Here is a 288,358-nt window from a genome sequence, read left to right as displayed (position 1 = left end):
GTGACACTTTTCTTAAAAAGGGATCATCCTGTATACTTCAGTACCAACTCCAACCTAACTATCAACATTTCTCTACAATTAGCAAACATCATCCCAACCGCCCTCTGTAAAATAGGTGGTCTATCACCACCACACAAAATATTAAGTCTTCCCTTAAACTTGCCAGAAAAGGCTTAGTGTGTTCCACCCTATGGGTATCAGAAAAGTTCTCAGCCAACAGATTCATGGATGGACCTCAAGTGCTGTTTGAGCTGGTGTTTCTCCTGGAACATCTTGCCACAGAAGACACAGTGGTGAGGTCGTTCGCCGGAGTGGACGCGCTTGTGCTTGGAGAAGTTGGAGGAGTCGTTGAATCTCTTGTGGCACACATCACACTGGAAGGGCTTCTCACCTGTGTGAATGCGCTGGTGGGTGGAGAGAGCAGAAGACTGGGTGAAATTCTTACCGCACACCCCGCAGTGGAAGGGCCTCTCTCCCGTGTGAACCCGTAGGTGTTCTTTCAGGTCACTCGCCCTCTTGAAGCGTTTGGAGCATACAAAGCAGATGTAAGGTTTCCCTTCTGTGTGATTTGGTTGAGGTATGAAAAGGTCTTTCAGTTTCCTTGTGATCTTAGTGGCTTCTGAACACTCCAAAGTCTTTTGGGGCACCAGTCTCTGCTCTGGCACATTTCTGGATAGAACGTAGGTTTTCTTGGCATCTACCAGGTTCTCTTGGCTGCTACAGCTCTGTTCCAAGGTGTGGATGGATCCTTCTTTACCACCAATCACTGAGTTGCTAGGAAGGCGATGTAAAGCTCTTTTAATGTTCTGATGGCTTGTAGTTTCTCTTATGGAAGTGTCTTGTACAAGGGACATCACCTTTTCTTTACTCTGAACCCAGCATTTGGCTTGCTCTATTTGGACAGATGCATATTGAAAATTCTTATTAGTTGTATACCAGTTTGTAGCTTCATGGCTATAACTCTGCTCCACTAGGCCATGATGAAGAGAAGGAGATGGGCAGGTGCCATTTTTCTGCCTCTTTGGCTGTTGCTCAAGGTGACCTAAGATGTCCTTGGTTGCACACGTCCTGTCTTCCACTGGGTTATCACACTGCAGATCTTCCTTAGCTTCTAGAAACCCAGGAACTTTCCCAAGGCCACTGTTGAACTGTGTGTTCCAGGACCTCCATGCTGGTCCCCTTCCCTGGTAATGTCCTTTGTCTCTTGGAAGCCTCTTGGGAAACACTCCATTGTGTGGCATGGAGATCACGTCAAAACCAGCAATGTCTCTGTGTCCTGGAGTTGAGAGTGTCTTCAAACCTCTTCCATCACCACCTGTTAATCCATCCAGCAGTGTGCTGCCAGGATTTGGAACTTGTCGTTTGAAAGAAGAAAAAGTGGCGTCTACTAGGTGTGACCCATAGTTATTGCTACGAAGGGGCTGCTTCTGTTGCGGAACCTCCACCTCCGTTTCTTCCTTGATTTGCTGGTTCCGCAGAACTTTCTGGAACAGGTGAATGCGTTGGTGCTTCTTGAAGTTGGAGCAGTTGTTGAATGTTTTGCCGCATGTGTCACAGTGGAAGGGCTTCTCACCGGTGTGGATCCGCACGTGGCCCGTCAGCACCGAGGACTGCGTAAAGCTCTTGCCACACGTGCCGCATCGGTATGGACGTTCCCCAGTGTGGATCCGTTCATGGTCCCTCAGGTCTGAAGAACGTTTAAAGCCTTTTCTACAGAAGGAGCAGATGTGGGGCTTCTCTGCTGGGCTGGCTGCCTTCGGTATCTTCCTTTCCTTCTGCTCTTCCAGGCTGTGCAGCTTTCGGTGCTCCACAAAACTTGAGGCATCCTTGAAGACCTTACCACATGCTCCACATCGACATGGCCGCTGTCCAGTGTGGGTGCGCAGATGAGTGGCCAACGACGATGCCTGCGTGAAGGCACTAGTACAGTGGTTGCAGCGATAAGGCCTCTCCCTTGTGTGCACATTGTAGTGATCCTTCAGGTTGGATGTGCACTGGAAAGTCCGGCCACAGACTTGGCACCGGAAGCGACTCTGAGCAATGTGGGCCTGCTCATGAAACATCAACTCCGAAACATAGTGGAAAGCTGCCAGGCAGAAGGCGCAACGAAACTCGCCACTGCTGCCAGCAGAGATGGGAGAGACTGGCCAGTCTCCAGCTTCAGCCAGCTCCCCCTTCACCTTCACCACCTGGATCTCAATGACCTCCTCAGTCTCCTGGCCATCGGAGTGCAGTTGCCCAGAGTCCAGTGGCCCCATTGTGTTCTCCCGAGACATGTGTAGTTGGGCTTTGTCTTCAGGGCCTCTGGAATACGTTTGGAGACTTGCATCCTTACCCCTGTTGCTGTGCTTGTCTTGCATGCTATGGTCACTGACAGATGGTGTTCTTCTATCCACCTAAGACCACTTTAGGGACCACATCTATTTCCTAAGGAACAAAAACAAAAAAAACCCAGAAAATTTAATTTCTATATTTATATCCAGTTACAATAAAAGATAATACTATATTTTAAAAAAAATTACAAATCATTAAATACATTTTAAATATTATCATAATATCCACCCTACTTAATTAAAAATATTTCTGAAATAACCATGTTTTTATCGCTTTCCTAAAAGGTATTAGACAAGACCATAGAGTTCATTGGTAGGGCTGGAGCACTCTACACATCTGGGCAGATGAGAAAGGGAAATGGGGTTGCACAGGTGAAAGGGGAGTGGGATGGGTGCTCTGGAAAACCAAGGTTACTGATAATATGCTTATTTCCACATCCACATGAACCAGACCTTTTAAGAGACTTGCAAGGAAGCTTTAACATACTGGTTTTAACTTGTGCATGTTACAAAGCTAGCTCTGTACAAATTGCATACTATTTCACGCTTTCAAATACTCCCCGTTTGATAGAATTTGATCCATTTCCACTTATTGCTCCTGCTTTCCCCCTCCTCTCTCTGTCCCTTCAGCAGTTTTGGTATCTCTGGTTATTGCTCCTGCTTTTCTCTTCTTACCCCTCCCTCCCCCCTCAGCAGTTCTCTTATCTCTGGTAATTTCCCCTGCTTTTCTCATCTTACCCCTCTCTTCCCTCTCAGCAGTTCTCTTATCTCTGGTTATTGCCCCTGCTTTTCTCCTCTTGCCCCTCCCTTCCCCCTCAGCAGTTCTCTTATCTCTGGTTATTCCCCCTGCTTTCCCCTCCTGCCTCCCTCTCTCTCCCCTCAGCAGTTCCTGAATCTCTGATTATGCCTCTGCTTTCCCCCCCCCTCCTGTCCTTCCTCCCCTTTAGCAGTTCCTTTATCTCTGGTTATTGCCTCTTCCTGCCCCCTCCCCACCCTCTTTCTCCCCTCAGCAGCTCCTGTGTCTCCGATTAAAGCTTCTGCTTTTTCCCCTCCCCTCCTTTCTCTGCTTAAAAGGCAGCTGCTGTTATAAACCTCTCAGAGCTGATTAAAGCTGAGGGCAGTCAGAGCTTTGTCCAAAGCAGACACAGCATTATCAAACAAACAAAAATCCTCTCTGGGCAACATTAGAGAAAGAAAAGAAAATGCAGAGACTTGTCTAGAGACAAGAAATAAACAAAACAGAGACACATCCCACAACCAGAGCCCTGGAGAACTCTCCCCTCCCCTCCCGAAAGCAAGTTTCTTTGAATCCATTCAAGCACATCTGAATGTCTAAAATCGAATACAGTACTTACATGGGGATTTGATTTACAAAGGGAGCCAGAAGGGGAAACAAACTGGGCCAGGGGGCCTGAATTTCCAAACAAGGAGCAGGGCAGCACAGACCCAAGGGCCCCTTCCCCCTCCTGCCTTGATGCTCCCATGCATTTGGGGAGTTACAAGGACCCAGGCTGCAGAGAAGACCCCCCTAACCAGAACCAGCACCCACAATGCCGACAGATATCATTTCTGTAGCAGTCCAGAGCATGCATGCATGGCAGCATTGCTTTGTCTCCTCTTCCTCTGCTCCCCCATCCAAAGCAAGACCACAGAAAGCACCCCCCACTGCTCCCTACCCTTGCATACTCACCCCCTTTCTTTTACCTGGCCCAGTCTCCTCAGCTTGCAACGGGCAGGGGGAGGGGAGGAAGGGTACCCCAGCTCTTTGTTCCTGGGGTAGGGGATCTCTATGCTCCTAGCCCCCCACCCCCCTGCGTCCCAAGGACCCCTCCAGGGGCACGAAAAGTTTCAGCAAAGTGGAGGGCAGCGGCTCCTTTGTAAGGGCTCGGCCATCTTTCAGTGCCTGCCCACTTCTCCCCAGCCAGCCCATGCACGCCCAGTCTCCAGCCTCCCCTTTAAGAAGAGACAAGCTGAATCTGTCTGCAGACAAAAAATTCCAAAATTCCCAGGCCTAGGCTCTTCCCAAGCCAGGCCTGCCCTGCTTTTCCTAGGGAACGAATTGCAGCCTGGCTGGAGGATGCCCTAGGCTAGAGTCAGAGCTGCCAAGTGACCCAGTTCCAGGAAGGAAACAAACCTGGAAGCCAGGCCTGGGTTTGAACTGGCATCCCAGAGCAGTGTGGGATTTGTAGTCCCTGCATCTACCCATTGAAATCAGTGCTGCAGACCTTAAAGGCTCCTCTTAGAGCAAGATAATGTGGACGGTGTTGTACAGAAATAGCTGTATTTATATCTAATAGCTGTCTGTATACAAAATTTAGATTGTAAGCCCAACAGGGACAGAGAAAATACCTGTATGCAATCTGAAAGGCAGTATATCAAATGTATGACCTCTGTAACTGGGATAGGGTTACCATATGGCTCCAGAAAAAAAGAGGATGGGTTGAGATATCGGGGTTTTACTTCCACTGAAAAACTTGGAAATAAAAAGGACAGACTGAGACATCTCATTTTTATTTCCATTGAAAGCAATGGAAGTAAAACCTGGATGTCTCAGTCCTTCCTCTTTTTTTCTGGAGCCAGTCCTTGAAACAGCTGCTCAGAACCTGCTCCTGGTTTTTGGACTCACACTCCAGTGCTTTGTGGGGTTTGTCATTTTTACTGATGTTAGGCTAGTGTCTCTCAAACTGTTTTTTAGCTCCTTGCACACTAAACGGAGCAAATGTTTTTCACGGCACATTATAATTGAAAATATAAAATTGCTAAACCAACAAAAAATTAAATTTGACAGTTATTTAAAGTTCTTTAAGCTATGTATGGGTAATTGTAACAACAGTGAAACTAAAGTAGATAGACTTGCTAAACAATGTGATGTGCTTGTTTTTGAGTGTAAATTAACTCAAAACGCGGCTCGATAGTTGACAAGCAAACATGCATTTCATCATCCACCATCTGCAGTCGTTCTCTTTTTTAAAAAAGCACAGTTACTTACCGTAACAGGTGTTATCCAGGGACAGCAGGCTGCTATTCTCACATATGGGTGACGTCATCCGACGGAGCCCCGATGCGGACGCCTCACAAGCAGACTTGCTTGAAGAAACTCAAAGTTTCGAGTCGCCTGCACCGCACATGCGCGAGTGCCTTCCCGCCCAGCACAGAGCGCGTATCCTCAGTTCAGATAGTTAGCAGGGGAAGAGGGTGGGTTGTAAGAATAGCTGCCTGCTGTCCCTGGATAACACCTGTTACGGTAAGTAACTGTGCTTTATCTCAGGACAAGCAGGCAGCCTATTCTCCAAGCTAACCAAAATGGGATGGTGGGAATGTTTGCAATTTAGGAGAATAAATTTTGTAATACTGTTTGGCCAAACTGTCCATCCCATCTGGAGAAAGTATCCAGACAATAGTAAGAAGTGAAGGTATGAACTGAGGACCAAGTAGCAGCCTTGCAAATTTCCTCAATAGGTGTAGATCTGAGGAAAGCTACTGAAGCTGCCATTGCTCTGACTTTATGGGCTGTGACTTTACTGTGAAGGGGTAATCCAGCCTGGGCATAGCAGAATGAGATACAATCTGCCATCCAGTTGGAGATGGTGAGCTTAGAAATTGGATGTCCCAACTTATTGGGGTCGAAAGAAACAAAAAGTTGAGGAGCAGTTCTGTGTGGTTTGGTGCATTCCAAGTAGAAGGCCAAAGCACGTTTACAGTCCAGAGTATGAAGAGCTGATTCTCCATGGTGAGAATGAGGCTTAGGAAAATATACTGGAAGGAAGATGGATTGGTTGAGATGAAATTCTGAGACCACTTTAGGTAGGAATTTCGGATGAGTACAAAGAACCACTTTGTCATGATGGAACACCGTGAATGGTGGATCAGTGACTAAAGCTTGCAGCTCACTGACTCGTCAAGCAGATGTGAGAGCAATGAGAAATACCACTTTCCAAGTGAGATACTTAAGATGAGCCTTATCCATTGGTTCAAATGGAGGCTTCATGAGTTGAGTAACGACAACATTAAGGTCCCAAACCACAGGAAGTGGTTTGAGAGGAGGTTTGACATTGAAAAGTCCTTTCATGAATCTGGAAACCACCGAATGAGATGGACTCGGATAGATGTAGACTTGAGGCCAGAATTGGATAAGTGCAACAGGTAGTCCAAAACAGAAGATAAGGAGGAATGCTGAGGCTCCTTATGATGAGAAAAACACCATGTAGAAAATCTAGTCCATTTTTGGTGATAGCATTGTCTAGTTGTAAGCTTTCTAGAAGCTTCTAAAACATCTCTTAGAGATTGAGAAAACTGACGAGGAGTTATGTAGAGAGGTACCAGGCTGTCAGGTGTAGAGACTACATGTTGGGATGAAGCAGAGATCCCTGACTCTGTGTAAGCAGAGATGGAAAAACTGGTAGAAGGTATGGCTTCCTGCTGCTGAGTTGAAGTAGAAGGGAGTACCAGGGTTGTCTCGGCCACCGAGGAGCGATTAGAATCATGATGGCATGATCGTTCTTCAACTTGACCAGAGTCTTGAGAATGAGAGGGAATGGAGGGAATGCGTAGAGGAAGAGATTTGTCCATTCCAGAAGGAAAGCATCTACTTCGAGTCGGTGAGGGGAGTATATCCTGGAGCAGAATTGAGGCAGTTTGTAGTTGTGGGGAGCTGCAAAGAGGTCTATCTGAAGGGTTCCCCACTGTGAAAAAATGTGATGAAGAGGCGAGGAATGGAGTGTCCATTCGTGAGGTTGCAGGAGACAACTCAAGTTGTCCCCCAAGCAATTCTTCGCCCCTTGAATGTAGACAGCTGTGAGGAAGGTGTTGTGGCGGATTGCCCAGTCCCAAACTTCCAGAGCTTCTTGACAAAGGGAGGCAGACCCTGTCCCTCCCTGTTTGTTGACATAATACATGGCGACCTGGTTGTCCGTGCGGATGAGGACTACTGTGTCGTGAAGTAGATGTTGAAAAGCATGGAGAGCTCTGAGGATCGCTCTGAGTTCCAACTGATTGATATGACACTGACGATCCTTACTGGTCCAGAGGCCTTGAGTATGGAGACCATCGAGATGAGCATCCCAAGTGTAGGTCGAAGAGTCTGTCATGAGGACCTTCTGATGAGGGGGCGTTTGAAAAAGCAAGCTTCTGGAAAGATTGGAAGAAAGCATCCACCAATGGAGAGACTGCTTCAAAGAAGGAGTGACTGTAATGTGTCGAGAAAGAGGATCGCACACTTGCGTCGAGATGCCAGGGTCCACTGAAGAATTCTGAGGTGAAGTCTGGCAAAAGGAGTCACATGTACAGTGGAGGCCATGTGACCCAGAAGTACCATCATGTGTCTCGCTGAGATGGAAGAGCGGGAAGACACTGTGTGATAGAGCTGAAGAAGAGTTTCCAGACGTTGTGGAAGGAATGCGGAGTTGGACAGTGTCCAGAACAGCTCCAATGAATTGTAGATTCTGTGAGGGCTGAAGTTGAGATTTAGGAATTGATTTGAGATTTGATTCCGAATCCCAAACTTTGTAGGAACCAGGTAGTCCGTTGGGTCGCTACAATAACCCCTTGAGATGTGGAATCTTTGATAAGCCAGTCATCGAGGTAAGGAAATACCTGAAGACCATGATTCCTTAGAGCTGCCGCTACCACTACCAGGCACTTGGTGAACACTCTGGGAGACGAGGCCAGGCCGAAAGGGAGTACTCTGTATTGATAGTGCAGATTCCCCACCCGAAATCTGAGGTATTGACGGGAGGCCGGATGACTGGGAATATGAGTGTAGGCCTCCTTGAGATCCAGAGAGCATAACGAGTCGTTCTGCTCGAGAAGGGGATAAAGGGATGTCAGGGACAACAGTCGAAACTTTTCTTTGACTAGAAATTTGTTCAGAGCCCTGAGATCCAGAATGGGTCGCAGATCACCCGTCTTCTTCAGAAGAAGGAAGTAACGGGAGTAAAAACGGCTGTTCCAAGCGAACTGGTTTGATGGCATGGAGATGAAGCAGAGCTTGAGCTTCCTGAAGAAGAAGGGCGGTCTGGGATGGATTGGAAGGATACTATCTTGGAGGAAGCTCTGGTGGAACCTGAGTGAAATGGAGAGAGTATCCTTCCCTGATGATGGTAAGCACCCAGAGGTCAGATGTAATTAACGTCCATCAGTTGTAAAAATGATGGAGACGACCTCCTATAGGGGTAAAAAAAAAAGACATAGATAGAATGGAGGAGGTTATGCTCTGTTTTAAACAGTCAAAAAGGCCGAGAAGCCTTAGGTGCAGCAGAAGGTTGGGATTTCTGTTGCTTCTGAGGTTGCTGTTTTTTCAGAGGAGGGCGAGTATAAGGAGCCGGCTTTGGAGCAAAACGCCTTTGATAGATAACAGCAGGGCGTGCAGGCTTGGCAGGAGCTGGCTTTGGTTTAGGTCTGACGATTGAAGCAAATGATTTTTCATGGTCAGACAATTTTTTAATGGCTTCCTCGACAGACTCGTCAAAGAGGTCGTTGCCTTGACAAGGAAGGTTAGCTAAGCAGTCTTGAAGGTTAGAGTCCATGTCAATGGTACGAAGCCATGAAAGATGACGCATAGCCACAGAGCAATCAGCCGCTCGGGCAGATAACTCAAAGACATCATAAGATGATTGCAGGAGATGGAGACGTAACTGAGAGAAAGAAGCAATGACTTCTTGAAACTCAAAATGCATGTGGTTATCCATATAGCCAAAAACTTTGGTAGAAGAGAAAGAAGAAATTCAAAATAAGTGATGAAATAAAAATTATAATTGAGGACTTTAGAGGACATCATAGCATTCTGGTAGATGCGACATCCAAATTTGTCCATAGTTTTCCCCTCCCTTCCAGGAGGAACTGTGGCATAGACCTTGGAAGGATGAGATCTCTTTAAGGAAGATTCAACAAGCAGGGATTGATGAGATAACTGTGAGCTGTCAAATCCCTTGCAATGCACAGTCTTATACCTCGAGTCCAATTTTCCTGGAATTGCTGGTATGGAAAAGGAAGTCTCCATGCATTGAGCAAAAGTCTGGTTCAAAAGCTTATGAAGCAGAAGCTTGAGACACTCTGCCGGAGGCTGAGGAAGACACATGACTTCTAGATATTCCTTAGAATATTTGGAGTCAGTATCCAATTGTACATCCAAGTCTACAGCCATCTGTCGCAGGAAAGATGAGAAAGATAGCTATCTGGCAATGCTTTGCCTCGAGAAGGACTTGAGGACGTCGAGGCAGCTTGTGCCGAAGAAGAAGCTTCGGCATGGAAAAAAAGCATCAAAGGAACCTGGTGACTTGGACGAGGCAATCGAGACCGGAATATCCTCGAGGTCCGGCATCGGAGACCTCGAATGAGGAGTCGGTGGTCTGGTCGAGGATGGAGTAGAGCGAGGCTTCGAGGAAGATGGTTTATCCTGCGAAGAACGATGCCTGGAAGAATGCCTCGATGAAGGCCTCGAACGGTGGTGAGAACTGTGTTTAGAACCAGATCTCGAGGATTGAGATTTCACCTCGGAGACCTAAGCAGCCGATGCCAATGTATGAATAGGGCTAGAGGCTGTAAATCGAAGCTCCAGAGGCTTGGAGGAGGAACCTCGATGCACTCGCAAAGACTCTGCTCCTTGCTGAGAGTGTGAGGATTCTCATCGATGCACTCGCAAAGAATCTACTCCTTGCTTTTCGTGCTTGGATGGCAGACCAGACACTCGCAGAGACTCTGCTCCCTGCAAAGAGTGTGGAAGCTCTGACTGGGACATAGGAAGCGGTTCAACCTCGCAGGAGTCTGCTGAATGCCCAGGCAGGATAACAGGAAGCAGTTTAGGATCCATAATAGTAAGGTACTGAAAAAACTGCTTCTCTAATATGGTCTGGAAAGAAGCCAGCAAGGTGAGATCCGCGTCTGAAACCGAATCATCTGCCTTGGCTGGAGGTTCCCTCGAGGCAGTGTGAGTGTGTTTCGACTTAGTAGTCTTGGACACTTTAATCACCACCGGTGGAACCGACTGCTGAGCTATCTGACCTGAGGAAACAGGGGAAGATACAGCAGATGACATCGAAGCAAGAGCCGCTGCAAACGATGAAGGTTTGATGAGGCTCGAGGTGGAAGCAGGAGGCACAGAAGGAGCCTCGGTGGAAGTCTAGGGATCAGTCGGAGACTCCATCTCGAAGAGCTTGTCCACCAGAATGCAACGACGCTTGAAAGCACGAGGCTGAAGTGTTTGGCAAGGCAGGCACGACCTTGGATGATGTTTCTGCCCAAGGCACTTGAGGCAGCGTCTGTGAGGGTCCATAAGGGAGATCGCGCGCTGACACTTGCTACGCCTCTTAAAGCCTGTAGCAGGCCGGGACATAGGCCGAAAAATAGCCACCACAAAGTCGAAGCTCGCGAGCTGCGGCTGAGCAGCCCGTCCCGGAGAACTAAAGGAAATAAAGCAAAATAAAACAGTGATTCGTGAAGAAAATACACCAACCGCGGTTGAAGAGAAGGCAAAAAGTGAACGAAGTTGAACGCAGAGAGTCAAAGATGGACTTCTCGGCTCCGCAGAAAACTAAGAACTCAGGAGACGCGCCCTGTGCTGGGCGGGAAGGCACTCGCGCATGCGCGGTGCGGGCGACTCGAAACTTCGAGTTTCTTCAAGCAAGTCTGCTTGTGAGGCGTCCGCATCGGGGCTCCGTCGGATGACGTCACCCATATGTGAGAATAGGCTGCCTGCTTGTCCTGGGATAATTTAATTTCTGTCAGAGCTGAAAATCCAAGTTCGCAAAGATAAGAAGATCCAAACGGTAACAAAGCCTCGATTGCTTTGTTGTTCAAGTTAGGATAACTACTGCATAAAAAATAAAAATAAAATTACTTGCCATTAGTTTTCAAGGACCAAGAATGGTGCTTGTCTGGGTGGTTGTATCCTTACGCACACAGATGCTCATAACATTGACAGACTCTTGCGTACACGAAGTATATAATAATAATAATAAGTTTATATACCGCAGGACTGTGAAGTTCTATGCGGTTTACAATGATTAAAAAGATGCTACAAATTGAGTGGAACATACATAGTTAGAGATTAGTGGCTAATAGTTTAGGGATCAGATTTAAGGGAGAGATTGTGATGGGAGCGATTCTCCAGATTCGTTACCTAGGTACTTCAAGAACAGGTATGTTTTTAGATGTTTCCTAAATTCGCCATAGTTATTCGCGTGTATAATTAGTTTTTCCAGGTGTTTGCCCCATAAGGCTGCTTGATACGATAGAAGATGTCATCTATTCTAGTGTATACTTATGAAGGGAATTTTTTTTAAATACAATAAAATTCTGGAATCTCTTGTGGCACACTCGGAAATTCTGTGGCACAGTTTGAGAGACACTGTGTTAAAGATTCCCCCCCCCCCCCCCATGTGTTTCTGGGAAGTAAAGAGTCCCTTTTATTAAGTTGTGGCAAAAGAATGACCTTAGCTTGTCCTTGCACAGGTTTTCCCCAAGCGCTAAAGCCGATTTTGCTGCAGCCATAAAATGTCATTTTTGTATATTATAATTAATGGCCATATGTCAATGTCTGTACACGTTAAATACACATATAGGGATTACGAGAATATTGAAAATCTAAATAAATTGCAACTCAAAAAAAAACTGAGCATGATGTGCTTGGTTCACCATTAGTGCAGTCACAAGAGACGTAGGACCAATCTATAGGGAACTGTCACTGCGCACTAAATGTCCCCAATGCAAGTGCCAAATGACAGTGTCTCTGATGAATCAATATCACACTCCTCCTATGTAAAGATACAGAAAGTAAATGAAATGAGAACTTAACCCACCTTTTACAAAACCGTACAGCAGTTTTTAGCGCTGGCCACGGCGGGAACAGCTCCAACGCTCATAGAATTCCTATAAGTGCCGGAGCTGTTACCATCATGGCCGGCGCTAAAAACCATGCCACAGTTTTGTTAAAAGGAGGGGGCTGGGAGTTAATGAAGTCAACAGGTGCTCTGGCAACACGTGAAAAATATTCCTAATTGTCCAAAAGATGGTCTCCTCGCGACCCTGGGCGGCTCACTTTGCACTCCATTACCCCTTGTACAAAACGTAAGATTGTAAGCCCGGCTAGGGACAGAGATACTACCTGCGTGAACAGCACTGCGCACACCTAATAGCGCTATAGAACTTATTAATGGTAGTAATAGGTAGCCAGAGATAGCCAGCATCGAGCAGGTAACCAGAGACAGCCTCCCTTCTGCCTTGCTGCGCCGTATGCTTGGAACAAGCTGCCCCAATCCCTATGATGGGCTGTCTCTGGCAGTGTTCAAGGCCATTAAAAGCCCATAGTAATTTGGCAGTTACCACAAGATGGCAGTGTCCCACATACGCCATTTTAAGCTGTTAGGTGCGTGTTAGCACATCATGAATCTTAGTTAAACAGCCCTAGAGCCAGAGCTGTTCCCGTTAAGGACATTTATTAGACTGATCTTGTAAATCATTCGTAGACGTGAAAGGAGACAACGAAAGGCTGAAAACCAACATGACAATTAAAGCATCAGGACTAATCCATGCCGATAATTTCCAATTAATGCCTCATAAATGGTATTAACTGGAGTTAACTGAAAGTCAGGCGCTCAGAACAAAGGGCCAGATTCTATAAACAGCGCCTAAGCGCACCTACATTGTGGGCGCTGCTTGGCGCAGTTCTCAATCATCTGCTAGGTGCCATTTATAGAACCGTGCCTAAGTGAAATTAAGTGTCCCTAGGCATCCTAGACAAAAGCGCCACTCCATTGGTAACATAGTTAGATCAGCTTTTCACTTGCATAATTTGGCGGCGCCTTTGTCAAGACACCTAACGAAACCTAACTCAACCGCGCCTATTCTCTGCCCATCACCACGCCTACTTTTTAACATAGGGGCCCTTAGATGTGGAAGGGCACCTCCACTTCGATGTAGCTAAGCGTCCTAGGAGTTAAGTTCAGCATAGATCCCAAATGTAGGCGGCCGCAATTAAAGCGACTAATATAGGCGCTCTTTATATAATATGGGCCAAAGTGCTATGCTCCTTGTTGAATGACTGTAGATAAAAGTGGGCGTGGTCATGGGATGGATCTTGCCCATGTTCTTGGCTTGGAACGAGCTCCCGGTGCAGGTGATCGAGGCAAACAGCGTGCAAGAATTTAAGAGCAATTGGGATGCCCATGTGGGATCCCTTAGAGGGTTAAGCCAAGGGAACCTGTCACCAGGAGTGGGATCCCTAGGATAGGAGACTCGGGGGTGGGTCAGTAGAGTGGGCAGACCTGATGGGCTATGGCCCTTATCTGCCGTCATCTTCTATGTTTCTATGTTCTTGGCTTAGGCGCTGATGTGCGCACAAGTTGGCGCAGGCATCTAGGAGGACACCATCATAAATAGGGTGCGTCTAAAAGTTGGGATGCTTAGCGGCGCCAAGCGCAATTCTGTACAGTGCGCATAACTTTCACAGAATCGCGCTTGGTGGCCCATGATTCCGTGCCAATGTTTTTTTGCCAGTATATATAGTATGGGGCATCTTTACCTCATATTTGGAAATTGTATATCCAGTATTCCACCAAAATGTGTTTTTTAAGGTATCCACAGAAAAAAAAAGGAGTAAAGACCAGACCTTCCAAACCAAAGACTTTAATAACAGTGTGAGGTGGAATTTTTAAAAACAGACTCGACACAGACCGTTTCGACTACTGAGCCTGCATCAGGTGTCCTCCAATGGTCCACTCGACAAACATCCAAATATACAAGAAAGTGTAGCGTTTTAACATGAGAACCGAAGCTTTTAAATGCAGGCTTTTTAAGGTGTCTGCATTTTTCAAATTTCATAGTGTCATCTGGAAAGCAATCCAAATTAATATGTCAAATAGTTTGTAATTGTCTAAAAATCCTGAGGGGAAAAAAATGTATGGCCTTTAAAGCTAGTCAAAAAATATATTACATTTAATCCAATAAAAAAGGCATCAGCTTAACTTCCTGGAACTGGGAAACAGGTTACAAACCAGGTCCTGAAGCATTTTCCCTATCTGTCCCGGCGGACTTACAGACTATCTAATGTAGCTGGGGCAGTGGAGGATTAGGTAACTTGCTCAGAGTCAGAAGAAGCAGCGCAGGATTTGAACCTACAACATCAGGGCGCTGAGGCTGGAGCTCCAACCACCATGACCTACTCTCCTCAATTTGGCTTCTGTGCTCCATTACCCCAGGCACAAAACTTTGCTTTTGGTTTTATCACAGAAAGGTGGTATATCAGGAATCTTAATAAACAGAAACAATGAGGCCAATTTATCAGCATAACTCTCAAAATCAAAAACCTTTTGTAAATTGGGTCCATACAATAGTTAAGATTATGTTCTTGGTTCACGCAAGGCTAACAGCTAGCCTGCAATTCACATTTCAGGCATCCGGGGGAACTCTTCTTTGGTCTTTGGGAGGGTTGCACAGGCAGCTTTGAGAGCTCTTCTACTGGGCAATGAGGGGCAGTGCAGGCAGCAGCGAGAGCTCTTCTATTGGTCTATGAGGGGCAGTGCAGGCAGCTGAGAGAGTTCTATTGGTCTATGGGGGGAGTGCAAGCAGCTGGGAGAGTTCTATTGGTCAATGGGGGGGGGGGAACACAGGCCACTGCAAGAGCTCTTCTATTGGTTACAGAGGGAGCACCAACAGCTGGGAAATCTCTTCCATTGGTCAAGGGGGGGAGCACAGGCAGCTTAATAAGCTCTTCTATTGATCTATGGGGGAGTGCAAGCAGCTGGGAGAGTTCTACTGGTCAATGGGGTGAGCACAGGACGCTTTGAGAGCTCTTCTATTGGCCTATGGGAAGGGAAGCGCAGGCAGCTGGGAGAGTTCTCCTATTGGTCAATGGAGGGGAGCACAGACACCTTCACGAGCTCTTCTATTGGTCTATGGGGGAGCATAGGTAGCTGGGAGAGCTCTCCTATTGGTCACAGAGGGAGTACCGACAGCTGGGAAAGCTCTTCCATTGGTCTAAGGGGGGAGCACAGGTAGCTTCATGAGTTCTTCCATTGGTTAGAGATTGTGGAAGGTAACACTAACTACTGGGACAGCAGTCCTACTAGTCGGAGGATATAGGAAAGATCACCGACAACTGGGAACATTCTTTTATTCACAGAGTGTGGAAGGGTGTACAGGCATCTGGGATAACTTTTCTATTGTCTGAGGTCACAGAAAGTGAGCCCAAGTAACTGGACAAACTATACAACAGAGTAGAGAGTGTGCGATGGAACACAGACTTCTCATAGCTCTGCGAAAAGGATTGTGGAACGGAATGCACACAACTGGGAGAGGTCTTCTGATGATTAGAGGATGTGAACGAGCCTGAGCTCTCACATTGGACAGAACCTCTGGCTCTGCCATTTAGACACTCGGCCACAGGCTTCTATCACAGTGAGAGATGGGACCTGTTGGTTTAAGTTGTGCAAATATAATCAGAGACAAAAGGCCACCAAGAAAAACAGCAAAGTTTATTGATTTTTCTACAGATAAACAGGACCAAGTTTTTTTTAGAGGGAAGGGAAAGGAGCAGAGGGGACAGTAAAAGGAGACAGACAAGAGGTGAATAATGAATTCAGTGTTCAACTGCTCTGACTTCGAAACACAACTAATACACCTGGCTCTGTAATGGCATTTCGTGGCTCGAGCTAACGCCCTTCTCCACAGTCCAGGGGGAAGAAGACAACACCTGGGTTTCTTCAATGGAGAAGCCAAGTGGCTCCTGTAAAGGAGGTAGCCTGATGGGAGAAAAGCTGGGAGAATATGCAGAAGGCTGCTGAACGATATCCTCCCGATCCTTTAATGTTCCTCTTTTTAATTAATATTCAGTATGATAGAAAAATAGAAAAGAGACATTAGAATTCCATAAAGGTCAAAGGTCTACAGGATGAAGAGGCGCACTCTCCTCTGTTGGGGAAACTGGTGCTTCGAGGTGCTTGCGGCGCACATGACGCTGGAGTGTGTTGCGTTCACCGAAGCGCATGTGGCAGACTGCGCACTGGTAGGGCCGCTCCCCAGTGTGCACCCGCTGGTGATGGGTCAGCTCCCCGGCATCGCGGAAGCTACGCTGGCAAATGGGGCAGCGGTGGGGCTTGCTGCCCGCGTGGGTGTACTTGTGGCGTTCCAAGTGGGAGGTGCGCTTGAAGGCCTTGCCACACACCTGGCAGACGTGCGGCTTCTGCTCAGAGTGAGTGATGCTATGCCGCTGCAGATAGGACAGGTATGCAAAAACACGGGAGCACACAGGGCAACTGTACAACTTCCTGGGCGCTACCCGTGTCTCCATTAAGTGGCTGCCCACCTCGGTCCCCGATTCTAGTTCCTTCCTGTCCAAGGGCTTTGATTGGCGTACAAACACAGTATAGGGCAGCCCCTTGCTGTCAATTAGTAAGAATTTCCCAGACTGTTCCCCACATTCAGGAATTACTGGGGTCTGGGCAGTCAACCCTGCATTTTCTACTATACCTATTTCTCCCTCGTCTCCGCTGTCCTGTTGAGATTTTTCTTTGTAGAGTTTGGTGGGCTGTATCCCTCCTGTCTTTTGACTAATAAAACTTAGGTTGCTAGTGCTCTCACTTTTAACTATGCCCCGGCTCCTGGCAGATTTGTTCTCCTGTGGCATTTCAGAGGAGTGCCCATGAGATGAACGGACCATGCCGTCCTTTAACAGCAAGGTTTGCCTATTGACTTGGAAACTCTGGTAGGCCTCACCTGCGGAAACCCAGATTTTTTTGGCATTTTGGACTGCCAGTTTGCCCTCGGCGCGGTGAAACGGGCTCCCTACAGAAAGGGCAGAATTTCTAGGCTCACTTTGTTGGCCACCACCTTCTACAAAGAGGGCTGACTGGCTCGCAGCAGAATAGCCATTAAAGGTTTTCAGCAGGGCAGGGTGGCGGGAGATGGGTGGCGGACCATTGATGGCACCAGCTTTGGCTTCTAACCCCAACCTGACAGAGGGTGGCAGTGCACGTGAATTTGTTTTTTGGGGCAGACATCGCCACATTGGGGTTCTGACCTGACCTGACCAGCGTGTCACTTCCACATTTTGAGTCTTTCCAATAACTGTTCCTTTGGTAGCATCTCTATCCTGGTCGTATTTAGAAATGTTGACTTTTCTTCTTTGGGCCGGGGTGTCTGGGCTTTCTGCAGGTTGTTTCCTTGCACAATTAGCAGGGCAGGACAGGACACCAATGTGTTCCAATCCTGACTTCTTTGCACCCCAGTTTTGACTAACCCCACCAAATGTCATATATCTGGTCTGTGTCGGTATGCCATTTAGTTTCTCAGGGACCGCCACCATATGCATACGGGTCTTAGAATCTGCGGTCACCTTTGCTGTCATGTCAACGTCAGGCTTCACTTTCAAGCTCTCTGGAACAGGCACTGTTCTCTTACCAACTGCAAGTCTGTAATCCAATCTAACCTCCACGCCTTGGCTCTCCTGTTCCTGGCTGTCAAGATCCATTCAGGACAGACCAGAAAACTGTTGGTGTTTTCTGAACATTCAATGAACCTAGAATTTATAAACAAACAGAAATAATTTATTTAGTGAGGGAAAAAAATAGAAGGGCTTTTTCTAAAAAGAATCGATCTGTGTTTAGCTCATCCTTCAACATGAACACTTTCGAATTATTAGTCAACCTCAGGGAGTTGCTCCTTTCCTTTGCCCCAAACCTCACCCCCTATAAGTGTAACATTTCTTTCTCTTCTCCCTTTGAAAGATTCAAGATGGTAGGTTCTCTGCTGAAATCCTGGTTCTCCAGTCAGAATTTCTTTCAAAATAACTGTTCTCGGGGTACATCCTAGCTTGTAGAGCAATCTGCCTAGGATAGCTTCTTAATGCTTCACCTAAAATTAACAAACTATGAATGGTGTAATGGCCCATGTAGGCGAGAAGCACCAAAACCAGGAATATAACCTTTGCAAAAAGAAGCAACAATATAAGGCAGCAAGGGTGGTTCAAGGAGGAGGAACAATCAAAGTTGCAACCATAGAAATTTTATTGAAGCCAGACATGACTTGGCCAAGTTTCCTCAAAAGCCTTTGTCAAGAGCTGTCAAATTCTTCCACAAGTACTAAAAGGGCACAAATATTCACTTAATACAGTCTCACTGCTGGAAAACCACAGTGTCTCGAAGGGAGACCACCTTTGCTACTTTCACACTATGTAGGAGAGAAGCATGAACTTATCATACCCAAGGACCTCAAGATATCATGGAAGCTGATATGCACGGACGGGGAGAGGGACCTTGGGGTGATAGTGTCCGAAGATCTAAAGGCGAAAAAACAGTGTGACAAGGCAGTGGCTGCTGCCAGAAGGATTCTGGGCTGTATAAAGAGAGGCGTAGTCAGTAGAAGGAAGAAGGTGTTGATGCCCCTGTACAGGTCATTGGTGAGGCCCCACTTGGAGTATTGTGTTCAGTTTTGGAGACCGTATCTGGCGAAAGACGTAAGAAGACTTGAGGCGGTCCAGAGGAGGGCGACGAAAATGATAGGAGGCTTGCGCCAGAAGACGTATGAGGAGAGACTGGAAGCCCTGAATATGTATACCCTAGAGGAAAGGAGAGACAGGGGAGATATGATTCAGACGTTCAAATACTTAAAAGGTATTAACGTAGAACAAAATATTTTCCAGAGAAAGGAAAATGGTAAAATCAGAGGACATAATTTGAGGTTGAGGGGTGGTAGATTCAGGGGCAATGTTAGGAAATTCTACTTTACGGAGAGGGTGGTGGATGCCTGGAATGCGCTCCCGAGAGAGGTGGTGGAGAGGAAAACTGTGACTGAGTTCAAAGAAGCGTGGGATGAACACAGAAGATTTAGAATCAGAAAATAATATTAAAGATTGAACTAGGCCAGTTACTGGGCAGACTTGTACGGTCTGCGTCTGGGCATGGCCGTTTGGAGGAGGATGGGCAGGGGAGGGCTTCAATGGCTGGGAGGGTGTAGATGGGCTGGAGTAAGTCCTAACAGAGATTTCGGCAGTTGGAATCCAAGCACAGTACCGGGTAAAGCTTTGGATTCTCGCCCAGAAATGGCTAAGAAGAAAAAAAAAAAAAAAAATTTAAATTGAATCAGGTTGGGCAAACTGGATGAACCATTCGGGTCTTTATCTGCCGTCATCTACTATGTTACTATGTTACTATGGTATGTTTCGAAAATCTAGGCTACGTGAAAAAAAGAACACGTCCTACAATGTCAAAACAACAGAACAAAGGCCTGGAAATAATTTATTGATAATAACCCAAGATGATTGTGTTTTGACAAAATGCTACTGCATTTTCAAAATATCTCCGGCATTTGAGAAACCTCGGAGATCACTGGATGACATCTCTCTCCTATGAAGTCCTTAAGGGAGGATTTAAACGTACTGATTTTAGATTTAGTATCCAAGCTGGTTCCACTCGTTTATTCTATTTAAAATGTAGGCATCGGCTAAAATTTGGGGGCGCTTTGCCTTTTTGCTCTCACCTGCTCCTCTCCTACATTCCTCCCCGTTCCTACTATTATTATTAATTATTTCTAGAGTGCTACCAGACATTCGCAGCACTATACAGAGTCAAGATCGAAAGAGCTTACAATCCAAACAGACAAACAGGATGCCGGGGGGGGGGGGGGGGGGGAGAATACAATTAGGACAGACCAGCCTTGTTTTTCAAATAAGTCAGGGCACTGAGCAGTGGGGAGTAGGGTTATGGATTGAAAGCTATATCAAAAAGGTGGGTTTTCAATTTGCTTTTAAACAAGGCAAAGGGAAGGGGCGTGATGGACGAACTCAGGTAGTTTATTCCAGGCATATCCGGGGGCAGCTAGATGAAAAGAACAACGTCTGGAATTGGCAGTGGAAGAGAAGGGTACAGATAAAAAAACAGCTTATCCGAGGAACGTAGTCCTCAGGGAGATGTATAAGGGGAGATACTGAGGGGCTGTGGCAAGAACATACTTGTAGGTTAGTAACAGGAGTTTGAACTGTATGCGGAGGCGGATAGGGAGCCAGTGAAGTGATTTGAGAGGGTGTGAGGCGAGTGTAGCGAGGTTGGCTGTAGTTAATCTAATCTAATCTAATCTAAATCTTGGGTTTATATACCGCATCATCTCCGCAGATGGAGTTCGACACGGTTTACATGGTTAGGGAAGGAACGGAACTCCAGTGGAATTATATAAGTATGAGAGAAGAGAGGTTGGTGTGAGAGTGCCAGGAGCGGGACGGGGTTACGTTCTGGAGAAGAGCCAGGTCTTCAGATGCTTACGGAATGGTAGAAGGGGGCTCAAATTGCGGAGAGGGGAAGGGAGACTGTTCCAGAGCTGAGTGATTCTGAAAGGGAGGGAAGAGCCAAGTTTACCAACAAGGGAGATGCCTTTTAAGGAGGGGTAGGATAGTTTTAATTTTTGAGTGGATCTAGTGGAGGTTGGATTTGAGGAATTCCAGGATAGAGGGATAAAAGGAGGAAGGATACCGTGGAGGATCTTGAAGGTTAGGCAGGCACATTTAAAGTAGACCCTGGAAATAAATAGTTAAGTCATGCAACTGAGTTTTGTACAGATAGTAGGGGGGGGGGAGAGGCGGTTCAGCAGGAGACCTGTTGCAAGTAAATTGCAGTAGTCTAAGTGTGAGCTTACAAGAGTGTGGACAAGGGTCCGGGTAGTGTGCTGAGAGGAAGGAGTGAATTTTAGTGATGTGGCAGAGACAGAAGCGACGGGCTTTAGCAGTCTGTTGGATGTGGGTAGAAAATGAGAGGTCAGAGTCAAAGACGACTCCAAGGTCGCTAGCAGAGGAGACTGGAACGATAACTGTATTATTTACATTCCTACCTACAACCTCTTGTCACCCACTTTCTAGTCCTCTGACTTTCGTTCCAACGTGTCGACCACAATGGCAGCTCTGTGGCCTGACTCCAATTGTGGTTCTCGGACACTGGCTGCAGTATCTCCTCGTCCCCGGCGGTAGTTTATAGGCCTCACCTCCTTCTATAATGGTAGCCCCCTGGCTCCGGTGGTAGTACCTTGATTATAGAGACCATGCTGTGGCATCAACTCTTTAGAATCAGGTCTTTGAAATGACTCACTGGACGTAACATTATGTTCCCTCTAAGCTGAGCAGGTGTCCTCCAGCTGCATTGCTACCACTAGGGGGTGGAATATTTTCAGTCGCTAAGGACAGGTATGTTCCCTGGAGTCCTGCAGAACTTGCCTGTCCCTCACAATTGAAAAATGTGACAGTAAAACAGCACCCTCTATTGGTGAGACTGTGGGTGGAGGACTCCTGCTCAGCTTAGAGGGAACAGTAAAAAATCAGCCTTGGAATTGATCCTGGACATAGGTAACCAATTTTAAGCACCCAGGTAGATTAGAAAAAAACACATCAGCAATTTTCTATATGGCAGGGCCAATGTTCTGGAGGTTTTTTTTACCTCCTGATTTGCAAGCTACTAAGAATTCTGACTTATTTGAAAAATCATCAAGACTAAGGGGGGGGGGGAATTCATCAAGGGATGTGAACCGATTTAGTGCATGCTAATGGCAAAAGCATCTATGGCTCTTGGGCCTAAAAAGGGCTCAGGGGAGATATGAAAAAGGTCTATAAAATGCTAAGTGGAATGGAACAGGTAGACATGAATCACCTGTTTACTCTTTCCAAAAATACTTGGACTAGGGGGCATGCAATGAAGCTACAAAGTAGTACATTTAAAACAAACTGGAGAAAATATTTCTTCACTCAACATGTAATTAAACTCTGGAATTTGTTGCCAATGAATGTGGTAAAAGCAATTGGCTTAGCAGGGTTTAAAAAAAGGGTCAGATACATTTCTAAAACACAAGTCCATAAACCATTATTAAGACGGACTTTGGGAAATCTACTGCTTATTCCTAAGATAAGCAGCATAAAATCTGTTTTACTCCTTGGGATCTTGCCAGGTACTTGGAACCCGGGTTAGCCACTGTTGGGAACAGGATACTGGGCTTGATGGACCTTCGATCTGTCCCAGTATGGCAACTTTGTTCATATGTTCCTAAGGGTGTCTTACCATTAGTGCATGCTAAATTAGTTAGCGGCCCTGAATGAATTTCTCCCCTTTATTTGTTTAAACAGGCATTTGAAAGGAGATGATTTCAAGTTTTTTTAATATTTCTATTTTTAAACCACCTAATTGTAGATGGTTTATTCATTTTTAAAAGAAATCAAAACAATTAAATGTACTGTATTGTGATTTTGAAGATGCCTTGTTGCAGTTGTAGGCTGTTGGTAGATCACAGATCTTGCACTTTTGATGTCTTTTGATCGGTAAGAAGATCCTTATTCATTTTAATGTATTTTTATTTGTTAATTCTTTATGTTATGATGTAGGTCAGGATTTTTTAACACATTGTGTACGTTTTTGATGTAAGCCACCAAAAAGTGTAGATTGAGTAACATCATATATACAGTATTTTTAGATACATACAAAATACGTTTTCCAGTCTTGAACATACTGTAATAACATAACAATCCATGAACACTCTAGCTTAGGTTAGAAAGGAGAGAAATAATCTATAACATTTAACCTTTTACCTCTTCTTTCCTGGCAAATCCCTGGTAGAGATCTGGTAAAACCAAAAAAACTCTGTGGAGTGACGATGTTCCTAAATGGACTTTATTTGAAAGTATCAAAGTTCCAAAGGTACACTAAAATCATCCACATAAAATAATTCCATCCACATAAAAGTAAATCATCCACATAAGAGCCTTAAAGGACCTAGTCCGCTAGGGATACAGGACCCAACACGGTCCGCGTTTCGACAAAATGTCTTCTTCAGGGGTCCCTGGGGGTCCTATAAAGGTGTGTACGTGGGAAACAATTGTGTGGTGAACCAGAAGTGAGACACTGCTTGGTAAGCCAGAAGAAAACTGGAATGAATGAATATTCAACGCAATGAATATTGAGCTCCATTTTTATAAATATGTGTGGCATAAAATTGTAACTCCCACTCTTACAGAATCACCCCTTATAACCCCTCACCTCAGCCGCCCACCCCAGGACAGAACTTTCCAAATTATAGGTTGGGACCCACATTTGGGGGTCACAACCCAGATGAGTCCTCAGCATCATTATTCTGCATCTCTTGGAGGGGGGGGAGCATAATTTTATTTAGCTGCTATCATGAGCCAAAAAGACTGGCTACTATTTGGGTTTTTGCTGGGCACTAGTGACCTGGATTGTCCCACTGTGAAGATGGGCTAATGGGCTAGAAGGACCATTGGTCCAACCCAGTAAGCCTATTTTTACGTTCTTATGGAAAGCACTGCCACAAGATCTGACAATCGTTTTTTTAGCTGTTGGGACAGGCAAAAGAGTAGATTTTAAACTCCCCCCCCCCAGCACCAGTCTTCTGAGGCTGGAATTCCTGCCTGCTCAAATAGCAAACTTCATGGTTCATAGACAACCCCGTGAAAGACAAAGGCACGCGCCGACAAATGAGCGCAAGACGGAGGCGCGCGCCGAAGAAAATGACAGTTTTTAGGGGCTCCGACGGGGGGGTTTGTTGGGGAGTCCCTCCAGTTTATTTAATAGAGATCGCACCGGCGTTGTGGGGGGTTTGGGAGGTTGTAACCCTCCACATTTTACGGTAAACTTAACTTTTTCCCTAAAAACAGGGAAAAAGTGAAGTTTTCAGTAAAATATGGGGGGTTACAACCCCCCAAACCCCCCACAACGCGGCGCGATCTCTATTAAGTAAAGTGGGGGGGGTTCCCCCCCACGCCCCTCCCGTCGGAGCTGTAAAAACAGTAATTTTCTGCGGCGTGCGCCTCCGCGCTGCGTTCAATTGTCTGCGCTCACCTTTGTCCCGGTGCGCTTTTGACCTGACACCAAACTTCATTCTAACCTATATCCACTTATGCCATCTCTCTCAAATTTGCCTTTCATTTCACACACTGCTGGGACGGCATCAAGAAGAGAGCGAACAGAGAGAAGCAGTGCCCTAGTTCCTGATGAAGGTGGTTTAACCTTTGAAACGGAGCCCTGTTGGACTTAAAACAGCACATGGATCTTTTCTGATATATTTTTGACCTGCATATAAGCAGATAAGTGCTGTGCTCAGTTCGAGAAGTGGCCAGCATTCTTGTGTCTGTTATTTGAACTTTATTATTTATTATAGGCTCTTTATTCTGACCCTGATTTACCCTTCTATGGTGGGACAGCAGCAGTAGAGCTACAGCCTCTGCACCCTGAGGCTGTGGGTTCAAATCCCTCGCTGTTCCTTGTGACCCTGGGCAAGTCACTTAATCCCCTCATTACCCCCCAGGTACACTAGATGTCAGGAGTGGAGTGAACGTTTCTGCGCTAACCAGCTAGCACGTGTACATTAATGCACGCTAAGGCCTGGATTCTGTAACCAGTGCCGTTGTCGGCGCCTGCCTTAAAAGCAGCTGTCAATCACGAGATGGCGCCGGGGTTCAGAATCGCACCTCCGGCAACGGTAGGCACCAGCAATATAGGCCAGAGTCTTTGCAGGCCAACATTTCCGACGCCTACCTTTGATGTGAATCTCACCTCTGAAAGCGCTGTTGGCCGCCTTAATGCCACTTCCAGCGTTCGGCACGCCCACGGTGGCGTTAGGCGGCCTAAAACGCCTACGGAGGTGCAATTTTGGTGCCAATTTTTTTTAGGCGCAGGTAGGCATCTTGAAACTCAATTAAAAATGTAATTTACATAGCATTTTTTTTTTTTTACTGAGCTTGGGTGCCTACCAGCACCTAGAAAATCGGTGCCGGTTACAGAATCTGGGCCTAAGCGGTTAGTGCACAGTTAACACGTGTGGCGCAGTGGTTAGAGCTACAGCCTTAGCACCCTGAGGTTGTGGGTTCAAATCCCTCGCTGCTCTTTGTGACCCTGGGCAAGTCACTTAATCCCCTCATTGCCCCAGGTACACTAGATAGAGTTTGAGCCCACCAGGACAGATAAAGAAATATGATAAAGTACCTGAATGGAAACCACTTAGGATATAAGTGGTATATAAATAATAAAATAAATAGTCACTGATTGCACTTATCTTTTTTGCAACACGAAAGGTCCTGGGATGTTTCAGAGGTATATACCCTTTTGGGTGTACTAGTGTGGCGGCTGTGCATAGAGAGGCCTTGTGTTCCCGTGACAAGCTGAGAAGACTGAGGACTTTCCTTTCACTAACAAATTATTTCATTATTTTGTGATTTGTTGGTAGCTTTCCTTGAGTGGCTTCTACCACCATTACCACCACTGCCCCACCCAGTATAGGGTTGAGGGGAGATTTTTTTCCCAGTAAGCGTACTTTGCATTCTTCCTCATTGGGGTTCTTTTATAATTAAAACCTCCTCTCTCTTTGGCAGCATATTTAGAACAGGGCATGAACATTAAGGGGTCCTTTTATCAAGCTGCGGTAGGGGGGGTTTAACGCATGTTAAACCGCCTGCATTGAGCAGGCGTTAGTTGTTTGAAACGTCCGACGCGCTGACCCGCTAGTGCGGCTTGATATAAGGACCCCCTAAGTTTTAATACAGATAAGCTGAGTTTCCAACTGGGCACTGTGGAAGCCAGTATGCTCAGGTGAATGGGCCAACAATCTGACCCCCCTGGCACACCCTACAATAGAGGCTCTCAACCCAGCCTTCAGGACCTGCCTCATCAATCAGGTTTCCAGGATGTCCACAATTAATATTTATTTATAGGATTTATATTCTACACTGTCAGTTTCTAGGTGAATTACAGGATAGTAGTCAGGTATTTTTCCCTATCTGTCCTGGTAAGCTCACAATCTAACTGTACCTGGGGCAATGGCAAGTTAAAATGACTTGCCCAGGAGCAGGCTGGGATTGAACTCGCAGCAGCTCTAACCACTTGGCCACATACCCCACAAAACAGATTTGCTAGGCTGGAGGCAGCACATGCAAATTTCTCTGACACGTATTTCTCGAGGATATCCTGAAAACCGGACTGGCTAGGTATGTCCTGAGGTCAGAGTGTGGCGCAGTGGTTACAGCTCCAGCCTCCGCACCCTGAGGTTGTGGGTTCAAACCCACGCTACTCCTTGTGACCCTGAGCAAGTTACTTAATCCTCCCATTGCTCCAGGTACATTACATAGATTGTGAGCCCGCCAGGACTGACAGGGCAAAAATTCATGTAAACCAGGGGTGTCCAACCTTTTGGGCTTCCCTGGGCTGCATTGGCCGGAAAAAAATGTTTCTGGGGCCGCGCAAACTCTGCAGCACTCTGCAGCAAGACAGAGGAGGGAGCTGGCAAGATGGTAAACACCCGGGGGCAGCAGAGAAAAACACTGCAGCGCCCTCAACTGGGGCCGCACAAAATACTTCACGGGGCCGCAGGTTGGACACCCCTGATGTAAACTGTTCTGAGCTCCCCTGGGAGAACAGTATAGAAAAATAAATAAGGGTTGAGAACTCCTACACCTTCACGGGAGCTCAGTATAGAAAAGTGAATGAATAAAATAAGGGTTGAGAACTCCTACACCTTCACGGGAGCTCAGTATAGAAAAGTGAATGAATAAAATAAGGGTTGAGAACTCCTACACCTTCAGGGGAGCTCAGTATAGAAAAGTGAATGAATAAATAAGGGTTGAGAACTCCTACACCTTCAGGGGAGCTCAGTATAGAAAAGTGAATGAATAAATAAGGGTTGAGAACTACACCTTCAGGGGAGCTCAGTATAGAAAAGTGAATGAATAAAATAAGGGTTGAGAACTCCTACACCTTCACGGGAGCTCAGTATAGAAAAGTGAATGAATAAAATAAGGGTTGAGAACTCCTACACCTTCAGGGGAGCTCAGTATAGAAAAGTGAATGAATAAATAAGGGTTGAGAACTCCTACACCTTCACGGGAGCTCAGTATAGAAAAGTGAATGAATAAATAAGGGTTGAGAACTCCTACACCTTCACGGGAGCTCAGTATAGAAAAGTGAATGAATAAAATAAGGGTTGAGAACTCCTACACCTTCACGGGAGCTCAGTATAGAAAAGTGAATGAATAAAATAAGGGTTGAGAACTCCTACACCTTCAGGGGAGCTCAGTATAGAAAAGTGAATGAATAAATAAGGGTTGAGAACTCCTACACCTTCAGGGGAGCTCAGTATAGAAAAGTGAATGAATAAATAAGGGTTGAGAACTCCTACACCTTCAGGGGAGCTCAGTATAGAAAAGTGAATGAATAAATAAGGGTTGAGAACTCCTACACCTTCAGGGGAGCTCAGTATAGAAAAGTGAATGAATAAATAAGGGTTGAGAACTCCTACACCTTCAGGGGAGCTCAGAATAGAAAAGTGAATGAATAAATAAGGGTTGAGAACTCCTACACTTTCAGGGGAGCTCAGTATAGAAAAGTGAATGAATAAATAAGGGTTGAGAACTCCTACACCTTCAGGGGAGCTCAGTATAGAAAAGTGAATGAATAAATAAGGGTTGAGAACTCCTACACCTTCAGGGGAGCTCAGTATAGAAAAGTGAATGAATAAATAAGGGTTGAGAACTCCTACACCTTCAGGGGAGCTCAGTATAGAAAAGTGAATGAATAAATAAGGGTTGAGAACTCCTACACCTTCAGGGGAGCTCAGTATAGAAAAGTGAATGAATAAATAAGGGTTGAGAACTCCTACACTCTCAGGGGAGCTCAGTATAGAAAAGTGAATGAATAAATAAGGGTTGAGAACTCCTACACTCTCAGGGGAGCTCAGTATAGAAAAGTGAATGAATAAATAAGGGTTGAGAACTCCTACACCTTCAGGGGAGCTCAGTATAGAAAAGTGAATGAATAAATAAGGGTTGAGAATTCCTACCCTACATTCTTATGATTTACTAAATCTACAAGCCCCTTTTGGGGAAAAAGGAACTATGCTGAGTGGAAATCGTTATTCCTTCAAAAACAAACTAACAAAAATCCTCCAAGCCTGCAAAGTCTGGGCTAAAGTCACCATGAAAGGCATGCACTTTCAGGACCTATCTCTCTCTCACACACATATACACACATGTAACACACCCAGAGCAATGTTACAGGGTACGAGATCGGCTCAGCTATGCTCTGATTGAGATATTTACCATTCTGTCAGGCAGCAGTCTCTTCTCCGAGGGGGGTCTTCATCTCTCACCATCCCCTGGGTGCAAAGTCACAACATGTGCTGAAAAGTCTTGTGTTCATCTGCTCTCCCTCCCCCAACTTCCTTTTAAGCAATTAAAAATAATGTAGCCAGTAACTTGATGGAGAAAGTAGGGACTAATGCCCCCCACCCCGAAATCTGGCAATGTTGCTGTTTGGGCACCCAATCAGGCTTGCAGCAGGCTGAGGATCCCAAAAGTTGCTCATGCCATCTTGCAGGGCTTGGGTGCCCTTTCTCCTGGGCAGGCTGCTCTGCTTCTTTCTTACCCCTTGCTCTTGCAATGTGCTGGAGATCTGCTGCAGCCTAGATCCTGGGGTGTGCAGTGGTGGTGGTTGGGGGGGGGGATGCACCGGGAAGCTGCCCACCCTTGCTCCTTCCTGTTAGCAATCAGAGCCCCCAGACAGAGCAGGCAGTGTTGCAGAGAAAAGGCTCCGGCCTGCAATCGGAACCACAGAGAGCGGGGGATGGGCTACCTTTTGTTAGATTGCAGAGCGGGGGGGGGGGGGGGATCCAGCCCTGGTTTTACTCCCGCCTATTGCACGCACGAGCCTGGACTCCTGAGGTCTCAGAAACCCAGACAAAGCGGAGGAAGTGCTCCTCTCTGCGTGCAACTTGGTGGAAAACCAGGACTGGATCTCCATGCCCTTAAAAAAAATGGAACGGCCGGGCATCTGACTGGGTAAACTCACAGAGGTAGATTAAGGCAAGCCACAGAGAGATAGGGTGATGATGATCCAGTCCTGGATTTCTGACCTACCTGCTGCAATCGTTGCTGTGGGATGCGAGTTCAAAACCAGGCATGGACAGAAAATCTCTCACCTGACACTGGGTCACCGTCAGCATAGGGCTACCATATGGCTCCAAAAAAAGGAGGACAGATTGAACCATACGTCTGCAGCTCACCCCAGGTCCGCTGGGGGGGGGGGGTAGATTTAAATAGGGATGGGCACCCAGTTTAATTTTGTATTTTCACTTTCATTTCACATGCTCTTTCCAATAGATACGCATGCATGAACCATCGCGCATGCTTGCACATGCGTGTTCTCCCAGATTCTAAATATGACACCCAGATTTTCATGCCCAAATACAGCGGCGTACTGCGAGGGAGGTGCCGGCACCTCCGCTTCCCCACGCCATGCTTGCGCCCCCTGTACCTCTTTAAATTTTCGCCAGTGCGAGCAACTTCTCCAGCCTGCTGCGCGCACTGGCCTGGCTCCCCTCTGAAATCATGGGTCATGGGGCCAGGAAGTGATGTCAGAGGGAAAGCCAAGGCCAGCACAAGCAGCCAGAGAAACTACTAAACGGCGCCATTATCCCACACAACGGCACCGTTTTAGAGATTTGCGCCTTCGGCAAAAGTAGGCACTGGAAATGTAGGCCAGGGTTTTCAAGGCATACCTTTTTGGCGCCTGCCATTGACGTGAATCTCGTCTCTAAACTTACGATGTTAGCCACGCCTACAGTGGCATTAGGACCAGTAGGTACCTCCGGAGGTGTGATTCCAGAGCTGTCATTTTAGGTGCCAGCAGGTGCCATGTAATTTCTCTTTAGTTCCAGTTTTAAATGGCGTTTTGGATTTAGGCGCTGGTAGGGCATAGGGTTACCAGACATTCGGATTTCCCCGGACAGCTTTTCAAAACCCGGCACTTTGTCCAGGGTTTTAAAAGCTTCTGGCAACGAGCGACATCAGAACAGTATTCGTGCCTGCACAGAAGCAACAAAATGACATCGTGCGTATGCCATCCGATGTTGCTCGTGCAGGGTGAAGGGGTGGGACGGGGACACAGATCAGGATTTTTCATTTGGAGAATCTGGAAACCCTAGGTAGGGTAACTTATACACCTCTCCTTATACACTTCCCAGTGAACTCCTTTCCTCAGATAAGTCACCCTTAGCATTACCCTTCTCCTCCACTACCAATTCCAGACTCCGTTCCTTTCATCTAGCTGCCCCCTATGCCTGGAATAAATTACCTGAGTTTGTTCGTCAAGCCCCTTCCCTTGTTTAAAAGCAGACTGAAAACCCATCTTTTTTATATAGCTTTCAATCTTTAACCCTACTCCTCTGCCCTCCAACCCAGCCCGCTGATTAACCATTCCCCTTAACTCAGTGGTCTCAAACTCAACCCCTTTCCAGGCCCACATTTTGGATTTGTAGGTACTTGGAGGGCCTCAGAAAAAAAAGTTAATGTCTTATTAAAGAAATGACAATTTTTCATGAGGTAAAACTCTTTATAGTTTATAAATCTTTCCTTTTGTCTAAGTCTTAATAATAATAATAATATTGTAATTTATAGCTAAAGAGACACATGATAAGAAACTGTTTTATTTTACTTTTGTGGTTATAATAAACATACCGAGGGCCTCAAAATAGTATCTGGTGGGCCGCATGTGGCCCCCGGGCCGTGAATTTGAGACCACTGCCTTAACTGTATCCATGACATCCTGTTTGTCTGTCTTGCCTGTTTAGATTGTAAGCTCTTTCGAGCAGGGACTGTTTTCTTACACTTTGTGACTCTGTTTAGCGTTGCATGCGTCTCGTAGCGCTATAGAAATAATTAATAGTAGTAATAGTGGTGTTACAATACAGAGTTATTAATACTGGCATGATTACACCATAATCATAGAAACATAGAAAGATGACGGCAGAAAAGGGCTAAAGCCCATCAAGTCTGCCCACTCTACTGACCCATCCTCTTAAGTCTATGCCCTAATGACCAATTCCTCAGCTCGACCCTCGTAGGGATCCCACATAGGCATCCCATTTATTCTTAAAGTCTAGCATGCTGCTGGCCTCGATCACCTGCACTGGAAGCTTATTCCAACGGTCAACCACTCTTTCCGTGAAGAAAAACTTCCTGATGTCGCCTTGAAATTTCCCGCCCCTGAGTTTGAGCGGATGCCCTCTTGTGGCCGAGGATCCTTTGAGAACGAAGATATCATCTTCCACCTCGATACGTCCTGTGATGTATTTAAATGTCTCAATGTCTTTTTATGGACGTTTGGGATCCTTATATTCAGAATCTTTCACCAAAAATACGAAGTTTGGTTATTAATGATTTATTATGAAAATTAGGTTTAATAATCACATTCCAGTTATTTATTTTAATTATTTATTTTTGTCAACTTTCATCTAGGGTGAGGGATTTCATTTAGGGGAAGATAGTGGGTAGGGGATGGAATTAAGGGGGGTGTAGATAAGATTGAATTAATTCATATGGAAATTAAATTTGAAAGAATGATTTAAATTTGTATGAAGTATTATTGTAATTCTTATTGTATTGAATGTATTTTTGTATTATCCTATTGTACTGATTATTTGATTCTTTCAATAAAAATTGTTATACATAAATGTCTCAATCATGTCTCCCCTCTCCCTACGTTCCTCAAGAGTGTAGGACTGCAATTTGTTCAGTCTCTCTTCGTACGAGAGACCCTTGAGCCCCGGGATCATCTTGGTGGCCATCCGCTGAACCGATTCGACTCTGAGCACATCTTTACGGTAATGTGGCCTCAGAATTGCACACAGTATTCCAGATGAGGTCTCAGCATGGTTCTGTACAATCCATCATCCTACTTATGTTACTGATCATCCTACTTATATACACATGTTTATACCAAATCAATCCCTTTGTTATCAATATTTTGCTTTGCTGTTCCTTATGTTTCTCCACATGAGGTTGTTTTCCCCTTCTTTTTGGTCTGCATTGAATTTTCAAGATATTCAAGTTTGTCTGTTTAGATTTATTTATTTTATTTTTAGTATTTATATACTATTTATAGGCACGTGTTTTTTTACATTCAGATACTCCAGCATTTTTCTGTCTGTCTATCTTATGTACCTGGAGCATTGGGGGATTAAGTGACTTGCCCAGGGTCAAGGAGCAGCATGGGATTTGAACCCCCAGCCTGAGGTGCTGAGGCTGTGGCTCTAACCACTATCTCCGTCGTGACTCCGTACATTGCTGCGTACCTCTGGTAGCACTCTAGAAATAATTACTAGTAGTAGTAGAATTATGTATGACCTAGATTAGGATGGCCAGTTTTCAGGACACACCCAATAAAATTTCAGGATAGCCACATGAATATACATAAAATACATTTGCATGCACTGCCTTCACTGGATGCAAACCCAGTAGCATAGTAGGGGTAGGTGGCAGCCCCCCCCCCCCCCGCACCTTCCTTTCCATGCTCCCCTCCCCGCTCCTTCTCATTCCCCATTCAATACTTGCACTCTCCCTCTCCCCTCCATACATCTTAATCTTCACTAGTGCAAGTGGTTTCTGCAAGCATGCTCCTCGTGCCAGCAGGGGATTTCCCTCTGACTTCACTTCTTGGGGGAACAAGGCTGACGCGAGCAACAGGCAGAAGTTGCTTGTACTAGTGAAGATAATACGGAGGTAAGTGGTGGGGGGTGGTATGGCGCAAGTGAGGCATGATGCGGAAAGGTGCCAGCACCCCCTCTGACTTGGTGCCCCTGTACCCTCACTACACCACTGTACAGGAAGGACAGACTCCACCTCAACAGAGACCGAACGAGGCTACTTGCAAGCAACATCAAGAGAGAAGTTGAGAAGTTTTTAAACTAGGAAGAAGGGGAAAGCCGACAGTCGACCGAGAGAGTCAATGGTTCGGGAACCGGTAGACCTGGAGGATACCGTGCAGGAGGATAGAGGGGAAGACTCACTGATCACAGGCAAGACAGATTGAAAGGGACACAAGAGGGAAGGAAATGCAAGAAAGGAACAGGCTGCAAACTCAAGTGTATGTACATGAATGCAAGGAGCCTAAGGAATAAGATGGGTGAATTAGAAGCTATGGCACAAAAAGATAACGTGGATATCATCAGCATCACGGAAACACGGTGAGCTGAGGAAAATGACTGAGACACTGTGCTACCGGAATACAAACTATATCGCAGAGACAGAGTGGCTCAAAAAGGTGGGGGCATTGCCATATACGTCAAAGAGGGAATTGAATCTACTGGAGAGAACACGCCAGAACAGACGGATAAGATAGAGTCTCTATGGGTCAAAATTCTGGGAACAAATGGACTGGAAACGAAGATCGGTATCTACCATCGACCCCCCAGGGCAATCCAAAGAAATTGATGGAGAAATGACTGATGAGATTAAAGCAACTGCAAGGGAGGCAACACAGTTATCATGGGCGACTTCAACTATCTGGGGATAGACTGGAACCTAGGCACCTCCGGCTGCGCTAGGGAGACCAAGTTCCTGGATGCTGTAGGCGATTGCTTCCTGGAACAACTTGTCAAGGAAAATACAAGAGGAAATGCAATTCTGGACTTAATTCTAAATGGACTGCGAGGACTGGCACAAGGTGTAGAAGTAGAAGAGACGCTGGGAAACAGCGATCACAACATGATCCGCTTCGACCTGGACGCAGGGGAGAAACATCAGTCCAGAACGAAAGCCATGGCACTGAACTTCCGAAAAGGGAATTATGAAGGGATGAGACTCATGGTGGGAAGAAGATTAAGAAGAGGATAAGCACTGTAAAAATGCTAGAGCAAGCTTGGTCCCTTTTTAAGGACACAGTCACCGAGGCGCAAAATCTATATATATTCTGCATATCAACAAGGGATCCAAGAGGAAAAAGAACAAGGAACTGGCGTGGCTCACTGTAGAGGTGAAGAAGCGATCAGAGACAAGAAAACTTTGTTTAAGGAATGGAAAAGGTAAAGAACGGATGAAAACTGGAATAAGCACAAACATCAACACAGGTGCCATAAGGCGGTAAAAGGGGCAAAAGAGACTATGAGGAAAAATAGCCAAGGATGCAAAAAACTTCAAGCCATTCTTTCGATATATTAAGGGGAAACGACTCGCGAAGGAAGCTGTGGGACCGTTGAATGACCATGGAATAAAGGGAGTGCTAAAGGAGGACAAAGCAATCGCCGACAAACTGAACACATTTACCGAAGACGATATACACAGCATACTGGAACCCATCAGGCTATATGCTGGAAACGAAGACAGGAAACTGAAAGGGATAAGAATATAAGAAGTTGCCCCCGCTGAGTCAGACCAGAGGTCCATCTTGCTCAGCGGTCCGCTCCCGCGGTGGCCCATCAGGCCTAGTGCCTGAACAGTGGTCCCTGATTAATTTTGTAACTTACCTCTAATCCCATCCCTATAATCTACCTTTACTCTTATCTGTACCCCTCAATCCCTTTGTCTTCCAAGTGCCTATCCAAAGCTTCTTTGACCCCCTGTAGCGTGCTCCTGTTTATCACATCCTCTGGCAGCACGTTCCATGTATCCACCACCCTCTGTGTGAAAAAGAACTTCCTGGCGTTTGTTCTAAACCTCTCCCCTTTCAATTTCTCTGAGTGCCCCCTTGTACTTATTGATCCCCTTAATTTGAAAAATCTATCCCTGTCTATTTTTTCTATGCCCTTCATGATCTTGAAGGTTTCTATCATGTCTCCTCTAAGTCTCCGCTTTTCCAGGGAGAAAAGCCCTAGCTTTTTCAGTCTGTCAGTATATGAGAGGTCCTCCATGCCCTTTATTAGCTTAGTTGCTCTTCTCTGGTTGATGGTCAGTCTAGAAAAGCTATGTAGGCAGATCGATAGGCTTAAGAGTGATAAATCCCCGGGACCAGATGGCATCCATCCGAGGGTCATCAAAGAACTGAAAGGGACTATAGCTGAACTGCTTCAACTAATAGCCAACCTGTCAATCAAATCGTGAAAGATTCCGGAAGATGGCGAATGTTACGCCAATCTTCGAAAAAGGTTCGAGGGGAGATCCGGCAACTACAGACCGGTGAGTCTGACCTCAGTACCAGGAAAGATGGTAGAGGAGCTGATAAAGGACCGCATCATTGATCACATTGATGGACACGGTCTGATAAGGACCAGCCACCACAGTTTCAGCAAAGGCAGATCTTGTTTGACAAACTTGCTGCACTTCTTCGAGGGAGTAAACAGGCAGATAGACAAGGGCAACCCGGTCGACATTGTATATCTGGATTTTCAGAAGGTGTTCGACAAGGTTCCACATGATCAACTACTTCAGAAAATTGCAAGCCATGGAATCGAGGGTGAAATACTCACGTGGATTAAAAACTGGCTGGAGCATAGGAAACAGAGAGTGTGGGTAAATGGACAATACTCAGACTGGAAGAGCGTCACCAGTGGGGTGCCGCAGGGCTTGGTGCTTGGACCTGTGCTCTTCAACATCTTTATAAACGATCTGGACATTGGTACGATGAGTGAGGTGATTAAATTTGCAAACGATACGAAGTTATTCAGAGTAGTAAAGACACAGGAAGATTGCGAAGATCTGCAACGTGACATAACCAAGCTCGAGAAAAGGGCATCGACGGCAAATGAGGTTCAACGTGGATAAGTATAAAGTGATGCATGTCGGTAACAAAAATCTCATGCACGAATACAGGATGTCTGGGGCGGTACTTGGAGAGACCTCCCAGGATAAAGACTTGGGAGTGCTGATCGACAAGTTGATGAAGCCGTCTGTGCAATGTGTGGCAATGGCGAAAAGAGCGAACAGAATGCTAGGAATGATATGGAAGGAGATCAGGAACAGATCGGAGAAGGTTATCATGCCGCTGTACCAGGCCATGGTGCGTCCTTACCTGGAGTACTGCGTTCAGCACTGGTCGCCGTACATGAAGAAGGACATGGTATTACTCGAAAGGGTCCAGAGAAGAGCGACTAAAATGGTTAAGGAGCTGGAGGAGTTGCTGTACAGTGAGAGATTAGAGAAACTGGGCCTCTTCTCCATTGAAAAGAGGAGACTGAGAGGGGACATGATCGAAACATTCAAAATACTGAAGGGAATAGACTTAGCAGATAAAGACAGATTGTTCACCCTCTCCAAGGTAGGAAGAACGAGAGGGCACTCTCTAAAGTTGAAAGGGGATAGATTCCGTACAAGCGTAATGAAGTTCTTCTTCACCCAGAGAGTGGTAGAAAACTGGAACGCTCTTCTGGAGTCTGTTATAGGGGAAAACACCCTCCAGGGATTGAAGAGAAAGTTGGACAACTTCCTGCTAAACTGGAATTTACACAGGTGAGGCTGGACTCATTTAGAGCACTGGTCTTTGATCTGGGGGCCACCGCGTGAATGGACTGCTGGGCACGATGGACCACTGGTCTGACCAGACACTACAGGGATTCAAAGAAGGTTTGGATAAATTCCTGAAGGATAAGGGGATTGAGGGATATGGATAGAAGTAGTGATAGGTTTTTTAGGATGAGGCAGGGAACACTTGACAGGTCATGGACCTGATGGGCTGCCTTGGGTGCGGACCGCTGGGCGCGATGGACCTTTGGTCTGATCCCGGTGGAGGCAACTTCTTATGTTCTTATGACCCAGCAGTGGCTATTCTTATGTTCTTAACCTATCTCATGCATATTCATTGTGCATATCCTGAAAACCAGACTGGCTGAGCATGTTCTGAAGACTGCCTTGAAATCCATTGTCCCAAAGGCTTATTAGAAGCTTATCAACCCAGTCCAACGGGCTCACTAGCCAGTTGGGTTTTTAGGGCATACACAGTGAATATGCAAGAGATTTGCATACCAAGGAGGCAGTACATGAAAATGTATCTCATGCTTATTCATTGCCAAAACCTCAAAAAAACACAAGCCCACACACAAAAAAAAGTTTTTAAATATTATGCCAAGAATAGGGTGATTGTGATAGATTTGGATCTCCTAAGTGGGCATCCCCTCCTGATGAAGCCAGGACATGCAGAACTCGAGTTGGGGAAATCCTTGTAGTGTTTGAAGCATGAGTGGTTTTTGGGGTGATAATGCACAGAAAGCAGACCATGTAAGTGCTGGAACCGCTGGTCACACGATTATGGTAAGTACATCTGTTGAACTCTTATTGCGTTTGAATTTATGCATTATTGGCAAGTGTGACTGGGTTTGGGCGGTTCAGGGACATTGATGTGACAATGATGGTCCCTTGGTAACCCTTGCGTAATCTGTGGCATTTTGGTTATGGGTCCGAACAGATCACGTTATTTAAAAACTATTTTTGTGTGGGCTTGTGTCTTTTTGAGGTTTTGGTTCAGATTTTGCACAAACATATATAATTATTATACTCCTAGTTTGGTTGATATGCATATTCATTGCAATATCTTGAAACCTGACTCAAATTAATTCCTGTTGCACCTGGCGGTCCCAGAAATGCCAAAAGACAAATAAATCATGAATTGATAACGAGTGTGATTGTTGGGCAGATGGATGGACCGTTTAGGTCTTTATCTGCTCTCATTTACTCTGTTACCCTTTTAGGCTCCCGTGTGATTAAAGCCTCTGTGTGTGGGGGTGGGTGGGAGGGGCTGTGCTCATCTTCAGCTAAGGCAGTAGGGGGGGGGGTTCAACAAAGATGCCAAGTTACCTAGCTCCATGCTGGAGATTTTACATAATAGCCTTACTGAGTCAGACTAATGGTCAAGTAGCTCAGTATCCTGTCTTCACAGTGGCCAATCCAGGTCATAAGTAACTGGCAAAAACCCAAATAGTAGCAACATTCCATGTGGAATCCCCAAAGAGTAGCAACATTCTATGCTATTGATCCTGGGCAAGTAGTGGCTTCCCCCATGTCTGTTTCAATAGTGGACTATGTACTATGTTATAAAATTAACTAAGGCCAGTACTGGGCAGACTTGCATGGTCTGTGTCCCATATATGGCAATTCAGTTTATAGGGCTTTGACAGAAACTCCAGTAATTTGGAACATGAGGACAGTGCTGGGCAGACTTTTATGATCTGTATCCCACAAATGTCAACAAGATGGTTTTGATAGGATGAAGTAATCTTTGATGACAACTCAAGCAAATGGAACCTAAAGATAGTACTGGGCAGACTTCTAAGGTCTATGTCCCAGAAATGTCAAAGAAAAAAAAGGACAATGTAATCGTGAATGTATGTGTGGGCTAATAGGCAGGCTAGATGGACCGCTAAGGTACTTTATCTGTTTTTATTTACTATGTTACAATGTAAACCTTTTTTTAAAACCAGCTAGTTTAACTGCTCTTACTACTTCCTCTGGCAATGTGTACCAGAGCTTAACTATTCTCTGAGTGAAAAAATATTTCTTCCTATTGGTTTTAAAAGTATTTCCCTGCAGTTTCATCGAGTGTCCCCCTAGTCTTTGTAATTTTTGACAGAGTGAAAAATCGATCTACCTATACCTGTTCTACTCCACTCAGGATTTTGTAGACTTCAATCATATCTCCTCTCAGCTGTCTCTTTTCCAAGCTGAAGAGCCCTAACATTTTTAGTCTTTTCTCATATGAGAAGAGTTCCATCCCCTTTAACATTTTGGTCGCTATATCTTTCTTGAGATAAGGAGACCAGACTTGAACACATAAGAACATAAGCATCACCTCTGCCGAGTCAGACCACAGGTCCATCGTGCCCAGCAGTCCGCTCCCGCGGTGGCCCCCCAGGTCAGTGACCTGTAAATGATCCTTTATTTAAAACATTTTGTCCTGTGTAGTACTCCTCTAACTATACCCTTCAATCCCCTTTTCCTTCAGGAACTTGACAAACCCCTTTTTGAAACCCAAAATCGTACTCTGCTCTACCACCTCCTCTGGAAGCGCTTACCAGGTATCCACCACCCTCTGTATGAAGAGCTTCCTAGCATTCGTTCTGAATCTGTCTCCCTTCAATTTTCTTGAGTGCCCTCTTGTTCTTGTTTCCCCCACCAGCCTAAAGAATTTGTCCCTCTCTATCTTCTCTATACCCTTTATGATCTTGTAAGTTTCTATCATGTCCCCTTTAAGTCTCCGTTTTTCCAGGGAAAAGAGCCCCAGTTTCTTCAGCCTCTCAGCATATGGAAGGTTTTCCATGCCCCTTATCATTTTTGTTGCTCTTCTCTGGACTCTCTCGAGTGTTGCCATATCCTTCTTAAGGTACGGTGACCAGTACTGAACGCAGTATTCCAGATGTGGGCGCACCATTGCCCGATATAGCGACAGGATAACTTTTTTGGTTCTGGTAGTGATTCCTTTTTTGATAATGCCCAACATTCTGTTCGCCTTCTTTGAGGCTGCTGCGCATTGTGCCTCCGGTTTCATTGATTGGTCCACCAAAACCCCCTAGGTTGCTTTTCCCCAATACCATTCCCCCCATCTTGTAGTTATACATCGGATTTCCTTTCCCTATGTGCAAGACTTTGCATTTCTCTACATTGAAGCACATTTGCCATTTATTTGCCCATTCACTCAGTTTGTTCAGGTCCCTTTGTAGTTCTTTACATTCCTCAACAGTTCTAACCCTGCTGGTGAGTTTTGTGTCATCCGCAAATTTTATAACTTCGCACTTCGTTCCTACTTCCAGGTCATTAATGAATATATTGAACAGCAGTGGTCCCAGCACTGACCCCTGCGGGACACCGCTCGTAACTGCTTCCCATTCAGAGTAGTGCCCCTTTATTCCTACCCTCTGCTTCCTGTCCGCCAGCCAATTACAGATCCATCTGTGCACGTCCCCTTCCACTCCGTGGTTCCACAGTTTTCTTAGCAGGCGCTCATGGGGTACCTTGTCAAAGGCTTTTTGGAAGTCCAGATATATGATGACTATGGGGTCACCTTTGTCCAATTGTTCATCCCCTCGAAGAAGTGCAATAGGTTCGTTTGGCAAGATCTTCCTTTACAGAAACCATGCAGGCTGGTTCTAATCAGATTATTTCTTTCTATATGCTCATTGATGCTGTCCTTGATTAATGATTTCGGCCATCTTCCCTGGAACTGAGGTTAAACTCACTGGTCTGTAGTTCCCCAGGTTGCCTCTGGATCCCTTTTTGAAGATAGGTATAACATTCGCTATCCTCCAGTCCTCCGGGATTACTCCTGTTTTCAAGGATAGGTTGCAAATCTTCTGTAGTAACTCCACTATTTCGTCTCTGAGCTCTTTCAGTATTCTCGGGTGGATTCCATCTGGTCCCGGCGATTTGTCAGTTTTTAATCTATCTATCTGTTTGAGTACGTCTTCGAGGCTCACCTCTATTGATAATAATTTTTCCTCTTGATCCCCCTTGAAGGTTTTTTCCGGATTCGGCACGTTGGATATGTCCTCTTTCATGAAGAACGTGTTTCGTCTGTCTGCCACCTCCTTTATCACTCCTTTCCTGCCTCTCTCATCCAGGGGTCCCACTTCCTCCCTCTCCGGTTGTTTTCCTTTCACATATCGAAAGAATGGTTTAAAATTCCTTGTCTCCTTGGCAAGTTTCTCCTCATACTCTTTTTTTCGCTGTTCTGACCACACGGTGACATTCTTTTTGATGTTTCCTGTGCTCTTTCCAGTTTTCCTCGGTTTTATCCTTTTTCCACTTCTTGAATGATTTTTTCTTGTCTCCTATCACCTTCTTAACTTCATTGGTTATCCATGCCAGGTCTTTTGCTTGATTCTTTTTGCTCTCTTTTCTAAATCTGGGTATATACAGGTTTTGCGCCTCGTTTACCTTGTCTTTGAATAAGGTCCAGGCTTGCTCCACTGTCTGTGTTTTCCTGGAGCTGTTCTTGAGTTTTCTCTTTACCATTTGCCTCATGGTGTCATAGTTCCCTTTCTTGAAGTTGAACGTTGTTGCAATGGTTCTCCTCTCCTTTGGCATTTCTATTTCCACTTTGAATCGGATCATGTTGTGATCACTGTTTCCCAATGGTCCTACTACTTCTACTTCTTGGGTAGGTCCTTCCAGCCCGCTGAGGATTAAATCCAGTATAGCTGCCCCTCTTGTTGGTTCCTTGACAAGCTACTCCAAGAAGCAGTCCCGTACAGCCTCCAGGAACTGTTTCCTTGGAACATTTTGAAGTTTCATGGCTCCAGTCTATCCCGGGATAGTTGAAATCTCCCATAATTATGGTGTTTGCGTTTTTACATTCTCGCCTCAATTCGGCCCTCAGTTCTTCATCCATTGCCTCTGTTTGTCCAGGTGGGCGGTAGTACAGTCCCATCTTTATCTCGGTTCCCTTTCTTCCTGGTATTTTAACCCATATTGATTCCGGTTGTCATTTCCAACTGCTGCATCCACTCCGGTCGAGTGAATGGTATCCTTTATATAAAGTGCTACTCCTCCCCCTTTCTGATGCGTCCTGTCTCTTCGGTAGAGCTTGTACCCTGGCAGCTATAGCCCCTTTCAGTTCCTTGATTACCCACGGATGGATGCCATCCGGTCCTGGGGATTTATTGCTTTTAAGCCTATCAATCTGCCTGCATACCTCTTCTAGACTGACAGTCAACCCTATCAGTTTCCCATCTTTGTTTCCTGCGTATAGTCTTGTTAAACATCCCTTTTTAAAAATAATTCCTAGCATTGTTTGCTTTTTTTGGCCGCCGCCACCACACATCGGGTGGAAGGTTTCATTGTATTGTCTACAGATAATGACACCCAGATCCTTTTCTGGGTACTAGGCCCCAAGGTGGACCCTAGCATTTGGTAAATGTGATTTGGGTTATTCTTCCCAATGTGCATCACTTTGCATTTGTCCACATTAAATTTCATCTGCCACTTGGATGCCCAGTCTTCCAATTTCCTAAGGTCTGCCTGCAATTTTTCACACTCTGCATGTGTTTTAACAACTTTGAACAGTTTAGTGTCATCTGCAAATTTAATCACCTCACTTGTCATTCCAAGTTAAATAGCACCGGTCCCAGTACAGATCCCGTGGTATTCCATGATTTACCCTCCTCCATTAATCAAAATGGTCAATTAAACCTACACTCTGTTTCTGTCCAACAACAAATTCCTAATCCAGAACTGAATAGTGCCTCCTTCATTTCCATCCCAAAGCGGTGTGGGATTTGTGGTGACCACAAATTCCATAATGCAACAAAACAGTCAGAAACCCAGAACTGAACTCAAAATCTTTTTGGAGGCTGCATCTATTACATGTTAAATGCACATGTACAGGCTACATATGCCTTTCACCATTTTAGAAATGATAAATAGTAGTAGCTAGCTACAACCTGGAGCTCAATAACTTGGACGAGGCCTGAGTTTGAAAAGGGCGGGAGAGCAGAAGTGGGTGGCTTCTTCTTATATACTGTGAGACCAGAGACCTGCCAGAACTCCACGCACGTCACTCAGGGAGGAGGGGCGAAAAGGGAAGTAGGAAGAATCTATCTTCTGGCCTAGCAGGGAGTGGAAGAAACAATCTCCTGAGAAGGGGGAACTGCAGAGAACCGTGTGCAGACCTGAAAAGATAGAAAGAAGGGGGACGCGCGGAAAGAGAGCGAAGCGGGGATTTGCAACAAGGCGCGCGAACGACGCATATGTTTCTTGCGCCCGCGCCACCTTCTCCTTTCCCTCTCATGGTGCCGCCCTTTCTCACCCCCCCCCCCCTCACCTGCTTTCCCTGCGCAAGTGAGGTGGCGCGAGCGTGGCGACGGTTGGAAATAGGCTCGTCTGGGTACAAAAAAACAAAGATCTCGGCCAGCGCGCGCTTGCGCCTGCGCAGTGAGAGCTCGTCCCTAGGCCGCCTTCTGCAGCTTATATATACAGTATATGACTTACTTGAGGGACCCGTTGGTAGAAAGATTAACAGTGAGGGGGGTAGGGGATCAGCTCCTCTATCTCCCCACACTTTTTTTTATGGCCACATGTGCTGGAATTAAGGGTGCTGCTGCATCTATTACTTACCCTCCCCCCCACTAAACCTCTGCTCCACTTGTGGCACCCCTCTTTATATTAATTTATTTGGGCATAAGTGTTGTTAGTAGTGTAGGGTCATGGAATGGTTAACTGTTGTTTAAAATATTGCTCTGGCCTACATAGCTGAAAACAGTGTATAATCCACTGACCTTATCTGCCTGAAATGTATGTCCCTACCTTATCACATTGTAAGCTAAATAGATAAGAGTTTGAGCCATGATGTACCCTACCCTCCTGTACATGTAACATTTAGAACTGTAAGATTTAGATAAGCAGAGAAATGAGCTAGTTCCCTATAGGACTATAAGTTGTATCCCTGAACCTATCATAAGTGCTGGCTTAGGACCAATAATAATTGTAGAAAAGTTATAGAAGTAACAAATGAGAAGTTGTAGTTTTTGCATGTATTAGTTTGCATATGTTTAGTGAAAAGGGCATAAAAGTCTGTGCATTTCCTGATTCTAACACTCTAGTAAGCAGGCTGTTCACTGCACTAGAGTCCGGCATGCTGTAAATAAACCTCTTGTACTTTCTTTACGCCTCTGACTTTGTGTATCCAAGTGACCTTTCAGTAGGGGTGTTATACTCATTGCTTACACACCCCTCCCCAATAAAACCTTTGATCCAACTCCCCTGCATGGTGCTATGGTGGTAGCCAAATAATTAGAGGCCACTTTGATGGCTCTCTCCCTTCCATACCCAGTGCTAATGAACTTCCAGTTTCTTTAGGCAAGATGCAACTCAGCAAAACCAGCACTGGATTAGCCTCTTAGGGCGGACTTGCATCCGCAGTAACTCCTGATCAGCACCAGTGTCAAGTCTTGAGGGTCAGAGTCATTGAAATATGGGCCACGTTGGCTGATAAAGTACATCCAATCTGCTATTTTCTTCTGTTACCTTAATCCTTGCCATTTTCCCCCTGTTAGAGATTCCATGCATGTCTCACTTGAAATCAGATATTTATTGTCTCCATGAGCTCCATTGGGAGATTCATCCCCAATCTGCCATTCTTCCTCCAATCTGCCATTATTTTCACTCAAAATTAGTTCCTTGGAACACTCCTGATTTCGCTTCTTGCCAACATCCTGTGAACCCTCATTCTCAAACTCCACTTAATTTTATTAGCTTGATAGACCAAACAATTAGCATAACATAATTCTTTATTTATATACCACATATGCCTTTCGGTTCATGGCGGTGTACAAAAGAATACAATAAGGAGAAATTAACATTAAAATTGGTTAACCATGAGGGAGTACACAAAATCTCAATCTGTGCTAAGGTGCCAGGAAAGTAATAACCAGAACTTTGAACAAATAAGAGAAAAAGAGCAGACAATATTATGTTCAAATTAAAAGAAAGAGGAGAGAATAAGAAAATAATTGTTGTTCAAAATACTAGATAAAAGTACTTAAGTAAACAAAAGAACATAAGAATTGCCGCTGCTGGGTCAGACCAGTGGTCCATTGTGCCCAGCAGTCCACTCATGCCGCAGCCCTCTGGTCAAAGACCAGCGCCCTGAGACTAGCCCTACCTGTGTACATTCTGGTTCAGCAGGAACTTGTCGAACTTGGTCTTGAATCCCTGGAGGGTGTTTTCCCCTATGACAGATTCCAGAAGAGCATTCTAGTTTTCTACCACTCTCTGGGTGAAGAAGAACTTCCTTACATTTGTACGGAATCTATCCCCTTTCAATTTTAGAGAATGCCCTCTCGTTCTCCCTACCTTGGAGAGAGTGAACAACCTGTCCTTTTCCACCAAGTCTATTCTCTTCAGTACCTTGAATGTTTCAATCATGTCCCTTCTCAATCTCCTCTGTTCGAGGGAGAAGAGGCCAAATTTCTCTAATCTTTCTCTGTACAGCAACTCCTCCAGCCCCTTAACCATTTTAGTCACTCTTCTCTGGACCCTTTCGAGTAGTACCGTGTACAGCAACTATTGCTGGACGCAGTACTACAGGTGAGGGCGTACCATGGCCTGTTACAGCAGCATGATAACCTTCTCTGATGTTTCTGATCACCTTCTTTATCATTCCAAGCAATCTGTTCGCCCTTTTCACTGCCGCCGCACATTGCATGGACGGCTTCAACGACTTGTCAATCAGATCAGAACTCCCAAGTCTCTTTCCTGGGAGGTCTCTCCAAATACCGCCCTGGACATCCTGTATTCATGCATGAGATTTTTGTTACCGACATGCATCACTTTACACTTGTCCACATTGAACCTCATCTGCCATGTCGAAGCCCATTCCTCAAGCCTGATTATGTCACATTGGAGATCTTCGCAATCCCCCTGCATCTTCACTACTCTGAACAATTTCATATCGTCTGCAAATTTAATCACCTCACTCGTCGTACCTTTGTCATTTATAAAGATGTTGAAGAGCACGAGTCCAAGCACCGAGCCCTGTGGCACCCCACTGGTGACGCTCTTCCAGTCTGAGTATTGTCCATTTACCCCCACTCTCTGTTTCCTACCCGCCAGACAGTTTTTAATCCACATGAGTATTTCACCCTCGATTTCGCAATTTTCCAAAGTAGTCGTTCATGCGGAACCTTGTCAAACGCCTTCTGAAAATCCAGATATACAATGTCGACCAGGTCACCCTTGTCTATCTGCCTGTTTACTCCCTCGAAGAAATGCAGCAAGTTTGTTAAACAAGATCTGCCTTTGCTGAAACCGTGCTGGCTAGTCATCAGACCGTGTCTGTCAAGGTGATCAATGATGCGGTCCTTTATCAGTGCCTCCACCATCTTTCCTGGTACCGAGGTCAGACTCACCAGTCTGTAGTTTCCCGGGTCTCCCCTCGAACCTTTTTTGAAGATCGGCTTAACATTCGCTACCTTCCAGTCCTCCGGAATCTTTCCCAATTTGATTGACAGATTTGCTATTAGCTGAAGCAGTTCAGCTATAGTCCCTTTCAGTTCTTTGATGACCCTCGGATGATACCTTCCGGTCCTGGGGATTTATCGCTCTTAAGCCTATCAATCTGCCTGCATACCTCTTCTAGACTGACCGTTAACCCTGTCAGTTTCCCGTTTTCGCTTCCAGCATATAGCCTGATAGGTTCCAGTATTCTGTGTATATCCTCTTCGGTAAATACAGACGCAAAAAATGTGTTCAGTTTGTCAGCGATTGCTTTGTCTTCCTTTAGCGCTCCCTTTATTCCTTGGTCATTCAACGGTCCCACCGCTTCCTTCGCCGGTCGTTTCCTCTTAATATATCGAAAGAACGACTTGAAGTTTTTGGTCTCCTTGGCGATTTTCTCTTCGTAGTCTCTTTTGGCCCCTTTTACTGCCTTAAGGCACCTGCGTTGATGTTGTCTGTGCTTATTCCAGTTTTCGTCAGTTTTTGACCTTTTCCATTCCTTAAATGAAGATTTTTTTTGTCTCTGATCACTTCCTTTACCTCTATGGTGAGCCACGCCGGTCCTTTGTTCTTTTTCTTTTTGGATCCCTTGTTGATACGTGATATATATAGATTTTGCGCCTCAGTGACCATATCCTTAAAAAGGGACCAAGCTTGTTCTAGCGTTATTACATTGTTCATGCTCTTCTTAATCTTCTTCCCCCCCATGTGTCTCATCCCTTTGTAATTACCTTTTCGAAGTAAAGCTATGTGTATATATTAATACTTAAGGAAAAGTACAGTGAAAAAACACATTAACATTTTTTACTTTCTTTAGTACAAAGTAAAAGTACCACAACTACAACAAATGCAACTATTAAAAGTTTTTATCCCAACTTTATTGCTCTGCAGTTCAATCCACTTTGCTGTTAGTAAAACTACATTTTTGAAAATGACTTTTTATAATGAGTGTGCTTGTGACTTATTAATTCAACATAGCTAAAATAAAAAAGTGTACAACAAATGCACTGGCACAAAGTGGATTGTTCAGGCTGATAAGAAAGTTCTGAGATAGATGACAGGAGCCTATGGGAGACTTTTACAGGTTGTGAGACCTATTCCTACATTTTGCTGAAGCTGCTAAAGTCATGGGCTTGTATAAACTGGTTTCAGATGCTAATGTGTGGCATGTGAGTGTGCAGATTTCTTTTTGTGAAATTTCCCAAGGATGCTAACCAGTGCTGGAAAGACAGTGAACATTGCAAGTCAGCGAGATACTCCATCATCTGGGAACCTAAGAACTGATAAAGTGATGCCAAGCTAATGCGCTGAGGCACTGCTGTACCCATGTGAAGAATGGAAACTTCAAGAAGAAGAAAGTTCTAGGAGCTATGCCTGTCCAGGGCCCCCCAGGGAAGAATGGAGGCGTGGACTAGGAGAGGGTTAGATAGGCATTTGATTTATTTATCCAATAGGGTGGTACATAATAGCCAGGGGAAGGTCTTACTAGAAAAAGATACTTTCTGTATAAAAACCCCCATGCGCTTAGAGAAACTGTGCCATCCTTACAGAAAGATGCGGGCACTGTTGGTATGAGTTTTTTTCTCTCCATTTGGATGGAAAACCATGAAAGGTGGGTCTGCCACTAGTGCTTGTAACTCACTGGCCCTTCTGGCAGAGGTGAGAGCAATAAGAAAAACCACTTTCCAGGTAAGAAATTTAAGATGAGCTGTGGCCATTGGTTCAAAAGGTGGCTTCATCAAACTGGAAAGTACCACATTAAGGTCCCAGACAACAGGAGGAGGCCTGAGAGGTGGTTTCACATTGAAAAGGCTCTTCTTGAATCTGGAGACCAACAGATGAGCAGTAAGAGATTTTCCCTGTACTGGTTCATGATAAACAGTAATAGCGCTGAGATGGACTTTAATGGATATAGATTTAAGTCCAGAGTCAGACAACGAAAGTAGATAGTCCAACACCAACTCCACTGCCAAGGAATTTGGATCATGATGATGAAGAAGACACCAGGAAGAAAACCGTGTCCACTTTTGTTGGTAACATTGCTATGTGGCAGGTTTCCTGGAGGCATCGATAATCTGACAGACAGGCTGAGAGAGAAGAATCTGAGAAGAACTCAGCCTGAGAGGAACCAAGCTCTCAGGTGTAGAGACTGCAGGTTGGGATGTAGAAGCGATTCCTGATTCTATGTAAGAAGAGTAGGAAAAATAGGAAGAAGTATGGGCTCCCTGGAGCTGAGTTGAAGAAGAAGGGAGAACCAATGTTGTCTGGGCCATCATGGATCAATGAGAATCATGGTGGCCGCTTCTCTCTGGAGCTTGAACAGAGTTCTCACCATGAGAGGAAGTGGAGGGAAGGCATATAGAAACCGACCCGTCCAATCCAGAAGGAAAGTATCCACTGCCAGACAGAGAGGAGAATAAAGTTTGGAGCAATACTGGGGCAACTGGTAATTGTGAGGGGCTGCGAATAAGTCCACCTGTGGAGTGCCCCATTGAGCAAATACGGACTGGAGAGTTGCAGAGTCGAGAGTCCATTGTGAGGCTGAAGAATTCTGATGAGGTTGTCTGCCAGGAAATTATTTTTTCCTTGAATGTAGACAGCCTTCAAGAACAGAGTGTGAGCTGTCGCCCAAGACCAGATTTTCTGACTGACACAACAGGAGAGAGCCCATGCCTCCTTGCTTGTTGATGTAGTACATTGCTACCTGATTGTCCATGCAAAGGAAGATGACTTGAGGGCAGAGATGTTGAAAAGCCTTGAGGACATAAAACATTGCTCTGAATTCTAGAAAATTGATGTGAAATTGCCGCTCCCTGGCGGACCAAAGACCTTGGGTCTGCAGATCATCCATGTGCACCCCCCAAGCATAAGGGGACGTGTCCATGGTGATGATCTTGTGATGAGGGGGCAAGTGAGAAAGGAGACCTCTGGAAAAATTGGAGGAGGTCAACCACCATTGAAGCGATGCCAGAAGAGATGATGTCACAGATATGTGCTGTGAAAGACGATCCGTCACCTGAGACCCCTGGGAAGCTAGAGTCCACTGAGGAGTGCGTAAATGAAGTCTTGCCAGTGGTATGACATGTTCGGTTGAAGCCATGTGACCCAGAAGAACCATCATGTGTCTGGCAGAAATGGTTTGAAGTGGAAGCACTTGCTGACAAAGACAGAGGATGGTCTGCAGTCGATCTGGCGGAAGGAACGCCCTCATCATAGTGGTGTCCAGAATCGCCCCAATAAACTGAAGACACTGAGTTGGAATGAGATGTGATTTGGGGAAGTTGACTTCGAATCCCAGAGTCTGAAGAAAAGAAATGGTCTGAGACGTTGCTTGGACCACTGCCTGAGATGAAACAGCCTTGATCAATCAGTCGTCTAGGTAAGGAAAGACTTGAAGGCCGTGAAAGCGGAGAGCTGCGGCCACTACAATGAGACATTTCGTGAATACTCTGGGGAAAGATGCCAGGCCGAAAGAAAGTACCATGTATTGGTAATGACAACGATTGATCTGAAACCTGAGGTACTTCCTGGAAGCCGGATGAATGGGAATATGCGTGTAGTCTTCCTTGAGATCTAGGGAGTCATTCTGATTGAGGAGAGGATAAAGTAGCACCAATGACAACATCCTGAATTTCTCCTTTACCAGAAATTTGTTGAGATGTCTGAGAACCAAGATGAGTCTCAGTCCTCCTGTCTTCTTGGGAACCAAGAAGTAACGGGAGTAGAATCCCCGGCCCTGTTGATCGAGAGGAACTTCTTCGATGGCATTCAGCAGAAGAAGGGATTGCACCTCTTGTAGAAGAAGGGAGGATCAAGCAGGGTCCAAAGCAGACTCTCTTGGTGGACTGTCTGGTGGAAGAGTCTGGAAATTGAGAGAGTAACCCTGGCGAATGATGTTGAGGACCCAACGATCCAAGGTTATGAGTTCCCAACGACTGATGATCAACTGAAGACGACCTCTGATGGGCTGAGGCAAGGAATAAAAAATGCTGAGACTGGCTACGCTCCGTAGAAACATGTCAAAAAGGCTGGGCAGCTTTGGGCTGTGCAGCCTGCTGCTTTTGGCGTGGTTGTTGCTGCTGCTGCTGTCTTTGTCTACGAGGTTGAGACTGAGATTGCTGCAGAGGCTGAGCAGTAAAACATCTTTGATAGGAAGACTGTTGTCTGAAAGGACGAGCAGCTGGAGGTTTCTTCTTGTTTTTAATCAAGGTATCCCACCTGTTTTCATGAGCAGATAACTTTTGGGTAGTGGTATCCAGAGACTCCCCAAAAAGTTCATCACCCAAACAAGGAGCATTAGCTAGGCGATCCAGGTGGTTAACATCCAGCTCAGATATCCGAAGCCAAGCTAAACGCCTCATGGCTCAGACATGGCAGTTGCTCGAGATGTAAGCTCAAAAGTATCATAAATTGAGCGGACCAGAAACTTCCACAGTTGTAACAAACTGGAAGTGTACTGTTGTAAAAGAGGTACCTTGCATTCAGGCAAATACTTCTGAAGGGCAGACACTTGGTGAATTAAGTGTTTAAGATAAAAAGTGAAATGGAAAGCAAAATTTCCAGACCAGTTGGCAAGCATGGCATTCTGGAACAGACGCTTACCAAAACGGTCCATAGTCTTTCCCTCTCTGCCAGGAGGGACAGAAGCGTAAACACTGGCACCCGCAGCCTTCTTCAGAGTGGACTCCACCAGGAGAGACTCGTGAGGAAACTGAGGCTTGTCAAAGCCGGGAACAGAAATAACCCTATAGAGGGCATCAAGTTTATGAGGAGCCCTAGGAATGATTAAAGGAGTTTCAAGATTTTTATAAAAAGTCTCCCTCAAAATATCATGAAGGGGGAGCTTGAGAAACTCCTTAGGTGGGTGATCAAAATCCAATGCATCCAAAACTGCCGTAGATTTTTGTTAATTAGCCTCCAGAGGGATAGAAAGTGCCTCTGACATGTCCCTCAAAAATTTTGAGAAAGAGGTCTGCTCTGGTTTTGGAAAAGACTCTTGAGAGGCAGAAACTTCATCTGAAGAAGCCTCATCATCTGTTAAGACCGAGTCTTCAGAGTCTTCCCAGAGATCAGTGTCCCGCACCGGTGGTAACCTGCCCCTGGAACCCAGTGTTGAGGGCTTAATGTACTTAGACTTCCGTACTGATTTCCCCGATCTGCCTGACAGCGCGGCAGAGAGTTATGTGTAGAAGTTAGCGGTACCGAAAAAGAGTGCTGCAGAGGCACCCCAACAGCAACCCCAACTGGTACCGCAGAAGTCGGTGTCGACAGAGGCTCAAACTGCACTGGTACCGCATGAGCCAGTGTCGGCAAGCAAGGGTCAGAATACATGGGAGCCACCAGAGTCGATGCTGATAGCAATGTCTCAGACTGGCACCGGCAGAGCCGGTGTCAGCCGAACCGGCAGAACTGGTGTCGCCATGACCGGGAGTAAGAGTTGTAACTCCTCCCTCAATTGGACTCACATTATGGCTGCGATTTTGTCCTCAAGAGATTGCACCGGTACCGCTTACTTTTTCGCCGGTATCTTTGGTGCCGCTTTATGCTCCTGAGATGAGGAGGCCGATGACGAGACACTCACCTCAATCAGAGCCGAGCATTTCTTAGGGCGCCTTGAGGTCAGAAGGACTTGACTCACTGCAGAAGTGACCTGAGGGCCCGCAGGGGTGGGGGAAGGCTTCTTAGCTGGCTAACTTACTGGTTGCTACACCGAGACAGACTCCTGCGGCGTTGAAGAAAGCGGCGCCGACTTCGGTGCCGAAGTTGGAGCCGGTGTCGAAACCCCCTCCATACCGGACCCGAAAAGTAACTTTTGCTGAATTTGACGATTTTTGAGGGTCCTCGTCTAAAGCATGGAACAACGGGTGCACAATTCATCCCTGTGGTCCGGTCCCAAACACTGGAGGCACCAGCGATGTAGGTCTGATTGTGGACGGGACATGAAGGGAAAAATGGCCTTGGCAAAATCGAAGGCTGAGGCCACAAAAACAAAATCAAAGGCTGAGGCCACAAAACCAAAAAATTTAAAGATTTTTTTTTTAAACTGTAGTAAAAAGAAAAAAAGAAACCGAACTACGACAAAAATGAAGAAAAAAGAGCTGTGTGAGCAGGAAAGCAGCGAAAAAAGTTTCAACAACGTTGAAAACGTGACTTCTTAGCTCCGCGGAAACTGAGGGCGGGCGGGAAGGCACTCGCGCATGCACGGTGCGGACCATCGAGAACTTTCCAAGTTCTTAAAGTGTCCGTACTAGGGGTCTGTTGGTGACGTCACCCATCAGTGAGAATATATTGCCTGCTTTTCCTGGGATAAACACTTTATCCCAGGACAAGCAGGCAGCATATTCTTGACTGATGGGTGACGGCACCGACGGAGCCCCGGTACGGACAATTTTAGAGTGATCTCACTCTAAGAACTTTTAGAAAGTTCTAGCTCGGCCGCACCGCGCACGCGCGAGTGCCTTCCCGCCCGACAGAGGCGCGCGGTCCCTCAGTTTCTTAGTTTCCGCGGAGCTAAGAAGACGCGTTTTTTTCAACGGCTGTTGAAACTTTTTTTCTATTGCCTTCCCGCTCGCGTAAACTTTTGGCTAATTGGCCTTATTTCGTTTCTTTTTTCTTTTTTGTAAAAAAACAAAAAAAAAACAACAATTTTTTCTTTTCTTAATTTGATTTTCCCCGGCGGGGCCTTCTGCCACCATCGAAGCCTCGGCCTTCGATTTGGCGGAAGCCGTTTTTCCTTTCATGCCCCCTCAACCGGGTTTTAAAAAGTGCCAGCGGTGTGCTAGGCCTATATCTCTCAAGGACCCACACAACTGGTGTTTACAGTGTTTGGGTCCTGAGCATCAGGCCTCTACTTGCACCCGCTGTGCTACTCTAAAAAAAACGGACATTAAAAAATCGCCAAATACAGCAGCGATTACTGTTCGGTGCCGAGATGTCCGACCCCGTTCCCTCGACTCCGGCTTCGGCACCGATTCAGTCGGCACCCTCGTCTTCGACGCCGCGTGATTCCACACCGGCGTCTCAACAGTCAGGTAAGCCGGCTAAGAAGCCTTCCCCGCTGGAACGTCTTCCGGCCTCGAGTGCAGTGAGTCCAATCCTGCCGCCTGTAAGACGCCAGCGGAAGCGCTCCGCCCCTATAGAGGTGAGTCCCTCGACATCGGGCTCCTCATCTCCGGGGCGTCGAGCGGCACCGCAGGTACCGCAGAAGAAAAAAGCGGTACCGGTGCCATCCCTTGATGACCGCATTACGGCCATCCTTCAGGTGCAGCTTAAGGAGCAATTAGAACGGCTCCTTCCTGCTATCATGACACCGAACCTTCCGGTGCCGGCCCGCACCGAGCTATCGGTACCGGTTGTGGAACAACCCGTATCGATACCGATTGTGGAACCCGTGTTACCCGCTTCCACTGTTTCGGTACCGCTTCACCTAACCTCATCGGTATCGATGCCAGTCCTTGCACCGGAGCCGAGAGCTCACCATCAATCGGTACAGACTTCGGCACCGGTGCGACCGATAACATCTCCTGACTCGGTATCGATGAGGTCGGGTAAGTCGGTGCGCAAAACCCGACACATGCAAACGTCGACACCTGAGTCTCGGGACCATTCTTCCCATGTCAGGGACCCTGATCTGTGGGGAGACTCAGAGGAACCCTTTCTTTCTGAAGGCGAATGTTCCTCAGAGGAGGAGGATTCGGCTGTCCCTGACCCATCTTCCAAACAGGTCACTTCCTCTTTCTCCTGTTTTTTGAAAGAGATGTGTGAATCCTTGTCCATTCCTTTGGAGGCTGAATCCAAAAAGTCTAAAGCTTTTTTGGATGCCCTTGATTTTGACCAGCCTCCAAAGGAATTTTTGAAACTTCCCCTTCATGACATCTTGAGGGAAACTTTCTATAAGAATTTAGAGACTCCTTTAACTGTCCCAGGGGCCCCACGTAAACTGGATTCTCTATATAAAGTAATTTCCATTCCTGGGTTCGACAAACCTCAACTTCCACACGAATCCTTATTTGTCGAATCCACCCTTAAAAAGACTTCAGGAGCCAGTGTATATGCATCTGTCCCTCCTGGCAGAGAAGGAAGGGCCATGGATAAATTTGGTAAGAGGCTCTACCAAAATGCTATGTTAGCAAATAGGGCTAGTAATTATGCTTTTCATTTCTCTTTTTATTTAAAGCATCTCCTTACCACCATGGCTTCTTTCGAAAAGTATCTTCCTTCACGAAAACATCATTCTTTTCACACCTGCCTGTCGTCTCTTTTCCAGTTACGTAAGTTTATGGTTAGATCCATATATGACACCTTTGAACTTACATCCAGAGCGACAGCAATGTCGGTGGCTATGCGCCGTTTGGCCTGGCTTCGGGTATCCGAGCTTGATGTTAACCATCAAGATCGGTTAGCCAACGCCCCGTGCCTAGGGGATGAGCTCTTTGGGGATTCCATGGACTCAACCACACAAAAGCTCTCTGCTCATGAGACGCGCTGGGATACCCTGCTTAAAAATAAAAAGAAGCCTCCTCCGCCAAAACCATATAGACAGCAGTCGGCCTATCAGCGCCGCTTCACAGCTCGTCCATTACCTACCACTGCTCAGCAACCCAGGCGTCAGAGGCAACAACAACGTCAGCCTCCCAGACAGCAGCAGCAGCAACAATCTGTGAAACAACCTCCTCAGCAGAAGTCACAGCCCTTTTGACTTCATTCTCCACAGTATAGCCAGTATCCCTATTCCTGCTCTCCTGCCTCAGCCTATAGGAGGTCGACTTTCTCTGTTCCTCAGCCGGTGGGAAGTAATCACTTCGGACCAATGGGTCCTCAACATCATCCGCCACGGCTACTCTCTCAACTTTCAGACTCTTCCACCTCAAAGCCTGCCAAAAGAGTCTGCTTTGCACAGTCCTCAATCTGCCCTCCTTATTCAGGAAGTCCAATCCCTACTCCTTCTGAACGCTATAGAAGAAGTTCCTCTAGATCAAAAAGAGCAGGGATTCTACTCCCGTTATTTTCTAGTCCCCAAAAAAACAGGAGATCTCAGACCAATTTTAGATCTTCGCGATCTCAACAAATATCTGGTAAAAGAAAAATTCAAAATGCTTTCTTTAGCCATCCTTTATCCTCTTCTAAATCAAAACGACTGGCTATGCTCCCTCGATCTCAAAGAGGCTTACACTCACATACCGATCAATGTAACCTCAAGACCATATCTCCGATTCATGATCAATCATTGTCATTACCAATACAAGGTGCTGCCCTTCGGTCTAGCCTCATCTCCAAGGGTATTCACCAAATGTCTCATTGTGGTAGCGGCATTTCTACGCTCTCACCACCTTCATGTATTTCCTTACCTGGACGACTGGTTGATCAAAGCCACATCCGCTCAAGCAGTTCTCCTGGCCACCAACCAAACCATCCAGTTTCTACGAATTCTGGGGTTCGAAATCAATCTACCCAAATCTCATCTCATCCCCACTCAAAGACTTCAATTCATTGGAGCGATCCTGGATACTCTCCTAATGAGAGCTTTCCTACCATCCAATCGTCTTCAGACCCTTCGGTCTCTATGTCAGCAGGTGCTTTCACTTCCTTCCATCTCAGCCAGACACATGATGGTACTTTTGGGGCACATGGCATCCACAGTTCATGTCACACCTCACGCACGTCTTCACCTGCGCACTCCTCAATGGACCCTTGCTACTCAGTGGTCCCAAGCGTCGGATCCTTGTTCACGACACATATCTGTGACATCATCTCTTCGTCAGTCTCTTCAATGGTGGTTGGTATCCTCAAATCTATCCAGAGGTCTTCTGTTCCATCAGCCTCCTCATCAACTAGTCATCACCACCGACGCCTCTCTGTATGCATGGGGAGCTCACTTGAACGAGTTCCAGACTCAAGGTCTTTGGACAGCCCAGGAAAAGAAGCATCAAATCAATTTCCTGGAACTCAGAGCAATGTTTTATGCCCTCAAGGCCTTCCAACATCTTCTCTTTCCTCAGGTCCTTCTGTTGTGCACAGACAATCAGGTTGCGATGTACTACATCAACAAACAGGGTGGGACAGGCTCTCGCCTTTTATGCCAGGAAGCCCAAAAGATCTGGACTTGGGCCATAGATCACCATCTCTTCCTGAAAGCTATATACATTCAGGGGGCACAGAATTCTTTAGCGGACAAACTCAGCAGAATTCTCCAACCTCACGAGTGGACACTCGATCCTGTAACTCTGCAGTCTATCTTCACTCAATGGGGCACTCCTCAGATAGACCTCTTTGCAGCTCCTCACAATCATCAGCTGCCCCTATTCTGCTCCAGACTTTACTCTCCGCACCGTCTGGCAGCGGATGCTTTTCTCCTCGACTGGTCGGATCTATTCCTGTATGCCTTCCCTCCTCTGCCTCTCATGTTGAGAACCTTGTTCAAGCTCAAGAGGGAACGAGCCACCATGATTCTGATTGCTCCGAGGTGGCCCAGGCAACATTGGTTCTCCCTTCTACTTCAACTCAGTTCCAGGGAACCCTTTCTTCTTCCTCTGTTTCCATCTCTGCTTACGCAACAGCAGGAAACCCTTCTACATCCCAACCTCCAGTCTCTACACCTGACAGCTTGGTATCTCTCGGGCTGACTTCGACTGATACTCTTTTGTCTCAGCCCGTTCGTTCCATTCTGGATGCCTCCAGGAAACCAGCCACTCTGCAATGTTACCATCAAAAGTGGACGAGATTTTCTTCCTGGTGTCTTCTTCATCATCTTGATCCCACTTCCCTGGCAGTGGAGACGTTGTTGGATTATTTACTTTCTTTGTCTGACTCTGGCCTTAAGTCCTCTTCCATCAGAGTCCACCTCAGTGCCATTGCAGCTTTTCATGAGCCAGTCCATGGAAAACTTCTTTCAGCTCATCCCCTGGTGTCCAGGTTCATGCGTGGGCTTTTCAATGTGAAACCACCTCTTAAAGCCCCTCCGGTTATCTGGGATCTCAATGTAGTTCTTTCCGCTTTAATGAAGCCTCCATTTGAACCTTTGGCTACCTCTCCTTTCAAGTTTCTCACTTGGAAGGTACTTTTCCTTATTGCTCTTACCTCTGCCAGGAGAGTCAGTGAGCTTCATGCACTGGTTGCAGATCCACCTTTTACGGTTTTTCACCATGACAAGGTAGTTCTGCGTACACATCCAAAGTTTCTCCCTAAGGTTGTCTCTGAATTTCATCTCAACCAATCCATTGTTCTACCTGTTTTCTTTCCAAAACCTCATTCTCATTCTGGGGAACAAGCTCTGCATACTTTGGATTGTAAAAGGGCTCTTGCTTACTATCTGGAGCGTACGAAACCCCACAGATCAGTTCCCCAACTTTTTCTGTCCTTTGATCCGAATAATTTGGGACGCCCCGTTTCTAAACGCACGTTGTCTAATTGGCTAGCAGCGTGCATTTCATTCTGTTATGCTCAGACCGGACTGACACTGGAAGGTTCCGTCACAGCCCATAAAGTCAGAGCAATGGCAGCATCTGTAGCTTTCCTCCGTTCCACTCCTATTGAGGAAATCTGCAAGGCTGCTACTTGGTCCTCAGTTCACACTTTTACATCTCATTATTGTCTGGATGCATTCTCCAGAAGGGATGGTCACTTCGGCCAATCTGTTTTACAAAATTTGTTTTCCTAATGGCCAACCTTCCCTCCATCCCTCTTTTTGTTAGCTTGGAGGTCACCCATCAGTCAAGAATATGCTGCCTGCTTGTCCTGGGATAAAGCACAGTTACTTACCGTAACAGGTGTTATCCAGGGACAGCAGGCACATATTCTTGCGTCCCACCCACCTCCCCGGGTTGGCTTCTTAGCTGGCTTATACTAACTGAGGGACCGCGCGCCTCTGTCGGGCGGGAAGGCACTCGCGCGTGCGCGGTGCGGCCGAGCTAGAACTTTCTAAAAGTTCTTAGAGTGAGATCACTCTAAAATTGTCCGTACCGGGGCTCCGTCGGTGCCGTCACCCATCAGTCAAGAATATGTGCCTGCTGTCCCTGGATAACACCTGTTACGGTAAGTAACTGTGCTTTTCTGCTCATCCTGTGGTTTCCAGATTTATGAAAGGACTTTTCAATGTCAAACCTCCTCTGAAACCACCTCCAGTGGTTTGGGATCTCAATGTTGTTCTTGCTCAGTTGATGAAGCCTCCATTTAAACTAATGTCTACGGCTCCTCTGAAATATCCCACTTAGAAAGTGGTGTTTCGTGTTGCTCTCATATCTACTCGAAGAGTCAGTGAGCTGCAAGTTTTAGTTGCTAATCCACCTTTCACAATTTTCCATTATGACAAGGTGGTCCTCCGTACTCATCCTAAATTCTTACCTAAAGTGGTTTCAGAATTTCATCTCAGTCAATCCATTGTACTTCCAGTGTTTTTTCCAAGGCCTCATTCTCATCCTGGAGAATTAGCTCTTCATACCCTGGACTGTAAGCGTGCTTTGGCCTTCTACTTAAAACGCACCAAACCACACAGATCTGCTCCTCAACTTTTTGTCTCCTTCGATCCAAACAAGTTGGGACATCCAATTTCTAAGCGAACCATCTCCAACTGGATGGCTGCTCGTATCTCTTTCTGCTATGCTCAGGTTGGACTGCATCTACAGTCGAGTCACAGCCCACAAAGTCAGAGCCATGGCGGCTTCAGCAGCTTTCCTCAGATCCACTCTTATTGAGGTAATTTGCAAAGCTGCCACTTGGTCCTTGGTTAATACTTTCACCTCTCATTATTGTCTGGATGTTTTCTCCAGACGGGATGGCCATTTTGGCTAGGCAGTGTTACAAAATTTATTCTCCTGAATTGCCAACACTCCCATTATTCCATTCTGGTTAGCTTGGAGGTCATCCACATGTAAGAATAGGCTGCCTGCTTGTCCTGGGATAGAGTTAGTTACCGCAACAGGTGTTATCCAGGGACAGCAGGCAGCTATTCTCATAACCCACCCACCTCCCCTGGTTAGCTTCTCTGCTAACTATCTGAACTGAGGAGTCACGCTCTGTGCTGGGTGGGAAGGCACTTGTGCATGCTCACTGTGACAGACTTGAAGCTTCTGAGTTTCTTCAAGCAAGTCTGCTTGCGAGGCTGTCTGCATCCGGGCTCCGTGGATGACGTCACCCACATGTCCCTGGATAACACCTGTTATGGTAAGTAACTTTGCTATACGGTAAGTAACTGTGCTTTATCCCAGGACAAACAGGCAGCATATTCTTACATGTGGGTGACCTCCAAGCTAACATTTAAAAGTCCTTTTATGAATCTGGAAACCACAGGATGAGCAGAGACGGTTTTCCCTTCAATAGGCTGATAAAAAGCAGCAATCACACTAAGATGGACTCAAATAGATGTGGATTTGAGAACTGATTGAGATAAATGCAATAGGTAATCCAAAACTGAAGACAAGGCGGTAGATTGAGGCTCCTTGTGATGAATGGGGCACCAAGCAAAAAAAATCTAGTCCATTTCTGGTTTAACATTGTCTAGTGCTAGGCTTCCTGGAAGCCTCTAAAATGTCCTTTACAGATTGAGAAAACTATAGAGTGGCAGTTAGGTTGAGACGTAACAAACTGTCAGGTGTAGGGACTGCAGGTTGGGATGAAGTAGAGACCCTTGACTCTGTGTAAGCAGAGACGGAAAAACTGGAAGAAGGAATGGCTCCCTGCTGCTGAGTTGAAGTAGAAGGGAGAACCAAGGTTGCTTGGGCCACCGAGGAGCTATTAGAATCATGGTGGCATGGTCTCGTTTGAGTTTGACAAGTGTCTTGAGAATGAGAGGGAATGGAGGGAAAGCATAGATAAACTGATTCGACCATTCCAGAAGAAAAGCATCTGCCTCGAGGCGGTGAGGAGAGTATATCCAGGAGCAGAATCGAGGCAGTTTGTTGTTTTGGGGAGACGCGAAGAGATCTATCTGATGGGTTCACCACTGAGAAAAAATGTGATGGAGAGGTGAGGAATTGAGTGTTCATTTGTGAGGTTGGAGAAGACGACTCAATTTGTCCGCCAGACAGCTTTTCTCTCCTTGAATGTAGACCGCTTTCAGAAAGGTGTTGTGATGGATTGCCCAGTTCCACACCTTTTGAGCTTCCTGACAAAAAGGAGAGATCAAATGCCTGTTTGTATGAATGAGGACTGTTTGATCATGAAGAAGTTGCTGAAAAGTTTTGAGAGCATTGAAGATCACTCTGAGTTCCAACAGATTGATGTGCTGGACCAATGGCCTTGAGTACGGAGACCGTCAAGATGAGCTTCCCAAGCGTAGGCTGAGGAATCTGTCGTGAGGACCTTCTGATGAGGGGGCGTTTTTAACAGTAAACCTCTGGAGAGATTGGAAGAGTGCATCCACCCGTGGAGAGACTGTCTCAACAAAGGAGTTACTGTAAAATGCTGAGAGAGTGGGTCGAAAGCCTGCTCCCACTGAGATGTCAGGGTCCACTGAGGAATTCTGAGGTGCAGTCTGGCAAAAGGAGTCACGTGAATGGTAGAAGCCATGTGACCTAGGAGAACCATCATGTGTCTTGTTGAAATTAAAGACAGAGAAGACACTTTTCAGCAAAGTTGAATGAGAGCATTCTGACATCGAGGAAGGAATGCTTTGAGTTGCACAGTGTCCAGTATAGCTCCGATGAACTGTAAAGTCTGATAGGGCTGTAATTGGGATTTGGGAAAGTTGATTTTGAAGCCCAAACTTTGGAGGAATCACATCCGTTGGGTCGCTAGAATAACCCCCCTGAGATGTTGAATCTTTGAGCCAGTCCAGGTACGGAAACACCTGAAGACCATGGTTGCGCAGAGCTTCTGCCACTACAATTAGGCACTTGGTGAACACTCTGGGAGATGATGCCAGGCCGAAGGGTAGCATTCTGTGCTGAAAATGAAGATTTCCCACCTGAAATCTGAGGAACTTGCGAGAAGCTGGATGAATGGGAATGTGAGTGTAAGCCTCTTTGAGATCTAGAGAACATAACCAATTGTTCTGATCTAGAAGGGGATACAAGGATTCTTGAGACAACATTCAGAATTTTTCTCTAACAAGAAATTTATTGAGTGCTCTGAGGTCCAAGATAGGTCGCAGATCGCCCGTCTTCTTGGGAACTAGGAAGTAGCAGGAGTAAAAACCCCTGCTCTGCTGTTCCAGAGAACCCTCCTTGATGGCACTGAGATGGAGCAGAGCCTGGGCTTCCTGAAGAAGAAGGGTGGTCTGCGATGGATTGGAAGGATACTCTCTTGGAGGCAGATCTGGAGGAATCTGGATGAAATAAAGAGAGTAACCTTCCCTGATGATTGAGAGTACCCATAGGTCGGAAGTATTGATTTCCCAACATTGGTGTGGAGAATTGTGTCTCGAATCATGAGCCACAGTGAGAGAAGGCATGAAGTAGAACTAAGTCTAGCACAGAGCTTCGAAAAAGGACTTCTCAGCTCTGCGGAAAACTGAGAACTGAGGAGACGCACGCCCTACCTCGGGTGGGAAGACACACGTGCATGCGTGGTGCGGCAGTCACAAACTTTCTTAAAGTTTTACAAGCAAGTCTGCTTGTGAGGCTGTCCGCATCTGGGCTTTGTGGATGACATCACCCACGTGAGAATATGCTGCCTGTTTATCCTGGGATAATCCTTGTACTGTAATGATAACTATGGCAAATTGTAATTGGTAAAGCATATTATGTTATGTATTTTAATATTAGTCCCCTAGGTATGTGCCACGTTAAGATAAAAACTTGTATTGTAATCTTGTACTAAAATTATGTTTAACCTGTAACCCGTTCTGAGCTCTTTGGGACAACGGGATAGAAAACAAGTTAAATAAATAAATATTTCTCCCTGTCTGTCTCATTGGGCTCACAATCTGACTAATGTACCTGGGGCAATGGAGTGTTAGGCGACTTATGTTTGAGAACTGATGCAAGAACATCAAATGATGTTTGGGAACCCTTCAATCTTAAGAACAACCAAGCAGATTTCTCCTCTAAAAACTCTGGCAAGCTAGTGGACAGTCACCCCATTGTAAAAATTTCCATGGGATGACCAGCAGCAGTCTGTTGTGATAGAGACATATGAATGTTCACCAAGAATTGCTACCAGCTTCAGCTTCATCTCGACTTCAAAGTGACCCAACTCATCACTATTGTGTTTGGCTAGAGACATAAGAACATAAGAGCTGCCATACTGGGACAGACCAGAGGTCCATGTTCCCAACAGTGGCCAACCCACATCACAAATACCGTGTTTCCCTGAAAATAAGACAGTGTCATATTAATTTTGGGTCAAAAAATACATTAGGGCTTATTTTGGGGGATGTCTTATTATTATTTTTTTTCATAATCATCTCTCCCTTCCTCTCCTCCACCCAAATTCTTCCTCTTTCCTTTATCCCCTCCCATGTGCAGCATCTTTCCTCCCCTCTCACTCATCCCCTTTATTATCCCTCCCTCCCTCCCTCCCATACCCTGTGCAGCAAAATTCCACAAACCCTTCCATGGTGAGACTGACATACCTCTGCTCCGAGGCCTCCAAAAACAGCATCCCCTCTGCAGCATCTTTCTTTCCCTCTCTCCCTCCCATCCCCCTGTGCAACAGAACCCCATTGACCCCTCCCACTGTGACTAGGCAGCGGGGAAGACCACGAAGCAGCCTGTTCAGAATGCTGGCGCTGCTGCTGCTTTAGGAGGCCTCAGAGCGGAGGTATGTCAGGTTTCACCGGGGTGGGGGGGTCGCTGAATTGATGAGTCAGATTTTTTTCGACAAATCAGGCAGCACGCGGTGTGAGGTCCTGCCAGAAGTGCTCCCACACCTGACAAAATTTGCAACCCGGGCCAAGAGTCAAGTCTCCCACCATGCGTCTCTCCAGTGTTGCGTGCACTATCATTAGGGATCTCCATTGTGCATATGACGGGGGATCACGGGAGAGCCAGTTGGTGAGGTTGGCTTTTTTTCTCATCAAAAGGGCTCTGGAGATAAATGCTGACATTCCCCTGAGTTTGGGCGAGGCTATATTATAAAATCCAAATAACGCCCTCGGTTGCGGAAGCCATCGCCTTCCCCAAAGCGATGTGGTATATAGGCCAAGATGTCTCCAAAACTGTTGGATTGAGGGGCAGGCCCAAAACATGTGACTCAAAGATGCGTGAGCCTGATTGCATTTCGGGCAAGAATGCGACGCAGTAATCCCCAACCGGGCTGCACGTTCCGGTGGAATGTAAAGTCTAAGAACAAGTTTCAATTGCATTTCCCAGTGAGTAATATTGGGTGACACCTTCTGAATGTTCTTCAGGACCCGTTGTAACTGTTGAGCAGTCAACTGGCAATGCAAGTCCTCAGCCCACGCTGTCGCTAATATATCCAGATTCGTACTTGGTTGGCAATCCCGGATCCCCACAATATGAAATCGTAGAGGAATCCTCTGTTGGGCTGAAAGGCTGAAGAGTTCCGAAAGCGCCTCCCTGCTGACTTCATTAAGGGCAGCCACTGGGAGGGACTGAACATAGTGACGGATCTGGTAATAGGCGAAGAGATCATTAGCCTGTAGGTCAAAAGTTCGTTGCAGCTCGGCAAATGTGACCAGGCTCCCCTCCTCCAAAAACAGGTGAAAAAGATATTGTAGACCTTGTGCTTGCCACCTAAGAAAGGTGGCATTTTGCATGCCTGGCTGGAAAGCTCCATTGCCCTGTATAGGCAAATATAAAGACACCCTAGAAGACAATTTGGCTGTTTTACAGACCCATCTCCATGTCCTTCTGGCCGGCGTAAAAATGGGGTAGTGAGACACCAAAGGACGCATCCTTGGATCCGCCACATGTAGAAAATAGCTCACATGGAACGGAGCCAGCAAAGATAACTCCAGTGGTGTAGCAGAAAAATCAGATGTGCCTCTAAACCAATCATTAATATGTCTCATCTGACAAGCCATAGCATACCAACGTAGATTTAATAAACCATAGCCCCCCCCTATCCCTGGGCAGACACATCCGTAGCAAGGGCATACGTGGTCGCTTACCACCCCATAAACTTGGAATTAATCTGCGGTGTTGATGAGATCCTTTTCCTCTAAGATCAACTTAAATTGATAACAGTAACGATTAGCGTAGAAAGCCTCATAGCTGAAGGGTCTTCCAAAGAGTTCCGAAGCCCTTTTGAAGTGTTTACTTCATATAAATTGTACTTCAGCTTTACAATTTATAAATGTACTGTAGTTATTTCTAGCAGGTTGCTATACCAACACTCTTTCTTGTGTTTGCGTAGGCTGTGAAGCAATGAGGAGAGGGTTGAAGGGTGGCGTGAGGTGGGGAAGAAGCTACTTTATTACTTGGGGTGTTTGAAAAATGAGTAGCTGATGCTATATCTACACTGTGTGTGGGGTTTTTGTGTGTTAAAAGGACAATTTTATGCCGACTGATTTATGCCGACTGATTCTGTTTACCAAGCTTGGCAACAAAGAAAATATTACAAAATAATAAGGTAGATCTGGGAAAAGTCACTGCTTATCCCTGCGAATATGCAGAAGAGAATCTTTTTTTAGGGGGGGGGGACTTGTCAGGATACTGGGCTCAACGGCTTTTTGCTCTGACCCAGTCCTCAGGACACACCCAGAATGTCAGGTTTTCAGGATACCCACAATGAATATGCATGAGACAGATTTGCATACAGTGGAACTATTTAATTTATTTATAAATGATTTATTTAGATTTCTAGCCCATCTTCCCCAGGTGACAGCGACACATTTGCAATGTTTTCAAGACAGACAATTTAGGGTACATTTACATTATATTAGCATAGGACTAAGAGTATATTCACATTATATTAGGGAATTAGGTGGGATATAGTGGCTTATTCCTAATATGTTGGCGGCAAAACAAGTTTCAAGTTTTCTTAAAATTTGATAAAACGCGAGTCATACATTCTAAGTGTTTAACAGTTAAAAAATTAAAATGGGGAACAATTAACAAACTTATTAATGACAGGACAATACTTACATGGAAACAACAGGATGGTAGGGAGAAATACAATTTTAAAAGAAAAGAGAACAATTAAGGTTAAAAACAAGAGGGAAAAGAGAGAGATCATATCAGTGTTGAATATAAATAAAGCAGAATTTGGCATGGAAGGACCCTGAGATCATTTAGCAATCATAAGTATCTTTAAAAAAGAAGCTTTTAAGACCGCCCTTAAATTTATCTAGATTTTTCTCAGATCTTAAATGTGATGGTAACGAATTCCATATTGTAGGGGCTATTGTGGCGAATGAAATTGCCCTACGTGTACTAACGATTTTTAAGGATGGGACCTTAAACAACCTGGGCCCTGCTTGGCATCAGGAGAGAGTGGACATCTCTCCCGCTGCTGGGTGGGGTGTCGGGGGTCATTGCTTGGCAGCAGAAGAGAGTGGGCATCTCTCCCACTGCCAGGTGAGGTGTTGGTAGGTCATTGCTTGACTTTGGCAGCTCGATTTTGTTTTGTTTTTTTTGTTTATTCTATGTATGTGCCCATCGCTATCACCAGTGATGGGCACTTGCAGATTTAGTGAATCTTTGCTACTTTCCGCCAACCTCATTTGCATGAGCGTTGTTTGGAGAATGACTCGCTTTTTAAAATTGCTAGAATAATCGCTGCTACAGCAGCCCATTGGTTTTTAACATAATTTTTTGAGAATTTTTTCTTGGGTGCTGACCCCTAAGGTGGACCCTAGCATCTAGTAACTGTGATTTAGGTTATTCTTCCCAATGTACATCACTTTGCATTTGTCCGCATTAAATTTCATCAGCCATTTGGTCGCCCAGTCTTCCAATTTCCTAAGGTCTGCCTGCAATTTATCACAGTCTGCATGTGTTTTAACAACTTTGTATAGTTTAGTGTCATCTGCAAATTTAACCACCGTTCCAATCCTCAGATCATTTATAAATATGTTAAATAGCACATATCCCTGTGGCACTCCACTATTTACCCTCCTCCATTGAGAAAAATGGTCATTTAACCCTACCCTCTGTTTTCTGTCCAATAAACTCCTAATAAACAACAAAACATTGCCTCCTATCCCATGACTCTAATTTTCTCAAGAGCCTCCCTTGCTCATGACACACTTTCTCTCTCTCCTTCCTTCCCTGTTCTCTTGACCCCTTTTCCCTCTTGCTCTCTGGATACTTTCTCTGTCTTTTCTTCCCTCTCCTCATGCTTCATCCACTCCTCAGTCTTTTCCTCCTGGTGTCACCCTTATCCCTTTTCCTGCTTCTCTAGAGGCAGCTTTCCTTCTCTCCCTTCTCCACCTCTCCTATGTCTCTCCATTCTTTTGCTTTTCTGTTCTAAGATCAGGTCTGTCTAACCCCATTCTCATTCCTTCATACCTCTTTCATTCCCCACCAACTTTCTTTGTAGCCCAGGCACACCCCTCCCGTCCCTTTGCCCTGCATTTTATTCCCTGCATCCATAAAGCAGCATCTGTGTGCATATTCACTTCATAATTACCCACATTGGTATTCACAGGGGTAATTATTGGGTGGGGTCCTCTCAGATATGTTAACGATGCCCATGGTGGTTGGTGGGTAATAAGGGGTTTGAAGAGCTTATTACCCAGAGCAGAAGAAAATGGGAAGTGCCAGCAGAGATATTTATAGTTACAAAGTGGTGGTTTATAACAGTGATTTCTTCCTCTGTGACACGGGGTTTTTAGTAGAGCTGAAGAATGTGGCACTGGCGCAGACGTACACAGACACACGAAATCTGTGAGAAACACGCTTTGCATTCATCCGTAGACACACTCCTGCAGTGCAGTCATCCACAGAAATGCTTCCACACATGGAAGCCCACGTGTAATCATATAAAGACAGTCAAACATGCCTGTGCCCTGTTCACACATATAAAAGCACACACACACACACTTCGGACTCACCCGATGGTTCAAACAGGTGCACACTGTCCCAAGACACACCAGCAAATAGTTGTAAATGGTGTCGCCTCACATATTAGACATCAACTGAATTTCAGTTTCAGTTATGGGGCCAAAACTGGCCCCAAAATCCTTTTTCTACCTAATTTTGCCATTGGCTGGAAGATTTTTTTTCCAGGTTTATTATGGACTTTCTATCCCGCTTATCAAATAAAATGTCTAAGCGGCTTCCAAAAGTAAATGGAGAAAAGGGTGTGTAAAATCGAGACAGGAGAGTGAAAGAGGAGGTTAGAACTACAGTATTTAAAAGAAAAGTAACAAAGATGCTCTTCACGACTTCGGTATTGACACATCCTGTTCCGAGAGGCTTACGGTTTTTTGTTTTTGAAGCGGGCCTTATTGTTTGGGAAAAAAGCTATTTTAGTTCATTGGCTGGATGTTCATCCTCCTACTTTGGCACAATGGAGATCTTTGATGATTTTTCAATTGCGGATGGAACGTGGTGAGGTTACTGATTTGGACTCTGTGAAGGGACATAAATTACAAACTATTTGGGAGCCTTTTTGGGCTTCTTTAACCGGGTATGCTCGTAGTAATGTATTGAATGTATGATTTTGTGGTTTCTTTTAGAATGGTGAGTGTTAAGTACTCCATGCCATTTATTGATGATTTATGATTTTTTTTTTCTTTTTCTTTTATTATTTTATTTTGGGAGGGGGAGGGTTTTATACCTTAAGAAGGATATGGCGTTACTCGAGAGAGTTCAGAGAAGAGCGACACGTCTGATAAAAGGGATGGAAAACCTTTCATACGCTGAGAGATTGGAGAAACTGGGTCTCTTTTCCCTGGAGAAGAGGAGACTTAGAGGGGATATGGTAGAGACTTATAAGATCATGAGGGGCATAGAGAGAGTAGAGAGGGACAGATTCTTCAAACTTTCAAAAAATAAAAGAACAAGAGGGCATTCGGAAAAGTTGAAAGGGGACAGATTCAATACGAATGCCAGGAAGTTCTTCTTTACCCAACGTGTGGTGGACACTTGGAATGCGCTTCCAGAGGACGTTATAGGGCAGAATACAGTACTGGGATTTAAGAGAGGATTGGACATTTTCCTGCTGGAAAAGGGAATAGAAGGGTATAAATAGAGGATTACTACTCAGGTCCTGGACCTGTTGGGCCGCCGCGTGAGCGGACTGCTGGGCACGATGGACCTCGGGTCTGACCCAGCAGAGGCATTGCTTATGTTCTTATGTTCTTATGGTATCAAAAAGTGGTCTCTGTTATTTTTTGTATCTGATGGTTTTTCTTGATTGTGTTTTGGACCAATAAACAGTTTTTGCAATAAAAGAAAAGTAAGGGGGGAAGGAAGGCAAGAACATGAGAGTTCACGCTACTTCATTTCCTGAGCCCCCAAAACCCACTATACCACCTATCTACAACCCCAATAGCCCTTATGGCTGCAGGTGGCACTTATATGGCAATAGAGTAGGGTTTTGGTGGGTTCACATTTTCCACTTGAATATAGTGGTTAGAGTGGCTTATGAGCCTGGGTCCTTCTCTCTATGGTTCACTAGCCTCCCCCCAGACTACTTAAGCCATCTCTGTGCAGCTCTGCTGGGCTTTCCTATGCCAGGTGTTGATGTTCTAGAGCAGGGGTGCCCAATGCGTCGATCGTGATCGACAGGTCGTTCGCTCAGGCGACCCCAGTCGATCGCACAGCAGGTTCCCTTCTTCCCTTCTCTTTTTTTCCCCTCCTGACTGGCCCGCCTCTTAAAGAACGCTGGCCAATCAGAGTGCTGGAAGGGCGGGGTGAAGGTCAGTGGGGGACAGAGCTCAGCGCATCACAAGAAATAGAAGCGCCTGTAATGATTGAGGTAAGAGCGAGGCTTAATGCTGCCCGATATACAATTTTAAAAACCCCAAAATCGGCCTCCCAATCAGTGGTGTACCGAGGTGGGGCGGTCCGCCCCCGCCCCAGGTGCACGGTTTGGAGGGATGCACAGCCGTCTGGGTCCTCCTGCCCTTCCTTTCTACCGGTCTGCGCACGGGGCTCGCACCCGCCGCCCAAATGGTGCTGTTGGTTATCGCGAGACTCGCGGGAGTTGGCGGCATCATTCGAGCGTCGGCGCGGGACCAGGCAGGCGCAAGCCCCGAGCGCGGACCGGGGGAAAAGAAAGGCAGTAGGTTCTGGATTTTAGGAATCCTTCAAACCATGAGTATACCTTATCAGTAATACCTATTGTGACCAAAATTTGCAGTAGGATGTTATGGTCTACCAGGTCAAATGCTGCTGTCAAATCCAATTGTATGAGCAGCATTTTTTTTGCCTGTGTTGAGGTGTTGTCTAGCTGTGTCAACAAGGGAGCCTAGTAGTGTCTCTGTGCTGAAGTTGGTTCTGAAGCTGAATTGCGTGGGGTGGAGTATGTTATGGTCTTCCAGATAGTTGGTGAGGAGTTTGGATACTAACCCTTCTGTTAGTTTCACATAGAGGTATTGAGGCAATGGGTCTGTAATTGGATGGTAGATCCATTGCTCCTTTAGGGTCTTTTGGGAACGGTGTGATGATGATTTCGCTGAGGTCAGTTGGGAAAAGGCCATCTGTGAACATGGTTTGTATCCATTGTAGGAGAAGGGCACGGAATTTTGTGCTGGAGGTTTTTAAGAGATATGGTGGGCAGTGGTTGAGGTCACATGATGCATGGCTGTATTTTCTGTAGAGTTTGTTAAGGTCGGACCATTGTATAGTAGGGAAGTCTAACTTACAACATATAAGTTCCGTCTTGGCAGTCTAAAATTCAATTATCCCTGCAGGACGACTAAGTCTAGGTCGGCCAACATCCTGCCCACTTCCCACCCTAACCACTCCTCCAAAAACGCCCCTTTCAGCTCTGGGCGCATAGCGAGATGTAGAGGCCTAAAAAGTCCCTGGATACGTCTAAAAAGCCATTTCAATTATCAGCACTTGGGCGACTTATCTTTTAGATCATCCAAGTGCCGACATGGGCGGGTTTTTAGACGTATTTAAGTTTTGATTATGAGCCCTTAGTGTCTACTCTCTGTCAGCCTTAAACGAAGAGCTTTTCTCTTTTCCTTCCATGCACTGGTTAGCACAGTAGGGTTTAAAATAGGTTTGGACAAGTTCCTCAAGGAAAAGTCCATAAGCCATTATTAAGATGGACTTGGGGAAAATCCACTGCTTATTCCTAGGATAAACAGCATAAAATGTGTTTTACTCTTTTGGAATCTTCCCAGATACTTGGAACCTGGATTAGCCACTTTTGGAAACGTGATACTAGGCCTGATGGGCCTTCAGTCTGTCCCAGTATAGCAACTCTTATGTTCTTAGCCGTTTTCAAACAGGAAAAATGTTGGAGCTTCCTCTTAAAAATTACCTGAGAACATTCAAAATAAACAGTAATTTTACAAACTAAAATGTCCAAATTATGAATGCCAAAAATAACTTTGTGTGTGTAATTAAATTCTGGAATTTGTTGCCAGTGAATGTGATTAAAGCAGTTAGCTTAGCAGGATTTAAAAAAGGTTTGGCTCATTTCCTAAAAAAGAAAAAGTCCATAAACAATTATTAAGATGGGTTTAGGAAAATTCACTGCTTATTTCTATGATTAGCAGCATAAAATCTGTTTTACTCTTTTGGGATCTGCCAGATACATGTGACCTGGATTGGCTACTGTTGGAAACAGGATACTGGGCTTGATGGACCTTCTTATGTTGTTATGTGAATCAAGTCTAGGACAATCAAGCCATTGTGACATCACTGATGAGGTTGGCTCTTAGGCATTGGTGGAATGAGGCATTATGACATCACAATTTCAGCTCTGGAATGTTGCTGCTCTCTGGGTTTCTGCTTGGTACTTGGGACCTGGGTTGGCTACTGTTGGAAACAGGATACTGGGCTTGATGGACCTTCTTATGTTCTTATGTGAATCAAGTCTAGGACAATCAAGCCATTGTGACATCACTGATGAGGTTGGCTCTTAGGCATTGGTGGAATGAGGCTTTATGACATCACAATCACAGCTCTGGAATGTTGCTGCTCTTTGGGTTTCTGCCTGGTACTTGGGACCTGGATTGGCTTCTGTTGGAAACAGGATTCTGGGCTTGATGGACCTTCTTATGTTCTTATGTGAGCCAAGTCTAGGACAATCAAGCCATTGTGACATCACTGATGAGGTTGGCTCTTAGGCATTGGTGGAATGAGGCTTTATGACATCACAATCACAGCTCTGGAATGTTGCTGCTCTTTGGGTTTCTGCCTGGTACTTGGGACCTGGGTTGGCCACTGTTCGAAACAGGATACTGGGCTTGATGGACCTTCGGTCTGTCCCAATGTGGCAATGATTATGTTCTTATTTTTTTATTGTAATTGTCATTATGTATTTTGTGCTCAATTTTTGTTTATTTGGATGTATGATTTTTCCAGTACATTGCCTACAATTGTTGATGGATGGAATGTACATTTTGTTTTAAATAAAATACAATTTCAACCAAAACCGAGCAGCTCTCCAGATGTTGAAGGATGATCCCCGGGAGTCTGCTCAGGAGACAAAGTCGAGCAACTGGCCAGATGCTGAAGGATGATCCCTTGGAGTCTGCTCAGGAGACAAGGTCAAGCAGCTGGCCAGATGCTAAAGGATGATCCCTGAGTCCATGAGGAGGGGTGAGGATCTGCTCAGGAGGGAGGTAGTAAGCACTGGACACATCCAGGCTTTGATCCTGCATCTTGAGCACAATCCACTACTGGAGAGAGGGGACCCCACTACTTTTTGCAGCCTTCACCTGCTTGCTTAATTCCTATTTCCCCTTCTTTCCCTATTTTCCAACAGGGCTCCGATCTCATCTAATGCAATAAAGGAGATCTCACCTATAAACTTATTCTTTCCCTGAACACAGCAAACAGCAACACTGAGCTGAACAGGGGTTGGGAATTACGGGATGGCCCCTGGAAGAGCAGGAGGGGAGCGTCTCAAAAGTGCCGGCCCCTTCCTGGAACGTAGCTAATCTGCCCCACTCCCAGCCTCATTTCTCTTGCTCTTGGGCTCCTGGGGGCAACAGGGGGTGCAGAGGGAGGAAAAGGTTCCCCCCCCAGGGTGGAGGGATGTCAGCACTACCGAGCTGCTCCTTGTCACCCTGACTAGGGAATTTGCAGACATTCCCTGCCTGGAAGGGGGACATGAGCTGGGCTGCAAGTCTAGGTGGGTGAGTTTTTGTTTTGTCTTCTCAGTTGTTGCTCTTTGGGCATTCAGTGGTTCCAGGTTTGGGGTCCCCCCCCCCTCTCTGTGTGTCCTGTAAGTAAAAAAAAAAAAAAATCAGTGTTGGATCGGTTCTCTCTCTTTCTCTCTGAATAATCCATCCCCCCTCCTCCAAATCCACAAAAAAAAGCATCCTGCCTTATTCTTGCATCTGATCTCTCTTGATATTTATTTTCTGTAATGAATGATGTGGCCAGCTGTTGATTTTCAGAAGGAAACCTGCATGGACGTGCGAGTTTTATACATTTATACGTCTAGATTGTGATGACACCATTGGTGCAGAAGGGACCGACTGCATTGAAAAGGTTGCAAGAGACAGAGAATCCATTTTAAAAATCCTTTTAATTTTGCGGATCTGCTCCGATCTCCCCTTAAGCTTGAACCGGGCTTTTTACTGGTTATACAGGAGAAGGTGGGTTGATTTGATGATCTTCGAATCATTTGCTTCTCTAAAAGAAAGAAAAAAAAAAACCAAATCCAGAGATAGAGGTGTTAATATAAACGTGGAGATGCAAATTGGGTTCAGGTTTAAAGGGTGGGATGGGAGAGATTGTGGTAGCTTGGGGGGGGGGGTTCACCCCCAAAGAGGTTTTTCAGATATCTGTTGGTCTGTGTTTTCTTCTAAGTTCCTGTACTTCTAGGGCTGGAAGCAGAGGAGGCATTAGGAGAGTGTCAACAAAGCCATTGCCCTGGGTCCCTAAGTCTACTTGAAGCTTGCTAGTGGACTTTGTGCCTGCATTTCTGGCCAGGGTCCCCACATCAACATGAGCAAGGGTATAGTGAAGCTGGAGAAATGATCAGAAATTTTGCAGCTAAGAAATGCAAGGTCATGCATTTGGGCAGCAAAAATCCAGAGGGAACGGTCCAGTGCAGAGGGTGAAGAACTTTTTTGCACCCCCGGCCAACCAGGTTGAAATGCAACGGCAAAAGCTAGAAGGATGCTAGAATGCTTAGGGAGAGGTATGGCCAGTAGGAAAAAGGAGATATTGCTGCCCCTGTATAAGACTTTTGGTGAGACCTCATTTAGAATATTATGTACAATCCTGGAGACCTTCCAAAAGACATAAAAAGGATGGAGTCGCTCCAGAGGAAGGCTACTAAAATGGTGTGTGGGCTTCGTGATAAGGTGTATGGGGACAGACTTGAATATCTCAATCTGTATACTTGGTGTCAGGTCAAAAGCGCGCGCTGGGACAAAGGCGTGTGCAGACAACTGAGCGCAACGCGGAGGTGCGTGCCGAAGAAAATGACTGTTTTAAAGGGGTCTGACGGGGGGTGTGTGGGGGGAACCCCTCACTTTACTTTATACAGATCACGCCGCGTTGTGGGGGGTTTGTAACCCCCCACATTTTACTGAAAACTTCACTTTTTCCCTAAAAAACAGGGAAACAAGTTAAGTTTCCAGTATAATGAGGGCGGTTACAACCCCCCAAGCCCCCCACAACGCTGCCGTGATCTGTATTAAGTAAAGTGGGGGGGGGGGTTCCCCAACAAAACCCCCCGTCGGAGCCCCTAAAAACACTCTTTTTCTTCGGCGCGCGCTTCCGTCTTGCGCTCAGTTATCGGCGCGCGCCTTTGTCTTCGGCGGTTTTGTCTTTGAACCGTATACTTTGGAGGAAAGGCGGGAGAGGGGAGATATGATAGAGACGTTTAAATACTTACATGATGTAAATATGCATGAATCGAGTCTCTTTCATTTGAAAAGAAGCTCTGGAACAGGATAAAGTTAAGAGGTGATAGGCTCCGGAGTAATCTAAGGAAATTATTTTTACAGAAAGGGTGCTAGATGCAAGGAATAGTCTCCCAGAAGAAGTGGTGGAGACAAAGACTGTGTCTGAATTCAAGAAAGCATGGGACAGGCACATGGGATCTCTTAGGGAGAGGAGGAACTAGTAGATGCTGTGGATGGGCCGACTGGATGGGCCATTTGGCTTTTATCTGTCGTCATGTTTCTAGGTCTGGTACTGGATAGCAGAGCAGGTGGGGGTCAGCTGTGTGTTAATTTTTCTCTGTTTCTATGTCAGGACACATGCTTTTTAAAGGACCACATGGGGACACCTCCCACTCTCCCCCTTGGAGTATGCTATGAATTCACAGGGCACCCTGTAGGGCAGTGGTCTGAAACGCAAACCCTTTGCAGGGCCACGTTTTGGATTTGTAGGTACTCAGAGGGCCTCAGAAAAAATAGTTAATGTCTTATTAAAGAAATGACAATTTTGCATGAGGTAAAACTCTTTATAGTTTATAAATCTTTCCTTTGGGCTAAGTTTTAATAATAATATTGTAATTTATAGCTTAAGAACATAAGAACATAAGCAGTGCCTCCGCCGGGTCAGACCACAGGTCCATCCTGCCCAGCAGTCCGCTCCCGCGGCGGCCCAAACAGGTCACGACCTGTCTAAATCACCAGAAGGGGCCCCCATGCCACCTCGGTTTCCTAATTGAGTCCTATCTTCCCATCAAGTCCTAGCCCTCCGGTCTTGCACCTGCACGACCTGGTTGGGTTTCTACATTTATTTTCTGGTTAGCTTTCTCAGTATCCCATGATCCCTTTATCCCTCAGGAATCCGTCCAATCCCTGTTTGAATCCCTGTACCGTACTCTGCCTGATCACTTCCTCTGGTAGCGCATTCCAAGTGTCCACGACCCTCTGTGTGAAAAAAAACTTCCTTGCATTTGTTTTGAACCTATCTCCCTTCAGTTTCTCCGAATGCCCCCTCGTACCTGTTGTCCCCTTCAGCCTGAAGAATCTGTCCCTATCCACCCTCTCTATGCCCCTCATGATCTTGAAGGTCTCTATCATATCACCCCTGAGCCTCCTTTTTTCCAGAGAGAAGAGCCCCAGCCTATCCAACCTCTCAGCATATGAGTAGTTTTCCAGCCCTCTTACCAGTTTCGTTGCTCTCCTTTGGACTCTCTCAAGTACCTCCATGTCTTTCTTGAGGTACGGCGACCAATATTGAACGCAGTATTCCAGATGCGGACGCACCATCGCTCGATACAGTGGCATGATGACTTCCCGCGTCCTGGTAGTTATGCCCCTCTTTATGATGCCCAGCATCCTGTTGGCTTTTTTTGAGGCTGCGCACTGTGCAGATGGCTTCAGTGATGCATCCACCAGCACACCCAAGTCTCTCTCAAGATTGCTTTCTCCCAACAATGCCCCCCCCAATTTGTAGTTGAACAACGGGTTCTTTTTCCCTATATGCATGACCTTGCATTTTTCCACGTTAAAGCGCATTTGCCATTTGTTTGCCCAGTCTTCCAGCTTGTCTAGGTCCCTTTGCAGGTCCTCACACTCCTCCCTGGAGTTAACTCTGCCGCACAGTTTCGTATCGTCTGCAAATTTTATAACCTCGCACTTCGCCTCTTTTTCCAGGTCATTGATAAATATGTTGAAGAGTAAGAGATATATGATCAAGAAACTGTTTTATTTTACTTTTGTGATTATGATAAACATACCGAGGGCCTCAAAATAGTACCTGGCGGGGGCCGCATGTGGCTCCTGGGCCCACGAGTTTGAGACCACTGTTGTAGGGGATTCACAGATTTCTTCCCGAGTTCAGATTTCCAAAATGCCATATGGATATAAACTTTGCAAGAAATGCAGGTAAGACCATTCCAGGCTGGAGATTTTGGCCCAGTCTTGGATTTCTGACCACCCTATCCTGTTGCATTATAGGATTTCCAGCACTGATTTCAATGCATGGACTACAGTTCCCGCACTGCTCTGAGATGTAAGTGTAAAACCAGGACCAGCCAAAAAGTCTCCATCCTGGAATGGGTCACTTGGCAGCTCTGTTGGGTGTTTGTATATATCAAAATATTCAGCCACTGTGGTCAACGGACTTTTAAAATACTGGTGGCAGAGGAGAGTACCTGGGGGGTGGGGGGATAGTTCTGGGGGATGGAGGCCCGTTTGAATTTAGCAAAGGAACAGCGCTCTTTGGGTGGGGAGGGGGGGGGGTGTTCTCAGTTGTGTGGGTTGTTTTTTTTTTTTTTGGGGGGGGGGGGGTCTTTTGTACATTAAACATCTGATATATCTGTTTTCCTGTTAGAATGAAGGGGGAGGGATGATGGATGGACTACTCTAGGGCTCATAACAGTCCAGGGCCCTAGTGTGTGGTGGAGAGTAAAACTGTGACTGAGTTCAAAGAAGCGTGGGATGAACACAGAGGATTTAGAACCAGAAAATAAGATTAAATATTGAACTAAGGCCAGTACTGGGCAGACTTGCACGGTCTGTGTCTGTATATGGCCATTTGGTGGAGGATGGGCTGGGGAGGGCTTCAATGGCTGGGAGGGTGTAGATGGGCTGGAGTAAGTCTTAACAGAGATTTCGGCAGTAGGAACCCAAGCACAGCACCGGGTAAAGCTTTGGATTCTTGCCCAGAAATAGCTAAGAAGAAAAAAATTAAAAAAAATTTAAATTGAATCAGGTTGGGCAGACTGGATGGACCATTCGGGTCTTTATCTGCCGTCATCTACTATGTTACTATGGACACAGGTCTGTTGGTGGAGAATAGTTGGATAGGTGACTTTTGAATATTATGTATAAAAATGATGATGACTGTTTCTCTCTGTGGTTGATGTTTTCATTGTTTCTTACTTGACTTTGATATGTTTCATCTGTTTAAGATTGTGTTGCTATTTTCATCAATAAAAATTGTTTGAACATAAAATACTGGTGGCAGTGGTCTAACACGGATCGGATATTCAGTGCGACTATCCATATAGAATGAGAATGGCATTAGATGTTCAGATAGAGTGTCAAGCGTTGTGGACATATTCAGACTGCCATCTGGCCAAAATAACATAAGAATGGCCATACTGGGGCAGACCGTTGCCTGCATTGCGACCATAGAGGGGCTTTATAACACGGTCCGTGTTTCGAAAAACACTTCTTCCTCAGGGGTCCAGAATGTTCATGACATGGGTATACAAGAACCGTATGGATCAAAACACATAAACAAAGGGTCTAAGGCAGGGGTGTCAAAGTCCCTCCTCGAGGGCCGCAATCCAGTCGGGTTTTCAGGATTTCTCCAAGGAATATTAACGAGATCTATTTGCATGCACTGCTTTCATTGTATGCTAATAGATCTCATGCATATTTATTGGGGAAATCCTGAAAACCCGACTGGATTGTGGCCCTCGACTTTGACACCCCTGGTCTAAGGGCACAGGCAAAATAGCTCTCGCAATCAGCGTTTTTCTGAGAGCCAATAAGAACAAATGGCAGTACAGGAGATCCATCCCTCCCCCCCCATACCCAAACCCCATCACCCATCACCCCCCCCCCCTGAAGAGAACAAAACAGTAGACAACCAAAGGGTCTTAATCACTCCAGAGGCCCTTACTCTTGTGGCCCTTGGGCAACCACACATCCCTCCCTACCAAAAAAAACCAAAAACAAGGAGAGAGAAAAGGAACCAGTAGTATCCGATCCCATCTAGCGCCTACCTTTAATGAAGCCGTGAGGCCCTCCAAGTACCTACAAATCCAAAATGTGGCCCTGCAAAGGGTTTGAGTTTGAGACCACTGGCCTACATTAAGGCAGGCCCTGACCAGGCTACTAATCTTTATGGACTTTTCCTCCAGGAACTTGTCTAATCCTCCGTTGAATCCTACCATGTTGTCTGGCAGCATATTCCACAGCTTAAACGACAGTCCTGCATGAAGAAATATTTAAAGCTGCATTTTCAATCTGCTGGAGTGGCCTTTGGTGATGTTTGAAAAGTTAAACTGTTCTATCCCACCCGAGATTTTATAAACCTTGATCTTATCCCCCTCTCAGCCTTCTCTCCTCCAAGCTGAGGAGCCCTCACCCCTTTAACCTCTCTTCATAAGGTTCCATCCCCTTTATCGTGCTTGTCACCCTTCTCTGAGCCTGTTCTAGTTGGAGCTTTCAACTTTATGAGATGGGGTGACCGGAACTGCCCAGAACGCTGAAGGTGCAGATGTTAATGATTTGGCAAAACTCTTCTCAGTAAGACTCACGTTTCCTTTTTTTCTAGGGTGAGATCCGAAGGAAGGAAATTGTTCAGGCAGCGGTGGGCCTGGGGGCCGCTCTTTCTCTACTTTTTCTGTGCACTTTACAGGTATGTCTGCCTCCTGGTTACACGTTGGGGTAGGTGTGGGAGAGTGGTGGGATGAAGGAGAGAAAGAAAGAAATCCCTTGATGGCTCTGCAATTAGATGACAAGCTCTCTGGGGTAGGGACTTGTAGAGCATCAAACTAAAATACACAATCAATACCTGTTTCCCTACAGGCTTCTTTGTCTTTTAGAAAATGTGTCTATCTAGGGTCGGTCAGCCTTACACATAATGTCAGTGTGGCTCTCAGTTTCATTCTTTGATGTCAGAGGTGCAACATGCTAAAAACAATTCCCTATGGACCCCTTTCTGCTGGGGGGAGGGGAGGGACTAACTGTGGTTTTAACATATTCTCTAACTAAATAAACATAGAGGTCCTTTCACTAAACGCTGCAATGCTCATAGGAATTCTATGAGCATAGGAATAATGGAGCATTTAGCACTCCGTCCTGTGGTATAAACTAGAGAGTTGCGCGGAGACAGAAATCCCACCCATCACCGCCCGTCCCCGCCAGGATCCTCTCTGTCCCCACCCATCCCCGCAAGGAATTACCTCCATCCCCGCCCATCCCCATAAAAAAGCAGCAATTACTTCTGACAGGATCATCAATTCCACAGTTTCTTTTGTGTTTGCGCTGCTGTTTTCCTTGTGGAATCTCTTTGGTGGAACCCTTTTTTTGTTTTCTGTTCAGGTAATTAACTTATAAACCCCCCTCTTTTACTAAGACTGACGTGTCCATTTTATTATATGGATGAACCGACCTCTAGTATAAACCTTGCGGCTTAGTAAAAGGGGGGTGGGGGGGGGTAAGCTTGGTAAAATATGGCTTAGCATACCCTTATGTAGGTTTTTCCTGTGCACCAAGTCCATTTTTACCATGTCTGTAAAACCTTTTTATTTCTATTAATTTCATGAATGACAGTGCATTAATGTTACTACTGGTGCACAACCATTAAAAAAAACCACCTTGGCACTTACCATCATATATTAGGGAGGTATTATTTATTTATTTTATTATTTATATACCACTTATATCATAAGTGGTTTCCATTCAGGTACTTTATCATATTTCTTTATCTGTCCCGGTGGGCTCAAACTCTATCTAGTGTACCTGGGGATTAAGTGACTTGCCCAGGGTCACAAAGAGCAGCGAGGGATTTGAACCCACAACCTCAGGGTGCTAAGGCTGTAGCTCTAACCACTGCGCCACACGTGTTAACTGTGCACTAACCGCTTAGGCCCAGATTCTGTAACCGGCACCGATTTTCTAGGCGCTGGTAGGCACCCAAGCTCAGTAAAAAAAAAAAAATGCTATGTAAATTACATTTTTAATTGAGTTTCAAGATGCCTACCTGCGCCTAAAAAAAATTGGCACCAAAATCGCACCTCCGTAGGCGTTTTAGGCCGCCTAACGCCACCGTGGGCGTGCCGAACGCTGGAAGTGGCATTAAGGCGGCCAACAGCGCTTTCAGAGGTGAGATTCACATCAAAGGTAGGCGTCGGAAATGTTGGCCTGCAAAGACTCTGGCCTATATTGCTGGTGCCTACCGTTGCCGGAGGTGCGATGCTGAACCCCGGCGCCATCTCGTGATTGACAGCTGCTTTTAAGGCAGGCGCCGACAACGGCACTGGTTACAGAATCCAGGCCTTAGCGTGCATTAATGTACACGCGCTAGCTGGTTAGCGCAGAAACGTTCACTCTCCACTCCTGACATGCTCCCTCCACAAAAACATAAATGAACAAAAAAGATAGCATGTACAGATGGCAAAGTTATTGCAGGATGCTTTAGTGTGCCCTGCAGTAAATGTTTTTTTTCTGTGCGCTGAGCCTGCTCATTAGTAAAAGGACCCCATAGTTAGTTGTATTTTCAGTTTAAAGTGTCTGTTGTGGTGGGGTACTGCTTCCCTCAAAAAGTAGTCCCTCCTGCCACATTAGAACATGAGATTCTAAGAGTTGCCACCCTGGGTCAGATCAAAGGTCCATCTAGTCGTGCTCTGTTTCCAACAGCCTAGTTCACAAGTACCTGGCAGAATCCCCAAAAGTAGTTAGATTCTGTTCTGTTGATCCCAGAGATAAGCAGTGGCTTTCCCCTGGTGTTCTTTAAAAGCTTCTGGACTTTTTCTCCAGGAATTTGTCTAAACTTTTTTTATACTCAGCGATATTAACTGCTTTTAAGAACCTAAGAAGTTGCCTCCGCTGAGTCAGACCAGAGGTCCATCGCGCCCAGCGGTCCGCCCCCGCGGCGGCCCATCAATCTTTTTTTACACCCAGCTACATAAACTGCTTTTACCTGAATAATGGTTTCTGGACTTTTCCTTCAGGAATTTGTCCAAACATTTTGTAACCTAGCAACAATTTGAATGCATTGATCAAGTTGTGGAATACGCGTGTTACATGATAACAAACTGCTCCTAAAGTGGTTGGATGTATTGCATACGTTATGTCTCATGGTACTCAAATTCTCTCCAAGACTTCAACCGTAAAGCGAGAAAAGCTGAGGAGGCTCGGAGAAAAAAAAAAAAAAAAAAAAAAAATAGTCATAGTTTATTTTTTTTAACCTTCCTGAATGGACTTCCCTGGCCTAGTGACCCAGTTTCTGGTTTTCTAGAAACTGTTTTCCCATGAAGTGAGAAGAAACTTTCTCTTTGTGGGGGAATTGGGTACCACAGCTACAGACCAAGCTTACCTGTGGAAATGATACTGGCACGTAGTTTTCTTTGTAGGCCAGTTACAGTTTCTCCGTCACCCGGAAGGGCAGGTGCAAAGTAGAGAATGACATGGGGACAAATTTTTCCCAATGTTTCAAGTTTATTAGGATTTTATATACCGCCTATCAAGGTTATCTAAGCGGTTTTTACAATCAGGTACTCAAACATTTTCCCTCTCTGTCCCGGTGGGCTCACAATCTATCTAACGTACCTGGGGCTATGGAGGATTAAGTGACTTGCCCGGGGGTCACAAGGAGCAGCGCGGGATTTGAACCCACAACCCCAGGGTGCTGAGGCTGTAGATCCAACCACTGCGCCACACACTCCTTATCCCGTCCCTCTAAAGTTTGTCACTGTCCTATTCCTGTAAGCTCTGCCTTAACCGCACAGCCTCGAATATTTACGATTTTAAAGTGTTTGAGGCTTTTGCAGATGAGGACAAAGCTTGCAGGAATGGGTCAGGGTCAGGAAAAGAACTCGCTGGGGTGGTGACAGGAAAATGAGTTCCCGCGGGGACGGGGGAAAAAGTTGTCCCTGTGTCATTCGGTAGTGCAAAGGCACCCTCGTCAGGTTTCAATTAAACGAAATATAGCACAAATCATAAAAAAGGATCGGTTGACATATGGAAATCAGGATGGGAGCGGTGAGATGTTTTACACTTCATTTGCTCCGTTTCCTTTCTCACCTTTGCAGCCCCGCTGTGGAACACGTGGCGCCCGAGGCCGGCCGGCAGAGCCCGCTCCGCGCCGGAGACGCGCTGGACACGAGGCGCCATGGCCGGCCGGAACCATCAGAGACGAACCAGTAAGATAACCTGTTTCCATCACACATCCTAGTCTTAGGTCTGCTGGATTATTGCAACTCCCTCTATCTTCCTTGTCAAGCCACTATGATAAAACAACTCCAGACCATACAAAACACCGCCCTCAGATTGATCTACTCACTCAAAAAATATGATCACATAACAACTGCCTTCTTAGACTCTCACTGGCTACCCATACAAGCACGAATCCAATTCAAATTCCACTGCCTGATATTCAAAGCATTCCACGGCTCTTCCCCCTCCTATCTAAACAACCGCTTAAACCAAATCTCCACCTCAAGACACAGAAGAACCTCGAACCCTTTCGCCTTCCCCCCACTCAAAGGCACACAACGCAAGAAAATGTTTGACAACCTTCTAGCAACACAAGCAGCAAAAATCAACCATTCCATCTCCAATCTTATGACAATATCAGACAACTTCAAAACATTCAGAAAAGAAATCAAAACCCTGCTTTTCAAAAAATTCATCCAAATATCTTAACCCCTCCTCTTTTACCTCCAGAAGATTCACCGACCTTCAGATAACCTTCCCCCAAATGACCCACCTTAACCCCTTCCAATTAAACAAATACCATAAATAGATTGTAACCTACCCTCTCTAACTGCATTCCATATGTATTTTTCATACAGTTCTTCACTGTCAGTTTAATTTCCATCCTATAAGTTCACATAGAATTTTTCTTTTTTTCAACCATCTTTATTTTCTCTTCTTTATTAATTTCCAGGTACTTTAGTTAGATTGTGAGCCTTCGGGACAGTAAGGGAATTTTTTAAGTACCTTCTTACTTCTCATTTATAATCTTAATGTATATTTTCTTCAAACCGCTTAGAACCTAACGGATGTAGCGGTATATAAGAAATAAATTACATTACATTACACCACCACTGATTGCGTTCATGCCTTTACAAGATCATATATATAAGGGAGGAGTCAAATAAAGTGACTTTTTACTGTTTGGATGTTGTACTTAAACTCATTTTTTCTGTGGCATCCCTTCGTGTTGCTATTTCTCAGTGCGTGTGTTAATTGCAGCTCGATGTCCAATTTCCTTTCCTGGCCTCTCCTCTCTGGGCAATTTTTCTGTGTTTTTCTTTGCAGTAAAGAAGGATGAGGAGACGTATGAGATTTCCATTCCCTTTGAGGGGACCCCAAACACGGAATCTCAGGTCTTTTACGGCCTCAGCCCACCCCAGAACAACTTTGAAGGTGAGAAGGACAAAGAGGTGAGCAGGGAAGGTAGGAGACCAGCTATTTGAAATGTTGGAAGACAGCGAACACTATCCTGTTATCTGCGAGAGGTGGTAGTTGCTGTATCTTTTTGCACTTCATGCCTTTTCATTTCTCTTTTATTTTCATGTGTATTTATTCTATAGCATTCATTATTTTAGTGTTGATTTTTAATTGGTTTTGTTGGATTGTGCTAGAGGTTATTGTTTTGTGTGATTGTATACCACTGTGATTGTTCTTTGATCAGGGAAGTAGAGAAATAAGTTTAATATCAAAGACAGAAGACAAAAGGCTCCAAGCCAAGGTTTCTGGTACTCTCCCTCCCCCCTCCCCTGCAAACTAGAAATCAAAACCCTTACTTCCCCTGAATCCACCATTGTGCACTGCTCCACTGCGGCAGAGTTAGGTCCAGGGAGGAGTGTGAGGACCTGCAAAGGGACCTGGACAAGCTGGAAGACTTGGCAAACAAATGGCAAATGAGCTTTAACGTGGAAAAATGCAAGGTCATGCATATAGGGAAAAAGAACCCGTTGTTCAACTACAAATTGGTGGGGGCAATGTTGGGAGACAGCAGTCTTGAGAGAGACTTGGGTGTGCTGGTGGATGCATCACTGAAGCCATCTGCACAGTGCGCAGCAGCCTCGAAAAAAGCCAACAGAATGCTGGGCATCATAAAGAGGGGCATAACAACCAGGACGCGGGAAGTCATCATGCCATTGTATCGAGCGATGGTGCGTCCACATCTGGAATACTGTGTTCAATATTGGTCGCCGTACCTCAAGAAGGACATGGCGGTACTTGAGAGAGTCCAAAGGAGAGCAACGAAGCTGGTAAGAGGGCTGGAACACTGCCCATACGCCGAGAGGTTGGATAGGCTGGGGCTCTTCTCTCTGGAAAAAAGAAGGCTCAGGGGAGATATGATAGAGACCTTCAAGATCATGAGGGGCATAGAGAGGGTGGATAGGGACAGATTCTTCAGGCTGAAGGGGTCAACAGGCACGAGGGGGCATTCGGAGAAACTGAAGGGAGATAGGTTCAGAACAAATGCAAGGAAGTTTTTTTTCACCCAAAGGGTCGTGGACACTTGGAATGCGCTACCGGAGGAAGTGATCAGGCAGAGTACGGTACAAGGATTCAAACAGGGATTGGACGGATTCCTGAGGGATAGGGGGATCGTGGGATACTGAGAGAGGTGCTGAGATGTAACACAGGTATAGAAAGCTAACCAGGTAATAAGTATAGAAATCCAACCAGGTCGTGCATGTGCAAGACCGGAGGGTTAGGACTTCGATGGGAAGATAGGACTCAATGGGAAACCAGGGTGGCAAGGGGGCCCCTTCTGGTGACTCAGACAGGCCGTGACCTGTTCGGGCCACCACGGGAGCGGACTGCCGGGCAGGATGGACCTATGGTCTGACCCGGCGGAGGCACTGCTTATGTTCTTATGTTCTTATAATGCAAGAAGGAGATCCAGTTCAAGTTTCACAGTCTCCAATCTTAAGAGACTTGAGCTGGAGTTTCTTTCTGTACCTTACGGCTAAAAGCTAAAGAGCCAGGCTGTGTGTGCAGACAGGATTGGCACAAGAAGTATTAGGGTGATGCTCGACAGGTTTTGGTGCCCCTCTGCTGTGTGCTTACTGCGCTCGCTGTGTTGCGCTGGCCCTGTGCAGAGAGGGACTGTGCCAGGACAGGTGACCCGGCTGGACACAGGGCCAGCGCTGTTTCAGATTTTGTGTAGAAGGGCCCCCTCCCTTTGGGTGTACGGTAAGGCTCAGTGGCAAGCGTTTGCTGTGTTTACAGATATCCCCGAGACCAACACACCCTCCTTCGCGCTTATGAACAGTATGAAAACGCAGCTACACATGGCCCTGGAGAGGAACTCCTGGTTGCAGAAGCGAATCGAGGATCTGGAAGAGGAGAGGGACTTCCTGCGCTGCCAGCTGGACAAGTTCATATCTTCCACCAAGAGTGAGGCAGGTGAGTTTCCTCCCAGCAATGCCCAGGGGAGAAGCGGGCTCCAGCATGCCAAGCTTCCTCCCAGCGGTGCTGGGGGTTGGGTGGAGGGGAGGTGTTTTCCAGCATAGTGATCTTTCTTTCAGATGTTGATATCACAACTCAATTTTTGTAATTCTTTGTATTTGAACTTAAACTCAAAAATGGTAAAAAAAAAATAAAAATTGCAACTGATTCAAAATACTGCAGTGAGATTTGATAGTGTTTCTATATTTTATAAGAAACTTCATTGGCTGCCCATAGAGAAAGGTGTGGAGGGGCATAATAAAAAAAAAAAATGTATAAGTCCCCTTTTGGCCTAGGCCCTAAATGCTGAAAGTAGAAGGAGGGAAAATGTCCATTCTCAAAAAAAATGTCCAAAATGAGGGTTTTTTTTGAGAATGGCCTACCTCTACATTCAGCTGTTTAAATGCCCAGACCATCACTATGTGTACACTTAAGACACATTACCAACCAAAAACAGCCTAAGTCCCAAACGCCCAAAACCAGGCCTTTTAGGCGAAGGAGCCAATCCTTCGCCTAAAAGCTGGATTTTGTAACCAGTGTCTGTCAAAAACAACACTGGTTACAGAATCCACCCCCCCCTCTCAGTAATGATCGCGGCAGGAGAGATAGCCAATCTCTCCTGCCGCGATCCACCCCCCCCCCCCCCCCGACAAGTTCGGGGAGGAGGGAACTCAACCCCTTCTGCCCTGACGCAGCCTTGCGATTGGCTCGGGCAGGAGGGAGCCCAAGCTCTCCTGCCCCAGCGACCTCCCCGACTTGATATGAGTAGGAGTGATCCCAGGCCCTCCTGCCCCAGCGACCTCCCCTGACCGAATCCAGGCAGGAGGGAGCCCAAGCCCTCCTGCCCCAGCGACCCCCCCTCCCGACTCGATCCGGGCAGGAGGGAGCCCAACCCCTCCTGCCCCAGTGACCCCCCCCCGATAAGATTGGGCAGGAGGGAGCCCAACCTCTCCTGCCCTGGTGAAATCCCCATCCCCCCGATACCATCCGGGCATGAGGCAGCCCAGCCCCTCCTGCCCTGGCAAAACCCCCGATTGGCCCCCCCGAACCCCTCCGCCGATCCTGCAACACCCCGCCATACTTTAAAAAAGTTGGACAGATGGACGGGTCCCAAACCCGTCCGTCCAGCAGGCCCACCATCTGCAGAATGGCGGACCTTAGGGCCTGATTGGCCCAGGCGCCTCAAGCCCCGCCTACAGGAGGGGTCTTAGGCACATGGGCCCACAGAAAGGTGGTATAATCAAGTCCCATCTCCTTTCCCTTACCACAGTTTTGGGGGTGGGGTGGGAGGGTTTTCCATATTGGAGAGTTTCCTTCAAGCAGAGCCCTTTCACAGTTTCATGGGGTAGAAAGGGGTTTCCAGCATGGTGAACTTCCAGTTTAGTAAGGTGGGAGAATGGTGGTTTCTAGTTTAGGGGTTGTTTCTAACATTGCCTTGATATGGTGGCACGGGGGGGGGGGGCAGCAGTCCCAGCAAAGCCCAGTTCACACCCGGCTGATTGCCCATCGCTCAGTGGCATGAGCAAAGCAGCTGAAAGTTCAGGCATCCTGGCTTGTAAACTCCCCTGGCATGTGTCCTCCTCTTTTAGAAGAACAGACAAGGACAAAGCAGGTCTTGCGAAGGCCGGAGGTGACAGAGAGTCGCAACGGAGACCTGACAGATAACGAAAGCATGCTGTCTTCCCTCAGCGGTATCTCGGAAGAAGGAAGCTCAGTGGTGGAGCGCAAGAAGCAGAAGCAGAAAGCAGCTTTTGGTCGCAAGCATTTCACAAAGCCAAAAGGCAAAGAGAGACAGAGAGGTAGGACACAGGTAGGGTTACCAGACATCTCCTCTCTTTAGAGGACTTTCCAAAACCCAGCAGTATGTCCAGGTTTTGGAAAGCCCCGACGAGCTCCGGCTGCATCTGGAGGGCATCTGAGCATGCATGCATGACGTCGCACACATCGAAGCATGCTCCAGACCCTCCCGATGCGGCCGGAGCATGTCGAGGAAGAAGAGAGGAGGCTTGTGGGAGCGAGGCTGGAGGCTGAACTGGAAAGGGCTGGGGTGGAGCTGAAGGTGGAACTGGGAGGGAATGGGGTAGGGCTGGAGGTGGAACAGGGCGAGGCCATATGTCCGGATTTTTGTGACCCAAAAAATGGTAACCCTAGACACTGCCAGTTAAGAGATTGAGTAGGGAGTAGCTATGAGGGAAAGAGGGGGTGAGGCATTCAGCAATTTCCTTGAATCACAGAAAAGCCTGGGGTTGGCCCAGAAGATCCTTAGTGATGAGAGAATCCTCAGTGGTAAGGGAGAGAGGGATAAAGTCTGGAATGGACAAAGGATCCTCAGTGGAGAAAGGGAGGTGAATGTAAAGCCTAGAGGTCTCATTTTAGCCTCCTGGTATATATTTACTGAAGTGTTTTACGCTATGAAAAATCTGCAAAATTCTTATGGCTGAATGTATCTGACACACTACTGTTTCTTTTTCCACTCCTCTTCTCCATTTTCTCCCAGTTCCGTTTTCATTTGTCCTACAGCACCTTTCTCCCCGTCTCTCATTCTGTTTTCTTGTCTTTACCCCTCCTTTCCACAGTGAAAGACGCAGAGGGCGTGCTTTGCCGTTATAAGAAAATCCTCTCCACCTTCCAAAAGCTCCAGAGCATGAGCCGGGCCTTCGAACACCACCGGGTGGACCGGAACACGGTGGCCTTGACCACGCCCATTGCTGAGCTGCTGATCGTGGCCCCGGAGAAGCTGTCTGAAGTGGGAGAGTTTGACCCCAGCAAGGAGCGGCTGCTGGAATACTCCCGTCGCTGCTTCCTGGCATTGGATGAGGATACTCTGAAGAAGGTGCAGGCTCTGAAGAAAAGCAAACTGCTGCTTCCAATCACATACCGTTTTAAGCGGTGATGGGCCTCCAGTGTGTTTCCCCCACATCACCTTTTTCAGAGTTTTTATTAATGTTATTATATTTCTGGCTACTATTATTATTTATAGGGGTTTTCAGGGTTCAATCCCAAATTCCTCTATCGTCCCTCCAGATCGGCACAGACGAATGGGTTTACGCTCCTCTGCCAGCAGGTGGAGACTGAGCCATAATGACTTTTGGCGGTAGTATAAGTGGGCTATGCAGTCCTATCTACAATCAGTCTGTTCTCAGTCTTCAGCAGGTGGAGGTAGTAAGCTTATGCAGTCTTTCCTCTTGTTATTTATTCAGTTTTCCATATCATTCTCCCAGGAGAGCTCAGAATGGTTTGTATGAGTTATCCAGGTACTCAAGTATTTTTCCCTGTCTGTCCCGGTGGGCTTACAATCTATGTAATGCACCTGGGGCAAGGGTCACAAGGCGCAGTGTGGGTTTGAACCCACAACCTCAGGATGCTGAGGCTGCAGCTTTAACCACTGCACCACTCTAGAAATCAAAATGTACCGTGTTTCTCCGAAAATAAGACCTACCCCAAAAATAAGACCTAGCATCATTTTCGGGGTAGGTCTTAAGCCCTACCCCAAAAAGAAGCCCTAGAAATCAAAATGTACCGTGTTTCCCCGAAAATAAGACCTAGCCCAAAAATAAGACCTAGCACCATTTTCGAGGTAGGCCTTAATATAAGCCCTAGTTCTGGGATTCGTCGGCAGCTCTTCAACTCAGCCTCCCCTCCCCCCACCGCACATCCGAACCTCTGCTAATCCTCCATCCTTCCTGCCGACCACGAGCGAGCCCTACCTTCAACTGAAGCAGCATCGGGCAGGCAGCACTCTAAACAGGCTGCTTCGGCCTTGTCCATTGGGGATTTCACTCTGCCGTGTTTCTGATGATGTCATCAGTAACGCGGCAGAGTGAAATCCCCAATGGACAAGGCCAAGCAGCCTGTTTAGAGTGCTGCTGACCCGACGTTGCTTCAGGGGAGGGAAGAATGGAGGGTCAGTAGGGTTCAGCTGTTCAGCGGGGGGGAGGGTGCTCAAGGGTTCTGCTGCACAAGGGGAGGGAGGGAAGGATAGATGCTGGGCAAGGGTTCTGCTGCCCGAGGGATAGGAGGGAGGGGAGGAAAGATGCTGCACATGTGGGAAAAAGAAAGAATTGGGGTGAAGGAGAGGAAGAGAGAGATGATCAAGTGCATACCCCGAAAATAAGACCTAGTGCCTTTTTTGGGCCCCAAATGAATATAAGACACTGTCTTATTTTCGGGGAAACATGGTAGTAAAATTGAGCTAAGTCTAGGACAATGAAGCCATTGTGACATCACTGATGAGGTTGGCTCTTATTGGTGGAATGAGCCATTAAGACATCACAATACCATCTCTGGAATGTTGTTACTCTTTGGGTTTCTGCCAGGTACTTACGATCTGGCTTGGCTACTGTTGAAACCACTGCGCCACACTCTCCTCCTTAAGGCCTGTTGGATCAGATTAGTGGCCTTTTTATTGACCCTTTTATGCAGTTCAGACAGAGCTTTGGGGACCCTTTCGCAGGTCCATCTGACCTCGGGGTGCCATACTCAAGTGATCGAGTCCCTCCCACCAGTTCCCCCACAAATTATAATTAAAGGTGCCTCAGCTGTATTAGAGAATGACACGGGGACCATGTACTGTGGTAAACTGTGGTCACCGCAGTAAATCTGCAGTAATGGGGACATTTGCAATTGGTTTACCGCAGGATTGGGGACAAGACTTTTCACCGCCCCGTGGAAATGGTGAAAAGTCTTGCTCCTGTGGTAAAAAAAATTGTGCCTGTGTCAGACTCGGCATCTTCTCCCCAGCTCCTCTTGGGCCTATTTTACCTTCAGGAGCCAGCCATGCCATGATGAAGACAGAAGGAACCCAAAACCAAAGCCTAAGACCAATGTGATTTGAAGAATAAAATTACCAGACAACAAAAGGTAGAAACAAATTTTTTATTTTATATTTTGTGATTAGAATATTTCAGATTTGAAATATGTATCCTGCTAGAGCTGGTATTAGACAACTGGGAACCGCAAACCCCAGGCTGTGCTTCTTTAGCTTCCAGCTGGCTTAGGGCTCTCTCTCTGACCAGGGGGCAGTTGCCCTAGTTGCCCTCCCCTAACACTATTACTGCCATATGTGACTGAAGTATTCTGTTAGCTTGATTTTTCTGTGTAGCATTCTGTAGTAATTTGGTTTGTTCAGTTTTCACAATAGTGGAGGGGATATTTGTGAAAGGGAGGGGAGACAGGGGTTTTATTGATCCTTGCTCTGTATTATTTGTGTTTATAAAATGACAATTGTACAGAATAGTCTCTTTTTATACTTTAATAAAATAAGTTCAGTATAAAATCATAACTATTCGAGTGCAGGTGGGATCTGACAGTTTGCAGGGCAGGGATGGGGACTGAGCTCATGGGGACGGGGCGGGAACAGTGATACATTTTTTTCCCCGTGTCATTCTCTAAGCTGTATGCCTTGCCATGTCAGGCAAAGACTATAGCTTTGAGAGCCTGTGGGGTCTGCTCTTTTGTTAGTTAAAGTTTTTATTTAAAAAAAAAAAAAGGCCTGAGGCAGTGCCAGTCTGAAAGGAAGCCTTTAATAGAAATATGATGGCAGAAAAAGGCCAAATGGCCCATCTAGTCTGCCCATCTGCAGTAACCATTATCTCTCTCTCCGAAAGATCCCACATGCCTGTCCCAGGCCCTCTTGAATTCAGACACAGTCTCTGTCTCCACCACCTCTTCCGGGAGACTGTTCCACACATCTATCACCCTTTCTGTAAAAAAGTATTTCCTTAGATTGCTCCAGAACCTATCTCCTCTTAACTTCATCCTATAACATAACACAGTGCTTATTAACCACGTAACCATTAGTTCAATGCGGTGTACAAAAGATTATTAACTATAAACATAATCTGAAAAAGAGAATAAATTAATTAGCCAAATACTTAGAGAAAAGATAAGTCTTCAGCTGTTTTCTAAAATGTTTATAAGGGTGAGCTGTAAGCAACAATGATCGAAATTCTTTATCGTGGGAAGCTACCTGAAATGCTAAAGTGTGATTGAGAAATTTCTTACTTTTGCAACCCTGTACAGAAGGAAAATTAAACAAAGCATGGGTTTTTCTACTGTGTTTTATGGGGCTATAGAAAATCTATTGACTAAGTATGAAGGAGCTGTGCCATGTAAAACCTTATATCAGAAACAATCCAGCTTGAACAATACCCGAGCCTCCATAGGCAACCAATGCAACTCACAATAAAACGACGTGACATGGATATTTCCATTTTAATTCCACTAAATAATTTTACTACCGACATTTTAAAACAAATATCTCATATCATGACTTGTGATAGAGCAGTGGACAATCAGTTTTAAATTGAAACTTAATACAGAAAAGGCCAAACTTTTTCTGGCCAACCCAAATGACAAACTAACTAAACCATCGCTTTACTTAAATGGTTATGACTACCCGATTTCAAAATCTATTAAAATATTGGGAGTCATAGAACATACTGACTCAGTGATAAAAAAAAAATGCTTTTTTGCATTATGGAAATTAAAGACCATAAAAAAAAATACTTTGATCCATTATCCTTTAGATTACTGGTGCAGGCATTAGTTTTATCTATACTGGATTATTGCAATATTGTCTATTTAGGAGCTCCAAAGAAAGTATTGAGAAAATTGAGAATAGTGCAGAATATGGCTGTCCGATTGATATTTGGATTGAAGAAAAATGACCATATTAGTCCTTACTATCGTTTGTTGCATTGGCTACTGGTGGAGGCCCGAATACTATTCAAATTTTCTTGTATCTGTTTTAAGTTGATTTGGGGATTGGCCCAACTTATCTTTTTTTAAAAAAATATCATGTTTTTTTTTTTTTTATAATTCTTTATTCATTTTCATAATTACATTAAATGTATATATATATTTAATCACATTAACAGTAAATATATCATTTAACATTCTATTATTTGTGCAGTACATCCTTTTTTTCCCCCCTCCCCTTCCCATCCCTCTCTATCATATGTTCTATAATCATATAAATTCTTTATTCATATTCATAAATTACATTAAGTGTTATTTATATCTCTATTCCTCTTCCCTCCCTCCCATCCCTAAACTTCATTTTTGTATGATATATGTTAAAATAAAATATCCCCCCCTTTCTTCATAAATTAATAAACATAAGGGAAATATTTCTACTTAATCTTGACAATATTGTGTTAATGGTTTCCATACATCCTGAAATTTTTTAAAATATCCCTTTTGTAACGCAGTAAACCTTTCCATTTTATATATGTGGCATAAAGAATTCCACCAAAATGTATAATTTAGTCTTTTCCAATCTTTCCAGTTATATGTGATTTGTTGAATGGCAACCCCTGTCATTATTAATAATAATTTATTATTGTTCGCTGAAATCTGACTTTTTTTTCTCATATCCATACCAAATATCACAGTATCATAAGATAATGCCACTGGGTTTTCTAATAAATTGTTAATTTGGTCCCAAATTGATTTCCAAAAATTATTAATGTATGGGCAATGAAACAATAAATGATCTAAAGTTCCTGCTTCTAGATGACAATGCCAGCATTTATTAGACAAAGAACTATCTAATTTTTGCAATCTATCATGTTTATTAAGACAAGAAACACAAGGACAACCACTGCCCTCTACAATACAAAGCAATGTCATAAACAGTATCAAAAACAGTACAGGGGTAATGGGAGTATAGTAATGAGCAATGAAGTCCAAGCTACATAACCACAACATATCAATGTGAATAACATACTAAACAAAACAAAACAAAGCAAGCATGAGCAGAGGATTATGTATAGTGAAAAGGCTCAACACCCCCGCAGGTAATGGATATCTAGCGGCAGAATATAGCAGCATGCCGTCCTGTATCCCTCGCCCTTATTTTTAATGAGAGAGAACTACAACCATAAGGTCCCCCAAACGTTCCAGCACATCCGCACAACAGGCACACCCCATGCAGAACATTCAAACCTTCACACACACCGCGAACACTCCGACTGTCACATGCCTACGCTGTTTTATTCCAATGTGCAAGAGTCACTCAAGTCCCATTTATATATGCAAGTACTCTAGCGAGCCAGTCACAGCGTTATAATAAAGAGAAGGGTACATGAGTAGGATACATGAGTAGGAAATGGGGTACCGAATAGACATAGCTATACACAGACACAGGAGGAGTCCAGTCCACACATTGGCTATGCAACCTAGGCCAAGGATTTCTTCCAAAACGAGCAATAAAGTTTCCAATGAGGCTGGGGTCGGGACTCATAGGTGTCCAACTCAAACCTCGCCTGAAGTTTCATGCGCTCCAGCCACATACCATAGGTCGGTGTATCCTCAAAAGCCCAATATTTTAGAATGAGTTGCTTGCCCACAAGGAGCAGAGAAGTCCAGACCATGCTGATTGAAGTCCGTGACATCGCCCAATAGCAATTCGGGAGGGTTCCAGGGTACGGTACAGTTCAGGACCCCCGCCAGAAAGAGCTGCACCGAAGCCCAGAAGTGCATTGTGGAGCAAGTAAAGAAAGTGTGGATAAAGTCACCCCTGTGGGTTTTACATTTAGAGCATGTGTCATCACGCCATAGTCCCATGTGATAGCCTCTAGCTCTAGTGATATAAGATCGATGCAGTATTTTATATTGAGTTTCTTGTAGGCCTGCAGCCTTCACATGCAAGTAAAGTGTTTGAAATAAGAGCCCTAAGTCATCCTCGGAGACTTGCATGCCACGCTCTGTGGACCATTCCCCCCCCAAGACATTGAGGCAACCCACTCCTGAGTGATCTCTTCCCGCCTTATACCATGTGGAAATCTTATTGGAATCAGTGGGGGTGGTGAGAAAGATCAAATCCAGAGGGCCACATCTCCAACTATCCCCGTGAGCTAGTACTAATGAATGAAATTAGTGATGAATTTGCAAATAAGTGTACATATGTGCAGGAGGCAGGTGCCACTCCGACCGCATTTGGGCAAAGGAAGGGAATTCCCCCCCTCTCAGAGCCAGAACATTACCCACAGTCGTGGTGCGGGCGGTACGATCCCTCAGTCCCGCCAAACTCCCCACGCCAGAAGCGAAGTTAGGATTCCATAGGAGAGAGAGAAACGGAGATACAGTGGGTATTTTATGTTGTAGGCTTCGCCACCAACGCCACGCCCTTCTGAAAGGAATGAGGAAAGGAGAAATAGCGGCGCGGGGCTGTGCGCCTCCTCCCTCCCGCTCCATGGATAAAGGAGGAAAAGGACCAGGGCAAGCAGTAGTCCTCTAGTAAAGATTTGGGTGAATAACGCCGAGAGGATACCAGTTGCTCATGAATCCATCTAAGGAGCGCAGCGACGTTATAGATGCGCAGGGAGGGCAGGCCCAAGCCCCCTCGTTTCCGACTTTGAGATAATTTAATCGCGTTGATGCGTGGCCTTCTCCCCCTCCACACGAAAGAGCTAATGATGGACTGGTAGGCGCGCTCATCCGCACGAGAGATCCAGACAGGTATAGTTTACAGTGGGTAGAGCAGTTTCGGGAACATCACCATTTTTACCAGGGCCACACGTCCCAGAAGCGATAGTGGCAGCGAGTGCCATTTAAGACATAGTGTTTTGATCCGTCCAATAGTAGCTGAAATATTAGCCTCATACAGTTTATGCGGGTCTGTGAAAAGCATGATACCGAGGTATTTCAACTTTCCTGGGGCAATACTCACCCCGAGAGGCCCAACTTATCTTTTATCTCATTTCGTGTTGTACAGCCCAACGAAGAAAACTAGGAGTTTATATTGATTTGCTTATCCCAAAATTACTGGTTGCAGATACAAGAATTTCTTTGATAAGACTCTTGCTGGGTAAATGCATTGGTGAAGCTATGTTGTCTTATGGTGCATTTCAAAAAGAAATTAATGGCCTCTTTTACAAAGCCGCGCAGCAATAGCCCCAAAGCCCTTTAAATCTCTATGGGCTTTGGAGCCGTTAGTGCGGCTTTGTAAAAGAAGTCATAAGTCAGCACTGTTTGACAAATTCATTTCTTAAATGTGGGTACTATTGTTAGTAAAACAAATTTGTTTAATCAATTTGTAACCTAAGAATTTTATAGTTTTTTTTTCACTTCTTCCATTCTGTAAGCTTGTATTCGATGACTTTGTATTGTGACCATTTCGCTGATTGTCCAGCACCTCTTGTTGTAAACCACCTCGAACTATCATGGCTTTGGCGGTATATAAGAATAAAATTATTATTATTATTAGTAGTAGTATTAGTATATTTAAGAAACTTGTATTTTGCTGATTGTCCAGCCTTCTTTTGTGTAAACCGCCTAGAAATCATTTGGTTATGGCGGTATAGAAGAATAAAGTTATGTTATGATTATACGTCCTTAAACTGTAAATCAATCTGACCGCTGTGTTCTGTATCAGTGATAATCTCGCCAGCTCCTTCTTAGTGACTGTCAGATAAATGATATTACAGTAATCTAAAAGGCTCAGTAATAACGATTGAGTGAGTAGTCTGAACACTACAAATTCAAAGTATGGTCTAATTGTTCGTAGTTTCCATAAGGTGAAATAACTTTTTCGTACCACTGCATCTATCTGAGCTTTCATGGTGAGATGCTGGTCAAGAATGACTCCTAATATTTTAATTGTTGAATGAAATACATATGATATTGAGTTTATACTGATGGAGGGTTCATGGGAAATTTTGCTAGGTGACACCAGGAAAAACTTTGTTTTATCAGAGTTAAATTAAATTTTAAATTGCTGCATCCATTAATTCATCTGTTTCAATAGAGACTCAATTTTGGCAGTAATCTGGGATAAAACTGAATCGCAGGATATGCCCTCTGATTGCAGAGTTTTTTTTCAAATGAGACTCGACTCATGCGCATTTACAGACTGGCACAGAACCTGTCGTTTTACTCGTTTTTTTTGTGAAGAGTCAGTTTTTCTGCAGTATTTTTTCTTGGTTTTGGGGAATGTAATAGGAGCAGCGGTGTTTGGTTCATCTGGTTTAGCTGGAGAACTGTGGGGACACTGAAGGGTTTTTGTTCTAGTCAGTATCTAACAGTGTCTCTGTGTCCAATCCAGACAACTAATTTGTCTTTTCCATATGAGAGTGGAGTTGTGTTTATAGTTCTTAAGTTCTTAGTTAGTTCCTGCATGGCTGTTCGTCAAACTGATTGTAGATGGGACTGCACAGCCCACTTGTACTACTGCCAAAAGTCAATGTGCTCTCAATCTCCACCTGCTGGCAGAGGAGCATAAACCCATGCATCTGTGCCGGTCTGGAGGGGCTAAAAGAAAGAAAATTAGTAGGTATGAATCTAATTTCTCCATCTTCTCCCTCCCTCTCTCCCATCCTCTCTAATTTTATTAAGAGGACTGCATTTGGCTGTCCTTGCTCCCACTCCTCTAAACCTGTCCTGGAGGACCAGTACCAGCCAAGTTTTCAGGATATCCGCAATAAATATACTTGAGATACTAAAGAGAATGTGTATGCTAATTGATCTCATGAATATTCATCATCGATATCCTAAAAAACCTGACTGGTTGGGGTTCCCCCAGGACAACTCTGGAAATTATTGGTCTAGTATCCTTATTTTTATCTATTTGAGGCTTGTTCAAGCTCAGTTCTTGAGGACTGCAAATAATCCAGGTTTTCAGGATACCCTTAATAAATATACATGAGAAAAAAATGAATATTCATTAGATTACAATTCAAGTTAAAATGCATTGGGCGGACACTAATGCTTCCATGTTTTTCTGTATAGGGGTGAAACTTTGGAATGTCCTCCCAGGACATATACGTTTGTGGTTGGGAGGACCATTTTTAAAAAAGTTTTTAAAAACTCAACTGTTTGTAGCAGCTTTTATGTAAGTTTCAGATTGGTAGAATGATGAGTTTTAATTGAAGGATCTTTAATTTTGTTGGTTTTTTTGTCTGATTGTTTTATATATTATGGATGTTTTATTGGAAACTGCTCTAGTATTAGAGCGATATATAACATTTTAAGATAAATAAATGAATAAATATTCTGCAAAAATCTATTATGTTCCATGTGGATTACAATAGCAAAATTCAGAACACTACGTCTGGGAATTGCAACATAAAAACACCACATCCACTTTGATAAAATTAACCAGTGCATTTTTTAAAAAGAAAGTTTTAAGCTCCCTATGAAATATTAAATAATCTCATAAAGATCGAACCGATGAAGGGACAGAGTTCCAGATGTAAGTGGTTTGATAATGAAGGGCAGAACTAAAAAAAGAGTGAAGATGACCAGTAGAGAAGAAGTGCTTTATTCTTCTCTAAAAAGACTCAACTTGAATGTTTTTACAGTTTTGCGGAGAGGTAGTGCTTACAAAGTACAGGAGTTTCTCCGCACTTTTAACTGTGCAGACTACGACTGGGTTCCGATACACATTTATCAATTCTTCATAATACCAAGAAACTTGTCTAACTAAAATGCATCTAAAACTACAGTATACTCGTATAAGTACAGAGACTCTTGATGAAGGCCATAGAGCAAAACATGTTCCTGTCGAGTTGTTTTAGTAAATAAAGCACGCTGTCATTTTTTGTCATCTTCACTCTCTTAGGTGCATGGTTTAATACCCTGTGAAGGGAGTATCTCCTGTTTTGTTGCCTTGATAATGAAGAAGACATAATCTAAAACCTCTTAGCAGCTTCTCTGAAAGAAAACAGAGGGTCTTTTACTAAGGCGTGCTAGCCGATTTAGCGCGTGCTAAATGCTAATGTGCCCATTATATTCTGTGGATGCCTAAGTAAAAGACCCCCCTTAGTATCACCTGTTTCCGTAACAGTTGCTTATTTAGAAGCAGAAAACGATCTACCAAATACAATGGGATATTTCCATAAAAAGCCTTAAAAATCAAAGAACAATTTGGTCCAGACGTGAGGCACTTGCGGCTGGCCTGAACTCGGCGGTTCGGGCCGGTGGTGGAGCTCCATCCGCAGCGGTTGCAGGTGTCCAGAGCTCCCCGCTGCTAGTGCCTCGCGAGTTGACAGGAGGGATTTCCTCAGCAGCTGACGGTAAGGGTAAAAAGGATTCCCTTACCGCCAGTTCGGCTTGGGACTCCCTCTCAGCTGATTTTTTTAACAGCTGATGCCGGCTTGCCTATTTTAGGGGCTGGGACAGTTCAGGCTTCCCAGCCGCTACCGGCCCTGGAGGGGTTATTTTTGGTGGGAACTTCGCCATTTTCACAGACAGGCCCCTCCATTTTGTCTGCAACCTCAGGTGACCTTCCTCCTGTATTGGAAAACAGGAGCAGGTTTCAGCTGGGTCCCCTTCTGCGGCAGGGAGTCCAGTGGGGCCCCCGAGGATTTTTCCTGATTTAATTTTTGCTTTGTGCAGAGCCTATTTTCAGACGGCTGGTGGGGGTCTGTGTTCCCAGGGGGTTTCGGGGAGGGGAGGGGTTCCCCCCTGTGGCTTTGCCTCCCTCTTCTCCTTTGCTATTCCCTTTTCCTCCTCCCTCCTCCCAGTACCTGCGGGTGGCTTGGGCTGCGGATTGGTGGTCAGTGGAACGTGTTGGCCTGGATGTGGACCTAGACCCTTTTGAGGAATTCCAGAATCTTCTTGAGGGGATGGCCACTGGCAGCGGGTTTCCTGCCTTCTGGCGAAGAGGTGTCCGTGGTGCGCCCTTTTCAGAGGGATGAGCTACCAGACCTGATTCAGCAGGTCTCGTTGCTGCATTTTGAGGAAGCGCCACCGGAGACCCCGCGTGTGGGGGACCTCTTCTTAGTGGGATCCGTGCTACTTCCCCTCTTTTCCTATTCATCAGGATATTCGGGATCTCGAACTGGCGCAGTGCAATACACCGGAGGTGCCATTTCGGTTGGCATCTGTCATGGCTCAGGTGGCGCAGGAGACGGCTTTGCTCATGGTCTGGGCAGAGTCGCATCTTCAGGACATCTCCGCCTCCCACATAGCCCGAGTGGAGAATGTTCAGATAGACTTCCTCAGTCGTCACGTGCTAGATCCCGGAGAGTGGTGCCTAAGCCACGCGGCCTTTCAATTGATAGTGCAGTCTTAGGGTCAGCCCCTGATGAGCCTGATGACCACGAGTGTCAACGCCAAAACACCCCGCTTCTTCAGTCTTCGCAAAGATGGTCAGGCTGAGGGCCTGAATGCTCTGGTTGAACCATGGCCAACATAGGGGCTGTTGTATGTGTTCCATCCGTAGCCATTAGTGGGCAGAGTTCTTCTCCATATTGTTCGTCACCCAGGCCTGGTGGTTCCGGATTGGCCCTGCCGTCCGTGGTATGTGGATCTGGTGCATCTGGTGTTGGATCCTCTGCCTCTTTCGCCCGATCTGCTAACTCAGGGCCCCATTCCCATGTTCGATCCGGGTCCCTTTTGTCTTACGGCTTGGCTTTTGAAAGGGATCGGCTAGGTAAGAAGGGGTATTTAGATAAAGTGATCTCCACCCTCTTGGGGTCCCAGAGACTTTCCACATCTCGGGCTTATGTGCGGGTTTGGTGCATCTTTGAGGATTAGCATGGGGCGCTTGGAGTGGTCTCTTTTCGCACTTCCCTGCCTAACATCTTAGAATTCTTGCAGGATGGCCTGGACAGGGGCCTGGCTTGGTCTTCTCTCTGGGTTCAGCTGGTGGCCTTGTCGGCCTTTCATGGGTTGTTAAGAGGTCAGCGGCTGACTGCCATTTCTGATGTCGTTCGCTTCTTGCGGGCAGCCAACTTGCTCAAGCCTCCCATGCAGCCATCGGTTCCCTCTTGGGATTTGAATCTGGTCTTATCTGGGCTGGTGCGCCCTCCTTTTGAGCCTTTTGGCACCTGCTCGTTGAAGGACCTTAGTCTTAAGGCGGTCTTCTTGGTGGCTTTTACTTATGCTAGATGTGTTTCAGAGCTGCAGGCTCTCTCTTGTAGGTCTCCCTTCTTGAAGTTTCTAGGGAGCAGGTAGTGTTGAGGCTAGAGAGTTGTGCAGGGACAGAAATCCCACCCGTCCCCACGAGGAATCCCTCCGTCCCCGCGAGGAATCTCTCCATCCCCAACAATCCCTATAAACTTCAGAAAAGCAATGTTACTTACCGTAACAGTTGTTATCCAGGGACAGCAGGCAGCTATTCTCACTAGTGGGTGATGTCATCCGACAGAGCCCCGATACGGACATCTTGCAAGCATGTCTTGCTTGAAGAAACTCAGAAGTTTCGAGATGCCCGCACCGCGCATGCGCCAGTGCCTTCCCGCCCGATGGTCCGGGCGTGTCTCCTCAGTTCAGGTAGCTAGCAGAGAAGCCAACCCAGGGGAGGTGGGTGGGACGTGAGAATAGCTGCCTGCTGTCCCTGGATAACAACTGTTACGGTAAGTAACATTGCTTTATCCCAGGACAAGCAGGCAGGTATTCTCACTAGTGGGTGACCTCCAAGCTAACCTCAATGGGATGGAGAGAGAGTTGGCAACTTAGGAGAACAAATTTTGTAACACAGTTTGGCCAAACTGCCCATCCCGTCTGGAGAAAGTATCCAGACAATAATGAGAGGTGAACGTATGAACCGAGGACCAAGTGGCAGCCCTACAAATCTCCTCAATCGGTGTCGATCTGAGGAAGGCTACAGAGGCTGCCATTGCTCTGACCCTATGTGCTGTGACCTTACAGGGAAGGGGTAATCCAGCCTGGGCATAGCAGAAAGAGATACAAGCTGCCATCCAGTTGGAGATGGTGCGCTTCGATACAGGTCGTCCCAACTTGTTTGGATCAAAGGAGACGAAAAGTTGAGGAGCAGTTCTGTGTGGTTTGGTGCGATCCAAGTAGAAAGCCAAAGCACGTTTACAGTCCAGAGTGTGAAGAGCTGATTCTCCAGGATGAGAATGAGGCTTTGGAAAGAACACTGGAAGCACAATGGATTGGTTGAGGTGAAATTCAGAGACCACTTTAGGCAGGAATTTCGGGTGAGTGCGGAGGACCACCTTGTCATGATGGAATACTGTGAAAGGTGGGTCCGCCACCAAGGCCTGAAGCTCACTGACCCTGCGAGCAGATGTGAGGGCCACCAGAAAAACCACTTTCCAAGTGAGAAACTTTAGTGGAGCCTTGCTCAGAGGCTCAAAAGGAGGTTTCATAAGCTGAGAAAGGACAACATTTAGATCCCAAACCACTGGAGGCGGTTTGAGAGGAGGATTGACATGAAAAAGTCCTTTCATAAATCTGGAAACCACAGGATGAGAAGAGAGAGGTTTCCCTTGTAGAGGCTGAGGGAAAGCTGCAATAGCACTCAGGTGGACTCGTATAGATGTCGACTTGAGACCAGACTGAGACAGATGTAAAAGATAGTCCAAAACAGAGGATAGGGAGGCTCGCTGAGGCTCCTTAGAATTGGAAATACACCATGAAGAAAATCTAGTCCATTTTTGGGAGTAGCATTGACGAGTAGCAGGCTTCCTGGAAGCCTCCAAGACATCCCTCACCGCCTGGGAAAACTGGTGCGGAGTTACGTTGAGAGGAACCAAGCTGTCAGGTGGAGAGACTGCAGGTTGGGATGAAGCAGAGACCCCTGATGCTGAGTAAGCAGTGAAGGAAACACTGGAAGTAGGTACGGTTCCCTGCTGCTGAGTTGAAGTAGAAGGGAGAACCAAGGTTGCCTGGGCCACCGAGGAGCTATCAGAATCATGGTGGCATGTTCGGACTTCAGTTTGACTAGAGTCTTTTGAATGAGAGGGAATGGCGGAAACGCATACAGAAAGCGATTCCCCCAATCCAGCAGAAAAGCATCTGCCTCGAGGCGATGAGGAGCGTAGATCCTGGAGCAAAACTGAGGCAGCTTGAAATTGTGGGGAGCCGCAAAGAGGTCTATCTGAGGCGTTCCCCACTGAGCAAAGATCTGATGAAGGGGCTTGGAGTGGAGTGTCCATTCGTGAGGCTGGAGAAGACGACTCAGTTTGTCCGCCAAGACATTATCCCTCCCCTGAATGTAGACAGCTTTGAGGAAGGTGTTGTGGCGAACCGCCCAATCCCAGACTCTGAGAACTTCCTGGTAGAGGGAGGCCGAGCCCGTGCCCCCTTGCTTGTTGACATAATGCATGGCGACCTGATTGTCGGTGCGAATGAGGACCACCATGTCGTGAAGCAGATGTTGAAAAGCTTGAAGAGCATTGAAGATGGCTCTGAGCTCCAGAAGATTGATTTGATGGAGTCGGTCCGCACAGGTCCAGAATCCCTGAGTGCGAAGCCCATCCAGATGCGCTCCCCAGGCATAGGTCGAGGAATCGGTTGTGAGAACCTTCTGGTGGGGAGGAGAATGAAACAGCAAACCTATGGATAGATTCGAAGAGGTCATCCACCAGAGCAGAGACTGCCGAAGAGCAGGAGTGACTGTGATGTGTCGAGTCAACGGATCTGACACCTGAGTCCACTGAGATGCCAGGGTCCACTGAGGAATTCTGAGGTGGAGTCTGGCAAACGGCGTCACATGAACTGTAGAGGCCATGTGGCCCAGGAGGACTATCATGTGTCTCGCTGAGATGGTCTGGCGAGAAGACACAGACTGGCAGAGATGAAGAAGAGCATCCATGCGCTGAGAAGGAAGGAATGCTCCGAGATGTACGGTATCCAGGACAGCCCCGATGAAGGGAAGAGACTGGGTCAGCTGTAGATGAGACTTGGGAAAGTTGATCTCGAATCCCAAACTCTGCAGGAACAGAATCGTTGACAGGGTCGCTGAGAGGACCCCCGAGGCCGAGGGAGCCTTGATCAGCCAGTCGTCGAGGTAGGGGAATACCTGAAGAAGATTATTTACATTGTCCAATTTGACACGGACAAGAGGACATAAAATGAAGCTAAGGGGGGGCAAGTTCAGGACTAATATCAGGAAGTTCTGCTTCACACAGAGAGTGGTTGACATCTGGAATACTCTCCCAGGGGAGATTATTGCAGAATCGACAGTCCTAGGCTTCAAGGGCAAACTAGATGCATATCTCCTTGAGAGAGGCATATAGAGATATGGTTGGCTATAGGGTAAGCCAGGTGTATACCTGGCAGGGCCTCCGCGTGTGCGGATCACCGGACTAGATGGACCGAAGGTCTGATCCGGAGATGGCGCTTCTTATGTTCTTATGTTCTTAATGCATCCAAAAATGCTTTAGATTTTTTAGAATCAGACGAGAGGAATAGAAAGTGCCTCTGACATTTCCTTCAAAAACTTGGAAAAAGAGGTCTGTTCAGGCTTTGAAACAGGTTTCCTAGAAAAACCATCATCATCTGAGGAAGCCTAATCGACTGTCAGAATAGGTTCCTGGGAGACCTCCCAAAGATCCGAATCTTTCGTCGGTGGAACCTGGGAAATGGGTGTTGAAGATTCGACATGCTTACTCTTCCGAAGAGACTTGCCCGATTTAACTGACTTCGTCTCAGGTGATGTCAATGAAGAACGATGTCGAGCCGAATCCGACATCGCACCGGAAGACAAAACTGTCGGCACCGATGAAAATTTTTTAGATGATGTCGGTGCATGAAAAACTGGCTCTGCCAATGTGGATGTCTACATCGATGGCTCAGACCTGGTCGATGTCACCAAAGTCGATGCCGAAACCATGTGCTCAGAACTAATCGGCACCGGAGGAGCCGGTATCACCATCACTGGAAGCAACAGTTGTAATTGCTCTCGTAACAGCTCTCGCAATTGCTCTTTAACCACCACAGCAATTGTGTCCTCAAGAGACTGCACCGGTACCGCTAGCATTTTCATCGGTACTTTCGGTGCCGCTCTGCGCTCCGGAGATGAGGAGGCCGATGATGAGCATTCACCTCTATCGGAGCCGAGCGTTTTTTAGGACACCTCGAGGTCAGCAGGACTTGACTCATTGTAGTAATAATAATAATAAGGGAAGGAGAAGGCTTCCTAGCCAGCTTACTCACGGACACTGAGGGAGAATCCTGTGATGTCGAATGGTGCGAAGTTGATTTTGGAGTAGACTCCGACACCGGGAGCGATGCCGAATCCCCTTCCATAGCGGGCCCGAACAGCAACCATTGCTGGATCTGACAGTTTACCTTGAGTGTCCTTTTCTGCAGAGAGGAAAAACGGGTGCAGGATTCAGCCTTATGGTCCGGCCTGAGACACTGAAGGCACCAGGGATGCGGGTCCGTGAACGAAATCGGTTGATTATACCATCTGCACTTTTTAAAACCCGTAGACGGTCATGACTTCGAGGAGAAAATAGCCTCAGCCAAATCGAAGGTCGAGGCTGGAGGCTGAGAAGAGGCCCCGCAATGCCAAGTTCGCGAAAGCGAAAAAGTAAAATTTTTTTTTTTTTTACTTAATTAAAAAAAAAAAGAAAATAAGGAATGAATCCTGAAGAAAAATTGAAAAAGAAGTACTGTGTGAGTAAGAAGGCAGTAAAAACGACGCAAGTGAAAAGAGAGCGACTGACTAGCTCTGCGGAAACAAAAAAACTGAGGGACCGCGTGCCTCCGTCGGGCGGGAAGGCACTCGCGCATGCGCGGTGCGGGCAGCCGAGAACTCCAAGTTCTTAAAGTGGTCCGTACCGAGGGCTCCGTGGTGACGTCACCCATAAGTGAGAATATATGCCTGCTTGTCCTGGGATAATTAAAGATCTGAATTTACAAGCAGGGTTTACAGTTTTAGTCTCTGTTGCTAGCAGGCAACCATTGGGCCAGGTCTGCCGTAGGTACATTAGATGGTGAGCCTTCCCGCTCCTTCCCCGATCATGCCTGCTGCGCAAACCCCCTTCCCTTCCGTTGAAGTAGTTGTTCATGGTGGTCAACAACATACTCCTCATGATCCCTTCAGCTCTTTCTCTGACATCACCTCCTATGCGCAGCACCCGTGACATCAGCGGAAGAGCTGACAGGGTCGTGACGAGCACGTTGACCGCCATGCACTTCAACTAGAGGTATGGGGGAATGGAAGGGAGGGAAGGAATGGGAAGAGGTGTGGGGGGGGGTCATGCATAGGAAGTGACATCAGAGGGAGAGCTGATGGGGGTCGCAGGGAGCATGTTGCTGACCACTGCAACAACTTCAACTAGAGGTCATAAGGGAAGGGGGCGCGCGTGTAGGGGAGGAATGGGTAGGGTTACCAGATTTTACTTTAGTAAAATCCGGACCCTAGACCTGCCCTGTTCTACCCATCCCTGCCCTGTTACGCCCCAGTCCCACCCCCAATCCTGCCCTAGTCCCGCTCCCCGCCTGCTCTCATTGGGCAGGTGAGCATCCGCTTGCCCGACATAATTTCAAGGAAGTTTTTCAAAACCTGGATAAAGTGCCAGGTTTTGAAAAGCTGTCCGGACCCCCGGCCATTTCCTCGAAAAGGATATATCTGGGGAAATCTGGACATCTGGTAACCCTAGGAATGGGAAGAGGCGAGGGGGGTGAAGAAGAGGAGGGGTGCTGGCGCCCTCACCAACATAGTGCGTGGGGCGGACCCCCCCCTTAAGCCAATGCCCTCCAGGGACAGATAGGAAAATGCTTGAAGTACCTGTATGTAAACTGCTTTGAGTGTGGTTGTAAAATTACAAAAAGGCGGCATACAAGTCCCAATCCCTTTCCCTCTCACTGTCAGAGATGCCAAGTTTCCCAGTTCCAGGGCAGAGACCTTTTGGCCAGGCCTGGTTTTAAGCTTAGCCTTACATCCCAAAGCAGTATGGGATCTTGATCTTGCCCATTGAGAAATCAGTACTGCAAGTTCCATAATGCATCGGATGGGGGGGTGGTCAGAAATCTAGGCCTGTTCCAAAGCTACAGTCTGGAACTGGATAACTTGGCATCTCTAATAAAAGGGCTTTGTGCTGGGACTTTTAATTTGATGTCAAATAAATCACATAAGTCCGTGCCAACCATTTCACGTGATGTCACAATAGAGAATAATGACGTATGCAGCCCAAATTAAAGTGTGAAACGCACACCACTTCAGAGCCCGAAGCACTTGAACAGCAAGTGCTCCCGCGGGATGGGACATTCACATCCGGAAGCAGCAATGGGTGAGCTGCTCCTCCCTTTTTTTCCTGTCGTCAATCCGTATGGCGGAAAGACAGAGGGCAAAAGGGAAAGATAGGTTCCGCCGAGCAATATCTTCACACTAGTGTGAACCCCCACCAACATCCGGGCAGGGTAATCGCCCCTCTTTTACCCATTGACTAAAGGAAATTAAGCTCTTGCAGTTAGTGCATACAAATGGGCCACTGCACAAACATGCTAAAACGCTTTTTTAAAAAACTAAAGTGAAAGCAAAGGGATTTTAGTAAAAGAAAATTGTATAATTCATTATGAATGTTTAGAATATTGTAGATTGATTCCCATACTGAGATCCAATATTTACTTAAGATAGGGCAGACAAAATGACTGGGTTTCACAGGACCAACAATTTCCTGAGTGAGCTGGATTGATAGTTTGAGATTTCACAGGGGTTCATATGGATCTATAAGCTAACAAGTATACATATCCATTGCTTTGAAAGTAATGTAATGTAATGTAATTTATTTCTTATATACCGCTAAATTCCGTTAGGATTCTAAGCGGTTTACAGAAAATAAAGTAACCACAAAAAGGCGGTATACAAGTCCCTTCCCTTTCCTCTCCCCCCTATCCTGAGTGGACCAATTTTTTGCTCCATCAAAAATTACAAAGACTAGGGGACACTCGAAATTGCAAGGAAATACTTTTAAAAAACCAAGATGAGGAAATAATTTTTTCATGCAAAGAATAGTTAAACTCTGGGACGCATTGCCAGAAGATGTGGTAAGAGCAGTTAATGTAGCTGGTTAAAAAAAAAAAGAAAAGAATTTTTGTTCAAGTTCCTGGAGGAAAAGTTCATAGTGTGCAATTGAGACAGACATTGGGGAAACCACTGTTTGCCCTGGGATTGGTAGCATGGAATGTTGCTACTATTCTGTTTTTTGCCTGGCACTTGTGACCTGGATTGGCCACCATGAAGAAGGGATACTGGGCTAGATGGACCATTGGTCTGATCCAGTAAGGCTATACTTAAGTTCTTATGAAGGATGAAAGCCAGAAATTGGACCAATCATAATCAGTAAAAATACGTCTGGTAGCGCTCTAGAAATAATAGTAGTAGTAGTATAAGATGCTCACAGTCAAAAATGTTCAAATATCATGGTTGAATACTCCAAATACTATTACTATTAATAATTTCTATTGCGTTACTAGAAGTACGCAGCGATGTACAGAGTCACAAAGAAGACAGTCCCTGCTCAAAAGAGCAATCTAAACAGACAAACAGGATGTAATGGATATGTACTGCAGTTTCTGTATTCGTGATTTTACATAATCGCAATTTTTTTTTTGGGGGGGGAGAAGTGTAATCTGCTGGCTGGGTTGGTGGGCAGAGGAGTAGAGTTAAGGATTGAAGGTGGGTTTTCAGTCTGCTTTTAAAGGGAAGGGGCTTGGTGGACATGATCAGTCGATTCCTACCTAACCAAAAGGGCTAAAATTTCAATTAAATATTCCCCAAACTGGTCTGCATTTAAGAAATTTATGTCCTCCCAATTGTGAACTTGGCCTATTGATTTATTGTAATACATTATATGTACTTTATATCTGAATGTATAGCTCCAAAATGTCATTCCTTTCTCTCTTTTCAGAAATTGTATCTATGCTCCTTTATTGCTGATGTCAGTGTTTCTTTTACAGAACAGAGAACAAGGAAACTAACCCCACAGAAAATAAACAGAAATTGCCAAAGTGGGGATGGAACTGTACACATAAACCAGATATAAAACCAATGTATAAATATTTATTAAGAACCAATAAAACAGAAATTCTGTCCGCAAACAGATAAACAAAAAAACTGGATATATACAAGCAGACTAATATTAGTCTAAACTAGACTGTGGTATCAAAAATGCAAGGAATAGGACCTCAAACACTCGTACTGCGGGTCACGGATATTATCATTGGTCCCAAAAACCTTGTAAAATAATTTTATTTTAAATCAACAACTTATTTTTTGTATTTCTTATATTTTTTCTATATTCAAACTTTAGATGATAAATTAATCTTTAAAAGGAAGAAATACTTATGGATGGGCTGGGATGCTTTAGATGATCTGGAGTGAGCTTCGATGGAGACTCCATTACCTGCATAATAACAGGCAGAACTCTGGGTTGCTGGCGCATAAATATCTAAAAAAAATAACAATTTAAATTAAATCATTAAATTATAACATAACATAACTTTATTCTTCTATACTGCCACAATCAAACGATTTCTAGGTGGTTTACGCAGAAGAGAACTGGACAATCAGCGAAATACAGAGAGTGTATGTTTGGACAGACTGGATTGGTCTTTATCTGCTGTCATTTACTATGTTACTTAGCTTTGAATACCCAACGGAGAAAGCAGTTACTTACCGTAACAGGTGTTATCCATGGACAGCAGGCAGATATTCTCACTGATGGGTGACGTCACCGACAGAGCCCCGGTACGGACACTTCAAAAGTGCATTTCCACTTTAAGAACTTGGATAGTTCTCAATAGTCTGCACCGTGCATGCGCGAGAGCCTTCCTGTCCGACGTGGGTGTGCGGTCCATCAGTTAAGATAAGCCAGCTATGAAGCCTGCTGTCTCTGGATAACACCTGTTACGGTAAGTAACTGTGCTTTATCCCAGGAAAAGCAGGCAGCATATTCTCACTGATGGGTGACCTCCAAGATAACAGAGATGGGATGGTGGGAAGAGTTGGCCAAAGAAAAATATATATATACTAGTCTTTAAGCCCGTTACATTAACGGGTGCTAGAATACTGTTCACCCTCTATGTTGCCCCTTCCATTCACTGCCCTCTCTTCTGTTTCTCTCCCATATGGCCTCTCTCCATCTCCTCCTTCCTTTTGCCTTGGTCTGGCATACCTTCCTCCTTCCCTCCAAGCCATTCTCTCCCCCTCTGCTCCCTTTCCTCATTTAACTACTTCATTGGGCAGCAGCAGCATTCACAATTCATTGCTGTTGCTGGCTTCAGGTCTTCCTCTTTGGCGGGTCCTGTCTTCATGAAAACAGAAATTAGGCAGGACCGGCCAGAGAGGAAGGCCTGAAGCCAGCAACAGCAGCGAATTGTAAACGCTGCTGCTGCCTGAAGCACCCGAGGCAGACGCTTCTCTCCCTTCCCAGCCCAACCCCCGCTGACTCTGCGACCCTCCCAGCAAGATGACTTTAATATCAAACCTCCCTCCAGCGTTGGCAGCCGCAGCACGCTAAACAGGCTGCTTCTGCTTTCTTCTGCCGTTGAGTCTCTTTGTCGCATCATTGATGACGTCATCAGTGACGCGGCAAAGGAACTCAACTGCAGGAGAAAGCCCGAAGCAGCCTGTTTAACGTGCAGCGACTGCCAACGCTGGAGGGATGTTTGTACCGGTGCAGAAGCGATATGTCTCTCCCCCTCCAGTACCTGTGCAGCACTTTGCTGCGGCGCATCCTCCCATGGGGGGGGGTTTGCACAGTGGGAGCGGGTGAGAGCGCCGATCTCCAGTTGGGTTTTTTTGTTGTTGTTGTTTTAAGTTGAAAGCCGGCGCTGCAGCTCCTCTCTCGATCCTGGTGCAGTTCGAGAGAGGAGCCGTTACCATTCACGGTGAGGAAGGCCGCCGCAGCTGTGTAATTTTTTTTAAATTATTTGAAAGTCGCCGCAAGCAAGTGGTGACGTAAAACCCGCGCATGCGCAATCGTGTTTTCGCGACGTATCAGGGAACACGATTTTTTTAGTGCGCATGCGCGTCCTATCATTTTATTATATTAGATTGAAATACAGATTGGCTGAAGTGCCCCTCCCGTATGGAGAAAAAATCCAGACAATAGTGAGAAGTGAAGGTATGAACTGAGGACCAGGTGGCAGCTTTACTGAATTCCTCAAAGGTGTAGATCTAAGGAAAGTAATAAAAGCTGCCAGAGCTTTAACTCTACAGGCTGTGACACGACTTTCTTGTGCCAGACCAGTCTGAGCATAGCAGAATGAGATGCAGGCAGCCAGCCCAGCGGAAATCGTTCCCTTGAATACAGGATACCCTAACTGGTGTGGATCAAAAGAAAAGTTAGGGAGAAGATCGTTGTGGCTTTGTCCGGTCAAAGTAGCAAGCCAAATCTCATGTACAGTTACTTACCATAACAGGTGTTATCCAGGGACAGCAGGCAGCTATTCTCACATATGGATGACATCATCAGCAGAGCCAGGATGCGGAAGCTCACAAGCATACTTGCTTGAAGAAACCAGAAGTTTCGAGTCAACTGCACCGCGCATGCGCGAGTGCCTTCCCGCCCAGCGTAGGGCGCGTCTCCTCAGTTCAGATAGCTAGCAGAGAAGCCAACCAGGGGAGGTGGGTGGGTTGTGAGAATAGCTGCCTGCTGTCCCTGGATAACACCTGTTACGGTAAATAACTGTGCTTTATCCCAGGACAAGCAGGCAGGCTATTCTCACATATGGGTGACCTCCAAGCTAACCAGAATGGGATGGTGGGAGTGTTGGCAATTTAAGAGAATAAATTTTGTAATACTGTTTGGTGTAGGGACGCCATTCTAAAATAGGGCGAGATCGGCACACTGATTTCACTGCCCCTGTGAAAGAATTATGAATTATTCCCATTCCCTCATTAAGGAAGGAAAGTGTTAGCACTTTGTGATAAGAATGCTGAGACATTCCCCCCTCTTTTCTTGTCACAAGACCCCTGTCACATATTAACCCTTATCTTAATCAAGCAGTCCTTATTTGGAAAGGACATCAGCTGACAGGCATTGAGGACGTGCATAGACTCAAGTACTGTCCATGTGTTAATCAGGCCCTTGTCTAAGTGCTGAGCTGGAGGGTGATCACGATGTATAAGCATGTATCTTTCTTTGTATCCACCAATGTAAAAGCATGTACCTTTGTACCCACCAATCATGAGATGTGTAAACGAGGCAGTTACTATGATGTCATTAGCTTAGAAGCATAATAAATAGGGACTCGGAACTAGCTCCTGGCAGCACCTCCTCCCGATTCTAAGACTGAATGTGTGTGTTTCCTTTGTGTCATTCCTACAGTTTGGCCAAACTGTCCATCCCGTCTGGATAAAGTATCCAGACAATAGTGAGAAGTGAAAGTATGAACCGAGGACCAAGTAGCAGCCTTGCAAATTTCCTCAATAGGTGTAGATCTGAGGAAAGCTACTGAAGCTGCCATTGCTTTAACTTTATGGGCTGTGACTCTACTGTGTAGGGGTAATCCAGCCTGGGCATAGAAGAATGAGATACAAGCAGCCATCCAGTTGGAGATGGTACGCTTAGAGATAGGATGTCCCAACTTACTTGGGTCAAAGGAGATAAAAAGTTGAGGAGCAGTTCTGTGTGGTTTGGTGCGTTCCAAATAGAAGGCCAAAGCACGTTTACAGTCCAGAGTATTAAGAGCTATTTCTCCAGGATGAGAATAAGGCTTTGGAAAGAACACTGGAAGAACAATGGATTGGTTGAGATGAAATTCCGATACTTTAGGAAGGAATTTAGGATGAGTGCCAAGGACCACTTTGTCATGATGAAACACCGTGATAGGTGGATCAGCAACTAAAGCTTGCAGCTCACTGACTCTTCGAGCAGAAGTGAGGGCAATGAGAAATACCACTTTCCAAGTGAGATACTTCAGATGAGCCTTGTCAATTGGTTCAAATGGAGGCTTTATCAGTTGAGCAAGGACAACATTGAGGTCCCAAACCACAGGATGCGGTTTGAGAGGAGGTTTGACATTGAAAAGTCCTTTCATGAATCTGGAAACCACCGGATAAGCAGCTTCAATAGGCTGATGGAAAGCTGCAATTGTACTGAGATGGACTTGGATCGATGTAGACTTGAGGCCAGAAGTGGATAAATGCAAAAGGTAATCCAAAACAGAAGATAAGGAGGAATATTGAGGCTCCTTATCATGAGAAAAACATCACTTAGAAAATCTAGCCCATTTTTGGTGATAGCATTGTCTAGTGGTAGGTTTCCTGAAGCCTCTAAAACGTCTTGCACAGATTGAGAAAACTGAAGAGGAGTTATGTTGAGAGGTACCAAGCTGTCAGGTGTAGAGACTGCAGGTTGGGATGAAGCAGAGATCCCTGACTCTGCGTAAGCAGAGAAGGAAAAACTGGTAGAAGAGACTCATGAGGCAGTTGTGGCTTATCAAGTCCAGGAAGAGCCACCACCCTGTAAAGAGAGTCCAACTTCCGGGGAGCTCCTGGAACAGTTAGCGGAGTTTCTAAATTTTTGTAATAAGTCTCCCTTAGAATGTCATGAAGAGGGAGCTTAAGAAACTCCTTAGGAGTTTGATCAAAATCTAATGTATCCAAAAATGCCTTAGATTTTTTAGAATCAGATTCAAGAGGAATGGAAAGCGCCTCTGACATTTCCCTCAAGAATTTAGAAAAGCAGGTCTGTTCAGGCTTCGAAACAGGTTCCTTAGAAAAGCCATCCTCATCTGAGGAAGCCTCTTTGGCTGTTAGAATAGATTCCTCGGAGTCCTCCCAAAGATCCGAGTCTTTTGTCGGTGGAACTTGGGAAATGGGTGTCGAAGGCTTGACATGCTTGGACTTCCGAAGAGACTTGCCTGATTTGACTGACATCGTTTCAGGTGATGTCAATAAAGAACGATGTCGAGCCGAATCCGACATCGCACTGGAAGACAAAACTGTCGGCACCGATGACACTTTTTTAGACGGTGTCCGTGTCAAGATGTGTGCCCGCATCGATGGCTCAGACCGAGTCGATGTCGCCAAAGTCGATGCCGAGACCATATGCTCAGTCCGAACCGGCACCAGAGGAGCTGGTGTCGTCATCACCAGGAGCAACAATTGTAATTGCTCTTGTAGCTGCTCTCACAATTGTTTTTTAACCACCGCAGTATTTGTGTCTTTGAGAGACTGCACCGGTTCTACTAGCTTTTTCATCGGTACCTTGGGTGCCGCTCTGCGTTCCGGAGATAAGGAGGCCGATGACAAGGCACTCACCTCTATTGGAGCAAAGCGTTTTATAGCACGTCTTGAGGTCGGCAGGACTTGACTCACTGCAGTAATGGCCTGAGGATCTGAAAGGGAAGAAGGCTTCTTAGCCGGCTTACTCACGGACACCGAGGGAGAATCCTGCGACGTTGAATGGTGCGAAGTCGACTTCGGCGTAGACTCCAAAGCCGGTACCGATGCCGATTCTCCATCCATAGCGGACTCGAATAATAATCGCTGTTGGATCTATCGATTTCGAAGTGTCCTTTTCTGAAGTGAAGAACAACGAGAACAGGATTCAGCCTTATGGTCTGGGCCGAGACACTGAAGGCACCAGCGATGCGGGTCCATGAAGGAAATCGGATGATTACACAGTCTGCACTTTTTAAACCCCATAGACGGTCGTGACATCGAGGGAAAAACGGCCTCTGCCAAATTGAAGGTCGAGGCTCGAGGCTGAAGAGGCCCCGCTGGGCCATGTGCGTAAAAGCGAAAAAGTAAAAAAAAATTTTTTTTAAATCTTTTAATAAAAGGAAAAGAAAAAAAGGATTAAATCCTAAGAAAAAATTAGAGAAAAAAGTACCGCGCGAGCGAGAAGGCAGCGAAAAAGATGCAAGTCGAAAAAGAGCAACCGACTAGCTCCGTGGCGGGAAGGCACTCGCGCATGCACAGTACGGGCATCAAGAACTTTCTAAGTTCTTGAAATGGTCCGTACTGAGGGCTCCGTGGTGACGTCACTCATTCGTGAGAATATCGGCCTGCTTATCCTGGGATAACAAAGTCTACAAACAGGTTCTCCAGAAGGAGAATGAGGTGAAAAGTAACAACTTGTAGAATAAACTTTGGACGTGTACATGATAAAAAATGTGAAGGATGAATCTGCTACAAATGGTTGGAACTCACCAACCCTCCTCGCAGAGGTGAGAGCAGTAAGGAAAACTACTGTCCAGGCAAGAAGCTAAAGAGGATCTGAGGCCATTGATTGAAATGGCAGCCTCAAACAAACTGGAAAGAACTACAGCAAATTCCAAGACGACATGAGGAGACTGCAGAGGTGGTTTCACAGGGAAAAAACCCTACCAGAAACCCGAAAACCAAGTGAAAAGGGCTACAATAGAGCGCAAATGGCAGGAAAAAAACAGGAGTTAGGGTTTAACATGAAAAACCCCTGTCATGAATCTGGAACCAGAGGATAAGCGTAAGAGGGAGACCCTTGACTGACAAAGGAAAAAATGCAATAGCATGGAAAAGAAGTCTGAGAGATATAGACTCGAGACTAAAATCGAAGAAAAGAAGAAAATAAGTCATAAGCAATTCCACTATGTAGGAATGTGGAACATGAAGATAAAGAACCTAGACCACTTGTGATGGAAACATTGTTGAGTGGCTGGTTTCCTGGAGACATCCAGAAGATAACAAACAGGCTGAGAAAGACGCAGCCCGAGAAAAAACAACTGAGAAGGCAAATCATTGCAGATTGGAATGAATCAAAGATTTCCGAGTTAGAGTGAACCGAGTAGGAAATATCAGAAGAGGCAAGGTCTCCCTGATACTGAATTAAAGGAGAAGAGAAAACCCATGTAGCTTGTGCCACCATGAAGCATAAATAAAGCAATGTTACTTACCGTAACAGTTGTTATCCAGGGACAGCAGGCAGCTATTCTCACTAGTGGGTGACATCATCCAACGGAGCCCCGATGCAGACATCTCACAAGCATACTTGCTTGTAGAAACCAGAAGTTTCGAGTCAACTGCACTGCGCATGCGCGAGTGCCTTCCCGCCCAGCGTAGGGCGCGTCTCCTCAGTTCAGATAGCTAGCAGAGAAGCCAACCCAGGGGAGGTGGGTGGGACGTGAGAATAGCTGCCTGCTGTCCCTGGATAACAAATAGTTAATAATACAAAAATTTTAGGGGTGATTTTTGACTCCAAACTGAATTTCCATGATCACATTAGTAATACTGTTAAAACTACTTTCTATAGATTACGTAGGATTAGGTCTATTTCAAAATTTTTATGTCCAAGATCATTAAATATTCTTATTCACTCTTTAGTGATCTCTAAACTAGACTACTGTAATGCTCTTTTTAAAGGTATATCATTAACTGAACTCAAACGTCTACAAATTATCCAAAATGTTTCCATAAAACTCATCACCAAATCCAGAAAATTCGATCATGTTACACCTCTTTTAAAAAACGCACATTGGCTTCCTGTTATCCATCGGATAACATATAAACTTTGTTTGCTTACTTTCAAGTCTCTACTGTATAAGACTCCTGCATTCATACACAAATTATTAATACCATATCACCCAAGCAGAACCTTAAGATCTATTGAACAAAATTTACTGACCATTCCATCACTGAAGATTATAAACACCAGACAGCAGTTTATATTTTCGGTAACCGCACCACAGACCTGGAACGCTCTTCCAATTTATTTACGAAATGAGCAAGATTTGGTAAAATTTAAAAGTAATTTAAAAACATTTCTTTTTAACGATGCTTTTAATACTTAATTCAATAATTTTTAAAGTCAGTAATTTTATTAGTTTATACCTTAGTGCTAAAATGTTTTCCCTATTGTGTTTTTCCTTTGTTTCGCTTTTATTTAATCAAATGTATTTCAAAACCCTATCTTACCCTATGTAATGTAAATATGTATTAGCAATTTACCCAATGTAATTATTTATAGTCTGTACTGTTTATTTCTTATTGACTATTTTTTAAAATGTTCATCGCTTTGAATTTGATTAAGCGATTAATCAAGAAAAATAATAAACTTGAAACTTATGGTAAGTAACATTGCTTTATCCCAGGACAAGCAGGCAGGTATTCTCACTAGTGGGTGACCTCCAAGCTAACCACAATGGGATGGTGGGAAAGTTGGCAACTTAGGAGAATAAATTTTGTAATACTGTTTGGCCAAACTGTCCATCCCGTTTGGAGAAAGTATCCAGACAATAATGAGAAGTGAAGGTGTGAACCGAGGACCAAGTGGCAGCCTTACAAATCTCCTCAATTGGTGTCAACCTGAGGAAGGCTACAGAGGCAGCCATTGCTCTGACCTTATGGGCTGTGACTTTACTGTAAAGGGGTAATCCAGCCTGGGCATAGCAGAAAGAGATACAAGCCGCTATCCAGTTGGAGATGGTACGCTTTGAGATAGGGCGTCCCAACTTGTTCGGATCGAAGGAGATGAAAAGTTGGGGAGCAGTCCTGTGTGGCTTGGTGCGTTCCAGGTAGAAAGCCAAAGCACGTTTACAGTCCAGAGTGTGAAGAGCTGATTCTCCAGGATGAGAATGAGGCTTGGGAAAAAACACAGGAAGAACAATGGATTGATTCAGATGAAATTCCGAGACCACCTTGGGGAGGAATTTGGGATGAGTGCGAAGGACCACCTTGTCATGATGAAACACTGTAAAAGGAGGATCCGCAACCAATGCTTGAAGCTCACTAACTCGATGAGCAAATGTGAGGCCAATGAGAAACACTACCTTCCAAGTGAGATACTTCAGAGGAACCTTGTTAAGAGGTTCAAAAGGAGGCTTCATAAGCTGAGAAAGAACAACATTGAGGTCCCAAACCACGGGAGGCGGTTTGAGGGGAGGGTTGAATTTGGAAACCACAGGATGAGCAGAAAGAGGTTTCCCTTGAAGAAGCTGATGTAAAGCAGCAATCGCACTTAAATGGACTCGGATCGATGCAGACTTGAGGCCAGAATGAGATAAGTGCAAAAGATAGTCTAACACAGAGGATAAGGAGGCATATTGAGGCTCCTTATGACGAGAAAAACACCATGCAGAAAATCTAGTCCATTTTTGGGAATAGCATTGTCTGGTAGCAGGCTTCCATGAAGCTTCTAAAACATCCCTCACAGCTTGGGAAAACTGAAGGGAGGTTACGTTGAAAGGAACCAAGCAGTCAGGTGCAGCGACTGCAGGTTGGGATGAAGCAGAGATCCCTGATGCTGCGTAAGCAGAGATGGAAACACTGGTAGAAGGAAGGGCTCCCTGCTGCTCAGCTGAAGTAGAAGGGAGTACCAGGGTTGTCTGGGCCTCCGAGGAGCAATCAGAATCATGGTGGCCCGGTCGGACTTGAGCTTGACCAGAGTCTTTTGAATGAGAGGAAACGGAGGAAACGCATACAGAAAGAGATTCCTCCAGTCCAGAAGAAAAGCATCTGCCTCGAGGCGGTGAGGAGTGTAGATCCTGGAGCAGAACTGAGGCAGTTTGAAGTTGTGGGGGGCTGCAAAGAGGTCTATCTGAGGCGTTCCCCACAGAGAGAAGGGGCGTGGAATGGAGAGTCCATTCGTGAGGCTGTAGAAGACTCAAGTTGTCCGCCAAGGCATTGTCCGCCCCCTGAATGTAAACAGCTTTGAGGAAGGTGTTGTGGCGAATTGCCCAATCCCAGACTTTCAGAGCTTCCTGACAGAGGGAGGCTGATCCCGTGCCTCCCTGCTTGTTGACAGAATACATGGCGACCTGATTGTCCGTGCGAATGAGGACCACCATGTCGTGAAGGAGATGCTGAAAAGCATTGAGAGCATTGAAAATCGCTCCGAGTTCCAGTAGATTGATGTAACACAGGCGGTCCGCACTGGTCCAATAGCCTTGAGTGCGCAGACTATCCAGATGAGCCCCCCAAGCATAGGTCGAGGAGTCGGTCGTGAGAACCTTTTGATGGGGAGGCATGTGAAACAGCAAACCTCTGGAGAGATTGGAAGAGAGCATCCACCAGCGAAGAGACTGTGTCAGAGCAGGAGTGACCTGAATGTGGCGAGTCAGAGGGTCAGGCACCTGCGTCCATTGAGATGCCAGGATCCACTGAATTCTGAGGTGAAGTCTGGCAAAAGGAGTCACATGTACTGTAGAGGCCATGTGGCCCAGAAGAACCATCATGTGTCTCGCCAAGATGGACGGGCGAGAGGACACTGAGTGACAAAGATGAAGAAGAGCATCCCGGCGTTGTGGAGGAAGGAATGCCCTGAGTTGAATGGTATCCAGAACCGCTCCAATGAAGGGAAGAGTCTGGGAAGGTTGCAGATGGGATTTTGGGAAATTGATCTCGAACCCCAGACTCTGCAGGAACCAGATCGTCCTTTGGGTCGCCTGGACGACTCCCTGAAATGTGGAATCCTTGATGAGCTAGTCGTCGAGGTAGGGAAACACCTATAGACCGTGGTTCATGAGTGCTGCGGCAACTACAACCAGGCACTTGGTGAAGACTCTGGGAGACGAAGCCAGGCCAAAAGGAAGCACTCGGTATTGAAGATGAAGATGTCCCACCCGAAATCTGAGGTATTGACGGGAGGCCGGATGGATGGGCATATGAGTGTAGGCCTCCTTGAGATCCAGAGAGCATAACCAGTCGTTCTGCTCGAGGAGGGGATAGAGAGAAGCCAGGGTCAACATGCGAAACTTCTCCCTGACCAGAAACTTGTTGAGCACCCTAAGGTCCAAAATAGGACGCAGGTCGCCCGTCTTCTTCGGAACAAGGAAGTACCAGGAGTAAAAACCCTTGTTCTTTTGGTCCACAGGGACCGGCTCGACGGCACGAAGCCGGAGCAAAGCCCGGGCTTCCTGAAGAAGAAGGGCGGTCTGGAACTCGATGGAACTCTCTTATGATGGAAAGGACCCAGAGGTCGGTGGTAATAGTCATCCATCGATGATAAAAATGATGGAGACGACCTCCGATGGGAAAAATCGGGGAGGGCAGAACGATGGAAGTTATGCTCCCTATGAGACAGTCAAAAAGGCTGAGGAGCCTTGGGGACAGCAGAAGGCTGAGGCTTTTGTTGGGGCTTCTGCTGGTGCTGTCTCTTCACAGGTTGACAGATGGTGGGCGCCTGCTTCGGCGGGTAGCGCCGCTGATAGATCATAGGCGGGCGAGACAGACGAGCAATAGCAGGTTTGGGCTTCTGGCGGAGAATAGATTGAAAAGACTTTTCATGTTTCGACAGCTTCTCCGTCGCTGCCTCGATGGACTCGTCGAAAAGGTCTGCTCCCGCACAGGGAACGTTCGCCAGCCTGTCCTGGAGATTTGGGTCCATATCAATGGTCCGGAGCCACGCCAGGCATTGCATGGCCACCGAACAAGCAGCAGCTCTGGCCGAGAGTTCAAAAGCATCGTAAGACGATTGCATCATCTGCAGGCGGAGTTGGGACAATGACGCCAGGACTTCCGAGTACTCGAAGCGAGCCTGAGAGTCTAAATATGGCAGAAACTTTTGTAGAATTGAGAGAAAAAACTCAAAGTAGATGCGCCTGCCAAATCTGTCCATGGTTTTGCCCTCCCGGCCAGGAGGAGTGGCCTGGGATGGGATGAGACCACTTCAAGGAGGACTCAACCAAGAGGGACTGGTGAGAGAGCTGTGCACCGTCGAAGCCCTTATGGTGCACCGTGCGGTACCTGGCATCCAACTTTCCGGGGATAGCGGGGATGGAGTAAGGAGTCTCGAAACATCTCATGAAGGTCTGGTCCAGAAGCTTATGGAGAGGCAGACGGAGAGACTCAGCAGGAGGTTGGGGAAGATGCATCGTCTCCAAATACTCCTTAGAAAACTTGAAACCCGAATCCAGGGTAATATCCAGATCCACCGCCATCTGCCGCAGGAAAGATGAGAAAGATAATTGGTCAGCCAGGGCCGGGCTTCGAGACGGTCTCGATGAAGTCGAGGCGTCCTGATCCGCTGAGCCGAGGACCGGCAGCGAGAGAACAATCCCACGATGTCTTCCAGTTCCGGCATAGGAGGAGGAGGCGAGTAATCTGGTGAAAACTCTCTAAAGGGCTGCTTACGACGAGGTGAGGCATGCCTCGAAGAATGCCTCGATTAATGTCTCGAGCAATGACCCGAACTGTGTCTAGAAGCAGGCCTCGAACGTCGAGGCGAACGAGGCCTCCAGCGAGTAGATGGGGCTGGAGGCAGTGGATCGAAGCAGAGGAGGCTGAGATGAAGCCCTTCGAGGCACCCCCCAAGGCTCGAGGCTCAGCATCGAGGAGGAAGGTTCCACTCCAGGCAAGGTGGAGGATTCAGCGCCACGCATCGAGTGAATTGACGGCGGCATGGGCAAAGATTCTGCTCCTTGCGATGCATGCCCCGAAGCCAGACCAGACTCGGCTCCCAGCAGCGAGAGTGTGCGTCGAGGAGGCTCCGGAGGTGGCTCGACCTCACGGGAGGCTTCCGCGTGCCCTGGCTGGATTTGGGAGAGAAGCGTCAGCCCAATCTTAGTAAAGAGCTCAACAAATCGCTTCTCCATCATGGCATGGAACGAAGCTGGCAAAGAGGGATCTGCATCCGCAATGGGACCTCCCGCACGGACATCGCTAACTCGGCTTGGGCTTAGAAGCCTTGGGCACCTTGAGCACCACTGGAGGAATGGGAGGCTGCGTTACCTGACCTGAGGAGACAGCGGAAGGCACCACAGCAGGTGTCGGCGTTGAAGCCGGCACGAACATGGCAGGCTTAAGCAGACTCGAGGCCGGAGGTTGAAGCGGGAGTCGAAGGCGTGGCACTCTGCGATGATGGCAGCTCCGGCGATGCCTCCATGCTGAACAGCAACTCCCACAAGATGCAGCGATGCTTAAAAGCACGTGCTGTAAGTGTGGAACAAGGCCGGCACGATTTCGGAAGATGTTGAAGCCCGAGACACTGAATACAGCGTTGGTGAGGGTCCGTCAACAAAATTGCGCACTGGCACTTGACACACTTTTTAAAACCGGTGACAGGCCGGGACATAGGCCGAACAAGCTCCGCCACAAGATCGAAGCCGCAGGGCCGCAGCCTGCCCTGCCCAGTCAAACGAACGAAATAATTTTTTTTTTTTTGTGAAAAAACAAGAAAACTCAACGTCTGCAGATCGTCCATATGAGCCCCCCATTCGTAAAAAGATGCGTCAGACATGATGAGCATATAATGAGGGGACAAATAAAAAAGACTTCTGTAGAGAGTAGAAGAGATCATTCATAAATGAAGCGACTGTAAATGAGACAATGTCATAGATATACATGTTTTGAGAGACGATCCGTTTGCCTGAGACCACTGAGAAGCAAGAATGCAAAAATGTAGTCCTACCTGTGGTAAAACATGAACAGGTGAAAACCTTGTGGCTCAGAAAAAAAACAACTCTCATGTGTCTGACAAAGATGGTTTGAAAAGGAAGCAACTGCTGACAGACGGATGAGAGTCTGAAGACAATCTGAAGGAAGAAATGCTCTCATGAGCATGGTGGCTAAGATTGCCCCACTGAATTATAGACATAATTACGGAGAATGTAATTTCAAAGCCTAGAAGAAGAATACAGATGGTCTGATAGATTACTCAGACCAATTCCTGAGAAGAGACAGCCTTGATGAACCAGACGTTCAGAAAAGAAAGAAAATCTGAAGGCTGTGTAAATGGATAGATGTGGCCAACACAATCAGACATGTCATGAAGACTCTGGGAAAAGATGCCAGACCGAAAAGAAGGACTTTGTACTGGTAACGGCAACAACAGAGTTGAACTCTGTTCAACTTCCGAAAACCGTGAGAATTGGAATATGTGGAAGCTTCCTTGAGATCCAGGAAGCACAGTCAGTAGGTCTGAATGAGGAGAAACGAGTAAAATATCTCCCAAGCAGAAAGATGAGGAGAGCTCTGAGATCCAGGAAAAATCTCAGCCCTCCAGTGTACTTGGAAGTCAAGTAGAAATGGGATAAGAATCCCTAACTCCACAAATCGAAGAGGACCCTTTAATGGCAATCAGCGAAAGAAAAAAGGGAGGACCGTGCAGGATCCAAAACAAACTCTCTTAGAAAAAAAGGTCTGAGAGCAGGATGAAAACATTGAGTATAGAAAACCTGCCCTATGAAGAAAACCCAGAGAGCTAAGGAGATGAACTCTTAGCAATGCATGAGGAACTGAAGACAGTTTCCCTAAATATAGGGAAAAAGTAACTACAAGTCTTCGAAGAGAAGAAGATTGAAATGAAGGTGAAGACAGCTAGTTGGTCTTGACCAGAGAGTCTCACTTGGTCTAGTAAAAGACAATTGCTGAGTAGGCATGTCCCTGAGGGACCATGGAAGCACCAAAAAGGGCATCCCCAAGCAAGGCGTATTTACTAGCCTGTCCTGGTGGGCAATCATGAAAAACACAGGCACTGCACGTGTAAACAGAGAAAAGTGACATAGCAAATGTATGCCAAGTAAAGTGGTTACTGAACCAGTGAGGCAGCATAGGAATCTGGGAAGTTGATTAGCCAATCAATCCCTAGTCTAGCCCACTCTGCCCAAAAAGACAGAGGCCTACACACTAGCCTGTAAAATATGTTTCTAAAGGTATAACAAAAAATCCTTGAGTAGTTAACAATAGGTCAAGGAAAATAAAACCCTTAGCAAAGGGTAACTTCCAAGGGAATGGCACAAAGTGTAGATATTCCTCTAATGAATTGTGAGAAAGAAATTCTTAATCCAACTGAAGTGGGAAGAGAAGCATGTGGTAACAAAATCCACCGCTTCAGAGAGTTATGGGGTCTTGATTAAAAAAAACCCTCCTCTCAGAGATTCAATCCCAACTATACAGAATCGATATCAGGGAGTCGGTGTAGAAGGCTGAAGACACTTTAATGACTGCAATGCCTTCCCATACCAAAAGACACCGACACTGTTAAAGAAGACCGGTATCGCTGTATACGCAGAAGCCTCCTGTGAAAGTGTTACCGGTGTCAAAAACGGATACCGGAATGGCACCTTAAGTCAACAGTAACAACTAAAAATACAGTTGAACATGACAGTGTCGACATGAAGGAAATCTGCCATAAAGGAAAACACCTGTACCGCTGGCTGCATCACCATTATCATTACCATTGGTGCGTAGAAAAATTTTTTGCAGGAAAGAAAAAACACCAGTACCATACATCTATGAACTGGTACCATCGGTGTCGCTTCACGCTTCCAAGATGAGTCTGCCCTTACCAAGGCACTCATCGATATCGAAGCAGAGGCCAAAAGAAAAAACACCGGTACCATTGGTCTACAAACTGGTACCATCGGTGTCGCTCCACACTTCCAAGATGAGTATGCCCATATCAAGGCACTCATCAATATCGAAGCGGAGACGGAAAGAAAAAACACCGGTACCCTTGGCCTATGAACCAGTACCATCGGTGTCAGGGCCGAGGCTGATCGAGGTCGACAATGACCAAGATCGGTAGGATTAGATGGCCTGAGGCCTAAAAGAAAAAGTTAAAAATCAACTTACCTAGAGAAGATTGGGCCCGTCAATGTCGGTGTGGGCTGGAAGTGCGGTGCCGGAAGTAGGCTGGACACTGGATTACTGACGCTGGCGTGTGCCAGATTCCTGATGGTGCCGACAGAAAACTGCTTCTGAAGAATGAAAATGCGCTGGTGAAGAGAAGAGCAGGGGAAGAAGAAAATGGCAAGGCCGAGAACCCGACATTGCTGGATTCACAGAAGGATGTCTGTGAAGACAATTTCCCCAGGAAAACAACCGTGCTGATGGAAATGGAGCAGGAAAAACTTGCATGGAAAAACAACCATAATAATAATATGGCGACCCATAAGGCCTCATCAAGCCTAACCGATGATGGTAAAAGAAAAAATAAAGAAACTAGAATATTTAGTTTGGGGTTTTTTTTAAACTAAAAATGAAAGAAAAGAAAAAACTGACTAAAATGTCAGAAAACCACGAGAACGGGAAGGCAGCGAAAGAAAATTTTTCAACAGCCGTTGAAACGCGACTTCTTAGCTCCGTGGAAACTAAGAAACTGAGGGACCTCAGTCCACATGCCTTCGTAGGGCAGGAAGGCAATCGCGCATGCGCGGTGCGGACTATTAAGAACTTTCCAAGTTCTTAAACTGGCAATGCATTTTTGAAGTGTACGTACTGGGGCTCCGTCGGTGACGTCACTCATCAGTGAGAATATGCTGCCTGCTTGTCCTGGGATAATCTGCCGTTTCACACGGGGCTTCTTCAAAGAAGAAACCCCCCCCCAAAGGGCCCTAAGGGGGTTTATGGTTCAAGAAAACCCCCTCACAGTAACAGTCATACTACAGGGGAAAAGGAATGCAAGGCTGAAGACTGACTGAGCAAGTCATCATGTCAAACAGCTGTTGAAAGGCTTGCACTGTGACATGTAGCAATTTATTCAAGGTAGGTGGTGGCGTGGCTCTGTTTATTTGTCAGCTTCAGGCAATAATTCCATTCATTGCCTACTTCATTCTGTCAGGAGCCCCCACTCTTGAAAAGACTGCTGAAAGGATGACCTTTGCGGTGCTCTTCAGCTCAATATTGCCCCAAAGAAAACAGGAGTGAGAGAAGAAGCCCACGAGGATAGAAGTTGTGCCCTTCCCCCCTCCTCTGTCACACCTGCTGCTGTGCAATGAACTTCAGCATGGGCGGAGTCTTGTTTACCTTTGGTCTGTTCCGGCTCAACCGGCGCAATCTCCGAATGTCAAAGAGCGGCTTCCTCATGTCATTGGCCAGTTCCAAGGCATACGAGACAACGTAGGTCAACCAGAAACAGTGCAGTGCTAGTCGGATACCGTACCCAAACCATTCTATTGGCCTCACATGCAAGTTGCGTAGCTCCATGTGTTGTTCAGTTGCTGTCAGCAGTACAGTGTTGATAGTCTCGTAGATGAAGATCCAGGCAATGTACATGAGCAAGCCCTGATATGAGTGTTTGTAGATGCAGAAAAGCAGGAAGAAGCACATGCATAAGTTGATGGTAAGCAGGAAGTAGACAAAGTAGTACAACGATGGAATAAGACTCAGCAGCCAATCATGTTCAATATCAAAACTGGCTTCCGTTAACCTCTGTCTGGCATCCCGAAGGTTGCCCTGGTTGAATATCATCTGCATGAAGCACACCATAATCATATAGATTCCTGCCATTTTGGACCCAGTCCTGGGGTTCATCCCACAGCAGCCAGTAGCAAAGTACCTCCTCATTCTTTCTGTTCACTCAAGAGCCTGCAAAGGGAGAAATCAGCAAGTCATAATAATCCATACAAGACGAACAGAGGGAGCAATTGGCTGGGTCTCGGAAGGAGCATTATCTTTTGGTGAATGGCCAAAATAACCTATGGGTTTCATTTGGATACAGAAATAGGAAATTCAAGGGAAGGAGGCCTGGGGAAAAAAGCTGTGACTATCACGAATCAACGCTAACAGAGTTAAATTCTAGTATGTTTGGGACTAGAGAATGACACGGGGACAAATTTTACCCCGTCCCCGCGGGACTCATTTTCCCGTCCCATCCCATACCTGTGAGTTCTTTCCTGTTCCTGCCCCATTCCTGCAAGCTCCATCCTCATCTGCACAAGCCTCAAACACTTTAAAATCATAAGTGTGCAAGACTTGTGCGGTTAAGGCAGAGCTTGCAGGAAGGGGACAGTGACAGTGTCATTGAGGTAAGAGTAGGCATGGATAGGAAGCAAGCAGAAGAGGAGGTTATTATTAGGATTTATTTACTGCCTTTTGAAGGAGTTCACTCAAGGCAGTGTACAAACAGCACAGTTACTTACCATAACAGGTGTTATCCAGGGACAGCAGGCAGATATTCTTGACTGATGGGTGACGGCACCGACGGAGCCCCGGTACGGACAATTTTAGAGTGATTGCACTCTAAGAACTTGGAAAGTTCTGGTAGGCCGCACCGCGCACGCGCGAGTGCCTTCCCGCCCGACAGAGGCGCGCGGTCCCCAGTTATGATAAGCCAGCTAAGAAGCCAACCCGGGGAGGTGGGAGGGACGCAAGAATATCTGCCTGCTGTCCCTGGATAACACCTGTTACGGTAAGTAACTGTGCTTTATCCCAGGACAAGCAGGCAGCATATTCTTGACTGATGGGTGACCTCCAAGCTAACAAAAAGAGGGATGGAGGGAAGGTTGGCCATTAGGAAAACAAATTTTGCAAAACAGATTGGCCGAAGTGTCCATCCCGTCTGGAAAAAGCATCCAGACAATAATGAGATGTAAAAGTATGAACTGAGGACCAAGTAGCAGCCTTGCAGATTTCCTCAATAGGAGTGGAACGGAAGAAAGCTACAGATGCTGCCATAGCTCGGACTCTATGGGCCATGACAGAACCTTCCAGTGTCAGTCCGGTCTGAGCATAACAGAATGAAATGCACGCTGCCAGCCAATTAGACAACGTACGCTTAGAAACAGGACGTCCCAATTTATTTGGATCAAAGGACAGAAAGAGTTGAGGGAATGATCTGTGGGGCTTAGTACGGTTTAAATAATAAGCTAGAGCCCTCTTACAGTCCAAAGTATGCAGAGCCTGTTCTCCAGAATGCGAGTGAGGTTTCGGAAAGAAGACAGGCAGAACAATGGATTGGTTGAGATGGAATTCAGAGACAACCTTAGGGAGAAACTTTGGATGTGTACGCAGAACCACCTTGTCATGATGGAAGATTGTAAAAGGTGGATCCGCAACTAGTGCATGTAGCTCACTGACCCTCCTGGCAGAGGTAAGAGCAATAAGGAAAAGTACCTTCCAAGTGAGGAACTTGAAAGAAGCGGTAGCCAAGGGTTCAAATGGAGGCTTCATTAAAGCGGAAAGAACCACATTGAGATCCCAGATAACAGGAGGGGCTTTAAGAGGTGGTTTCACATTAAAAAGACCCCGCATGAACCTGGACACCAAGGGATGAGCTGAGAGGAGTTTTCCATAGACTGGCTCATGAAAAGCCGCAATAGCACTGAGGTGGACTCTGATTGAAGTGGACTTGAGGCCAGAGTCGGACAACGAAAGAAGATAATCCAACAAGGTCTCCACTGCAAGGGAAGTGGGATCATGATGATGAAGAAGACACCAGGAAGAAAAACGTGTCCACTTCTGATGGTAACATTGCAGAGTGGCCGGTTTCCTGGAGGCATCCAGAATTGAACGAACAGGCTGAGACAAAAGCGAATCACTCGAAATCAGCCCGAGAGATACCAAGCTGTCAGGTGCAGAGACTGGAGGTTGGGATGTAGAAGGGTTTCCTGATGCTGTGTAAGCAGAGAAGGAAACAGTGGAAGAAGAAAAGGTTCCCTGGAATTGAGTTGAAGTAGAAGGGAGAACCAATGTTGCCTGGGCCACCTCGGAGCAATCAGAATCATGGTGGCTCGTTCCCTCTTGAGTTTGAACAAGGTCCTCAACATGAGAGGCAGAGGAGGGAAAGCATACAGGAACAGATTTGACCAATCTAGGAGAAACGCATCCGCTGCCAGACGGTGAGGCGAGTATAGTCTTGAGCAGAATAGGGGCAGCTGGTGATTGTGAGGAGCTGCAAAGAGGTCTATCTGAGGAGTGCCCCATTGAGCGAAGATGGATTGTAGAGTTACAGGATCGAGTGTCCACTCGTGAGGCTGGAGAATTCTGCTGAGCTTGTCCGCTAAGGAATTCTTTTCTCCCTGAATGTAAATCGCTTTCAGGAATAGATGATGATTTATGGCCCAAGTCCAGATTTTCTGGGCTTCCTGGCACAAGAGGCGAGAGCCCGTTCCACCCTGCTTGTTGATGTAGTACATCGCCACTTGATTGTCTGTGCACAGCAGAAGAACTTGAGGGAAGAGAAGATGTTGGAAAGCCTTGAGGGCATAAAACATCGCTCTGAGTTCCAGGAAATTGATGTGTTCCTTCTTTTCCTGGGTTGTCCAAAGGCCTTGAGTTTGGAACTCGTTCAAATGAGCTCCCCAAGCATACGGGGAGGCATCGGTTGTGATGACAAGTTGATGAGGAGGTAGATGGAACAGAAGACCTCTGGATAGATTTGAGGATACCAACCACCATTGTAGAGACTGACGAAGAGATGATGTCACAGATATGTGACATGAGCAAGGATCCGTCACTTGGGACCACTGGGTAGCAAGGGTCCATTGAGGTGTGCGCAGGTGAAGACGTGCCAGAGGGGTGACATGAACTGTTGAAGCCATGTGTCCCAATAGTATCATCATTTGTTTGGCAGAGATGGAACTTTGAGGAAGAACCTGTTGACACAAAACATGAAGAGTGTGGAGACGGTTGGACGGCAGGAATGCTCTCATGAGGATCGTGTCTAGCACCGCTCCAATGAATTGAAGTCTCTGAGTGGGGATGAGATGAGATTTGGGAAAATTGATCTCGAACCCCAGAATCTGTAAGAACAAGATGGTTTGATTGGTGGCCAGTAGCACTGTTTGAGGAGAATTGGCCTTTATCAACCAATCGTCCAGGTAAGGGAAAACTTGAAGATGATGTGAACGAAGGAAAGCAGCCACCACAATCAGACATTTGGTGAACACTCTTGGAGATGAAGCAAGTCCGAAGGGGAGAACTTTGTATTGGTAATGACAGTGATTGATCATGAAGCGGAGATACTGTCTGGAGGCTAGATGGATGGGAATATGAGTGTAAGCCTCCTTGAGGTCGAGGGAGCATAGCCATTCGCCCTGATTGAGAAGAGGATAAAGAGTTGCTAAGGAAAGCATCTTGAATTTCTCCTTGACCAAGCATTTGTTGAGATCTCGAAGATCTAAAATGGGCCTGAGATCTCCTGTTTTCTTTGGAACTAGAAAGTAACGGGAGTAAAATCCCTGTCCTTTCTGGTCTAGAGGAACTTCTTCTATGGCGTTTAGAAGAAGGAGGGATTGAACCTCTTGAATCAGGAGAGAGGATTGATGAGTGTTCAAAGCAGACTCTTTTGGCAGACTTTGATCGGGATAAGTCTGGAAGTTGAGAGAGTAGCCGTGGCGGATGATGTTGAGGACCCATTGGTCGGATGCAATGATCTCCCAACGGCTGAGATAATAGGTCAGGCGCCCTCCTATCGGTTGAGGAAGATGGGCAGATGGTGGAATATTGGCTATGCTCAGGAGAAACACGTCAAAAGGGCTGGGTAGACTTTTGAGGTGGTGGAGGTTTTTGTTGCTGTTGCGCCTGCCTCTGAGGTTGACGTTGTTGTTGTTGTCGCTGACGTCTAGGCTGTTGAGTAGCCTGAGGCAAGAGGCGAGCAGCATAGCGGCGTTGGTAGGCCGATTGTTGTCGGAAAGGCCTAGTAGGGGGAGTCTTCTTTTTATTTTTGAGGAGAGTATCCCAACGTGTCTCATGCGCCGATAGTTTTTGTGTTGTGGAATCCATAGAATCACCAAACAGCTCATCCCCTAAGCAAGGTGCATTCGCTAGACGGTCTTGGTGGTTTACCTCTAGTTCTGAGACCCTGAGCCATGCCAACCTGCGCATAGCCACTGACATAGCCGTGGCTCTAGAAGTCAATTCAAAGGTGTCATAAATTGATCTTACTAGAAACTTCCTCAACTGGAGAAGAGAGGAAGTACAGGCATTAAAATTAGATTTTTTGCGATCAGGAAGATATTTCTCAAAAGTAGAAATTGTTTGGATTAAATGTTTCAAATAAAATGAGAAATGAAAAGCATAGTTTCCTGATCTGTTGGCTAGCATGGTGTTTTGATATAACCGCTTGCCAAATTTGTCCATTGATTTGCCCTCTCTGCCAGGAGGGACTGAGGCATACACATTAGCTCCCGCTGATTTCTTTAAAGTGGATTCCACTAAAAGAGATTCATGTGGGAGTTGGGGTTTATCAAACCCAGGAATAGGTATCACCCTGTATAAAGAGTCCAGTTTACGAGGGGCTCCTGGGACAGTCAGGGGAGTCTCTAGGTTTTTATAAAACGTTTCTCTCAATATATCATGGAGAGGAAGTTTAAGAAATTCCCTTGGAGGCTGGTCAAAGTCCAATGCATCAAGATATGCCTTAGATTTCTTTGACTCAGCCTCCAAGGGAATAGACAAGGATTCACACATTTCCTTTAAGAAAGATGGAAAAGATGTGGAATCCAGATGAGAAGAGGGATTTGTAACTAGCCGTTCCTCCTCATCAGAAGAGCATTCACCTTCGGACAGAAAGGGCTCTTCAGAATCACCCCATAAGTCAGGATCCCTAACCTGAGAGCCATGGTGTCGAGACTCTGGTGTGGAGGGTTCCAGGTGTCGGGTTTTATGGGTAGACTTGCCCGACCTCATGGATACGGTACCAGGCGATGTAACCTGTTGTGCTGGTACCGAGGTTTGTACCGCCTGGTGGTGAGATTTAGGTTCTGGAGCTAAAACCGGCATCGAAGTCGATGAGGTGGTAAGAACCGGTACCGATAAAGTGGATGCCGATAAAAGAGGGCGTTCCACCATCGGTACCGGTGGCTCCGACCGGACCGGAACTGGAAGGTTCTGGGGTAAAAGGGCAGGAAGTAGCTGTTGGAGTTGCTCTCTCAGCTGTACCTGCAGAACAGCGGCAATACGCTCGTCCAGCGAAGGCACCAGTACCGCTTTTTTCTTCTGCGGTACCTTGGGTGCCGCTCGACACTCCGACGAAGAACCCGATGTCGAGGGGCTAACTTCGATCGGAGCGGAGCGCTTCCGTGGACGCCTCGCGGTCGGCAGGATTGGACTCACTGCAGTGGAGACCGGAGGACGCTCCAGCGGGGAAGGCTTCTTAGCCGGCTTACCTGCTGGATGCGACGCCGGCGCGGTATCGCGCGGTGTCGATGAAGTCGGTGCCGATTGAGATTGGACCGATGTCGGTGCCGGTACGGTGGAATCGGACATCTCGGCACCGAAGAGCAACCGCTGCTGGATTTGGCGGTTTTTAAGTGTTCTTTTTTTCAAAGTTGCACAGCGGGTGCAAGTGGACGCTTGATGGTCGGGACCAAGACACTGCAGACACCAGTTATGCAGGTCTGTCAGTGAAATTGGCCTAGCGCACCGCTGGCACTTTTTAAACCCGGGCTGAGGGGGCATGAAAGTAAAGGAAAGTTGAGGAAACGCGTCTTCTTAGCTCCGCGGAAACTAAGAAACTGGGGACCGCGCGCCTCTGTCGGGCGGGAAGGCACTCGCGCGTGCGCGGTGCGGCCTACCAGAACTTTCCAAGTTCTTAGAGTGCAATCACTCTAAAATTGTCCGTACCGGGGCTCCGTTGGTGCCGTCACCCATCAGTCAAGAATATGCTGCCTGCTTGTCCTGGGATAAATTTCAGTATGGCATAGTATGTAACATTACAATGTCCAATAGCAACAAAACATCTTAATAGCAAAGGGCAGGGGTAGGGAACTGCAGTCCTCGAGAGCAGTACTCAGTCAGGTTTTCAGGATTTCCCCAATGAATATGCATTGAAAGCAGTGCATGCAAATAGATCTCATGCATATTCATTGGGGAAATCCTGAAAACCCGACTGGAATACAGCTCTTGAGGACCGGAGTTCCCTACCCCCGGCATAGGGTATAAGCAAAGACGGAATATATAGATAGGAGAGAGAGTAACAGGTTAGAAAAGGGGGAAAGGGATTGGGACTTCTATATTGCCTTTTTGTAGTTTTACAACCACACTCAAAATATTTTACCTACAGCAAGGATGCAATTGAACTTATTAGCTTCCTCACCTCCCTTGGCCTCACCCCCCCTGCACCATCCCCAACCCATGAAAAGGGGCACACACTAGACCCCATTAGCTTCCTCGACCTTACCGCTCACAAGACGTCAATTGATGACACTTGCTGGGAACATGTCCCCTGGTCTGACCACTTCCTAGGGGCTTTCTGTCTCCCCATCTTTATGTCACACCTTGGGGCTCCACCCCGCACTTCCAACCCCATTACCTTCTGCAAAAAAATCACAAGCGACCTGTTCTGGTCTAAATTTCTCAATCTATTCTCCTCTGCCCCTAAGCCTGCAGATTCAGGTACTAATTGGCATAGCTGGGTCGCTCTCTCCAAATCCACCTATCTTTCCCTCGCCCCCCCATTCCACTAAATCCATCTCCTATCCCCGCAAGGCCCCTTGGTTCCTCCCATATCACAGAGAGCTAAAACAGAAATGTTGAGCTCTGGAGCGCATATGGAAAAAATCAAAATGTCCTATAGACAGACAGTCCTGGAGAGTCAATATCAAGCTGTACCATACAGCATTAAAAAAAGCAAGAAAGAACTTCTATGGTGACAAAATCTCCAGGTCCAACAATCAAAGCAGTACTCTATTCAACATCTGGCGCTCCCTAACCTCCAAAAGAGACCCCACCATGCTCCCCTCCTCTCCCTCAGCCGATGTTCTAGCAAAATTCTTCAATGATAAGGTTTCTTCCTTGAGATGCTCTTTCCCTCCTTCAGTCTCTTACAACTCCCTAGTGCCCATCGATTCCACTCCCACCCTAATGGTCTCCAACCCTATCCCAGCTGACAGATCCTGGACCACCTTTGAGCATGTATCTGAATCCCTGGTCCTCAATCTCTGCCTCAAACTGAAATCCTGTAATTGCTCCTTGGACCCATTCCCCTCCTACCTATACGAGAACATTCCCGCTCAGGCTATTTCTTCTATCACCATTCTCATAAACTCCGCCCTTCAGTCGGGCCATTTCTCCCCAGAAATGGGTCATATCGCCTTGACCCCACTACTGAAAAAAATCTGACCTTGACCCTTCCATACCATCCAGCTTTCGCCCAATTGCAAATATCCCTCTCCTAACCAAGATGTTAGAGTCCATCATTTCTTCCCAACTCTCATCATACTTAGAGAGATTCTCTATTCTTTTACCCTATCAATATGGCTTTCGTCCTAACTTCAGCACCGAATCCCTACTGTCTTCCCTGATATCAAGGGTTCAACAACTTCACTCTCAAAACAAGTTCGCCGTCCTCCTACAATTTGACCTTTCCGCTGCTTTCGACGTTGTTCACCATGATATTCTTGTTTACCAACTCTCTGAGATAGGTATCAACTCCACAGTCCTAGGTTGGTTCTCTAAATTCCTCCGCTCTCGCTCTTACATTGTTAACATGAATGGCACCTCATCCTCCCCCTGGAAACTGAATTGTGGAGTCCCGCAAGGCTCTCCACTATCCCCTATCCTTTTCAACATCTATGTGTCCTCCCTAAAACTCCTCCACCTATCCCCCCTTGAAACAATTTACACTTATGCAGACGACATCCTCGTCCTCCTCGAGACCGATTCGAACCTCACCGACCTGTCTAAAAACATATCCTCTTGTATAATGAACCTACAATCCTGGGCCCACACTGTGCAAATGAAATTGAATGAGTCCAAACAAGACTTCTTTGGCTCGGTCCAAAACTAGATCACCTACCCACCTCCATCCCACTACCCTCTGGCTCCTCTCTGCAGCTTGAGTTCTCGAGCAAGGTCTTGGGCATCATCATTGATTCCACATTGTCCTTCAATGACCACCTCCAATCCTTGGTAAAAAAAATGCTTTTTCAGCCTTCACATGCTGAGGAAAGTTAGATCCTGCTTCCATCAAAAACATTTTACCCTCCTTATCCAATCCATCATCCTCTCTAGATTGGACTATTGCAACTCTATCTACTTAAGTCTAACTAAGAAAAACCTCCACAGACTCCAACGGATTCAAAATGCCGCGGCCAAGCTCATCTTCGCTAAAAGTAAATTTGACCATGTCTCCCCGCTCCTGGCCAAGCTCCACTGGCTTCCGATAATCGCCAGGGTCCACTATAAATGCGCCTGTTTAACTTTCAAAATCCTATATGGTATCCTCCCTCCCTTTATCCCTCTTTCTTGGAATTCCTCAAACCCTAATACCACCAGATCCTCCACAAATTAAAACTATCCTTCCCCTCGCTAAAACGCATTTCTCACACAGGAAAGCTAGGGACCTCCCTTCATTTCAAAATCACTGAGCTCTGGAACAACCTTACCTCCCCTCTTCGGAACTTGAGCTCTCTCCAAGTTTTCCGCAAACATCTGAAAACCTGGCTTTTCTCAAAAAATGTAAGTCTCCCTCCAACTTAGGAATCAAGGAAACTCTTATATCTTGGCATCCCAAGTCCTCTAAATTTTCTTCACACTTCTACCTCTAACCCTCTGTTGTAGTTCCTTCCTATTTCTCCTACTGTAAACCGCGTCGAGCTCTACGAACGTGGAGATGATGCAGTATACAAACCTAAGGATTAGATTAGATTAGGTACTTCAAGCATTTTCCCTATCTGTACCGGTGGGCTCACAATCTGTCTAATGTGCCTGGGGCAGTGGAAGATTAAGTGACTTGTCCAAGGTCACAGAGAACAGCATGGGGTTTGAACCCACAACCTCAGGGTGCTGAGGCTGTAGCTCTAACCACACACCACACTAATTTGAAGAAGGTTGTGCATGAGGTCAGACTGGTGCTTGAAAATGATCTCATCTAGGGTAGGAGTGGATAAACATGTCCTGCTCTAGTTAGGTGCAGCCAAGTGTTACTCCTTGTGTGTGTGACTAGTAAGTTAGCTATTTCTTCCATTAAAAGCCAGTCTTGTATTAAGTGAAGCCTTTCAGGGTCAGCACTCCAGAGTGTCACCAAGCAGAACTGTACGTTTTCACTCATAACATAAAATCCATTTCTAGACAGCATCAGCTTTAAGTTCTATGCGGTTTACAAAAGATTAGCTAAAAATATACAATTAGAAATAGGAGTCAAGGAGCCCAAGAACTTAGAAAATAAGTAAGTCTAGAACTTAGAAAATAAATTAATCTTCAACTGTCTCCTAAAATGTAAATATGAAACAGACATCAATAGTAAAGGTTTAAACTCCTTATCCCAGATTGTAACCTGGTATGAAAGCATCCGATTGTGATATCTTTTTAGTTTACAACCTTTCGCTGATGAGAAAATCAGAAGAGCTTTAGAGCTTCGAGAGAATTTTTGAGTAGAAAAGCAAAATAATTCAATCAAATAGGAAGGAGCATCACCAGCTAAAACCTTGTAATACACACAGCCCAACTTAAAGATAACCCATGCCTCCACTGGCAGCCAATGCAATTTGCGACAGAAACGGGATACGTGATCATATTTTTCAAACCATAAATAAGTCTTACTGCAGTGTTTTGAATAACTTTCAATCTTGAGAGATTTTTCTTAGTTCCAGCTAAGTAGACTATATTGCAATAGTCCAAATAGCACAGTTATTTACCATAACAGTTGTTATCCAGGGACAGCAGGCAGCTATTCTCACATATGGGTGTTGTAATCCACGGAGCCCGGATGTGGACAGCCTTGCAAGCATACTTGCTTGTAGAAAACTTCAGTAGTTTCGGGTCAGCACCACGCATGCCTTCCCGCCCAGCACAGGGCGAGCTTCCTCAGTTCAGAAAGAAGCCAACCAGGGGAGGTGGGTGAGTTGTGAGAATAGCTGCCTGTTGTCCCTGGATAACAACTGTTATGGTAAGTAACTGTGCTTTATCCCAGGACAAGCAGGCAGCCTATTCTCACATGTGAGTGACCTCCAAGCTAACCATAATGGGATGGTGGGAGAGTTGGCAACTTAGGAGAATAAATTTTGTAATACTCTCTGGCCAAAATGGCCATCCCGTCTGGAGAAAACATCCAGACAATAATGAAAGGTAAAAGTATGAACTAGTGCTGCCCGATTCACGATTCGAATCGGTTCACCGATTCACTTCAGGTGAATCGATTTGAATCGGTTCAAAACAAAAAAAAACAACAGATTCCCGATTCACCTAACCCTCCCCCCTCACCCCCTAAAGCAGGAGCGGCAGCTGCCGCACCTGCTTTAGAAGGCAAGGGGGGGAAGGTCAGTCGGGAAGTGCTGCTGTCGGCTTTTCCCCCCCCCCGGCGTCCGGCTCCCACCCCCTCGGCCTTTCGCTCCCCCCAGCCTCCCCGCACTGTTTACCTTCCAGCCGGAACAGCCTGCAAACAAGATTGCAGTGTTAGCGATCTTAGTACCGCTTCGGAGCTGGTTCCTCCGTCGCGGTCCTGCCCCTCCTCTGACGTCAGAGTATTAGAATTAGAAGGGCTTGAGCATGCGCAGATGCACGGCAGAGGCAGGAAGATCTTCAAGCGGCACCGGCACGTCCTGTGGGCTGCGTGCCGGTGCCAGACAGGGGGGTGAGTTAAAGTTGGTCGGGTGGGGGGGTGCCTGTTCTCGCGGGGGTGGGTGCTGATTTGAGCGGGGGGGGGGGGGGCCTTTGCGAGTGGGGGGGGAGGAACGATGCCGGTTCTCGTGCCGGTAAATAGGAGGAGGGCGTGCAGGCTTGGCAGGAGCTGGCTTCGGTTTAGGTCTGACAATAGAAGCAAAGGATTTTTCATGCTCAGACAATTTCTTGGTGCTGCCTCAATAGATTCATCGAAGAGGTCATTGCCTGCACAAGGAATATTAGCCAAGTGGTCCTGAAGATTCGGATCCATGTCAATGGTACGAAGCCAAGCAAGGCGGTGCATTGCTCCAGAACAAGCAGCCACCCTGGCAGACAACTCAAAGGCATCATAAGAAGACTGAAATAGATGTAATATGAGTTGTGTTAGAGAAGCGATGACTTCTTGAAATTCAAAGTGCTTTTGAATATGTAAATAAGTGATAAATTTAGGCAAAAGAGCAATGAGGAACTCAAAATAAGTGATAAAATGGAAATTGTAATTAAGGACTTTAGAGGACATCACATGCATTTTGATAGATGCGACGTCCAAATTTGTCCATAGTTTTCCCTTCCCTTCCAGGAGGAATGGTAGCATAAACCTTGGAAGGATGGGACCTCTTCAAGGATGACTCCACAAGTAGGGATTGGTGAGATAATTGTGAATTCTCAAATCCTTTGCAATGAAGAGTTTTATATCTGGAGTCCAATTTGCCTGGAACAGCTGGAATTGCATAAGGAGTCTCCAGGCATCTGGTAAAAGTCTGAGACAAAAGCTTGTGAAGAGGAAGCTTAAGTGACTCTGCCGGAGGTTGACTTTGAGATACTCCTTAGAGTATTTGGAACCAGCATCCAATTGAAGGACCTAGTCAATAGCCATCTGATGAAGAAAAGAGGAGAAAGACAGCTGATCCGCCAATGCCTTGCCTCGAGAAGGACTTGAGGTCGTCGAGGCAGCCTGGGTCGAGGATGAGACTTCTGCCGGAAAAAAGGCATCAAAAGAATAGGGAGATTTGGATGAAGAAATCGAAACCACTGAGTCCTCGAGGTTTGGAAGTGAAGACCTCGATCGAGGAGTTGGTGGTCTAGTAAACATAGAAACATAGAAATAGACGGCAGATAAGGGCCACGGCCCATCAAGTCTGCCCACTCTAATGACCCTCCCTATTTATCTTTGCGGATAGATCCCACATGTCTATCCCATCTGGCCTTAAAATCTGGCACGCTGCTGGCCTCAATAACCTGGATTGGAAGACTATTCCAGCGATCAACTACCCTTTCAGTGAAGAAGAACTTCCTAGTGTCACCGTGCAGTTTCCCGCCCCTGATTTTCCACGGATGCCCCCTTGTTGTCGCGGGACCCTTGAAAAAGAAGATATCTTCCTCCACCTCGATGTGGCCCGTGAGATACTTGAATGTCTCGATCATATCTCCCCTCTCTCTACGTTCCTCGAGTGAGTAGAGCTGCAACTTCCCTAACCGCTCCTCGTATGGGAGCTCCTTGAGTCCCGAGACCATCCTGGTGGCCATTCTCTGGACCGATTCCAGTCTCAGCACATCCTTGCGGTAATGCGGCCTCCAGAATTGCACACAGTACTCCAGGTGCGGTCTCACCATGGATCTATACAGTGGCATAATGACTTCCGGTTTGCGGCTGACGAAACTCCTGCTTATGCAGCCTATGATTTGCCTTGCTTTGGATGAAGCTTGCTCCACTTGGTTTGCAGAATTCATGTCTTCCCTGACAATCACCCCTAAGTCTCTTTCCGCTTCAGTTCTTGTCAGGATCTCGCAATTTAGGGTGTAAACCTTGCATGGATTTCGGCTCCCCAGGTGCATGACTTTGCATTTTTTGGCATTGAAACTGAGTTGCCAGGACCTAGACCAGTGCTCCAGTAGAAGTAGGTCATGCATCATATCGTCTGCCATTGAAATTTTGTCTGTAGAACTAGAAGGTGTAGATCGAGGCTTAGTAGAAGAAGGACGCTCCTTGGAAGAAGAGCTATGCCTGGAAATATGCCTCGATGAAAGCCTCGAACGTCGGTGAGAATGGTGCTTGAAAGCAGATCTCGAAGTTCGAGGAGACTTTGCCCCGGAGATGTAAGCAGTCGATGGCACCAAGGAATGGATGAGGCTGGAAGCTGTGGATCGAAGCTCCAGAGATTTGATGGAGGATCCTCGATGCACTCCCAAAGACTCTGCTCCTTGTATGGAGTGTGAGGATTCCTGTCGAGGCACTTGCAAAGAATTTGCTCCTTGCTTTACGTGCATAGATGCCAGACCAGACATTCGCAGAGACTCTGCTCCCTGCATAGAGTGTGTAGGCTTAGACCGAGGCACAGGAAGAGACTCGACCTCGTGGGAGTCTGCAGGATGCCCAGGCTGGATTAGAATAGCAAGCTTTGGTCCCATATTAGTGAGGAACTGGATGAATTGCTTCTCTAACATGGTCTGGAAAGAAGCTGGCAAGGATGGATCTGCGTCTGAAACCAGCTGGAGGTTCCACCGAGGCAGTGGAAATGTGCTTCGACTTGGAAGTCTTAGGCACCTTAAGCACAACCGATGGAACTGTCTGCTGAGGTATCTGACATGAAGATATAGCAGACGTCGTCGAGGAAAGAGCTGCTGCAAACAAAGAAGGTCTGGTGAGGCTCGAGGTAGAAGCAGTGGAGGCAAGAGGACCCTCGGTCGAGGGTGAGGCTGAGGTTGGCTTCGGAGTCGAGGAAGAGGTCGAATCCATCCCGAAGAGCTTCTCCACTGAAAGTAGATGACATTTAAGGGCTCGAGGTTCAAGAATAGCACAGCGCTCGCACGATTTCAGATGATGGTCTGGCCCAAGGCACTTGAGGCACCTACTGTGTGGGTCCATGAGAGAAATCGCACGCTGACACTGGCTACACTTCTTAAAGCCTGTTGTTGGCCGGGACATAGAGGGAAAAACAGCCGCTGCAAGGTTGCAGTCCCTGGGCTGCGGCCGAGCGGCCTGCACTGGCAGCTGAACGGAAGAAAAATTATTTTTTTTAAACTAGAAATAAAAGAAAGTAAAATTCGTGAAGAAAAATAACACAAACTGCAGTAAAAGAAGGCACAAAGCAAGTAAGTTAAATGCAGAGTCAAAGACGGACTTCTCGGCTCCGTGGAAAACTGAGAACTGAGGAGACGCGCCCTGTGCTAGGCGGGAAGGCACTCCAGCATGCGTGGTGCAGCTGACTCGAAACTTCTAGTTTCTACAAGCAAGTCTGCTTGCGAGGCCTCCGCATTGAGGCTCTGTCGGTGACGTCACCCATATGTGAGAATAGGCTGCCTGCTTGTCCTGGGATGAGTATGCCTATATCAAGGCACTCATTGATATCGAAGCGGAGCTAAAGAAAGGGCTGATCGAGGTCGGCAGGGCTTGACTCACTGCTACAATGACCAAGGTCGACAGGATTAGACTCACTGCTACAATGACCTGAAGCCCAAAGGAGAAATTTGCGAGCCAATTTATCTAGGTAGGATCGGGCCCATCAATGTCGGTGCGGACTGGAAAAGCGGTACCAGAAGTGCAATGGGCACCGGATTACTGATTGTGCCGACAATAAACTATTTCTGAAGAATCTGCATGAAAATGTGCTGGTGAGGAAAAAAGAAGGGGAAGAAGAAAATGGCAAGGCCGAGAACCTAACATTGCTAGAATTACTGAAGGATGTCAGTGAAGACAACTTCCCCAGCAAAACAACCGCTCAGATAAAAATTTGAGCAGGAAAAACCTGCATGGACCAACAGCCATAAGGTGGGAAGAAAACAGCATGGCGATCCATAAGGCCCCACCAAGCCAAACCGACGACGGTAAAAGAAAAAAATAAATAAACTATAATTGTTTAGTTCTTTTTATTTTTTTCTTAAACTAACAATGAGAGAAAAGAAACTGACTAAAAAATCAGAAAACCGCAAGAGCGGGAAGGCAGCAAAAAGAAAATTTTTCAACAGCCGTTGAAATGCGACTTCTTAGCTCCACAGAAACTAAGAAACTGAAGGACCGCGCACCCTCATCGGGCAGGAAGGCACTCGTGCATGAGCGGTTCAGGCTATCATAAACTTTTTGAATTCTTACCAGGGCTCCGTCAGGGATAATTACTACTACTACTATTATTATTAATTATTTCTATAGTGCTACCAGACACATGCAGCGATGTGGTCCTAGAGTAAGAAAATAGTTCCTGTTAAAAAGAGCTTACAATTAGAGAATGACACGGTGGCAGGTTACCCGCGGCTAGCCGCATTTAGCCGCGGGTAACCCGCCAAAACGGGGAAGAAAAAATAGTGGCCTCTGCGGGACGGGGACAAGGCCATTCACCGCCCCGTGGAGCGGTGAATGGACTTGTCCCCGCAGTGAGGCAATCAAGATCACGCGGTCCCCGCCATCTCCCTCCCTCCACCTCACCTTTGAATTGGAAGAGCACCGCCAGTTGAATTTCTGCCGGTCCGCGCGAAGAAAAAAAAAAGCCTCTCCTTTTCTCCTGCTCCTACCGCCATGCTGCAGCTACTAAAGCCGACAGGAAGTCTATCCGACGTCAATTCTGACGTCGGAGAGGACGTTCTGGGCCAGCCAATCGCTGCCTGGCTGGCCCAGAACGTCCTCTCCGACCTCAGAATTGAGTCGGAAAGAAGACTTCCAGCTTTAGCAGCTGCAGCATGGCGGTAAGAGAAGGGGAAAAGGACGGAGGCTTTTTTTTTTTTTTTTTGAGCAGCAGGGAGGCAGCAGGCTGGCTTTGGCTAGGGAGGGAGAAAGGTAGACAGGCACAGGCAGGCAAGCTTCGGGGGTGGGACAAAGTGTGGAAGGCAGTGAGAGGGACATAGGAAGGAGGCACTAGGGGCACTAAAGACATGGGAAGGAGGCATTGGGGGAACTAAAGACAGGAAGGGGCACTTAAGGACATGAGAAGGAGGCACTGGGGGCACTAAAGACATGGGAAGGAGGCATTGGGGGAACTAAAGACAGGAAGGGGCACTAAGGACATGGGAAGGAAGCACTGGGGCACTAAAGATGTGGGAAGGAGGCACTGGGGGCACTAAAGACAAGAAGGGGCACTAAGGACATGGGAAGGAGGCACCGGGGGCACTAAAGACATGGGAAGGAGGCACCGGGGGCACTAAGGACATAGGAAGGAAAGAGGGAGGGAATAGAAAGGGACAATTCTTGGGCCTGAGTGCAGGAAGAAAGAAATGAAAGAAAGGATACACAGACAGAAGGAAACGCAACCAGAGACTCATGAAATCAATCACCAGACAGCAAAGGTAGGAAAATGATTTTATTTTCAACTTAGTGATCAAAATGTGTCAGTTTTGAGAATTTATATCTGCTGTATATATTTGTCTATTTTTCTATAGTTACTGAGGTGACCGAGCTTGCGGAGATGGGGCAGAAATGGGGTTTTAAAATTTTAGTCCTAGTAGTTTGCCGGTCCACAAAATAATTATTTTATTTCTTCCAGTCCATGGGTGTAAAAAGGTTGAAAACCACTGATGTAGAGTATGCCGGCTTTCTTTTTTGCCAAGCCGCGCTCGCATTGATCAATCTTCTCCTCTCTTGCAACTTCATGTTTCCGGTTGCATCAGAGGAGAATATTGAACAAATGAACACCCGCACATGCAGCTGGGCGAAAAAGAAAGCCGGCATACTCTACATCTAAGATGAGATGGAGGGAGGGAGATGGCGGAATACTGCAGTCGGTCGGGTGTCTGCTGTTTTTGTATCACTGCCTGCCTGCGCTCACGTTCCAGATCCTCCTGCATTTTTAGTGTGCACAATTGACCTGATTCGAGCTATAGGTGAACATGGGGGACACGTCATTGAAAGGGAGGACAAGTTAATTGATTTATTTTATGTTCGGTTTTTACTACAGAGCAGAGGCACTGAAACAGATTCTCAGTGCAGTAGTAGTGGCAGAACTCTCTTCTGTCTTCATGGTGTTTCGCAGTACTGAGGCTTATATGGATGCTGCGGGGACGGTGACAGGGCGGTGAATGGGATGGCAGTGGCGGTGATGGGGCGGTGAAAGGGATGGTGGTGACAGTGACGGGGCGGTAAAGGGAACGGCGGTGACGGGGCGGTGCAGAGGATGGTGGGCCGGGGACGGTGCAGTGACGGGGACAGATTTTTTCCCTGTGTCATTCTCTACTTACAATCTAAACAGGTAAGACAGACAAACGGAATGTCATAGATACAGTTATTACTAGCTATTCAGCAAAGTCCATTGGGTAAAGCACCGGGATTGGATATAGGGCTGAATTTTATAAGATAATGAGGAAAAATATTTCATCCTCTTTAGTTTCAATGTTTAATAATAATAATAATAACTACTTTATTTTTCTATACCGTCACAATCTTGCGACTTCTAGGCGGTTCACAAAGAAGAAGAGCTGTACAATCAGCGAATTACAGTAGATGAATACAAGGTGGTTGAAAGGAAAATTATACATAGGTTGAATTATAAAAAATTAACTATTTTACATCTTACAATTGAAAATAGTCGGACACCAGCGAATATCAGGATACAATTATGAAGAGGGAATTTTAGCAGACAGGGAATGTGGATACCTAGTGTGAGGAAGAAATTCAGGATAAGGTGTGGAAGTTATGTTCGCGGGAGAGTGTCTGGCTAGGACAAGAATTTCTTAAACAAAGTGGTCTTTAGTTCTTTCCAGAAGATGCTGTAGGTCAACCTAGCGGTATCGATGAGATAGCCTAGCCATGATTGCTGTCTACCAGCTTGAAACTTGAAAGTTCTGTCCAGGAAGGTTCGATATCTGCAGCCAGCAATTTTCGGGTATGCTAACAGGTTGTGGTTTCTGGTAGATCTAATGGGGGAATAGAATTCGAAGTGAGGTAGAAGATAATTGGGGGCCATTCCCCAGATTAATTTATAGCAAAAGCAGGAGAACTTGAATAGAATTCTTTCTTCGATTGGTAACCAGTGCAGCCGTTTGTAGAAGGGACTAACGTGATCACTTTTCTTTAGTCCGAATATTAAATTAAATTATCAAATTAAAGAAAGCACAGTTACTTACCGTAACAGGTGTTATACAGGGACAGCAGGCAGATATTCTTGACTGATGGGTGACGGCACCGACGGAGCCCCGGTACGGACAATTTTAGAGTGATTGTACTCTAAGAACTTAGAAAGTTCTAGTTAGGCCGCACCGCGCGTGCGCGAGTGCCTTCCCGCCCGACGAAGGCGCGAGGTCCCCAGTTAGGATAAGCCAGCTAAGAAGCCAACCCAGGGAGGTGGGAGGGACGCAAGAATATCTGCCTGCTGTCCCTGGATAACACCTGTTACGGTAAGTAACTGTGCTTTATCCCAGGACAAGCAGGCAGCATATTCTTAACTGATGGGTGACCTCCAAGCTAACAAAAAGAGGGATGGAGGGAAGGTTGGCCATTAGGAAAACAAATTTTGTAAAACAGATTGGCCGAAGTGTCCATCCCGTCTGGAGAATGCATCCAGACAATAGTGAGATGTAAAATTATGAACTGAGGACCAAGTAGCAGCCTTGCAGATTTCCTCAATGGAAGTGGAACGGAGGAAAGCTACAGACGCTGCCATAGCTCTAACCTTGTGGCCCGTGACAGAACCTTCCAGTGTCAGGCCCGACTGAGCATAACAGAATGAAACGCAAGCAGCAAGCCAATTGGATAGGGTGCGTTTAGATACAGGATGACCCAACTTGTTAGGATCAAAGGACAAAAATAGTTGAGGGGATGATCTGTGAGGTTTGGTGCGTTCAAGATAGTAAGCCAGAGCACGTTTACAGTCCAAGGTATGCAAAACCTGTTCACCTGGATGAGAATGAGGCTTTGGAAAAAATACAGGTAGGACAATGGACTGATTAAGATGAAAGTCAGACACAACCTTAGGGAGAAACTTAGGGTGTGTACGGAGGACCACCTTATCATGGTGAAAAACAGTGAAAGGTGGATCGGCCACTAGTGCATGCAGCTCACTGACCCTCCTGGCCGAATTGAGAGCTATAAGGAAGACCACTTTCCAAGTAAGAAATTTGAAATGCGCTGTGGCCAAAGGTTCAAATGGAGGCTTCATTAAAGCAGAAAGAACCACATTAAGATCCCAGACTACAGGAGGGGGCTTAAGAGGTGGTTTCACATTGAAAAGGCCCCTCATGAACCTAGAAACCAAAGGATGAGCCGAGAGGGGTTTTCCATGAATTGGCTCATGAAAAGCAGCAATGGCACTGAGATGAACTCTGATGGAAGTAGATTTGAGACCAGAGTCAGACAAAGAAAGAAGATAGTCCAACACCATTTCCACAGCCAGAGACAAGAGATTATGGTGATGTAAGAGGCACCAGGAAGAAAACCGAGACCACTTCTGTTGATAACACTGAAGCGTGGCCGGTTTCCTGGAAGCATCAATGATAGAACGGACAGGCTGAGAAAGGAGTGAGTGAGCCGAAGTCAGCCCGAGAGATACCAAGCTGTCAGGTGCAGAGACTGTAAGTTGGGATGCAGTAGTATCTGCTGATGCTGAGTAAGCAGAGAAGGAAACAGTGGAAGAAGTATGGGTTCCCTGGAACTGAGTTGAAGTAGAAGGGAGAACCAATGTTGCCTGGGCCACCGTGGAGCGATGAGAATCATGGTGGCTTGTTCCCTCCTGAGCTTGAACAATGTCCGCAGCATGAGCGGTAGAGGAGGAAATGCATATAGGAAGAGATTGGTCCAATCCAGGAGAAATGCATCCGCTGCCAGACGGTGAGGAGAGTAGAGTCTGGAGCAAAACAGGGGCAGCTGATGATTGTGAGGAGCTGCAAAAAGGTCCACTTGAGGAGTGCCCCATTGAGCGAAAATGGACTGGAGAGTCAAAGGGTCGAGAGTCCATTCGTGAGGTTGAAGAATTCTGCTGAGATTGTCTGCCAAGGAATTCTTTTCCCCTTGAATGTAGACAGCCTTCAGGAATAAGTGACGAGCTGTCGCCCAAGACCAGATCCTTTGGGCTTCCTGACACAACAGGCGAGAGCCCGTCCCTCCCTGTTTGTTGATGTAGTACATTGCAACTTGATTGTCTGTGCAAATGAGAAGTACTTGAGGAGAGAGAAGATGTTGAAAAGCCTTGAGGGCATAAAACATTGCTCGGAGTTCCAGGAAATTGATGTGGTGTTTAGTTTCCTGGGCAGTCCAAAACCCCTGAGTTTGGAATTCGTTCAAGTGAGCTCCCCAGGCGTAGGGGGAGGAATCTGTGGTGATGACTAGTTGGTGCGGAGGTAGATGGAACAGTAGACCTCTGGATAGATTTGAAGATGTCAACCACCAAAGAAGTGACTGTCGAAGAGACGAGGTCACAGATATGTGTTGTGAACAAGGATCTGTCGCTTGTGACCACTGAGTCGCTAGGGTCCATTGAGGAGTACGCAGGTGGAGACGTGCGAAGGGGGTGACATGTACTGTGGAGGCCATGTGCCCCAAGAGCACCATCATGTGATTTGCAGAGATGGTAGTCTGCTGAAACACCTGCTGACAGAGATGAAGGATGGTTTGAAGGCGGTTTGATGGAAGAAACGCCCTCATCAGAACAGTGTCCAGAATGGCTCCAATGAACTGAAGTCGCTGAGTTGGAATGAGGTGCGACTTGGGCAGATTGATTTCGAACTCCAACAGGCAAAGGAAGTGAATGGTCTGATTGGTGGCAAGCAGAACAGCCTGAGGTGTATGAGCTTTGATCAGCCAGTCGTCCAGATAAGGGAAGACTTGAAAGTTGTGAGAGCGAAGATAGGCCGCTACCACAATTAGGCATTTGGTGAACACCCTGGGAGAGGAGGCCAGACCGAAGGGTAACACCTTGTACTGATAATGATGTTGGTTGATGAGAAATCGTAGGAATTGCCTGGACGTCAGATGGATAGGAATGTGTGTGTAAGCCTCTTTGAGATCGAGGGAGCATAGCCAGTCGCCCTGAGAGAGAAGAGGGTAGAGGGTGGCAAGAGAGAGCATTTTGAACTTCTCCTTGACCAAACATTTGTTGAGATCTCTGAGATCTAAGATAGGTCGGAGGTCTCCGGTCTTTTTGGGAACTAGAAAGTACCTGGAGTAAAATCCCTGACCTCTCTGATCTGGAGGAACTTCTTCGATGGCATTGAGAAGAAGGAGGGATTGAACCTCTTGAGCGAGAAGGAGGGACTGAGACTTGTTGGAAGCAGATTCTTTTGGCAGGCCTAACGGCGGAGGAGTCTGAAAATTGAGGGAGTAGCCATGGGCTATGATCGAGAGCACCCACTGGTCGGTGGTGATTACTTCCCATCGAGAGTGAAAAATGTTTAGTCGACCTCCTATGGGCTGTGGAAGAGGATGGGAGGGAGGAAGACTGGCAATGCCCTGGAGAAGGGAGTCAAAAGGGCTGAGTCGGCTTAGTCTGAGTGACAGGCTTGATAGCAGGCTGCTGTTGCTGACGAGCCTGCTGATGTTGTTGCCGTTGCCTTCGAGGTTGAGGAGGATGAGGCTGAACTGGCCGAGCAGAAAACCGCCTCTGATATGAAGGTTGCTGTCTAAAAGGACGAGGAGGAGGAGGCTTCTTTTTATTTTTCAACAAGGTATCCCACCTCGTCTCATGGGCAGAGAGTTTTTGAGTGGTGGAATCCATAGACTCTCCAAACAGTTCGTCACCCAGGCAGGGGGCATTGGCAAGGCGGTCCTGGTGGTTTACATCAAGGTCTGAGACTCGAAGCCATGCTAAACATTTCATCGCCACAGAAAGAGCCGTGGCACGGGATGTAAGTTCAAAAGTATCATAGATGGAACGGACCATAAACTTCCTGAGTTGCAGAAGACTGGAAGTGCATTGCTGAAATGCAGGAAGTTTACGGTCAGGAAGATACTTTTGAAAGGAGGCCACTTGTTGAATCAGATGTTTCAGGTAAAAAGAGAAGTGAAACGCATAATTACCTGAACGGTTGGCCAACATTGCATTTTGGTAAAGCCGTTTGCCAAATTTATCCATGGCCTTGCCCTCTCTACCAGGAGGGACAGAGGCGTACACACTAGAGCCTGCCGATTTTTTGAGGGTTGACTCCACCAGCAGAGATTCATGGGGCAGCTGGGGTTTGTCAAACCCTGGAATAGGAATCACTTTGTAAAGAGATTCCAGCTTCCTAGGGGCTCCTGGAACAGTTAGAGGGGTTTCCAAATTTTTGTAAAAAGTTTCCCTCAAGATGTCATGGAGGAGTAACTTTAAAAATTCTTTAGGAGGCTGGTCAAAATCCAAAGCATCAAGAAACGCCTTGGATTTTTTAGAGTCAGACTCTAGAGGGATGGAAAGGGTGTCTGACATCTCCTTAAGAAATTTGGTGAAGGACGAGTGCTCTGGCTTGCTTGCAGGATCCTACACCGATGGATCATCCTCATCCGAGGAATAATCTGCCTCGGTACCGAGAGGGTCATCAGAATCATCCCACAAATCAGGGTCCCGTACCGATGAAAGACAGCCCTGAGAAAGGGGAGTAGAAGGCTCGGTATGCTTGGTCTTGCGTACCGATTTACCTGATCGCATGGACACCGTACCGGGTGACTGTACAGCGGTACGGGTGTCGGAGAACGGTACCGGCTCAGAAGTCGAGTAAGCGGTGCATCGAAGAGACTTCGGTTCCGCCGAGAGAACAGGCATAGAGAGAGATTTTTGCGGTGTCGATAATGTCGATGCCGACAGAATAGGCTGTTCGACAATTGGCACCGAAGGCTCAGTAGGTACCGACACTGGAAGGTGTGGAGTTAATAGAGCCGGGAGCAAGTGTTGTAATTGCTCTGTAAGCTGGGTCTGTAGGATGGATGCTATTCTCTCATCCAAAGACGGGCCCGATAGCACCGGTACCGCTTTTTTCTTGCTCGGTACCTGCGGTGCAGCTCGACACTCCGGAGAAGTCGATGCCGATGAAGAGGCAGTGACTTCAATAGGAGCGGAGCGTTTGCGGGGCCGGCGCGCAGTCTGCAGGACTTGGCTCACTGCTTGTTCGACTGGCGGGCCAAGGACAGTAGGGGATGGCTTCTTAGCCGGCTTACCTACAGGGTGCAACACCGAGGATGGATCTTGCGGTGTCGAAGTCACCGGTGCCGATTTGGAGGAAGTTGTCGGTGTGGATGTCGGTGGAACTTCCATGGCGGCACCGAAAAGAATCCGCTGTTGAATTTGGTGATTCTTTAGAGTTCTCTTTTGGAGAGAACTGCAGCGGGTGCACGTTTCAGCCCTATGGTCCGGACCCAGGCACTGAAGGCACCACTTGTGCGGATCGGAAAGGGAAATAGGACATGCACACCGCTGACACTTCTTAAAACCCGGTGAAGGGGGCATGAAGGGAAAAACGGCCGTAGCAAAATCGAAGCCCGAGGCTTCGATGGTGCCAACAGGCCCCGCCGGGGCCGACTGGAAAAAAATTAAAAAAAATTTACTTTTTTTTTTAAGAAAAGAAAGAAATCAAGAACGTGAACACTTCACGAGAAGAAATAACGCGCGAGCGGGAAGGCGAGAAAAAATTGAAAAAATGTTCCAACAGCCGTTGGAAACACGCGTCTTCTTAGCTCCGCGGAAACTAAGAAACTGGGGAACGCGCGCCTTCGTCGGGCGGGAAGGCACTTGCGCACGCGCGGTGTGGCCTAACTAGAACTTTCTAAGTTCTTAGAGTGCAATCACTCTAAAATTGTCAGTACCGGGGCTCCATCGGTGCCGTCACCCATCAGTCAAGAATATGCTGCCTGCTTGTCCTGGGATAAAAAAAGTTATCACCAACTTTACAATAATCACAAAGGACCCTACGAGAGTTGAGTCTTATAGACCAAATTCTCTTTTATGTTATGAGGCAAAATTGTTAGCAAAAATTTTGGGTAATAGATTAGCAAAAATTTTACCAGACTTAATTGCTGAGCCTCAGGTAGGGTTTATTTATTTATTTTTTTTAATATGTTTAAATGATTTTTATTATTCCAGCAAGTAAGAAGCAAATACAAACAGTAGTACCATTCAGGAAATAACATTTTCAACAATATAATCAGTTCCCCTCCCATCCCCCCCCCAAGAATCCATGGCCAGTCCAACAGCTGAGAGTGGGAATAAAATCTTAAAGATTCAAAAGTCTACTGCGAGCACGTGGTGTGAGGTCCTGCCAGAAGTTCTCCCACACCTGACAAAATTTGCGACCCGGGCCAAGAGTCAAGTCTCCCACCATGCGTCTCTCCAGTGTTGCGTGCACTATCATTAGGGATCTCCATTGTGCATAAGACGGGGGATCACGGGAGAGTCAGTTGGTGAGGATGGCTTTTTTTTCCATCAAAAGGGCTCTGGAGATAAATGCTGACATTCCCCTGGGTTTGGGCGAGGCTATATTATAAAATCCAAATAATGCCCTCGGTTGCGGAAGCCATTGCCTTCCCCAAAGCGATGTGGTATATAGGCCAAGATGTCTCCAAAACTGTTGGATTGCGGGGCAGGCCCAAAACATGTGACTCAAAGATGCGTGAGCCTGATTGCATTTCGGTCAAGAATGCGACGCAGTAATCCCCATCTGGGCTGCACGTTCCGGTGGAATGTAAAGTCTAAGAACAATTTTCAATTGCATTTCCCAGTGAGTAATATTGGGTGACACCTTCTGAATGTTCTTCAGGACCCGTTGTAACTGTTGAGCAGTCAACTGGCAATGCAAGTCCTCAGCCCACAATTTATGCAACAAAGATACAGAAATAGGAACATCATTACATTGATTAAAAACATTTTAAATCCTTCTGTGTACACCCAATGAAAAACCCCCTCTTATGATTTGACTCACATAATGTTGTATTTGCATATATCCATACGGTTCATAGTCAGTGGCGCGCAAGACGCCACCGCGCCGACAATTCGGCGCAAAACAGAAGCGTGCGGGGGAAAAAGTAATTTTTAAGGAGCTCTGACGGGGGGTTTGAGGTGGCAACCCCCCCAACTTTATTGGTTAGTGTTCGCACTGCTGTTGGAGGGGAGTTCAGGGGGTTGGAAACCTCCATTATAGAGAAAACGGAACTTTTTCTGATTTTTTTCGGGAAAAGTTCCGTTTTCTCTATAATGTGGGGGGTTTCACCCCCCATAACGGCAGCGCGAACACTAACCAATAAAGTGGGGGGGTTGCCACCCCAAACCCCCAGTCGGAGCTCTTTAAAAATTATTTTTTCCCCCGTGCGCTTCTGTCTTGTGCCGAATTGTCGGCACGCTGGCATCTGGCGCGCGATTATCCCGTCACCTATCCATATAATGACCCTGGACCACTTCTAACAATTAAAGATAGTTCTGGAAATCTCTGTAATCTCCCAGACTCATCTAAAAGCTGAGCAATAAATTTAACCTCTTTACTTGCCCAATATGTAAAAGTAACATTAGTCATACCTGGAGAAAAATCACTATTTCCTTGAATAAGGCAAAAAATCTGTAACAAATTGATGAAATCCCCATAATTTCAATAATTTATTCCATACCGATCTTAATGGAATCAGAATAGAATTACCTTTTAAATAATCTGGTAATTTTGAACTTGGCACTTGAATCAAAAATAATAAATGGTATGGGTGAAAAAATGCTTTTTCATACGACAAAGGGGTAAATGAATCATCCTCTAAAACCCAGTCCCTAACATGTTTTAACAAACAAGCCCAATTATAAATACGAATATCTGGAAAACCCAAACCCCCTTTTATACCCGGACCCAGTAAAAAAATCAAAAGACAATTTAGATTTTTTAGCAGCCCAACAAAATTTTATAATTAAGGTTTATAATTTTCGCCAATCACCATTATTTAATACCAAAGGGATCATCTGGAAAACATATAGCCATTTTGAAAAAATTATCATTTTAAATAACGCAACCCTACCCCCCAAAGATAAAGGTAAATTCTGCCATTTTTGTAATTTTAATTTAGTATAATTAAGCAAAATTGGAATATTTACCTCATATAACCTTTTAGGATTCCCGAGCAAATAAATACCTAGATATATTTAAAATAATTTTCTGTCCACTTTAAGGAAAAATCTGGGTCCCATTCTCTATTTAACTTATCATTGGTTGCTAACGCTTCAGATTTGTCCATATTTAATTTAAAACCAGAAAAATCTCCAAATTCTTTAAAACATTCTAATAATGTTTGCAAGGATAAACGAAGATTAGTTAAATGTACTAGGATATCATCTGCAAATGCAGCAATTTTAAAAGTAAAAGCCCCTATATTTACCCATTTAATATCATCAGTTAAAACAATATCCCTAATTAATGGATCCAATGTTAAAATAAACAATAAAGGGGATAAAGAGCAGCCTTGCCTCGTTCCTTGACTTACTGGGAAAAAATCTGAAGAAATCCCATTTACATAAACTCTAGCCTGTGTATGAGTATAAAGTTTTAATTGCTTCTTGAAAACCCCCCGTTAATCCATATTTAATTAAAACCGCAAATAAAAAATCCCATCTGACCCTATCAAACGCTTTTTCAGCATCAAAACTAATAAGTAAGGAAGAAATATTTTTAAGATGCACCCATTCCAAAGAAGACAAAATTGATTTAATATTTTTTTACCGCCGTTCTTCCCTTAATAAACCCTACCTGAGCTCTTTCCCAAATGGTTATGTCGCTTTCAGGTTTTACCTCTGCTGCTGTCCCAAGCCCATAACATTCGTTTAACGAAAGAGCTACAGAGTTTTCTATGGGGTGGTAAGCGACCACGTATGCCCTTGCTATGGATGTGTCTGCCCAGGAATAGGAGGGGCTATGGTTTATTAAATGCACGTTGGTATGCTATGGCTTGTCAGATGAGACATATTAATGATTGGTTTAGAGCAGTGATTCCCAACCCTGTCCTGGAGGAACACCAGGCCAATTGGGTTTTCAGGCTAGCCCTAATGAATATGCATGAGAGAGATTTGCATATGATGGAAGTGATAGGCATGCAAATTTGCTTCATGCATATTCATTAGGGCTAGCCTGAAAACCCAATTGGCCTGGTGTTCCTCCAGGACAGGGTTGGGAACCACTGGTTTAGAGGAACATCTGACTTTTCTGCTACACCACTGGAGTTATCTTTGCTGGCTCCGTTCCATGTGAGCTATTTTCTACATGTGGCGGATCCGAGGATGCGTCCTTTGGTGTCTCAATACCCCATTTTTACGCCGGCCAGAAGGACATGAAGATGGGTCTGTAAAACAGCCAAATTGTCTTCTAGGGTGTTTTTATATTTGCCTATACAGGGCAATGGAGCTTTCCAGCCAGGCATGCAAAATGCCACCTTTCTTAGGTGGCAAGCACAAGGTCTACAATATCTTTTTCACCTGTTTTCGGAGGAGGGGAGCCTGGCCTCATTTGCCGAGCTGCAACGAACTTTTGACCTACAGGCTAATGATCTCTTCGCCTATTACCAGATCCGTCACTATGTTCAGTCCCTCCCAGTGGCTGAAGTCAGCAGGGAGGCGCTTTCGGAACTCTTCAGCCTTTCAGCCCAACAGAGGATTCCTCTACGATTTCATATTGTGGGGATCCGGGATTGCCAACCAAGTACGAATCTGGATATATTAGTGGTGTTTGATTCCAAATAGAACATATGAGAATATTATACAAAAATGGCGTAATTCAATTATCACTTCAAGATTTCAGTCAAGCTATTCATCGTTTGCTTAAAATTATTACAGGATATGTTTGGAGAGAATGTACATATAGGGCTCCTTTTATCAAGGTGCTAGCGGGGTTAGCGTGTCGGACATTTAATCATGCGCTATCCCCTGCGGCAAGCCAAAAAACTAACGCCTTGTCCATGGAGTCGTTAGCGACTAGCACAGCAGGCGGTTTAATGCGTGTTATTCCGCGCGTTAACCCCCTACCGCACCTTGACAAAAGGACCCCATAGAGTTTTGGATAGGGCATATTTTTCACAGGTACAAGCATTTCATGCAGGATTAGTTAATGCTCCTATTTGTATCAAATGTGAGAAAGATTCTAATACTTTATCTCATGCATTTTGGAAATGTCATCTTCTTAAATCTTTCTGGTCTGCCATCCTATTATTTTTAGGTTCATTATGGAATTGTCAATTGGTGGAATCTCCAAAAGGGGTGTTATTTGGTAAAGCAGCAACTTGTGGATTTTTTGGACAGGATAGATGTATTCTATTTCAAAAGGCATGTATGATTGGTCATAAATGCATATTGCAATATTGGTTACAAAAAGATCCTCCTAGTTATTGGCATTGGAGGAATCAATTCCATTGTTTAATTTTATTTGAGGCTTGGGAGGTTCGTAAATTTCCTAGAACACATTGATTTTAAAAAAATTTGGGACCCTTATATACAAAAATTATCCTCGAAAGGATGAAGTATGATTCTTAATACTTTATATTAAATCTCTGTAAATGTTCTTTACATTTTTATATATTTGGTATTTCATGTCACCTTTCATTCTAGGGTAGGGGGAAGTAGGAAGGATGATTTTAATATGTGTTAAATTACTTGAACTGTATTTCTGTTTAATTCATTTATTATAATGTTATAATAATATTAAAAAACAATCTAAGGTAATTCTTTAAAAATGTTATAAATGAAATAAATAGAATGAAGGGGGAGAAGGGTAGGGGGAAAGGGAAGGGATCAAGGGGGATATAGAAAGGAATGGATTAGGTATATAGAAATATATTTTGGAGGAATGATAAAAATATGTATGCAAATATTATTATGAATTTAATTGTAATGCATATCTCTTTGCATCTTATTATTGTATATTTATTTGATTCCTTCAATAAAATGTTATAAATTGAACAGCCGCTATACGATATCCTCAAGGCGCAAAAAGAAGAATTTGCGTGCGCAAATGCAGCTTAGTGAAGCGTGGGGAGGGATTGGGAAGTCGGTGGTGGTATGTCTGTCTTTTCACCTGTTTTTAATTATCCTTTGATACTCAACTTTTGGAACATGGGGATAAATCAACTCGATTTTGGACTCTTCAATTCCGCTGTCTTATGAGATGGTTATTTGTGCTACACTGTTGTTACCTAGGGCTCTTTTTACTAAGCTGCGTTAGGGCTTTTATGAGCGGAATAGTACGCGCTACAATGCCGCACACTAGATGCTAACGCCAGCATTGAGCTGGCGTTAGTTCTGGCCGCGTAGCGTGTGGTTAGTGCATGCTAATCTGCCACATGAGCTAAAAACACTGGCGCACCTTAGTAAAAGGAGCCCCTAAACCTCCTTTGGACAAATATAAAAGCAGATTATTTGCCATCATGCAAATGGTTACCAAAAACTGGAAAAATTGGGATCCGCTTAATTTCTCCTTCTGGTGGGATTCTTTATGTTTATACTACAAATATGAGAAAATGAATTCAGAAATGTTGGGAAATAATGAATTATATAACTTGGAGTCCATTGACAAATTTTTTTAAAATGGATTATCCCTTATTTCCTAGTTGAGTTGCACATTCAGGGAGGGAGGGTGGGCGGACGGATATTATATTTTGATGTCATCATTGATCAATAAGTTCAATATGATTTTCATTAGATGTCTGAATTAATGCATTTTGTTTTCGATCTTGTATTGGGGAGGGAGAGAGGGGAAATGTTTTTGAAGTATTTCTGTGCTTCATGAAAATGCAATTTTGAAGTTAATAATATGTATATGTACATTTTAATGCATTGTTTTTGATTGAAAAATTAACAGTTATACAAAAATAAAAAAAAAAAGGAGAAAGGTTAATCAGCTGGCTGGGTTGGAGGGCAGAGGAGTAGGATTAATGATTGAAAAGGTGATAATAATAATAAAAAAAAACATATCCCAGGGATGGAGCTAGTTCTGGATTGTCACTGGAAATCTTACAACCCCCATCATTTGCTGGGTGATATTTCCTAAAACGATGTGAATCTAAATTGGAAAAAAAAAAATCCCCTCCTACCTGCAAAATCTCAGAATTAAATAATCCCTCCGCCCTGACAGATACCTTCGCCCTTTTGGGGGAAAGGAAGAGGTGAGATGGAGCCCACTTTCGCGCTTCGCAGCTCCTCTAGGGTCGTCCTAGCCCTCCTCTGGCCCCTCCCACACAATCCTAACCGTTTGGGCGTTCAAAAACAAAGGCCGCGACGCTCGCGCCATCTCCTTCGAAGGGGGCGGGGTCGTGAGCAAACGTCAGTAATCCTCGCCCCCGCGCGTGCGGCCCAGCTTCCGGGTGATTTTTTTTTTTTTCCCCATTGGATAATGTTTCTGCTCAAAGTGCGCGGGTTGTCTCTTCCATTGTGTCGCGCGAAGGGCGGCAGAGCTAAAACGAAAATAGATGTCAAAGATAATGTATCCCACATCCTTCGATTATAACTTTTTAAAAAACACTTATTTTTTTATGACTAGTCGTTTCAAAAAATCGTTCTGCCTTTCAGTGGCCTCGAGGTGTGGGGTAAGCGCGCGCTTTTACGTTTCCTCCACCTACTTTGTTGGGATTGGCTGAAGCGTTTTCGTGTTCAATTCACTTCTTTTGTAGCCCAACCTTGGCCACCCTTATTGGTCTGCCGGCTACCGCCTTTCCCTTATTCTGACCAGTGAAATTGCTCGGTTTTTTTATTGGTTGGCCCCAGTGCGGTTGTGAAGACGTCATGTGACGTTTCAGGAGCGTCATATACTACACTTTTTTAATTATTTGTTGTATTTTCTTTTAAGATTGCCCCGCCTTCTTTTTTCTCCTTTCAGTTGGCGAATTGGAGGGGGCGGTGGGAGGAGCTCACAGGGAAGCAGCATTCTCAGATTGGTCCATCAAGCCCTCGGCCGCGCGCCTCATTTTCCCCCCTCCCCGTCCTCTTTTTCCGAAAGCGTCCGGAGATTGCCGAAGCGGCCTAGACGGCGCCTGCGCGTTGAGCGACGTCGTGTAGGGGCCTGCCGCCGTGAAGGAGAGACGCGGGAGTGCGCCGCCTCGCTCTCCCCTTCGTCCTCCGCCGCCGTCGTCGGCGCCTTCCACCATGTCGGACTTCGACGAGTTCGAGCGGCAGCTCAACGAGAACAAGCAGGGTAAGGAGCGCCGAGAGCGAGGCGCCGGTGCCTGCGCGCTCCTCTGTGTGTGTGTGTGTGAGAGAGAGAGAGAGAGAGGCGGCCGCGGCCTAGTCCCAGGAAGCCCTGCGGCCTGCGCCGTGGCTCGCGCGGGACCCGGACCCAGGCCTGGAGGAGGGGAGGAGAGGCGAGGCAATACAATACAACACGCGCCCCCCTCCCCCCCCCCCCCCCCCATCCAAGCCTCCTGCTGCCTCGCGCCCTGGAACCAGCGCCTGGTTGCGCGCCAGAGCTTCACATCCGGCGAAAAGCACACACGTGTGTTTCGCTCCTAACCCTGCGAATGCGGCCGAGGCTCCCATTTCCCCGGGCGGATAGACCGTAGACGCGGATGTTACTGTGTCTGTATAAAATGAGCGCACGTTTTCACTCAACTGTGTAGAGCAGCATCCCGTTTCCGTTCTGGGGATTTGGGGTTTGTTCCGGTTAACTCGTTTATGTTCTCCTGTGGCCAACAAATACTTCATATCGGGTTATGTACCAAGAGCTAAGCAAAATAAGATATCGGTACCGTTAATAACGACTAAGATTGAATTTCTAAAACAAAGTTTTTAAGTGCTTTTTTTAAAAAAAAAAAAAGTAAGAATTGCTGTAGTTCGTGCTTGAATTATACAGACGCAGCCTGTTAAGGGATGGAGATAGTAAACAATCTTTTGCATGCAATTCCCTTTAAACTGGGCAATTGTAATGTTAAAGTATTCCCAGGGTTGTAATACTGTCCAGTAAATTAAATTGGACTGGATTGGATTTATTATAGTTGATATATACCTCTTGTACATGAGCATTAAATGGCTTTCAATACTACATTTTCAATCATTGCAACATTTCCCCCCTCTGTCCCAGTGGGCTCGCAATATAATTTTAGTATTCAAATAATGTAATGTAATGTAATTTATTTCTTATATACCGCTACATCCTTTAGGTTCTAAGCGGTTTACAGAAAATATACATTAAGATTAGAAATAAGAAAGGTACTTGAAAAATTCCCTTACTGTCCCGAAGGCTCACAATCTAACTAAAGTACCTGGAGGGTAATAGAGAAGTGAAAAGGAATAGAAGCATGATGAAGTGATGAAGTGGAGCAAGTAAGTTTAGGAGGAGCGATTGACGTTTCCAGAAAGGGCTTCTTCAGGGTTATTTTTGTATTCCGCCATACCCAGGGAGTTCTAGGCGGTTCACAGCAGTTAATCAAAAATACATACAGTAAAGTCATTGAAGTTAACAGTTAGAAGGGGAACAAAATAAGAAAGTGGCGGGAAGGGATGCAGGTCATGAGGGGATGGGAGAGCAGGCATAAGGTAGTAGTGATGAGGGAAGGTAGAAAAAGATAGTAGTGGTACAATGCATTAGGAGTTCAGTCTGTTGAATAAGTGCGTTTTGAGCTGCTTTCTGAAGTCAAGATAGGAGGGGGCATCAAAATACATACTAGAGAAATATGAAGAGAAGAAAGAAATACTATGGGCATACAAAAAAGGCAACATAAGACTATGCAGATTATGGTGAGTAATTGCATAGGGTTCCATAGTGTTGGTGGAACAGACTTGATCTCAATTGTTTCGGGAAGGAAAAAGGTAGAGGATTTTTTTTCAATGAATCCTTGGAGTTCCTTAGATTAAGACCCGCATATGAAAAGGCTCTCTTGCTAGTTGATTGTACTTTTATTTCTCAGGCCTGGGATTTCAAATCAATCATGTTGAGATGATCTTAGAGCTCTATTAGGTTGATATCTGGCCAGTTTCTTGTACGAATAATCTGAAAGATGAAGATGCCAGGCTTTTGTTCATATACAGTGGGTCAATCTATATAATGTAAACACAAAACGGTGTAACTCAGTGTATTGCAAACTGCGTGATTCCGGATGTGTCTTGAGATGCTAGCGCCTCTCCTCCTCTTGCATCCCCTTCCCGCCACTGGAAGTAATAGCAAGCTCAGGGCCCCATCTGGAGGGCCTCTGTGCATGCATGGAAAGCAGCGTGATGTCATCGTGTTTTGACATCCACACTTCAGACAAGGCACTGGTATAACTTAAAGTGACTTTAGCCTCTAGTTCCATGTCTGTGTTGCAGCTCTTTTAGTAAAGTTCTCAGGACAGAAACATAATTTGATGTAACTGTTTTCAGACAATAGAGATGTAGTCGTAGCAAAATTAAAGTCCAGTATTAAAAATGTAAGTACTTGTAATAGGAACAGTTAGTGCATGTATGTAAAAGGGATGTCTACTTATAACCCGTTCTGAGCTTCTGGGCGAACGGGATAAAAATCGAAATAAATAAATAAATGAATGTATTGTGTGTTTTTTTTTAAATTCTATATGGCAGGATGGGAGAGTTTGAGGAACTAAGTTTTGTGTGTTATGTCGTTTATTTTTTTCCCCCTGTTGTGCCTTCCCGCCCGACGGAGGAGAGCGTGGTCCCCAGTTTCTTCGTTTCCGCGGAGCGAAGAAGACGCATGTGTTTTCAATGGCTGTTGAAAAACTAATTTTTGCCTTCCCGCTCGCGTATTTTTTCACTTTTTTTCCTTTTTTCTTATCGGATTCCCTTTATTTTTGTTTAAAAAAAAAAAAAAAAAACTCATCGAGTTTTCCTTATTTTTTCAGGCCAGCCCCGGCGGGGCCTGTTGCCACCATACAGGCCTCCGGGTTCGATTTTGCGGAGGCCAAGTTTCCATTCGTGCCAGCGGTGTGCACGCCCGATCTCCCTTACCGACCCACACAATTGGTGCCTCCAGTGCTTGGGTCCAGAGCATCGGGCTGACACGGCCTCCTCATCGCTGGAGCGTAGAGCGGCACCTATGGTACCGAAGAAGAAAAAAGCGGTACCGGTGCCTCCCCTGGACAACCGCATCGCGGCCATACTCCAAACACAGTTACAGGAGCAGCTGCAACAACAGCTCCAACAACTGTTGCTGGCACCGCACCTTCCGGTACGGGACCGATCCGAGCCTCACACTGTCCCATCGGTGTCGACCCCCTCGGTACCGATTAATACTTCCATGCCGGTGCTCTTGGCAGAAACACCTACAGTACATACCCGTGATGCTGCCGACCCTGTCCGGTCCCAGGAACGACATCAGTCTTCCTAACCCGGTACCGCCTCGGTGCGCTCAGGCAAATCTCTTTCAAAGACCCGCCATGCCGAGCCCTCCACACTGATGCCCAAACGTACACACCCCGACGTTAGGGACCCAGATTTGTGGGAAGACTCCCCTCACGGTACCGAGGAGGACGCTTCGTCAACCGACGAAGAACCCTCCATGGCCGACACCGTCTCCAAACCAGAGCAATCCTCTTTCTCCAAATTCCTTAGGGAGATGTCAGCAGCTCTTTCCATTCCCTTAGAGTCCGACTCTAAAAAGTCTCAGGCTTTCCTCGATGCCCTAGACTTTGAGCAACCTCCCAAAGAATTTCTGAAGTTGCCCGTCCACGACATCTTACGGAAAACTTTCTATAAAAACTGGGAAGCTCCCCTCACGGTTCCTGGAGCCCCTCGTAAATTGGATAGCTTGTACCGGGTTATTCCAATCCCAGGATTTGATAAACCTCAATTGCCCCACGAGTCCCTCCTGGTGGAATCTACTTTGAAAAAATCTCAGGGTTCCAGTGTATATGCCTCCACCCCTCCTGGCAGAGAGGGAAAAACCATGGATAAATTTGGTAAGCACCTTTTCCAAAATGCCATGTTAGCCAATAGAGCCAACAACTACACCTTCCACTTCTCCTTCTACATGAAGCATCTGGTGCAACAGCTCTCCTCCTTACAGAAATACCTCCCTGAACGTAAGGTCCCTCTTTTCCAGCAACATATTTCCAGCCTCCTCCAACTCAGGAAATTCATGGTTCGCTCCATCTACGACTCATTTGAGCTGACCTCTCGCGCATCTGCCATGGCGGTGGCCATGCAACGTTTGGCATGGCTGAGAGTCTCTGACCTGGACATTAACCACCAGGACCGCCTGGCTAACGCACCTTGTCTGGGTGATGAACTCTTCGGAGAGTCCCTGGACTCAACAACCCAGAAACTCTCAGCACATGAGACCAGGTGGGACGCTCTGATTAAACCTAAAAAGAAGACTCCACCTGCTCGCACCTACAGACAGCAGTCTTCCTACCAGCGCAGGTTCTCGGCCAGACCTCTCAACCCGCCTCAACAGCAGCCTCGCCGACCTCGTCAACAGCATCAATCTCAGGCTCGCTCACAGTCCTGCCAAGCCTCTCCCTCCGTCAAAACCATCTCAGCCCTTTTGACTTTTTCCTCCAGGGCATAGCCAGTCTCCCATCATCATTGCCTCTTCCTCAGCCTATCGGAGGTCGCCTCCAAATCTTCCTCAGCCGTTGGGAGGTCATCACATCAGACCAATGGGTCCTCAACATCATTCGCCACGGCTACTCTCTCAACTTCCAGACTCTTCCACCAGACAATCCTCCCGTAGAGTCTGCTTCTCATTCCTCCCAAATCCCCCTCCTCCTGAGGGAGGTCCAATCCCTCCTTCTTCTCAATGCCATCGAAGAGGTGCCTCCGGACCAAAGGGGTCAGGGATTCTACTCCCGCTACTTCCTGGTTCCCAAGAAGACAGGAGACCTTCGTCCCATCCTCGATCTCCGGGACTTCAACAAGTGTCTGGTCAAGGAGAAGTTCAGAATGCTCTCCCTTGCCACGCTTTACCCTCTTCTCTCTCAACACGACTGGCTATGTTCCCTGGACCTCAAAGAGGCCTACACTCACATCCCAATCAATCCGACTTCACGTCGCTACCTACGGTTTCAGATACAGCACCGTCACTATCAGTACAAAGTGCTACCTTTTGGCCTCGCTTCATCGCCCAGGGTGTTCACCAAGTGCCTTATTGTGGTGGCGGCCTTCCTCAGGTCTCACAACCTCCAGGTGTTCCCCTACTTGGACGATTGGTTGGTGAAAGCACCTACGTCTCCACTTGTGCTACAAGCCACTCATCACACCATCTCTTTCCTCCATCTCCTGGGGTTCGAGATCAACTACCCCATGTCGCATCTGCTTCCCACACAGCGACATCAGTTCATTGGAGCAGTTCTCGACACCACACTAATGAGGGCGTTTCTCCCCTCCGACCGTCAACGGACCCTGCTCCACCTCTGTCGTCAGGTGGTCCTTCATCACTCCATTCCTGCCCGACAGATGTTGGTCCTCCTGGGCCACATGGCCTTGACGGTCCATGTGCTTCCTCTGGCGCGACTCTACCTCAGGACACCTCAATGGACTCTTGCCAACCAATGGTCACAGACCACGGATCTTCTTTCTCATCCCATCTCTGTGACATCGTCTCTTCAGCAATCTCTTCAATGGTGGTTGAACTCCTCAAATCTTTCCAGGGGTTTACTCTTTCATCTACCCCCTCACTCCATGATCATAACCACGGATGCCTCCCCCTATGCGTGGGGAGCTCGCCTGGGAGATCTACGCACCCAGGGACTCTGGACCCCTCAGGAGCGTCAACATCACATCAATTTCCTGGAACTCAGAGCCATGTTCTATGCTCTCAAGGCCTTCCAGCACCTTCTCTACCCTCAGGTTCTTCTCCTGTGCACAGACAATCAAGTCGCCATGTACTACATAAACAAGCAAGGCGGCACCGGATCTCGCCTCCTTTGTCAGGAGGCTCTCAGCATCTGGACCTGGGCCACGGCCCGCAATCTCTTCCTCAAGGCTGTCTATATCCAGGGCGAACAGAACTCCCTGGCCGACAATCTCAGCCGCATCCTTCAACCTCACGAGTGGACTCTGGACCCTTCAAAACTCCACTCCATCTTTGCTCGCTGGGGCACTCCGCAGGTGGACCTCTTTGCAGCGCCTCACAACCATCAGCTGCCCCAGTTCTGTTCCAGACTCTTCTCTCCTCATCGTCTCACCCCAGATGCATTCCTGCTCGATTGGACGGATCGGTTCCTCTATGCCTTTCCTCCACTATCTCTGATGTTGCGGACGTTATCCAAACTCCGCAGGGACAGGGCCACCATGATTCTCATCGCTCCTCGATGGCCTCGCCAACACTGGTTCTCCCTCCTGCTTCAGCTCAGCTCCAGGGAGCCCATTCCTCTTCCTATGTTTCCTACTCTACTTACGCAGCAACGTCAGTCTCTACTGCATCCCAATCTGTCTTCGCTCCACCTGACAGCTTGGTTTCTCTCGGGCTGACCTCTGCAGAGAATCTGTCTCAGTCTGTCCGTCGCATTTTGGATGCCTCCAGGAAACCGGCCACCCTCCAATGTTACCATCAGAAGTGGACCAGGTTCTCCTCTTGGTGTCTACTGCATCATCACGATCCCACCTCATTAGCGATGGAAACTGTACTGGACTATTTGCTCTCTCTGTCCGACGCTGGCCTCAAGTCTACCTCAATCAGAGTCCACCTCAGTGCCATCACTGTGTTTCATGAGCCTATCCTCGGAAAACCTCTCACGGCTCATCCACTGGTTTCCCGGTTCATGAGAGGCCTCTTCAATGTCAAACCACCTCTGAAGCCTCCTCCTGTCGTCTGGGACCTGAATGTGGTTTTATCAGCCCTCATGAAACCCCCTTTTGAGCCTCTTGCCACAACTTCGCTCAAACTTCTAACATGGAAGGTGCTTTTCCTCATTGCCATCACCTCTGCCAGGAGGGTTAGTGAGATGCATGCACTGGTCGCCGATCCACCGTTCACTGTTTTTCACCATGACAAGGTGGTTCTGCGTACCCATCCTAAATTCCTTCCCAAGGTGGTCTCGGCTTTTCACCTCAACCAGTCCATTGTGTTGCCTGTCTTTTTCCCTAAACCCCATTCTCTTCCTGGGGAAAAGGCGTTGCACACGCTGGATTGTAAGCGTGCCCTTGCATACTACCTTGACCGTACCAGGGCTCACCGCTCGTCCCCTCAGCTTTTTCTGACCTTCGATCCTAACCGTCTAGGTCGTCCTGTCTCTAAACGGACGCTTTCCAACTGGCTTGCTGCCTGTATTGCGTTCTGTTATGCTCGGCCGGTCTCTCACTGGAAGGTGCTGTCATGGCCCACAGGGTCAGAGCTATGGCTGCTTCTGTGGCTTTCCTCCGTTCCACGCCCATTGAGGAAATCTGCAAGGCTGCCACTTGGTCCTCAGTTCACACGTTCACTACTCACTACTGTCTGGATGCCTTCTCCAGATGGGATGGACACTTCAGCCAATCTGTGTTACAAAATTTATTTTCCTAATGGCCAACCATCTCTCCTCCCTCTCTGTTAGCTTGGAGGTCACCCATGCGTTAAGAATATGCTGCCTGCTTGTCCTGGGATAAAGCACAGTTACTTACCGTAACAGGTGTTATCCAGGGACAGCAGGCAGATATTCTTACGTCCCACCCTCCTCCCCGGGTTGGCTTCTTAGCTGGCTTATTTTAACTGGGGACCATGCTCTCCGTCGGGCGGGAAGGCACTCGCGCATGCGCATGCGGCCAATTAGAACTTTCTAGTTAAAAAGGTCCGTACCGGGGCTCCGTCGGTGACGTCACCCATGCGTTAAGAATATCTGCCTGCTGTCCCTGGATAACACCTGTTACGGTAAGTAACTGTGCTTTCTGTAGACTGTGACGTAGAGAAGCAGTTTTATAGGAATTTCTGATATCTTTGGTAAAGTTTTGCATTTACTATGTGGAAGTGTCCATATCGCCATGTGGTAGCTCCCAATTTCACACTGGATATAATGCTATCTCAACCATCCATCCCACTTTTGGCACTGGAGTGTGTGGCGCAGTGGTTGAAACTACAGCCTCAGCACCCTGGGGTTGTGGGTTCAAACCCCGCGCTGCTCCTTGTGACCCTGGGCAAGTCACTTAATCCTCCAGAGCCCCAGGTACATTAGATAGAGTGTGAGCCCGCCGGGACAGATAGGGAAAATGCTTGAGTACCTGATTGTAAAACCGCTTAGATAACCTTGATAGGCGGTATATAAAAATCCTAATAAACTTGGTACCTCACCTTAGCCAATGGGTAAAGTTGACAGCATGTCACTTTGCTAGTTGTGGCAGTTGAGTACAGGGGACTTTAGAAACATGATGGCAGATAAAGGCCAAATGACCCATCTAGTCTACCCAGTAACCATTATTTCTTCCTCTTTATAAGAGATCCCATGAGCCTATTTTGCTTTTGACAGCAGTACAGAAAGGAATTAGGACTTGAATATCACCTTTTTGTTTGTTTTACAGCCACATTCATACAGGTAATTCAAGCATTTTCCTTGTCTGTCATGGTAGGTTCACAATTTATCTAATGTACCTGGGGCAGTGGAGGATTAAGTGACCTGCCCAAGTTTACAAGGAGCGGGGTGGGGTTTGAACCCACAACTTCAGGGTGCTGAGGCTGTAACTCTAACAACTGTACCATACACTCCTCATGGTTTATCCCAGGATTCACAGTCATAGGACTGAGGTGCAAGAGAGGTTTTCAGATCAATCGGAACTAAGAAAAAAAATTAAAAGACTAAATCCCAGGCAGTCTGTAATCCTAGTCCATGGGATACTCCTCCAGTTGCAGTGGTATAAGAGTTGTGCGGGGATAGAAATACCACCCTTCCTTGCCAGAATCCTGCTCGTCTCCATCCGTCCCCGCCAGAATCCTGCCCATCCGTCCCCACCAGAATCTTCTCTGTTCCCACAAGGAATAATACCCTCTTGACTCCCCCATCCCATAAAAAGCAGCAGTTCTGACAGTTTTGATTTTAGTTTTAATTGAGTTTTACAGAAAATTCAAAACAAGGACATCTGCCAGAACAGGCATCAAACCCTTCTCCCACCCTCTCCCCAGTCAGGTAGGGATGGAATATCAACAAAATGCTATCCCAAAGAAGTAGATTTAAGGCAAAATTTAATGAACAGAAAGAAGATGCCCCGGTACAGCATTTCTCTCCCATAATAATCAAGCTTGAGCCAATGAGATTCTTGAGGGGAGGTCTCACGCCAAGGCTCACTACTGGGAGAGTTCTGTACATCCACCAATCTGGGAGAAAGAGCTGGAGCTTGATAGCCAATCAGGAGCACCTCTACAAGGAATTGCTCTTGATTGGCCATCAAGCTCCAGCTCTGTCTCACTGATTGGTGAATGTACAGAGCTCTCTCATGTGAGTGGCAGTCAGCAACTAATGCACTGAGGGATTGAAGAAACTTAGAGGGAACATTAGAATAAAGGTAGGCTGGCATTTCCATGGGAACCCTGGAGAACCAGCATCCATCCCTTCGGGAGTCTCGGGGGGGGGGGGGGAGGGAGGAGGGTTTCCTGTGATCCCCGTTCCCATGCATACCTCTAATGTATAAGCTGCCTAGTAGCAGAGAGCAAAAGGTGCAGTTCCTAGAGGAGATGAAAGTAGGGATTTGGCAAGAAAATGTTGACCAGAAAAGGAAAAGAAAGTGGAGGAAAACAATGATGAGAGGAAGAAAAGCCTAGAGCATCGCTATTTTTTATATAATACATAAAACGTTTGATGGCAAAGTTTTATAATCTGCATACCCTTAAAGATGAAAGAGGGAAATTATTCCTTTATCAATGCTACTCTTCCCCAGTGAAAACTTTGAAGCGCTTTATTTAGATAAAGAATAAAATGTTTTATTTTTACTTGGTGAATCCCAAATATCCTAAATTACTCACGGTATCAACAATAAAAGGATGGTGCAGATAATAAATTTTCTTCTTGGACCATCAGATGGTATACACCAGACTTGACTCACACTTATTTATTGGATCCCAGTCACATCTTCATAGGTCCATCAGGCATCAATTAATAAAGTTCAAATCCCATGATATGTTCATTCCAAATAATTAATTCAAATTAACTTATCTGAATCTTGTTATATGCCACACTTTATTAACTGATAGTCCAAACCACTTCTGTCATAACATGTTTCGCCTAGAGAAGCTGAATCAGGGAAGTTCTTTTTCATTTAGCGCACATCTTCATACTGGTACCAGCTACCGCTCACTATGGTCAAACTGGATTGTCAGTGTACTGTCACTAAAAAAAAAAGTCTCAAGACTGCCCGTAATGTGCATGCATCAGTGTCTTCCCGCTTAATGTCGGATCATGGGACCATCAGTTTTCTGTTTTCCACGCAGCAGAGAAGCTGTCTCTAAAAGTTTTTCTAAGCATGTCAAACTTTTGATACTTTTGTGCCTTCCCTTTCCAAATTTTCCCTTATTTTAGTCAAATTTTGGCATTTCATTTTCTTTCTGTTTAAATTTTTTTCATTTTTGGGTCTTAGGGCGCCTTTCAGCCTGATTTCAGGCCAGAAGCGTCAACTTTTTTTTGGATTCCCAACTACTAGACTTCCCTGGACCATTGAGTCCTTTGACTTTGCTCTGGCGGTTTTTCCTTAGATGTCCAAGTTTCCTAGCGGGTTCAAACGGTGCTTTCTGTGCCATAGTACCATTTCAGATACAGACCCACTTAACAGGTGTGTCCAGCGCCTAAATCTTGATTACAAGATATTTCTTTCATGCTCTGTGCTCAACTGCAGAAGAGGTCCCATAAAGCAAGGAAGTTTCAATAAGAGAAACTTTTTAGGTCAACTTCATGTGCACCGACAATGGCCATAGCCTCTGATGCTGATGCTCAATATCCAACAATTCCAGCATCGACACTAGTGGCATTGGTGACCTATTCCACCTCTGCATCATTGGTGTTGCCTCCCTCAGGGGAACCTTGCAGAAAGGCTAAGAAGCTGCCCTCCAGGCAGACTTCAGCATTGTCAAAGGCTGCTTCTACATCAAGGCATTCAAAGCATTCACGTCTTGCAACTAGATCACCATCCCTGCAACTGGTATCATCAAGGTCACCAATGCCTCGACATCAGTTGCAACCTACGCTCTCTGTACCCTTGATATCATCGGTACTGAAGCCATCTCTACAGGATCAGCTCAGAGAGCTATATTGCAGGAGAAACTGGCTGAGATGCTAGTTGCACTCGATGCAAGTACCTACCTTGGTGCATCCAGCCTCAGCCCAGTCCAAGCATCATCGAAAAATCATTCTCGGATACCCAAGCATTGATAGTCACGCACAAGGGGAGAGATTTCATCCTCCAAAGGGCGTAGTTCTTCATCATGCTGTTGACGCTCGTCAAGGCATTCTCATTGACATTCTATTTGACAATCTCCTCAATAGTCGCCTTGATGCTTTCCTCAAGGTTTGCGTAAGCGTCCATCCTGACACTCCAGAGCCACCACCATCAGCTGAGAGCTGGCACAGGGGAATGCAGCAGCTAGCTCAGCTGATTCATGGCTTTCCCTGACTCTCAGAGCCAGGAGGAGGCAGAGGGCGAGAATGATGGCTGCAGGCAGGAAGAGGAGTTGTGCCTTCTGAGCAGGTGCCAAACGTAGTTCTTCCCTCTTGTATAGGGCTACTCTTCACAAATTGCATGCATTTGATTTGTGTGCTATTTGTTTGTGCATAGCCCTGTAAAATAAAATTGCTCCCAACCTGTTACTTTTTATCGGGTTCACTGAGCATTGTGCATCTGGCCCTGAGTGTTTTAGTAGTTAAAGTGACTTTTGGCATTCGTCCTATAGTTTTTCCTTGAGGGCTTTTATTTAGCAGTACATTACTGACAGAAGACGGATGTCTACAGGTTCTAATAATTTTCTTTCTTTACTTTTAATAGGAGGTGGCATTTCTTTGTCTGGAAGAACACCTTGTTCTAGTTTCTTCTGCCCACCTTCTGTAATCTAAAATGAATTGAATTCAGTAAATATAAAAGCTAGGGTGTGCTTTGAGAACTAGGGTGTGCTTTGAGAAAGCTAGGGTGTGCTTTGAGTTAGAATCAGGGAATTGGAGGGGGGGTGGTGAAGCAACATTTATATCTATATCTTGTTCTTATTATGAAATGTCTGGTGTGTGTTGAGACTGAAATAATCCATGATTTGCAGATTTGGGTGGATTCTTGTGCTCTGCCTTGTAAGAATTTATCCCAATAGTGGGGGATAAAAAGACAGACCAGACTTAGCAGGTTTCTTTTGTAGTGCACTTCTGCCAGTGTGAGAGAGCACAGCTGTGAGGTTTGAATATGATACAGCTGTTGCCATGTATCAGACACTGTCAATTCTCAGCCTCCTCCAGGCTTTTTAAAATCTTACTTGTTTCCTACTGCTCTGCTGTTTCTTGCTTGGTCTCATCGACTTCCTCAAACCAGAAATGCTGTTGTTGCTCCCCAAGACAACAGAGAGATGTTTGACTCTTGTAGGGACCTTCCTCCTTCTTTCCCTTTAACCGTGATGTAATAGAAACCTACCCTCGCCCCCTCAAAAAAGCAGAATTGACTTCTTTTTTTTCTCGTTCATAATAAATAGTCAGTTGCACCAGGTCATCACCCCCATGGCAACATCTAGCAAGTCTTGAAAGGCTTATTTGAACATGGTGTTTGTGGAGAAAGCTTTCCATACCGTAGAGAAAGTGGGGTTTTACCTTTTGGCATAGCTTGGTTTGGGAGTGGAGAGTGATCTAAAAAGCTAGACAGACTTGACAGACTTTTAAGGGCCAGGGGAGCCCAGCCGTGTGGCTTTTAAACCTACGCACATGTTTTGTGTGTGGGGGAGGTTATTTGCATTTGTGAATATTATACAAGTAGAAACACTTGTAAGAAAAGCGCATCAACAAAATAAGAAATACCATCTATATACCATAATATGTTGGCCATGGCTGCTTTGTTTAAGGAGATGTTTAGGTACCTTGGTGACTGTGTCTGATTTTCTTTGAGTGGAACTGGTTGCTTATTGATGGTCAGTCATTGGCCTGTGCAGAATTGCAATATATTTGCAGCTTACCTAGCCTTGAAGCGACGTGTAATGTTGATAGATGCAGTGTTCCCCCAGTATTATTTCTATTAAGTTAGCCATGTGGTCAGTAAATTCGGCCAGAAAATCTAGCGAGAACACTGGGTAGATGTAACTTGGAACAGGACTGAATGTGAATGTGCATTTGATCTGTGGTCTATGGTTGGCAGGTCAAAGCAGAAAAAGTTTGCGATGAGGTATCCTTATAGCATTACTAATGTATTTGCTTTCTCTGCTTCTCCACAGAGCGTGACAAAGAGAACCGCCACCGGAAACGCAGTCACAGCCGTTCTCGGAGTCGTGAACGGAAGCGGCGCAGCCGTAGCAGAGACCGACGTGCCCGAGAGCAGCGCAGCGGCTCCCGGGATCGCAGGCGACGCAGGTATGGTGCTATGGGAAGAGATGAGGAACTCCATGAACAGAAAGAAGCAGTGTCCACTGTCTGGGGAGAAGGGGGGGGCTGTGATGTGATTTCTAGATGCTCTGCAGTACTTATTTGATAAGTCTGAGCCCACTCTTATCTGCAAGAAATGTAACAAAAGTGGAACAATAGTCCTTGGATGTGACAGGAGACATCTGATATAAAAGTTTATTATATTCCAAATATCATGACATGATATAACAAAACTGTAAAATCTCAGATACAAAAGTATATGTCAAAAAAATCATATCACAATACACTAATTGCTCCCAGGAATGGCAATAAAAACCAGACCCATTCCTGGGAACAGTTAGTGTATTGTGATTCAATTTTACATATACTTTTGTATCTGAGATCTTATAATTTTCTATTGTGTTTGCAAGAAATATAGTCCAGCAGCAGTGATTGATTGGAAGCAGTAATATGGTGGGGTAGGTTATTTCCTGTATCATGGCACAGTCCCAGCTGAGGGCATAGAAGTTGGTTATCTTATAGTTCTCCTGGTCTTTGCTGATTTATTAACCACATGAGCTTGGCTGTGTGTGATTTGCTGTTGACCATGATACTATTGTACTTACAGCCGATCTCCCAGACATGAGAAGAAAAAGAAGATCCGTAAATACTGGGATGTGCCTCCTCCGGGCTTTGAGCACATTACACCCATGCAGTATAAAGCAATGCAGGGTAAGTTGATTTGACTGCAGTGTGCTTGTTTTGTCCCTTGATAGTGGTTTACTGTACTTTATCGTCAAATATATTTATTGAGCACCAAGAAAAACAGCAATCAGAAACAAGTACAAAGAGCAACAAGCAGCTCCATATTTCACACAAAATCTCGCAAACCCACCCCACCAACCCAACCCACAACCCATCCCCCCTCTCACTGATGTCAAACAAAACAGAAGAAACAGATAATAGAACAAGTACCAGGGGCTAGCAGTTCAAAAGACGACTATGAGCCACCGGAGACAATGTTATCCAAAAAGGCTCCCAAATTCGCTGGAAGGCCCGTCCCAGCAAGGAAGAAATGTCCTGGACTCCCCTCCGTTCCCAAGAAAGCAACGTAATCATGTGACTACGCCAGAGGGAATAGTCAGGGGCCTCCGCTTCCATCCACTTAAGCAAAATGCATTTGAGAGCAATCACAGCAGTCCAACGAAGGAATGCAGCGGCCCCAGGCCGACGGGGATGAAAATATAAGGAGGCTACAAATAACACCAAGGCAGATCTCTGAACTGTAATGTTCCAGGTGGTATCTAAAAAAAAAAAATAGCGTCCCAAAAAGTTTGTATTGATGGACACGACCAGAACATGTGGCCGAGACCTGCATCTGGAGCACCACAGCGCCAGCAGTCCACAGTTGAGCAGAGCCCTGCCAGGAAAGCTCTCCGAGGAGAAATATACAGGCGAAGAGTCAATTTGTAATGTTGTTCCCACAAAACTGCATATTTACCTTACAAAGGCAGCTTTTTGATAGCATTCAAAATTACTTCATCAGAAAATTCCATATTCAAATCCCCCACCCAAGCATCCCGTAATCGGAGACAATCAAGCATAGGGGATTCGTCCTTCAGATATCTATGGTGAAATTTCATTGGGACAGGCTGTTGGGAACCAAATGTAAAGGCCTCCAACAACAATTCCCGACAGGAGGCCGAAAGATGAGTACTTGACAAGGAGGAAATGTAATGGCGGATCTGAAGGTAGGCATAGACATCTGTACGAGGAAGAGCAAATTCCTCGCAAAGCAGATCAAAGGGTTTGATCAAACCTTCATCATCAACTAAATGGAACAAGAAACGAATCCCCTTTGCTTCCCAATTCACAAAACTAGCATTGCCCACCCCAGGAGGAAAACATGCATTATCCCAGGACAAGCAGGCAGGCATTCTCACTAGTGGATGATGTCATCCGACAGAGCCGGATGACATCACCCACTAGTGAGAATAGCTGCCTGCTGTCCCTGGATAACAACTGTTATCCCAGGACAAGCAGGCAGGTATTCTCACTAGTGGGTGATGTCATCCGACAGAGCCCCGATACGGACATCTTGCAAGCATGTCTTGCTTGAAGAAACTCAGAAGTTTCGAGATGCCCGCACCGCGCATGCGCCAGTGCCTTCCCGCCCGATGTACCGGGCGCGTCTCCTCAGTTCTTTTCTTTCCGCGGAGCTGAGAAGTTCTCTTCAATTCTGCGCTGACTGAAATTTCAGTATTTTGCCTTCTTTCCCCGCGTTTTATTGTTTTACTTACTTTCTTTGACTTTTATTTCTATTTAAAAAAAAAAAAAAAAAAAAGTTACAATTATTTCGTCCGGCGGTTCGGCCGGGCCGGCCTCGTGGCTGCGACCTAGCTCCTTCGACCTAGCAACGTCACTTTTCCGGCCTATGTCCCGGCCTATCACCGGTTTTAAAAAGTGCAGCAAGTGCCAGCGTGCGATTTCGTTGACGGACCCACACCGGCGCTGTCTTCAGTGTCTTGGTCCAGAACACGTTCCGAAATCGTGCCGGCCTTGTTCCACGCTCACAGCGCGCTCTTTTAAACGGCGCTGCTTACTTTGGGAGTCCATGTTTAAGATGGAGTCTTCTAAGGAGCCATCTGCTTCGACCTCGACAGATGTTTCACCGGTCTGTTCGAAGCCTGCATCTGCGACTCATGCATCGAGCATCGTGAAGCCAGCATCGTTCACACCGGCTTCTGCATCGGTTCCTGCTCCCGTCTCCTCGGTTCAGGTACCGCCTTCCACTGTTCCTCCCGTGGTCATAAAAGTGCCCAAAGCTACCAAGCAGAAGCACTCGACCACGAAGGAACGCGATGACCGTGCAGGAGGACCCCCTTTCGGTGCGGATCCCTCCATATCGGCATCGCTTAAATCCCTGCTCGAAGCTCAATTTGTTGAGCTCATGCGGACGATGGGACCGAGGCTTATCGCTAATATTCAGGGCGATACTACGGTCCCGGTCCCGAAGAGCGGTCCGCCCCCTCCTCCTCCTCCTCGTCGTTCGATTTCCCTGCTCGACGAGGGGGAGCGGCGGAGGGCGGCGGAACCCACTAGGCGGGCTTCCCTTTCTGACATGCCGCCTTTAGAGCCCATTACACCTCCACGTCACCAGGGTACTACATCGGCCCCTGATAATCGGAGTCCTGGGCATACTGCATCGCAGGAGGAGTTCTTTCGCACTCCATACCAGACTTGGGTGGCACTGCGTGAGTCGGCATCGTTGCCTCCCATGCGCTCCACTGCATCGAGTCCAATCCATTCCTTCGAGGCTTCAAGGGATCGATCGATGCATCGAAGATCACGTTCCCCATCCCGGCATCGGGAGGGGCATCGATCTCGACATTCTTCTAGACACTCCTCGCGTCATTCGGAGGTGTCTCCACAGAAGAAAATGCAGCGTATGGGATACTCATCCTCAGATTTATCCCAGCCAGAGGGACCGGAGTATGAAGAACCATCTACCTCATACTCTCCATGCCGCTCCCAGCTCTCCCTAGAACCGGAGGCTTCCACGTCTTCTAGTCCGTCTCGCCGGCCGGCCTTGGCGGACCAACTTTCCTTTTCATCCTTTCTCAGACAGATGGCGGATGACTTGGATGTGACCTTAGATACTGGGTCGAAGTACTCTAAGGAGTATCTGGACACCATGCATTTACCTCATCCTCCGGCGGAGACACTTCGGCTTCCCCTGCATAAGTTACTTGACCAGACTCTCATGCGGTGTTTGGAGACACCGTATTCCATACCTGCGGTACCTAGCAAGTTGGATGCTCGATACCGCATCGTGCACCACAAGGGGTTTGAGGGAGCTCAACTCTCTCACCAGTCCCTCCTAGTCGAGTCTTCCCTTAAACGTTCGCACCCCTCCCAAGTCTACGCTTCCGTGCCTCCTGGCAGGGAAGGGAGAACGATGGATAAGTTTGGTAGACGTATCTATCAAAATTCAATGATGGCGACTCGAGTGCTCAATTACAATTTTTTCTTCTCGTCCTATTTGGATTTTTTCTTGCCGGTACTCCGCAAGTTCACACCTTTCATCGATGCTGAGGCTCGGTTTGAGTTTGAGGAGGTGGTGGCGACCCTGTCCCAGTTGCGCCTCCAATTGATGCAATCCTCCTATGATGCTTTCGAGCTCTCGGCTCGTGCTGCGGCCTGCTCGGTCGCCATGCGTCGACTGGCTTGGCTTCGCACCATTGATATGGATCCGAATCTCCAAGACAGACTTGCAAATGTGCCTTGTGCGGGAGCGGATCTGTTCGATGAGTCTGTCGAGACTGTTACTAAAAAACTGTCAGACCACGAAAAATCTTTCCAGTCTATCATGAGGCCTAAGCCTAAACCACAACAGTCTCGTCCTTCTAAACCGCCTATAATCTACCAAAGGCGTTATCAACCGAGGCAGGCCCCTCCTGCGAGACAGCCTGCAAAGCGACAGCCGCCTCAGAAGACTCAGCAAAAGCCTCAGATGCCGGCTGCTCCCAAGGCTACTCAGCCTTTTTGACTCTCCTCCAGGGAGCATAACCGATCTCGTTCTGTCTACCCCATATTTTCCCATAGGGGGTCGCCTCCATCATTTTTGTCATCGATGGGAGGCGATCACCACGGACCTCTGGGTCCTCTCCATCATAAGAGAGGGATACTCTCTTCATTTCCAACGGGTCCCCCCGGACCATCCTCCAAGAGAGTATCCTTCCAACTCCACACAGACCGCTCTTCTTCTCCAGGAAGCTCAGGCTTTGCTCCGGCTTCGGGCCGTCGAGCCGGTACCGGTGGATCAACAAAACCAGGGGTTTTACTCCCGGTACTTCCTGGTCCCGAAGAAGACGGGCGATCTGCGTCCCATTTTGGACCTTCGGGTCCTCAACAAGTTTTTGGTCAGGGAACGGTTCCGCATGCTGACCCTTGCCTCTCTTTATCCCCTAATCGAGCAGAACGATTGGTTATGCTCTCTGGATCTCAAGGAGGCCTACACTCACATCCCGATTCATCCGGCCTCCCGCAAGTTCCTCAGATTCCGGGTGGGACATCTGCATCTGCAGTATCGAGTGCTTCCCTTCGGCCTATCTTCGTCGCCCAGAGTCTTCACGAAGTGTCTGGTAGTGGTGGCCGCTGCACTCCGGAACATGGGTCTCCAGGTGTTCCCATACCTCGACGACTGGCTCATCAAGGCCCCGTCCGCTCCCAAGGTCATTTCGGCGACCTTGACTACCATTTGTTTTCTGCAGAGCTTGGGCTTTGAGATCAACTTTCCAAAGTCCCATCTTCAGCCCACCCAGTCTCTCCCCTTCATAGGGGCTGTCCTGGATACCATTCAACTTCGAGCATTCCTTCCTCCTCCACGCTTACATGCTCTCCTTCTACTCTGCCAGTCAGTGTCTTCTCGCCAATCCATCTCAGCGAGACACATGATGGTCCTTTTAGGCCACATGGCATCTACAGTTCATGTGACGCCTTTTGCCAGACTACATCTCAGGATCCCTCAATGGACTCTGGCATCTCAGTGGACTCAGGTGTCCGACCCGTTATCTCGTCACATTGTGGTCACTCCTGCTCTACGGCAGTCTCTTCTCTGGTGGATGACCTCTTCGAATCTATCCAGAGGTTTGCTGTTTCATTCTCCTCCCCATCAGAAAGTTCTAACGACCGATTCATCGAACTATGCATGGGGGGCCCATCTGGATGGTCTTCGCACTCAGGGGTTCTGGACCAGTGCGGAACGACTCCATCAAATCAATCTTCTGGAGCTCAGGGCCATCTTCAATGCTCTCCAAGCTTTTCAACATCTGCTTCACGACATGGTGGTCCTTATTCGCACAGACAATCAGGTCGCCATGTATTATGTCAACAAACAAGGGGGCACGGGCTCGGCCCCTCTTTGTCAGGAAGCTCTTTGAGTCTGGGATTGGGCGGTTCGCCACAACACCTTCCTCAGAGCAGTCTACATTCAGGGGAAGGACAACGTCTTGGCAGACAAATTGAGTCGTCTACTTCAGCCTCACGAATGGACGCTCCACTCCGACCCCCTTCATCAGATCTTTGCTCAGTGGGGGACACCTCAGATAGACCTCTTTGCAGCCCCCCACAACTTCAAGCTGCCTCAATTTTGCTCCAGGATCTACACTCCTCATCGCCTAGAGGCAGATGCTTTTCTGCTGGATTGGAGCAAACGTTTCCTATATGCGTTTCCTCCTTTTCCTCTCATTCAAAAGACTCTAGTCAAGTTGAGATTAGACCATGCCACCATGATTCTGATTGCTCCTCGGTGGCCCAGACAACCTTGGTTCTCCCTTCTACTTCAACTCAGCAGCAGGGAGCCAGTACTTCTTCCAGTGTTTCCTTCACTACTCACTCAACATCAAGGTTCACTACTTCATCCCAATCTGCAGTCCCTCCACCTGACAGCTTGGTTCCTTTCAACATAACTCCTCACCAGTTCTCTCAAGCAGTGAGGGAGGTCTTGGAGGCTTCCAGGAAGCCTGCTACTCGACAATGCTATTCCCAAAAATGGACTAGATTCTCTTCCTGGTGTATTTCCAATGCCACGGAACCTCAGCGAGCTTCCCTATCTTCTGTATTGGATTATCTTCTACACCTGTCCCAGTCTGGCCTCAAGTCTACCTCTATACGAGTCCACCTGAGTGCTATTGCGGCTTTCCATCAGCCTCTACAAGGGAAACCTTTGTCTGCTCATCCTGTGGTTTCCAAATTTATGAAAGGGCTTTTTCATGTCAACCCTCCTCTCAAACCTCCTCCTGTGGTTTGGGATCTCAATGTTGTCCTGTCTCATCTTATGAAGCCTCCGTTTGAACCTCTCAACACGGCTCCACTCAAGTATCTCACCTGGAAGGTGGTTTTTCTAGTGGCCCTCACGTCAGCTCGTCGAGTCAGTGAGCTTCAGGCCCTAGTGGCGGATCCACCGTTCACCGTATTCCATCATGACAAGGTGGTTCTCCGTACTCATCCAAAATTCTTACCTAAAGTGGTCTCTGAATTTCACATCAACCAATCCATCGTGCTTCCGGTGTTCTTTCCAAAGCCTCATTCTCATCCTGGGGAATCTGCTTTGCACACTCTGGACTGTAAACGTGCTCTAGCTTTCTACTTGGATCGCACAAAGCCACACAGAACTGCTCCTCAACTTTTCGTCTCCTTTGATCCAAACAAGTTGGGACGACCGGTATCGAAGCGCACCATCTCCAACTGGATGGCGGCTTGTATCTCTTCCTGCTATGCCCAGGCTGGATTATCCCTTCCCTGTAAGGTCACAGCCCATAAGGTCAGAGCAATGGCAGCCTCTGTAGCCTTCCTCAGATCGACACCGATTGAGGAGATTTGTAAGGCTGCCACTTGGTCCTCGGTTCATACTTTCACCTCTCATTATTGTCTGGATACTTTCTCCAGACGGGATGGACAGTTTGGCCAAACAGTGTTACAAAATTTGTTCTCTTAAGTTGCCAACTCTCCCACCATCCCATTGGGGTTAGCTTGGAGGTCACCCACTAGTGAGAATACCTGCCTGCTTGTCCTGGGATAAAGCAATGTTACTTACCGTAACAGTTGTTATCCAGGGACAGCAGGCAGCTATTCTCACGTCCCACCCACCTCCCCTGGGTTGGCTTCTCAGGCTAGCTACCTGAACTGAGGAGACGCGCCCGGTACATCGGGCGGGAAGGCACTGGCGCATGCGCGGTGCGGGCATCTCGAAACTTCTGAGTTTCTTCAAGCAAGACATGCTTGCAAGATGTCCGTATCGGGGCTCTGTCGGATGACATCACCCACTAGTGAGAATAGCTGCCTGCTGTCCCTGGATAACAACTGTTACGGTAAGTAACATTGCTTTACGGTAAGTAACATTGCTTTATAGCGTAATGGTAAAAAGGGAGAGACCGTAGAGCTAAGGGAATGAAACCTACATACCCAGTGCCAGGCCCGACGAAGAGGGCAATGCAACAACGCACCGGGCGCAGATTCCCATTTGGAAAGTAAAGAAGAGTGAAGAAACACACTAAAGTGGGTAGAGGTAAAGCAAGAAAGTTCCAAGGAGGTGTTAGTAAACGTGGAGGTACCACTAAAAAGATCATTAATGTGGCGCATGCCACAAGCAATCGTTAAGAAACGAATATTCAACAACCCCAAACCACCCTTATACCAACGGGAGGCCGCCCTCCGAAAGGGAAGGCGAGCACGCTTGCCCATCCAGAGAAACCGTTGCACCATGCGCGCAAGACGCTTTTCATCATGGGGAAACAAATAAAGGGGAAGAACCTGAAACACATACAGCCACTGTGCTACAACAAGCATTTTATAGAGGCTCACCCGGCCCAACAAAGAAATGGGTAGATCCCGCCACAGCTGCAACCGTGTCTCAAAGGTAGAAAACAAAGAGCGGACATTTAAAGAGTAGAGGCGGGCAAGATCCATGGGAATGCGTACCCCTAAATATCGAAGCTCAGACTCCGCCCACCGCAAAGGGAAGGAACCCCTCCAAGAAGTACGAACTGCCGGGCAAGAAGGCAAAGCCAAAGATTTATCAAGATTCAAGGAGAGGCTGGAATGAAAACCAAATTCAGAAATAAGATCTAACGTGAGGGGCAAAGAAACCTCAGGAGAGGTCAGGATCAAAAACATATCATCTGCAAAGGCCAATGTCTTCAAGGACTCACCCGCGACCCGAAGGCCCCGCACCTCATCGGTGTGGCGCAAAGTACAAAGTAAGGGTTCTAAAAAGAGCAGAAAAAGTAGAGGAGATAGGGGGCAGCCCTGTCTAACACCCCGGAGTATAGGAAAGGAATCTGTACGAATATCATTAACCAAGAGAGACGCCCTCTGAGTAGAATATAAGGAACGGATAGCACTCAAATAAAACCCCCCCAGTCCCACATGTTCAAGGGTAGGAAATAAGAAGGACCAGTTAACACTATCAAATGCTTTAGATGCGTCCAGCTAACAAACAACGAGTCAATGCTCAGTTCCTGACAATGAGCCAGCGCAAAGAGGATCTTACGCACATTGCGAACTGAATGTCGACCCCGAACAAATCCAACCTGGTCCTCATGGATAACGGAAGGGAGAAGCGGTGCAAGACGGTTGGCCAAAATACGAGAAAACAATTTAAAATCAACATTAAAGAGGGAGATCGGGCGATAAGACCCCGGGTCTAACAATAAGGTAACCAAGGCCTCGTTAGCATAGCGAGGAAAGGAGCCTCCAGTTATAGCCGCATTATAATAGTCAAGTAAAGGCCCACAAACGCGGTGAGAGAGAATACGGTAAAACTCGCCGGAGAACCCGTCCGGGCCAGGAGCCCGACCCGAACGAAGGGATTTGATGGCAACCTGCAATTCCAATGCCTGAAGAGGTTCATTAAGAAGCGTCGCCGTTTCCACAGCCAAACGCGGCATGCCGGACGAGTGCAAATAGTCAGAAATAAGGTCCCCGGAAATCTCATCCGGCCCAGCATACAGTCGAGAAAAGAAATCTAGAAGCGTCTCCGCCACCTGCTACGTTTTGGTCACCCAACACCCCCACCCCCCAGGTGTCTTAAGGGTGAGGATCGGCTTACGGCCCAGCCGAGCATCCACGAGACGGGCCAATAACCGCCCCGATCTGTTACCAAATCTATGAAATCGATGTTTATGGAAGGCCGACCATTTCATAAAACGGGAGTGGAGTAACGAATTAAGTGTGGCCTGAGCAGACAGATAGTGTTCCCGAGTAGTGGGAGAAGGAGCAGCCTGAAAGGCACGTTTAGCTGCACCAAGATCACGTTGCAGGGCTATAATACTACGGTTAATACGTTTGTGTCTGGCACAGAGGAAGGAAATAATGTGACCTCGTAGCACGGTTTTGGCGGCTTCCCAAAACAAAATGGGATCGTCTTGATGTTGTACATTATGTTGCAAATAGTCATCCCATTGAGTCTCCAAAAAGGTTTTAAACTCCACATCCTAGGCCAGATAGAAGGGAAAGCGCTAAGAAGGGGAACGAACATAGGTCGGATCCAAAGATATATCAATCCAAATTGGAGCGTTATCGGAAATGGCCAAAGGGCCAATCTCCGCTGACGAAACGGAGGGGAACAGACCCACAGATACAAAAATGTAATCAATGTGAGACCAGGTATTATGAGCTCTGGAGAGATGAGTATAGTCCCGGACCTCAGGATGTAAAAGACACCAGGGATCCACCACTGAAAGAGTGTTGCAAAGATCAGCTAAAAGACGTCCTCGAGCCCCCAAAGTAGAGGGTGTAAGCCCCTATTTATCTAATTCAGGATCGCTAACCAAATTAAAATCACCCACCAAGAGCAAAGGATCGCCTGAATACCGTGAGTGAAGAGCAACCAATTCACATAAAAATACGGATTCTGACGAGTTAGGGCCGTAAACCACCAGTAACAGATAACTCCGGTCTCCCAACGAAAGTCGTAAAAGTAAATGACGACCCTCCGGAGACTTATCAAGGACCTGCACTCCGAGAGGCGAAGATTTCCGAAACAACACTGCTACCCCACCCCGTCGCCCAGGGGAAGACACATAATAAACCTCTCCCACCCAGGAACGCCGCAGCTTAAGATGTTCCTCGTCGGTAAGCCTAGTTTCCTGTAAACAGGCAATATCAGCATGATGGCGCTGAAGTGCCACCAAAATTTTTGACCTCTTAATCGGGGACGTAATGCCCCCAACATTCCAAGAAGTTAGCCTAAAAGGCGAGCTTACAACAGCCATAAGACAGAATAAGTAGGACCCATAGACAAATGAAGCCACAATTGCAAAACCCCAGGAGCCCAGCCTCCCCCAGGGTCATCAGTCTCACAAAGTACTAGAACCTGAAACATGGAGAAGGGAAAGAACTCAAAGACTAGCATCCCACACAGGCAGAAGGTTAGTAGTACACAGAGAAAAAGTGAAAAAAGAAGCCCCCAACTCCCAAGAGGGAGTATACAAAACAACAGGTACCTCAAACCCAAAAAACAAAACCCAAGCATCAGTGAGAGTAACCCACCCTTCCCCACAACCCAAACCACCCACCCCCAAAACCCAATCCCCAACACCCCACACAGACACACACCCAGTCCCACTAATGCAGGACTGAGATAGGAAGTCACTAGTAAATGTGAACAGGGCCCCAGACCCTCCCTACCCCCTCCAGCAGCACTACACCGAAAAAACACACTCAAGAAAGCAAACCCCACAAGCATAAATCCGACCCGCCACCCCACCCAGGCACACCCTACTCAGACACCTCCCCTCCATGGCCACCCCAAGATTATAGAAAACAACAGCAAAGGGGAGCACTCAAACTGGAAACCTCCAAGAGGTAATACAATGAGGGCCCACCACAACCCAACCCAACAGGCGCCCTACATACCAAACACACAGGGACTCTCGTCACGGAGGTCCCAAGGCAAACAAGCAGGACCAAAGGGTCAAATGAGGCACCCACAATCAGCCAACCCCACACAACCAAACAAGCAAGACCCATACACTAGTAGACCCCAACCCCCCACAAGGAGGAACAGCAAAACAACACAACAGGGGGTCAGACTCCCAACAAAATAAAAAACCAAACATCTAAGATGGCAAAAGCCAACTGGACCCAATACAAGTCACCACAATGATTAGCGTCCACCGTAAGCACATCAGGGCCCTGAAGAGGAACCCGGGTCAGCAGGCAACAAGCCCAAAAAGGCTTGGGCTTCCTCCACGGTGGTGTATCCCCTCCACCCATCACTGGTCCAAATCTTCAGGTGTGCCGGGTATTGTAGCATAAAGCGCTGCTTTCAGTCATACAAGGCAGAACACACCCTCGAAAAATGCCGCCGTCATTCTTGTAAAGCTGGAGAATAATCCTGGAAGATCCGCAGCGGCGAGCCCTCATAAGTAAGAGTATTGCGCCGCTGTTTGTAAAGATGCATCAACTCCGCTTTATGTGCAGAATTATGCACTTTAATGATGGTGACCCTGGCGCAGGTGTGATCCTCAGAGCGCCGGCCCAGGCGGTGCGCCCGATCTAAGTGCAGGGGCCTCATGCCAGCCGGGAGGGGAAATTCAGCTACAAATCAGGACTCAAGCATGGGTAGGAGACGCGAGCCCGGCACAGACTCCGGGAAGCCGATCAGCCGCAGGCTATCACGCCTCGACCTGTTCTCCAGGTCCTCGAGTTTCTCTGCCTGGCGCGTGACCCGTTCCTGAAGAGCAAGAAAATCTGCCACAGAGGAAGTCTGGGCGTCTTCTACCAGCACCACCCTCGTCTCGAGCTCTCCGGTGCGCCGGGTGGTCTCAGCCAGCAATGTCTCTAGGTAAGCTGTCCCGACAAGCCATCAAAATGGGAGTCCAACGCGCGAACCACCGACGCGGTGAGCAGCTGAAAGAGGCAACGTGGCTCCCGACTCCTCCGCCGCCGCAGCCATCTTGCCATCGGGTTTGGGAGGCTGCGGTTCTCTGTCCTTGTGTTTGTGAGTGGACCTGCCGCTCATCGCCGGGCTAGAGTGTTGGACAAACCTGTCCATACACAAGACCAAGCCCCAGAGCTCAGAGGAGAGCGGGAAGGAAGCTAAAAGAGGCAGGGAGGATCGCGGGGCCCAGGAGCTCAAGCAAGACACAGCTCACTCGGCTCAACACATCACGTGACTCCCCGGTTTACTGTACTTAAAATCAACGGCATTCTTTGAAGATAGCAAACAAGCTTTAGTTCCTCCTTTCCTTGCTACATTAGTCCCTGGGCAATTGAAAAAATATTTGAATGCCAGGTTAACCTCTTTAACTGCTGACATAGGATCTAAATAACATTTCCAATGATATAATTGTGTACAAGTGTTATCTTGGGGAGAATTGCCTGGTTCCCAGAAAACACATTACATTTTAGTGCAAGGACTGGCTGCTGCTAACTGGTGTGGTATAGGGTGAAAGAGGCAGTGTTACCTTGTGGGTTAGTAAGTGGGGTAACTAGTAGAGATGTCTAGTTAATCTCAAAATATCTTGTGTATAAGATGGTGAATGACTGATTCAAGGCTTTATTGGTGTAGGGTTCCCACTTTTGATTCTTGAAAGTGTCAGAATAAAGGCTGTTTCTATATATTTTTGTTTTTATTCCCTTTTTTACAGCTGCAGGCCAGATCCCAGCCACAGCCCTCCTCCCGACGATGACCCCAGACGGCCTGGCCGTGACCCCCACCCCTGTGCCGGTTGTTGGCAGTCAGATGACTAGGCAAGCACGGCGACTCTATGTTGGAAATATCCCCTTTGGAATCACTGAGGTACTGGGTGGGCTTCCAGTATGCTTCCCTCCCCAACACTCCCTTCTTCCTTTCAGTATCTGTATTTTCCTCCAGTGCTATTATGTATAAGGGCAGACCTGTGCTACTCAAAGGGGGTGAAGGGATTTTAGCTTGTTTATATTTTGGTTTATCTTATTGGCTGCACCCCAAAAGGACTGGGTTTGTGAAGGGGGTATCCTTGTGTGATTACAGTGAAAGCACTTTACTGAATAAATAAAAAAGTAACCCTTTATAAAGAAGTTGATGAGACCTTCTGGTTGAAACTGTCACTACTCTGATGACAAGTAGAGATCAATTGCGCCTCCTCTCCCTTCTTACATTTGAGGACATGGTTTTGCCCTATGCTGTATGATAAGTTATTCAAGGATTTCCAGCCTGGACATTAGTGTCCCCCTGAAGCTGAAATTTGTACACTGTTGGACAGATGCTGTTTGGCTTCAGTACAGTATGACAGCCTGATAGGCATGGTTGCTTGAGACTTTCTTGAGCATTTTGTAGTTCTAAGAATTGAGGCTCTTTTAAAAGACCAGAAATTGGGTCCAGTGTGTGGAAAATATCCATTGAGAGGGGATGGGTAGTGGTTTCCAGCCCTGCCTAACTCCTTTCAACTGAATTTAAATATGGTATAAAGAAAAAAATAGGATTCCTCTGTGGAACAAGCTAGTTCTTGTATATTGGGCCCAGCTATACCCGCAAAAAAGAAGGCACACTTAATGTCTCTTGCCAAGTAACTTGACTTGGCCCCAGGCTGGTGAAAAGAGGCTGTTTTTCATTCATTTATGCACAGATCACTAAAGCAACGGCCAAGAGATGCGTTCTGTTGATACCAGAATATGAGCTGATGTGGTGGTGAGGAGCCAGCACTGGGCACTTAGTGAAGTAAAGTACGAAGAGATGCAGCTTGCGTTTTATTGGCCCATCAATGCCGGAGTGGAAATTTTAGCTCGATAGTAGGCCCCATCTTTAATTGTTGCCTTTTTCAAATCCTAGGGCAGCAATTTCTAAATTTGGGTACAGGAGAAACGTTCTTCCCCCATCAGTTCTGGTTTTCCAGTATGGCCACAGTAAGCATCCTTGTATGCTATGTGTGGGTAAGGGAAGTGGCTTAGGTTACTGTGGATGTCCTGGAAACCAGCCTTGTCGGGGACACACAGGGTCACTTTTTTGGCCTCTTGTATTATAGACTGTATTTACAACTTCTGTTACATCCACTCAGGAGTCTGTACGTATGATGATCAATCCATTCCCACGAACTGGACTTGCAGAAGTGTGAATACTTACAGTTATGAGCACCTCCCACATGGAGGCAGAACCCAGTGTCCACTTTCAGGTTTTCTTCTGAAAGCAAACTGTGCAGAGTTATTCTGATCTGCTTTGCTTAGTTTTGTTTCTTTTTGGCCTAAATTCATTTTTTTCTGAGGCTTTGGTACCCTGAGATCCTCAGCCTGGGAAAGGACGCAGGTTCCACTGATTTGGACTGTAGCTCTCTAGGGCAAGCCTTCGGATGGGCCTGGGAAGCCAACCGGCTGTGTGTCTTCTGGGATTGGAGTCCATTCTCCTGGGAGCCATCTTGCCATCTGAGTTTCTCAGTGGCTTAAGCGCAGGCTGTGGGTGCCTTGTGTAAAAAGCCTTGGGGTATTAGGGTACCATCCCCCTTTGTGTTCGAGGTTCTGTGAAGGTGGAGGTCTCGATTGGGGTCAGTCCGACTAGCAGCCCAAAGATTTCTTGGTTTGGAGTTGGGAGCATCTAAGAGAGAAAGTCCTTCTTTATCGTCCCTCCAGAGCGACACAGAAACGGATGGATTTACACTCCTCTGCCAGCAGATGGAGACTGAGACACTGATTTTTGGCATCGATACAAGTGTGCTTTTCAGTCCCTATTACAATCGGTCTTTTCTCAGTTGGCCAGGATGAGCCCCGGGCTTCTCCTACTGCCCATACCAGGATTTCCTCGTCTGTCGGCAGTCAGTCGGATTTGTTTTTCTGTTGACAGTTTATCAACGGCAGGAAGTGCGTCTTATTTGCCCACGGCCTCAGGCAACCTTCCTCCTGCCTTGGTAAGGAAGGAACTGGTTTTAAATGTGTCTTCTGCTCCTAACATAAATGCTATATTATTGCAGGGGTTTTTTCCCCCTGATTTGATGTTGGCCATATGCAAGGCTTATTTACAGGTGGTTAGGGGTCCTGCTTTGATAACGGGTGGTTGTAGTGTCCTCTGGTGGGGGCTGTTCCTTCCACGGCCGTCCTGTTCAATCTCCTGCTGTGGCTGCTTCTTTGGGGAGACTCTTACAGATCCATCAGGGGGGGCCTGACTTTTTGAATGGAGACCTTTTTAGAGGCGCTGGTTGGCAAGGATGCGTCTGTTCACATTTTTTCTCTGGGACGAGTTGCAGGAGTTCATTCTTCAGGTGTCTTTGGTTTTACACTTTGAAGAGGAAGCTAAGGACCCCCCCTCATTTTGTGGACCCTGTCTTGAGAGGGATCCGGTCAGCATCCCGCTCATTCCTTATGCATCAGGATATTTGGGATGATGTCAATAGAGATACTTTTAAGTCTCCTGTGGTTAATGCAGTGGTCTCTGCTGTTGCGCGCAGAAATACTGTACCGGTTGAAGGTGGTTCAGCCTTGAGAGACCCTCAGGACCGTAAAATGGAGGCTCTGCTCAAATAAAGTATAGATGTGACTGCCCTGGCTGTCCAGGCGGCGCTTTGTGGGCGGTCTGGTGGCCCAGGCTTGTTTCCAGTAGTCAGAGAGAGTTCTTGACTGCGAGTCATCTGACTGATCTTTAGTGGATCAGGAAGTGGCTAAGATTGAACTGGGAGCTTCTTATCTCTCTGATGCCACATATGATCTTTTGTGTGCCTCGGCCCATTCTATGGCTCTTGGATTAGCAACCCGCCAAACCCTGTGGCTTTGGGGTTGGTTGGCGGATGCAGCATCTAAAACTAAGCTCAGCAAGTTTCCCTTTCGGGGCTCCTTTCTGTTTGTGGAGGTGTTGGATAAGCTGGTTCAGGCCTTGCACGACTCTAATGTGCCTAGGTTTGTGGAGGTGTTGGATAAGCTGGTTCAGGCCTTGCACGACTCTAATGTGCCTAGGTTACCGGAGAACTGACCTCGCCAGGCTTTGCGTGGTGGTTCTGCCCAGGGACACTTGTATGAATTTCAGAGGTAATGCCCTGGCTGGAGTGTAACCTCTTTTTCCTTCCAGTGGCTGTTTTCATTCAAGCAGTCATTTTGGGGGTGCCCGCTGGGGGGAGTCGCAACTCTTCCAGGGGTTCCTCCACTGACTGTCCGGCCCAGTGACTTGTTGCGAGTCCTTCCCCAGTTCTAGTTGGAACCCGATTGCAGGAGTTTTACCGGGAGTGGGCCGAGATTACCACAGATCAGTGGGTCCTGGACATGATTCGAGATGGTTATGCTCTGGAGTTTTCATGACCTTTATCTCCTCTCCTTGTCAAGCGATTTGGAAGCAGAGGACTTTTCGCCAGTCACTGCTCAGGTTGCTGGACCTCTGAGCGGTAGTCCCAGTGCCTCCCCGGGAGATTCATACCTGCAGGTCCTCTATTTATTTATTTACTTTGTGGTACCCAAAAAAGAGGGATCTTTTCGGCCCATTTTGGATCTCAAGGGTGTCAAGGTGCTCAGTGTTCCCTCTTTTTGTATAGAAACACTAATTTAAAAAAAACACCCCAAAAAAACTGCTTCTGGAGGATTTCTGACTTCTCTTGACCTGATGGAGGCCTACCTGCATGTCCTGATTCAGACCTCCCATCAGCGATTCCTTTGCGATTTTGGGAGAGCATTGTTGGTTTTGTGCGCTTTCCTTTGGGTTGGCCGTGGTGCCGTGGACCTTCACCAAAATTATGGTAGTGGCCTTGCGCAAGGAGGGCATTCTGGTTCACCCCTATCTGGACAACTGGTTGATTTGTGCCAGGTCGTTTCGGGAGAGTTCTCGGCTTGTGGAGTTCCTGTGTACCTTGGGCTAGATGGTCGACCTGTCCAAAAACTGGTTGACTCCTTCTCACCGTGTGGAGTATCTCGGCGTTCTGTTCGACACCAGTTTGGGGAGAGCGTTCCTGCAAGGAGCCAGGGTGTGCAAATTGCAGTCACAGTTTCGTTCCCTGTTGCTGCTCTCGGGCACAGGACTTTCTGCAAGTCTTGGGATTGCTGGCGGCCTCCCTGGAAGTGGTCAGGTGGAGTCAGGCTTACCTGCACCCTCTTCGGTATGCACTTCTTCGGCAGGGGTCACCACAGACTCATGATCTGGACTCTCCTGTTTTCCTTCTGTGGTTAGTTCGTCGCAACCTGCACTGGTGGTCACAGTCTTCCAATCTGATTCAGGGAATAAGCCTAGATCAGCCCCAGTGGACAGTGCTTCTCACGGATTCCGGTTAAGGGGCTCGGTCACTCAGTTCGGGGTGGCTGGTCGCCGATGGAGGCATCCTGGTTTATCATTGATCTGGAGACCAGAGCTATTCAACTAGCATTGCTGGGAGGGCAAGTCAGTTTGCATTTTCTCTCGGACATGGCCATCACCGTGGCAATGCCAATTGTTCGGAGGGCACCAAGAGTCATCTAGTGATTTTGGAGACCTCCCTCCTGGAATGGGCAGAGGCTCATCTTCTGGACATCTCAGTCTCCCACATAGCTGGACAATGTTCAAACGGACTTTTTTTTCCCAGTTGTCATGCTCTGGATCTTGGCGACTGGTGTCTTGGGCTGGAAGCCTTCGTGTTGATTGTTTGGTCCTGGGGTCAGCTGATCATGGACCGCATGGCCACATGTCTCAACGCCAAGGCACCGAGGTTCTTCAGTCGGCGCAGGGATTGCCAGGCCAAAGAGCTGGATGCTCTGGTGCAGGCTTGCTATGTGTCTTTCCACCGTGGCATTTGGTGGGCAGAGTTCTTCAGATTGCCTGACACATAGTCCATGTGATCCTGGTGACTCCGGTTTGACCCAGATGCCCATGGTACGCAGATCCTCTCCTGCTGCCCCTCTTGCCCGATCTTCTCACTCAGGGTCCCATTTAAATGTTCAAACCGGGCCTCTTTTGTTTTACGGCTGGGCACTTGAACGGGCACGCCTAAGGAAGTAGGGATATTTGGATATGAAGATCTCAACTCTCTTGGGGTCTCTCAGGCTTATGTGCGTGTTTGGTGTATCTTTGAGGAATGGTGCTCCATGGGGGAGGGGGGTGTTGTGCCTTTCCGCACTGCTTTGCCTTCACATCTTGGAGTTTCTGCAGAATGGCCTGGAGCGGGGTCTCACCTGGTACTCTCTTCGGGTGCAACTTGCTGGGTTGCCTTCCTTTTGCGGTCTCTTGCATTGCCGGCGGTTGGTCTTTCTCTGGATGTGATTAGATTCCTGAGAGCTGCGAAATTGCTACGACTGCCTGTTAGGATTTTGCCTGGGACCTAAATCTGGTTCTCTTTGTGCTCATTTGTCCTCCATTTTAGCCTCTCGATTCCTGCATTGATCTGTGAGATTTTGTGGTCTAGAAAAGTAATGTTTGTTGAAGGACCTTACTCTTAATGCGGTCTTCCTGCAGACTTTCTCTTGTAAACCGCCTTTCCTGGAGTTCTCTTGGGATCAAGTCATGCTGTAGCCGTTTCCATCCTTTCTGCTGAAGGTGATTTTGCCTTTTCATGTCAATCAGTTTGTGGTTCTCCCGATCTTAGGTAGTTAGGAGGGCTCTTTGCAGCAGAGACATTTGATCAAATTGGTTGTCTGTAGTGTCCTTCGATCTTCTGTTCAGTGGACCCAGGAGTTTCAGAAATCGGATCATCTTTTTCTCCTCTTAGCGGGTCCTCAAAGGGGGACAGTGCTTCTAAAGCTACTTTTGCGCGATGGATCAAGGAGACTTTTCGCTTCCATGTATCTTCTTCAAAAGAAACCTGTTCCAGAATTTCTCGGAGCTTATTCCACTCGGAGTCCGGCAGCTTCTTGGGCAAAGTCTTCTCTTATACCTCCAGTGGATATCTGTACGGCTACAGTTTGGTCTTCTCCCCATTTCTTTGTGCAACATTATCATGTGGACGTTCAGGCATGTCGGGTCGCGGTGTTCGGTGACCACATTCTAGTGGCGGCCCTTTCTGTGCCCATCTGGAGGGACGATAGAGAAGGAGAAATTAGGTCCTTACCTGCTAATTTTCTTTCTTTTTAGTCCCTCCAGACTGGCACAGAACCTCACCCTGTAGTGGTGTTCTGTGTTTTTTCACGAAGAGTACGGTTTTTCTGTGGGTGTTGGTTGTTGGGGAGTTAGAAAGGCAGTGGCTTTTGGTTCGTCTGGCTTAGCTGGCGAACTGTGGGATGTTTTGGGGAAGGTTCTTGTTCTAATCCGTATCCAGCAGTGTTTCCTGGTTCATTTGGACTGGTCTTCTGTCTTCTCCATGTGAAGATGAAATAATAATAATAACAGTTTGTATACCGCAGAACCGTGAAGTTCTGTGCAGCTTACAATGATTAAAAGATGCTACAAATTGAGTAGAATTAACAAAGTTAAGAGCTAGTGATTAACAGTTCTGGAGATCAGTTGTTGTGGACTAAGATTGTATAGGTCAGTTACCTAAATACTTCAAGAACAGATATGTTTTTAGGTGTTTCCTAAATTCCCCATAAGTAGTATGCATAAGCAGTTGTTCCAGATCTTTACCTCATAATGCTGCTTGATGTGAGAAAAGATGTTGATGTTGACTTTTTTTTCCCCTAAAATCTTTATTCATTTTTCATCTTATAACAAGTGCACAATATTACATCATAATAAATTTATACACATCACTTGAATTTCTTTCTATTATTATCATAAATACATAAATTTATTATCCCAGGACATGCAGGCAGCATATTCTTGACTGATGGGTGACGGCACCGACGGAGCCCCGGTACGGACAATTTTAGAGTGATTTCACTCTAAGAACTTTAGAAAGTTCTAGCTAGGCCGCACCGCGCGTGCGCGAGTGCCTTCCCGCCCGACAGAGATGCGCGGTCCCCAGTTTCTTAGTTTCCGCGGAGCTAAGAAGACGCATGTTCCAACTGCTGTTGGAAAATTTTTTTCAAATTTTTTCTCGCCTTACATAGTAACATAGTAACATAGTAGATGACGGCAGATAAAGACCCGAATGGTCCATCCAGTCTGCCCAACCTGATTCAATTTAAAATTTTTTTTTTTTTTTTTTTTCTTCTTCTTAGCTATTTCTGGGCGAGAATCCAAAGCTTTACCCGGTACTGTGCTTGGGTTCCAACTGCCGAAATCTCTGTTAAGACTTACTCCAGCCCATCTACACCCTCCCAGCCATTGAAGCCCTCCCCTGCCCATCCTCCTCCAAACGGCCATACACAGACACAGACTGTACAAGTCTGCCCAGTAACTGGCCTAGTTCAATCTTTAATATTATTTTCTGATTCTAAATCTTCTGTGTTCATCCCACGCTTCTTTGAACTCAGTCACAGTTTTACTCTCCACCACCTCTCTCGGGAGCGCATTCCAGGCATCCACCACCCTCTCCGTAAAGTAGAATTTCCTAACATTGCCCCTGAATCTACCACCCCTCAACCTCAAATTATGTCCTCTGGTTTTACCATTTTCCTTTCTCTGGAAAAGATTTTGTTCTACGTTAATACCCTTTAAGTATTTGAACGTCTGAATCATATCTCCCCTGTCTCTCCTTTCCTCTAGGGTATACATATTCAGGGCTTCCAGTCTCTCCTCATATGTCTTCTGGTGCAAGCCTCCTATCATTTTCGTCGCCCTCCTCTGGACCGCCTCAAGTCTTCTTACGTCTTTCGCCAGATACGGTCTCCAAAACTGAACACAATACTCCAAGTGGAGCCTTCCCGCTCGCGCGATATTTTCTTGTCGTGATTTATTCACCTTATTGTTTTCTTTCTTTTTAAAAAAAAAAAAAAAAGAAGTCCATTTTTTTCGACTTTTTTCCGGTCGGCCCCAGCGGGGCCTGTTGGCACCATCGAAGCCTTAGGCTTCGATTTTGCTACGGCCGTTTTTCCCTTCATGCCCCCTTCGCTGGGTTTTAAGAAGTGTCAGCGGTGTGCACGTCCTATTTCTCTTTCCGACCCGCACAAGTGGTGCCTTCAGTGTCTGGGTCCGGACCATAGGGCAGAAACGTGCACCCGCTGCAGTTCTCTCCAAAAGAGAACTCTAAAGAATCGCCAAATTCAACAGCGAATTATTTTCGGTGCCGCCATGGAAGTTTCCCCGGCATCGACACCGACATCTTCTTCCAAATCGGCACCGGTGACTTCGACACCGCAAGATCCATCCCCGGTGTCGCACCCTATGGGTAAGCCTGCTAAGAAGCCATCCCCTACTGTCCTTGGCCCGCCATTCGAACAAGCAGTGAGCCAAGTCCTGCAGACTGCGCGCCGGCCCCGCAAACGCTCCGCTCCTATTGAAGTCACTGCCCTCTTCATCGGCATCGACTTCTCCGGAGCGTCGAGCTGCACCGCAGGTACCGAGCAAGAAAAAAGAGGTACCGGTGCCATCGGGACCGTCTTTGGATGAGAGAATAGCATCCATCCTTCAGGTCCAGCTTAAGGAGCAGTTACAACACTTGCTCCCGGCTCTGCTGACTCCGAGCCTTCCAGTGTCGGTACCTACTGAGCCTTCGGTGCCGATTGTCGAACAGCCTGTTTTATCGGCATCGACGTCGGCACCGCAAAAATCTGTTTCTATGCCTGTTCTCTCGGCGGAACCGAAGTCTCTTCGACGCACTGCTTACTCGACTTCGGAACCGGTACCGTTCTCTGACACCCGTACCGCTGTACAATCACCCGGTACGGTGTCCATGAGGTCTGGTAAATCGGTATGCAAAACCAAGCACACCAAACCTTCTACCCCACTTTCTCAGGGCCGTCTTTCATCGGTACGGGACCCTGATTTGTGGGATGATTCTGATGACCCTCTCGGTACCGAGGCAGATTATTCCTCGGAGGAGGATGTTACATCGGTACAAGATCCTGCTGGTAAGCCAGAGCACTCGTCCTTCACCAAGTTTCTTAAGGAGATGTCGGACACCCTTTCCATTCCTCTAGAGTCTGACTCTAAAAAATCCAAAGCATTTCTTGATGCTTTGGATTTTGACCAGCCTCCGAAAGAATTTTTGAAGTTACCCCTCCATGATATCTTGAGGGAAACTTTTTACAAAAATTTGGAAACTCCTCTCACCGTTCCAGGAGCCCCTAGGAAGCTGGAATCGCTTTACAAAGTGATTCCTATTCCAGGGTTTGACAAACCCCAGCTGCCCCATGAATCTCTACTGGTGGAGTCCACCCTCAAGAAATCGGCAGGCTCTAGTGTTTATGCCTCTGTCCCTCCTGGCAGAGAGGGGAAGGCCATGGACAAATTTGGTAAAAGACTTTAACAAAATGCAATGCTGGCCAACCGTTCAGGTAATTATGCGTTTCACTTTTCTTTTTACCTGAAACATTTGATTCAGCAAGTCTCTTCTTTTCAAAAGTATCTTCCTGACCGTAAGCTTCCTGCATTCCAACAATGCACTTCCAGTCTCCTGCAACTCAGGAAGTTTATGGTCCGGTCCATCTATGATACTTTTGAACTCACATCCCGAGCCACGGCTATGTCTGTAGCGATGAGACGTTTGGCATGGCTCAGAGTCTCCGACCTTGATGTGAACCACCAGGACCGCCTTGCCAATGCTCCCTGCCTGGGTGATGAGCTCTTTGGAGAATCTATGGATACCACCACTCAAAAGCTCTCTGCCCATGAGATGAGGTGGGATACCTTGCTGAAAAATAAAAAGAAGCCTCCTCCTCCTCGTCCATTTAGACAGCAGCCATCATATCAGAGGCGGTTTTCTGCTCGGCCAGTTCAGCCTCAACCTCCACAACCTCGGAGGCAGCGGCAACAGCACCAACAAGCACGTCAGCAACAGCCGCCTACCATAAAGCCTGTCACTCAGACTAAGCCCACTCAGCCCTTTTGACTCCCTTCTCCTGGGCATTGCCAGTCTCCCTCCCTCCTGTCCTCTTCCACAGCCCATAGGAGGTCGATTAACCATTTTTCACTCTCGATGGGAGGTCATCACCACCGACCAGTGGGTGCTCTCGATCATAGCCCATGGTTACTCCCTCAATTTTCAGACTCCTCCACCGTTAAGCCTGCCAAAAGAGTCTGCTTCCAACAAGTCTCAGTCCCTCTTTCTCGCTCAAGAGGTTCAATCCCTCCTTCTTCTCAATGCCATCGAAGAAGTTCCTCAAGATCAGCGAGGTCAGGGATTTTACTCCAGGTACTTTCTAGTTCCCAAAAAGACCGGAGACCTCAGACCCATCTTAGATCTCAGAGATCTCAACAAATGTTTAGTCAAGGAGAAGTTCAAAATGCTCTCTCTTGCCACCCTCTACCCTCTTCTCGCTCAGGGCGACTGGCTATGCTCCCTCGATCTCAAAGAGGCTTACACACATATACCTATCCATCTGACGTCCAGGCAATATCTGCGCTTTCTCATCGATCAACATCATTATCAGTACAAGGTGCTACCCTTCGGCCTGGCCTCCTCTCCCAGGGTATTCACCAAATGTCTGATTGTGGTAGCGGCCTATCTCCGCTCTCACAACTTTCAAGTCTTCCCTTATCTGGACGACTGGTTGATCAAAGCTCATTCCCCTCAGGCGGTTCTGCTTGCCACCAATCAGACTATTCACTTCCTTCGCCTGTTAGGGTTCGAAATCAATCTACCCAAGTCTCACCTCATTCCGACCCAGCGACTTCAATTTATTGGAGCCGTTCTGGACACTGTTCTGATGAGGGCGTTTCTTCCATCCAACCGCCTTCACGCCATCCTCCATCTCTGTCAGCAGGTGTTTCAACAGATTACCATCTCTGCGAATCACTTGATGGTGCTATTGGGGCACATGGCTTCGACAGTACATGTCACCCCCTTCGCACGTCTCCACCTGCGTACTCCTCAATGGACCTTAGCGAACCAATGGTCACAGGCGACGGATCCTTGTTCACAACACATATCTGTGACCTCGTCTCTTCGACAGTCACTTCTTTGGTGGTTGACATCTTCAAATCTATCCAGAGGTCTACTGTTCCATCTACCTCCGCACCAACTAGTCATCACCACAGATTCCTCCCCCTACGCCTGGGGAGCTCACTTGAACGAGTTCCAAACTCAGGGGTTTTGGACTGCCCAGGAAAAGAAACACCACATCAATTTCCTGGAATTCCGAGCGATGTTTTATGCCCTCAAGGCGTTTCAACATCTTTTCTTTCCTCAAGTACTATTCATTTGCACAGACAATCAAGTTGCAATGTACTACATCAACAAACAGGGAGGAACGGGCTCTCGCCTGTTGTGTCAGGAAGCCCAACGGATTTGGTCTTGGGCGACAGCTCATCACTTATTCCTGAAGGCTGTCTACATTCAAGGGGAACAGAATTCCTTAGCAGACAATCTCAGCAGAATTCTCCAACCTCACGAATGGACTCTCGATCCCTCGACTCTTCAGTCCATTTTCGCCCAATGGGGCACTCCTCAAGTGGACCTTTTTGCAGCTCCCCACAACCATCAGCTGCCCCTGTTTTGCTCCAGACTCTACTCTCCTCACTGTCTGGCGCCCGATGCATTTCTCCTGGATTGGACCAGTCTCTTCCTATATGCATTTCCCCCTCTACCGCTCATGCTGCGGACATTGTTCAAGCTCAAAAGGGAACAAGCCACCATAATTCTCATCGCTCCACGGTGGCCCAGGCAACATTGGTTCTCCCTTCTACTTCAACTAAGTTCCAGGGAACCCATACCTCTTCCACTGTTTCCTTCTCTGCTTACTCAGCATCAACAATCCCTTCTGCATCCCAACCTGCAGTCTCTGCACCTGACAGCTTGGTTTCTCTCGGGCTGACTTCGGCTCATTCTCTCCTTTCTCAGCCTGTCCGTTCTATCATTGATGCTTCCAGGAAACCGGCCACTCTTCAGTGTTATCAACAGAAGTGGTCTCGGTTTTCTTCCTGGTGCCTCTTACATCACCATAATCCCATGTCTCTAGCAGTGGGACTGGTGTTGGACTATCTTCTTTCCTTGTCTGACTCTGGCCTTAAATCTACTTCTATCAGAGTTCATCTTAGTGCCATTGCTGCTTTTCATGAGCCGGTTCATTGAAAACCCCTCTCGGCTCATCCTTTAGTTTCTAGATTTATGAGGGGCCTTTTCAATGTGAAACCACCTCTCAAGCCCCCTCCTGTGGTTTGGGATCTCAATGTGGTTCTTTCCGCTTTAATAAAGCCTCCTTTTGAACCTTTGGCCACAGCACATTTCAAATTTATCACTTGGAAAGTGGTCTTCCTCATAGCTCTCACTTCTGCCAGGAGGGTCAGTGAGTTGCATGCACTAGTGGCTGATCCACCTTTCACTGTTTTTCACCATGATAAGGTGGTTCTACATACATATCCAAAGTTTCTCCCTAAGGTTGTGTCTGACTTTCATCTTAATCAGTCCATCGTCCTACCTGTTTTTTTTTCCAAAGCCTCATTCTCATCCAGGTGAACAGGCTTTGCATACCTTGGACTGTAAACGTGCTCTGACTTACTATCTTGCACGCACCAAACCTCACAGATCATCTCCTCAACTGTTTTTGTCATTTGATCCTAACAAGTTGGGTCATCCTGTATCTAAACGCACCCTATCCAATTGGCTTGCTGCTTGCGTTTCATTTTGTTATGCTCAGTCGGGCCTGACACTGGAAGGTTCTGTCACGGGCCACAAGGTTAGAGCTAAGGCAGCGTCTGTAGCTTTCCTCCGTTCAACTTCCATTGAGGAAATCTGCAAGGCTGCTACTTGGTCCTCAGTTCATACTTTCACATCGCATTATTGTCTGGATGCATTCTCCAGACGGGATGGACACTTCGGCCAATCTGTTTTACAAAATTTGTTTTCTTAATGGCCAACCTTCCCTCCATCCCTCTTTTTGTTAGCTTGGAGGTCACCCATCAGTCAAGAATATGCTGCCTGCTTGTCCTGGGATAAAGCACAGTTACTTACCGTAACAGGTGTTATCCAGGGACAGCAGGCAGATATTCTTGCGTCCCACCCACCTCCCCGGGTTGGCTTCTTAGCTGGCTTATCTTAACTGGGGACCGCGCGCCTCTGTCGGGCGGGAAGGCACTCGCGCACGCGCGGTGTGGCCTAGCTAGAACTTTCTAAAGTTCTTAGAGTGAAATCACTCTAAAATTGTCCGTACCGGGGCTCCGTCGGTGCCGTCACCCATCAGTCAAGAATATCTGCCTGCTGTCCCTGGATAACACCTGTTACGGTAAGTAACTGTGCTTTACCTCCCCACCCACCCTTCCCACAAATATTATATTCATAAATTTCATATAAATATTACATTCTTATCTAATGATTAAACCTTAAATAGAACTTTATACCACTCCCCGATATTATAAATGTACTTTTAATGGAAATTGGCGTCTATTCATTGCAATAAGTTGTTAATGGCCCCCAGATCTTTTTTAAATTATTATAATTTCCTTGATGATGACTTTTTTAAATTTACATCCTCTAACTAGTTTAGAAACAAAACTCAGCTGTGAGCTTCTCTTATGTCTGTTGGTTGTGAAAGAGAAAATGTCGGCTAAACCATATAGTACCTTAAAACAAAAACATCCAAACTCGAACTTCACACGCGCCTCCATCGGCAGCCAGTGTAGAAGTTGGTAGGAAGGTGTTACATGATCGAACTTCTTCAACCCATAAAGTAGCCTGACCGTTTTGTACCAGTTGCAATCGCCGCATAGTCTTTTGGAAAATTGCCAAATAGGCGATGTTACAGTAATCAAGTTGGCTCAGTATAAGGCAGGGGTAGGGAACTCCGGTCCTCGAGAACCGTATTCCAGTCGGGTTTTCAGGATTTCCCCAATGAATATGCATTGAAAGCAGTGCATGCAAATAGATCTCATGCATATTCATTGGGGAAATCCTGAAAACCCGACTGGAATACGGCTCTCGAGGACCGGAGTTCCCTACCCCTGGTATAAGGGATTGTACCAGAATTCTAAATGATGAAACATCAAAGTATGCTCTAATGGACCGAAGCTTCCAGAGGGTGTGAAAATTCTTTCTAACCAAGGAGTCCACCTGGTCTTTCATGGTCAGGCTCGTTCTAGAACAAGACTTACTTATTTCTGCTTGGCTATTCGTAAAGACTGATTGTAAGAGGGACTGCACAGCCCACTTGTACTGATGTCAAAAGTTAGTATCTCAGTCTCCACCTGCTGGCAGAGGAGTGTAAACCCATCTGTTTCTGTGCCGGTCTGGGGGGACTAAAAGAGAGAAAATTAGCAGGTAAGGACCTAATTTATCCCTTTTCTCCAGCTGCACTGAAATAGCCGATAGGCAGGCACCTTCATAGAAACGAGGGTACAAACCCATTATTTCTTATGGGAAAATCGGGTGGGTCTGAAAATCCCAATTTTGAGAGTTTTTGGGGTTAGGGTAGGGGTGGGCAAATATTTTGACTTGTGGACCACAATGGGTTCTTAAATTTGACAGAGGGGCCGGACCAAGAGCCACTTCTGCTTCACGGGCATTGCTTCCGGCCGTCAGCCCGACATGTGCGTTCATGCGCGAGTGCGTCTCTCAGAGTTGCAGCCGGCCATGGGGAAGTTCCAGGTACACCAGGTGCGCTTCTACTGCTTCATGCCCGGTTCATAGAAAGTAACGCGGAAGACAAAGGCGCGCACTGACAACTGAGCGCAAGACGGAGGTGCGCGCCGAAGAAAAAGACTGTTGTTAGGGGCTGCGACGGGGTTTTTTGTTGGGGAGCCCCCCCACTTTACTTAATACAGATTGCGGCGGCGTTGTGGGGAGTTTGGGGGGTTGTAACCCCCCAAACAGGGAAAAGGTTTCCCTAAAAACAGGGAAAAAGTTAAGTTTTCAGTAAAATGTGGGGGGTTACAAACCCCCCACAACGCGGCGCGACCTGTATAAAGTAAAGTGGGGGGGTTTCCTCCCACACCCCCCGTCGTAGCCCCTAAAAACAGTCTTTTTCTTCGGCGCGCGCCTCCGCGCTGCGCTCAGTTGTCTGCTCGCGCCTTTGTTCCGGCGCGCTTTTGATCTGACACCTCATGCCCTCAGGGGTCTGCTGTCTGCATTACTGCGGCTGCTTGGAGCGCTTGGCCATGGCCTGCCTGGATTGCTTCGTCGAGATCTTCAACCTGGCAGCCAAATTCGGGGAGCTGGATTAAAAAACTATGGCCCGTGGGCCAAATCTGACCCGTTTAGTTTGCCCATGTCTAGGTTAGGGTTTAGGCTTCCCACCACCAAAACCCCTTTTTCTGTGTTTTTGAATTTTCTTTTTTTTTTTTTGTAAATCTTTATTCATTTTCAAATCTTACATCAAGTGTACAATATTCCTACATAAAATTCATACAAATCACTTGACACACTTAACAATTATTGCCTAAAGAATATACAAGAGTATTCCCCCCATCCATCCCATTCAATAATAAACACATTAAACATATAATATACCTCCCCATCCCTATAATAATAAATTTTTACTCCATGTAAAACACTTAACAATTAAACAAATATACCCAGAGAGTTATTGAAATTGTATATATAAACCCATATCCCTCCCTATTTCCCCGACATTATAAAAATGAACAATATAATAAAATCCCTTCCCCTTCCAAAATAATTAACGGTGTATATTCAATAATAAGTAAGAAAAATGGTGTTTAATCATCACAAAAAGATGTCAACGGCTCCCAGATTTTAATAAAATTCCTATAATTTCCATTTTGTATAGCTAGTGATCTTTCCATTCTAAACATATGACATAATGAATTCCACCAAAAATTGAAATTAAGTTTACTGCAATCCTTCCAATTGGTAGTGATATGTTGAATGGCAACTCTAGTCATGATTAATAAAAGTTTATTATTACATGAAAATATTTGACTCTCTTTCTTCATAGCTGTTCCAAATAATACCGTATCATAAGATAAAGCTACATGATTCTCCAGTAAACAATTTACTTGATCCCAGGTGGAATTCCAAAAGGCTAAAATATAGGGACAATAAAACAAAAGATGATCTAAAGTCCCTATTTCAAAATTACAATGCCAGCATCTATTAGACTTTAAACTATTCAACTTCTGTAATCTAACAGGGGTCCAAAATGCTCTATGCAAAAGAAAAAACCATGTTTGTCTCATAGATGCTGACATTGTACATTTCATTCTCCAAGACCAAATTTGTGGCCATTGAGAAGCCAAAATCTGATGCTTAATCTCAATGCTCCAAATATCCCTAAGGCCGTTTTTAGGTTGCTTTTTAACCAAATCATTAATAGTTTTATACCACTGTGCAGCCTGGTGACCCAGAAAATCTACCCGAAAGCATGAGAATTCCAAGCTATATTGAGTATTAAGGGTTTTCCATTCAGGGAACCCTACCTGAATGGCCTGCTTCAATTGCAACCACCGAAAACTTTGCGATTTATTGAGCCCAAATTTATGCTGCAATTGTGTAAAATCAAGCAGTATACCATTTAAAATAACATCATTTAATGTCCGTATGCCTGCAATTATCCATTGCTTCCAGATAATTTTAAAACCGCCAATTTGAATCTTGGGATTTAGCCATATGGATTAATTTGTTGACTTGCTAATAGGAATAGCAGTTAAGTTATTTACAAAACCGCAAGGTTTTCCAAGTATCCTTTAAAATTCTATTTTCCTTATATAATCTGGGCATCTTTATACTTAGAACATGACACAGATGTAAGGGAAACATGAGTTGCCATTCCAAATATAACCAATCAGGAGTGTACTCAATGAGTTCAGGGAGGACCCAATACATACCTTGACGTAAAATATAGGCCTGATGGTACCTATAGAAGTTTGGAAAATTTACCCCACCCTCCTTAATTGGCTTTTGTAGAGATACTAAAGCAATTCAGGGAGTTTTACCTTGCCAAATAAATTTAATAAGCAACGAGTTCAATTTTTTATAAAAAGATCCATGAAAAAATACTGGAATCATTCCCATTTGATAACAAACCACAGGCAATATCATCATTTTAACTGTTTGAATTCTCCCCCACCAAGACAAATGTGAAGGATTCCACTCTTCACATAATTCTGTAACCTTTTTCATTAATAACTTTTCATTTTCTTTAACCGTTTCATCAGTCGTGGTTTTAATCCAAATTCCTAAATACCTTAAACCATCAATTCTCCATACAAACGAGAATGTATCAAACATACTTTTTGTACAGTGTACATTTAGTGGAAGAATTTCAGATTTGCTCCAATTTTATTTTATATCCTGAGAATTTTCCAAAATTATCTATTAATTCTAGCAGACAAGGAATGGATGTGTCAGGATTTCTCAAATACAATAATATATCATCTGCATATGCAGAAATTTTATATTCGCATGTTTTACAAGGATTCCCCTGAATCTCCTTTGCCTGTTGAATAGCAATCAACAAGGGTTCTAAAACAATGTCAAAAAGCAAAGGAAACAACGGACAACCCTGTCTAACTCCCCAATGCAAATGTTTTTGAATTTTCAACTAAGTCTCCATGGGCCATTTTTTGGTCCAATTTTACTGGTGGCAGCCTTTTCAATCTTTTTTTTTTTTTTTTTTTTTTCAAGTCTCTAGCTGCCTCAAAACCCTTCAATTTTGATTTTAATCGTCTGGGATAGATTCATCAGGGTGTGAGGACATGGTACTTGTAAAAAAATTGTGCTGGTTGTTCAACGGAGGAGTGTCCGTGTACTGTGTGCTGCAGCGTGCAAGGGAAGGGCGAGAGCTTTGTGCTTAGCCCCATTCATATCCTCCAGGGCTGGTGAACCGCTGTGGGTCCGAGAAATGAGTAAAGTCCCATTCAGATCCCCTATCTTGCGTTGATGCGAAGTGGAGGCTGAGGCATCCACGAGAGCTCCACCGGAGGTTCTGCAGGCTTTATTTGCTTCCCCTGCACAAGATTTCTCCCCAGAATTTGTAAATCTGATATGGAAAGCTTTTCATGACGAAACCTGGTCAGTTGGCGCAGCCTGCGAGTATGTAGCTGTTGACTCCAGGGAGCATTCTCTCCAGACAAGCCTGATTGGAGGTTGAACTCCATGCTGTTTTTTGTCTCCGGACTCTTATTCAGTCCTGGATGACTGTCTTCCTGTTTGGGTCTGGCAGTCAAGAGGTCTCCCTGGCTCCTGACTAGGGGGATGATCCTTGGGTCCACTGCCTCTTTAAGTCTACCTCTGCCTACCACTTTATTGCCAATGCTGTTAAGGAACTGAAGTTGGAGGCTCTAACCTCCACTTCCCAGTGCACAGTCATGAGTGGCTCAGAACTCCTTTTTTTCCCCTTGTGCATCTGAATATTACTGCATTGGTTACAGATACAGAACAGTGGGAGATCCCGGAGGGGTCCCTGAGGGTTGCCAAAGCCATGTCCAGGCTTTATCCCATAGCACTGGAGTTCCAGCAGCTATTTGACCAGATGAAAGTGGATTCGGCGGTGGCTCAGGTCACCGAACATACAGATCTCTCGAGTGAGGGTGGTGTTATGCTAAAAGATGCTAGAACCGCAAGGTGGACATGATTTTGAAAAAGCAGTTTGAAGCTCTTGCTCTGGGGATCAAGGCTGCTGCTTTATTTGCTGCTTGGACCTGCTACACCAGACTGCAATGGTAGCCCTCTTGTGCTGGAGGGGGTGGATTATGTGGCACACACCTTATATATGACTTTTATCAGGGTCATGAGCAAGGTGTGGGCTTATGCCATCTCAGCTTGCAGAATGCTCTGGATCAGGCAGTAGGTGGGTGACTCAGCCTCTAAGGCGACTTTGAGCAGGCTGCTCTTTAAAGGACAGATGATTTTTGGTAAGGGCCTTGATGATCTTATGGCCAGTGTGGTAGATTGCCACCCTAAGTCTCTGTCCAAAAGTAGACTATGCTGATCTCTGGGTGGAAGTAATTTTCATCCCTCCTGTCGTTCTCAGCAGTATAACCAGGAGACCTCGGTCCAGAGGTTATAAACAGCAATTCAGAAGTTCCAGATGCCATCAGCCTTCAGGTGCTCAGGTCAACCCTCCCTCCAAGAAACCCCAATGATGGCAGGTTGGCGGCCGTACCGCCACATTTTGGACGGCGGCTATCTGCGTTTCAGGGGAAGTGAGAGAAAATTTCCACTTGATATGTTGATATCAGCCAGTTGGTCACAAGATCGAGTTCCTCGCTTTCCTTTGGATCTGAACAATACAGACGCAATAGAGCTTAAAAACTTCCTAACTCTACTCAACTACAACATCCCCGTACCCACACAAACTCACGAAAAAGGCCATCATTTAGACCTAGTTGCCATGTCCACAAAGGAAAACCTTGACCCAATCATCTCTCTGACTGAAGGCACCTGGCATCACAACATCTGGTCCGACCACTTCACCTATTATTTTAAGCTGATCTGGTCACACCGAAAATCTAAAACACGTCTGTTGATAAAAAAAGAACATCAAACAAGAGGTTATATTAATCCAGAAAAATACTGGTCAGAATACAAACCGCATACAGTAATAGAGGAAGGAATAGACTTCTGGGACCATTGGAATACAACCAGTACTTCCATCCTAGATAAAATCGCCCCATACATAAAAGCAAAAGCAACGCAAACAAATACAATAAATGGTTCGACACCGAACTATTAAAAACAAAACAATCAGCTAGGCGACTAGAAAGGATTTGGAATAAAACAGGAGAACTGACAGACCTCAACAAATGGAGAGCCTACATAAAAACCTACTTGCAAACAACTGATAAAAGACAAACGCAAAGCGTTCTACTCCACCAAAATTAACTTATCATGCAAAGGTTCACAAGGAATCAATACAAAAGAGTTATTCAACATAGTCACAAATCTATTTGACACCACCCGCTACACACACATGAGCACAACACGAAGTTACCCACCGTGAAGGACCTAGCTCTATATTTTGATTCCAAAATTAAAAACCTAAAAAATAACTGTATAAGCAATAACGATGTAACAATCATCCCCAGCAACTACCAAATAGCTAACTCATATGACAATGAAATACCTACACCGAACAATAATTGGGAAATATACAATGATACTCTGTGAATAACTCAAATTTGTATACTACTGTGTTTCACAGATATTATAACTATATATTCTTATCTTTTCATACTTATATATAAAAGATTTTTTTGGTGATGTGCTCAGACCTGTAACCCAATAAATAGTGTAGTCACTGTATTGAGTTTAACATGGGGACCATCATTGCAATCACCTGTCCCCGACCCTCCCTAATAGAATTAAACTTATTCAGATTCTATAATAGTACTTATCTGAATGGAGAGGTATTTGTTGTTAAACTTGAGCTGGTTAAATCTCAATGGTGACTGTGTTCAAAACAAATAAAGTGATGCTTAAAATCCAATGGTGATTTTTTGAGTAGTCATCAATCCTCGTCCCCCCGACTCGAGTTTCGTATTCTTCGTCGGGGAGGGACACTGAAAATCTAAATCTGTTGCTGGCTAACTGAGACCCCACCTGGAATACTGTGTGCAATTCTGGAGGCCGCATTACCGTAAGGATGTGCTGAGACTGGAGTTGGTCCAGAGAATGGCCACCCGGATGGTCTCAGGATTCAAGGATCTCCCATATGAGGAACGGCTGGATAAGTTGCAGCTGTACTCACTCGAGGACCACAGAGAGAGGGGTGACATGATCGAGACATTCAAGTATCTCATGGGCCGCATCGAGGTGGAAGAAGATATCTTCTTTTTCAAGGGTCCCGCGGCAACAAGGGGGCATACGTGGAAAATCAGGGGCGGGAAACTTCACGGGGACACCAGGAAATTCTTTTTCATTGAAAGGGTGGTTGATCGCTGGAATAGTCTTCCACTTCAGGTTATTGAGGCCAGCAGCGTGCCTGATTTTAAGGCCAAATGGGATAGACACGTGGGATCTATTCACAGAGAAAGGTAGGGGAGGGTCATTAGGGTGGGCAGACTAGATGGGCCGTGGCCCTTATCTGCCGTCTATTTCTATGTTTCTAATGTTATTGTATGCCATTGGGTCTGTTCAGTGATGGATTTTGATGACTTCTGCCAAAAAATTTCTCATGATTCTAGTAGCCCCAGACTGGCCTCGCTGATCGTGGTTTGCGGACCTGGTGTGTCTGCAGAGAGACAAGAGCCTCAAGCTGCCTCTTCATCACAGGCTTCTGAGTCGGGCTATTCCCCATGGAGAATCCACAGCACTTTGTTCATGGCTCTTGAGTGCAAGGCTCTGATCCACAAGGGATATTCAGACGTGGTTATTGCTATTTCCCTTCTCTCTGGAAAAGAGGAGGCTCAGGGGAGATATGATAGAGACCTTCAGGATCATGAGGGGCATAGAGAGGGTGGATAGGGAAAGATTCTTCAGGCTGAAAGGGACAACAGGTACGAGGGGGCATTCGGAGAAACTGAAGGGAGATAGGTTCAAAACAAATGCAAGGAAGTTTTTTTTCACCCAAAGGGTCTTAGACACCTGGAATGCGCTACCGGAGGAAGTGATCAGGCAGAGTACGGTACAGGGATTCAAACAGGGATTGGACGGATTCCTGAAGGATAAAGGGATCGTGGGATACTGAGAGAGGTGCTGGGATGTAACACAGGTATAGAAAGCTAACCAGGTAATAAGTATAGAAACCCAACCAGCTCGTGCATGTGCAAGACCGAAGGGTTAGGACTTCGATGGGAAGATAGGACTCAATGGGAAACCAAGGTGGCAAGGGGGCCCCTTCTAGTGATTCAGACAGGTCGTGACCTGTTTGGGCCGCCGCGGGAGCGGACTGCTGGGCAGGATGGACCTATGGTCTGACCCGGCGGAGGCACTGCTTATGTTCTTATGTCCTCAGGGCTAAGAAGCTGTCTACTATGGTGGCCTATGCTAAAGCTTGAAAGCCTTTTCAACAGTGGTATGAAACAGACCAGGTGGAGCCGTTACAGGCTTCCATTCTGGTCATTCTGGCTTTCCTTCAGGCCGGACTGGAAAAAGGTCTGGCGTTAGCCTCTCTGAAAGTGCAGGTGGCTGGACTTTCCTGTTTCCTGGCGCAAAGTTGCAAGGTTTCACTGACGGCCCATCCGGATGTGACGAGATTCCTGAGAGGTGCGCTCTGGCTCCGACTACTGCAGCGCCGTCCTTTCCCTTCATGGAATCTTAACATTGTCTTAAAGGGCCTTGCTAAGGCCCCATGCGAGCCACTCGGAGATGCTTCCCTTTTGGATCTCTGTCAAGACAGTGTTTCTGGTGGCTATTGTTTCAATGTGATATATTTCAGAACTGCAAGTTCTCTCCTGTAGGAAGCCCTTCCTTAGAATTACAGAAGTGGGTTTCACTCTCCATCCTGTTCTCTCCTTTTTTCCGAAGGTTGTGTCTAATTTCCATGTCAACCAGGAGGTTCATCTGCCTGCTTTTCAACCTACAGGCTCAGACAAACAGGATAGAATTTTGAGAACGCTTGATGTGCATAGAGCTTTGCTCCAGTACTTGGACAGGACCAAAGACTTTCACCTTTCAGACCATCTGTTTGGGCTTACCTGCCAGTCCCAGTATTTAATTTAATTTAATTCTAATATACCGCTAATAACCGTGAGGTTTCTAAGCGGTTTACAAAAATGATGCATTAAAAATACAATAAATAAAAACTAAATAAATAAGTATGGCAGGCCGGCATCCAAGGCCTCTAGCTAGATAGATTTGCATGGCCATATCTTTGGTACATGTTGCCTGTGGTAAACAGCTGCCGGTCAGTCTCAAGGAACATTCCACCAGAGTCACGGGCGGTTCTTCCCACAGAGATTTGTAGAGCAGCCACTTGGTCTACTCTGTATACTTTGCTCAGATTTTACAAAGTTGATGTGGCGGCTTACGACGCTGCTTTTGGGTCCTTTGTCTTGGCAGGCTGTTCTGGTCCTCTCTAGACATCAGCCATTGCTTTAGTACATAACCATACGTATGGATTCCTGAGTTGATGTAACAGAATGAAAGATTAGGTTCTTACCTGGATAATCTTCTGTTAATCCTTTCAGGAGTCCTTAAGGTCTGCCCTCGGTATACTGTTTTGCCTGCTTTTCTGCCTCTGATGTTTCTAGATTCTAGGCCTGGAGCTCTCCTCCTGCCTTTCAGATGGCTGTTTGTGAAGAAATCTTGTATATGTAAGTGCATTCTTCAGCCACTGGCTCCCTTTTTGTAAGTGCTAGTTACACTCAGCAGTTTGGTTCCCTAAGGTTATTTTATACAAATTCCTGTTTGTCGTCGTTCCTATTCTTGTTTCTAAGTTGTATATCCAAGTTAGATTGTAATTTCTTCTGAGTAGGGACCATCTATTAAATGTCAAAATGTACAGTGCTGTGTATGCCTTTCAGGGCAAAGATTCAAAAATATCACTCCAAAACAAAAGCCCCACACAAGCCAAGAAAGCTAGCTTATTACTTAAGCGAAAGAAAAGCCTCAGACAGACGGAGAGGTGTACCCACACTCTTCCACCAAAGCATCATAGGCAAAAAACTTTCGCACAAGTTTAAAGTTAGCAGGTGGGAGCAAAAAATAGCCGAGAATGATTAATGGTAAAAACCACTGAACACAAACAGGCCAGGCTGACAATCGTTTCGTGGCTGGTAACCACTGCTTCAGGGCCTTAGCGCCAAATCCAGGCTATCCTATAACACAAAACACAAACCCTCCATTCCTCCCTCTTTTTTGTGCCTTTCAGGGCTACATAAGTGATAAATAGTAGTAGAGCAGAGCAGAATTGTGTAATAGTAACTGAAAGGGGACACTGGGCTCTGCCTCCATGTGGGAGGTGCTCAAAACTGTAAGTATTCACACTTCTGCAAGTTTAGTTTGCGGGAACGGATTGATCACCATATGTATGGACTCCTGAGAGGATTAACAGAAAGAAGATTATCCAGGTAAGAACCTAATCTTTCATTGTTGCTATTTGCATTGAAATACCTGAAGCCTTCAAACTTTTGCTGCTGGGAAATGGTTTGGTCCTGGACAGTGAAATCACTCAATAGATCTGAATGTCAGGGGCTAGCGTTTGTACTTACCTGTTGGCACGCTCCTCCCCACGACTTGAGTAGATGGTTTTAAATGCATACTCTTCTGTTACAGTGGATACCTGCACAGGTAAGCAAAGATTGTCCACAAGCATAAGGAGTAGTTCTATATGCTGCTTCCCCTGAAACCTGTGTCTCCAGAAATCTCTCCTGGAGGTGAGGGAGGGCCACCTGCATGGTTTAAGTGCTGTCAGATTTCTATACTTCCCCTGAACACCCCACTACAAGCTTGCTTAGAGCAAATTTATGCTCTGTTCAAAAGCTCCCCAGCTTTTCATGGGAGCGAGCTGCCATGTCCCCTCCCAGCAAATTGCCAGGTTAGAGGGAGAGTGCTGTCTCCTGATCTGGTGGGAGACCCAGTTTCTCGTGCTTGGTACTTCTTCAGAAAGAAATGTGCTTTGAAAAAAAGGTATTAGCAAGCTGAGCCAGTAAATTGTGGCTCCCTCGGTCTCCCTCTTAAATATTTTTCTTTTTCAAGTCTGGAAAAAGAAACAGGATAATTTGCTATCTCCATTGAAAGGGAAAGTGAGATACCATTCCACCCTCTCAGCCTTGTTCCCTCATCGTTTTTTTTCTCCTTTTAGCAGGATAAAATATTAAATAAGTGGCTGATATTGGGAGTTTTATAATGGTGACATAATTTAATCAATTTTTTTAATCGAAACAAAAAAAAAAAAAAACACACACCAAAAATCAAACCAGGTTCAAAAAGTTGTTTCCATTTCTTTTTAAAGTGAAAATGTGGGGGCTGAAATCCCTTCGTAGCAAAATGTAAAGTTTGCTACCATCGTGCAAGGCAAGTAGGATCTTTCCAGCTATTACACACCTGTTCTTTGCTATATTTTTCACTCTTCCGCTGCGGGCGGGTGGCTGCCATGTTTGTCTATATCATCCTGTTTATTTTGTGTTTTCCCGGACCCCTCTTTTTTCCCCCTCTTCTTCTTCTTTTTTTTTTTTTCGTTTTTTCATGCTTCCTTCCCCTCTAGGAAGCCATGATGGATTTCTTCAATGCTCAGATGCGCCTCGGTGGTCTCACCCAAGCTCCTGGCAACCCAGTTCTGGCTGTGCAGATAAACCAGGATAAAAACTTTGCTTTCTTGGAGGTGAGTAGCAAGAAATTTTGTTTCCATTCACTTGGTCACTGCACAGAATTGCAGAGAGAAAAAGAAGTCTAAGCTATACTTGTGATAAGTTGGAGAATGGGAACTTTGTTTTCTGTACTTTAGCTCAAATTTGGATCTTTTTTTCCTGATCATTTGAGTACTGCAGAGTAGATCCAATAGATGCTGGCATTGTAGAATAGAAGTTGGGACGTTAGATCATTTAATTTTTTTTTGTCCCTGTGTAAATGCTTTTTGGAAACTAATTTGGCCCCAAATTAATAAATTATTAGAAAACCATGTAGGACTCTCATATGACATAATATTATTTGGTACAGCAATGAGAACTCAGAGTCCGATTTCTGCAAATAATAACAAGTTATTATTAATATTAACAGGGGTCGCCATGCAACAAATTACTTAAAATTGGAAGGATTATACTAAATTAAATTATACATTTTGTTGGAACTCAGTTTGTCATATATATAAAATGGAAAAGATGTTAGCGTTACAACAAGGGAATCTTCATAATTTTAAAAAAATTTGGGAACCATTGACTAATTATTCTAATGATCAGATATCTTAGCACATGGATAGTAGGGGTGGGATGGGGAATGTATATCATATGGAAATAGGAATATTGACAAAAGGGGGGGATTTATTCTATATTATAAGAGGATTTGTTTGTAAATACAAGTGCCATATGATAATTGATTATAATATGTTTAATTCACTTGTAAGAATTCAAAAATGAATAAATTAAAATTAAAAAAAAAAAAAAAAAGAAACAAATAATGCTCATGGTGTGTTCATGGCTTTGGTAGAGATGTTTCGTCATAATCTGAATTTATATTTAAAGATGGTAGTGTGGAACATGTTTGGCTGAAGTGGTGGGTGAGAAGCAAGTCCAAATCTATTGCCATTCACACTTCTTCTCCTGCAGTTTCGCTCCGTGGATGAAACAACACAGGCCATGGCCTTTGATGGCATTATCTTCCAGGGCCAGTCGTTGAAGATTAGACGCCCTCATGACTACCAGCCGCTCCCTGGCATGTCGGAGAATCCCTCAGTTTACGTACCAGGTAAGTCTTTGGGTGTCTCATTCAAAGGCATTGTAAAGACTGGGAAGCTGGGTGCTTAAATAACAGATGTGTTGCGCTTAAGGAAGAACGCGCTTAACCATGGATATATAATGTGGAGTTCAGTATTGTCATCACCCAAGAAAAGAGTACTGGATGATAAGAGGAAACCTTAAGTTGTTTTAGCCTCTCACCAGACCAGTCCATTTGTGTGAATTTACCCTACTGCTGCATGCATCTGGTAACACTATTAGAAATACAGTGGTACCTTGGATTATGAGCTTAATCCGTTTCAGGAGCATGCTCGTAATCCAAAATGCTCGTTTATCAAAGCGAGTTTCCCCATAGGAAATAACGGAAACTCGCTTTAATAGGTTTCCCCCCCACCCCCACGAGAACTGGCATTGCTCCCCGCGAAGGCCCCCCCTGTGATCCGGCCCCCCCCCCTCCGACGCGATTCGGCACCCCCCCGGACATGATTGGGCACCCCCCACGCTTCTTATCGTCATCTGGGCACTGGCACCGGCACCAGCATGTCCTGTGCTTGGTGCCGGTGCCCGAAGATCGGCCTCCTCTTCTGCTGGGCCTTGAGCATCTGCACATGCTCAAGGCCTGTGTGAACTCGCGTCTGCCGGATTGCGGGGGAAGGGTGCCGGATCGCGGGGGAGAGCTCGTAAATCGAGCCGCACTCGGTTTCCGAGGTAACGATTTTGTAAATGTTTTGCTCGTCTTGCAAAACACTCGCAAACCGAGGTACCACTGTCATTAATAGTAGTAGTAGTAGTACCAGTAGATAGAAACTCAGTGATCATATTATTGTATCTTGTGCAGTTTGCAGCCAGTCAGTGTTTTTCATGCTTCAGCAGATCTGGTTTGGTGGGGGGGGGGGGGTTCTCCTGATTTAGTGTTTTTATTCTGAATCGCAAACAGCAATGTAAATGCACGACAAATGAAACTGACTTACCAAGTACAGTATGTAAAAATACATTTGTTTAGCTAGGATATCAACAAATGTGTGATACCTGTATAAAGAAATCCTTACCAACCCACCTTCCTATAAACTATTGCTTCATAAAATTTTCAATGAAAGTTTTGCCCAACAACTAAATACCTGATAAGACCTTTTCTAAATTGAAAATTCCTTATCAAGTTTCAAGTTTAATGGTTCTTTTGATTAATTGCTTAATCATAATTCAAAGCGATGAACAATTTAAAATACATTCAGTGGGAAACAATACAAATTTTAAATAATAACATACATTTAAAAATAGTTCAACATATTCGTAACATAAGGTAAAAAAGGGGTGCGAAATACAATTCATAATAAAAAAGCAGAACAAAAAAGGGAAAATACATGAGGGAGGCAAATAACAGTATAATATAATAATAAAAACTTTGGCCTAAGGATTAATGGATTAAATATCAAATGCATCTTTAAAAAGGAATGTTTTTAGATTACTTTTAAATTTTCCCAGATCATGCTCATTTCGTAGATAAATTGGAAGGGCGTTCCAAATCTGTGGAGCGGTTACTGAAAAAATAAACTGCCGTCTTGTATTGATAATCTTAAGCGAAGGAATGGTTAATAAATTTTGTTCGTTAGATCTTAAAGCTCTGCTTGGATTGTATGGGATTAGTAATTTATATATAAATGCTGGAGTTTTATTGAGAAGAGACTTAAAGGTGAGCAAACAAAGTTTATATGTTATCCGATGAGTAACTGGAAGCCAATGCGCATCTTTTAAAAGAGGTGTGACATGATCAAACTTTCTAGAATTAGGTATAAGTTTAATAGAAACATTTTGAACAATTTGAAGACGTTTGATTTCATTCAATGATATTCCTTTAAAGAGTGCGTTGCAGTAGTCTAGTTTAGAAATCACCAAAGAGTGAATAAGAATATTTAATGATTTTGGACATAGAAATTTTGAGATTGCTCGAATCTTACGTAATCTATAAAAAGTGGTTTTAACAATAGTACTGATGTGATCATGAAAATTAAGTTTGATGACAAAAGTCACCCCTAAAATTTTTATACTGTTTACTAATTGTAGGGGGACATTTTTTATAATAATAGGGGCAATGAGAGTGGAACTTTCTTTCCATGGGAATAACATAACATTAGATTTTTTGATGTTAAGTGCCAGCTTGTTCGTATTTAGCCAGTGATAAACTAGGTCAAGTTTCTCACTAATCTCTTGGATATCAAGACATTTTATTGGTATCTATTGAGTGCAGAAGCTGAATATCGTCTGCATATGCATAAACTTGAAAACCCACGGACTGACATAAGGTAATTAACGGGGCAAGGAAAATATTGAATATTAAAGGAGAAAGAATAGATCCTTGAGGAACCCCATGAGTAGTTAACGAAGAGTTTGAAGTTAAGTCTTTAAAGAAAACAGCAGAAGTGCGATCTGTTAAATACGATGCAAACCAAGAAAGAACTTGGTCTGTAATGCCAATGGATTGGAGTCTGCCTAGAAGAAGCTGATGATCGATTGTATCGAAAGCCGCAGAAAGATCAATAGAGATTAACAGAGTTGATTGGTGATGATCTAGAAAGTATTGAATAGAGGTGGTCATATCAATCAATGAAAGTTCCGTACTATGGTGATGTCTAAAGCCTGTCTGGTTAGGATGCAACACATTAGTTTTTTCTACAAAATCTGAAATTTGATTGAAGACTATTTTTCCTGTCAGTTTTGCCAGAAAAGGAATATTAGCTATTGGTCTGTAATTGGATAAGTCTTCAAAACTAACCTTTTTATCTTTGACTATAGGACGAATAATGGATTTTTTCCACGTTAATGGTACCGTGTTTTGACTCAAGCTTTCAGTAACTAAAGTATGAATGAAAGGTCCAAAAATATCAAAGTAATGCTTTAGAATAGATGGCGGAATTAGATCGGCTTTAGATCTCTTGATATTAATAGATTTAAAAATAGATTCAATTTCTTTTAAACTAGGTAGTTTGAATCTTGAGCACCTAGAAATTAATGATTCTGCAGCAATTTGTTCATAGTCATCTGTTAAGTGTTGGTTTATTGTGAAAGTTTTACTAATATTATTAATTTTCTCAATGAAGTGATCCGCAAATTCTTTTATATGGAGTTTAAAACCCATTAAATGTGACAAATCCTGACAAATATATCCTTCCTCCATCCCTAGCCCCTATGCTGTCTAAGAACAAACTATGAAATGCAAAGCCAAAGCTGGAACTCTTAATTATGCAGGTCAACCTCACCTAGAAGCTATTAGAGGAGCTGTCCAACGAATCTGGGTTAAATCTCACACCCAGCAGGCTTTTTAAAATATCAACGATAGATAGTGCCAGATTATTGTAATCTTATTTGGTCTCAAAAAAAAAAAAATTCCTTTCAAAGGATAAAAAGAGACTGATATTGGCTAATCTTTTTTTTTTTTTTTCTTAGCATCCATCCAGACACATGGGATATGCATTCTTACCAGCTTTCCTGAATTCAGATACAGTCTTACATAGAAACATGATGACAGATAAAGGCCAAATGGCCCATCCAGTCTGTCCACATGCAGTAACCATTTTATCCCAGGACAAGCATGCAGCCTATTCTCCATCAGCCATGGAGCCCGGATGCAGACAGCTTCGCAAGCAGACTTGCTTGAAGAACTTTTAGAAGTTCACGACTGCCGTACCGCGCATGCGCGAGTGCCTTCCCGCCCGACACAGGGTGCGCGGAGCCGAGCAGTCCTATTTCGACGCTCTGCGCTAGACTGAGTTCTACTTCATGCCTTCTCTCACCGCGACTCGTGTTTTATTTCTTTACAGGGTCGTTATGTTTTCTTGTTGTTTTTTTGTTTTGTTTTTTAACTTAATTTGATTTTTCTTTTGTGTCACGGCAGGGCCTGCCTCGCGGCCTCAGCCTGTGGGCTTCGATCTCGCTAAGGCTATTTTTCCGTTTATGTCCCGGCTGGTCAAAGGCTTCAAGAAGTGTAGCCGTTGCCAGCACGCGATCTCCCTCACTGACCCACATATAGGTGGTGTGTTCAGTGTTTGGGAACTGACCATTGTCCGGAGTCGTGTGCCCGCTGTGCTACCCTTCAGCCTCGAGCCCTCAAATGTCGAGTTCAGGTGGAAAAACTCTTTGGTGGTATGGATCCACTTTCCCTGGTCTTGACCTCGAATCTGGTCAAGCTTCTCACAAGGGTTCCACCTTCTACCTCGGCCTTGACCTTAATCACACCCTCCTCGTTCGGGTCCTCGTCATTGAGCAAATCTGCTAAGTCTTCTCCTGATGTGACGCTTGCCTCTCTCAGGTCAGATACCAGCAGTGGTTATCAAGCTGCCCAAGAAGCATGTCTCCAAGTCGAAGAGTCATTATCCCAGGACAAGCAGGCAGGTATTCTCACTAGTGGGTGATGTCATCCGACAGAGCCCCGATACGGACATCTTGCAAGCATGTCTTGCTTGAAGAAACTCAGAAGTTTCGAGATGCCCGCACCGCGCATGCGCCAGTGCCTTCCCGCCCGATGTACCGGGCGTGTCTCCTCAGTTCTTTTCTTTCCGCGGAGCTGAGAAGTTTCACTTCATTCTGCGCTGACTGAATTTCAGTATATTTGCCTTCTTTACTACCGCGTTTTGTTGTTTATTTGATTTCTTTCAATTTTACGTTGTATTTAAAAAAAAAAAAAAAAAAGTTAAAATTATTTCTTCCGGCGGTTCGGCCGGGCCGGCCTCGTGGCTTAGGCCGAGCGCCTTCGACCTAGCGGCGACGATTTTCCGGCCTATGTCCCGGCCAATCACCGGTTTTAAAAAGTGCAGCAAGTGCCAGCGTGCGATTTCGTTGACGGACCCGCATCGACGCTGTCTTCAGTGTCTTGGTCCAGAACACGTTCCGAAATCGTGCCGGCCTTGTTCCACGCTCACTGCGCGATCGTTCAAACGGCGCTGCTTGCTTTGGGAGTCGATGTTTAAGATGGAGTCTGCCAAAGAGCCGTCTGCTTCAACTTCTACTGCGGTTTCGCCGGTTCGTTCGAAACCTGCATCGACAACCCCTGCATCTGGCATCGTGAAGCCGGCATCGTTCACTCCGACTTCTGCCTCCGGTTCAGCATCGGTGCCTGTCCCCGTCTCCTCGGCTCAGGTACCGCCTTCCACTGTCCCTCCGGTGGTCATCAAAGTGCCTAAAGCTAGCAAGCAAAAGCACTTGGCCACAAAGGAGCGCGAAGACCGTGCTGGAGGACCCCCTTTCGGTGCGGATCCCTCCATATCGGCTTCGCTGCGATCCCTGCTGGAAGCTCAGTTTGTCGAGCTTATGCAGTCTATGGGACCCCGGCTTATCGCCTTCATTCAGGGTGACCTCCCGGTCTTGACCCCGGGGGGCGGTCCGCCCCCTCCCCCTCGTCGTACGATCTCTCTGCTCGACGAGGAGGAGCGGCGGAGGGCGGCGGATGATTCCAGGCGGGCTTCATTTAGTGATATGCCGCCTTTGGAGCCCATCACGCCCCCTCGACAGCAGAGTGCTGTGTCAGCCCCTGATAGTCGAAGTCCTGGGCATACTGCATCGCAGGAAGAGTTCTTCCGCACTCCATACCAGACCTGGGTGGCGCTGCGTGAGTCCGCATCCTTACCACCTCTGCGATCCACTGCATCGAGTCCCATCCATTCCTTGGAGGCTTCGGGGGATCGTGCGATGCACAGAAGATCTCGTTCCTCATCCCGTCACCGGGAGGGGCATCGATCTCGACACTCATCTCGACACTCCTCACGTCATTCGGAGGTGTCCCCGCAAAAGAAGATCCAGCGTATGGGATACTCCTCGTCAGATTTATCCCCGCCTGAGGGACCGGAGTATGAGGAACCATCTACCTCCTATTCTCCTTGCCGCTCTCAGCTTTCTCTGGACCCGGAGGCTTCCACTTCTTCTAGTCCGTCTCGCCGGCCGGCGCTGGCGGACCAACTATCTTTTTCATCCTTCCTTCGACAAATGGCGGATGATTTGGATGTGACGTTGGACACTGGTTCTCGATATTCTAAGGAGTATCTGGACACCATGCATTTGCCTCACCCTCCAGCGGAGACGCTTCGCCTTCCTCTGCATAAACTGCTTGATCAGACTTTCATGCGTTGTTTTGAGACACCGTATTCCATCCCTGCAGTTCCCAGTAAATTGGATGCTCGATACCGCATCGTCCATCACAAAGGGTTTGAGGGGACGCAACTTTCTCATCAATCACTTCTGGTCGAGTCCTCCCTCAAACGATCTCATCCCTCCCAGGTTTACGCCTCAGTACCACCAGGCCGTGAAGGGAGGACGATGGATAAATTTGGTAGACGTATCTACCAGAATTCGATGATGGCGACTCGAGTGCTCAATTACAATTTCTTCTTCTCTTCATATTTGGACTTCTTCTTGCCGGTGCTCCGCAAGTTCATCCCTTTTATCGATGCTCAAGCTCGATTCGAATTTGAAGAGGTGGTGGCGACCCTTTCTCAGTTACGCCTGCAGCTAATGCAATCCTCCTACGATGCCTTCGAACTCTCGGCACGTGTTGCGGCCTGTTCGGTCGCCATGCGTCGCCTGGCATGGCTTCGTACCATTGATATGGATCCGAACCTCCAAGACAGACTTGCTAATGTGCCTTGTGCGGGGGCGGATCTGTTCGATGAGTCTATCGAGACTGTTACTAAAAAGCTTTCGGACCATGAGAAGTCCTTCCAGTCTATTCTGCGGCCTAAGCCTAAACCTCAGCAGTCTCGTCCCTCTAGGCCGCCTCTGATTTACCAGCGGCGTTATCAGCCGAGACAGACTCCTCCTGCGAGACAGCCTGCAAAGAGACAGCCTCCTCAGAAGCCTCAGCAGAAGCCTCAGATGCCGGCTGCACCCAAGGCTATCAGCCTTTTTGACTCTCTTCCAGGGAGCATAACCGACTTCGTTCTGCCTCCCCCCGTTTTTCCCATCGGGGGTCGTCTCCATCATTTTTGTCATCGATGGGAGACAATCACCACGGACCTCTGGGTCCTTACCATCGTAAGAGAGGGATACTCTCTTCATTTCCAACGGGTCCCCCCGGACCACCCGCCAAGAGAGTATCCTTCCAACTCGACGCAGACCGCTCTTCTTCTCCAGGAGGCTCAGGCTCTTCTTCGGCTTCGGGCCGTCGAGCCTGTGCCATTAGATCAGCAAAACCGGGGGTTCTACTCCCGGTACTTCTTGGTTCCGAAGAAGACGGGCGATCTGCGTCCCATTTTGGACCTTCGAGTCCTCAACAAGTTTTTGGTCAAGGAGCGGTTCCGCATGCTGACCCTTGCTTCTCTCTATCCCCTCCTCGAGCAGAACGATTGGTTATGCTCTCTGGACCTCAAGGAGGCCTACACTCACATCCCGATTCATCCGGCCTCCCGCAAGTTTCTCAGATTTCGGGTGGGACATCTACATCTGCAGTATCGAGTGCTTCCATTCGGCCTTTCCTCGTCTCCCAGAGTCTTCACGAAGTGTCTGGTGGTGGTGGCCGCTGCACTCCGGAACATGGGTCTTCAGGTGTTTCCATACCTCGACGACTGGCTCATCAAGGCACCGTCGGCTCCAGAGGTCATTTCGGCGACCTTGACTACAATTTGTTTCCTGCAGAGTTTGGGCTTCGAGATCAACTTCCCCAAGTCACATCTGCAGCCCACCCAGTCTCTCCCCTTTATCGGGGCTGTTCTGGATACCATTCGACTTCGAGCATTCCTTCCTCCTCAACGCATGGATGCTCTCCTTCTACTCTGCCAGTCGGTGTCTTCTCGCCCGTCCATCTCGGCGAGACACATGATGGTCCTCTTGGGCCACATGGCATCTACAGTTCATGTGACGCCTTTTGCCAGACTACATCTCAGAATTCCTCAATGGACACTGGCATCTCAGTGGACTCAGGTGTCCGACCCGTTGTCCCGTCACATTGTCGTCACTCCTGCTCTACGGCAGTCTCTTCTCTGGTGGATGACCTCTTCGAATCTATCCAGAGGTTTGCTGTTTCACTCTCCTCCCCACCAGAAAGTTCTCACGACCGATTCATCGAACTATGCATGGGGGGCCCATCTGGATGGTCTTCGCACTCAGGGGTTCTGGACCAGTGCGGAACGACTCCATCAAATCAATCTTCTGGAGCTCAGAGCCATCTTCAATGCTCTCCAAGCTTTTCAGCATCTACTTCACGACATGGTGGTCCTTATTCGCACAGACAATCAGGTCGCCATGTATTATGTCAACAAACAAGGGGGCACGGGCTCGGCCCCTCTTTGTCAGGAAGCTCTTCGAGTCTGGGATTGGGCGGTTCGCCACAACACCTTCCTCAGAGCTGTCTACATTCAGGGGAAAGACAACGACTTAGCAGACAAATTGAGTCGTCTTCTCCAGCCTCACGAATGGACGCTCCATTCCAAACCCCTTCATCAGATCTTTGCTCAGTGGGGAACGCCTCAGATAGACCTCTTTGCAGCCCCCCACAACTTCAAACTGCCTCAGTTTTGCTCCAGGATCTACACTCCTCTCCGCCTCGAGGCAGACGCCTTTCTACTGGAGTGGGGGAATCGCTTCCTATATGCGTTTCCTCCATTTCCTCTCATTCAGAAGACTCTGGTCAAGTTGAGATCAGACCATGCCACCATGATTCTGATTGCTCCTCGGTGGCCCAGACAACCTTGGTACTCCCTTCTACTTCAACTGTGCAGCAGGGAGCCAGTACTTCTTCCAGTGTTTCCTTCACTACTTACTCAACATCAAGGTTCACTACTTCATCCCAACCTGCAGTCTCTCCACCTGACAGCTTGGTTCCTTTCAACATAACTCCTCACCAGTTCTCTCAAGCAGTGAGGGAGGTCTTGGAGGCTTCCAGGAAGCCTGCTACTCGACAATGCTATTCCCAAAAATGGACTAGATTCTCTTCCTGGTGTATTTCCAATGCCACGGAACCTCAGCGAGCTTCCCTATCTTCTGTATTGGACTATCTTCTACACCTGTCTCAGTCTGGTCTCAAATCTACCTCTATACGAGTCCACCTGAGTGCTATTGCGGCTTTCCATCAGCCTCTACAAGGGAAACCTTTGTCTGCTCATCCTGTGGTTTCCAAATTTATGAAAGGGCTTTTTCATGTCAACCCTCCTATCAAACCTCCTCCTGTGGTTTGGGATCTCAATGTTGTCCTGTCTCATCTTATGAAGCCTCCGTTTGAACCTCTCAACAAGGCTCCTCTTAAGTATCTCACCTGGAAGGTGGTTTTTCTGGTGGCCCTCACGTCTGCTCGCCGGGTCAGTGAGCTTCAGGCCCTAGTGGCCGATCCACCATTTACAGTATTCCATCATGACAAGGTGGTTCTTCGTACTCATCCAAAATTCTTGCCTAAAGTGGTCTCTGAATTTCACCTCAACCAATCCATCGTGCTTCCAGTGTTCTTTCCAAAGCCTCATTCTCACCCTGGAGAATCTGCTTTACACACTCTGGACTGTAAACGTGCTTTAGCTTTCTACTTGGATCGCACAAAGCCACACAGAACTGCTCCTCAACTTTTCGTCTCCTTTGATCCAAACAAGTTGGGACGACCTGTATCGAAGCGCACCATCTCCAACTGGATGGCGGCTTGTATCTCTTCCTGCTATGCCCAGGCTGGATTATCCCTTCCCTGTAAGGTCACAGCCCATAAGGTCAGAGCAATGGCGGCCTCTGTAGCCTTCCTCAGAGCGACACCGATTGAGGAGATTTGTAAGGCTGCCACTTGGTCCTCGGTTCATACATTCACCTCTCATTATTGTCTGGATACTTTTTCCAGACGGGATGGACAGTTTGGCCAAACAGTGTTACAAAATTTGTTCTCTTGAAATTGCCAACTCTCCCACCATCCCATTGGGGTTAGCTTGGAGGTCACCCACTAGTGAGAATACCTGCCTGCTTGTCCTGGGATAAAGCAATGTTACTTACCGTAACAGTTGTTATCCAGGGACAGCAGGCAGCTATTCTCACGTCCCACCCACCTCCCCTGGGTTGGCTTCTCAGGCTAGCTACCTGAACTGAGGAGACACGCCCGGTACATCGGGCGGGAAGGCACTGGCGCATGCGCGGTGCGGGCATCTCGAAACTTCTGAGTTTCTTCAAGCAAGACATGCTTGCAAGATGTCCGTATCGGGGCTCTGTCGGATGACATCACCCACTAGTGAGAATAGCTGCCTGCTGTCCCTGGATAACAACTGTTACGGTAAGTAACATTGCTTTCTTCCTCCTCTTCCTCGGAGACTATAGCCACACCAGATGTACCAAATCCTCAAGTCTCGGTGTCACATTTGGAGGCTATGATCCAGATCATTTTGGATCACCAGTTTGGTAATATGCTTGCCAAACATACTATTACCTCGACTCTGCTTCCTGCAGTCCAGTCTGAGCACTTAGCAGCATCACAAGGAGTCGAGTCCTTGGGAGTGCCTCGAGAGGATTCTACACACTCTATGCAAGGAGTTGAGTCTTTGCGAGTGTCTCGTCTGGAGCATAAGCATGTTACTCAAGGAGCTGAGTCCTTGTCAGTGCCTTGAGATACCTCGACACAACGAGTTCAATGCCTTCTGGTGTCTCGATCTCCAGCTCTCCTTCCTCGCATAAGGTGTCGCCCTTTCCGAGGCATAGGGTGAAGACTCCTCGACGTTCCTATCAGCGAGACCTGTCTGGTTCGAGGCACAGTTCTCCACATCAGTTGAAGCATCCATCGAGGCACAGATCCTCTTCTCAAGACAGGCCTCGTTTCTCCAGGCCTCAAGGACACAACCTCCAGAACCTTATACCTATACTTCTCCTGCGAGGGATTCTATCCATTCTCTCAGAGAGTCATCTATACCTGCATATTCAGACCTCAGGTATCAGTACTCCAGAGAAGCTTCACCTTCGTTCTTGGCTTTGCGAGGCACCTCGAGGTCACCTTCTTCCCCTCGAGGTCAACCTTCCTTGGAGCAGATATCTTTTTCTTCTTTCCTACTTCAAATGAGTAAGGACCTCAATATTACTTTGGACTCTGATTCCAAATACTCTACGGAGTACTTAGAAGAAATGAGTATGTCTCGTACTCCTGAGGAGTCTCTTAAATTGCCCTTTAATAGACTTCTTTCAAAAACTTTCAAGCGGAATCTTGAAACACCTTATTCAGTGTTCTCCCCAGAAAGTTTTTCTAGGTGGGTGGCATGAAAAAGTAGCCGGGTGGGGCAGGATGGGGAAATTTGGTGGTGGGGAAAATTAAGGGCGCCTTTTACTAAGCTGCAATAGCGTTTTTAGCGCGTGCAGAATTGCCGCGCTACACGGCTAGAACTAACGCCAGCTCAATGCTGGCATTAGAGTCTAGCACATGCGGCAATTCTGCGCGAGCTAAGCACATGGTAAAACCGCTAGCGCAGCTTAGTAAAAGGAGCCCTAAATGTGTACTATTTGTATTAGTTAATAATTATTAGTTATTTTCCAATGCTCAATATTGGAGCCTTTCTTAAGGTTTGACACTTGTTCCATAATTTTTTATGAAATTTAAGAAGGATCCAATTCTAGAAGTGAACAATTAGATATTTGCCCTCTTTCAAATGGTGTAGAGCAGTGTCTCTCAAACTTTTTTTAACTCCGGCACACTAAACGGAGCAAATGTTTTTTGTGGCACACTAAATGCAGCAAATAGTTTTCATGGCTGGAAAAATTTTCTGGGGAGAACACTGTTGCCGTTAATTTTCAAGGTCCAATCACGTCAAAGACTGATGCTTATCTGAGCAGTTGTATAATAAAAAGAATGGATAAGATATCATGAGAAGTGAAATTGTCATGAATCAGAGGGATACATACCCTGTAGGTCCAGGCTTGCGGATTACATATAAACTATGAAGGCAGTGGTGTACCTAGCATATGTGACATCCGAGGCCCATCATTTTTTTTACACACCCCCATCTGTATGAAAACATGATTTTTATAACAATCCACACATCACACAAGAGTGTACCTAGGAAAAGGCAGCATCTTACATACTGCAGTGAGCAGTACAACATCAATACACCCATTGTAAAACTAAACAAGCCAGTCTAGTACAGATCAATCCTACACAGTCAATCCTAACTGAAAACCATGTCTTTCGAACACACAGAAAACACCTTCGTCTAGTATGGAATATGTAATCACAAACTAACCCCTCCCCCTTTTACAAAACTGTTGTGTGGTTTTTAGCCACAGTGGTAACAGCTCAGACTCTCATAGAATTCTGAGCAATTACCACCATGGCCGGTGCTAAAAAACGCTCTACAGTTTTGTAAAAGGGGGGATAAAATAGAAAAACGTAGACAAAGGTTAAATTGAACCACCAAGAAGCTGGACTCTGCATACAATGCAACACCACAGAAACAGCGATGCATCTCCCCTAAAGCAAAAAAATAAATATAATTTTTTTCTACATTGTCTTCTCTGGTTTCTGCTTTCCTCATAGTCTTGTCACTCTCTTCCTTTCATCCACTGTTTACCCTCTCTCTGCCCCTTCTATATGGCATCTTCTCTCCTTGTATTCCCCTTCCATCTCTCCCTTCACCCCTATTATTCTGGCATCCATCTTCTTCCCTTCCCTCCTCCAATGGTCTGGCATCTCTCTCCTGTTCTTCCCTTCCCTCTCCTACACGCCCATGGTCTGGCATTTCACTCTCTCCTCTCCCTTTCCCCCACTTCCATCAGCATCTGCCCCCTTTCTTTCCCTCCAACCCAATTCCATCCAGTATCCTTCCCCCTTATGTCTCTCTCTCTCCTTTCCCTGCACACCAATTCCATCAGCATCTGCCCCCTTTCTTTCCCTCCACCGCCATTCCATATCACCCTGACCCCCTTTTTCTCCCTCTACCACCCTTCTATGCTCCTCTCTCCCTCCAAACCAGCAAGGTCCCATGATGACTGCTTTTGTTGCCTCTGCCTCTGGAAGATGTAAGTGATGTTGGAGGGGGTGGGCCGGCAGATGCAGGGAGTTGTGGCAAGGTTCCGCAATGACTGCAGCTGCCAGTCCACCCCTTCCGACGCCACTTACATCTTCCGGAGGCAGAGGCGGCAAATGCAGTCATCGCAGGACCTTCCTGCACTTCAGTGTGGCTGCCGACTCTGCTTCGGAATAAGTAAGGCAGCCACGCTGAGGTGCAGGTGCCATTTAGAGCAGCTCGGAAGGTTCTGGATCCAGCCGGCTGTGTACCCCCCTAAGGCTGGCACCCGGGGCGGTCTGCCACTGTATGAGGGGACAAAAAATAATAAAAAGAATGGATAACTTGACCGACTTAGACATGTCATACAATTAAAACCACAAAAATATGTCATAAAATGTAATTCTAAACTCAAAAGACTCCAGACGAAAAGCAGACTATAGAAAGGAAACCAGAAAAGACCAGGTAGATGAAAAGTGAAACCTGGGAAAGATCTAAATTATTGTTCAAATGAGCTTCTATTAAAACCAAAGAATAAAATCACAGCACTCGGGAAAGTAAAAAAGGGAGAGTAAAATGGACTTAACGAAAAGGTCTCTGCACTGATGAGATAAACTCGTACGTAGAATAAATGTGAACACGCGACAGTGGGGCTATGATATTTGATCTGTTGAAAGAGGTGCCAAAAAAGTGTCGGCAGTGGATTGAATGCACACTGATAGGGGAGGGGCATCAGGCTGTTAAAATGGCTGCTTTAATAAATAAATGAAAATTCTGGTGAAAAAACTAAATAAAAAACCAAAACCATGATAAAATGCCGAACCTAACTGCAAGTGGTAGTGAAAGTAGCATAAGGCACCCGTAGTACTGTTAGTGCCAGAGCTGCTTAGAATAAAGAACCGTGCTGTACATGGGAAGAAAAAAAGAAAGAATGAGGTGATAAGATGTAAAGTGCTGGCCCCTCACTGCACCACTTGATAAAACTAAGGAACGATGTTCTAGATCAGGGGTGCCCATACTTTTTGGGCTTGTGAGCTACTTTTAAAATGACCAAGTCAAAATGATCTACCAACAATAAAATTTTAAAAAAACACAAAGCACACTACGCATAGAAAATGTTAATTATCATTCCTATTCCAGGGTTTTTCAAAGAGGTCAAAGCAAATGACTCTATGCACTATCACCTTAGTAACAACCATACAAAAATAGATAAATATACCCCCTCCCTTTTTACTAAACCACGATAGCAGTTTTTAGCGCAGGGAGCTGCGCTGAATGCCTAGCGCTGCTCTCGACGCTCATAGGCTCCCTGCACTAAAAACCTCTATTGCTGTTTAGTAAAAGGGGACCTTAGTGTAAAATATAGACAGCAGATATAAATTCAGACACATTTTGATCACTAAATTTAAAATAAAATAATTTTTCCTACCTTGTCTGGTGATTTCATGAGTCTCCTGGTTGCACTTTCTTCTTCTGACTGTGCATCCAATCTTTCTTCCCTTCTTTTAGCCTGTATGCTTCCTCTCCTCCAGACCTCATTCCCTCCCCCAACTTTTCCTTCCTCTCTCCCTGCCCTTTCTTTCTCTCTGCCTCCCTTTCTTTTTTTTCTGTTTCTCTTCTTTCCCCCTGCCTGCCCTTTTTCTTTCTTTCTCCCTGCCCTCCCCCAAGCCACTGCCATCGGGGACCAGGACCCAAACCGCCACCAATAACGGGCCCGAAAGCCAACGCCACCCCAAGCTCTCCCTGTTTCGGCCGACCAGCATTCCTCTCCCCGACGTCAATTCTGCCGTCGGGAAGAGGAAGGCTGATCGGCCCAAGATCGCAATCGACCTATTAGGGAAAATACTGCCGGGTCCTGCCTTTGCGGAAACAGAAAGTAGGCAGGACCCAGCAGCAAGAAGGGCAAATGCTTCATTAACTTGTCTCCTGCCTTAGCCCGTAGCGAATGCTTGCTTCAGGGCTCTCAACATGTGCGTGCCGGCTTCCCTTCTCCTCCCCCTCCCCCCCGGACATAACTTCCAGTTTCAGAGAGAAGAGAAGGGAAGCCGGCATGCACACGTTAGAGCCCCGGAGCATAAGTTCGCTACGGGCTGAAATCTCCAAGCCGGGGGGGGGTTTTTTTGTTTGTTTGTTTTTAATGTTCAGCAGCGGAGGCAACAGCAGATGATAGCCGGGTGCTCGTCTAAATTAGCTGGGTGGACCGCCCAGCTAAAAGGCCCTAGGGAGAACACTGCTTTATTCCATTCCTGCTGTACCAGGAAAGCTGGAATCTCGTTACAGGATGATCCACTGCAAAGGCTTCGAGAAATCTCAGTTATCCCATCAGTTCCTTCTCGTGGAGTCTTTTCTGAAAAGGACCAATCCTGCTAAAGTTTATGCCACTGTTCCTCCTGGAAGAGAAGGCAGGACCATGGACAAGTTTGGTCGACGTTTGTATCAAAATTCTCATGGCAACCAGAGTTTTGAATTACAATTTTGTTTTCATTTCTTATTTCAAGCATTTGGTTGACACACTGCCTGAATATTTCAAATATATTCCTCAACACCGTCTTCCAGGTTTTCATCATGCATGTAGAGTTGAGTCAGAGTGGTAATTGCATCTCCTTCAATCTTCCTATGATGCATTTGAACTTTCCTCGAGGGTCACTGTCTTCTCAATGGCAATGCGCCGGCTTGCCTGGCTCTGCACTGTAGACATGGACCCCAATCTTCAAGATCGTCTGGCCAACATATCTTGTCAGGGCAATGAATTGTTTGATGACTTCATCGAGGCAGCTACTAAACGATTGTCTGAACATGAGAAATCGTTTGCTTCCATCATTAAGCCTAAGCCTTCTACCTCTTCCATCTTACCAGAGGCGTTTTCCACAGAGAGCAGCTCCTTATACACGAATGCCTCCTAAGAAACAATCACAACAGCAGCAGCAAAGGCAGCAAAAATCTCAGACTCCTGCTGCACCTAAGGCCTCTCAACCTTTTTGACCATCTAATACAGAGCATAACCTCCATCGTTCTGCCTCGGTCTTCTCCCCTTCCCATTGGAGGTCGTCTCCATCATTTTTACCACCGCTGGGAGATGTACATCAGACCTCTTGGTGCTTTCTATCCTCAAGGAAGGATACGCTCTTCGTTTCCTCCAGATTCCACCAGATCTTCCTCTAACAGAGTATCCTTCCATTTCATCGCAGACCACCCTTCTTCAGGAAGCTCAAGCTCTGCTTCATCTCCGTGCCATCGAGGAAGTTCCCTTGGAACAGCAGAGCAAGGGTTTTTACTGCCATTACTTCCTAGTTCTGAAGAAGACCGGCGATCTGTGCCCTTCTTGGATCTCAGAGCACTCAACAAATTTTTAGTCAAAGAAAAATTCTGCATGTCTCTGACATCCTTATATCCCCTTCTAGATCAGAACGATTGGTTATGGTCTCTAGACCTCAAAGATACTTACACTCGTATTCATCCAGTTTCTCGACAGTTCCTCAGATTTCGGGTGGGAAATCTGCATTTTCAGTAGAGTGCTACCCCTTGGCCTGGCATTATCTCCAAGAGTCTTCACCAAGTGCCTAGTTCTAGTAGCAGTAGATCTGTGGAACCATGTTCTACAGGTATTCCGTACCTGGATGACTGGCTTATCAAAGATTCAACATCTGAAGGGGTTATTGTAGCGACTCAACGGACTATTTGGTTCCTTCAAAGTTTGGGGTTCGAAATCAACTTTCCCAAGTCCCAGCTTCAGCCCTCTCAAACTTTACAGTTCATCGAGGCTGTTTTGGACTCAGAGCATTCCTTCCTCAACATTGTCGGGATGCTTTCATTCACCTTTGTCACAAAGTATCATTCCTCATTACACTGTCAGTGAGACACATGATGGTTCTCCTAGGTCATATAGCCTCTACAGTTTATGTGACTCATTTTGCCAGACTTCACCTCAGAATACCTTAGTGGACCCTGGCATCTCAAAGGGCTCAGGCTTTCGACCCACTCTCTCAACACATCAGAGTGACTCCTTCATTGAGACAGTCTCTCCACTGGTGGATGCTCTCTTCCAATCTCTTCAGAGGTTTACTGTTTCAAACGCCCCCTCATCAGAAAGTCCTCATGACAGATTATTCGACCTATGCTTGGGCTCATCTCAATGGTCTCTGTACTCAAGGCCACTGGTCCAGCACGGATCGTCAGTGTCACATCAATCTGTTGAATCTCAGAGCGATTTTCAATGCTCTCAAAGCTTTTCAGCATCTTCTTCACGACCAGGTCATCCTCATTCGGACAGACAACCAAGTCACCATGTACTATGTCATCAAGCAGGGAGGAACAGGATCTCTCCCTCTTTGCCAGGAAGCTCTGAAGGTTTGGAATTGGGCGATTCTTCACAACACCTTCCTGAAAGCTGTCTATATTCAAGGAGAGAAAAACTGTCTGGCAGACAAATTGAGTCATCTTCTACAACCTCAAGTATGGACACTCAATTCCTCGTCTCTTCATCACATTTTTTCTCCTCAGATCTCTTCACATCTCCCCACAACAACAAACTGTCTCAGTTCTGCTCCAGGATATACTCCCCTCACCAGTTGGTGAGGCAGATGCTTTTCTACTGAAATCGACGAATCAGTTTCTCTATGCGTTCCCTCCATTTCCTCTCATATTCAAGACATTTTTCAAACTCAAACAGGACCATGCAACCATGATTCTAATAGCTCCTTGGTGGCCCAGGCAATCTTGGTACTCCCTTCTACTTCAACTCAGGAGCAGAGTGCCACTACTTCTACCAGTTTTTCCCTCTCTGCTTACACAGAGTCAGGGATTTCTACTTCATCCCAACCTGCAATCCCTACACCTGACAGCTTGGTACCTCTCAACTTAACTGCCACTCTATCTGGAAAGGACATTTTAGAGGTTTTTAGGAAGCCTACCACTACAATCAGAAATGGACTAGATTTTCTGCTTGGTGCACCATTCATCACAAGGAACCTCAGTCTACCTCCTTCTCTTCAGTTTTGGATTACCTGTTCCATTTGCCTCAATCAGGCCTCAAATCCACATCCATTCAAGTCCATCTCAGTGCAATTGCTGCTTTTCATCAGCCTATCAAAGGGAAACTCTTTTCTGCTCATCCTGTGGTTTCCAGATTTATGAAAGGTCTTTTCAATGTCAAACCACCTCTCAAACCTCCTTCAGTGGTTTGGGATCTCAATGTTGTTCTTGCTCAATTGATGAAGCCTACTTTTGAACCAATGGCTTCGGCTCATCTTAAATATCTCACTTGGAAAGTGGTTTTTCTCATTGTTCTCATGTCTGCTCGCAGGGTCAACGAGCTACAAGCTTTAGTTGCAGATTTACCTTTCATGACAAGGTGGTCCTCCATACTCATCCTAAATTCTTACCTAAAGTGGTTTAAGAATTTCATCTCAACCAATCCATTGTTCTTCCAGTGTTTTTTCCAAAGCCTCATTCTCATCCTGGAGGAACAGCTCTTCAACTCTGGACTGTAAATGTGCTTTGGCTTTTTATTTGCAAAGGACTAAGCCACACAGATTTGCTTCTCAACTTTTTGTCTCCTTTGATCCAAACAAGTTGGGACATCCGATTTCCAAGCGCACCATCTCCAACTGGTTTGCTGCTTGCATCTCTTTCTGCTATGCTCAGGCTGGACTGCAACTACCGAGTCGAGTCACAGCCCATAAAGTCAGAGCCATGTTGACATCAGTAGCTTTCCTTAGATCCTCCTATTGAGGAAATCTGTAAAGCTGCCACTTGGTCCTCGGTTCATACCTTCACCTCTCATTATTGTCTGGATGCTTTTTCCAGACGGGATGACCATTTCGGCCAGGCAGTGTTACAAAATTTATTCTCCTGAATTGCCAACACTCCCACCATCCCATTCTGGTTAGCTTGGAGGTCACCCATGTGTTGAAAATAGGCTGCCTGCTTGTCCTGGGATAAAGCACAGTTTCTTACTATAACAGGACATCAGGCAGCTATTCTCACAACCCATCCATATTCCCTGGTTGGCTTCTCTGCTAGCTATCTGAACTAAGGAGACGCACGCCCTGCGTTAGGTGGAAAGGCACTTGCGCATGTGCAGTGAGGCAGTCACAAACTTTCTAAAAGTTCTTCAAGCAATTCTGCTTGCGAAGCTGTCCGTATCCGGGCTCCGTAAATGAAATCACTCACATGTTGAGAATAGCTGCCTGCTGTCCCTGGATAACACCTGTTATGGTAAGTAACTGTGCTATCTCTTCCTCTCTCTTAAGAGATCCCACGTGCCTAACCCACACCTTCAGTGTCTTTCCAGACCGGCACATCTCATTGTTGGGTAATAGCTCACCATGACCAGCAGGTGGAGACTGAGATAAACTTTTGACTGTAGTACAAGTGGGTAGTACGAGTGTGTCTGCTCTGTCTCCAACAGATGGTGGTAAGCTGTTGCTTTCTTCGGAGACAGGCAGGGAATATGCAGTCCCACTTGATGGTGAAGTCTCTGACTGAGCCTAATGACGTCGGTACTCTCCCCTAGCTATAGTAAGCTTTTGAGCTTACTGAGCATGTGCAGGATGCCCTACTCCACGAGCCCTCTCCCCTCCTCTTGTCAGTTTTTTTTCTGACCCGCTCCTAGACAGTCGCAGCTCTCCCCTTCTCAGAGAAAATCATTAGAATTAAAAAAAAAAAAAAGTAGTTTTTACTAAGGAAAGCCTTTGCTTTCTTGCCCTTAGGACAGTTAAAAAGAAAAGAATGATCACCAGTTTGGTCAAAACAGCTCTTCACTGACAGGACAACTGATTCTTCAAAATTAACTTAACTAACTGCAAATATCTTTGACTTTAACATCAATCGTTTATAAAACATAGAAAAAAAATGAATAACTAAAATTAAAAATTAGACACAGTGAATTCCCCTCCTGTCATAATAGCCATTCCGTAACAGGAGCACTGCTTTTTCAAACGGCCACTTTTTGGCAGCTCCAGCTAGCAACAAGTGTGCTTTCACTTTATTATAAAAAAGGAAAAATAAAGGTAAAGAATAAACACCAGCAAGTCGTCTTCCTACAAGCACGGGTCTGTTTCTCCTCATGGACTTGACAGCCACGTTTTTTCATAAGATGGTCACTAGGACTGAGAAACATTACCAGTTACTATGTCTGCACCCCCGACTATGAAAGCCGGCACGGAAAAATTATTGGCGAAGAAGCTGCAGTCTACAGCTCTCTCCCCTCAGGGCTCTGCTCCGGCAGGGGAGGGCAGCATTAACCCGCCTATGCTGACAAATCTGAAAGACTCAGCACAGGTGGCACCACAAAAGAAGATATAGCAGAAGAAAGCTATGGCGGTACAGAGGTTAAACACTCCCTCTCCACCATAGGCGGCTTCACGGGTGCATCCCTAAAAAGAAAATAACAGGGTCCAGCCCTTCACTGGCGGCTTCATCACGGAGTGTTCCTGTGGGCCCTGTGACGGCCCCATAGTCTGGTCCCCTGCTCTTTCTCAATGATGTGCCTTCAGCCCTGGGATCTCATAGGAGAAAGAGTTCATCTAAAAGTAAGAGGGTTGTGTCTTGGCTGCAAGGGAAAACTCCACAGGTACTGCCTAAACGAATTGTCTTGTCTCAATCAATCGCAGGCTCTCCTTCTCCTGCTTTTCAGTCTTTTTTTCCACCCTGTTTCAGCAGTCTATGCAGGATAGTGCAGGGCTTTTTCAAACTTCAGCCCCTTTGCCTCCTATTGCAGTGTTAGAGCTTCAGCAGTGTCAGGGCTTTGTAAACCTTCCTCCTTCTCCAGCTGTGGTTGATATGGCCCCACTTGCGGATTGGGATCCTCAGACTTCTTTTGGTTCCTCTCCATCCCAAGGACCTTCTTCTTCCAGGGACTGGATGGACCAACAGGAACCTATAACCATAGACTCCGATGAACCTGACCTGCCTTTACCTCAGCCAGCTGTCACAGAAGAACACTCCTACCCTAAGTTTTTACAAATGATATCTTCTGAGTCTCAATCGAGATGCAACTCCCTCAGGTTGCAAGGATTTTCAAACCATCCTTCAATCCTATGTCTCCAGTAAAGGAGCTTGCTGCAGATCCTCCAAAATCTCCAACTTAGTAATTGGCAAAAACCATGGTTATATCCATGGCTTCCAAGCGCCTAGAGATAAAATATAAGGTGCAAAAGGCTCCTGGGCATGATTCCCTCCAACTTCTTAACCATTCCATGGTTTCGGAGTCAGCCATTAAAAAGGGTAAGGCGTCAAGGTCCATCACTAATGCTCCTCCTGGTAAGGACTGTCATCTCTTGGACTCTACAGGCCGCAAGGTCTACCAGGGTGCTATGCTCTCCTTAAGAATTATGGCTCTTCAGCTCCAAATTCTGCATTATCTGCATTCAATCTTGCAACAGCTGGAATCGGCTTCACCTGAGTCTGTCCCCAATTTACAGGTGGCTCTTCAAGAATCCACTTACCATCCAATCAAAACCAACTATGACGCTTAAGATATGATCTCTAGGACAGCAGCTGTGGCCATAGCTGCCAGACGCACTGCATGGCTGAAGGCATCAAATCTTAGAGAGGATCTTCATGATAGGCTAGCAGATGCCCCTTGCTTAGGAGACAGTTTCTTTGGTGCAAAGGTGAAGGACACCATTGCACAACTAAAAAAGGATTCCTCAACCAGCAGAGAATTTGAGACACATCCCTCAGATCAGTCTAACCAATTTTGCCGCCCTTCTTCTAATCTTCCCTACCGAAGAACATAGAAATGCAGTTCTTCCAGCAATATTACCCAAGGAGAAGATTTGCACCTTATCCCAGAGCTCCTTTGCAGCTTTCTCAATCTAATCAGTATACACCTAGACAACATCTTCGGGGCAGTAAGCGTACACTTAGTTTTTGACCATCTTCCAGTGGGGGGGGGGGGGCAGCTAACGCATTTCTATTCGATTTGGAAGCAGATCAAAACAGATCAATGGGTCCTCAGCATTGCGCTTCAGAGATATTGACTAAATTTCCAATCCCATTCCCTGCCTTCCAAATCACCACCGTCCACAGTTCCTCTGCAACATGTCCCATTTGGCAGCGGAAATCTTACTTTTACAAAACAATGCCTTAGAAGAAATCCCGCTTCTTCAGCTCAATCAGGGGTTCTACTCAGTTTTTTCTTATCCCTAAGAAGACACAAGGCCTTCATCCAATTCTAGACCTCAGACCTCTCAATGTCTGCCTAAAAAGGGAAAAGTTCAGAATGCTCTCCCTTCCTGTGTTTCTGTCTCTGCTACATCAACACAATTGGTTAGTTACCCTAGATCTCAAGGATGCTTACACTCATGCTCCCATTTATCCTTCCCACTGGCAATTCCTCAGATTCAAATTTCAAGTCTTACCATTGGGCCTCTCATCGGCCCCAAGAGTCTTCACGAAATGCCTGGCAGTGGTGGCAGCACATTTAAGAACACAGCATCATATAGTGTTCCCGTACCTGGACAATTGGCTGTTGCTTGCTCACTCCAGGGTCCGTCTCTTTCTCACCATTCAGACCACTGTAAACACCTTGCAAAGTCTGGGCTTCATCATCAACTTTGAAAAGTCCAAACTCTAGTACGTGCCCTAACTTTCATAGGAGCAGTCTTGGACATGAACTATGAAAGGGCCTATCTGCCTCAGGAAAGACATCAGGCAATCATACATTTGGCACATCAAGCAAGGCAGTCAACTCGCTTGCTAGCTCGAGAGATATTTACGACTGCTAGGCCACATGGCAGCCTCGCTTTCATTGATACTGCATGCCAGACTCCACATGCTTCCTCTGTAGTGGCACCTCAGGCTACATTAGAACCAGAGTCTCCACCCACTCTCAGCCGATTCCCCTGCCTTCCAACATCAAGGATTCTCTTCTATGGTGGATTCACTCCACCTCTCTTCTGGCAGGATGTCTGTTCCACTCCCACCACCTTCTCTAACCATCACCACCGATGCTTCCAATCAGGGTTGGGGGGCACACCTCAACAATCTTCACACTCAATGTCTCTGGATTCCCTCAGAACAGTCCCTTCACATGAATCATCTGGAACTCAGAGCAGTGTTTTATGTTCTTCAAGCTTAATGTCACTGGATGGATCACAGGAACATTCTCATTCAGACGACAATCAAGTGACCATATTCTATATAAACAAACAGGGGTGGTTCAGGATCCCTCAAACTGTGCAGAGAAGCATATTGCCTCTGGTCTTACGCCCTGACACTCAATATAGATCTTCGTGCAGTCTACATTTCAGGGGAACAAAATATCCTGGCAGACTCCCTCAACCCACATGAATGGGCCCTCAATCCTGCAGTGCTAACATCCATTTTCCATCAATGGGGGATTCCTCAGGTGGATCTCTTTGCCTCCCTAATCAATGCACCCTCTTCTGCTCTTTGTGACCAGCTCCACGAGCTTTAGCAAGGGATGCTTTTTCAATAACATGGAACCACACTCTGCTCTATGCATTTCCACCATTCCCTCTTGTCTCCAGGGTGCTTCAGAAAGTTTTGATAGACAAAGCACATCTCATTCTCATTGCACCCAGATGGCCCAGGCAAATCTGGTTTCCATTACTCCTGGATCTTCTAGATGAACCCCTGATTCCCTTGGGCGACCATCCGTCCCTTCTGTCTCAACACAACGGCCAGTTACTGCATCCCAATCTACTCAATCTGAGTCTCATGACATGGAAATTGAGATATTTCACAATGTTCTAGCAGCAAGGCTTCCTGCTATACAGAAGTCCTATCAAGCAAAATGGAAGCGTTTTTCAGTATGGGCTCAGGTTCACAGTTTGCAGCACCTTCAGTGCCCACTGGACCATATCTCCTGCATTTGTCAAGCAGGGTTAAGACAAACACGGTCAGATATCTATCAGCAATTTCAGCGTACCACTCGTTGGTCATCAGTAAACCAATCTCACAGCATCTTCTTATGGTACATTTCCTGAGGGGTCTCAACAATCTTAGACCTCCATTGAAAACCCCTATGCCAGCTTGGGACTTCAATATAGTCCTGGATCAATTGATAAAAGAGCCCTTCGAACCACTGGGTTCTGCCTATCTCACTTTCCTTTCCTAGAAGACTGTTTTTCTTAGAGCGCTTACATCAGCTAGAAAAATAAGCGAGCTCCAAGCCTTGGTCACGTATTATCCTTATTTACAATTTTTTTCCAAACAAGGTACAGCTACAGACTCATCCTAAATTTCTGCCTAAGGTGGTTTCAGATTTCCATCTTAACCAAACCATCACTTTGCCTTCCTTTTTTCCACTGCCACATGTCTCTGAGGCAGAGGAAAGACATTTCTTGGATTGCAGAAGAGCATTGCTTTTTTACCTCAAAGCAACATCCCATCTTCGGAAATCTTTTCAATTATTCATTTCCTACAATCTACCTACCTGTGGTCAACCAGCAACATTTTTGCTACACAAGAGCTCAGCTACAGCCACCTGTTTCAATTGGGGCCCAGCTGCAGCAACCTCAATTGCAAACTTGAGATCCTTCTAATCCAGGACATTTGCAAAGCAGCTACCTGGTCGTCTGTATATGCTTATACCAAACACTACTGCTTAGACCAAAGTTTAGCTCAGGATGTTCGCTTTGGATTGTCAATTTTACATAACCTATTTGCATTATATAGACTTCCAGCTCCCACACGCTTTTTCAGCTTGGGACTCGCCATCAAGTGGGACTGGCATCCCCTCTACTAATCCAGTCTGCCGAATATCCAAGCAGAACCTAGGAAATTTCTTAACTGAAAATAGTATAACACATTCTGAACAGGAGTGGAGAAAAAACAACAAATACTTATAAACCACTGTTGGAACATGTGTAGAACATAAACCTGATACAAAAAACATCCCCACAGCTCACCAGCTGTGAGCCATAGCAGCTGTTCTTCTCGCTGGCCCTAGAAAAATACTAGAACCTGCAGAAAAATCCAAAATCTGCACGCGAGCAAAAACCCCACAATCACCGCTCAAAGTCAGATAGGGTGGGGAACTATACCGGTCTACAATCTAACAGAAAGAAAATTAGCAGGTAAGAACCTAATTTCTCCTTCTGTACGCTTGATAGACCGGTATAGTTCCTTACGGATGAAACGTACCAAAGCAGTACCCATCAAGGGTGGGACCCCTGAAGGGCCAACACCAGAACATGTTCACTGAATACCATGTCCCAACACGCTTGAACATCCACACGGTAGTGTCTTACAAAGGAATGCAGAGAAGACCAAACTGCAGCCTTGCAAATATTCACTGGAGGCACTAGAGAAGACTCAACCCAAGAAGCTGCCTGATCCGTAGTGGAATGAGCTTTGAGAAATTCTGGAACAGGCTTCTTTTTTTTTTTATTTTTTTTTTTTTTAATCTTTATTCATTTTTAAATATTACAACAAGTGTATAATAATCAATCAGAAAGATTTTTAATTAATCACTTGACAATCTTATTTATATTCCTCCAAATATATAAATATAAAAAAATCCCACCCCTCCCACCCATATATTAATAATTAACAATTATCATTCATAATCCCACCCCCCCTATATCTTATCCAATACTAAGATGTTTAAGATGTCTGATAATTAGAATAAATAATCAATGGCCCCCAAATCTTTTTAAACTTAGGATAATTTCCTTGTTGCATAGCAAGCACCCTTTCCATTTTATAAATATGGCATACTGAATTCCACCAAAAAATATAATTTAGTTTAGTGTAATCTTTCCAATTTCCTGTAATCTGCTGAATGGCAACTCCTGTCAATATCAATAGAAGTTTATTATTATTTGCAGAAATTGGGCTTTTAAATCTCATTGATGTACCAAATAATATAATATCATATGAAAGGGCAACATGATTTTCTAACAATGAATTAATTTGGGACCAAATTAACTTCCAAATGGCATTTATATAGGGACAGAAAAATATTAAATGGTCTAATGTCCCAGCTTCTAAACCACAATGCCAGCATCTATTGGACCTCAAACTATCCAACTTCTGTAACTGAACTGGGGTCCAAAAAGCTCTATGCAACAAAAAAAAAAATTATCCCAAGTCTGTCTCATAGATGCTGCCCTTGTAGTTTTTATTCTCCAAGACCAAAAACGTGGCACAGGCTTCTTCTTCAGAAGATAAGCGGTAGCAATAGTCTCCTTGATCCAGCGCGCAATAGTAGCCTTAGAAGCACCATCTGCCTTACGAGGACCCGCTAGAAGGACAAAGAGATGATCTGATTTCCAGATCTCCTGAGTCCTCTGCACATAAGAGCGAAGTACCTGACGGATATCTCAACTTGCGCAGCTGACTTTACTCAGAAGAGCCCTCCCAACTATCCAACACCGGGAGGACTACAGATTTATTGACATGAAAAGGAGAAACTATCTTTGGCAGAAAGGAAGGAACAGCTTGGGACAACCCGCTCCCTAGAAAACTCCAAGAAGGAAGCCCTACAAGAGAGAGCCTGCAGCTCAGAAACCCGTCTAGCTAAAGTAATGGCCACCAAGAATTTCGCTTTGAGTAAGGTCCTTCAAAGAGCAGTCACCCAATGGTTCAAAAGGAGGGTGCACTAGAACTGACAGAACCAGATTCAGATCCCAAAATGGAACAGAGGACCGCACAGGAGGCCTGATCAACTTGGCTGCCCACAGAAGCGAATCACATCAGGAATGGCAATCGAACACTGACCTTTCACTAACCCCGAAAGGCTGACAAGGCCGCAAGCTGAACCCGGAGAGAAGACCAAGTCAGTCCTCTATCCAGGCCATCCTGCAAGAACTCTAAGATGTTAGACAGGGAAGCGCGAGAAGAGACCACTCCACGTGCAGCACACCACTCCTCAAATATACGCCAAACCCTCGCGTAAGTCCAAGAGGTGGAAAGTCTGGGACCCCCAAGAGAGTTAAGATCACTTTATCTGAATACTCCTTCTTATCTAGGTGACCCCTTTCAAGCGCCAAGCCATAAGACCCGGATCGAACATTGGAATGGGACCCTGAGTCAGAAGGTCATCCAGGAGAGGCAGAGGAAGAGGATCCGCCATCAGATGCCTCACCAGATCCGCATACCATGATCATCGAGGCCAATCTGGAGTCACCAGAACTATGAGGCCCGGATGGCGAATATATGCAGAGAAGAACTCTGCCCACTAATGGCCGCGCCGGGGAAGACATCGAGGGGTCCCCCCCCGCCCCCCCCGTAGTGAACACAAAACCTCCTGCCACCAGCACATAAGCTTTACAAAGTGCCATTAAAAAGTCAGGGGGAAACACACACACACCCCTGTCGGCCTCAAGAGACTCCCTGCCATACCTTGTCCCTGTATTTCCAGAATAGGGGGAAGATCACCTGAGGTCACTGAGATGGAGGAGGTTCCCGCCAAAATTGGACTTGAAACCACCAAAATTGGAGCTCCTGCGGCCTGCTGCATCTGAAAAGCCTGGGACTTAACGGCGCTGAAGTCAAGGATCCGACCAATGCAAAAAGGGAATCCCAAGCTTTTCTGGCGGCAAGGGAATCCTTTTCTCCCTGGATAGTCAGTTTTGCATAACCTATTTGCATTATAGACTGTTATCCCAGGACAAGCAGGCAGCATATTCTTAACGTATGGGTGACGTCACCGACGGAGCCCCGGTACGGACCTTTTTAACTAGAAAGTTCTAGTTGGCCGCACCGCGCATGCGCGGGTGCCTTCCCACCCGAAGGAGGAGTGCGTGGTCTCCAGTTTCTTCGTTTCCGCGGAGCGAAGAAGACGCATGTGCTTTCAACGGCCGTTGAAAACTCTATTTTTGCCTTCCCGCTCGCGATTTTTTGATTCCTTTTGATTTTATATTTTGTCTTTCGACTTTAATTTCCTTAAAAAAAAAACAAAAAAAAAACCTTGTGTCTTTTCTTTTGTTTTTTGCAGCCGGCCCCGGCGGGGCCTGTTGTAATCATACAAGCCTCCGGGTTTGATTTCGCGGAGGCCGTGTTTCCCTTCATGCCCCCCCAACCGGGCTTCAAGAAGTGCCAGCGGTGTGCACGCCCGATCTCTCTAACTGACCCACACAATTGGTGCCTTCAGTGTTTGGGTCCAGAGCATCGGGCTGACACCTGCACCCGCTGTGCAACTCTAAAGAAACGCACTCTTAAGAACCGGCAAATCCAACAGAATATCCTTTTCGGCACCGGTTCTGCCATGGATCAGGCCCCGACGTCGACGGCACCGCCTAAATCGGCACCGACCACATCGACACCGCCTGATCCTTCTTCGGGGTCGATAGCGCCAGGTAAGCCGGCTAAGAAGCCTTCCACTTCCCTTGAGCGCCCTCCAAGTACAGCGGCGACTCCGGCTCTTCCGGCGTCCCGCCGATCCCGCAAACGCTCCGCTCCGATCTCGGTGAGTGCCTCGTCATCGGCCTCCTCATCGCCGGAGCGTCGAGCAGCACCTATGGTACCGAAGAAAACTAAAACGGTATCGGTGCTCCCATTGGAAGACCGCATCTCGGCCATCCTCCAGGACAAATTACAGGAGCAGCTACAAAAGCAACTCCAACAGCTCCTTCCGACTATACTGGCACCGCTCCTTACGGTACCAGACCGGCCCGAGCCTCGCACCATTCCTTCGGTGTCCACCCCCTCGGTACCGATGAACACTTCCATGCCGGTCTTATCTGCACAACCTGAACTCCAGACTTGTTCTGCAGAGGACCCTTCCCGGACCTAAGATCGACGCCGGTCGTCTCGGGACCGAGATCGGCACCATTCCTCCCGGGACAGGGATCGACGCCAGTCTTCATCCCCCGGCACCGTATCCATGCGATCTGGCAAGTCCCTTTCTAAAACCCACCATACTGAGCCGGCTATCAGGGACCCAGACTTATGGGAGCAATCCCCACTCGGTACCGAGGAGGATGCCTCTTCTACTGATGAGGAACCCTCCATGGCTGAAACCACTTCCAAGCCTGAGCAATCCTCCTTCACGAAATTCCTTCGGGAGATGTCTGCGGCTCTCTCAATACCACTGGAGTCCGACTCTAAGAAGTCCCAGGCCTTTTTAGATGCCTTGGACTTCGACCAACCTCCCAAGGAATTTCTCAAACTGCCCGTACATGATATCCTACGGGAAACGTTTTATAAAAATTTGGAAACTCCCCTTACTGTTCCGGGTGCCCCCAAAAAACTGGACAATTTATATCGGGTCATCCCTATTCCGGGATTTGACAAACCCCAATTGCCCCATGAGAGCCTCCTCGTAGAGTCCACTCTCAAAAAATCCCAGGGTTCCAGTGTCTACGCCTCCACCCCTCCTGGCAGAGAAGGGAAGACAATGGACAAATTTGGAAAGCGCCTGTACCAGAATGCCATGCTGGCCAACAGGGCGAACAATTACACCTTCCATTTTTCATTTTATATGAAACACCTGGTCCAACAACTTTCTGCTCTACAAAAGTATGTTCCTGAGCGTAAGGTCCCACTCTTCCAACAACAGATTTCCAACCTCCTCCAGCTCAGGAAATTCATGGTGCGCTCGATTTACGATTCCTTCGAGCTCACTTCTCGAGCTTCCGCACTGGCAGTGGCCATGCGACGCCTAGCCTGGCTGAGAGTGTCTGACCTGGATGTGAACCATCAAGACCGCCTCGCCAACGCACCCTGCCTTGGGGATGAACTTTTTGGAGAGTCTCTAGACTCCACAACACAGAAGCTTTCGGCTCATGAGACCAGATGGGACACCCTCATTAAGCCTAAAAAGAAGACTCCACCTGCGCGACCATACAGGCCTCAGTCCTCTTATCAACGTCGATTCTCTGCCAGACCGCTGAATCCTCCTCAGCAGCAATCTCGCCGTCCTCGCCAACAACAGCACACTCAGGCTCGCTCTCAGTCTCACCAAGCGACCAAGCCTCTCCCTCAGACTAAACCGCCTCAGCCCTTTTGACTCCTTTCTCCAGGGCATAGCCAGTCTCCACCCTTCGATGCCTCTTCCTCAACCTATCGGAGGCCGCCTCACCATCTTTCTCCAACGCTGGGAGGCCATCACATCAGACCTGTGGGTTCTCAACATCATCCGTCACGGATACTCACTAAGGTTCCAGACTCTTCCCATAGATCATCCTCCCGTAGAGTCTGCTTCTCACTCCTCCCAAACTCCACTCCTCCTCAGGGAGGTCCAATCCCTTCTCCTCCTCGATGCCATCGAAGAAGTTCCACTGGACCAAAGAGGTCAGGGATTTTACTCCCGCTACTTCCTGGTACCCAAGAAAACGGGAGATCTTCGTCCTATCCTCGACCTCAGGAACCTCAACAAGTGTTTGGTCAAGGAGAAGTTCAGAATGCTCTCCCTTGCCACACTTTATCCTCTTCTATCTCAGCACGACTGGCTATGTTCCCTGGACCTCAAAGAGGCCTACACTCACATTCCAATCCATCAGGCTTCACGTCGCTACCTCCGATTCCAGATACAGAATCACCACTATCAGTACAAGGTACTGCCCTTTGGTCTCGCATCATCACCCAGGGTGTTCACCAAGTGCCTGATTGTGGTAGCGGCCTTTCTCAGGTCCCACAACCTACAAGTGTTCCCCTACTTGGACGACTGGTTGGTGAAAGCAACTACGTCCCCACTTGTGCTGCAAGCCACTCATCACACCATCTCTTTCCTCCATCTTTTGGGGTTCGAGATCAATTATCCCAAGTCACATCTGCTTCCCACGCAGCGCCTTCAGTTCATCGGAGCAGTTCTCGATACCAATCAGATGAGGGCGTTCCTCCCTGCCGATCGGCACCGGACTCTGCTTCACCTCTGCCGGCAGGTGCTCCTCCATCCATCCATCCCTGCTCGCCAGATGATGGTCCTTCTGGGCCACATGGCCTCGACAGTCCATGTGATTCCTCTGGCACGACTCCACCTCAGGATACCTCAATGGACCCTTGCCAACCAATGGTCCCAGACCACGAATCTTCTTTCTCATCCCATCTCTGTGACATCGTCTCTTCAGCAATCTCTTCAATGGTGGTTGAACTCCTCAAATCTTTCCAAGGGCCTCCTCTTTCATCCGCCCCCTCATTCCATGATCATAACCACAGATGCCTCCCCCTATGCATGGGGGGCTCACATGGTGGATCTCCGCACCCAGGGACTCTGGACCCTCAGGAGCGTCAACATCACATCAATTTCCTGGAGCTCAGAGCCATGTTTTATGCCCTGAAGGCCTTCCAGCACCTCCTCTACCCTCAGGTTCTTCTCCTGTGCACGGACAACCAAGTCGCCATGTACTACATAAACAAACAAGGCGGCACCGGATCTCGTCTCCTGTGTCAGGAGTCCCTCCGTATCTGGACCTGGGCCACGGCCCGCAATCTTTACCTCAAGGCTGTCTATATCCAGGGCGAACAGAACTCCCTGGCCGACCAACTCAGCCGCATCCTTCAACCTCACGAGTGGATCCTGGACCCCCCCCCACACTCCACTCCATCTTTGCTCGCTGGGGCACTCCGCAGGTGGATCTCTTTGCAGCTCCTCACAACCATCAGCTACCCCAGTTCTGTTCCAGACTCTTCTCTCCGCATCGTCTGGCCCCGGATGCATTCCTGCTCGACTGGACGGATCGGTTCCTCTATGCCTTTCCTCCACTGCCTCTGATGTTGCGGACCTTATTCAAACTCCGCAAGGACAGGGCCACCATGATTCTCATCGCTCCCCGGTGGCCCCGACAACACTGGTTCTCCCTCCTGCTTCAGCTCAGCTCCAGGGAGCCCATTCCTCTTCCTGTGTTTCCTACTCTACTTACACAGCAGCATCAGTCTCTACTACATCCCAATCTGTCTTCACTCCACCTGACAGCTTGGTTTCTCTCGGGCTGACCTCTCCAGGGAATCTGTCTCAGCCTGTCCGTCGCATTTTGGATGCCTCCAGGAAACCTGCCACTCTCCAATGTTACCATCAGAAGTGGACCCGGTTTTCCTCTTGGTGTCTCCTGCACCATCACAATCCCACCTCATTGGCGGTGGAGACCGTACTGGACTATTTGCTCTCTCTATCCAATGCTGGCCTCAAATCTACCTCAATCAGAGTTCACCTCAGTGCCATCACTGCTTTTCATGAGCCTATCCTCGGAAAACCTCTCACGGCTCATCCTCTGGTTTCCCGATTCATGAGAGGCCTCTTCAACATCAAACCACCTCTACAGCCTCCTCCTGTCGTCTGGGACCTAAATGTGGTTTTGTCAGCCCTCATGAAACCTCCCTTTGAGCCTCTTGCTACTACTTCGCTCAAATTTCTCACATGGAAGGTGCTTTTCCTCATTGCCATCACCTCTGCCAGGAGGGTCAGTGAACTGCATGCACTGGTCGCTGATCCACCGTTCACTGTTTTTCACCATGACAAGGTGGTTCTGCGTACCCATCCTAAATTCCTTCCCAAGGTGGTTTCGGCTTTTCACCTCAACCAATCTATTGTATTGCCTGTCTTCTTCCCGAAACCCCATTCTCATCCCGGAGAACAGGCGTTACACACACTGGATTGTAAACGTGCCCTTGCTTACTACCTTGACCATACCAGGGCTCACCGTTCCTCTCCTCAACTTTTTCTGACCTTCGATCCCAACCGCCTGGGTCGTCCTGTCTCTAAACGAACGCTGTCCAATTGGCTTGCTGCCTGTATTGCGTTCTGTTATGCTCGGGCCGGCCTGTCGCTGGAAGGAGCTGTCACGGCCCACAGGGTCAGAGCCATGGCTGCTTCTGTGGCTTTCCTCAGTTCCACGCCTATTGAGGAAATCTGCAAGGCGGCCACTTGGTCTTCAGTTCACACGTTCACTACTCACTACTGTCTGGATACCTTCTCCAGACGGGATGGACACTTCGGCCAATCTGTGTTACAAAATTTATTTTCCTAATGGCCAACCATCCCCCCTCCCTCTCTGTTAGCTTGGAGGTCACCCATACGTTAAGAATATGCTGCCTGCTTGTCCTGGGATAAAGCACAGTTACTTACCGTAACAGGTGTTATCCAGGGACAGCAGGCAGATATTCTTACGACCCACCCACCTCCCCGGGTTGGCTTCTTAGCTGGCTTATCTTAACTGGAGACCACGCACTCCTCCTTCGGGCGGGAAGGCACCCGCGCATGCGCGGTGCGGCCAACTAGAACTTTCTAGTTAAAAAGGTCCGTACCGGGGCTCCGTCGGTGACGTCACCCATACGTTAAGAATATCTGCCTGCTGTCCCTGGATAACACCTGTTACGGTAAGTAACTGTGCTTTTTCTACCTCCCATATGCTTCTTCAGCTTGGGACTCGCCATCAAGTGGGACTGCATATCCCCTGCCTGTCTCCGGAGAAAGCAAGATTGCTTACCTGTAACAGGTGCTCTCTGTAGACAGCAGGGGAATGCAGTCACACTTGCCCGCCCATCATCCCAACGTTTCCTCTTTATAGTTAGTAATGAAACTGACAGGAGGAGGGGAGGGTGACTCTTGGAGTAGGGCAATCCTGCACATGTTCAGTAAGCTCAAAAGCTTACTATAGCTAAGGGAGAGTGCCGAAGTTATTAGGCTCAGTCAGAGACTTCACCTTCAAGTGTGACTGCATTCCCCTGCTGTCTATGGCGAATACCTGTTACAGGTAAGCAACCTTGCTGTCTTCCCTGGTTTTAGTGTAGGGCTGTTAGACTTTGTTTAATGGCCTTCTGGTCCTCGTCTGGTGCCAGAGGGGGGATCCTTTTGGGGGTCCATCTGACCTCAGGGGAGTCACGCTCAATAGGTCTAGTCCCTCCCCTCATTTTCTCCAGCTCCCCCAAATTTTTTCTATAGAGGTGCCTCAGTTGTAAGCCTTGCCACCGATATTGGCAAGGCATATGGCTTAGAGAGCCAGTGGAGTCTGTTAAAAAAAACCAAACAAAAACCTGAGGCAGTGCCGGTCTGAAGGGAAGCCTTCAATTGTCTGTTGTTGATTTTTATTGCTAACTATCACTTCTCTTTTAGCTGACTCGCGTATTGTGCAATGAGCACTTTTTTTTATTTTTTTAATAATTTCTTTATTCTTTTTCAAACTTACATCAAGTGCACAAAAAGAACAACATGAAATACTATCGTACAACACTTGAACATCATACATTATATTCTTAATATGTAAATTAATTAAAAACCCTCCCCCCTCCCATCTTTCTATACAATCATTAAAACTATCATATTCCTTCAAAATTTCAATTTTGCTACATCTTACCTTCCAATCTCCCCACCCCCCTATGTATATTATCAAAGAAAAATGATGCCTATTCACTACAAAATTCAACCATCGGTCTCCATATCTTTAAAAAAAATTTATAACTTCCTTTCTGTATTGCAATTGCTCTTTCCATCTTGTAAATATGACACAGGGAATTCCACCAAAACATATAATTGAGATTACTATAATTTTTCCAGTTGTTAGTAATATGTTGCATAGCAACACCCGTCATTATCATCAAAAGCTTATTCTTATGTGCTGATAATTGACTTTTTTTCCTCATAGACATACCGAACAGAACAGTATCATATGATATTTCCACATGATTTTCCAATAAGCAATTTTTTTGAGACCAAATTGAATTCCAAAAATTCCTAATGCAGGGGCAATAAAAAATTAGATGATCCAATGTCCCCACTTCTAGATTACAGTGCCAGCATCTATTAGATTTAGAGCTATCCAACTTTTGTAAACGAACTGGGGTCCAAAAAGCTCTATGTAATAAAAAGAACCAAGTTTGTCTCATAGATGCTGACACTGTACATCTCATTCTCCAAGACCAAATTCGTGGCCATTGAGAAGCAGAAATATTATGCTTAATCTCAATGCTCCAAATGTCTCTCAGACCAGTTTTTGGCTTTTTATTTAAAAATCCAGATAATAATTTATACCACTGTGCGGCTAGGTGTCCCATGAAATCAGCCTGGAAACATAGGAACTCCAAACTATATTGAGTATTAAGAGTTTTCCATTCAGGGAACCCCACCTGAATAGCCTGCTTCAGCTGCAACCATTTAAAACTTTGTGATTTATCAAGACCAAATCTAATTTGCAACTGTGAAAAGTCAAGCAGTTTACCATTTAAAATAACATCATTTAAAGTTCTTATGCCTGCTATAATCCAGTGTTTCCATAAGATTTGAGCTCCGCCAATTCCAACATCCAAAAGGGATGATAGCCCAGGAGGGGGCCGGTAGGGCTAGAAAACCCAGAGGAAAAGCGGGGGAGTGAGGTGGCGGAAATGTGGGGAAACCGAAAGCTACGAGGGTAAAGGCTGAGGGCAAAGCAGAAGCACAGGGAACAGGAGAACTGCCCGAAATTCAAGGGGAGGCGTCCCAGGTAAATACGGAGGTGGAGGAAAAACGACGGGACCTGCGGTGCTTATACGCAAATGCAAGAAGCCTCATGGCCAAGATGGGTGAACTAGAGGTCGTAGCCAAGGGGGAGGACCTGGATATAATTGGAATTACAGAAACATGGTGGACAGAGGAGAATCAATGGGATGTGGCGCTGCTGGGGTACAAGCTCTACAGGAGGGACAGGACCCACAAGAAGGGGGGAGGCATAGCACTATATATAAAGGACTCTATCTACTCGGTCGGGATGGATATGGCAAAGAAGGCAGAGGGGCTGGAATCGCTATGGGTCAAATTGCCGGGAAACAAGGGTGCAGGCATAAAACTGGGGCTGTACTATCGCCCACCTGGTACGCCGGAGGAAATCGGACACGACTTGGAAGCTGAACTGAGACAAGAATGCAGGACTGGAAGTGTAACAGTGATGGGGGACTTCAACTACCCGGGGATTGACTGGAGTACGGGTCACTCCAACTGCACTAGGGAAACAGGATTTGTAGAAGCTGTGAGGGACTGCTTCATGGAGCAACTAGTCAGGGAACCGACACGAGGGAGTGCTACTCTTGACCTCATCCTAAACGGATTAGGGGAGCCTGCAAGAGGGGTAGAAGTGGGAGGACCACTAGGCAACAGTGACCACAACGCGATCCGATTCACATTAGAAAGGGGGACACCCACAGTAAGGAGGACCGCAACAACTGCGCTCAACTTCAGGAAAGGGAACTATGTTGCTATGAGGGAAATGGTGGGGAGGAAGCTCAAAAACATCCTTAGGATGGAGACTGTAGGAAGCGCCTGGACCCTATTCAGGGACACCCTGCAGGAAGCACAAAGAATGTACGTCCCAAGTTTCAGGAAAGGCGGCAAGAACAAGTGGTCAAAGGACCCGGTTTGGATCTCAACAGAAGTAAAGAGGGCAATAAACGACAAGAAAGTGTCCTTCCGGAGATGGAAAAAGGACCCAACGGAGGAAAATCACCAGGCGCACAGGAAGTGCCAAAAGGAATGCCACCGAGAGGTTAGAAAAGCAAAAGGGAAATACGAAGAGGGGCTGGCCAGGGAGGCGAAAAACTTCAAGGCATTCTTCAGTTACGTAAAGGGGAAGCGACCAGCGAGAGAGGAGGTGGGGCCGTTGGACGATGGGGATAGGAAGGGAGTGATTAAGGAGGATAAAGAGGTAGCTGAGAGGTTGAACACGTTCTTCTCGTCGGTTTTCACGAGAGAAGACACATCTAATATACCGGACTCAGAGGAGCTCATGAGTGGGGAACAGGCTGAAAAATTAGAACACATAGAGGTAAGTAAGGAGGATGTCCTCAAGCAGATAGACAGGTTAAAATGCAGCAAATCGCCGGGCCCGGACGGGATCCACCCAAGGGTTCTGAAAGAACTAAGACAAGAAATAGCGGGCACAATCCAGCATGTTTGCAACCTATCCTTGAAAACTGGAGAGGTACCAGAGGACTGGAAATTGGCGAATGTCACACCTATCTTCAAGAAGGGATCGAGGGGTGACCCCGGGAACTACAGGCCGGTGAGCCTGACTTCAATTATAGGGAAGATGGTGGAAGCTATGATCAAGGACGGTATTTGCGAGCACATCGAGAGATATGGCCTACTGAGAACAAGCCAGCATGGATTCTGTAAGGGAAGGTCATGCTTAACGAACCTTCTGTACTTCTTTGAGGGAATAAGCAGTCGGGTGGACAATGGGGAACCTATAGACATCGTTTACCTTGATTTTCAAAAGGCTTTCGACAAGGTGCCACATGAAAGGCTGCTTAGGAAGCTGTGGAACCACGGGGTGGGAGGGGATGTACACAGATGGATCGAGCACTGGTTGTCGGGTAGACTGCAGAGGGTCGGAGTAAAGGGACAATACTCTGACTGGCGGGGAGTCACGAGCGGTGTGCCACAGAGATCGGTGCTGGGGCCGTTACTCTTCAACATATTTATCAATGACCTGGAAAAGGAGGCAAAGTGCGAGGTTATAAAATTTGCAGACGATACCAAACTGTGCGGCAGAGTTAGGTCCAGGGAGGAGTGTGAGGACCTGCAAAGGGACCTGGACAAGCTGGAAGACTGGGCAAACAAATGGCAAATGCGCTTTAATGTGGAAAAATGCAAGGTCATGTATATAGGGAAAAAGAACCCGTTGTTCAACTACAAATTGGGGGGGGGCATTGTTGGGAGACAGCAGTCTAGAGAGAGACTTGGGTGTGCTGGTGGATGCATCACTGAAGCCATCTGCACAGTGCGCAGCAGCCTCGAAAAAAGCCAACAGGATGCTGGGCATCATAAAGAGGGGCATAACAACCAGGACGCGGGAAGTCATCATGCCATTGTATCGAGCGATGGTGCGTCCACATCTGGAATACTGCGTTCAATATTGGTCGCCGTACCTCAAGAAGGACATGGCGGTACTTGAGAGAGTCCAAAGGAGAGCAATGAAACTGGTAAGAGGGCTGGAACACTGCCCATACGCCGAGAGGTTGGATAGGCTGGGGCTCTTCTCTCTGGAAAAAAGGAGGCTCAGGGGAGATATGATAGAGACCTTCAAGATCATGAGGGGCATAGAGAGGGTGGATAGGGACAGATTCTTCAGGCTGAAGGGGTCAACAGGCACGAGGGGGCATTCGGAGAAACTGAAGGGAGATAGGTTCAGAACAAATGCAAGGAAGTTTTTTTTCACCCAAAGGGTCGTGGACACTTGGAATGCGCTACCGGAGGAAGTGATCAGGCAGAGTACGGTACAAGGATTCAAACAGGGATTGGACGGATTCCTGAGGGATAGGGGGATCGTGGGATACTGAGAGAGGTGCTGGGATGTAACACAGGTATAGAAAGCTAACCAGGTAATAAGTATAGAAATCCAACCAGGTCGTGCATGTGCAAGACCGGAGGGTTAGGACTTCGATGGGAAGATAGGACTCAATGGGAAACCAAGGTGGCAAGGGGGCCCCTTCTGGTGACTCAGACAGGCCGTGACCTGTTCGGGCCGCCGCGGGAGCGGACTGCTGGGCGGGATGGACCTATGGTCTGACCCGGCGGAGGCACTGCTTATGTTCTTATGTTCTTAATTCGAATCTTGGAGTTTATCCATAAAGATTGATTTGTTGATTTGCTTATTGGAATAGATGTTAGATTACTAATGTATCTCAAAGTTTTCCATGTATCAATCAAAATTCTGTTCTGTTTATATCTTCTAGGCATTTTTATACTAACAACATGAACTAAATGTAAAGGAAACATAAGACGCCACTCCAAATATAACCAATCTGGAGCATTATCATAGAGTTCTGGGAGGATCCAATACATACCCTGGCTTAAAATATAGGCTTGATGGTACCTATAAAAGTTTGGAAATTTAACCCCTCCCTCCTCAATTGGCTTTTGTAGAGATACTAGAGCAATCCTAGGTCTTTTACCCAGCCAAATAAATTTCGTAAGAATACCATTAAGTTTTTTATAAAATGACCCCTGAAAAAATATTGGTATCATACTCATTTGGTAACAAACTACAGACAGAATCATCATTTTAATTGTTTGCACTCTCCCCCACCATGAAAGATGTAACGGATTCCAATGAATGAGCACTTTTTTAAAAGGAAAAAGTGCTTGTGCTCCAGACATGAGGTCGATGTGGCCGACCTTTGCTTGTGGTGTGCCAGCCGCTGCAAAGGGGAATCCTCATCTGCTTCAGGTGCCGGCGTCCTGGGATTCCCCTTCGCAAGTGCCTCACATGTCAGCAGCAGGCAGTGGGGAAGACCGGGCTTCCCTCGCCGCCCACACAGATTTTCCCAGCTGCTGATGGTCTGGGAAATAAAGTTTCCCTTACCACTGATAGTACTGGGGATTCTCTTACAGCTGCGGCTGGGGCAGTTCAGGCCTCTTTGCCGCTGCAGGCCTTGGGGGAGTTTTTTTCGGCAGGTTTTGGAGGGAAGCTCCTCCATTTTGTCTGCAGCCTCAGGTGACCTTCCTCTTGTTTTGAAGAGACAGGGGCAAGCTTTTGCTGGGTCTCCTGCTTTGGCAGTGAGTCCTACAGGACCGCCAGGGTGTTTTTCTAAGACAACATTTTATTCAAGGACTTCATTGTTATTTCTTTGCTGACTGTCCACCTCTTCTTGTTGTAAACCGCCTCAAACTACTTTGGCTTTGGGGGTATATAAAAAATATTATTATTATTATTTTTCCCCTGATTTTGTTTTAGCCTTGTGCAAGACTTCAGGCGGCCAGGGGTGGTTCTTCCGCCCTGGGGGTCTCGGGTTTTTTTTTTTTTTTGTTGTTGTTTTTTTGGGGGGGGGGGGTTTGCCCTCTGACTCCATTCCTGTTCGGCCCCCCTCAGCACCGGTTTTGACCTCGTCCCCCTTCCTCTCTGTTTCATTCAAGCAGCCGAGGTTTTCTTGGGACGATGATCGTTTGGAAAGACCTTTCCCTTGAGGAGGACTTCGACCCCCTTGGTGGACTTCCAGGATCCGCTTGGGTCGGATGCTGCTGGCGGGTGTTTTTCTGAACTACCAGCTGGCGAGGATGTGTCTGTGGTGTGCATTTTTCAGCGGGAAGAGCTCCAGGAGCTGATTCTTTGGGTTTCCTCCGTTTGCGTTTCGAGGAGGATGCAAAGGAGCCTCCGCATGTTGTGGATCCCTGCTTCAGGGGATCCACTCGGCCTCCTTCTCTTTTCCTATACAACAGGATATTCAGGATATTGTGCTTGCACAATGGAAGGCGCCGGAAACGCCTTTTCGTTTTGCGCAGTCTATGGCCTACCAGTATCGCATCCCGGAGAGGGATAGGGATACCTTGAAGTCGCCAGTGGTGGATGTGGTGGCTTCGGTCATTGCGTGACAGCATATGGTGCCAATATGGTGAGCATATGGTGCTCAGCTTTGTGGTACTCCGAAGAGAGTAGATTAGAGTTTTGATGTGGCTGCCTTGGCATTCCAGGCAGTGATGTATGGTGGTCTGATGGCTCGGGCTTGTTTTTGAAGCATGTCCTTGACTTGGGAGTCTGACAACTGATCCTTGGTGGATCATGAAATTGCTTAGATTGAGATGGGGTGGTTTATCTCTCGGATGCCATGTATGATCTATTCCGGGCTTCAGCCAAATCTCTGGCTCTCGGAGTGGCGTTTCGCAGTACGTACCCTGTGGCTTCAGGGTTGGTTGGTGGGTGGATGCATAGTAAATTTCAACTTTGTGGTTCTTTCCTGTTTGGTGAGGAGTTGGACAAGTTGGTTCAGGCCTTGAAGGACTTCGAGTTGACCCGTCTTCCTGAGGACCGTCCTCACCCACCTTCGCAGGGTGACGTCACCTGGGAGCGTTTGCATGATTTTTGGCAGTTCCGCCATAGTCAGGGGAAAGTTTGTTTTTTTTTCCTCCCAGGGGCCGTTTCTTTCATCGTATGCAGTCCTGTCACCCACCCGGCTCAACGACTCTTTGTGGGCCCTTCCCCTGGTGCTGGTGGGATCCCAGTTGAGAGAGTTTTACCAGGATGGGCTGAGATAACAACGGATCAGTGGGTCCTGGAAGTGATTCAGGATGGATATTCTCTGGAGTTTTCCTGGCCCTTGCCAGATTGTTTCCTCTCTTCTCCTTGTCAGGTGGCTTGGAAGATGCGGGCTTTTTGTTGGATGCTGCAAAGGTTGCTTGACCTCAAAGTGGTGGTTCCAATGCCGCCTCAGGAGTTTCGCACCAGCAGATATTCATTTTATTTCATGGTGCCCAAGAAAAAGGGGTCTTTGGCCCATTTTGTATCTGAGGGGTGTCAACAGGGCACTCCAGGTTCCATCTTTTCGCACAGAGACCTTGAGATCTGTCATTCTGGCGGTCCAGCCTGGGGAGTTTCTGACTTCTCTCAATCTGACGACCTACTTGCATGTTCCAATTCAGATCTCCCATCAGCATTTCCTTTGCTTTGCAATTTTAGGGAAAGCACTATCAGTTTTGTGTGCTTCCGTTTGGTCTAGCCACAGTTCTACTGACTTTCCCCAAGATTATTGTGGTCATGGTAGTGGCAGCCTTACACAAGTAGGGCATTCTGGTTCATCCCTATCTAGACGACTGGTTGATTCGAGCAAAATCCGTTCGGAGATCTCCTGGTTTACGACTCAGGTTGTGGAGTTCCTGCAGTCACTGGGATGGGTGGTCAACTTGTCCAAAAGCTGGTTGACTCCGTCTCGGTACGTAGAGTAACTCTGAGTTCTTTTTACACCATCTTGGGGAGAGTCTTCTCTACAGAGTCCGATGGTTCAAGTTGCAGTTGCAGTCACAGATTCGGTTTCTGATGGATTGTCAGTGTCCTTGGGCACAGGATTTTCTTCAGGTTTTGGGGTCAAAGGCAGCCTCCATGGACATGGTCTGGTGGACTCGGGCTCGCATGCGCCCACTTAAGTATGCTCTTCTTCGGCGGTGGTTGCCTCAGATGCACAATCTGGATTTTCCTGTTCCTCTTCGAGGGTTAGTTTGTCACAGCCTCTGTTGGTGGCTATACTCTTACAATCTGGTGCAGGGATTGAGTCTGGTTCAGCCTCGATGGACAGTGCTTCTCACGGACGCCAGTCTCCTTAGTTGGGGAGCTCAATGTCTCGGTCCCTCGGCTCAGGGCAGCAGGTCTCTGGAGGAGGCTTTCTGGTTGATAAGTGCTCTGGAGACCAGCCCCCATCTGGTTGGCATTGCTAGCGTTCTAGACCATTGTTCTTCAACCTTTTTACACCCGTGGACCGGCAGAAATAAAAGAATTATTTTGTGGACCGGCAAACTACTAGGACTAAAATTTAAAAACCCCGTTTACGCCCTATCTCCGTGAGCTCGGTCCCCACAAACCATCTGATTCCATCTACACAAGCCGCAATTATGATTTTATAAGAACATAAGACGTTGCCTCCGCTGAGTCAGACCGGAGGTCCATCGCGCCCAGCGGTCCGCTCCCGCGGCGGCCCATCAGGCCCATTGCCTGAGCAATGGTCCTTGACTATTTCAGTGTTGTATCCACCATTACTCCCAGGTCTCTTTCAAGGTTACTTACCCCCAGCAGTGATCCCCCCCATTTTGTAGCTGAACATCGGGTTCTTTTTTTCCTACATGCATGACCTTACACTTCCCTATGTTAAAACTCATTTGCCACTTATTGGCCCACTCTTCCAGTGTCGTCAGATCCTTTTGGAGATTTTTGCAGTCTTCCGTTGTTTCAACCCTGCTGTATAGTTTGGTATCGTCTGCAAATTTAATGACCTCGCATTTTGTTCCCGCCTCCAGGTCATTTATAAATATATTGAAAAGGAGCGGTCCCAACACCGACCCCTGCGGCACCCCGCTCGTGACCCATTTCCAATCTGAATAGTGACCCTTCACTCCAACCCTCTGTTTTCTGCCTGCCAGCCAGTTTTTGATCCATCGGTGGACCTCCCCTTGTACCCCGTGGTTCCATAGTTTCTTAAGCAGTCTTTCGTGTGGTACCTTGTCGAAGGCCTTTTGAAAGTCAAGGTAAATAATATCTATGGATTCCCCTTTATCCACCTGTCTGTTCATCCCTTCAAAGAAGTGTAATAAGTTAGTGAGGCATGACCTACCCTTGCAGAAGCCATGCTGACTTGATTTAAGCTGTCCATTGGCTTCGATGTGTTCACAGATGCTGTCCTTGATCAGCGCTTCCATCATCTTTCTCGGGACCGAGGTCAAGCTCACCGGCCTGTAGTTTCCCGGGTCGCCCCTCGAACCCTTCTTGAAGATTGGCGTGACATTTGCTATTTTCCAGTCCTCTGGGATCTCTCCAGTTTTTAAGGATAGGTTGCATATTTGTCGAAGTGGCTCTGCTATTTCGTTCCTCAGTTCCTTGAGTACCCTTGGGTGAAAGCCGTCTGGACCTGGTGATTTGTCGCTCTTTAGCCTGTCTATCTGCCTGAGGACATCCTCTTGGCTTACCTCTAGTTGGGCCAGCTTATCTTCCTGATCACCATTTACGATCTCTTCTGGCTCCGGAATGTTGGTTGTGTCCTCCCTCGTGAAGACTGACGTGAAGAACTCATTTAACTTGTCAGCCATCTCTTTTTCCTCTTTTACCACCCCCTTTCTGTCTCCATCGTCCAAGGGTCCCACTTCCTCCCTTGCTGGTTGCTTCCCCTTAACGTATCTGAAAAACGATTTGAAGTTTGTTGCTTCCCCCGCTAATTTCTCTTCATATTCTCTTTTTGCTTTCCTAACCACTCGGTGGCACTCTTTCTGGTGTTTTTTATGCTCCTTTAGGTTGTCCTTTGATTGATCCTTTTTCCATTTGCTGAACGATGCTTTCTTGTCACTTATCGCCTTCCTCACTGCATTTGTTATCCACACTGGGTTTTTCGTTCTGTTTTTTTTTTTGCACCCTTTCCTGAACTTGGGGTCGCACAGGTTCTGTGCTTCGTGTACCACGCCCTTGAATAGGGTCCAGGCTTTTTCTACGGACTCTGTCTTCCTTGCGTTGTTGAGTTTCTTTCCCACCATTTTCCTCATGGCATCATAATTCCCTTTTTTGAAGTTGAGTGTTGTCGTTGCGGTCCTTTTCACCTTCGATGATACAATTTCTAACCTGCACTGGATCATATTGTGATCGCTGTTCCCCAGTGGGCCTAGTACTGCCACCTCCTTTGCAGGTCCCCCTAGTCCGTTGAAGATTAGGTCAAGAGTGGCATCTCCCCATGTTGGTTCCATGACCAGTTGTTCCAAGAAACAGTCCCTTGTGGTTTCCAGGAATTTGGCCTCCCTTGTGCAGTTTGAGTGCCCGATACTCCAGTCTATCCCAGGGTAGTTGAAATCCCCCATCACCATCACCCTTCCGCTTTTGCTTACCTGCCTCAGTTCAGCTTCCAGGTCCTGGTCGATCTCTTCCGATTGCCCAGGTGGTCGATAGTACAGACCTAATTTCATGTCTGCTCCAGATCCTCCCGGTAGCTTGACCCATAGTGATTCTAAGCCATCAGCCCCTACTGTTGTTTCAATCCTGGTTGAAGGTATGGATTCCTTTATGTATAGCGCTATTCCTCTACCCTTTTTGTGTGTCCTGTCCCTCCTGTAGAGTTTGTACCCTGGTATGGCCACATCCCATTTGTTGTCATCAGTCCACCACGTTTCTGTGACTCCAATTATGTCTAAGTCCTTTCTGCTGGCTATGACTTCCAGCTCTCCCATTTTGGCCTCAGACTCCTAGCATTGGTATATAGACAAAGTAAGTCCCGGTTGGTTGCCTTCCCTGCTGGTTTTCCTCGTGGTCTGGTGCTCCTGCCGTCCCCCTCATGGGCTGCTGGACCTCGAGCCTCGCCTTGGTCATCCTCCTCCTGTGGTGCGCCTGTTTCGTCCTCAGCCTGATTCCCCATTTTTGGTTGTCCCTCTGGTTCCGGTTGCTCTCTGTTATTACTGCCCACTAGTTTCCTCTGCTCCCTGGGCCCCTGCATAGCGTCCTTAGGTCCTTTTTCCAATAATTCCCACTCAGTCCCGAGCCCTTGTTTACAGTGTCCTTGCTCAGTATCTTTAGTTGATACTTTTGTCCGATGTGTCAAGGCCAGATCGACTATCGGCTTTCCCCTTTTTCTCAGTTTAAAGCCAAGTCTATGACGCTCTGGACGTTGCGTGCCAGCATCCTCATCCCAGCCATGCTCAGATGCAGTCCGTCTCTCCTATAGAGCTTGTTCTTCCCCAAGAAAGTAGTCCAGTTCCGAATAAAGTGGAAACCCTCCTCTTCACACCATTTCCTCAGCCAACCGTTGATTGTTTGTAGCTCACTCTGCCTCCTTGCGTCTGCTCTCGGTACTGGCAGGATCTCCGAGAAGGCTATCCTTCGTGTCCTCATCTTCAGTTTCCTCCCCAGGATCCTGAACTGGTCAGTTAGTGTAGTCTTATTGTAGTTCCTCCTGCTGACGTCGTTGGTTCCTATGTGGATTACTACTGCTGTCTCCTCCGTTTCGGCTCCCTCCAGGATCCTCTCAATTCTGTCGATGACGTCCTTCGTTCTTGCCCCTGGGAGACATGTCACCAGTCGGTCCTCTCTCCCTTCGGCTATATGACTGTCCACTTCTCTCAGGATTGAGTCTCCCACTACAATAGCAGATTTCCCCTTCCTCAGCTGTCTCTCAGGTCTGTGTCAGTGGCGCAGTCTGCTAGTCCTTCCTCTTGGCTCCTTTGGGTCTCCGTCTCATCTGCCTGTCCAGATTCTCCGCAAGGTCCTCCTCCTATGGCTTCTGGTTCTCTCCTGATGTGCTGGTGGTCCTGTGCCTCCACCATCCTGCAGGCCTCCTCGATGAATTTCTCCAGCTCTCTAACTTGTTCTGTGATGTGGTTTTCTCTGGTGGTGTCTTCAATTGACCAGCACTGTCCCTCTATGGTGCAGAGTCCCTCCAGCTCCTGGACTCTAACCTGCAGTCTCCTGACCTCCTTCTTCAGGCTCTCCAGTTCCTGGCATCGACCGCATATGTATGCCTGTCTCCCAGAGGGGAGGTAGTCATACATGTGGCACTCGATGCAGTATACTGGGTAGCACTGCTGGGTTCCTACTGCCTCCATTGTTGTTCTCTTGTTCCTATGTCCCACGGTGTGTATGGGTGTTTCCTGGCGCGCAGCTAGCTGAAAGAGTGGAGAGAGAAAAGAGAATGAGTAGAGAGAAGTACCTGTGGCTTTTTTTAAAGAAGTTATATATTGAACGTATTTTATTAAAGTATAAAAAGAAACAATATTCTGAACAATTGTGATTTTATAAATACAAATATACAGAGCACTGATCAACAAAACACCTGTCTTCCCTCCCCTTCACATATATCCCCTCTACTATCAAGAAAACTGAACAAGCCAAGTTCATAGAAATATCATGCTAACAGAATACTGCAGTCCCCAGTTATGTCTCTAGCAGGATATATATTTCAAATCTGATATATTCTTATCACAAAATAGAAATAAAATTATTTGTTTCTACCTTTTGTTGTCTCTGGTTTCTGCTTTCATCTTCTTTTCACTCTCTTCCTTCCAGCGTCTGCCCTCTCTGTCTCTTCAATCCAGCATCTGCCCCTTCCATCTGCTGTCTGACCTCTCCCCCTTCCATATGGTATTTGTCTTCTTTCTATGCCCCTCTCCCTTTTCCATCCAGCCTATGCCCCTCTCTCCTTTTTACACGATTCACTCCAGTTTCACTGCTCTCTTAATTTTTATCTCTCCTACACCAGATCTAGCATCTTTGTCCCTCTCAATTTCTCTGCTGACCTCCCTTCCCATCTCATTCCTGTCTCTCCCCTTCCCCTCCTCTAATCTCCCTGCAAGCAGTTTCCTTCCTTTTTTCTTCTCCCTTCCCTCCTCCCCCTGTCCAGCAGTAACTCTCTTCCCTTTCCCTCCTCCCCTCCCAGCAGCATCTCTCCTTCTCCCTCCCTCCAGGTCCAGTAGCAGCTGTCCCTTTTTCCTCCTTGCCCAGCAGCTTCCCAGACTCCTTTCCCTCCTCCCCTCCCAGCAGCATCTCTCCTTCTCCCTCTCCAGGTCCAGTAGCAGCTGTCCCTTTTTCCCTCTTACCCAGCAGCTTCCCAGACTCCTTTCCCTTCTCCCCTCCCAGCAGCATCTCTCCTTCTCCCTCCCTCCAGGTCCAGTAGCAGCGGTCCCTTTTCCCCCTTGCCCAGCAACTTCCTAGACTCCTTTCCCTCCTCTCCTCCCAGCAGCATCTCTCCTTCTCCCTCTCCAGGTCCAGTAGCAGCGGCCCCTTTTTCCCCCTTACCCAGCAGCTTCCCAGACTCCTTTCCCTCCTCCCCTCCCAGCAGCATCTCTCCTTCTCCCTCCCGGTCCAGTAGCAGCGGTCCCTTTTTCCCCTTGCCCAGCAGCTTCCTAGACTCCTTTCCCTCCTCCCCTCCCAGCAGCATCTCTCCTTCTCCCTCTCCAGGTCCAGTAGCAGCGGTCCCTTTTCCCCTTGCCCAGCAGCTTCCTAGACTCCTTTCCCTCCTCTCCTCCCAGCAGCATCTCTCCTTCTCCCTCTCCAGGTCCAGTAGCAGCGGCCCCTTTTTCCCCCTTACCCAGCAGCTTCCCAGACTCCTTTCCCTCCTCCTCTCCCAGCAGCATCTCTCCTTGTCCCTCTCCAGGTCCAGTAGCAGCTGTCCTTTTTTCCCCCCTTACCCAGCAGCTTCTCTCCTTCTCCCTATCCAGGTCCAGTAGTAGCTGTCCCTTTTTTTTTCTTTTTTCCACCATGCCCAGCAGCTTTCTCCCCTCCCAGCAACTCTCCTTACTTGCCAGCGCTGCGATTCAGTAAGGCAGCCTCGGGTCCTTTGTTGGGTCACACCGCCTCTGAGGAAAGCGGAAGTTGCATCATCAGAGGCGGCCCGACTCAGCAAAAGCTCCAAGGCTTCCTTCAATCGCTGCGTTTGTAAGGAGAGCCGCTGGGAGGGGAGAAAGCACAGGGTGAGGCTCCCTATTATCTCTCCGGCCCTGCGCGAAGGACAGCTCCTCGATCTTGCCGGTCCTGCGCGGACCGGCAGGAAATTGAAGAAGTTGATCTCGCCGGTCCTGCGCGGAACGGCAGGAATTTTCTGGGGACCAGCACCAGTTCGCGGACCGGCAGTTGAAGAACTGTGTTCTAGACGTTGCTGAAGGGCAAATAGGTTCGAGTTCTCTTGGACAATGCCACGGCGGTGGCTTACGTCAGTCGTCGGGGGAACTGAGAGTTGTTAGGTGGCACAGGAGGCTTCTCTTCTCATAGCTTGGACTCATCTTCTGGACATCTCAGGAGTGGAGAATGTCCAGGCGGACTTCCTCAATTATCACATGCTGGATCCCAGCAAGTGGTGTCTCAGTCTTGCGGCCTTCGAGTTGATCAAATCTTGGGCCAGCCTGTCATGGACCTGATGGCCACGAGTGTCAATGCCAAAGCGCCACAGTTCTTCAGTTGGTGCAGAGATTACCAAGCTGAGGGGCTGGATGCTTTGGTGCAGCATTAGTTGAAGGATGGCCTATTGTATGTTTTTCTCCCTTGGCCGATGGTGGGCAGAGTCTTTCTTTGCATTGCTCGGTATGCTGGCTACATGATCCTGGTGGTTTCAGATTGGCCCAGGCACCCGTAGTATGCAGATCTGGTTCATCTTTACGGAGAGGGTGGTGGATGCCTGCAATACGCTCCCGAGAGAGGTGGTGGAGATGAAGATGGTGACGGAGTTCAAAAAAGTGTGGGATGAACACACAGGATCTAGAATCAGAAAATAATAGTAAATATTGAATAACTAAGGCCAGTACTGGGCAAATTTGCACGGTCTGTGTCTGTATATGGCTGTTTAGTTGAGGATGGGCTGGGGAGGGCTTCAATGGCTGGGATGGTGTAGATGGGCTGGAGTTAGCTTCGACGGAGACTTCAGTAGTTGGAACCTAAGCATAGTACCGGGCAGAGCTTTGGATTCTTGCCCAGAAATAGCTAAGAAGAAGAAGAAAAAAATTAAATTGAATCAGGTTGGGCAGACTGGATGGACCATTCGGGTCTTTATCTGCAGTCATCTACTATGTCTTCTCATGGTGGATGCTCTCCCGTTGCCTCTCTCACCTGACCTTCAGACTCGGGGTCCCATTCCTATGTTCCATCCGGATCCCTTTTGTCTTATGGCTTGGCTCTTGAAAGGGAACGCCTAAGTAAGAAAGGTTATTCAGATAAGGTGATCCTCCACCCTCTTGGGTTCTCAGAGACTTTCCACCTATCAGGCTTATGTGCGAGTTTGGTGTCTCTTTGAGGAGTGGTGGTCCTTATGTGGTGTGGTTTGTTCCCCTTCGCGCTTCTTGCCTCACATCTTGGAGTTTTGCAAGATGGCCTGGACAGGGGTCTTGCCTGGTCTTCCATCTGGGTTCAGTTTGCAGCTTTGCCTATGTCTCCGGACGTGGTTTGGTTTTTGAGAGGGGCAAAATTGCTCTGGCCGCCAGTGCGGCCTGGGATCGCAATCTGGTTCTTTCCTTGCTTTGAGCCTCTGGGCTCCTGCACATTGAAGGACCTTAGCCTTAAGACTATCATCCTGGTGGCTATTACTTCCGTGAGATGGATGTCTGAACTGTGGGCCTTTTGTTTTAGCCTCCCTTCCTGGAATTCTCTAGGGAGCGGGTCATGCTGCGGTTGGTTTTTTCCTTTCTGCTAAAGGTGGTCTCGTCCTTTCATGTCCACTAATCCGTAGGGCTCTTTGGAGCAGACAGTTGTGCAAATTGGATGTCCGTAGGGTCCTTTGCTCTTATGTTCAGCGGACCCAAGAGTTCTGGAAGTCTGATCATCTTTTTGTCCTCTTAGCGGGTTCTCGTAAAGAGGACAGTGCTTCCAAGGCTACCGTTGCACCCTGGATCATGGAAGCTATTGCTTCAGTGTACCTTCTTTAAAAGAAGCCTATTCTGGAATTTCTCAAGCCTCATTCCACTCGGGGTCCGTCAGCTTTTGGGCTGAGTCTTTTCTTGTACCTCCGGTGGATATCTGGCTGCAGTTTGGTCTTCTCTTTATTCCTTTGTGCGATACTACTGTGTGGATGTTCAGGCGTATCGAATTGCGGTGTTCGGTGAGCATGTAATTGTGGCGGCCCTTCAGGGGGGTCCCACCCATGATGGGTACTGCTTTAGTACATCCCATCAGTTTCTGTGCCGGTCTGGAGGGGATGATAAAGAAGGAGAAATTAAGTTCTTACCTGCTTATTTTCTTTATTTTAGTCCCTCCAGACCAGCACAGACACTGCGCTGTTTGGTGTTTTTGCGCGAAGAGTATGACTTTTTCTGCAGTGTCTTTCTCTGGGTTGTTAGGGGAGATTATAAGAACAGCGGGGTTTGGTTCATCTGGCATAGCTGGCGAGCTGTGGGGACGTTATTGAAGGTTCTTGCTCTAATCGATATCCAACAGTATTTCTCTTTTAGTTGGTATTCTTCTGGGAGTGCTGCTGTTATAGTTCAGTTATTAGTTTCTTAGTTCTGCTTGGCTATTCGTCAGACTGACTGTACTTGGAACTGCACAGCCCACTTATACTACAGCCAAACGTTTGTGCCTGTCTCCACCTGCTGGAAGAGGTGCGTTATAACCCTTCAGTTTCTGTGCCGGTCTGGAGGGACTACAAGAAAGAAAATTAGCAGGTAAGAACCTAATTTCTCCATGGTTATTTCAAGAAGACGGAAGTGTTTAGTTGCTACGATTATTTGTTTGTGCTGTCTGGAGGCCACAATAGGAGAGGCAGCAGTTCTTCGATCTCCACTGTCTCCTGCAAATGGTTCCTGATTGATTGTAAAGAATAGTATTCTATGTGTATTTGTGACTTGTTCTTTAGTTGAAGAGATTTAGTTGATTAATTTGAAACTTGCTTTCTTCTTTGGTACGAACATATTGACAGGCAAGACTGCACAGGGTATTTATATAGGCTGCTTCAAGTCAGTTTTCAGTTTCCTGTTGGTAGGAGGGCATATGTCTGGACTGGTCTGTTAGGACTAAAGGGAAAAAAAATAGCTTGCAAGATCTAATTTCTTAATATTTGGACCTTTCCCACCCACCTTTCCCCCTTGGTATTGTTAACTGATTGAGGATCTAATTCTGGGAAGTGATCCTCAAATGTCCACTGATAGAACAAGCTGTAGCAGACAAACATTTGGGGGGGTTGGGGTTGTACCAGTGCTCAAATATCCATAGTTAGTGTGAGGGATCAGTGAGTTGTGATGGCAGCACAGGGAGAGAAAGTCTGTGGGGCCACTGTTGGGGCAATTATTTTATGCAATGGCAAATGCCATGTCTGTGATGAACAATACTGCGGAAGCCCCTAATGCAGTGTCTGCAGAGGGATTCCAAAGTAATTCAGGGGTTGGCCTCGGAGATGGCAGGGAACTGATTTTGGTGGGAACTACCATCTTTAATGCCTCCCATGCTGAATTGGCCCCTCTGCTGTCTGCTGTGTTTTGATTTGATTTACTGTTTTTGACAATTAGTATTAAAGTGGTTTACAATTGAATAAAATACAGTTTACAGTACACTTTATGATCTAAAAATCAGTCAAATCATGTCTACAGAGAACTTAAAAACAAGATAAAACTTTCTGGTTCAAATCTTCAAAATAGTACAGAACTCAAATCTTTAAAGGCATTTTTGAAAATTCAGTTTATCAAAATGTTATGAAATCTGACATAACTGGATATATCAACTACAAAAATAGCCCAACACAACTAAAGACTCTAATCCTTGTAGAGGTCAGTTTTGCCAAGTTCAGTGATAGAGATTATAAAAAAGCATGTTGAGATGATCAAAGGGGAATGGCAATAAGGAAAGATAACCCTCAGGAGTTCCTGTATACAGTACTTCCTAGAGTCCATTCTATTAATGCACAGCCTGAAATTCAGAGTCCCCTATGGTCTGGTTATTCATTAGGGGGGGGGCAGGTGATCTCCATTGTGGAACGTTGTCTCATTCCTCCTCCTTACCTTCATTTGAGGCACTATTGCTTGGATGTGCAAACTTGACAAGATACAGAATTCAGGATGAGGGTATAGACTGGGGGATTATCTGTTTCTGTATCACCTGGTAGACTGGTATAGTTCTTATGAATGGGTTATATATATCACTGCTACCAGCAGATGGAGACTGAGCACAAACTTGTATATCAGGATAGATTCCCCCCTAGCAATCCAGTCTTCCTCAGTCTCCGCTAAAGCAGGTGGTAAGACTAATTCGGCTCCCCTCTTAGTACTGTTGGAACTTTGTTTTGGACTCCTGGGTTTCCCTTTTGTGCCGGGTAGAGCTTGGATGGGTCCTATTTGGGGATCCATCCGATCTTAGGGGTGTTAAACTCAGCGGGTCTCGTGCTGGGTCCCTCCTCCAGCTCCCCACGTTTTTGTAGAGGTGCCTTAGCCGGCGGCCTGGCCCCCTGGTTGGTCAGCCTCCAGCTTTGAGAGCCGTGGAGTCTGTTCTGGTTAAGTGAAAAAAAAAAAATTCTGAGGTGTGCAGGTCTAAAGGGCTCATTTCCCTTCAAAACTGCCTTTTTCTCTGTTTTTCTCAACTAACCTGCACTTTTCCTTCAAGATAGGGCGGTTTTCAGCACAGTGAGCACTTTTAAAGGGAAAAAGTGTTCATTGTGCGCCAGACGTGAGGTACTCGCGGCCGGCCTGTGCAAGCGTTCTGCAGGCTGGAGCGGTGGGGCACCCCGCTGCATGTACCTCGTGAGTCAGCTTCAGATTGCGACGTCCAAGCAGAGGGTTCCCTAGCTACTGATGGTCAGGGAGAAAATTATTCCCTTGCCACTGGAACAGCTGGGGATTCCCTTTTCGCGTTGGTCGGTTCCTCAGCGTCAGGAAAGTCCCAAGCTTTTCAGATGTGGCAGGCCGCAGGAGAATTTCAGCGGGAACCTCCTCCTTCATTTCAGTTACCTCAGGTGACCTTCCCCCTGTTCTGGAAATACAGGGACAAGATATGGCAGTGTCCCCTGCTGGAGCAGGTAGTCCCTTGGGACCGCCGGGGGTCTTTCCCCCTGAATTTGTAAAGCTTATGTGCTCGCGGCTGGAGGTTCCGTGTCCTCTCGTGGGGGGGGGGAGGGGAGGGGGGTGTTGCCCTCGACATCTTCCCAAGTGCGGCCCCCACACAGCAGTGGTTTTGCCCCCTCTATTCCTCTCTCATCCAAACATCTGAGGGTCTCTTGGAATGAGGATTTTTGCCAAAGGAGCAAGATGTATTTAATGAGGACCTGGACCCTTGGGGAGATTTCCAGGATCCACTTGGGGTCAAATTCCGCCAACGAGGGGTTCGAGCACCCTTCTGCTGGTGAAGATGCGTCTGAGGTGCGCATTTTTCAGTGGGAAGAGTTTCATGAGCTAATTCTTCAGGTCGTCTTGTTTTTGTACTTTGAGGACATCGTGTCGGAGCCCCCGCTTACGGTGGATCCCTTGCTTAAGGGGATCCGATCTACTTCCCGCTCTTTTCCTGTGCATCAGGATATTCAGGATATGCTCACACAATGGCAGGTGCTGGAAGCTCCCTTTCGTTTTGTGCGCTCCATGGTCCACCAGTGTCCCATTCCTGAAGGGGATAGGGACACTCTTAAGTCGTCTGTGGTGGACGCGGTTGTCTCGATCATCTCTAAGAGGATACCATGCCTGTTGAGGGCGGTGTGGTCTTGAAGGACCCAGAGGAGTGTAAGTTGGAGTCACTCCTTTAAAAGAGTTTTGATGTGACTGCTCTGGTAGTCCAGGCGGTGATTTGTGGCGGGCTGGTGACTTGGGCGTGTTTTCGCTGGGCCAAGCATGTATTTGACTGTAAATCTGAGGTTTGGGAATTGCTCAAGCGCGAGGTGGCAAAGATTGAATTGGGTGCTTCTTATCTTTCAGATGCCATATATGACCTCATGAGCTTTTGCTAAGTCGTTGGTATTTGCAGTGGCAGCTCGCTGTACCCTGTGGCTTTGTGCTTGGTTGGCGGATTCGATGTCCAAAGCTAAGTTAACAAAATTTTCTTTTAAAGGATCTTTCTTGTTTGGTGAGGACCTGGACAGGTTGGTTAAGACTCTCACTGATTCTAAAGTGCCTTGTTTGCCTAAGGATAGGCCTAGGGCTGGCTCGAGGTGGGGCTGCTCGTGGGCGTGATTTCCGCCGTTCCAACGTAGTCGAAGGGCTGCCTCTTTTCAGTCTCCTGGGCTCTCTAGAGGCAGGTTCTTCCAGCACATGCAGTCCTTTTCTTGGGGCCCACCAGGTCCCCTGCCGCCCATTTTAACTCCTTGCTGGTGCCCGTCTTGGTTCCGGTGGGCTCCCAGCTGAGGGATTTTTATCCAAAGTGGGCAGACATCACGCATCCGATCATTGGGTTCTGGAGGTGATTCAGGACGGTTATGTTCCGGTGTTTGCCCATTCCTTGCCAGATCACTGTCTCACTTCTCCCTCGCAGTTGTCGTGGAAGCAGCAGGCCTTTCGCCAAACCTTTCAAAGATTGTTAGATCTCCATGCGGTGGTTCCAGTTCCCCCGCTGGAGTGGGCATAGGCTCGTACTCTATTCACTTTGTGGTGTTAAAGAAAGAAGGGACCTTTCGGCCCATCCTGGTTTGAAAGGGGTCAACAGGGCTCTTTGCGTGCCTTCCTTCGGCATGGAAACTGTGGTCTGTGATTCTGGTGGTTTAGCCGGTCAAGTTTCTGACCTCTCTAGATTTGACCGAGGCCTACTTGCACATTCCTATTTGGGCCTCCCATCATCGCTTCCTGTGCTTTGCGATTTGGGGGCAACACTTTCATTTTTGTGTATTTCTCTTTGGTCTGGCCACGGAGGTGGTTTCTTGGTCGATCAGTGTCTTAGAGACCAAAGCCATCCGTCTGGCACTGTTAGCCTTCCAGTCCTTTCTGATGGTCAAGTCAGTCAGGGTTCTGTCAGACAATGCCATAGCGGTGGCTTATGTCAATCAGGGGCACCAGGAGCACTTTGGTGGCACAGGAGGCGGCTCTGCTCATGGTCTGGGTGGAGTTTTATCTTCAAGAAATATCAGTCTCCCACATAGCCGGAGTGGAGAATGTTCAAGCGGACTTCCTAAGTCATTATGTGCTAGATCCCGGAGAGTTTGTCTAAGCCCGGTGGCCTTTCAGTTGATAGTGCAGTCTTGGGGTCAGCCCCTCATGGACTTGATGGCCACAAGTGTCAACGCCAAAATGCCCCACTTCTTCAGTCGTTGCAGAGATGGTCAGGCCGAGGGCCTAGATTCTCTGGTTCAATCATGGCCAACGAGGGGGGTTGTTCTATGTCAGGGGTGCCCACACTTTATGGGCTTGCGAGCTACTTTTATAATGACTAAGTCAAAATGATCTACCAACAATAAAATTTAAAAAAAACACAAAGCACAATGAAAGGCAGAGAAAATGTTAATTATTCATATTCCGGGTTTTTTCAAAGAGGTCACGGCAGGGGGACTCTATGCAATGTCACCTCGGTAACAAAATACAAAAATAGACAAATACACCCCCTCCCTTTTTACTAAACCACAATAGTAGGTTTTAGCACAGGGAGTTACGCTGAATGCCTCGCGCTGCTCTCAATGCTCATAGGCTCCCTGCGCTAAAAAACGATATTGCGGTTTAGTAAAAGGGAGCCATAGTGCAAAATATAGACAGCAGATATAAATTCTCAAAACAGACACATTTTGATCACTAAATTGAAAATAAAATCATTTTTCCTACCTTTGCTACCTTTGGTGATTTCATGAGTCTCTGGTTGCACTTTCTTCTTCTGACTGTGCATCCAATCTTTCTTCCTTTCTTTCAGCCTCCTGTATGTTTCCTCTCCTCCAGACCTCATTCTCTCCCCCAATTTTTTATTTCTGTCTCCCTGTTCCCCCTTCTTTCTGTCTCCCTGTCTGCCCCATTTCTTTCTTTCTCTGTGCCCTCCCCCAAGCCACTCGGTTTGCTGCCACCACCATCGGGGAATAGCCCCCAAGCCACCGCCGTCCCAAGCTTTCCCTGCAGAAGCGTTGCGCTGACCAGCATTCCGCACCCTGATGTCAATTCTGACGTAGGAGAGGAAGTTCCGGGCCAACAAGGCATTTCTTCTCATTCCATCCAGCCTGAGCCCCATCTCTCCTTGATCCAGCATTTCCCTTCTGTGTTTGTCAGAATTACCATTCCACCTATTTTCCAGCATCACCCTTCTTTGTGTCCATCTCACTTATATCCCTATCTCACCACTTTTTCAGAATCTTCATTTGTCTCTGTCCTTGTCTTTACCCCATGTTCACCATTTGCCCTTTCAATGTCTTTATCTCTTCCCCCCACACACACTTTTTCAGCATTACTTCTATGTCTCTATTTCACCTCCTCTTCATGTCCCCTCTGTATCTCTATCCTTATTCAGTAGGTCCTGCTTACCCTTTCTCTTCTTTGTGTCACTATCTCCATTTTCAGCTTTCCCCCCTTTTCCTTTGTTACTGCACCCGGTAGCCAGAATCTTTCCACCCTCCCTCCACTCCGGCCCAGCCCAGTATGAAATATTTCCTTTTGTTTCCCTCCCCTCTCTCTTTCTCTCTCTCTCCTCCTCCCTCACCCACGAGTCCTGCATCTGGCCCTCTCCCTTCTACCTGCACCTGGCAACACCCCCTGCTCCGCGGCTCTCTTCAGCAACTCGTCAGCAGCGGTGATCAAGACAAGCTGCCGACATCGAGGCCTTCCCTCTACGAGTCCCGCCTTTGTGGAAAAAGGAAGTTGAAACAAGCGGGACTCGCAGAGGGTAAGCCCCGACGTCAGAAGCTTGTGTCGATCACTGCTGCTGAGTTGCCGAAGAGAGCCGTGGAGCAGGGGGTGTGGCCGGAAGCAGGTAGAAGGGAGAGGAAGATAGGAAGGCTGTAGAAGCTCCGGAGCATGACACTGACCCCGGCCAGGATGATTTCTTTTTCAGGCTGCTGCTGCTGCCGCTGCCACCCCCCACCCGAAATGACAAAAACAGCCTAATGCCCGCGTCGGCGTCTTTGACGTCGGGGAGAGGAAGGCTGATAGGCCCGGTAGATCGGGATGGCAACACGAGTCTATCACGGAGCCCGGGATGGGCTCTGCGATCGACTCACGTTGCCTTCCTGAGCTACCTGTCGATCGCGATCGACGTGTTGGGCACCCCTGTTCTATGTGTTCTCTCCGTGGCCATTAGTGGGCAGACTTCTCTGCATACTTCGACATCCAGGCCTTGTGGTTCTGGTGGCTCCGGATTGGCCCAGGCTGCCGTGGTATGTAGATCTGGTGAGGCATCTGGTGGTGGATCCTCTTCCTCTAACTCTCTTGGACGACTTTCTGACTCAGGGTCCCATTCCAATGTTCAATCTGGATAGGGGACTGGCTTGGTCTTCTCTCCGGGTTCAGCTTGCGGCCTTGTAAGCCTTTCGTGGGTTGTTGAAAGGTCAGCGTTTGACTGCCATTCCTGATGTGATTCGCTTCTTGTGGGCGGCCAAATTGCTCAAGCCTCCCGTCCAACCCTCTGTTCTATCTTGGGATCTGAATCTGGTTCTGTCAGTTCTAGTGCGCCCTCCCTTTGAACCGTTGGGCTACTGCTCTTTAAATGACCTTACTCTTGTCTTGGTGGCCATTACTTCAGCTAGACGTGTTTCTGAGCTGCAGGCTTTCTGTAGGGCTTCCTTCTTGGAGTTTTCTAGGGAGCGGGTTGTCTTGAGTCCTGTTCCTTCCTTTCTGCCAAAGGTAGTTTCTCCTTTTCATGTTAATCAATCTGTAGTCCTTCCAGTGTTGGGTAGTCGGGAGGGCTCTTCTGAGCAAAGACAGCTGCGCAAGTTGGATGTTGGTTGGGTCCTTCGCTCTTATGTGCAGAGGACCCAGGAGATCAAGAAATCAGATCATATCTTTGTCCTTTTAGCGGGCCCTCATAAGGGGGATGGCGCTTCTAAGGCTACTATTGCGTGCTGGATCAAGGAGACTATTGCTTCTGCTTATCTTTTAAAGCAGAAGCCTGTTCCAGAATTTCTTAAGACTCATTCCAGCTTCTTGGGCTGAGTCTTTAGTGCCTCCAGTGGATATTTGCAAGGCTGCAATTTGGTCTTAAGAACATAAGAAGTTGCCTCCACTGGGTCAGACCAGAGGTCCATCTCGCCCAGCGGTCCGCACCCGCGGCGGCCCATCAGGTCCACGACCTGTGAAGTGGTTTCTGAACACCTCTACAACCTACCTCAAGTTCTATCTGTACCCCTCTATCCCCTTATCCTCCAGGAACCTATCCAAACCTTTCTTGAACCCTTGTACAGAGTTCTGGCTTATCACCTCCTCCGGAAGCTTGTTCCATGTGTCCACCACCCTCTGGGTAAAAAAGAACTTCCTAGCATTTGTTCTAAACCTGTCCCCTTTCAATTTCTTCGAGTGACCCCTAGTGTTTGTGGCCCCCCACAGTTTGAAGAATCTGTCCTTATTTACTCTCTCTATGCCCTTAAGGATTTTGAAGGTTTCTATCATGTCCCCTCTAAGTCTCCTCTTCTCCAGGGAGAACAGACCCAGCATTTTTAACCTGTCAGCGTATGAAAAATTTTCCATACCTTTTATCAGTTTAGTCGCCCTCCTCTGCACTCCCTCGAGTACTGCCATGTCCTTCTTGTGGTACGGCGCCCAGTACTGCACACAGTACTCCAGGTGCGGGCGCACCATTGCGCGATATAGCGGCATGATGACTTCTTTCGTCCTGGTTGTGATACCCTTTTTGATGATGCCCAGCATTCTGTTTGCTTTCTTTGAGGCTGTCGCACACTGCGCCGATGGTTTCAGTGATGTGTCTACCATCACCCCCAGGTCCCTTTCAAGGTTACTCACCCCTAGTAGTGTTCCCCCCATTTTGTAGCTGAACATCGGGTTCTTTTTCCCTACATGCATGACCTTGCATTTCTGTACGTTAAAACTCATTTGCCACTTATTTGCCCAGTCTTCCAGTCTCGTTAGGTCCCTTTGCAGGTCTTCACAGTCTTCCGTGTTTCTAACCCTGCTGCAGAGTTTGGTGTCATCAGCAAATTTGATAACCTCACATTTTGTCCCCGTCTCCAGATCGTTTATAAATATATTGAACAGTAGAGGTCCCAGCACCGACCCCTGCGGAACTCCGCTCGTGACCCATTGCCAGTCTGAGTATTGGTCTTCTCTGTATTCTTTGTCAGACACTACCGTGTGGTGGTTCAAGCGCATCAGGATGTGGTATTCAGTGAACATGTTCTGGTGTTGGCCCTATGGGGTCCCACCCTTCATCGGTACTGCTTTGGTATGACCCATTTGTAAGGACTATATCAGTCTACCAGGCGATACAGAAGGAGAAATTAGGTTCTTACCTGCTAATTTTCTTTCTGTTAGCCTGTAGACTGGTATAACCCCCCACCTTATCTGTCTTTGTGCGGTGATAGCAGGTTTTTGTTTTACTCGTGTGTAGATTTTCTGTTTTTCTGCGGGTTCTAGTATTTTTCTATGGCCGGGAGAAGGAAGAACAGCGGCTATGGCTTAGCTGGTGAGCTGTGGGGATGTTTTCTATACCTGGATTAAGTTCTACACATGTTCCAACAGTAGTTTATAAGTATTTGTTGTTTTTCCACTCCTGTTTGGAATGTGTTGTACTCATTTTCAGTTGAAGTCTTTCCTAGATTCTGCTTTGCTGTTCGGCAGACTGGATTGCTAGGGGGGAATCTATCCTGATATACAAGTTTGTGCTCAGTCTCCACCTGCTGGTAGAAGTGAGGTATATAACCCATTTGTAAGGACTATACCAGTCTAGGCTAACAGAAAGGTTCTTACCTGCTAATTATCTAATTTCTCCTTCCCATCTACAGATATAATATTCCCATAATAAATGAATCTCTATAATCCCTTATTTACTTTTGTCTTAATTTTATGGCTATTTTAATTTGTGGTGTTCTTGGACAATGCCATGGTAGTGACCTATGTCATTCAGTAGAGGGAACACAGTGAATTGTGCTCTTAGTAGAGGAAGCACTGATGCTGTTCATTGTGTGGAGCAGCTTCTTGCACCATTGGTGGCCCATACAGTTGGGACCAAGAATATCCATGTGGACTTTCTGAGGATTCTGCTTAACGGTTGTTGCTTCGGGAGGCCTTCAGCAGCATCACCAGCTAGCGGGGCAGATTAGTAATGTATTTGAAAGCATCAGGCCAGAATGCAAAGATTTTACTTGACTACAGCTGGAGGGAGAAATGTAACTTGGAAAGTTAATTCACATTGCTCCAAGAGTGAATTTTCTAGGCCTTCTCTGTGTTTTTATGTGGCTATTGGTTGATGGGTGAGGTCCTGTAAAGATTAGCAGCACATTCAAAGCTTGTAATGCTGGTAGTTCCAGGTTGGCTGCAGCACCCCCTGGAGTATAGATTTGGTGCAATTTAGAAGAGGGCATGAAGCTTCCACAAGGCAGAGGTCTACTCCATCAAGGTCCAGTAGTCATAGATGATCTGTTCCTGTTGAAGGCATGTTTGAGGCACAAGGGCTATGTGGAGCTGCTGATTTCCACCCTCTTGCAAATGCAGCAGCATTCCACGACCTTTGCTTATGTTAGTCTGGCAAATTTTGGAGGGCTGATGTTCAGGGTTTGGCACTCTGTCCATTTCAGGCCTCAATAGTTCAGGGCACCTTTTCTGTTGTCTTTCTTTTCAACTTGAGACTTTTGATGGAGAAAGGGGCGGGTGGGGGGTGAATCCTGGATTTGGTTGTGTTTGTAAGTGGCTCAGGATTTCTCACTTGTACAAGGAAATTGGTCTCTGTTTCTTTAATAAAATTAAAAATTACTGGCGAGCAGGAGCTGCACAATAGCTTGTAATACTTGGCAGAGCTTACAACTCTGCAATCTGACTTCATCTGCTGGCTGATAAGTATAACCCAGACATGGGCAACTCCGGCCGGAATCCAATCCGATTTTCAGGATTTCCCCAATGAATATGCATTGAAAGCAGTGCATGCAAATAGATCTCATGCATATTCATTAGGGAAATCCTGAAAATCCAATTGGATTCCAGCCCTCGAAGACCGGAGTTGCCCATGTCTGGTATAACCTTTAAGTTCTGAACTTGTCTAGTTAGACTCAAGGAAAGAAAACGATCAAGTGAAGACCAAGTTTTTCCATACCTCTACTTTACCACTCTCCCCACCACTTGGTTGTATATATCCCTCACTCTGTTTTCTTCCTCTCTGTTCAGGTGTTGTATCGACTGTGGTCCCTGATTCTGCGCACAAGCTCTTCATTGGTGGTCTGCCCAACTATCTTAATGATGATCAGGTAACCATGTTATCAGCAAGCATGTAGACTATTGCGTTAATCTTGATCATTTCATTTTAAGGCTAGATGAAAGGTCTAGGGAAGTGTGTTGGGAAGAAGTGAAACAAAACTCCTAATCTGCTCCCTTTTTTCTGTTTTGAGCTAGTATATCAGTATTAAGCCTGTGATGTCCAAATGGCACTCTTCTGGGTTCAGGGGACTGAAACGTGTAAAGCCTCTGCAATGAGCAGTATATGAAATACTAATAAAACTTGAAACTTAAAGCATGCTGAGGATTTTGAGACATTTGAGCTAGCTGTTTCAAGTGTAGGAAGATTTAAACAGGGTAGAAGAGTGGATAGGAGTAGAAATGTGGCTTTGCCTGCATGGGATTCAATATCTTTTCCCTAATGTTGCTATGTACCCCTGCTGTCTTTGGCAGGTCAAGGAGCTGTTGACTTCTTTTGGCCCCTTGAAGGCCTTCAACCTGGTGAAGGACAGTGCCACGGGTCTATCAAAGGGTTATGCCTTCTGTGAATATGTGGACATCAATGTGACAGATCAGGTGAGAGGTCATTCTCTTGCTATCTTGTATGCCTGTTGGAAGACTGGTTGGATGCGACCTAGGAACCAGACTTATCTCTGGTATGATTTTGTTCTTAGGCTCCCATTCAGATGGTGTATGGTAAGCCCTCAAACTTCTCTTGAGTGTGGTTGGAGTGCCCATGCCAGGGGAGGCTTTGTGGAAGTGGACCTGTGCAGTTCACCTCAGTTCATTGATTCAGACTTCTGCTCTCCACTTGAGGCTAAAATAACACATGTTGCAGAGTGTATTCTGTTCTGAGCCAGTGACATTGGGACAGAATCATCTTGCCTATTTAGCCTCTTTTTTTAACAGAGTGAGTAGAGAGCTTGGGGATTGATATGATCTGGGTTAAAGGCTTCATTTGAATAAGGGCTCCTTCCCCCAGAACTTTTGAGTTGGCTGTGGTTGTATCCTATGGGATGAGACATGTAAGACACCTCTTCCTGCTTTATTTGGTTACCCTGGGAGGAAGGGACAGATGAAGATAAAACTACAGCCCTTGCCTTGCTGACTCGCTCCTCTGTACTAGTTCTACAATGCAAGTGTATATATTTTTTTAAACATTTCTCGAAATCCTCTCGCAGGGTCTGGAGAATTCACACCTCACTGATCCTGAGTCTCCTCCTCCTCCACCTAACCTGGATGCGAGGGCAGAGCTGATTGGTTCCTGCTCTCCCGTGCTTTCCGAACACGCAGAACTGAGATGCTCTGGGTGCGGTGCGTTCACCCCTACTCCCCATCAACCCCTGTACCTCTCTCCTTTCTCTCACAGGCCATCGCTGGATTGAATGGAATGCAGCTGGGAGACAAAAAGCTTCTCGTCCAGCGAGCAAGCGTCGGAGCCAAGAATGCTACGTTGGTGAGGAAGCTCCCAGCTCACTGCCTATCCCTGGATTGCACGAAGAGCCAGTACTGGAGGCCTGTCATGGGGAAAATGATTGGGTTCCTGGGGAGGAGAATAACCTCCTAGGGCTAATGCCTGCTGCAGGAGGTTGGCTAGTTTTCACCTGGCATGGGACTGGTTACAGGAGATGGAGAAAGAGGTGAAAATGATCCAATGATCAAGTCCCTCATTAGGGAACCCAGCAAGTCCTCCTGGGTCAGGACTATATTTTGCAGAAGAATCTTCCTTGTGGTCTTGGGCTGTCTGAGAGCAGTTGTTTTGTTGGGCAAGACCCAATTCTTGCCTAGTTTTTGAGATTTATTTTATAATATATTCAGTATTGCAGTGAAAAGCATGACCGGTGTGATTGGGGGGGGAGAGGGTTGTCTTCCCTTTGCTAGTACAGGTAGTCCCCGGTTTAAGAATGAGTTCCGTGTTTAAATCGGTTCTTAAGTTGAATTTGTATGTAACTTGGATCTTGTTTCTCTTCACAAAGCCGCGGGCAATGCTACCTACTTGCTGCCCGTGGCTGACTTGGCAGCCTTCCCTCTGAGCATAGAGTATTGGAAAGCTTTCTTTCCCTCCCATAGTCTGATCTACTATTCTTCTCACCTTCTCCACCTCCTTGAGGCCCCCCTCTTGCATACCTTTCCATCAGTCCCACTGTTCCCTCTCCACCACCAAATCCAACTTTTCTCCCTCTCATTTCTTTTCCCCATGCATTTCTTACCACACTCCTTTCCCACCACCATATCCAATAATTCTCTCTCCTTCCCTATGCCCAACAATTCTCTTTCTTCATTTCCTCATGTGCACCATCTCTTTCCCTCTCATTCAACACCCATGCCCAACAAGTCTCCCTTTCTGTTCCCTCCCCCACCTCAGCATATTTCCCTCCATTCTTCCATCCTATGTCCCAAGTTCAGAGGAAAGGTTTCCAGATCAGCTGAGTGTAGGAGCCGCTGCCCACAGCTTTTGAAGAGAAGCAAGGGCAGCTAATTTCTTAGAAGGAGGAAGGATCCAGCCAGAAGGAGTTAAATACTCGCGGGAGGGAGTCATGAACTTGGGACACAGAATAGAGGGAGGAAGGAAGAGAAAGGGGCATATTGGGACATGGGAGGGAGAGGAGCACATTGGAACACTGAAGGGAGAAGTCCGATGTAAGTCAGACATTCGTAATCTGGGGACTGCTTGTATATTTGAGCTTTTGTTTGAAGGTTGTATTTGTGGTTTTAAGCAGGCAGAGGAATCCTTGGTGCAGTATCATAATGCAGTGTAGGAAGGGTTGTTAACAGGTTGTCTCTTCTCATCCATACACTGAGTGAGGTAGGTTTGGGGTGATAGATGGTGTTTAGATTGCAGCAAGGTACAGTTCTGATTTCCTTTTCTTTCTTCCATGCTCCCCAGAGCACAATAAACCAGACACCGGTCACTCTGCAAGTGCCAGGGCTAATGAGTTCCCAGGTGCAGATGGGTGGGCTCCCCACAGAGGTGCTTTGCCTGATGAACATGGTCTTGCCCGAAGAGCTGCTGGATGATGAGGAGTATGAGGAAATCGTGGAGGACGTGCGGGAGGAGTGCAGCAAGTATGGCATCGTTAAGTCCATTGAGATTCCCCGCCCTGTGGATGGCGTTGAGGTGCCTGGATGTGGCAAGGTGAGCAGCTGTGCCATAGGCCAGCCTCTGTTTTAAGAAAGATCAATATAAGAGTTAAGTGGTTAGCTGAGGGACAATGCGGGGTAGAGAAATAGGTGGATAATGTGAACCTGCATTCTTTAGCGCTTCTCCAGACCGGTACAGTTCACTGATGGTAATAGCTCACCGTGACCAGCAAGTGGAGACTGAGACAAAACCTTTTGGCTGTAATACAAGTAGCTGTGCTTCCCCCTAATATAAGCAGTCTGTTCTCAGTCTCAGCAGGTGTGGTAAGCTGTTGCCAGACTTCCTATGGTTAGTGTAAGCCTGCTCCCTTGGTTAGTGTAGGCCTGTTGGAAGTTGTTTAGTGGCTTTCTTGTCCCCGTCTGGTGCCAGCAAGGCATTTGACTTAGAGAGCCAATGGAGTCTGTTCTGACAGAAAAAAAATCTGAGGCAGTGCCGGTCTGAAGAGAGCCTTCAATTGACTAATTGATTTTTTGTTAACTGGCACTTTTCTTTCAGCTCATTGTGCTTCAGACGCAAGGTCGATGTGGCTGGCCTGTGCTCGCAGTGTGCCGGCCGCCGCGAGGGTAATCGTCATCTTCAGGTGCAGGTGTTGAAGTAGGCCAGCTGCCCAGGCCTGATTCAAAGGCGACCTCACACACTATATACTGGTTTCAATAAGTATATATTTATTTAGTCAATCAATAACAGCTTACAGCAATAAAGTATTTAGCATATAGCGTAACAGAATAAGGTGATCCTCAGGCCCGAGGGTCCTCTGGTGTCTGTTCTGTTCTCTTCCTCCCAGAGGCCTGATTTTATACATTTCTTGGTGGCCAACACCACATTGACCTAAATCACATGATACATTTTTATTGGCTATTTTCCTATGCATTACTGCCTAACTACATTCATTTATTGGCTGGTTTCACCTGCGTCATGTTATATGTTCGCCCTGTTTTCCGTAAGACCTAACCTTTTCCCCGAAATGCCTCTTTATATACCATATAAGCGTTTCTGAGCATCAAACCCCCTCCCAACTGTAAATATTTCTGACACCTGCTATTAGATGATATTTCTTGAGAATTCTATCTTCTGAGAATTCTATCTTCGGACCATGGTCTGTGTTTATCTCTTCATGGTATCTGGCTGGGTGGGCCCTGGTGCAAAACTACAGCAAACCCACAGCATCAAGACCTGTTGCTTTTTCTCTAGTTTCACTGATACAGTAGTTAATTTAACTTAAAAATAGGGCATTTCCCCATCTTTGCATACTCTCTGGTAAATGGTGTGAAATAACTTTCCACAGCTAATCTACTGTTTCCATCAGCTGCAGAAATAAGATACCAGTTGCAGGGGGAGAGAAAGGTTTCTGTAGAGAGAACAGTTTCTGTGAGCTTCTGGTTTTTCCCTATCCCACTTCACCTGGTTTAATGTCAGGACTTACAGGGATCTTTCAGAACTTCCATGCTTTCCATCTTCCTCCTCCTCTCAGTGTCTAGGGATCCCCTTCATGAGGTCGATACAGCCAGCCTGTGCTCATGGTGTGCTGGTTGCCGTGAGGGGTAATCCTCGTCGTCTTCGGGTGCAGATGTCCAGGGATCCCCTACCGGTTCCCCTGCTGCCCGCCCCGTCCAATGACTCCTTGCCAGCGCCTCCCCTGATGCCGGTGGGCGCCTAGTTATAGGAGTTTTACCAGGGGTAGGCTGAGATCACGACGGATCAGTGGGTCCTGGAAGTGACTTGGGACGGTTATGCTCTGGAGTTTTCCCACTCTATGCCAGATCTCTTTCTGTTTTTGCCAGATCTCGTTCCATCTTTGTCAGATCTTTTTCCGTCACCGTCTTTTTGCATGGAGACCCTGAGTTCTGTCGGTTCAGCTGGGGGGGATTCCTGAACTCTCGATCTGACGGAGGCTTACTTGCATACTCTGATTTGCGACTCATCAGCGGTTCCTTCACTTTGCGATCTTTGGGACGGCACTATCAGTTTTGTGCTCTTCCTTTTGGTCTGGCTACGGCTCCACGGACGTTCACCAAGATTATGGTAGTCGTGGTGACGACTTTGCGCAAAGAGGTCATTCTGGTTCACCTCTATCTGGATGACTGGTTGATCCGAGCAAAGTCCTTTCAGGCGAGCTCTCTAATTACGGCTTGGGTTGTGGAGTTCCTGGAGTCACTGGGATGGGTAGGCAACCTGTCCAGGAGCCAGTTGGCTCCGTCTTCTGCACCTGGAGTACCTTAGGGTTTTCTTCAGCACCAGCTTTGGGAAGGTCTTCTGCTGGAGCCCTGAGTAGTCAAGTTGCAGTCGCAGATTCGTCTTCTGATGGCTTCCCAATGTCCTTGAGCACACATTTTTTTCTAGGTCTTGGGGTCGATGGCGGCTTTCCTGGACGTGGTTTCATGGGCCCGGGCTCACATGCACCCGCTTCAGTATGCTCCGCTTTAGCGGTGGTCACCCCAGTTGCATGATTTGTACTCTCCCATGCCTCTTTGGGGTTTAGTTTATCACAGTCTCCGTTGGTGGCTCCATTCTTCCAATCTGGGGCAGGGAGTGAGTCTGGGGAGCTCAGTGTCTCGGTCGCTCGGCTCAGGGCAGTTGGTCTCCGGAGGAGGCATCTTGGTCGATAATGTTCTGGAGACCAGAGCCATCCATCTGGCGTTGCTATCGTTCCAGACTTTGTTGACGGGCAACTCTGTTTGGGTTCTCTCTGACAGTTCCACGACGGTGGCCTAGGTAAATCGTCAGGGGGGAACCAGAAGTCATCTGATGGTGCAGGAAGCTGCTCTGCTCATCGTTTGTGCAGACACTCATCTTCTGGACATCTCGTCTTCCCACATAGCAGGAGTGGAGAATGTCCAGATGGACTTCCTCAGTTGTCACGTGCTAGAACCCAGAGAGTGGTGTTTCGTTCCCGTAGCCTTCGAGATGATTGTGCAGACTTGGGGTTAACCGGTCATGGACCTGATACCATGAGTGTCAATGCCAAAGCATCCCGGTTCTTCAGTCAGCGCCTGGATATTCAGGCCGAGGAGCTGGATGCTCTGGTACAGCTTTGGCCAGTGGACGTGTTTCCTCCATGGCCGATGATGGGCAGAGGAGTTCTTTGCATTGCTCAGCACCCCGGCCACGTGATCCTGGGGGCACTGGACTAGCCCAGGCACCCGTGGTACGCGGATCTGGTTTGTCATCTCGTGGCAGATCCTCTTCCGCTGTCCTCTTGCCTGGCCTTCTGATTCAGGGTCCCATTCAAATGTTCGGTCCAGGTCCCTTTTGCCTTACAGCTTGGTTCTTGAGAGGGAATGCCTAGGTAAGAAAGGTTATTCAGGTAAAGTGATCTCCACTCTCTTGGGGTCCCAGAGGCTTTCCACTTCTCGGGCTTCTGTGCGTGTTCGCTTTATTTTTGAGGAGTGGTATGCCATGTGTGAAGTGGTTTCCTTTTGCGTCTCTTTGTCTCACATCTTGGAGTTCTTACAGGATAATAATAATAATAATAATAACTTTATTCTTATATACCGCCAACAATCTTGCGACTTCTAGGCGGTTTACAATAAAGAGAAATTGTACAGACAGCGAATTACAGAGTATAGCAGTGTACATCTGATTATAACAACATTAATCGTGATAACAACAGTTCGTATGCTGCAGGGCCATGCGGCTTACAAAGAATTAGAAAAATTCCATAAATTGAATGGAGTATTCATAGTTAGTGATTAGGAGTTAACAGTTTACAAGTTCGGTTTTGGGATGGTATTACGAAGGGGGGCTATTGTCCTAGTTCGTTCCCTAGGTATTTCGAGAACAGGTAAGTTTTTAGGTGTTTCCTAAATTCTCCGTATTTGTTTGTGTGTGTAATTAATTTTTCTAGGTCTTTGCCCCATAAGGCTGCTTGGTAAGATAGAAGTTGTTGATGTTATATTTGCATCCTCTAGCCGGTGGGGAGATGAATTTCAGGTGTGTTCTTCTCTCATGTCTGTTGGTTGGGAATGAGAAGAGGTCTGTTATGTATTTAGGGGCTAGACCGTGTAATACCTTGAAGCAGAGACATCCCAGCTTGAACTTCGCTCGTGCCTCCATTGGCAGCCAGTGCAGGAGTCGGTAGGAAGGGGTTATGTGATCAGACTTCTTCAGCCCGAAAATCAGCCTGACTGCTGCGTTTTGTATTAGTTGTAGTCCCTGCATTTGCTTCTGGGAGATTGCCAGATGGGTAATGTTGCAATAATCAAGGTGGTTTAGTATTAGGGATTGTACTAGAATTCTGAAAGCTGAAGCGTTGAAGTATGCTCTAATGGACCTAAGTTTCCAGAGAGTGAAAAACCCTTTTTTGATTAGGGAGTCTACATGGTCTTTCATTGTTAGACCTTGGTCTAGTATTACCCCCAGAACCTTCATCGTTGGTTGAATGGGGTAGTTAAGATTATTAATGCGTACTGATTTTGTCGTATTATGTGCGTGTGGCGAGGCTATAAAGAATTTAGTTTTGTCTGAATTGAGCTTCAGTTTGAATTCTGTGGTCCATTGTTCCATCAGGTTTAGCGCTTCTGTTGTTATGGGGGTGATTTCGGAGGGAGACGCAGTGGTTGGATCTACAGCTTCAGCACCCTGGGGTTGTGGGTTCAAACCCCGTGCTGCTCCTTGTGACCCTGGGCAAGTCACTTAATCCTCCATAGCCCCAGGTACGTTAGATAGATTGTGAGCCCACCGGGACAGAGAGGGAAAATGCTTGAGTACCTGATTGTAAAAAAAAACCGCTTAGATAACCTTGATAGGCGGAATATAAAATCCTAATAATAAACGGGATAATGATTGTGAAGTCATCTGCATAACTGAATACTTTTATACCTCGCTGGGCCAGCTGCATGCCTAGTGAAGATATATAGACGTTGAAGAGTAGTGGGGATAGTGGGGATCCCTGTGGAACGCCTGATGGGTTTCTCCATATTTTAGAGAGGTTGCAGTTGAAGCGTACTTGATAGGTGCGGGTCGTAAGGAATCCTCGGAACCAGTCAAGTACCTCACCTCCGATGCCGATTGCGTCTAGACATTGTAGTAATTTTTCGTGATCCACCAAGTCAAAGGCCGAGCTCATGTCGAATTGCAGGCCTGGCCTGGACAGGTTCCTGACCTGGTCTTCTCTCCGTGTTGAATTTGTGGCTTTGTTTGCATTTCGCGGTTTGCTGCAGGGTAAGCGTTTAACTTCTTATCCGGACGTGGTTTGCTTTTTGAGGGCGGCTAAATTGCTTCGGCCTTTGGTTCTGACTTGGGATCTCAATCTGGTCCTCTCCGTGCACCCTCCCTTTGAGCCCCTGAGTTCCTGCTCATTGAAGGACCTTACTCAAGATGGTCTTCCTGGTGGCCATTACCTATGTGAGATGTGTTTCTGAGCTGTAGGCTTTCTCTTGTAGGCCTCCCTTCCTGGAGTTTTCTAGGGAGTGGGTTGTGCTGCGGCCTGTTCCTTCCTTTCTGCCGAAGGTGGTCTTGCCTTTTCATGTCAATGAGTTCGTGGTCCTGGTTTTGTGTAGTTGGGAGGGCTCTTCAGAGCAGAGGCAGTTGTGCAAGTTGGATATCTGTCGGGTTCTTCGCTCTTATGTGCAGTGGACCCAGGAGTTCCGGAAGTTGGATCATCTTTTTGTCCTCTTAGCGGGTCCTTGTAAGGGGGATGGCACTTCCAAGGCTACCATTGCGTGCTGGATCAAGGAGACTATCACTTCAGCATACCTTCTTCAGAAGAAGTCTGTTCCGGATTTTCTCAAAGCTCATTCCACTCGGGGTCAGGCCGCTTCTTGGGCTGTGTCTTCTCTGGTACCTCCAGTGGATATCTGTAAGGCTGCAGTTTGGTCTTCTCTGCATTCCTTTCTGCGGCACTACCATGTGGACGTCCAAGCATGTTGGGATGCGGTGTTGGATGACCATGTTCTGGTGGAGGCCCTCCGGGGGTCCCACCCACGATGGGTATTGCTTTGATACATCCCATCAGTGAACTGTACTGGTTTGGAGAGGTGCTAAAAAAGGAGAAATTAGGTTCTTACCTGTTAATTTTCTTTCTTTTGACACTGCAGACCGGTACAGTCCCCACCCTGTCTGTCTGACTGTCTGTTGTTCTTGCAGGAGTTACGGGAAGAATGCAATTTTTTTAATTTTTTATTTTTCCTGTGGATTCTAGGATTTTTCTAGAGTCGGGGAGATTAAAGAACAGCGGCTATGGCTCAGCTGGCGAGCTGTGGAGACATTTGCTGAAGGGGCTTTTTCTATGTAATTTCAAACAGTATTGCTCTATGCTAGTTGTTACTCCTGTTCGGAGTGTTGTTACTGTTCTAATTAGCACTTCTTAGTTGTGCATGGCTATTTGGCAGACTGGTTATATTAGGGGGAAGTACAGCTACTTGTATTACAGCCAAAAGGTTTTGTCTCGGTCTCCACCTGCTGGCCATGGTGAGCTATTAGCCATCAGTGAACTATACTGGTCTGGAGAGTCTAAAAGAAAGAAAATTAGCAGGTAATAACCTAATTTCTCCTTTCCAGTGCTTTGTATGTGGATTCCTGAAATATGTGGTAAGCTGCTCAGCAGCCTGTCCAAAGTGGTGTTTCATAATGGGATAATAGCTGTTCTTTATCTTGCACCCGCACACACTCCTCCGGATCCTGGTTGTTTGTTTATGGAACAGTTATGACTATTTCTCCCCAGGCATTCATAATTGAATATTTTCTCTGCTCTTCTCCCTCCCTATAGATCTTCGTGGAGTTCACTTCTGTTTTTGACTGCCAGAAGGCCATGCAGGGACTCACAGGCCGCAAGTTTGCCAACAGAGTGGTGGTCACTAAATACTGCGACCCGGATGGCTACCACCGTCGGGACTTTTGGTAGAAGAGCACCAGGAAAAAGGGGCTTGGGGAGGGGCATACGGGGGATGGGACCCAAGAGAGAGAGAGAGAACAAGGGTATAGGCTGGGAGGGAGCCTCCCTTTTTTCCTGGTGTTACAGCCGGACAGATCCCCCCTCCCCCCGGTTCAGATAATTGTGTGTTAATATTTTATGGCCAAACTCAAAATCTCTCTCCCTTTTCAGACTGGTATTCCTTTGACTCCCTCCCATCCCCCTTTGCGCCCCCCACCCCCCTTTATTTGAAAATAAACCAAACGGAAGCAGAAATAGATCTAACCCTTTTCCCCAGGATCTCCCTCCCCCCCCCCCCCCCCAGAAAAGGACCATTAACTCTCTGTGGTGGTTATGCTGTAGTAAAAAATTTTTTTTTCTATTCTCTCTCTCTGTGACCGTTTCATATTTGCTAAAGACTATTTGCGCATTAAAAACATTTGGTTGTATTTTACTTTTACTCTGTATCTTGGATATTTTCCTTTAGGTGAGGGGGGTGCTAGCTAGTTTATTTGTGTGTTTTAATTTTAAAAATGCATTGTCCACACAAGCCTCAGTTCTTTGCAGCTTACAAATTAATAACCCCCTCCCTTCCCCCTCTTTTTCTCTTATTTTTTTACTAAAGCATGGAAGAGGTTTTTAGTGCCGGCTGGCACACTGAATGCTCTGCGCTGCTCCAACGCTCATAGGAACTCTGACCATTGGAGCAGTGCACAGCATTCAGTGCAAATGCTCCGATGCCCATTCAGTACCTATGGGTGTCGGAGCTTTTAACACGTTTGTCCAAGCTATTGGGCTTAGTAAAAGAGGGGGAAATTGAGGGCTGGTGATCTTCAACTTTATTTGCCTGAAATACTGGTGTATCAGGTATTAATTGTCTGCGGATTATAACATGTGAGCAGGTTGATTCAATTCTCAACATGGAAATAAGTGACCCCAGGACCAGAGCATTCAAAATTTAAAGAAGTCAATATTGTAAATTGAATTCTCCATTCAGTTGGGAATCATTGGAGGTGGTAAAATATTTATTTACAAAATTTGTGACCCAGACCATCTACAATTCCAGGTGGCTTACATAAGAACAAAATTAACAAATATACAACATGTAACATATTAAAACAGAAAGTGTAATACTTTATACTTAAAATTAGAAACATGACAGCAGATAAAGGCCAAATGCTCCATCCAGTCTGCCCACATGCAGAATCCACTATCTCTGCCTCTCCCTAAGAGATCCACCAGCCTTTCCCACAGTCTTTGACTTAAGACAAATTAAGAGACGAAAATCTGCCTGTAGCTGCCTGTAGCAGCTTCCTAAAGCGGAGTACTAATTGAACTGGGGCTGTCATAAATCCTGTTTCCCTTTATTTCTATAAACTTTCCTGCCTAAAAGAGGGAATTTCAAGGATGTTCCAACTGAGATCTTAATAAATGAGTGGGGATGTAAATCTTGAAGGCAGTGGAAAGACTTACTGGGGATTCATCCTAAAATATTTTGGACTCAAGTACTGTGATCTTAAAGCAGATCTTCCAAATAAATGATTGCATCGGTATCTGTGTAGTATAATTATAACGGAACCCCCATGAAATCAACCCAGCTGCAGCATTTTGAGCTACTTGAAGTGTATAAAGAAACGTGTTTGGTAAAACGTAACAGGGCATTGCAATAATCAAATAATGGAAAAACCAAAAAGTTTGAGCTACTCTGCAAAAATTAACTGGCATCTAAAAATTCATGGAAGCTCCTTAAGCATTTCAATTTGAAAATTTTTTTTTGATAAGTTTGTGTAATATGCATTCATACGGAGAGCAGTATTTGAGTACCCCTAGATATTTCATTCAGAATAGGAATATCACAACCACCACAAATAGAATATGGAAAATTCTGTAGCACCTAGTAGACTGATATAGTCCTTACGAATGGGTTATATACCTCACTGCTACCAGCAGGTGGAGACTGAGAACAAACTTGTATCAGGATAGCTTCCAGTCTTCCTCAGTCTCCATTAAAGTAGGTAGTAAGACTAACTCGGCTCCCCTCTTAGTACTGTTGGAATTTTGTTTTGGACTCCTCGGTTCCCCTTTTGTGCCGGATAGAGCTTGGATAGGTCCTCTTTGGGGATCTGTCCAACCTTGGGTGTGTTAAACTCTGCAGATCTCATGCTGGGTCTCTCCCCCATTTTTGTAAAGGTGCTTCAGCTGGCGGCCTGGTCCCCTAGTTGGTCAGCCCTCCAGCTTTGAGAGCTGCAAGTTTGCCAACAGAGTGGTGGTCACTAAATACTGTGACCCGGATGGCTACCACCACCGGGACTTTTGGTAGAAGAGCACCAGGAAAATGTTCTAAGTGAAAAAAAAAAATCCTGAGGTGTGCCAGTCTAAAGGGCTCAATTCCCTTTAAAACTGCCATTTGTATTTTTTCTCATCTAACTGGCACTTTTATTGCAGCTAGGGCGTTTTTCAGCACAATGAGCACTTGTAAGGGGGGGAGGGGAGGAAAATGCTCATTGTGCTCCAGATGCGAGGTACTCGTGGCCGGCCTGTGCAAGCGTTGTGCAGGCTGGAGCGGTGGGGGAGTCTTATTGGCAGCAGTTACCGGCAGACAGGGCACCCCCGCCGCATGTACCTCACAAAGGATTCCCTTACTGCCGGAGTGGCTTGGGATTCCCTTTTCGTGTTGGTCGGTTCCTTGGCCTCAGCGTCAGGAAAGTCCCAGGCTTTTCAGACACAACAGGCCACAGGAGCTCTGATTTTGGCGGTTTCAGGTCCTATTTTGGCAGAAACCTCCTCCTTTATTTCTGTTACCTCAGGTGACCTTCCCTCTGTTCTGGAAATACAGGGGCAAGGTATAGCAGGGTCCCCTGCTAGGGCAGGGAATCCCTTGGGGCTGCCAGGGGTTTTCCCCCCAGAATTTGTTAGCATTTTGTAAAGCTTATGTGCTGGCTGCTGGAGGTTCCGTGTCCATTCCCTCGAATCTTCCCTGGTGTGGCCCCAGGCAGCGGCGGTTTTGCCCCCCTTCTACTCCTCTCTTGTCCAAAAGCCCGATGGTGTCTTGGGATGAGGATTTTTGCCCAGAGGAGCAAGATATTGTTGATGACGTGGACCCTTGGAGATTTCTGGGATCCTCTTGAGGGGGGTTAAATTCCGCCAACGAGGGGTTCGAGCACCCCCCTAATAACGAAGATGCATCTGTGGTGCGCATTTTTCAGTTGGAAGAGCTTCATGAGCTAATTCTTCAGGTCTTCTTGTTTTTGAACTTTGAGGACACTGTGTCGGAGCCCCTGCGTACAGTGGACCCCTTGCTTAAGGGGATCTGCTCTACTTTCCACTCTTTTCCTATGCATCAGGATATTCGGGACATTATGCTTGCACAGTGCCAGGTGCCAGAGGCTCCCTTTCGTTTTGCGCACTCCATGGCCCGCCTGTATCCCATTTCTGAAGGGGATAGGGACACTCTGGCCTTTCAGTTGATAGTGCAGTATTGGGGTATGGCCCAGATGGCCACAAGTGTTAATGCCAAAATGCCCCACTTCAGTCATTACATAGACGGTCAGGCCAAGGGCCTAGATGCTCTGGTTCAACCATGGCCAGCAGAGGGGCTGTTGTATGTGCCCACTAATGGCCACGGAGGGAACAGAGTTCTTCTCCGCATAGTTCGTCATTCAGGCCTGGTGGTGCTGGTGTCTCCGGATTGACCCAGGCAGCCATGGTATGCTGATCTGGTGGTTCCGCTTCTTCTCTTGGATGACCTTCGAACATTGGAATGGGACCCTGAGTCAGATCTGGGTCCCCTCTGTCTTTCGGCTTGGCTCTTGAAAGGGATCGCCTAGGTAAGAAGGGATATTCAAATAAAGTGATTTCAAATCTCTTGGGGTCCCGGAGGCATTCCACTTCTCGGGCTTATGTGAGGTGTGGTGTGCTGCGCGTGGAGTGGTCTCTTTTTGCGCTTCCCTGCCTGTCATCTTAGAGTTCTTGCAGGATGCCCTGGATAGGGGTGGCTTGGTCTTCTCTCCGGGATCAGCTTGCGGCCTTGTCAGCCTTTCATGGACTGTTGAAAGGTCAGCATTTCACTGCCGTTCCTGATGTGATTCGCTTCTTGCGGGCAGCCAAATTACTCAAGCCAAATTGCCCGTACGACCCTCTGTTCCTTGGGATCTGAATCTGGCTCTGTCATTTCTAGTGTGCCCTCCCTTTGAACTGTTGGGTGACTGTTCTTTGAAGGGCCTTACTCTTAAAACAGTCTTGGTGGCCATTACTTCTGCTAGATGTGTTTCTGAGCTACAGTCTTTCTCTTGTAGGGCTCCCTTCTTGGAGTTTTCTAGGGAGCGGGTTGTCTTGAGTCCTGTTTCTGCCAAAGGTAGTTTCTCCTTTTCATGTTAATCAGGGCTCTTCCGAGTAGAGACAGTTGTGCAAGTTGGATGTAAGTGAGGTCCTTCGCTGAAATGTGCAGAGGACCCAGGAAATCAGGAAATCCGATCATCTCTTTGTCCTTCTAGCAGGTCCTCGTAAGGGGAATAGCACTTCTAAGACTACTATTGCGCGCTGGATCAAGGAGACTATTGCTATCGCTTATCTTCTGAAGCAGAAGCCTGCTCCAGAAATTCTCAAAGACTCATTCCACTCAGGGTCAGACAGCTTCTTGGGCTGAATCTTCTCTGGTGTCTCCAGTGGATATTTGCAAGGCTGCAGTTTGGTCTTCTCTACATTCCTTTGTCAGACACTACCATGTGGTTGTTCAAGCGTGTCAGAACGCGGTATTCGGTGAACATATTCTGGTGTTGGCTCTTTGGGGTCCCACCCTTCATCGGTACTGCTTTGGTACAACCCATTTGTAAGGACTATATCAGTTTACCAGGCGATACAGAAGAATAAATTAGGTTATTACCTGCTAATTTTTTTTCTGTTAGCATGTAGACTGGTATAGTCCCCCCACCCTATCTGTCTTTGTGCAGTGATGGGTTTTTTCTAGGGCCAGGGAGAATTAAGAACAGTGGCTATGGCTCAGCTGTGGGGATATCTTCTATACCAAGGTTTAGTTCTACATATGTTGCAACAGTTGTTTATCCCAGGACAAGCAGGCAGCATATTCTTAACGTATGGGTGACGTCACCGACGGAGCCCCGGTACGGACCTTTTTAACTAGAAAGTTCTAGTTGGCCGCACCGCGCATGCGCGAGTGCCTTCCCACCCGACGGAGGAGTGCGTGGTCCCCAGTTTCTTCGTTTCCGCGGAGCGAAGAAGTCGCATGTTTTTCAACGGCCGTTGAAATCATTAGTTTGCCTTCCCGCTCACGTATTTTTTCCAAATTTCTTCCTTTTTTCCCTTTGGATTACTTTATTTTTCCTTAAAAAAAAAACAAAAACTCATTGAGTTTTCTTTATTTTTTCGAGCCGGCCCCAGCGGGGCCTGTTGTCACCATACAGGCCTCCGGCTTTGATTTTGCGGAGGCCGTGTTTCCCTTCATGCCCCCTCAACTGGGTTTTAAGAAGTGCCAGCGGTGTGCACGCCCGATCTCTCTCACAGACCCGCACAATTGGTGCCTCCAGTGCCTGGGTCCAGAGCATCGGGCTGACACCTGCACCCGCTGTGCTACACTTAAAAAGCGCACTTTGAAAAATAGGCAGATCCAGCAAAATATTTTGTTTGGTACCGGATCTGCCATGGAACCTGCCGCGACGTTGACGGCACCCCAAAAGTCGGCACCGACGACGTCGACACCACCGGACCCTTCCTCGGGGTCGTTGGGCCCAGGTAAGCCGGCTAAGAAGCCTTCCACTTCCCTCGAGTGCCCTCCTGCCACGGTTGCGACACCGGCCATACCGGCCCCGCAAACGCTCCGATCTCGGTGAGTGCCTCATCATCGGCCTCCTCATCGCCGGAGCGTAGAGCGGCACCTATGGTACCGAAGAAGAAAAAAGCGGTACCGGTGCCTCCCCTGGATGACCGCATCGCAGCCATACTCCAAACACAGTTACAGGAGCAGCTGCAACAACAACTCCAACAACTGTTGCCGGCGTTGCTGGCACCGCACCTTCCGGTACAGGACCGGTCCGAGCCTCGCACTGTCCCATCGGTGTCGACCCCCTCGGTACCGACTAATACCTCCATGCCGGTGCTCTTGGCCGAAACACCTACGGTGCATACCCGTGCTACTGCCGACCCTGTCCGGTCCCAGGAACGACATCGGTCTTCCTCACTCGGTACCGCTTCGGTGCGCTCAGGCAAATCTCTCTCAAAGACCCGCCATGCCGAGCCCTCCACGCCGATGTCCAAACGTACGCACCCCGACGTTAGGGACCCAGACTTGTGGGAAGACTCCCCTCACGGTACCGAAGAGGACGCTTCGTCAACCGACGAAGAACCCTCCATGACCGACACCGCCTCCAAACCAGAGCAATCCTCTTTCTCTAAATTCCTTAGGGAAATCTCAGCAGCTCTTTCCATCCCCTTAGAGTCCGACTCTAAGAAGTCTCAGGCTTTCCTCGATGCCCTAGACTTTGAGCAACCTCCCAAGGAATTTCTAAAGTTGCCCGTCCACGACATCTTACGGGAAACTTTCTATAAGAACTGGGAGACTCCCCTCACTGTTCCCGGAGCCCCTCGTAAATTGGATAGCTTATACCGGGTTATCCCAATCCCAGGGTTTGACAAACCTCAATTGCTCCACGAGTCCCTCCTGGTGGAATCTACTTTGAAAAAATCTCAGGGTTCCAGTGTATATGCCTCCACCCCTCCTGGCAGAGAGGGAAAAACCATGGATAAATTTGGTAAGCGCCTTTTCCAAAATTCCATGCTAGCCAATAGAGCCAACAACTACACCTTCCACTTCTCCTTCTACATGAAGCATCTGGTGCAACAGCTCTCCTCCTTACAGAAATATCTTCCTGAACGTAAGGTCCCTCTGTTCCAGCAACAAATTTCCAGCCTCCTCCAACTCAGGAAATTTATGGTTCGCTCCATCTACGACTCATTTGAGCTGACCTCTCGCGCCTCTGCCATGGTGGTGGCCATGTGCCGTTTGGCATGGCTGAGAGTCTCTGACCTAGACATTAACCACCAGGACCGCCTGGCTAACGCACCTTGTCTGGGCGATGAACTCTTCGGAGAGTCCCTGGACTCAACAACCCAGAAACTCTCAGCACATGAGACCAGGTGGGACACTGATCAAACCTAAAAAGAAAACTCCACCTGCTTGTCCCTACAGACAACAGTCTTCTTACCAGCGTAGGTTCTCGGCCAGACCTCTCAATCCGCCTCAACAACAGTCTCGCCGTCCTCGCCACCAACATCAGACTCAGGCTCACTCACAGACTCAACCTGCCAAACCTCCTCCTTCATCTAAGCCGTCTCAACCCTTTTGACTCTTTTCTCCAGAGCATAGCCATTCTCCCACCATCGCTGCCTCTCCCTCAACCTATCGGAGGACGTCTTCAGCTTTTGCTCAGCCGTTGGGAGGTCATCACTTCGGACCAGTGGGTCCTCAACATCATTCGCCACGGCTACTCTCTCAACTTCCAGACTCTTCCACCAGATCATCCTCCCGTAGAGTCTGCTTCTCACTCCTCCCAAACCCCCCTCCTCCTGAGGGAGGTCCAATCCCTCCTTCTCCTCAATGCCATCGAAGAGGTACCTTCCGGACCAAAGGGGTCAGGGATTCTACTCCCGCTACTTCCTGGTCCCCAAAAAAACAGGAGACCTTCGTCCCATCCTCGATCTCAGGGACCTCAACAAGTGTCTAGTCAAAGAGAAGTTCAGAATGCTCTCCCTAGCCACGCTTTACCCTCTTCTCTCCCACCACGACTGGCTATGCTCCCTAGACCTCAAGGAGGCCTACACTCACATTCCAATCCATCCGACTTTACATCGCTACCTACGGTTCCAGATACAGCACCATCACTATCAGTACAAAGTGCTACCCTTTGGCCTCGCATCATCGCCCAGAGTGTTCACCAAGTGCCTTATTGTGGTGGCGGCCTTCCTCAGGTCTCACGACCTCCAGGTGTTCCCCTACTTGGATGATTGGCTGGTGAAAGCACCTACGTCTCCGCTTGTACTTCAAGCCACTCATCACACCATCTCGTTCCTCCATCTCTTGGGTTTCGAGATCAACTACCCCAAGTCGCATCTGCTTCCCACACAGCGACTTCAGTTCATTGGAGCAGTTCTCGACACCACTCTAATGAGGGCATTTCTCCCCTACGACCGCCATCGAACTCTGCTCCACCTCTGCCGTCAGGTGCTCCTTCATCACTCCATTCCAGCTCGGCAGATGATGATCCTCCTGGGCCACATGGCCTCGACGGTCCATGTACTTCCTCTGGCGTGACTCCACCTCAGGACACCTCAGTGGACTCTAGCCAACCAATGGTCACAGACCACCGATCCTCTTTCTCATCCCATCTCTGTGACATCGTCTCTTCGGCAATCTCTTCAATGGTGGTTGAACTCCTCCAATCTTTCCAGGGGTCTACTCTTTCATCTACCCTCTCACTCCATGATCATAACCACAGATGCCTCCCCCTATGCATGGGGCGCTCACCTGGGAGATCTTCGCACCCAGGGACTCTGGACCCCTCAGGAGCGTCAACATCACATCAACTTCCTCGAACTCAGGGCCATGTTCTATGCTCTCAAGGCCTTCCAGCACCTTCTCTACCCTCAGGTTCTTCTCCTGTGCACAGACAACCAAGTCGCCATGTACTACATAAACAAGCAAGGCGGCACCGGATCTCCCCTCCTCTGTCAG

General features: G+C 46.7%; 5 protein-coding genes across 16 annotated transcripts in view; 2 read left to right on the top strand and 3 right to left on the bottom strand.

The window, feature by feature from the left end:
- ZNF784 (zinc finger protein 784) overlaps positions 1-4,546 on the bottom strand; it is a 7,187-nt gene extending 2,641 nt beyond the window's left edge. Inside the window, exons 1-2 of one of the 4 annotated variants that reach the window (XM_033961833.1) lie at positions 4,468-4,546; positions 1-2,427 (exon numbers count right to left, since the gene is read on the bottom strand). The exon at positions 1-2,427 is cut by the window's left edge and continues 2,641 nt beyond it. In XM_033961833.1, coding sequence (XP_033817724.1) covers positions 210-2,360 — 2,151 coding nt within the window. In that variant the 5' untranslated portion in view covers positions 2,361-2,427; positions 4,468-4,546 and the 3' untranslated portion in view covers positions 1-209. Of the gene's footprint in view, positions 2,428-3,326; positions 3,346-4,023; positions 4,353-4,467 lie in introns of those variants that run through there. The other 3 variants (XM_033961830.1, XM_033961832.1, XM_033961834.1) reach the window with 3 other exon arrangements.
- A 10,202-nt stretch (positions 4,547-14,748) lies between these two features.
- On the bottom strand, positions 14,749-28,929 carry LOC117368479 (zinc finger protein 420-like). 2 transcript variants are annotated; one of them, XM_033962178.1, is made up of 2 exons: positions 28,718-28,929; positions 14,749-17,841 (listed from the first exon to the last, which is right to left on the bottom strand). In XM_033962178.1, exon 2 carries the CDS (start codon positions 17,791-17,793, stop codon positions 16,201-16,203), a length of 1,593 nt encoding a protein of 530 aa, XP_033818069.1. In that variant the 5' UTR covers positions 17,794-17,841; positions 28,718-28,929; the 3' UTR covers positions 14,749-16,200. The 2 variants fall into 2 exon arrangements, with proteins under 2 accessions (XP_033818069.1, XP_033818068.1); XM_033962177.1 differs by having other exon boundaries at positions 28,393-28,928.
- A 42,961-nt stretch (positions 28,930-71,890) lies between these two features.
- On the top strand, positions 71,891-88,326 carry CCDC106 (coiled-coil domain containing 106). 5 transcript variants are annotated; one of them, XM_033959985.1, is made up of 7 exons: positions 71,891-72,084; positions 78,156-78,239; positions 81,637-81,747; positions 82,868-82,975; positions 84,797-84,973; positions 86,605-86,814; positions 87,592-87,908. In XM_033959985.1, the coding sequence occupies exons 3-7, from the start codon at positions 81,717-81,719 to the stop codon at positions 87,906-87,908; spliced, it is 843 nt and encodes a 280-aa protein (XP_033815876.1). In that variant the 5' UTR covers positions 71,891-72,084; positions 78,156-78,239; positions 81,637-81,716. The 5 variants fall into 5 exon arrangements, with proteins under 5 accessions (XP_033815876.1, XP_033815877.1, XP_033815875.1 ...); XM_033959986.1 differs by having other exon boundaries at positions 71,891-72,088; XM_033959987.1 differs by lacking the exon at positions 71,891-72,084 and adding an exon at positions 72,254-72,553.
- A 19,377-nt stretch (positions 88,327-107,703) lies between these two features.
- On the bottom strand, positions 107,704-155,588 carry LOC117367693 (transmembrane protein 217-like). Of its 4 annotated transcripts, none has more exons than XM_033960494.1 (3): positions 154,774-155,588; positions 124,335-124,895; positions 107,704-108,111 (listed from the first exon to the last, which is right to left on the bottom strand). In XM_033960494.1, the coding sequence occupies exons 2-3, from the start codon at positions 124,872-124,874 to the stop codon at positions 107,989-107,991; spliced, it is 663 nt and encodes a 220-aa protein (XP_033816385.1). In that variant the 5' UTR covers positions 124,875-124,895; positions 154,774-155,588; the 3' UTR covers positions 107,704-107,988. The 4 variants fall into 4 exon arrangements, with proteins under 4 accessions (XP_033816385.1, XP_033816386.1, XP_033816387.1 ...); XM_033960495.1 differs by having other exon boundaries at positions 154,819-155,588; XM_033960496.1 differs by having other exon boundaries at positions 154,929-155,588.
- Positions 155,589-155,679: 91 nt separating this feature from the next.
- On the top strand, positions 155,680-280,075 carry U2AF2 (U2 small nuclear RNA auxiliary factor 2). The gene is made up of 11 exons (XM_033960493.1): positions 155,680-155,870; positions 168,954-169,089; positions 169,709-169,812; positions 182,235-182,386; positions 207,514-207,630; positions 208,571-208,709; positions 269,576-269,655; positions 270,077-270,199; positions 270,993-271,079; positions 272,511-272,759; positions 279,472-280,075. Exons 1-11 carry the CDS (start codon positions 155,822-155,824, stop codon positions 279,604-279,606), a joined length of 1,371 nt encoding a protein of 456 aa, XP_033816384.1. The 5' UTR covers positions 155,680-155,821; the 3' UTR covers positions 279,607-280,075.
- Positions 280,076-288,358: the final 8,283 nt, after the last annotated feature.

The sequence above is a fragment of the Geotrypetes seraphini genome, chromosome 10 (genome assembly GCF_902459505.1).
Source record: "Geotrypetes seraphini chromosome 10, aGeoSer1.1, whole genome shotgun sequence".
Lineage (NCBI taxonomy): Eukaryota > Metazoa > Chordata > Amphibia > Gymnophiona > Dermophiidae > Geotrypetes > Geotrypetes seraphini.
This window is presented reverse-complemented; position numbering and strand designations above follow the sequence as displayed.

What these genes read in the sequence shown, in the direction of transcription:
- LOC117368479 (XM_033962178.1), bottom strand. Translation starts at nt 17,793, where the DNA reads ATGGATCTTGACAGCCAGGAACAGGAGAGCCAAGGCGTGGAGGTTAGA.
- LOC117367693 (XM_033960494.1), bottom strand. Translation starts at nt 124,874, where the DNA reads ATGAGGAGGTACTTTGCTACTGGCTGCTGTGGGATGAACCCCAGGACT. An exon ending in TGAGCCGGAACAGACCAAAG is followed by an intron (nt 108,112 to 124,334) that starts GTAAACAAGACT and finishes TATTTTTTTTAG; the next exon opens with ATATTTATGCGCCAGCAACC.
- U2AF2 (XM_033960493.1), top strand. Translation starts at nt 155,822, where the DNA reads ATGTCGGACTTCGACGAGTTCGAGCGGCAGCTCAACGAGAACAAGCAG. An exon ending in ACTATCTTAATGATGATCAG is followed by an intron (nt 269,656 to 270,076) that starts GTAACCATGTTA and finishes TGTCTTTGGCAG; the next exon opens with GTCAAGGAGCTGTTGACTTC. An exon ending in GAGCCAAGAATGCTACGTTG is followed by an intron (nt 271,080 to 272,510) that starts GTGAGGAAGCTC and finishes CATGCTCCCCAG; the next exon opens with AGCACAATAAACCAGACACC.
- CCDC106 (XM_033959983.1), top strand. Translation starts at nt 72,063, where the DNA reads ATGAGCTGGGCTGCAAGTCTAG. An exon ending in GAGCTGGGCTGCAAGTCTAG is followed by an intron (nt 72,085 to 81,636) that starts GTGGGTGAGTTT and finishes TCACCTTTGCAG; the next exon opens with CCCCGCTGTGGAACACGTGG. An exon ending in ACCCCAGAACAACTTTGAAG is followed by an intron (nt 82,976 to 84,796) that starts GTGAGAAGGACA and finishes CTGTGTTTACAG; the next exon opens with ATATCCCCGAGACCAACACA.